The sequence below is a fragment of the Bos grunniens genome, chromosome 4 (assembly GCF_055505025.1).
Source record: "Bos grunniens cultivar Pamir isolate PY7600 chromosome 4, Bosgru_T2T1.0, whole genome shotgun sequence".
In the NCBI taxonomy this organism is placed as follows: domain Eukaryota; kingdom Metazoa; phylum Chordata; class Mammalia; order Artiodactyla; family Bovidae; genus Bos; species Bos grunniens.
In genome coordinates, this window is record NC_141168.1 from 105,495,445 (window position 1) to 105,783,802 (window position 288,358).

Genomic DNA, 288,358 nt, shown 5'->3' on the forward strand with positions numbered 1-288,358 from the left:
TGCTATTTAATGAATCTCTGGGGTGTAAAAAGACAACAAAAGAAATAAAAGCAAAGACTCTAGAGGAAATTTTAGCCTCTGACACACAGCTATAACAAACAATAAGCACTGCCTAACCCCTAGCCAGAGAAACATAAGACCTCGTGCTAAGGGCCTAGCTACCTCAGCTCCTTTACCCAGTATATCATGTCTGGCTATCAAGAAAAAACTACAAAGCATACCAATAGGAAAGGAAAACACAACTTGAAGAGATGGAGCAATCGTCAGAAATAGGTATGACAAGGACGTTGAATTATCAGACAAGGAATGTAAAGTAACTGCTATTAATATGCTAAAGAATGTAATGGATAAAGTAGGTAGCATGCAAGAACAGATGGGCAATGTAAGCAAAAAATGAAAATTATAAGAAAGAACTAAAAACAAATGCTAGATATAAAAACACTGTTACAGATATGAAGAATGCCTTTGATGGGCTTATTAGTGGACTAGACATCACTGAGGAAAATACCTCTGAGACTGAGACTATCTCAGTAGACACTTCCCAAACTGAAGATCAAAGAGAAAACAGTAAGAAAAGCAGAACAGAATATCCAAGAACGGGGGGACAACAGCATAAGGTTTAACATATATATAATAGGAGTACTAGAAGGAAAATGAGGGGAAAGGAACAGAAGGCATATTTGAAATAATAGCAGCTGAGAACTTTCTAAATTTAAAGACAGGTACCTACCAACAGATCCAGGAAGCTCAGAGAACAATAAACATGGTAAATATAAAAAAAAATTGACACTCAACCATATCATATTCAAGCTTCATAAAATTAAAGACAAAGAGAAAATCCTGACAGAAGCCAGAGAAGGAAAAAATAAAAATAGCTTACTTACAGAGGGACAAGGAGAAGAATTACATGAGACTTTTTTTCAGAGACCACACAAGTAAGAGGAGAATAGAGTTAAATATTTACAGTGTCAAAAGGATATTATTTGTACAAAAACTTAAACTTTCTTGAATACTTTTTCTATTTTAAAAAGTTCTATGATACACTGTTCCTTCAGTGGCCCGCCAATAAATCATGCTTCCCAATATTCTGACTGCTTTATAGTCTTTCCTTTTCTGTGTTGACTCTGGGCTTGGCTATTGGTTTAAGTGGTGGTTTTTAAGTAGTATTTAGTTCTCTCTTTTTTTAATTGAAACATAGTTGACATACAATATTATGTTGGTTTCAGGAGTAAAACTATGGCCTCCATGGGGGCTTCCCTGGTGGCTCAGATGGTAAGGAATCTGCTTGCAATGTAGGAGACCTAGGTTTGATCCCTGGGTTGGGAAGATTCCCTGGAGAAGGGAATAGCTATCCACTCCAGTATTCTTGCCTGGAGAATTCCATAAACAAAGGCGTGTGGTGGGCTACAGTCCACATGGTTGCAAAGAGTTGAACATGACTGAGCGACTAACACACACTACTATTATGTTAGTTTCAGGAGTACTACACAATAATTTTACATTTGTATACATTATGAAATGATCAACACCATAAGTCTAGTTACCATCTGTCCCCACACAAAGTTCCAGCAATATTATTTGACTGTATTCCCTGTGCTATTTATTACAATCCCATGACTTATTTATTATGTAACTGGAGATTTGTTCCTCTTAATCCTCTTCATCTGTTTGATCCACCCTCCCTTCCCCCTGGACTTCCCTGCTGGCTCAGTGGTAAAGAATCCATCTGCCAATGCAGGAGACGTGAGTTTGATTCCTGGGCCAGGGATGATCCCCTGGAGAAGGAAATAGCAACCCACTCCAGTATTCTTGGAGAAGGCAATGGCACCCCACTCCAGTACTCTTGCCTGGAAAATCCCATGGACGGAGGAGCCTGGTGGGCTGCAGTCCATGGTGTCACTAAGAGTCGGACACGACTGAGTGACTTCACTTTCACTTTTCACTTTGATGCACTGGAGAAGGAAATGGCAACCCACTCCAGTGTTCTGGCCTGGAGAATCCCAGGGACAGGGGAGCCTGGTGGGCTGCCATCTCTGGGGTCGCACAGAGTCACACACGACTGAAGTGACTTAGCAGCAGCAGCAGCAGCCAGTATTCTTGCCTGGGGAAGTCCACTGGACAGAGGAGTCTTGTGGGCTACAGTCCACAGGGTCACAAAAGAATCAGACACAACTTAGTGATAAAACAAGGCCACAAGGAGAAGGCCCTTCCCCCTACCTCCTGGAGACTACTCATTTGGTTGCTGTACCTATGAGTCTTTCATTTTGCTTTATTTTGCTGTTTTGTTTTTTAGATTCCACATATCAGTGGGACAACTTGGTATGTATCTTTCTCTCTCTGACTTATGCACTTCCCATAATAGTCTCCAGTTCCATCCATATTGTTACAAATCACCATTTGTAACTTAATTTTTGTGGCTAATTTTTCATTGTGTGTGTGTACCACGTCTTCATCCATTCATCTGTTGATGGACACTTGGTTGCTTCTGTACCTTAACTATTGTAAATAATGCTGCTATGAACATTGGAGTGCATATGTCTTTTCAAACAAGTGTTTTTGTATTCTCTGGGTAAATTCCCAGAAGTGAAGTTGTTAGATGATATGGCAGCTCTATTTTTAATTTTTGAAGAAACCTCATACATTTTCCATAGTGGCTGTATCAATTTACAATTCCACCAACAATGCTTGAGGGCTCCTTTTTCTCCACATCTTCACCAACAATTGTTATTTGTTGTCTTTTGGATAATAGCCATTTTTATAAGTATGAGGTGATATCTCATTGTGGTATTGATTAGCAATCAATTGATTTCCCTATCAATCAAAAGACTATTGAGCATCTTCTCATGTCTATGATATCTGTATGTCTTCTTTGGAAAAATGTCTTTTCCTCTGTTCATTTTCTAATGAGGCTTTTTGTTTTTTGAAGTTGAGTTGTGTGAGTTCTTTTTGTATTTTAGGTATTAACGCTTTACCAGATATATCATTTGCAAATATCTTGTCTCATTCAGTAGGCTGTCTTTTTATTTTACTAATAGTTTTCTTTATGTATTAAAGCTTTTTAGTTTGATGTAGTTCCATTTGTTTATATTTGCTGTTGTTTCCCTCGCCTGAGGAGATATACTCAAAAAAATATTGCTAGACCTCTGTCAAAGAGCTTTGTGTCTATGTTTTTTCTAGAATTTTTATAGTTTCAGATATTACACTTAAGTATTTGATCCATTTTTAGTTTATTTTTACATATGGTGTGAGAAAGTAATCCAGTTGGACTATTTTCCATGTAATAGTCCAGTTTTCCCCCCACCACTCATTGAAAAGGTTGTCTTTTCCCTATAGTATATTCTTCCCTCCCTTGGTTTGTCATACACGGTCTTTGTAATGTTGAGGTACGTTCCCTCTCCACCCACTCCGCTGAGAATTTTTTTGTAAATGGATGTTGAAATTTTTCAAAACCTTTTTCTATACCTATTGTGATGATCATATGATTTTTATCCTTTTTTTTTGTTAATGTGGTGTATTACATTAATTGATCTACTGATATTGGACCACTCTTGTATCCTGGGGAAAATCCCAAAACATCATAGTGAATTATCTTTTCATATATTGTTGAATTCAGTTTGCTAATATTTTGTTGAGGATTTTTGCATCTGAGTTCATTGATGATATTGGCTTGTAATTTTCTTTTCTTTATGGTGTCTTTGTCTGATCTTGGTGTCAGAGTAATGCTTGCTTGTAGAATGAATTTCAAAGCACTTCTCCTCTTTCAATATTTTGGGATAGTTTGAGAATAATAGAATAAGTTCTAGGAATTTATCAGTTTCTCCTAGGTTGTCCTTTCTACTGGCATAAAAATTGTTCATGGTAATCTCTTTTGATCCTTTGTATTTCTGTGGGTTTTGTAGTAATATCTCCTCTTTTGTTCCTGATTTTATTTATTTGGGCCCTCTCTCATTTTTTCTTGATGAGTCTGGCTAGAGGTTTATCAAAGAACCAGATCCTACTTTAATTGAGCTTCTCTCTTTTTCTGGTCTCTATTTCATTTATTTCTGCTTTGTTCTTCATTATTTCTTTCCTTCTACTTACTTTGGGTTTTGTTTGTTTTTCTTTTTCTGCTTCCTTTAGGTGTAAAGTTAGGTGGTTTATTTGAGATTTTTCTTGTTTCTTGAGGTAGGCTTGTATGGCTCTAGACTTTCCTCTTAGGACTGCTTTTGCTGCACCCCATATATTTTGAATGGTTGTGTTTTCATTCTCACTTGTCTTCAGGTATTTTTTTAATTGCCCCTTTGACTACTTAGGTGAGTGACCCACTGGTTCTTTAGCAGCATGTTGTTTAGATTCCATGTGCTTGGTAGGTTTTTTTTTTTTTTTTTTTTCCTTGTAGTTGATTTCTAGTCTCATCTTCCTGGTGTAGGACTCCCAGTCTGGGGAGAACAATGTGGGATTTGGACCCCTCTTTTCTTTGGTAGAACCTCTGCAGCTGTGATTATCTTCCTGCTTGTGGGTCACCACCTGAGGATCGGGGTCTTGACTGACCTCTGCCTTTCCTACCTGTGTCACTGTAGTTACTTCTTTATATATTTTGTTCTAGAAGTCTTTTCTGCTAGTCTTCCAGTCATTCTCATATGTAGTTACTCTGTAAATATTGTAATTTTGGTGTGCCCATGGTAGGAGTGAGCTCAGGGTCTTCCTGCTCCACCATTTCAACCACAGTAGGCAAGGAGTGCTTAGCTTTTAGTGGTCAGTTTCAGCCAATGAGACATTAGTGAGAATGATACAAGTCTTAATAAGTGCTTGTACCCTGGGGCTTGTCTTCCTGAAGCTTCGTTTAGGAACAGCTTTGCTATGAGAAGTCCAAGCAGAGACATAGAGAGGCTTCTATTAAGAGCTGGGGTCCCTGGCCAACAGCCACATCTAACCTCCCAACCTTTGACGAGTACCAACCACCAGTCATGTGAGTGAGGTCATTTTGAACATTTTAGCTATCCTAGTATCTCATGTGAAGCAGGAGAACTATCTAGTTAACCCACAGAATCATGGAAAAGATAAAGTGTTGCCATTTAAATCCATTAAGTTTTAAGGTGGTTTCATATGCAATCACTGGATAACCCAAATAAATACTTTGTACAATACAATCTATTTCTTAGTAGATTTTATAATATTCATTGATGCATATATTAAAGTCAACCTTTTTCTGACTTTCTCTGAATTTTTTTCTAAGTCTGATTTGACTAACTGCATTGGCCATGAAAAATGTCTTGCCTCTAAATTTTTTAAAATGTATAATTAATGAGCATTTCATAAGTCTTAGAAAAGTCTTCTTGGTAATCTTCCCAGAAATTGAGAAAATGAATAACTCAAATCATCGAGTAACAAGATCTTTTTGAAAGTCAGGTGGCTCCTAATTCTTTGCTTTCAAGAAAACTGAAGGAGGATAGGATTAAATTGTTTCTGCAGGGTGGATCATTTTATGATTTTTAGTATTTAACTGAAAGGAATTCATTTACTTGAATAACATTAGTATTAAAAAAACAGATATGAACAAGATTCCTCAAAGTATTTATTTATAAAACAAAAGTAAAAATAGTGGATCTTGAGCTCTGTGTTATTCTACCAATAACTGGTATCCATTCATGGATGCAGGAGCTAAGTGGAAAAAATATAGTCTTATTTTGCTCATTAAATAGCCCATTTCTGGAAATTTTTACTTTCTTTTGACCTATTATATAATAGCAATAATTTTAATGATAGCTGAATCTGAAAGAATGTTTCAACATTTAATGAGCTTTTCCTGTCACAGAAAAATATCATTTCAATTTATTAGCATATTTTGGAAAGAACTACAAATGATCAATTAAATATTTTAATCATAAAAGTATGATATTTAAATAAGAATTTCTGTGGGAAAATTAAATAGAAACACATTTCAAAAAGATAAACAAGAAAAACATACAATATCTCAAAGTAATGTAAAATGTGTTCATGCATTTTTAATATGTCCTGTAAACATTTGCAAAATGGAATTGATCTCTTATTATTAACATAGTCATGCTGATTCACTTGTCCTCAGAGACATGCAGAAAAGTCTCACCAACTAGTGAAAACTCAGAATAGAGATGTAAAAGACCATTCCAGGTCTTTTTCTTCATCTATAACGGTTATTACAAGTCCATACACATTATGCTGCACGTTCTGCAAAGCAAGAAATGTAGATTTCATCTAAAGTTAGGGGCTTCCCTGGTGGCTCAGAGGTTAAAGTATCTGCATGCAATGCAGGAGACCTGCGTTCAATCCCTGGGTCGGGAAGATCCCCTGGAGAAGGAAATGGCAACCCACTCCAGTCTTCTTGCCTGGAGAATCCCATGGATGGAGGGGCCTGGTAGGCTACAGTCCATGGGGTCACAGGGAGTCAGACACGACTGAGCGACTTCACTTTTCACTTTAGTAACACGATTATATGACAGCTACACACAGTTTATGTATGTGCTTAATCACTCAGTCGTGCTCAACTCTTTGCAACCCCGTGGAGTGTAACCTGCCAGGCTCCTCTGTCCATGGGGATTCTTCAGGAAAGAATACTGGAGTGCGTTGCCCTGCCCTCCTCCAGGGGATCTTCCCAATCCAGGGATCAAACCCAGGTCTCCAGCATTGCAGGCAGATTCTTTACCATCTGAGCCATGAGGGAAGCCCAAGAATACTGGAGTGGGTAGTCTATCCCTTCTCCGGGGAATCTTCCCCACCCAGGATCAAATCAGGGTCTCCTACATTGCAGATAGATTCTTTACCAGCTGAGCTACAAGGGAAGCCCATTCCACACACAACTTGGAATATAAAATAAAATGGAACTTGTAGTTTTAAGACTTTTGCTGTTTGAGCCACTAATAAAACTAACTGGTTGGGGTAGCTGGCAGGAAATCTAGTAAACAAGGACATTTATTAACACTGGAGAACCATCCACAAATTCTTATACTCTGTCGGCTGCCCAATAATCAATAAGAACAGACTTCATTATAGGCTGCAAAAGTAAAAATCAGGCTTTTAAAGTATCAGTTGAGCTGTTTTGCAGTTTTCAAGTCTCAAAGATTTATTTACTTTATATCCTCCTGAAAATCTCTTCCATTCTTCCCCTACTTCTTATGCCCACAGCTACTGTTACAGGAGAATATTACAGTAATCAATCAATATCTGATTAAAAGTGTGCAACTCTTTCATTATCTCCACGAGGTGATTGAATTCCTTTTGCCTGAGCTGTAATGATCTTCTACATTGTTGCAGTGCATGTAGATTCCAGTGCCATTTGTTTAGTGTGAGTGAGCAAATTTTCTATGTCTTTTGTATCAGAATGTGGAGAAGAGACTGCTCATACTCACCAGGAAGATAATTACTATCGAATAACTACCGGTCACTTGGTCTCTGGGCTGAACGTTTGATGTTTTCTGACCCTCCCTCCTCCACCCCGCTATTCCAACACACATACAACCTATTTGTTTCTGTACTTGATTTCACAGAATATCACTCGTCAATCATTTCTGTACATTTGATAGCTAGTGTTTTCTTTTCCAAAAAGTTTTTGGAAGATCATACAGTTGGATAAGCAGGAAAGAAAAATACTTGTGTTGTGTGGGGTAATACATACCTATCTCACTGCAAGGTTGACCTTCAATTATCAGTGGTAAAAGAGATGTAAACAACAAGAAAATTGAAAATGTCAAATAATAGTTTCTCATTGAAAACCAATAGATTATATTAGATTATATTATTATATCTTCTTCACCCAGCTTTTTAGCAGAATGAATAAGTAATATATTCACCTCATTACCTTCTGTATACCCTCTGGTAGACAAGCATATAATCAGTTAGTGAAGATAGTCAGAAATAAAATAGGCAGAGAAGACTGACAAATGCAGACATGCATAATTTGCCTCTGAATAATCTTGATTAATGATAAATCAAAGCTTTTAACATAAACGCAAAGAAGCCACTTTGCAGCATTGTCTCTTTTGCATAATATAGAAAAAAATAGAAATCAGATACAAAGACAAGATATTTTCTATTCTTTTTCTTGGAACCTGATGAATATCCTTAATTTTTGATGTCAGGAATAATTTTAGAAGTCTGATGGAAGTTATGGACTCTCTTCTGAGAAAAATGCACGATGATAGGAACGCTAGAGGAACAGCACAGGAATATAAGAGGATGCTTGATGCTCCCTGGAGTTATGTGGTGCTGACATACACATGGTTACTATCCTTGGGACTCCAGATTAGCGAGCCCTGCTGTGCTTACTCTCTGCTGTGATCTTTGGCAGAATTCAGTTGGAAATCAAGTAAGCAAGTTTCTATTTTCATCTAGGCCAATGGGTTTCTTAAAGGGAAGCTGGGGCTTCCCAGGCGGCACTAGTGGTAAAGAACCCGCCTGCAATTGCAGGAGACGTAAGAGACATGGGTTCAGTGCCTGGGTCGGGAAGATCCCCTGCAGGAGGGCACAGCAACCCACTCCAGTATTCTTGCCTGGAAAAGCTCTTGGATAGAGGAGCCTGGTGGGCTACAGTCCATAGGGTCGCAGTGAGTCAGACAGGACTGAAGAGACTTCCCACACATGCACGTATCTGCTACTGCTACGGAAAGGCAGTGACTGGAAGCCTACCTAAATCAGTAGAGGGGTAGTATTTCCAGGTGGCACTGTCAGGAAAAGCTCAGTGGCTTTGCTCAGAATGTCACATTTACTTACCGAAACAACAGTATACTTACAGAAGAGGGGCAAATCAGTTAAAAAAAAATGCCATTGCCAGGGGTGACCTTTCCAATCAAAATAAATCTCTTGTGCCTTGCTGTGGCTTTAATCTGACTTTGTCTTCCACAGCTGGCTTTATTGAATGTTCTAAACTTTTCTGCATATGAAATATTTTGAAAATGTAATTCAATTGCCAGTAGCACATGAATGAAATGAAGCAAGGAAATGGCTCTTCAGTGAGTTTTGGCTTTTTCTTTTTCTGGATTAGATGAGCAGCTGTTGGGCAGTAAGGCTACCAAAACAGCAATTTGAGCCAAATAAAACTCAATCAAATTGTACTGTTAATGCCAGTCAGACTTAGAATACTTGGGAGGAGTTTAGGGACAATGAGAGCACTCTAAAGGAGCTATTTCCTCTAAATGGATCATTTCTTCTCTCTTACTTCTCAGCTAGCCCAATTTGCTCACATTTTCACATCTTGGAAATGACTTATTCTATGCTTTGATGTATAAGTGCAAGTAGTACCAAAAGTTGTTTTTTTTAAAGATTGTTGATGTGGGGATGGAGGAATGATTAAGTATACTCAGTCCAATCTATGTGTTCTTCCATTGAAGAAAATCTTTAGAAAGACTGCTATATAATCAAGAGGATGTCCCTTGTGGCTCAGATGGTAAAGAATCTGCCTGTAATGCAGGAGACCCAGGTTCAGTCCCTGGGTCAGGAAGATCCTCTGGAAAAAGGAATTGCAACCCACTCCAGTATTTTTGCCTGGAGAATCCCATGGACAGAGGAGCCTGGCAGGCTACAGTCCATAGGGTCACAAAGAGTCGAACACAACTGAGTGACTGACACTTTTACTTTTCACTATAAAAACAAGACACCCTGCTTGATCTGAGTTCTCAATTTTATTTAGAACCTCAGAATTACCTGTTGAGGTAAATGGGTTATTTTACAATTCAGGAGGCTTTACAAAGTGACTTATAAGTAGGATGAAGATGGTCTGGAACACAGGCCTCTCGGAACTTGCTACAGTGCATCTGCCCATATGGCATGGACCTTCTTCAATTTTCAGGGCCTTTTGTTAAGAAATACATGATGATGCCTGGAACAATTTTGAAGGAAAAAACTTAGTGCTAAAACTGCCAAGATGGCACTTCCGAATTCATTTCTCACCAAAACAGCAAATAATCTAGAGAAAGTATATTTTTAACAGCATCTCAAAATATTCCATCAGGAGAGGCCACAACAAATCTAACTCCTGATTCCTGATTTCTTCCTCATGATACCCATAAGGATTCCTTGTACCTTCCCACAATATCATGGGGGGAAAGGAAAGCTATGTTGATAATGTCCTTGGTTTTATTTATCCCCGTTGCAGAGAACAATGATTTATTTATTCACCAGCTTTGCCAAAATGTTTTGGAGAAAGTAGGATTTCTTTAAAAGGGAACATGAGAGCCAGAACCGGGTTGTGGACCATGAATATTTAGTTTAAAACAGAGAGATATATCTTTTCCCTTCCTGTTTTTACATGGTGCCATGCAGTACTTTTGTGTGTTTTTCTTTAACCTGGAACTCAGAAAATGCCTGAGTAGTTAATTTCTTGGGATGCAAACATACTTCCATAAGGTAGTAACTCATTTGGTAAAATTATCTAGCCAAGCAGATCTATTGGGAAATATATAATACATACTCAGGGAGCATGGGAAGGGCAGAGCTGATATTTCGAAAGCAGGAGAGGATTTAGAAAATCAATTGTGGTAAGCTCAGTATGCTTTGTTAATCTAAGGCCATCCCCAGACACAAGTGACCCATGACCTGTCCTGTTTTCAGGGAATAGCTAGCCACTTTGATATTATATTTGTGTTTGTATGTTTGTAGATGCAAAGAAACAGTACAACTTCAATTGTTTTTACACTGTTATGCAGAGAAGATGGGGCTCTCTTATTTTCTCGAGGCTTAACTTGGTTTCCTTACAAACTGCAGTCCTAGAGTAGAAGGAAGAAAACAGGAAAAAAAAAAATTGATCCGAACTTTTGTTTCCTCTGTCCCCTTCTCCAGCTTCTTTCTGATGAATACTTGGGTAAATGTGAACATGTGTGGCAGCGTAGCCCCGTGCTGGAGGGAAGAGTTTAGGTCATTGGGGGTAGTATCCTCCAGCGGCTTGTAGCTCTGGGACTGTGTCCTCGGTCCACCCAGCAAGGGCTAGTACTGCTGATATTGTCAGCTGCTGTCTGCAACCGGCAGAACAATGTCTGGCCACTCTGGCCCTCTTTGTCAACGCAGCCTCAGTTCAGCTCTCATGGGTGTTAGAGGTTTCCCCCAATTCTGCTCCATCTTCACTGTGGGGAACTCACCACCAGCTCAGAGCTCTCTCCACTTCCCGTTACTTCCACTCTGGAGCTGCAGGGCTTCCTGTGTCTCACCGGGCCACACTCAAACCAAGAGTGCGCAGTAAGGGCAACTGTCAGGGAATGCTTGGGCATGCTTTTTTCTGTCAAACTACACTGCTGGGAAATATTGAGGACAGGAGGAGAAGGGGACGACAGAGGATGAGATGGTTGGATGGCATCACTGACTCAATGGACATGGGTTGGGGTGAACTCCGGGAGTTGGTGATGGACAGGGAGGCCTGGCATGCTGCAGTTCATGGGGTCGCAGAGAGTCGGACACAACTGAGCGACTGAACTTAACTGAACTGAACACTGTTCCATCTGGTATACTTAGATGTGGTTTGCTTCTGGTTGACAGTGCTGAGTTGGTTCAGTCATGTCTGACTCTTTGCAACCCCGTGTTCTGTAGCCCGGCAGTCTCCTCTGTCATGGGATTCCCCAGGCAAGAATACTGGAGTGGATTGCCATGCCATCCTCCAGGGGATCTTCCCAACCCAGGGACTGAACCTTTGTCTCTTTTGTCTCCTGCATTGGCAGGTGGGTTCTTTACCACTGAGCCACTGGGGAAGCCCAGATTCATTCTTAAACCCCATGGGGAAAACCAGGACAAGCGATCTCCTCTGTTCTTAGTCTTTCCTCACTTCTGAGGACCCTATCAAGTCCTTACCTTGTCTTATTGTATCTTACCTTACCTCTCCTCATCTCATCTTCTTTTTCTAACTTCCTTCAATCTCCCAGGAATAGAAAAAAACAGCAGTGTTGTGCACTCACTACAAGTCCTATCTCCTTTGTATCGTGAGTTTTATGACCTAGAGGCAAGAGGGATATTTTCTCTACATTTTGGGTTGGACAGATTTTATAAACTGAGTCTTGGACCTTGTTATGTTAAAGAAGGGTTTAGAGGAATTTAGCAAACCTATTGCCGGGAGAAATATCAATAACCTCAGATATGCAGATGACACCACCCTTATGGCAGAAAGTGAAGAGGAACTCAAAAGCCTCTTGATGAAAGTGAAAGTGGAGAGTGAAAAAGTTGGCTTAAAGCTCAACATTCAGAAAACGAAGATCATGGCATCCGGTCCCATCACTTCATGGCAAATATATGGGAAAACAGTGGAAACAGTGTCAGACTTTATTTTTCTGGGCTCCAAAATCACTGCAGATGGTGACTGCAGCCATGAAATTAAAAGACGCTTACTCCTTGGAAGGAAAGTTATGACCAACCTAGATAGCATATTCAAAAGCAGAGATGTTACTTTGCCAACAAAGGTCCGTCTAGTCAAGGCTATGGTTTTTCCTGCGGTCATGTATAGATGTGAGAATTGGACTGTGAAGAAGGCTGAGCGCTGAAGAATTGATGCTTTTGAACTGTGGTGTTGGAGAAGACTCTTGAGAGTCCCTTGGACTGCAGGGAGATCCAACCAGTCCATTCTGAAGGAGATCAGCCCTGGGATTTCTTTGGAAGGAATGATGCTAAAGCTGAAACTCCAGTATTTTGGCCACCTCATACGAAGAATTGACTCATTGGAAAAGACTCTGATGCTGGGAGGGATTGAGGGCAAGAGGAGAAGGGGATGACAGAGGATGAGATGGCTGGATGGTATCACTGACTCAATGGACGTGAGTCTGAGTGAACTCCGGGAGTTGGTGATGGACAGGGAGGCCTGGCGTGCTGCGATTCATGGGGTTGCAAAGAGTTGGACATGACTGAGTAACTGATCTGATCTGAACTGATCTGATTCTCTATCTCTGTCTCTCCTCAGCATTTCTGTTGTCCTGAGGATCTAAAGAGCTATAAATCTGCAAATGGGCATAAATTTCAGGGAGAATGAAAATGAATGGCCTTATTTTCACAAAGATATTATCCCTACCTATGCATGGGATTGCCCACTTTACCATGCATGTATGTTTGGATTCTACGTACTAATGCACAGTTTCATCATATATGAACCTTACTCCTTGAAACGTGTGTCAGAGGTGTGGACAGACACCACCAGTGTTCACCATGAATACACGATGAGCAGGAAGATGTTTGAGGATATTTCCCCATTTCTCTAAGGTTGGATCCTCTTCCACCAGTTCATCCAAGCTTCATTGGCTTTACTTTACATTAGCTTTACTTGCTAGTGAAGCATGCACATAGGGGAGACTCACCCAACTCGGATGCTATGTGAATAATTGGTTCTTTGCACTTTTGAAAGAATAACTAATCCAAGTATCCTTCAGTAAGAGCTCTGTTTTGTCTTTCTAGGATGTTGTGAATATCAATCTTCTGAGTCAGTGAGCATCCTGGTAGCCATCTTTTAAATAAGTCTTCCTGCCATATTGCATTTTGTTTCTTACCTGCATCCTAGAGTGGAGAGCTACTTTTGACAAAGTTCCAGTTGGAGTGCTATAATTGCTACTCAATTACTGCCTTTCCCAGCAAATTCAATTAGAGACCCTAAGAAGATTTCTTAAGCCCACAGCCATTTAACATGCAAAATTACAGATGTTTAAATGGTCAACATTTTAATGATTTAGAACTTGGAAGAACAAGGAATATTTCTTATCTTATTGCCTTCCATTAGTTTGTTTAAAATTATTAAAGTTTTTCTAGGCTTTAAATTGAGAAAATAAGACATAAAAGTTATTTTTAAATGCATGTAATTAAATGATATGTAATTAAAATAGTTTTCATTTATTCAGATGTTTGTGGAAAAGTTCTTTTCTCTTGAAGATCAATTTTCCATCAATGATGAAAGTGATGGAAAGCAATGACATATAGATGTGTACTTTTAGACAGTAATTTAGGGTTCCATCATATAGCAATGACAGGAAATCCTATATAAAGACATAAATGGGAAATGATACCTGACAGATGGATTTGGGGGGTAGGCTGATTGGCACTGTAAGGAAAAGACTATTTTGTTCCTTGATGGAAAATTAGTACAGAAATAGATGTGTGAGTCAAACCTCAGCACAATAATGACTTCCTGACAGGTACTCTCTCCAAACCCTAAGTACATTAAATTTAAATCCAAAAAAACACTAAACTTTAAACACTTCTTATTTTTTTTCCTATAAATTGGAAGAAAAAGCAATTTGCACTTTTAATAGGGACCACAGTACTTGGTTGGTATATAACAAATTGCCTACCATGGACCAAGACAGATATTAAATAATAACGATGAGCCAATTGATTGGCTTGTGGTGGAGAGCTGTACAATGTGCTAGGATTGGACATTAGCTTTTGAGTGGTTGAGACTGAACCTTACTGCAATTTGGAAGAATTCCCAGCACAAACAGAAAGAGATATGCCTCTGGCCCTTCAGTGGCTTAGGGAAACCAGAACCATCTTTGATATATTACATATTTTCCCAGCTTTCAATATTTTGTACATTATAAGTCTTGGGGAAAAGATTTTGTTGACTCCAGTAGCTCTCAAGCAGCTGAAGCAGAATACAAGCTGATTTCAAGTGTATAGTTAGTTACAGCTACAAGATCCAGTGGAACAAGGTCAACCGCAGCTTAAATGTTGTTTAGCTGGCATTCAGCTGTCTGAGCCTCTTTGAAGGAAAAGACAGGAGACATTATTAGTTGAGTATCTATACTTTCAAACTGTGGTGGTGGAGAAGATTCTTGAGAGTCCCTTGAACAATAAGGAGATTAAACCAGTCAATCCTAAAGGAAATCAGCCCTGAATATTCATTGGAAGGGCTGATGCTAAAGCTGAAGCTCCAGTGGTTTGGCCACCCGATACGAAGAGCCAACTCATTGGAAAAGATCCTGATGCTGGGGGAGATTGAAGGCATGAGGAAAAGGGGACGACAGAGGATAAGATGTTTGGGTGACATCAATACACTGAGTCACAGTATTGACAGTAAGTCAATACTGACTCAAAACACATGAGTCTGAGCAAACTGGGAGGTGGTGAAGGACAGGGAATCCTACAGTTAATGGGGTCACAAAGAGGCAGACACGACTTAGAGACTGAACAACAAATGAAAGTAGAACAATGTCCTGGGCATTTTCCTATTTGACTTAACCTTCATAACCTCCTTGGGAAATATGATGCCTATTTAAAGATGTGGAAGTGAAGTTTATGAAAGTTAAATAAACTATACTCAGTCCCACAACTGTAAGTTGGAAGACCTGTCCCTTGAGTTCTGGTCTGCCAACATTTTCCTTAGCTTTTCTGTACCATGTTTCCTTTATGAATGACTTTTCCAGAAAATTCTATATATCCACTTCTTACCAATAGGTCTTGTCAGCATTGATCCAACTTGCTCACTAACGTACTGTTTTGATTTGCTAGGGCTGCTATAACAAAGTACCACAGACTGGATGGCTTAAACAACTGAGGTTTATTTTCTTACAATTCTGGAGGCTAGAAGTCCAAAATCAAGGTGTTGGTAGGTTTGAGTTCTCCTGAGACCTCCTTCCTTGGCTTGCAGATAGGTTCTTCATCGCTGTGTTCTCCTGTGGTCTTTTCTCTGTGCATGCACACCCCTGCTGTGTCTTTCTGTGTTCAAATCTTCTCATCTTCTAAGGACACCGCTCAGATTGGATCAGGGCCCACTTTAATGCCTACTTTAATTTAATCACCTCTTCATAGGTCCTCTCTCTAAATACAGTCACATTCTGAGGTGCTAAGAGTTCGGGCTTCAATATCTGAATTGAGAGAAGGGGATGCGATCAGCCCATAACAGCCACTTAGATAATAATCAAGGCATTAGACTATTTCATCTTGGGCTCTGCTAGGTCTTCCCCAGAGACCCAGAAAAAAGACCCCAAATGCTGTCATGAAGGACAAAGGCAGTGGCTATAGTGTCAGTTCTTATTTCGGGTTGTACTTACATAGCTCAGAAGTATGAGTTGAGCAGTCCTTATCACTGTGGTGGGTTTTGTGCCTACTATATATAAGTTGCATTTATGCAAGTAGATTTAAATTTGTGAAGACAAAGTATTAAAATGAGGGCTTTTTATTGCCGAGTGAAGATGTACTACCTACTTTTGTGTAGACACAAGCATAGACCATTCATGTGATGAGAAGAGATCCAGAGCTCTAGTGACAGCAGGACTAAGGAGATTACGGAGGGCCTTACTGTATCCATGAAAGGAGATAAAAATCCAAGCACTTGGCTGGTTATTCTAGAAGCTTAAAGAGTGAGTACCAGGAGTGTAGTGGGCAAGACAAAGACAGGAAGAGACGGTTGAGAGGCCTAGGGGCATGTAGCTGCAGTCTAGAATCACCTATGGAGGAGAATCTGGACTCCTGGTAGTAAAGGGACTGGTCATAACCAAATAGAAAAATAATGTAAAGGACAGCAATTAGAGTAGCTAATGATTATTGCATTCTTACTGTATGCCTTTCCTACTATGTCCCAGGCATACAGGGCTCTGTGTACATGTTGTTAAGAATTTTACACTGACTTACATATCCTCTATGATCTTTCTTCCATGCTACATGGATCTCATGACCAAAGCTTTTCTTTCCTGCTCCCATTTCAAGGTCCTCTCTACTCTCTCTCATCTGAGTAGCCCTTGAATTTTCTCAGTCTCTATTCCCCAAGCTCAGATTATCTGGTTTCTTGGAGGAACATCTAAGAATCTTCATCTAGCTGGTAGGTCAGGGATTTCTTTCTATCTTGTTTCTACTTTGTCATGGCTGTGTGGAGGAATATCAGTATTTGTGATACCATAAGAGAACAGATGGGAGAGGAGGGCAAATGCATGGTATTTTAAAAAGATGGAAACTTTAACGTGTAACCCAACACTATATCCTTGATTACTGTCTGTCTTTTCTAATTAGAATGAAAGTTCTACCAGAAGATATATCTCTCCCAGGCTCTTAGCATCAGCATAGGCAACCAGTACATACTTACTGGATGAATAAATGAGGTATATAAAAATTTGAGCAGATGAAGGAATGAAGAGGAGAATTCTCTCTGGTGCTCATTTCTGCAGCCTTGCTTAACTTCCTAGGCTATTTCAATGTATAATTTTTTGCTAAAAATCATGGGCACAGAATCTTATAACTACTCTTTGGTTTGTATAATATTATCCCACAACAGAGCTTCCTATACTTTTCCAAAGATTTGAAATGATAAAGGTAAGTCCTGTAAAATATCAGGCTTCCTATATTTAAAACTATTTTTTCAAGACATGTCCTCATATGCAGATGGAGATCAAATAATGTCCTTTGTATTGAATTAAGGCAAGTTTTTGGAAAATGAATTCTATAAACTTTCTAGCTTTATTTTTCAAGAATGCATTAAGATCAGCAGCAGATGGTAAGCTCTTTGGACTAGGTCTTGTGCATTTTGCTTGTAAAATGAGAACACAGATTCTGAATCTAGGCAGTTGAGTTGGAATTCTAGCTCCCCATTCTTGCTAACTTACAGGGTCTTGGCAAGTTGTTTAACCTTTCTCGCTGGGTTTCATCATCTATAAAACAGGGATCATAATAATGTCTGCCTCATAGTATGCTGTGAGAATTAAATGAGCACTTAGAACAGGTTTTCACACACAGGAGAGCAGTACAAGTGTGAGTTACTGTTACTGTAAAAGGATGTGGCGTCCTTAACACTGAATAATTTGCTTCTTAAAGGGCCCCATGATTTAAATAACATCTCATGTGGGTGGCAAAGAACAAAAGATCTTAATAAAGACACATCCTGTGCTGGGCTGGGCAGTTTATATACATTATCTCATTCAATCTTTACATCATTCCCATTTACAAAACAAGAGCAAAAACAAACCAAACCAACCAAACAAACAAAAATCTTAGGTTAAATGGGTAAATTCTTATTCCTAATAAATGAAAGTCAGATTTCAGTCTGGCTTTGTCAGATTCTGAAGTCTATTTTGTTTTAATGGTTTAAGTGCAGAACTACTTAGAGAGAGAAAGTTAAAGTTTAGAAAATGTTCAGCTACAGGCCTCTGTGCTAAAAATATTAAAGTGGCTGTAGAATACCTAATTTGGTTTCCCAAAATAAGCAGATTAGCTCTCTGGAGAAAAGAGTAATTTCCCTTGAAGGATATTGCAAAATCTTATCAATTTTTACTGAGGAGAAATAGGCCTAAAATATAGGTTTAGAAATATAATTTTAGATTTAAAGAATTTTTTTGTAAATAGAATGAGTACTGGTTTGAGGATCTGGGATCATAATCAATTGTGATTTAAATTATTTTAGCTATTGTTCTTATTTGTACATATGGTTTGCTTTTTTGTTTTGTTTTTGAAGGACCTCTAAGTCTTTAGAGGACACATACTAGGAAATAAGATCCCCATCATCCATGAGCTCCTGTTTCTATTTCTTTATCTCAACGTGTCCTCCTTCCCATCTCCTTTGACAACTGCGGCAGTCTTGGTTATGTGACATGTTTTAATGTATAGGGTGTGTGTGTGTGTATTTTCTCCCACTTTATGCTTTAATCTCCATTTAATAATATCACTACCTTTTGCTTTTTTCTTTCTCCTTACTTTCACGTTATTTCTCATTGATTTCTCTTCTCTTCTTCCCGCACAGTATAGGCCTGGAGTCTGTTTTATTTATATCTGATAAAGTTGTGTGTTCTCCATTCCTACTTTAACCTATCAAAAGAATAGTTGATATTTCTTTGTATTTAAAAAACTGACCCTACACAACAAGGTCCTATTGTATAGCACCAAGGTCCTGTTGTACATTCAGTATCTTGTAATAAACTATAGTGGAAAATAATATAAAAAAAGAATATATATACACTATAACTGAATCACTTTGTTGTACACTTTGCTGAAACTCACACAACATTGTAAATTAACTATACTTCAATTTAAAAAAAAAAAAGCTGACCCATGTGGCCTTAATTATTTTCTTGATAGCACAAAAGGATTTCTACCTCATTTGAAATAGTTATTGAATAAATTTTGCAAACATTTAAAGTAGCAGCATTGAAACAATGACTGAAATGACCTATCCACCTAAATAAAAAGTATATCTGAAGAGATTTGAAGATGGAAAGCTATTCAAGAGAATATAGGTTATTTTAATATTCTGGAGTAGATACTGGAATTCATTCCATGAAGAAGTACCTATTACAGTGTTTTTGGGAATTGACCTAAAAGGAGATACTGGCATTCAGAATTCTGTTTAGAAATGAAGTTAATAGTAAAAATTAGGCCTCTTAGAATCAGAAATTTCCCCAAGTCTGAAATGCATTGTGTCATTGGAAGATGTAAATTATTTCTGTGTACATGTTTTCTCCCAGGAACTGAGACTCTAACAAAAGAGATAGACAATTCTCCTCTTTGCTTTATGTTGCAGAAAGCACTGGGAAAAGGAATGGGACTGAGTTGATAAAGCACCACCAACCCTGGATTGTTGGTGTCCCTTCTAATTCGAGGTTGAATGAGTCACAACCAGGGAAATATGCTATGGGCCATGACGCTTTGTTCCTTATCCATGGGTTTGGAACTTTTTCCTTTGAAGGCAATGGATAGTCCCAGTGTCTATCACCCTATAACAGGAAGGAAGCTGAGCCTTAGGTACAAAAGACTGCCTGCTTTTCTCTGCATCAGAGGCTGTTGGGTCTACTCTGCCATTTGTAGGTGTAGAAATGCCTGAAGCCTCCTGTTGATGAGAATAGAGCTGACAGCCCTACCACATAAAGACCTGCTAGGAAACCTAAAGGGAGGCTTATGGGCTCTTAGCATAAGACTTCTGCTGCTGCTATGCTGCTAAGTCACTTCAGTCATGTCTGACCCTGTGCGACCCCATAGACAGCAGCCCACCAGGCCCCTCTGTCCCTGGGATTCTCTAGGCAAGAGTACTGGAGTGGGTTGCCATTTCCTTCTCAAATGCATGAGAGTGAAAAGTGAAAGTAAAGTCGCTCAGTCATGCCCGACTCTTCGAGACCCCATGGACTGTAGCTTACCAGGCTCCTCTGTCCATGGCATTTTCCAGGCAAGAGTACTGGACTTCTAGCAGCAGTCTAAGCTGTGTTTCTCTGGTTCCTAAGTTTTCAGTAAACTCTTAGTAGCAGTATGATTTAGTCTCAGTGGGATGCAGGGGAACTGAAATTATCACTGGTGATCAGGAGTAGACAGATGGGCCTCGGAGTGAGTTCATAGCATGGGGGTCATCTGCCCCAGAGGAGGTGGCTTGGCAGCAAGAGGACAAACCAGAGAACATGAAAAATGAAGGACTGTTAGGGCACTGCTCTGGGAAACTTCTAGAAATTAGTGGTTGAGATGAACACTTAAAGAGACTAATTTATGCCAGGAAGACAATGAGGGTTCATACCAAAACACTTTGCATATAAAAAGGAAGTCTAAACCTCACTTGGAGCTCATAGGCTAGGAGGCCAGTAAAATATATGATTTTTTTGGAAACATTTAAAAATGGAGATTTAAAATGCATGTTAAACTAATCACCTTGTAGTCATAAGCTGAGATAAACATATTAACAGAAATAGCAAATTTCAGCCCATTCTTTCAATAACATGAGTTGTGTTAATATGTAATTTACTAAGAAGCAAAAGTAATACATATTATAATTTAATGAGAAGCAATTTAATTTATTTCTGTTTGAGAGCTGCCACTCTTTTTTGACAAATTATTATTTTAATCATAATCATTTGATGTGATTAATCAGCCAATTAGCAAAGCACATATTTTCCACATAAATTAAATGTGTTGGCAAAATGATTATTTCTTTTACACTTTCAATATGAGTCTGTTTTATATTTTTTATGATTAAATTGATGAGAATCATGTTATCATTCCTCAGTGCCAGCATTCTGTGCCTGAAACTCTTATTTTCTGCTAAATGTTTAACAAGGTCTTTCTGAAGGTAGAGTAAGAAGAAAACCTAAACCTTAGGTGAAATCCATGTAATTCAGCAAAAATATAATAACAAAGCACTAAAAGAGGACCTTCTTCCCAATTCCTGGCTGTGCCATGAGATGTAGAAATTAATCACTTAGTTGATTCCTCTGAGCCTCAACTTCCCCATCTGTGACCCTCAGTTCAGTTCAGTTCAGTTGCTCAGTCATGTCTGACTCTTTGAGATCCCATGAATCTCAGCACGCCAGGCCTCCCTGTCCATCACCAACTCTCGGAGTTCACCCAGACCCACGTCCATCGAGTCAGTGATGCCATCCAGCCATCTCATCCTCTGTCGTCCCCTTCTCCTCCTGCCCCCAATCCCTCCCAGCATCAGAGTCTTTTCCAATGAGGTGGCCAAAGTACTGGAGTTTCAGCTTTAGCATCATTCCTTCCAAAGAAATCCCAGGGCTGATCTCCTTCAGAATGGACTAGTTGGATCTCCTTGCAGTCCAAGGGACTCTCAAGAGTCTTCTCCAATACCACAATTCAATAGCCTCAATTCTTCAGCGCTCAGCCTTCTTCACAGTCCAACTCTCACATCCATAGCCTTGACTAGACGGGCCTTTGTTGGCAAAGTAATGTCTCTGCTTTTGAATATGCTATCTAGGTTGGTCATAACTTTCCTTCCAAGGAGTAAGTGTCTTTTAATTTCATGGCTGCAGTCACCATCTGCAGTGACTTTGGAGCCCAAAAAAATAAAGTCTGACACAGTTTCCACTGTTTCCCCATCTATTTCCCATGAAGTGATGGGACCAGATGCCATGATCTTCGTTTTCTGAATGTTGAGCTTTAAGCCAACTTTTTCACTCTCCACTTTCACTTTCATCAAGAGGCTTTTTAGTTCCTCTTCACATTCTGCCATAAGGGTGGTGTCATCTGCATATCTGAGGTTATTGATATTTCTCCCAGCAATCTTGATTCCAGCTTGTGCTTCTTCCAGCCTAGTATTTCTCATGATGTACTCTGCATAGAAGTTAAATAAGCAGAGTGACAATATACAGCCTTGACGTACTCCTTTTCCGGTGTGGAAACAGTCTGTTGTTCCATGTCCAGTTCTAACTGTTGCTTCCTGACCTACATACAGGTTTCTCAAGAGGCAGGTCAGGTGGTCTGGTATTCCCATCTCTTTCAGAATTTTCCACAGTTTATTGTGATCCACACAGTCAAAGGCTTTGGCATACTCAATAAAGCAGAAATAGATGTTTTTCTGGAACTCTCTTGCTCTTTCAGTGATCCAACGGATGTTGGCAATTTGATCTCTGGTTCCTCTGCCTTTTCTAAAACCAGCTTGAACATCAGGAAGTTCACGGTTCGCATATTGTTGAAGCCTGGCTTGGAGAATTTTGAGCATTACTTTACTAGAGTGTGAGATGAGTGCAATTGTGCGGTAGTTTGAGCATTCTTTGGCATTGCCTTTCTTTGGGATTGGAATGAAAACTGACCTTTTCCGGTCCTGTGGCCACTGCTGAGTTTTCCAAATTTGCTGGCATATTGAGTGTAGCACTTTCACAGCATCATCTTTCAGGATTTGAAATAGCTCAACTGGAATTCTGTCACCTCCACTAGCTTTCTTCATAGTGATGCTTTCTAAGGCCCACTTGATTTCACATTCCAGGATGTCTGGCTTTAGGTCAGTGATCACACCATCATGATTATCTGGGTCATGAAGATCTTTTTTGTACAGTTCTCTGTGTATTCCTGCCACCTCTTCTTAATATCTTCTGCTTCTGTTAGGTCCATACCATTTCTGTCCTTTATCGAGCCCATCTTTGCATGAAATTTTCCCTTGGTATCTCTAATTTTCTTGAAGAGATCTCTAGTCTTTCCCATTCTGTTCTTTTCCTCTATTTCTTTGCATTGTTTACTTAGGAAGGCTTTCTTATCTCTTCTTGCTACTCTTTGGAACTCTGCATTCAGATGCTTATATCTTTCCTTTTCTCCTTTGCTTTTCTTCTTTTCACAGCTATTTGTAAGGCCTCCACAGACAGCCATTTTGCTTTTCTGCATCTCTTTTCCATGGGGATGGTCTTGATGCCTGTCTCCTGTACAATATCACGAACCTCCATCCATAGTTCATCAGGCACTCTATCTATCAGATCTAGGCCCTTAAATCTATTTCTCACTTCCACTGTATAATCATAAGGGAGTTGATTGAGGTCATACCTGAATGATCTAGTGGTTTTCCCTACTTTCTTCAATTTCAGTCTGAATTTGGCAATAAGGAGTTCATGATCTGAGCCACAGTCAGCTCCTGGTCTTGTTCTTGTTGACGCTATAGAACTTCTCCATCTTTGGCTGCAAAGAATATAATCAATCTGATTTCGGTATTGACCATCTAGTGACGTCCATGTGTAAAGTCTTCTCTTGTGTTGTTGGAAGAGGGTGTTTGCTATGACCAGTGCATTTTCTTGGCAAAACTGTATTAGTCTTTGCCCTGCTTTATTCTGTATTCCCATGTGACCCTAGAGGATTGTTTAGAAAGTGCAATAATAAAATATATATGGAAATATTCTAAATGATTAGAGTGTCTATTACTACTTAAGTATCTATTACTACGCAGGCCCATTGAGTCAGTGATGCTATCTAACCATCTGCTATCTAACCGTGTTGCTATCTAACCATTACTACTCAGGCCCATTGAGTCAGTGATACTATCTAACCTCTGCCACTCACTTCTCTTGCCCTCAGTCTTTCCCAGCATCAGGGTCTTTTCCAATGAGTTCATTCTTCATAGCACATGACCAAAGTATTAGAGCTTCAGCATAAGCCCTTCCAATGAATATTCAGGGTTGATTTCTTTTAGGATTGACTGGTTTTTTCTCCTTGCTGTCCAAGTGACTCTAAAGAGTCTTCTCCAGCACCAGTTTAAAAGCATCAATTCTTTGGCACTTAGCCTTCTTTATGATCCACTTCTCACATCTGTACATAATTTTGACCACATGGACCTTTGTTGGCAAAGTGATATCCCTGGTTTTGAATCTAGGTTTGTTATAGCTTTTCTCCCAAGGAGCAAACATCTTTTAATTTCATGGCTACAGTCACCAACCACAGGGATTTTGGAGCCCAAGAAAATAAAGTCTGTCACTGTTTCCACTTTCCCCCCATCTATTTGCCATAAAGTAATGGGATCAGGTGCCTATATATCTATACTATATGTACTCAGTATGTAAAAAACCTAAAAATTCATCCTATACTGCCGGGGTCCAGCCCCGGTGGATCCAGGGAATTCGAAGGGGAGACGGCTTCGGCGATCAGGAAACAACAGCTTATTTAAATGTTAATTAAAGATATAAAGAGTGGTTAAATAAGGACAGCTCAGTGAGGAAATTCAGTGGAGAAAAGAGGCTGAATAATTCAGCCAGAAGGTGAGAGAAAGAACGACATGGGGAGACCAAGTTTTGGTGAACAAGGCCCGCACTTTATTTTCCAAAGTAGTTTTTGTACCTTAAGTTATGCATAGAGGATAATGGGGGAAGGGGTAGAGTCATGCAGTAAGCCAGGCTTTCTTCCTGCAAACTTATCATATGCAAAAGTTTAGGTGATTTGCATCATCTTCTGGCCCGGAGGCCTGTTAACATTTTAAGACCCTTTCTTCAGAAAACTTATTTTTCTCTAAAGGTGACTAGTCAGGCGCCACCCTCCAAAAGCATTAAAGTTGCATTCCTATAGGGCAAAGGTGTGGTGGGCTATAACAAGAAAAAGAATTAACTCAAGGGTCCCAGGTTACAAACATTAAAGCTACTACTTACACCAATTATATTAATCAATACACTGCCAGGGACACAGCAGGTAAGGGATATGGAAACTTAGCAGCAAACATTGGCCCAACAAGTGAAAAACCCTTCACCAATACAATTTCTAATCAATCTTTTAACTGCTCAAAGGAATCTGTATTTAGACAGTTTAGAACATCTCATGCCTTTCATGGTTGTGAACTAAAACACTGTTGCCACGCCCAGGACAGCCCCCCATAAAGTCAGAGGTGTAGGTGAGAGCACAACGCAGTAAAGTAGGCAGACTCTGGTTTTGGGGGTAGATGCTTGAGAATTTCCAGGGGGACTGCTGAGGCTCAATCCCACCTTTGTGTACACCAAGCCTCCTTCCTCATGACCTTTGCCACAGGCGGAGTTCCTCACGCTGGCTCCCGGCACCTATCCTATTAGAAATGGATAGAAATGAGGTAATTCAGGCAGGCTAGGTGAATGGGTGGATGGCTTGCTATAGATGCAGATATAGTTGTAGTTTTTTAACCTTTTACATAATTTCTCATTCCATTTTACATATCTTATGGGACAAATCTTATTTTTCCTATTTTTAGGTGAAGTTCAAAGTGAAATAAAATCTTCAAAATGACCCAACTAGTCAGTGACAGAGATGAGATTGAAATCCAGGCCTCCTCTATTTCAGAATCCTGTGTTCTTTCTCCCTTACCTCACTGCCTTCTCCTTGTCAGTGCTTGGAACCCACCTGGCCATATACCTGCTAATGCAAGAGACTTCAGAGATGTGGGTTCGATCCATGGGCCAGGAAGATCCCTTGGAGGAGAGCATGGCAACCCACTCCAATATTCTTGCCTGGAGAATCCCATGATCAAAGGAACCTGGGGGGCTACATTCCATTGGTTTGCAAAGAATTGGATACGACTGACATGACTTAGCAAGCATGCATGATAAGCAAGAATTATTAATGAATTCCAAAACAATGGAGTCAAAGGTTATTGGGAAAAAGGACATTCACAGGGTCTCCAATTATTGCCACATAGAATATATATTAATTACAAATCCAAAACATTATTCTGACCAATTTCATTTACCTAATACCATATTCCTCTATTTCTTTGCATTGATCACTGAGGAAGGCTTTCTCATCTCTTCTTGCAATTCTTTGGAACTCTGCATTCAGATGCTTATGTCTTTCCTTTTCTCCTTTGCTTTTCACTTCTCTTCTTTTCACAGCTATTTGTAAGGCCTCCCCAGACAGCCATTTTGCTTTTTTGCATTTCTTTTCCATGGGGATGGTCTTGATGCCTGTCTCCTGTACAATGTCACGAACCTCATTCCATAGTTCATCAGGCACTCTATCTATCAGATCTAGGCCCTTAAAACTATTTCTCACTTCCACTGTATAATCATAAGGGATTTGATTTAGGTCATACCTGAATGATCTAGTGGTTTTCCCTACTTTCTTCAATTTAAGTCTGAGTCTGGTAATAGGAGTTCATGATCTGAGCCACAGTCAGCTCCTGGTCTTGTTTTTGTTGACTGTATGGAGCTTCTCCATCTTTGGCTGCAAAGAATATCATCAATCTGATTTTGGTGTTGACCATCTGGTGATGTCCATGTGTAGAGTCTTCTCTTGTATTGTTGGAAGAGGGTGTTTGCTATGACCAGTGCATTTTCTTGGCAAAACTCTATTAGTCTTCACCCTGCTTCATTCCATATTCCAAGGCCAAATTTGCAGAAATGGTATGGACCTAACAGAAGCAGAAGATATCAAGAAGAGGTGGCAAGAATACACAGAAGAACTGTACAAAAAAGAGCTTCACATTCCAGATAATCACGATGGTGTGATCACTGACCTAAAGCCAGACATCCTGGAATGTGAAATCAAGTGGGCCTTAGAAAGCATCACTATGAAGAAAGCTAGTGGAGGTGACAGAATTCCAGTTGAGCTATTTCAAATCCTGAAAAATGATGCTGTGAAAGTGCTACACTCAATATGCCAGCAAATTTGGAAAACTCAGCAGTGGCCACAGGACCGGAAAAGGTCAGTTTTCATTCCAATCCCAAAGAAAGGCAATGCCAAAGAATGCTCAAACTACCGCACAATTGCACTCATCTCACATGCTAGTAAAGTAATGCTCAAAATTCTCCAAGCCAGGCTTCAGCAATATGTGAACCATGAACTTCCAGATGTTCAAGCTGGTTTTAGAAAAGGCAGAGGAACCAGAGATCAAATTGCCAACATCCGCTGGATCATGGAAAAAGCAAGAGAGTTCCAGAAAAACATCTATTTCTGCTTTATTGAGTATGCCAAAGCCTTTGACTGTGTGGATCACAATAAACTGTGGAAAATTCTGAAAGAGATGGGAATACCAGACCACCTGACCTGCCTCTTGAGAAACCTGTATGTAGGTCAGGAAGCAACAGTTAGAACTGGACATGGAACAACATACTGGTTCCAAATAGGAGAAGGAGCTCATCAAGGCTGTATATTGTCACCTTGCTTATTTAACTTATATGCAGAGTACATCATGATAAATCTGGGCTGGAAGAAGCACAAACTGGAATCAAGATTGACGGGAGAAATATCAATAATCTCAGATATGCAGATGACACCACCCTTATGGCAGAAAGTTAAGATGAAATAAAAAGCCTCTTGAGGAAAGTGAAAGTGGAGAGTTAAAAAGTTGGCTTAAAGTTCAACATTCAGAAAACAAAGATCATGGCATCCAGTCCCATCACTTCATGGGAAATAGATGGGGAAACAGTGTCAGACTTTATTTTTTTGGGCTCCAAAGTCACTGCAGATGGTGACAGCAGCCATGAAATTAAAAGACACTTACTCCTTGGAAGGAAAGTTATGTCCAACCTAGATAGCATATTCAAAAACAGAGACATTACTTTGCCAACAAAGGTCCGTCTAGTCAAGGCTATGGTTTTTCCTGTGGTCATGTATGGATGTGAGAGTTGGACTGTGAAGGAGGCTGAGCACCGAAGAATTGATGCTTTTGAACTGTGGTGTTGGAGAAGACTCTTGAAAGTCCCTTGGACTGCAAGGAGATCCAACCAGTCCATTCTGAAGGAGATCAGCCCTGGGATTTCTTTGGAAGGAATGATGCTAAAGCTGAAACTCCAGTACTTTGGCCACCTCATACGAAGAGTTGACTCATTGGAAAAGACTCTGATGCTGGGAGGGATTGGGGGCAGGAGGAGAAGGGGACAACAGAGGATGAGATGGCTGGATGGCATCACTGACTCGATGGACGTGAGTTTGAGTGAACTCCGGGAGTTGGTGATGGACAGGGAGGCCTGGCGTGCTGCGATTCATGGGGTTGCAAAAGTCGGACACGACTGAGCGACTGAACTGAACTTAATACCGTATTCAGAGAAGGCAATGGCACCCTACTCCAGTACTCTTGCCTAGAAGATCCCATGGACGGAGGAGCCTGGTAGGCTGCAGTCCATGGGGTTGATAAGAGTCGGACACGACTGAGCGACTTCACTTTCACTTTTCACTTTTTGCTTTGGAGAAGGAAATGGCAACCCACCCCAGTGTTCTTTCCTGGAGAATCCCAGAGACGGGGGAGCCTGGTGGGCTGTCATCTCTGGGGTTCACAGAGTCGGACATGACTGAAGCGACTTAGCAGCAGCAGCAGCAATACCATATTGATTAATGTCTAGTTTGCTTCCAATTTTTCTCATTCTAAACACTGTTGTAAAACACTCTGATACACATAGCTTTGTACACAAACTAGTATTCTAGAGAGGCAGCATGGCCAGTGATTAGAAGCAGGGACTCAGGAACCAGTCATAAACCAAGTCCTGGTTCTTTCTTTTTTTTTTTTTAGTTTTATTTATTTATTTACTTTACAATATTGTATTGGTTTTGCCATACATCAACATGAATCTGCCATGGGTGTACATGTGTTCCCCATCCTGAACCCCCCTCCCACTTCCCTCGCATCGCATCCCTCTGGGTCATCCCAGCACACCAGCCCTGAGCATCCTGTATCATGCATCAAACCTGGACGGGCGATTTGTTTCACATGTGATAATTTACATGTTTCAGTGGCATTCTCCCAAATCATCCCACCCTTTCCCTCTCCCAAGAGTCCAAAAGACTGTTCTATACATCTGTGTCTGTTTTGCTGTCTCGCATACAGGGTTAACGTTACCATCTTTCTAAATTACATATATATGTGTTAGTGTACTGTATTGGTGTTTTTCTTTCTGGCTTACTTCACTCTGTATAATAGGCTCCAGTTTCATCTACCTCATTCAGCTGTGTGACATTGACTAAAGTTTTCATCCCTCTGCACTTCAACTTCGCCATTCAGAAATGAAAATAACAATAGTGCCTACATCATAAAGTAGTTGTTGGAATCGGATGAACTTATATATGAAAAGGACTTGGAACAGTATCTTCATCAAGTCAGCACTCTAGGCTGTGTTCTATCTCAACTACTGTCATTGCTCTATTAGGTTTGAGAGTTCGTAGCCAAGCATACTTTTCCCCCATTCAATTCCCTCTATCCTTCACTGGAGCTCTCTTATTTTTATATGACCAAAGTCTAGGACATCACATCTGCCTCTTCAGTATTAACAAAGTAGATAATTATTTATTTCTTTTTTTTTAAATTTTATTTTATTTTTAAACTTTACATAATTGTATTAGTTTTGCCAAATATCAAAATGAATCCACCACAGGTATTTATTTCTAATTCTTCTATTTCTTTCAAGGAGGAGTCGAAGACTGAGAATGTAGAGAATGTGATGCAGGATAATTATACTCAGTTGGAATCTTTAAAGAAAACATTGCCCATGCTACCTTGTCTTTCAACTTTTTACAGACAAAGCCAAAGATGCTAGAGGTATATTTAAAGATCTTCTGACTTTGTCGATTTATTCCACATGAATTTGTCATAGTGATTAGTCGCTGTTGACTTACTGAGTCTGGGCATTGTTTCTATACACACACGAAGCAAGTTTTGGAGGCACAGCCTACATATCAGGAAAGATCTGCACACAGTGTCCAGTGGCATCCTTAGGCAGCCTGATTTTATTTCTCTTACAAGAGCTAAGGTGACAGTCTAAATCTCAGGCTTCTTTCCGTTAACTGGTTTCTATGACTCTCTTCTGATTATATATGCGTGGGGATCCACATGATGACTATATTAGTTTGCTAGGTATGTCATAACACAGACCATAGACATTTGTCTTCTCACTGCTCAGGAGGGCAGAAGTCCAAGTCAAGGTGTTTTCAGGTTTAGTTTCTTCTGAGGCCTCTCTTCTTGACTTAAAAATGGTCATATTTTCCTTGTGTCTTCGCATGGCCTTTCTTCTGTGTGTGTGTGCATGCCTGGTAGGTCTTTGTGTGTCCAGATTTCCTCTTCTATGAAGGACACCAGTCAGATTGGATTAGAACTCTAGTGGGGTTCATTAGAATGCCCTAATGGCTCAATTTTAACTTAACACCCCTTTAAAGGCCGTATCTCCAAGTGTGGGCAGTGCTTGACATAAGCAGGTACTTGTACTTTGGTCTGGTGACAGAGAGGGCAGTAGAAGAAGCACTGTATAAAGAATTGCATCTGAATGATTTTTGGATCAAAGATGATTTGAAGACTAGCCATTTTAGAACATGATTATTTTCAAGTCTTGCTTAAAACCCCCATTATCTTCCAAAACCCAGCAAAGTAGTTCAGGATTTCCTTCAGGGAAGTGGGGCTAGAGGCTTATCACTCTGGTCCCTTTAAGTTGGACTGAATAGTGTGGGTGAGGCACCATCTTGGCAAGATGGGGGTGGACCAACTGAACAGGGCTCTTCCACTTCGAATTTCTATGATTAATGTGCTCTTGCTCTGATTTTCTGCATTTTCTAACAGTTTTGAAAATCTCTGCTAATGGAAAAACATTTTACGAAGAGACTGAAAGTAATTATAGTGTCTTTCCTTTTTTTAACCTAGAATATATAATCAATTTCACTTATTTCCCTAGTAAAACATGCACTGCAGGTTTAATCTTTGAAAGACAACTTGATTATCTGTTCTACAGAGCAAGTCAGGAGATATCATTCAATCATAACTTCCTATTATGAAATGTTTATGCCCAAATCATTTTCATATTGAACAGGGGTCTGATTAACACATAACATTTAAGGTGTGTGTGTGTTTCACAAAACAAACTGAATAGGTAGCATGTAACATTATTGAAAGTAAATTGATATATTTAGTACCTTTGCTTTAAAAAAAAACCTATTTTTTTTTCTCTTCTAGAGCTACATAATGTCCTGAATGTTTTAAATAAAGGGTACTATTCTGCACTTCAAAATCGTGTAATAAAAGCTCTTTGAAAGTGGATTAAATAACTTCCCACATACAGTTAATGTCATGGTACTCTTAAATAAAAAAGGGGAAGGAATGAACGATGGGAAATAAAAATACACATTCTTATCTGGAAAGTCACCTTAGATTACACTTTTTAAAAACTAAGTTCTGTACATATTAAAGTTCTTTTGCAAAAGTATAAATGAACATTTCAACCTAAATTAATATCTAATATATGTGACCTACATTTCCCCAAGCATCCTCACAGGGATTATCCTAGAGTAACAGTGTGTACGCTTAGTCGCTCAGTTGTGTCTGACTCTTTGCAACCCTTTGGACTGTAGCCTACCAGGCTCCTCTATCCATGGGGATATCAGGCAAGAATACTGGAGTGGGTTGCCATTTCCTTCTCCAGGGGTTCTTCCTGACCCAGGGATCGAGCCTGGGTCTCTGGGTCTCCTGCATTGCAGGCAGATTATTTACCCGATGAGCTATCAGGGAGTAACAGTAACACGTATTAAACCCCAAATCTCTGGTTTAGGGTTTGCTCTCTCTCCGTGAGCAAAACTGCCAGAACACCAGCCCCTAGATCCTGCACTCTGATTGAAAGGTGCTAAGGAAAGATCACAACATTGCCAGTGTCTCTGTCCCATTTTGTGGGATATGATCTTTGTGCAAATTAGTAAAAGTTGCTCTTTCTCCAAGCAGATGAAGAGAGGAACTGGATTTCAAGCATGTTCTAATTCCCTTGGCTGCATGTCCTTGAGCATGGACAACCACCATGTGTGTGGCAGCCCTGCCAACTCACCTCTTCTTCTGACCTGCAGCATTAGTTCACTGTCTCTCTTCAGCCTACATGACCCTTAATGCTGTGTGACCTTTGGTGGTGACAGTATCTGTGAAACCTGTTTCTGCTGTTTTCTACCATGGTGGTCGCAGCTGTTCTTATTCAAAGTCAATAATTTCCATGCTAAAACTATGGAAGAATGAGTCCCCCACAACTCATGCTGCATCTTTTTTCAGGAACCACAGCAGAGCAAATCTGCTTGCTACATTTAAGGAATATAGCTTTTTGGAGGAGATCAGGTATTTGTTTTGCAAGAAGTCACCAAACTTTCTTCCTAAGTGTCTATATTAGTTTTCATTCCCACCAACAATGAATGAAAGTTCCTGTTGCTCCACATCCTCACCAGCATTTGGTGTTGTCAGTGTTCTGCATTTTGGCCTTTCTAATAGGTGTGTAGTGGCATCTCACTGTTATTTTAATTTGCAGTCCCCTTATGACATATGTTGGGCTTCCCAGGCACCATAGTGGTGTAAAAAATAAATAAATAAAAAATCCACTTGCCAATGCCGGAGACTCCAGAGACACAGGTTCAATCCCTGGGTCGAAAAGATCTCCTAGCATAGAAAGGGGCAACTCACTCCAGTATTCTTGCCTGGAGAATTCCCTGGACAGAGGAGCCTGACGGGCTACACCCATGGGGTCATAAAGAGTCAGATGTGAGTGCATGCACTCTGCACCATATGCCATACGTTATGGACCATCTTTTCTTATGCTTTTTTGCCATCTGTGTATCTCATTAATGAGATGTCTGTTAAAGCCTTAGACTCATTTTTTAATTGGGTTGTTTGTTTTCTTATTGTTGAGTTTTAGGAGTTCTTTATTTATTTTGGATAGCAATCCTTTAACAGTATGTCTTTTGCAAATATTTTTATCCAGTCTATGACTTATCATCTCATTCTCTTGATCAGTGCATTTGTTATAGCTCCGTCTCCTGAAGAAAATGACACATATTCCTTAGGACCAAATAAAGAGAAAATCTGAGTGAATGCAGCTGTTTAACTCAACTTTATTCCCTTCCATAGTCTACTTGGGAAGCTAATGGCTTATCTCCCCCATACCTTACCCCAGAGTCATTGAGAATATTGGTCCAAGAGGTCAGGAATCTCAACTTGTCTAGTCATTGTCTCTCCCAGAAAGTGTATGAGGTCCTCAGACAAACAAAATCCTTTCCTTACTTTTATACCAGCTCTCAGAACCTTCTCAAAGATATGGGAACTGAGAGGAATTGGTAGTTTAGCCTTGTGCTCTAAGAGCCTCCCTATATACTTTTATATGACTTTAGAGGTTAAATAAAGAAACTGTACAAGAATATACTTTATCCAATGATGAAGTGAGGTCACCCTGGATTTGAAGAACAAGATAAAATCAGTCCTTGTATGACGCGAATTAGTCCAATGATCTTGCCCAATACTTTGTTAATGTGGATTGTGTTCTCGCAGCCTCTCTGCCTTCCAGCCTTTGAGCTTGCTGTGTTCTATATGCTGTATGTTTTGCTCAGCATCAACCTAGACAAGAAAATCAGCATTTTCACTGGTCTCCAGGCCAAAAAGAGTACCACTAGTATAAAAGTTTTCATTTTTGCTATTCCATTTTTTAATTTCCAAGCTCCTTTTTTGCTCTCTGACTTTTCCTTGTTCAGCATTTTTAATCACATTCTTGTTATAAAACTTATACTCTTATCACTCAGAGATTATCAAGTGATAGTGTTTTCTGTTTATTTTTATGGCCTTGACTGTACTCATTTTCAAGTATTAACACTTAGAAGTTAATTGAAGGCTGTGCAGTTATTCTCCATGTGTCTCTCCAGAAATACTCTCCATTCTTTCAAGGCCCTGGAGGCTGACTGCTACAGATCACATCATCTGGGGTCCCCAGCTCCCTATTAGCTTCCTATCAGGTTCAACCAATGGAGGCAATGGCAAGTGGTAAGAAAGGGGAGTGAGAAGAAGATTGGTCATCCATCCGCATTTACTCTCTGCCCAGCCATTGTTCTTTCAGTGCCTGTGTTCCTCCCTCACAGGGTTTCTTAACCTTGGCACTGTTGACATTTGAGGATAAATATTTCTTTGTTGTGGGGTCTGTCCTGTGCATCATAGGATGTTTGGCAGCATCCCTGACCTGTTCTTTCTAGATGCCAGTAGCAATTCCATCTCCCCGATGTCTCAGTCTGAACCAAAAACGTTTCCCGACGTTGCCAACATCCATGGGAGAAACTGCCCCTGGTTGAGAACTGTCCTATTGCTGTGGCTGGAACAGCCCACTTCCACAGTTCCAGCTCAGACTGGACTCCAGTAATAGCACTCTCTCCTCTTGTCTCCTTTGGTCTGCCCACTTGTACTCCACCCTAGGCTGCTCAGCGTTCTTTTTTGGTTCATTTGAATCTTCCCAGCCATCTATAAGAAATCCCTTCATTATGGTCTCATTGACATGAGTCCTGTCAGTATGTGCCACCTGTTTTTGACTGAGACCTCATTGTTCCAAGGTGTGTCATGCTAATGGGTGTCTTGTGTTGAGCATGATTTTCACTGGAGGGTCATCTCAGATATCTGTTTTTATGTCTACAAATTGCTGTCAATGAAGTGATCAGGAGAGATGTGACAACTTGTGTCAGAAAAACACTGGACCAGAAATTTGGTCAGGTCTTAGTCAGCCTAAGCCTACGTGCCAGCTGACTTTTCTAGATGGAAAGTCAATCAATGCAACTGACTCAGGAAAGATGACCTTGATGAATTTCACATAAGGCACCACTACCATTTCTCATGGAGATTTTGTCCACCCCCAGCTTAGGGACCAGGGCCATGTGTCACCTTCCAGACTGTGGACTTCTTAAAGTCATTATCTAAACTAACCTTTTTTCAAATGATAGGTTTCATCTTTTACTTTCTAACATTGGAAATCCTGTGCTTACACCGTGTTTGAACACAACCACAGTTATCATCTTCCCCACTGACCCTGTGCAGAGAGAGCTCATCCATGTTGCAGACAGGACCCTGGTTGCTCTTGCTTTTAGCCAGAAGCCACTCTTGCTGGAAACGACTGTGGCTCAGCCTCTTTGATGACATTTCCATCACTGTATCTGAGAACCAAGATAAAATATCTTGTGTTCAAAGTATAACCATCTCAACCATGTTGGAAGGATTTCCAGGACAGATGGTCCATTCACGAGCTATTCCTCTTTCTGCTCTCACGGCCCCATTCCTGCAGCCATCACACAGTCTGTGTCATGTCTTCCGTGCGTGTCTTTCTCCTCATTGCCCTGCCTGCATGTCTCATCCGAGTCATTTGTGTTTCTGATGCTAACACCAAGCTGTTAGCATCCACTTGTTGCCTCTGGAGACAAGCCACAGCATCACAGGCATTTGGGTTTGCTGCTTGCCTGATTGCCGCCAGCTACCATAACGTTGGTTCCACATTGACTTCCCCCTCTGCTCCGCCTCGTCCACACAGAGCAGGCTGACAGCACCTGAGCCCCACAGACTACTCTGTGGGAAAACCCATTTTAGGGACATTCATCTCTACGAAGCCTTCAATATGAATTTAAAATGAAAGGAATTAAGAGATGTAACTATCTTTCACCAGAGGCTCTTTAAAAACTACGGAAGAAAATAAAAAAAAATTATTTTAGCAAAAACTGACCAAATCCATAACAAACAAATAAGTCCCATTTCAGCCTTTTTGCCCCTCAAATAACTCCAGGCCAAGATAGCAAAATCGTCTCTCCAAAGCCAGAAAACTTGCTCAGAGATTTGGCCTTGATTTCTTTACAAAAGACTGGAATTCACCACCCTGAATAGCACAGAAAGAAAACCTGGAATTCTTAGGGTACAAACCAGGTACAGAGCTCATTTACAGATGATCTCTTCCAAACTCCCTACTTTGAATGCAAACCTTTACAAACCAGATTAAGAGCTGAAGTTCAGCATTCTCAGGGTTTGCTAAAAGTAAGTATTTGAATGAGCTAAATACCACTTTGCTATTCAGTTGCTTACTAATGTCCATCTCTTTGTGATCCCATGGACTGCAGCACACTAGGCGTCCCTGTTCTTCACCATCTCCTGGAGTTTACTCAAACTCATATCCATTGAGTCAGTGTTGCCATTCAACCATTTCATCCTTTGCCATCCCCTTTTCCTCCTGCCTTCAATCTTTCCCAGTATCAGAGTCTTTTCCAATTAGTTGTCTCTTCACATCAGGTATCCAAACTATTGGAATTCAGCATCAGTCCTTCCGATGAGTATTCAGGGTTGATCTCCTTTAGGATTGGCTGGTTTGATCTCCTTGCAGTCCAAGGGACTCTCAAGAGTCTTCTTCAGCACCATAGTTCAAAGGCATCAATTCTTCGGTGCTCAGCCTTTTTTATTGTCCATCTCTCACATCCATACATGACTGCTGGGAAAACCATAGCTTTGACTATTTGGAAATTTGTAGGTGAAGTAATGGCTCTGCTTTTCAATATACAGTATAGGTTTGTCATAACTTTTCTTCCAAGGAGCAAGCGTCTTTTAATTTCATGGCTGCAGTCACTGTCCACAGTGATTTTGGAGCTCAAGAAAATAAAGTCTCTTACTGTTTCCATTGTTTCACCCTCTATTTGCCATGAAGTGATGGGACCAGAAGCCATGATCTTTGTTTTTGGAATGTTGAGTTTTAAGCCAGCTTTTTCACTCTTGTCTTTCACTTTCATTAAGAGGCTCTTTAATTCCTCTTCACTTTCTGCCATAAGAGTGGTGTCATCTGCATATCTGAGGTTATTGATATTTCTCCCAGCAATCTTGATTCCAGCTTGTGTTTCATCCAGCCCTGCATTTCACATGATGTACTCTGCATATAAGTTAAATAAGCATGGTTACAATATACAGCTAACTTCATCTAATCCCCAGGGTTTACTTCACACCAAGAACATGTAAGCATCACTCTTTAGCATGGCCCTGCTTCATAGACTTAGCTTTGAAAGGCAGGTTAAATCACCAAGGAGAATACAAGGAATGTATCCCCAGGAGAAGCAGGCAATTTATTTTTAGGCTTTCATCAGTAAAAAGAGCAACATCCCAAATGTGAAACTCTTTGCAACTCAGGAATAAATATAAAACTAGACCCTATTTTTAAAAGGTAATCCGGTTTGTTAATTGCACTGTTAACTCTCTTGTTCTGCAGTGTTCTTATGTCAAATGCCACCCCCACACCCGAGCGAAGGTAACTGCTAGTGGCAGCTCATGAGATCACACAGAATCCCTTTTGAGCTGCAAGCAGAGGCATTGGATCCCAGTGAGCAAGATAAGCCATCTTCAGAGCAATCTTCAAATTATTCTGAGCACAGAAATTTCCTGGAGCATAGTGCTGGGAAAACGTGCTTGATTGAGCCTCTCACTTGCTCATGTTATCACAGAAGGACAGGTGTGGTTGTCATGTTTAATATCCTGTAAGAGGAAAGGCCTAGGGCAAGAGTCACAGTGGAAAAAGGTATAATATTAACCCTCATGGAAATTAGACAGTCCTAAAGGAAAGCCAGCACTTGAACTTAATAACAAAGCAGACGTTTCTTATTTTTCATTCCCCTTTGGTTGTATTTTCCTGGAATTCTTTGTTCGAGTGTCAGGAATCTAGGCACACTTGGCCAATGTTATCTTAGCACAGCTGGCATTAATATCACCAGTGTGTTTGTGTGTGTGTGTGTGTGTGTGTGTGCACGCATGCACATATGTGTGTGTGTTAGTCATTCAACTGTGTCTGACTCTTTGTGACCCCATGGACTGTAGCCTGCCAGGCTCCTCTGTCCATGGGACTCTCCAGGCAAGAATCCTGGAGTGGATCTTCCTGACCAGGGATCAAACTTGGGTCTCCTGCATTGCAGGCAGATTCTTTACTTACTGAGTTACCAAGGAAGCCCCAACATCACTAGTGCCCAAAACTGCTGGAAAATTATTCACAAGAAAAGGATTCATATCCACTTTGTTAGAACTCCCAGTTTACCTTTCCTTTTCTAGAAACCTTACAAGCATCAAGAATTTCCCAAGAATTTTCACTGCTGGAATGCAAGCAACAGTGGTGAGCCAAGGCAGTGCTGGCTGGCAGGGCAGGCTCAGGAGCCCACCTCTCTGGGATTACTCTCACTGTGCTGCTACCTATGCGACTCTGAACAAGCTCTTTAAGGCTCTACTCTTTCATCTATAATGTGGAGGAAATAATAGCACCCATCTCACTGGGCTGTTGTACAGTTAATTTTTTCCTCCCAAGATCCCCAACTTGCACACTTTATTCCATCTTAGCAAATGTCCTTCCATCCATGAAACTGTTCAAGCTAGAAGTTAGAAGGTCCCCCTAAATCATTCTGTCATTCACACTCCCTAGCCAGTTTGAGATTGTGTCTGTCAATTCCACCTCCATGGCAGATCCAGCGTCTCCCCACAGCTCTGGCATCTGGGCCAGTGGTGCTCACATTTTTTCGCTCTAGCTCTTCCCCAGCTTCTCTACCGCTGACTGCCCAGGGTATTCCTCTGGCCTGGTTGACACAGGCCAGACACCTTCACATGTCTCCCTGCTTCTACTCTTTACAGGGCTTAGTTACTATTAAGTAGACCTTAAGCTGGAGAAGGAAATGGCAACCCACTCCAATGTTCTTGTCTGGAGAATCCCAGGGACGGAGGAGCCTGGTGGGCTTCTGTCTATGGGGTTGCACAGAGTCGGACACGACTGAAGCGACTTAGCATCAGCAGACCTTAAGTACTATTAAGTAGTACTATTAAGTAGACTATTAAGTGATAATCTGGAAAAGGAAATTCTGTTGTAGCCTTGCTTAGAGGCTGCCAGTTTCTCCTACTACACTGGAAATCCATGCCAGGCTCTCATCATCACTCTTGCCTCTCCTCCTGCCTTTCCTCACTTACATCCACTTTCCTTCCTTCCTGGAGCACATTCCTTTCTTAATGCCTTCACACCAGTGTTCTCCTCTGCCTTGAGCTTTGGTCCCTGTCTTAGCCCATTCAGGCTGCTATAACAAAAATACCACAGACTGGATGGCTAATAACAACAGACGTTCATTTCTCACAGTTTGGGAGAGATTTCTCACAGATTTCAGCTTTTGATGAAATTCAGAGAGTTTGATGAAACCTCACATCCATGTTCATAAGTTCCGTCTCCTCTATGTATCCTCACATGATGGAGGCTCTTCATGGGCTCTCTTTTATAGGGCATTCATTAATCCCTTCCATGGAGGAGCTAATCATTTATGACGTCCCTCCCAATGGCCCCACCTTCGAATACTATCACATGGAACAGATAGAGCAGCCCTCAGACCTGATGTGAGACTGCGTGATTCAGCTCTCCGCTCAGCACAGTCTGTTACCAGAAGCCTTCCCCAACCACACAGTCTAAAGCAGACCATAGTGATTTCACTCACTACCTTTGCCTCATGCTATTTATCAGAATCTAAATCTGTCTTGTCTATTTAATCCATTATCCACTCCCCAAGTAGGAAACAGCGCCTGAGAGAACAGCAGTCCAGTCAAGTGTTACTCAGTAGCCCTCCTCCCAGAGCCCCTAAATAATGCCTCGAGGCACAACAAGATTTGTTGAAGGAACACATAGAAAATGGTTTGTATGCAAGTACTTAACAAATGTGGAGGAGTTTATGTTGATTGAGAATACTTTTTTTTTTTTAATCCCAGTCAGTTTTGTTGGCAAAGTTTAAATATAAAATCAATTTTTGTATTTTTTTCTAACAGTAATATCAGTGGTTTGGGGGAAGGGGAGGCAAGAAACGGCTCCCTGAGAGAGGTGGACCTTTGCAGCAGGTCCCAAAGGCTCCAGAGTCATTATTTTGCAAAGGGAATTTATAACAGGACCTGTCACTTGAAACAGTGAAACTTAGATTTATCCTTTTATGGGTATTCAGCATGGTTCGACCATTGAATACTTAATTCTAAATTCCAGATATGTTCAAGTTAAATCCCTTAGATATAAAGAAAATCAGCACCAACTTCTCCACTTTCCCCAGTGTATAATGCACCCTTTTCATAGAAAAATTAGCCTGAACATAAGACATTAATAGACATTTCTCACAATAGAAGGCTAGTAGGCACATGAAAAGATGCTCAATATCGCTCCTTATTAGAGAAATGCAGATCAAAACAACGAGGTACCACCTCATACCAGTCACAATGGTCTTCATGAAAATGTCTACAAATAACAAATGCTGGAGAGTTTGTGGAGACAAGGGAACCCTCCTACGGTCTTGGTAAGTTGGTGCAGCCACTGTGGAGAACAGTATGGAGGTTCCTCAGAAAACTAAAAATAGAATTAGCACATAATCCAGCAATCCCACCCCTAGAAATAAACCTGGAGAAAACTGTAATTCAAAAAGATACATGAAAAAAAAAAAAAAAGATACATGCACCACTATGCTCATAGCAGCACTATTCACAGTAGACCAGACATGGACACAACCTAAATATCCTTTGACAGATGAATGGATAAAGAAGATGTGGTACATATATACAATGAAATACTGCTGCTGCTGCTGCTGCTAAGTCACTTCAGTCGTGTCCGACTCTGTGCGACCCCATAGACGGCAGCCCACCAGGCTCCCCCGTCACTGGGATTCTCCAGGCAAGAACACTGGAGTGGGTTGCCATTTCCTTCTCCAATGCATGAAAGTGAAAAGTGAAAGGGAAGTCGCTCAGTCGTGTCCAACCCTCAGTGACCCCATGGACTGCAGCCTTCCAGGCTCCTCCGTCCATGGGATTTTCCAGGCAGGAGTACTGGAGTGGGGTGCCATTGCCTTCTCCAAATGAAATACTACATGGGCATAGAATAGAAGAAAATAATGCCATTTACAGCAACATGGATGCAACTAGAGACTAGAGAAAGGCAAATACCTTATGATATTACTTATATATGGAATCTAAAATATGATACATATGAATCTATTTATAAAACAGAAACAGACTCATAGACATAGAGAGCAGACTTGTGGTTGCCAAGGGTGGTGGGAGGGGAGAGGGATGGTCTGGTAATTGGAGATTGGTAAATGCAAACTATAACAATTAAAATGGATAAACAAGAAGACTGTAATGTACAGCTTGTTGTTTAGTTGATAAGTTGTGTCTGATTCTTTTGTGACCCCATGGACTGTAGCCCGCCAGGCTCTTTCTGTTCATGGGATTTCCTAGGCAAGGATACTGGAGTGGGTTGCCATTTCTTTCTCCAGGGGATCTTTCCAACCTGCATCTCCTACATTGGTAGACAGATTACCACTGAGCCACCAGGGAAGCACAGGGAGCTATATTCAATATCCTGTGATAAATCATATGGAAAAGAATATTAAAACAGAATATATTATATATGCATATAATTGAGTCACTTTGTTGTACAGCAAAGATTGGCACAACATTGTAAATCAACTATATTACAATCAAAATTGATCAATCAATCAAATCCTGCCATTATGAACACAAGAACAACAACAACAAAAAGAAAATCTCATTCCTTGGAGGCCAGGGATTTTATCAAGATTTCTTGGTGAGCAAAACTGATACTTGCACTGATAAGTTAAACTCAGTGTTTCTCTATAAATAGGGAAGCAATTTGGTTGAATAAAGTAGATTGGCGCATTGAACTCTTAATTGTTTTATGTGGAAAAATTTCCTGACAGGTTCTTTAGCATAACTGGTACATAAAGTTATATCTGTGGTACAGAGCCTGTCTCTCAATAATAATCATAAATAGTTGGAAACCTAGTGATCCAGCCAGTGACTCTATGTCAACATAACCTTTTTGAAAAGAATTATGATTTATCATATATATATATATGTCTACCCTTTCTTCAGAATGCAAGTTTATATTTTATAAGTGACTGGGCAGCCTTTTGGAAAGGTGGTTGTTGTTGTTCAGTCTCAAAGTTGTGTCTAACTCTTTGCAACCCCATTAACTGCAGCACGCCAGGCTTCTGGGTCCTTGACTATCTCCCAGAGCCTGCTCAAACTTGTGTCCATTGAGTCAGTGATGCCATCCAACCATCTCATCCTCTGTCACCCCCTGCTCCTTTTGTCCTCAATATTTCCCAGCATCAGGGTCTTTTCCAATGAGTCAGCTCTTCCCTCAGGAGGTCAAAGTATCGGAGCTTCAGCTTCAGCACCAGTCCTTCCAATGAATATTCAGGGTTGCTCCCTTCCAATTCCATAGATAGAGCAAATCCATTTTAAAAGAATTCTAAATAAGGAGATTTAGAGTAATATTTGACTATGTAATTGTATGTACACAAATAAGACATATTCCTGTCATCAAGAAGCTTACAAGTTACTGAGAGATAAATGTTCAAACAGAGTAGAAATGTTATTTAAGGTCAATTAGCATAATTTCTAGTGAGAGACAAGCAGACATAAAAGTCAGACTCAGCCAAGGCTTCGTGGGGAATGAAAGGTGAGCTGAGACTTGAATGCTAAGTGGCAGGACAGGAGCAGAGAAAGAAGGTGGTTTCCAGCAAAAAGGGAACAATTTATTTAAGGGACGATGACACTAAATAAAGAGGTAAGGGTAAGCACAGAGGATTTATACTACCTACAAACTGCGTAGGTTTCCTTTTAGGCAAATAGAAATATTAAACTGAGAAGCATAGACATACACAGATTTCTGTTTAAGAACAGGGCTGTCCAGTAAAACTTTCTGTGATAATGGAGATTGTTCTGTCTTTGCACTATTCATCATGGTGGTCATTTGCCACTCAGTAGCTACTGAGTACTTGAAATATGATTAGTGAGACTGAAAAAAGTGAACTTTTTAATGGGATTAGGTGTATGTTGACAACTGTGTATGGCTAGGGGCTACAGTATTACTGCAGATTTTGAAAGCTACACCTCACCCCTATTTAAGGTTAGGTTGCAGATATGAGCTATAATAAGAAAGCCCTAAAGCAAGTTATTTTGAAAGTCCAGGAGACTGTACTGTTGAAGACTGAAAAAAGGGTAGTGGCAGCTGAGAAGTAAAGGATGGGGTACCTCACCAGGTAGGCCAGGTAGACTTGCGCCCTCAGTTCCTGGGCTCACTGACCAGTGCAGCCAATATAAGAAATTAGCACTGAAGGGATTGATTGGATATGGATAAGAAACAAATGCTAAAAATTAAATCTCTTCCAGGCTGATTAATAACACATTTTCTTCTCTTCAAAATATATAGGAAAAAGAGAGGAAAAGGTTAAGCCTTTCTCTAACTAAAGAATTTGCATACTTGGTCTCCAAAATTTGGGAGAGGGAAAAAGGGTGCCCATTGAAAGAAGAGAGCAGTTTAAAGCTTCTCTGAGACAGTGAAGGGAACTGGGATAGGTTTGTACGAGTCCTGCAGGGAGAGCCCTCAGATCCTGCTCTTTCAGAGTGCTCTGGAGAGCAGCAGGGCCTCGTGGGAGGAGATGATAAGTGAGTCCAAGAAGGTGGACGTCAGGCCCCATGCATTCAGCTTCCATAAAGACCTCTGCTTCCAAGCTCTAACTTACCAGGTGGCGCTAGTGGTAAAGAACCATAAGAGATACTGGTTCAATCCCTCATTGGCAAGATCCCACGGAGGAGAGAATGGCAGCCCACTCCGGAATTTGGCGTAGAGCTCCAAAATGAGTTGGCAGGGCTGCATTTTTTTTTTTCTGGCAGTGCTAGGGAGAATCTGTTTCCTTGCCTTTTCCAAGCCTCTAGAGTCCACCTTCATTCTTTGACTTCATCCGCCTCCCCCCTTCACCCCTCCCCTCTGCCTCTTTCGCTCCTTTTCCCTCTCTCTTCTTCTTTCTTCCCCTCTTCTCTCCACTACTGTTGTCATATCTTCTCTGACTTTCACCCCTTTGCCTCCTTCTCTTAAGTATTCTTGTGATTACACTGGGCCCAAGCAGATATTAGTGAGCCCAGATAACCTCTCCATCTTAAGATCCTTGACATTTGCAAAGTCCCTTTTACCATGTAAGGTAATATCATTACAGATTCTGGTTTCAGGGTGTAAATATCTTTAGGAAGCTATTATTCTATTACACCAACCTACATGGATAAAATCTTATTTTAATGATTGATGAGAAAACATGTAAATTTTTCATTGCATTAAAATTAAGTTATATCAGTATTCTTGATACATTTTAAGTAGGTAAACCTTTTTCTAGGACTTAAATTTTAAGTAGGTAATTTATAAGTAGGTAAGCCTTTTTCTAGGACTTAAATATTGTTTAAGAGCTAAAGCTTTAGTTTCGTCAACATTTATAATGTTAGCATTTGACTTATAATGGTTGACTCTTTTCCCTTTGTTTTTTTTAAATGTATTATTTATTTTTAATTGGAATATAATTGCTTTACAATGTTGTGTTACTTTCTGCTACACAACAAAATGAATCAGCTGTGTGTATACATATACTCCGGAGAAGGCAATGGCACCCCACTCCAGTACTCTTGCCTGGAAAATCCCTTGGGCGGAGGAGCCTGGTGGGCTGCAGTCCATGGGGTCTCAAAGAGTTGGACACAACTGAGCGACTTCACTTTCACTTTTCACTTTCTTGTGTTGGAGAAGGAAATGGCAACCCACTCCAGTGTTCTTGCCTGGAGAATCCCAGGGACAGGGGAGCCTGGTGGGCTGCCGTCTATGGGGTCCACAGAGTCGGACACGACTGAAGCGACTTAGCAGCAGTGGCAGCATACATACACTCCCTCTCTTTTGAGCCTCCCTCCCTTGTAGCTCAGTCAGTAAAGAATCCACCTGCAATGCAGGAGACCCAGGTTTGATCACTGGGTTGGGAATATCCCCTGGAGAAGGAAATGGCAACCCACTCTAGTATCCTTGCCTGGAAAATCTCATGGACAGAGGAGCCTGGTGGGCTGCAGTCCATGGGGTTGCAGAGTCGGGCATGACTAAAGCAACTGACACTTACTTATTTACCCACCCCTGCATCCTGCACCTCTAGGTCATCATGGAGCACCAAGCTAAGCTCCCTGCACTACACTGCTATTTCCTACCAGCTATCTATTTTACACATGGTAATATACATATGTCAATGCTACTCTCTCAATTTTCCCTTCATTTTTACATTAACTAAATTGTATGAAATTAAAAAGGTCAGATTTCTCAGAGCCTCAGTCTCCTCCAGTGTAAGATAAGGGAATTGAATTGGTCCATTTCTGAGGTCCCATTCAGCTAGAATCTTATCTATACTGTTTCCTGATATTCTAATTTACATTCAGAATTACATTTTTAAAACCAGCAGAAGTTCTGGTTTCTCCCTAGAGCTGCAAAAGCCAGACTTTGTTTTTGATTTGGATTTTGCTCTGTTCTATGTGCCTAAAGCAGGCTAACAGAGTTTATCATCGGGGACTAGAAAAACAATGCATAATTCAATTTTACCCATATCTACTCATAAATAAAAGGTGCAAACTTTATAACTAGCGTGATAAATAATAGCTCTCTTGGACTGGTTTCATAGCAAATATGATATACATATCACTTATGGTAGGTAATAAGAGATGCTATATTTGCATAAATCCTAAGGGTACGAGTCATCATCCAAAATGTTTAATTGCTTTCCTGTTTCCCATAATGTCATATTTCACTGGAAATACTAAGTTTCAAGTGAACGTTCAGTATTTCACACTTCCTGGAAATCATTTAAATGAAATACTAAAGGAGGCAAACTTTTTAAATGTAGGAGTTTTTGTTTATTTTTTTATTGAGCTAAGGGCTTGAGTGGATAAAAATACCATTGTGGGCACTTGCTACTTAAAATCTCAAGCTGTTAGTCTAAAACTAGTAAGTAGACGTCAGAATTCATCAATGGCTAGATTCATCTTTTGCTGTTGCCTTTTGTGCATTATTCTCAACTTTATTTGGAACATGTCTAACTTGACCTAATAATAGGATGCGTGTAAACTGGCCTGAGCGCTGGCCCCTGTGAAGATACCGGTCCTCTGTAGCACCTTCTTCTTCTCACTTGTGTTACTACCTATTGGCAGCTATGGGCTGTTGTAATATGATTTATATTACGATACATATGTTTGGTCTTTGTTCACTTTTCTTGGCACAGAGCTCCTAAACCCTTTGTATTTTCCTGGGATACCACCACAAAAGTGTCTTCTGTTAATGAGCTGATTCTTGGTGGTGGTTTAGTCACTGAGTTGTGTCCGACTCTTGCAACCCCGTGGCCTATAGCCTGCCAGGCTCCTCTGTTCATGGGACTCTTCGGGCAAGAATACTGGAGTCGTTGCCATTTCCTTCTCCAGGGGATCTTCCCGACCAAAGAATTAAACCTGGGTCTCCTGCTGCTGCTGCTGCTGCTGCTGCTAAGTCGCTACAGTCGTGTCTGACTCTATGCAACCCCATGGACTGCAGCCTACCAGGCTTCTCCGTCCATGGGATTCTCCAGGCAAGAACACTGGAGTGGGTTGCCATTTCCTTCTCCCTCCTGCATTGCAGGCAGATTCTTTACCGACTGAGCTACAAGGGAAGATCCAACCAAGCTAAAGATGGGAGCTGATTGCCAGGATAACCAACCATGTGCTTAGTGGGTTGGAACTTCCAATTCCACTCTCCTCATCTCCAGAAGTAGGGGAGGGACTGGAGGTTGAATCAATTGGCAATGGCCAATGATTTAATCAGTGATGCCTATGTAATGAAACTTTCATAAAACCCCAAAAGAATATGTTTGAGAGAGCTTCCAGGTCAGTGAACCAGAATGCTTTCCATATGCCACTGTGCCAAGTCCCAAACACCACCAGGATAGACACTCCTTTGCTTGGAACTTCACCCTCTGTATCTCTTCATCTGAGTGTTGATTTGTGTCCTTTAACATCCTTTGTAATAATCCAATAAGGTAATGATCTAGTGACTAAACTGTTTTCCTGAATTCTGTGAGCAAATTAATCAAACCCAAGGAGTGGGTCCTGAGAACCTCCTCCAGTCGGTCAGAAGTACAGGTAACAATCTGGACTTGCCATTGGCCCCTGAAGTGAAGAGAGCTGGTGGGACTGAGCTCTTAACCTGTGGAATCTGACACTATCTCTGGGTAGATAGTGCCAGAATTTATTTGAATTTTAGACCCCCAGTTGGGGTTGGAAAATTACTTGGATGTGTGGGGGGAAAGCTCCACATGTTGGAAATGGTGACCAAGATCTTCACCATTAACCTCTTTCTAAGAGAGTTCCTGTGTTCACTTAGAATTTACACTTTAAACAACCCAACTGTGACAATTCTTTCTCTCCATCAAGGCCCAGTACCAACTGTCTTGTTCCCTCACAGCAGTGTCTCCTTATAGGTTATTTAGTTTATATTTCTGTGATATATCAATGAATATTGAAAGCAAAAGGAGAAGGGAGTGGCAGAGGATGAGATGGTTAGATAGCATCACTGACTTAATGGACACGAATTTGAGCATACTCCAGGAGATAGTACAGAGTCTGGCATGCTGCAGTCCATGGGGTCGCAAAGAGTGGGACACAACTTAGTGACTGAACAACAACAATATTTAAATATCTTTAATATTCATTACATGTGATCTTTCTAGCTGGTTCTCATTATTCACTCAGCAGATAGTTCAGTTCAGTTCAGTTGCTCAGTCGTGTCCGACAGTTATTGAATACTCACTTCATGTCAGGTACTATGCTAAGTTCTAGGATACAATGGCAGGCAAACTGAATAGAACCCTGTTCTCACAGTTCTTATATTTTAGCAGGAGAGACAGAGATATTAATCCTGGGATTACACAGTCACATTTTAAAACTACAATACCATGCTAAGAACAGTGTGTTAAACCAAGGCAATGATTAAAGAAACAAAATTTTTAGAATGTATGAATTCATATCAGTAATAGAATGCTTTTATAAACATCAAGTCTTATGTGGATTTGAGTATCCATGTGACTTCGCTGAGAGTTTTTTCTCTAAAGTATTTAATTGCAGAGGGAATTTGGCACAACAGGGAAAATTCAATAGCTTTAGAAGCAGCACAGGAAAATAATGATTAGTAAGTGACATTTGCCCAAGATTTCAGATCTGTTATGCACTGATATGTGGCACATTTTAAACATCCTGAAATTGAAAGTTCTAATCAGGTATGATAGGATAGGAAAGGTTAAATGCTGCCATTTTCTTATACATACAAGAGCAATTATAGAGATGTCTCATTTTCCTACCCACCAGCTCACTGTATGCAAAGTTTTTATATCTGTTACCAAACAAGCCTTTATCTGAATCCATCTGGTTGGCTCCAGGACATATGGTAAAGCATTTTCACTGGGGCTTCTCTTTCTCGCTGTAGGTCACAAAAGGAAAAGGCAAAGGAGTTGTTACTTGGACAGTGTCAAACCTATGCATGTAAGGAGAAGAGTATTTGTGTTAAAGCCTACAGTAAAGCATTAGGACTTTTCATATTAAAAAAAAAAAAAACTTTGGTAGTGGGTGAAATCTTTATTTTCACCATGAGTTTATTCTTATTCTAAGAATTCTAACGATTTAAAGCCAAATTCTTTTCTGGCCACAAATACCCAACCTCCAACCATAAGCAATACTTACCATTGCTTTACCCTATGGAGAGGATATGAGGAAAAGGAGGAAGTCTGGAACATTTTACAAAAGCTTCCCAAGAAACTTTACTCCAAACATGCAGATCCTATTAGATACACAGGTAACTGTGAAGGACATCATCACATTTCCTTTCTTTAGCTATCTCAAATTCTACTTTCTATAAGAAACATTTTCTCACTACTGCAACAAGGACCTGTCTTCTGAACTCCTGGATCATTCACTGTGTATACCTCTTTTATGGATACATGGAATAATGTGCTGCCTATGCCTTCTTTTTAGAAACAGAACTAGAAGTAATAAAAAGTAAAAACGAAAACAAAAAAGCACCAGTGACCTAGAGTCCAACTAGAATATAAGCCCACTGAAGTTAAGAGTCATTTCTGTGAAATTACTCTACCCCCAGCTGACAGTACATATGGCCTAGACATAGAAAGTGTTGAGAAATATGTTTGCAGTTATTAATTAGGAGAGAGAGAAGGTAGATAGGAGAAGAGGAAGAAAAAGAAGAAATCTGAAGAGAGAAGAAAAGAAACAAGAGCAAGGAAGAGACTGACATGTAGACAGACACACATATAATCTTCCCACCTAAGCCCAGCTTACACTTCCACTACTGCTTCTTTTCTGAGCCATAGAGTATCAGTATTGTCATTTAGCGTCATTTCTTCCATCTAAAAATGGGGATAATGATATTACCTACATCAGAGTCTCCTATAAGGATAAAATTAGTCATGAAATCTTGATGCCCAGTACTTTCAATGAACGTTCAGTTCAGTTCAGTTCAGTCGCTCAGTCGTGTCCGACTCTTTGTGACCCCATGAATCGCAGCACGCCAGGCCTCCCTGTCCATCACCAACTCCCGGAGTTCACTCAGACTCACGTCCATTGAGTCAGTGATGCCACCCAGCCATCTTATCCTCTGTCGTCCCCTTCTCCTCCTGCCCCCAATCCCTCCCAGCATCAGAGTCTTTTCCAATGAGTCTAACCCTTCGCATGAGGTGGCCAAAGTACTGGAGTTTCAGCTTCAGCATCATTCCTTCCAAAGAAATCCCAGGGCTGATCTCCTTTGGAATGAACTGGTTGGATCTCCTTGCAGTCCAAGGGACTCTCAAGAGTCTTCTCCAACACCACACTTCAAAAGCATCAATTCTTCGGTGTTCAGCCTTCTTCACAGTCCAATTCTCACATCCATACATGACCACAGGGAAAACCATAGCCTTGACTAGACGGACCTTTGTTGGCAAAGTAATGTCTCTGCTTTTGAATATGCTATCTAGGTTGGTCATAACTTTCCTTCCAAGGAGTAAGCGTCTTTTAATTTCATGGCTGTAGTCACCATCTGCAGTGATTTTGGAGCCCCCAAAAAATAAAGTCTGACACTGTTTCCACTGTTTCCTCATCTATTTCCCATGAAGTGATGGGACCAGATGCCATGATCTTCGTTTTCTGAATGTTGAGCTTTAAGCCAACTTTTTCACTCTCCACTTTCACTTTCATCAAGAGGCTTTTGAGTTCCTCTTCACTTTCTGCCATAGGGTGGTGTCATCTGCATATCTGAGGTTATTGATATTTCTCCTGGCAATCTTGATTCCAGCTCGTGTTTCTTCAGTCCATTTTCTCATGATGTACTTGGCATATAAGTTAAATAAGCAGGGTGACAATATACAGCCTTGAAGAACTCCTTTTCCTATTTGGAACCAGTGTGTTGTTCCATGTCCAGTTCTAACTGTTGCTTCCTGACCTGCATATAGGTTTCTCAAGAGGCAGGTCAGGTAGTCTGCTATTCACATCTCTTGAAGAATTTTCCACAGTTTATTGTGATCCACACAGTCAAAGGCTTTGGCATACTCAATAAAGCAGAAATAGATGTTTTTCTGGAACTCTCTTGTTTTTCCATGAGCCAGCAGATGTTGGCAATTTGATCTCTGGTTCCTCTGCCTTTTCTAAAACCAGCTTGAACATCGGGAAGTTCGCGCTTCATGTATTGCTGAAGCCTTTACTAGCTTTGTGAGATGAGTGCAATTGTGCAGTACTTTGAGCATTCTTTGGCATTGGCATTGCCTTTCTTTGGGATTGGAATGAAAACTGACCTTTTCCAGTCCTGTGGCCACTGCTGAGTTTTCCAAATTTGCTGGCATATTGAGTGTAGCACTTTCACAGCATCATCTTTCAGGATTTGAAATAGCTCAACTGGAATTCCATCACCTCCACTAGCTTTGTTCATAGTGATGCTTTCTAAGGCCCACTTGACTTCACATTCCAGAATGTCTGGCTCTAGATGAATGATCACACCATTATGATTATCTGAGTCATGAAGATCTTTTTTCCACAGTTCTTCTGTGTATTCTTGCCACCTCTTCTTGATATCTTCTGCTTCTGTTAGGTCCATACCATTTCTGTCCTTTATCAAGCCCATCTTTGCATGAAATTTTCCCTTGGTATCTCTAATTTTTTGAAGACATCTTCTCTAGTCTTTCCCATTCTGTTGTTTTCCTCTATTTATTTGCATTGATTGCTGAAGAAGGCTTTCTTATTTCTTCTTGCTATTCTTTGGAAATCTGCATTCAGATGCTTATATCTTTCCTTTTCTCCTTTGCTTTTGTCTTCTCTTCTTTTACGCAGCTATTTGTAAGGCCTTCCCAGACAGCCATTTTGCTTTTTTGCATTTCTTTTCCATGGAGATGGTCTTGATCCCTGTCTCCTATACAATGTCACGAACCTCATTCCATAGTTCATCAGGCACTCTATCTATCAGATCTAGGCCCTTAAATCTATTTCTCACTTCCACTGTATAATCATAAGGGATTTGATTTAGGTCATACCTGAGTAGTCTAGTGGTTTTCCCTACTTTCTTCAATTTCAGTCTGAATTTGGCAATAAGGAGTTCATGATCTGAGCCACAGTCAGCTCCCGGTCTTGTTTTTGTTGACTGTATAAGAGCTTCTCCATCTTGACTGCAAAGAGTATAATTAATCTGATTTTGGTGTTGACCATCTGGTGATGTCCATGTGTAGAGTCTTCTCTTGTGTTGTTGGAAGAAGGTGTTTGCTATGACCAGTGCATTTTCTTGGCAAAACTCTATTAGTCTTTGCCCTGCTTCATTCCATATTCCAAGGCCAAATTTGCCTGTTACTCCAGGTATTTCTTGACTTCCTACTTTTGCATTCCAGTTCCCTATAATGAAAAGGAATGTTAGCTATTTTAAAAATTATTTTAATCTGATTTTTTGTAAAAGAATGGTATTATTAGTCATATGAGCTAAACATGTCTAGAATTGGGGGAAAAGATTCACAAAAAAATGTATAGGACCAGAAGGAAATTGATGAATGATAGAGAAGACAAAGGTAGAGCATTAAACCATTAAGAAGAGAGAAAGTAAACTTAGGCCTATGGAGCAGAATATTGCCAACTTACAGTAGTTGGTTTACTATTGTTCCTATTTATTTACAGGTAAGCAGGAGTCAGAGCTGGAGTGAGGAAGATTGCATGGGGAGACAATTTTTGGGCTACTTAGTTATGCTCTGTCATTCTGGAAATATGGAAGACCGGTGGATGGGATAGTTGTCAGCAATACAGAAACACATAGTCACTAGACATGTTTCCATGTAGGTTTGGATGGGCCTCTCCAGGCACCACGGCTGACAAACAGGACAGGAAGAATGGAAGAGAATGTGTATCTACTGCTGGGTGTTAGGATCTCAACAGTCAACACATGACACAGTTATCAAAACTGGTCTTATTTATTTTTTCAGGTACAAAATTCTGATGCTGCTCTATGTAGATACTCCACTCTCAAGGAGGTGGAGCATAATTGCCTACTCTTAAATGCGGGCTGTCCATCGAGACTGACTTCCAAAGAATATAGCAAGGAAAGGAGGAAAAATGAATATCTTTATGCCGGAGAAACCTGACCAATGCTATCTCAGCCAGGTGATCAAAATTAACATTATCCATCATAAGGCGATTTGTTGCTGGTAATTTGTATCTTTGACAAGATATGATGAGATTGTCACTGTGGTCTTCATTCCCCAAATCCATAATTCCAATCTAATCATGAGGAAAACATCAGACAAATCCCATTTGAGGAACATTCTTCATATAATTAGCCAGTACTCAAAACAGTCAAGGTCACCAAAACCAAAAAATGTTTGAGGAACTATCACAGCCAAGAGGAGCCTAAGGTGGTGTGATCATGAAATGCACCATATCCAGGATGGGACTGTAGATCAGAAAAAAGACATCAGGCAAAATTTAAGGAAACACAGATAAAGTACAGGCTTTAGCTCCTTGATAATGTGTCAATATGGGTTCATTAATTGTGACAATTGTACAGCACTAATGCAACATATAGCAAGAGGGGAAACTAGTGATGGGGTGTGTAGAAGCTCTCTGTACCATCTTTGCAACATTTTGTGGATATCAAACTGTTCTGAAACTAAAAACTTCATTGAAAAAATGAAAGTCATGGGATGGGAGAGTGTTTAAGTGACAGGTGTTTCTACTTAACTTCAGTTTCGCTCCAGGGCTGTTACACCAGTGGTTTCAAACTTGAGTGTGTATCATAACCACCTGGGCAGCTTATTAAAGAGATTGAAAGCCCCTCCTTACCTAGGTAAGACTGGGGTAAGGCTGGAGGATTGTCATCTCTAACAAGTTCCCAGGTGATGTTTGTAGCGCTAGTCCGCAGACCAAAACCACTGCTATACAAAATCAGTCCCAGAATTCAAAGCGAGTTTTCGTTCGTGGCTCTTTGTCAGCGAGCAAGATAAGGTGGCTTTATTTTAATGTATTTCCTCCTCTAGTACTCAAAGTGTTTATGCTATAATGACTGATGTATAATAATTTTAGTGTAATTCCAGTTGATATTGTGTTATTATCTTGTATACATTTTTGGGAATCAGTAAATGCTGTTCTTAGTTTAGTTTTTGAAAGTTATTTACAACAAGGAAGTGGAAAGTTGCAAATGAAGTGCAGCTGTATCTGCAAGTCTTCAAAAATGCAATGAAAAAATCATAAGGGGTACTTGGAATTTGTTGCCTGAAAAGTACATGTTCTTGAGCTAAGAAAAACAAAAAAAGCCAGGGAGTGTTCTATGTTTGGATGTTTTTGCTTGCAATTTTTGTCAGGATGAATTCAGAAAGAGGAGTGCAGGAGAGCTTATCAGTTTGGCAAATATTGGAGGATTCACAGCAAAGAGCTGGATTTGTCTTGTTCATGATTTTTCTTGTGTGTGTGGCAGGGGCAGGGGTGGGGGGGTAGGAGGGCGGAAGTGGTCAGGATGAGTACTTACTTGAGAGAGCTAGCATGAAGCTATCGATGCCCTGCTTTGAAGCACCTTCCAGAACTATTTACTCTAAGATTTAGGAAGGAATGACAATATCCATGTCATTTCTTTAAGTGGATTGCACAATTGTGGAGAGAGTCTAAAAAAGGAATTTCAGGTTAAATAAAAACAAAACAAAAAACCCTGGGCTTATGACATTTCAAAACAAACTGGATTTAGTAAGGATAGATCATTGAAAACCTTTGACAGGTGTGTGAGTTCTTGTGCATTTTGAAACCTAAAATGTTTTGAAATTTAGTGACTTTAGTAATTACAGGGGAGAACCTAGTATGTCACTGTTTATTATTACACTGATCTGGATCCTTTGTGCAAAAAGTTGAAGCTCACAAGGCAGGTGCTAGTCTTTGCTCTCAACATGCAAGACGGTAAAGAGCGCCCACCCTGTGTTTGATCTCACAGTTTGCTGCCAATTTCTACAATAGTTACTGAATTCAGACTGCTCACTTCAGATGGCAGCCTGCCATCCCTGCTCAGGCCATGTGAAAACTCTGACCCAGGCTTCTCTTCCAGCAGGACTTGTGTTTGCTCCACCAGAACTGCAGCAAATGCTCCCAAGAGCAGTAGCTCAGGTGTGAGGAGGGAGCAGCCGCACTGCGGGGGTGGAACCACTCAGCTCATTCACCTGCAGTGGAGGGAGCCACTGGGAAGGAGTGAAATAGCAGGAGGAAAAAATAGCAGCTGTCAACAGAGGGACTGACAGCTAGGGCTGTCAAAAGTCCTCCCCCAGCCCTTCATACCAAGCTTACCGAATAAAAATAATACAGAAAGCAATGGAGAAATAATGCCTCATCTTTTAGGAGAGTTGATCCTTCAAACTGAATAGCATTCCTTGTCTTTTCCCTGAGTCTCCAGGATTCGACTCTCCTTTTTCAAACTCCTCTTGGCCCTCTCTGCTCTATGTGGGTTCTTCTCTTTTGGTGCTGTATCTTTCAGCTCAGTCGCTCAGTCACATCCGACTCTTTGTGACCCCACAGACTGCAGCACACCAGGACTCCTTGTCCATCACCAACTCCCTGAGCTTGCTCAAACTCATGTCCATTGAGTCAGTGATGCCATCCAGCCATCTCATCCTCTGTCGTCCCCTTCTCCTCCTGCCTTCAATCTTTCCCAGCATCAGAGTCTTTTCCAATGAGTCAACTCTTCCCATCAGGTGGCCAAAGCAATGGAGTTTCAGCTTCAGCATCAGTCCTTCCAATGAATATTCAGGGCTGCTTTCCTTTAGGATGGACTGCTTGGATCTCCTTGCAGTCCAAGGGACTCTCAAGAATCTTCTCCAACACCACAGTTCAAAAGCATCAATTCTTCGGCACTCAGCTTTCTTTATGGGCCAACTCTCACATCTATACATGACTACTGGAAAAACCATACCTTTGACTAGACGGAATTTTGTTGGCAAAGTGATAGCTCTGCTTTTTAATATGCTGTCTTTATGCTGTTTTTTAATATGCTATATCTTTAGGCCAGGAGAATAACAGGATTATATGATGTCAAGCATTTAGCAACTTATTTTCTTCCCTCACACATGGTTGCTACAGTTAGTGATACAGGTTCAGTTCTTCTTTTGTCTGGTTTTGGTTCCTTCAATTTTCTTTGGTCCTTTTTAATGTAGTATACATCTGTGCGTGCCCACCCTCCTCATTTGTACTCTCTGGCTCCCCCTGCTTTTCTCTGTGACATGAGGCACTGTAAAGGTAAATCACTATATTCCTGTCCAGAGCCTCTGGCTAAGCCCTTTGCTCACCTCCTCCACCAACTTTAAAAAAAAAAAAAGCTTCTTGTACTGCTATTTCTATTTTTTTGTTTCAGCATTAAAGTTACCCCCTTTAGAAGGTATAGTATAGTCAGATTTCCTACTTTTTACCAATTAAAGCCAGCTTCTGCTTACTAGTAAACAGCACATTTATACTCCAGTGCTCCAGTGTTCGAGTTTTGCTAGCTTCCTTGGGTGTAGGACTATGGTACAAGCAGATGCCATCTCTCAGGAACCAGAGGTGAAAACCTGAAATCTGCAGAAATTTCTCTGCAGATCTATGATTGACTAACAGAACTGAAGCATCCTGATGTTAGAGGACAGATTTGTACTCGGAACCAGAAAGAGGCTTCTATTGGGTTCTTCTTCCGTGTATTAGGCATGTGACATTAGTGTCCTAACCTTTTAGAAACTTTTTTCCAAATGGAAATAGTACTTGTCTTGCTGCCCTTTCAGGGTTGCCATGCACATGAAAGGAGATGTTGTGAATGAAAGCAATTTGCAAACCGCAGACGTTCCCGTGAGTGTAAACTGTATAGATGCAAGTTTTATTCTCTTTTAAAAAGAGCTTGCTAGCACACACTTCATTGTGTTATAAGTGTTGTTAACATACTTTTATGGTGCCTGCTTCCTCCACTCAGATGCCAGGCCCCCTGTCTGCCTCTCTGTGGGTGCACTCACCCTGTGGCTTCTCCCTTCCCAGGAGGAAAGCTGAGGTCACTGAGTAGACTCCTCAGGGCCCAGTAGCCCATGCCTAGATCAGAGCCCGGCCTTTGAGGCCAGACACGCCCGGGCCTAAATCCAAGCCTCTGGTGGTGTGTGGTCTTGGGCAAGTGCCCCAGCTTCTCCAGGGTTGAACTCCCTTATCTGTAAAACTAGGGCAATTGTTCAAGGGTCTTAAGAGACACTATGTCTGACTCCGAATCAGTGTTCCATAGCTAACATTGAACAGATCATAACCATGTTTCCATGTTTTATACATGAAAACAGCAAGCAGTCAATAGTGAGAAGTTAGGCCTGGAATAAGGCCCAGAAGGTCCTCGAACAAGGTCCTTGTTGAATCAGAAACTGTATCTCAAGCTTCAGTGTTTAAGCTTTGGATCTCTTTCTCTCCTGGGCTGACTGTTTATGAAGATTCCCTGTTCCCCATTAAGATGAGCATTCCCAGGCCTTAAACTTGAGTTTCCTCCTTGATGACAATGGGTAAGATGCAGGACTTGGTGACGTTGACTGGTCCTGGGATCCTGAGCTGGGATTTTCAGCCTCTTTGGAAGGGCAACTCTGAAAACTTAACAGTGCCTCCCACCGCTGTTAGCAGAGTGGGCTGGAATCCCACTGAGCACAGAGCAGCTGAGATGTGAATGATTATTATTACTCAGTGAAACAAGAAATGGTTTGAGATGACAAATGTGTGAGAGCTGTGCTCCACACTGCTCTTAATCAACAGGGCAAAAGGCCAAATGACAGAAATCCTCTTCGAGATTGACGGTGCCAAATAAGTCTCCTTGACAAGTATTCTTCTGTCAGTTGTAGGCAAATTAGCAAGTTCAAATAGGTGGCAACTATTCCTGTCTTGCCAGCTGTGGTGATTCTCATGCTCTGTGTGATCCTTTTAACTACTTGCCTGATGGAAATGCCTGAAGGCTGTGTCCATCCCTCCAGAGTATCGTTAAAAGGAGAAGGACGTGTATCCACTGAGCCTGCCAATCTGCCCCTTCAGAGGTGGGGTTTGACTGGCAGATGACACTCTTCTTCACAGTATGTGTGAAGCCCAGAACTAGCTCCTGGCCTTTACAGGAAGTGAGAGGGGCTCAAGTCATCAAGTCATTTTAAAAAAGAAGCCATTTTCCCAAATGAGAGAGCCTGCTGCTGGCTCTTCTCAATTTCCTTATATTCCTGGAATGCAACTTTGAGTTAACTGTTAGGGAAATGGCATCCTATGTTTCCTGTGCCTTGGATATCTCTACATTTGAGATTGCAGGAAAAAAAAAAAAAAAATTGAGTGTCTTAATGTCAGTCTTGGCTCTCACTGCTGGTAGCTTGATGGCTGAGATACTCATTAGTTTATTCATTGCCTCATCACTCCCTTTTCGGGTCCCAGCCCGTGCTTGACTGCTTGTCTCATGATTACAGTATTTGGATGTGTGTGGATGACACCGATATGATTAAAGAAGGCTTTAGTTTCCTTATCTCTACCCAGTATCATAGTATGCCTATTCCTCCTTGCTAATCACCTGAAAAAGTCAGCAAATGATGGCCCAGGAGCCAAATCCGGCCTGCCACCCATTTTATAAGTAAAATTTTCTTGGAACCTGTTTGTGTTTGTTCATTTATGCCTTGTCTACGTTCCTGTAATCCAATAACAGAGCTGAGTAGATGGAACAGAGGACAGGCGGCCTGGAAAACCTGAAATGATTATCATCTATTCCTTGATGGGAAGTTGCCACCCATTCCCTGAGGAGGGAGTGAGGGTCTTCTTTAAAGGAACCCCCTGCCCAGTCTGTGGACTTAGGTCCCTACTACTGTTACCTATCTCCACCCGTTCTCTCTTTCCTCACACCTTCAGTATCTTATTTTCTAGTCATTTTTCATCCAGTGTTCAACTTGGGTTATTTTAATTAAAGATGGTTAACTTCTCAACAGTGACATAGAATTCCAGGAGGAACAGTGTGTCTAGAATAAAGAATAACTTCAGGCTATCTCTAGCAGCCAGCACTCTGCAGAGCACCCCTAATCCAGGAGATATTCAGCCCTTGAGCAGAGGTGCCCAGGATGGTCCCACCCTTAAGCCAAGTGGGCTGCTACTCCATCTGACACCTCTAGGCTTTTGCTTACACCAGTGACCTGAAAAAGCCTCTTCCCACGCACTTGTTTGCTGCCCTAACCCATTTTTTCCCAAACTGAGCTGAAATAACATCTTTTTTTTCCCCCCAACACAAAACCCTTTATATCCCTGATCTAGTCTCTCTAACACAACCACCTACAAGCATTTTGTTGGTACCTCTTATGATATTTATCACTTTACTTTGTAAGAGGGGAGAACCCTTGTATTCTACTCTATTACAAGTTAATCACGAAAGAGATGTTGCCTGTAAGGTTGAATTACACATAATGGCCCATCTCTGGGAACCCTGTCCCCAGAAAATGAGCATTAAGTTAAAATACTTTTGTTCAGCTCACAGGAAACATTTTGACCAGGCCATCTGGGAATAACTGCAGGAAGGGAGAAACTAACACATTCCCTCTGGAGGCTGTCTTGAACCAGGAAAAGCTTGACTTTATTCATTCCCCTTTTCGTATAAAAAAGGGTATTATACTAATACCCTTAAGCCTACTATTAGCCCTACTATTTAGGGCTTCCCTGGTGGCTCAGATGGTAAAGAGTCTGCCTGCAATGTGGGAGATCTGGGTTCAATCCCTGAGTCAGGAAGATCCCCTGAGAAGGAAATGGCAACCCATTCCAGTACTTTTGCCTGGAAAATCCCATGGATGGAGGACCCTGGAAGGCTCTAGTCCATGGGATCACAGAGAGTCAGACACAACTGAGCAACTTCATTCTTTAGTATAAAAGCTGTCTGAATTCTAATTCAGACTAAATGGTTCTTTGGGACACTAGTCCACCAATCTTCTTGGTCTGCTGGCTTTCTGAATAAAGTTGCTATTTGTTGTCCCAACAACTCCTCTCTCGACTTATTGTCCTGTGGTGCAGCAAGTAACATGACCTTGGACTCAGTAACATATTTCAGTTATTTGTCTATCTTCTCCCTCTCCTCGATGGCAGAATCTTCACCTTATTTATCTTTGATGTCTTTACAATACCTAGTACTATTTAGATTCTACCTAGATCTGTTGAATTAGTTTGAATTTCTCTTACCAAGTATGTAGAATCTTCATGAATAAAGGATTTGGGGCTTCTTAGGGCATTTTCCCTGAAATAATATGTATTAAAACCTGAAGAACAGATGCTATGCATACCTCAGGTTTTGACTTTAAATAGTATGTCAGCTCTTAAAATTTTCAGTATTCACTTATGTTACTGGAAAAAAATGATAGCCCTGCCTGATTTTATTTTTCTATAAGTCAGTCCTATTTTATTAATCTGTGACTTACATGAAAATGCTAAGATGGTAATACACAAGTGAACTTTTTTTTTTTTTTTTACAACTGCAGAGCTCTAAGACTTAATTTGCATGATAATGTCTATGGAGTTTCATTTTTCCTTTCTGGTAAATGTGTCAGTTTAAGTTTTGAATTGATAATGAGAACTGCCTCTTCAAGGGAATTAGTTGGAGAAAATACCGATGTATGTCAGGGTTGAGTTTTCTTTTTTTAATGATTTCAGAAAGGTAGTTATAAAAGCCCTGTAGAGTTCATTCTTGAAGTCATGTTTTATACAAAATTTAGCTCATCAGCTTAAATTTTTTCTTAGATCTGCCAGCCCTAATGTTGGGTTAATTTAATTCCTTTTCACAGTTGTGCTTTTGCCTAGCAGGTGGCAATGGGGTGCTTAGGCAGCCAGAGTCATGTCCCTAGTCCTCACAGAGGTCAGCGCGCTTCTGTTCCATGGCCACTGCCTGCAGCCTGTCTGGAAGTGTGGGAGGCTGGAGTAAGGGAACCAGTGAGTAGTGTGACTGGGTATCTACAAAATCTTTCTGAGAGAGGACAAAAACCTACTCAGGATATATTCATTATTGTAAACATTGTTAAGGGAGATAAAAGGCGGAGATCTGGGCATCTTAAGAGAGATACAGGTCAAATTCTGTTAGTGTCAGTTTCTTTTTGGCGAGTTCTTGAACTTCTGACTTGAATCTAGCATAAACATGGCTAAAGAAGTCCAGGTGATTTAAAAAGTGGAGAATCTAGGTAGGGGGCCCAAAATGACACTTCTTTAAAGCCCTAATATGCACCTAATCAAAGAAACAGTGATGAAAGTACTTCTTGGCATCAAACCATAGTTCTCAGCTAGAAGCAACTATAATTCTCACAAGTCCAAAAGGGTAAAAATAGCTGATTCCAGGCTACAGAGCTGGCAATGACCCAGGACTTAAACCCAGGTCTCTTTCCCTCAAGTCTAGTGCTATGAATGTCGTGCCACACAACTCTTCCTCTGCCACGTGAGGCCTTATCACTATGCTCCAACAACATGAGTTCTGATCTGCAGGTCAAAGGCAGTCTCTACCACACTTCCTTAAAACTTTGAATGTCTTTTGAACAGCACACCAGGATTATCCGTGTTCTTGTGTATTTACACCCTCAATCTGAAATAACTGACATTGAGTGCTGACTGTGAAGCCTTGTTCTGAGAACTTACATGTACTAACTCATTTAATCATCACAGTAGCCAATGGCACAAGCACCATTTGATCTATCTTACAAAGAAAGTTAAGCAGACTCTGGCAATCTGACCAGAACCCATGCTCTGAACATAATACCCATACTGCATGTATACCTACCTCATCGAGGGCAACACAGGATTGTGTGGGCTAATCCTTCTCACCATGTGCTAAGCCCTTACTCTTTTTCAAGGGCCATTAAGACTGTTGAGCTGAGCCTCTCATCTCTTGGCTTCCACGTGAATACGCAGGTTGTCCCAAAGCACAGTTGCTAGTGACCACCAGATTAGTTTTCCTTCATCTTCAGGGGGAGTCTTTTTGCCTGTTGATTCAAAGTGACATGAATGTGGGGTCAGATGTCTTCCAAGTCCCCAGGCTGCTATAACTTTGTCTAAAACAGTCGGATTATTCTCAGATATTAATGCCTTTGTGTGGATGCTTAATTGTAAGCAGTACAGAGGTGTAAGAAGATTCTAGAATCTGAAGATGATCCTTTTGGTCTCATACCTGTCCCCAACTCTTGAGTCTACCTGTATCACAATGATTTCTGTCCAGATTTTCTAGAGGCAAAATGGTTTTTCCAAAGAATCCTGCAGTCACCTAAACTGGTGCCTTGGACATTAGGAAGGTTTCTTTAAAAAAAAAAAACCAAAAAACTTGTGTTATAGTCTTGGTGGTGGATGCAGATGGCCTGTGCAGATGTTTGCTCAGAAAAGTCAAGAGTCCCTATAAGTGAGGGTAATCTAAAAGGTGGGGAAAACAGCAGAAGTACCCATGGCAGAGGCGGGCTGCAGAGCTGACATGGACTGGGGTTGGGCAGGGAGTCCAGTGGCACTGAAGGCTCCCAGCTGAGTGAGTGGCTGTCACTGTGATACTGGACTAGAAGCCCATAAGCCGGGAGGGTGATGGAATGCACTGTAGTCCCGACTTGCACAGAGGTTGATAAAATGGTTTAATTTCCCCCAAATCGCATCTTTTTATTAATTCCTAAATCAAACTCCAGTTTGTGTGCTCTGTTTCTAGGCCAGAAAGGTATGCTTTGAGACCAATTCAAGTAATCTATCCTGTACCATTCCTAGAAAACAAATTCAAGCTCATTTGGATGTTTTGCCTCCTTCCCATTTGGTCTTAAGGTTTCCCTGGTGGCTCAGAGGGTAAAGCGTCTGCCTGCAATGCAGGAGACCTGTGTTCAATCCCTGGGTCGGGAAGATCCCCTGGAGAAGGAAATGGCAACCCACTCCAGTGTTCTTGCCTGGAGAATCCCATGGATGGAGGAGCCTGGTGGGCTACAGTCCACAGGGTCACAAAGAGTTGGACATGACTGAGCGACTTCACTTCACTTCACTTCATTTGGTCTTAAACCTGCTTCTTGTTATTTCTGTGTCTTCCTATGTGGTGTTAATAGAAATTCCCAGTCAGTCCATGGACTATTTTTAAGTGCTTTCTCTCCCTCCGTCCTTCCCACACATCTAAAATTTCTCCAAGGGAAATTCAACAATTATAGCCAGTGTGGAGGGAATTGAAGGCTCCGAAAGATGTACTGTAAGAGTTGGAAACAATTTCAGAGATGATCTCTGACATGAACGCTTGTGAGGATCTTCACAAAATGGTTTAGACTAGCGATCAGAAGTAGCTTACCCTGGGAAAATGTTACCAACTATGTTCATGATGCTATTAACAATACTTCTCAAATATTTCAAGATGCCAGAGTGTCTTAAATCCTACCTACATGTGCATTGTTTGCAGAGGAAGGGAGAGAGAATTGAGAATGAACAAAGAATGAAAAAAACTACTATGAGAAATTGTTTTTCTCAGCAGTTAGAGTAGGATTCTCCTTCCTGGAAAAGACTCATCTTTTTCAATAATTTTTAAAACTTCTGTTGGAAACTGAGCTCTCAGTGGGCTTCTGGATGAGCTTGTGCTCAGATGGAGAGAGCCCAGGTGAGCTGCATTGCATCAGAAAGGAAATAGGATAAGATGTCCAGTCTACAAGGTGGGGCAGTATGAGAGAAGGAGAGAGGTGAAGTCCCAGACAGTACAGAGAGAAGGAACAGGCAAGAGGAGGTGTCTCAAGAAGTCTCCAGTGGCTCAGACAGTAAAGAATCTGCCTGTAATGTGGGAGACCTGGGTTTGATCCATGGGTTGGGAAGATCCCCTGGAGAAGAGAATGGCAAACCACGCCAGTATTCTTGCCTGGAGAATCCCAGGGACAAAGGAGCCTGGCGGGATACAGACCATGGGATCACAAAAAGTTGGACACGACTGAGCAACTAACACAACAAGATGTCTAAAGGCATCTTTACAGTTCCTTTCTGTGTGGAAACTTTCACAAATACATGAGGGATAGCTTAATGTACTACATGTAACCATCACCTGCCTTTAATTATCAGCATATGACCAATCTAAACTCCAACTTCTCTGCTTCATGCCTTCACTTTTTAAGTGTCTTTTTAAAGATTTTTATATTATTTATCATGGCTGTGCTGGGTCTTCATAATTGTTAACAGGCTTAGTTATGTTATGTGGGACCCTAGTTTCCTGACCAGGGATTGACCCGGGGTCCCCTGTATTGGGATTGTGGAGCCCTATACACTGGACCACCAGGGAGGTCCCCTTCCTCACTATTAAAGCTTATCTGAACATCATATTTCATCCACACATATTTTGATATGTATCTCTAAAGTGCAAGACTTTTAAAAATAAAACTCCAGTATTATCAACAAAGAAAACTTTGGCAGTTCCTTAGTATGATCAAATAAAAACGGGCAGATTATTCCAAATGCAACTATTTTATTGCATAACATAAAGCATATAAATCATAAGTTTACAGATTGAATTCTCAAAAAAAAATTTATCTATGTAACTAGGATGCTCTTAAGCAGAATGGCACCAGCACCCGAGAAGAACCACCTCCTCCAGTGACCTTCCCACCAAAGGTAACCCTATCCTGATTTTAATTTTGTTTAAGTGGAATGGTATGATATTTATTCTGCTTTGCTCAACATTATTTATAGGATTAAATTTATTAAAGTGTACTTAAGAGTTTTCACATGTACTTCAGAACATGCACCCAGCTTCTGAGGGATGGGCCGGGATGTTCTATACATTTCTGTTAGAGCCATTTGGTCTAATATGTGGTTCAAACCTATTTCCTTATTGATTTCTGTCTGGATGGTCTATCCATTGCTCAAAATAGGGTATTGAAATCCCCTGCTATTATTGTGCTGTTGTCCATTGTCTCTTGATTTGTTAGTATTTGCTTAATATGTTTAGATGCTCTTATAATGGGTGTATATACATTTACAGAAAGTTGTCTCAGTGAATTTACCCCTTTACCGATATATAGTGACCATTTTGTCTCTTCTTTCCATTTTTGGCTTATTCTATTTTGTGTGATATAAGTATAGATGCCCCTGCCTTCTTTTAGTTTCCAACTGCATGGAATATCTCTTTCTACCCCTTTATTTTGAGCCTATGCGTGTCCTTAAAGTGAGTCTCTTGTAGGCAGCATACAGTTGGGTCTTGGTTTTTGTTTTTGTTTTTGTAAGCCATCTAGCCACTCTGCGTTTTAATTGGTGACTCTAACCTGACTTACATTTAGTTATTATTGATATACAAAAACTTATTAGTGCTATCTTATTGTTTTCTGGTGGTTTTGTGTTTCCATCGTCCCCCACCCCCACTCCATCTCTGCCCACCTGTGTACACTGGTGATTTTTATGGTGGTATGCTCTACTTCATACTGTTCATGGGGTCCTCAAGGCAAGAATACTGAAGTGGTTTGCCATTCCCTTCTCCAGTGGACCACATTCTGTCAGATCTCTCCACCATGACCCGCCCATCTTGGGTTGCCCCACGGGCATGGCTTAGTTTCACTGAGTTAGACAAGGCTGTGGTCCTAGTGTGATTAGATTGACTAGTTTTATGTGAGTATGGTTTCAGTGTGTCTGCCCTCTGATGCCCTCTTGCAACACCTATTGTCTTACTTAGGTTTCTCTTACCTTGGGCATGGGGTATCTCTTCACAGCTGCTCCAGCAAAGTGCAGCCACTGCTCCTTACCTTGGATGAGGGGTATCTCCTCACCGCTGCCCTTCTTGACCTTCAACGTGGGATAGCTCCTCTAGGCCCTCCTGCGCCCCTGCAGTCAGGCTCCTTGGACGTGGGGTTGGTCCTCCCAGCCACTGCCCCTGGCCTCGGGCGTGGGGGCATGGGGTAGCTCCTCCCGGCCGCCGGCCCTGACCTCGGACGCTGGGTAACTCCTCTCATCACCGCCCCTGACCTCGGACGTGGGGTAGCTCCTTGCGGCCGCCCCCCCACCCCCACCCCCTCCCCGACCTCCGACGCGGGGTAGCTCCTCTCCGCCGTTCCTGTGCCGTAGCAGCCTGGCACTCTGGGCTGCTGCCCCTGACCTCGGACGTGGAGTAACTCCTCTTGGCCGCCGCCCTTCCGGCAGGGGGTCCTCCCACTTCTGCCCCTGGCCTCGGACTGTGGGATATTTCCTCTGGGCCGTGCTTAGTGCGCCGGTCGCAGCCGCCTGCACTTAGTGTGCCGGTCGCAGCCGCTTGTGACCAATATGCTACTGGACATCAGTGGAGAAATACTCCAGAAAGAATGAAGGGATGGAGCCAAAGCAAAAACAATACCCAGTTGTGGATGTAACTGGTGATAGAAGCAAGGTCCGATGTTGTAAAGAGCAATATTGCATAGGAACCTGGAATGTCAGGTCCGTGAATCAAGGCAAATTGCAAGTGGTCAAACAAGAGATGGCAAGAGTGAATGTCGACATTCTAGGAATCAGCGAACTGAAATGGACGGGAATGGGTGAATTTAACTCAGATGACCATTAAATCTACTACTGTGGGCAGGAATCCCTCAGAAGAAATGGAGTAGCCATCATGGTCAACAAAAGATCCGAAATGTAGTACTTGGATGCAATCTCAAAAACGACAGAATGATCTCTGTTCGTTTCCAAGGCAAACCATTCAATATCACAGTAATCCGAGTCTACACCCCAACCAGTAATGCTGAAGAAGCTGAAGTTGAACGGTTCTATGAAGACCTACAAGACCTTGTAGAACTAACACCCAAAAAAGATGTCCTTTTCATTATAGGGGACTGGAATGCAAAAGTATGAAGTCAAGAAACACCTGGAGTAACAGGAAAATTTGGCCTTGGAATATGGAATGAAGCAGGGCAAAGACTAATAGAGTTTTGCCAAGAAAATGCACTGGTCATAGCAAACACCCTCTTCCAACAACACAAGAGAAGACTCTATACATGAACATCACCTGATGGTCAACACCGAAATCAAATTGATTATGTTCTTTGCAGCCAAAGATGGAGAAGCTCTATACAGTCAGCAAAAAACAAGACGAGGAGCCGACTGTGGCTCAGATCATGAACTCCTTATTGCCAAATTCAGACTGAAATTGAAGAAAGTAGGGAAAACCACTAGACCATTCAGGTATGACCTAAATCAAATCCCTTATGATTATACAGTCGAAGTGAGAAATAGATTTAAGGGCCTAGATCTGATAGATAGAGTGCCTGATGAACTAGGGAATGAGGTTCGTGACATTGTACAAGAGACAGGGATCAAGACCATCCCCATGGAAAAGAAAGGCAAAAAAGCAAAATGGCTGTCTGGGGAGGCCTTACAAATAGCTGTGAAAAGAAGAGAAGTGAAAAGCAAAGGAGAAAAGGAAAGATATAAGCATCTGAATGCAGAGTTCCAAAGAATAGCAAGAAGAGATAAGAAAACCTTCTTTAGCAATCAATGCAAAGAAATAGAGGAAAACGACAGAATGGGAAAGACTAGAGATCTCTTCAAGAAAATTAGAGATATCAAGGGATCATTTCATGCAAAGATGGGCTCGCTAAAGGACAGAAATGGTATGTATGGACCTAACAGAAGCAGAAGATATTAAGAAGAGGTTGCAAGAATACACAGAAGAACTGTACAAAAAAGATCTTCATGACCCAGATAATCACAATGGTGTGATCACTGACCTACAGCCAGACATCCTAGAAGGTGAAGTCAAGTGGGCCTTAGAAAGCATTGCTACGAACAAAGCTAGTGGAGGTGATGGAATTCCAGTTGAGCTATTTCAAATCCTGAAAGATGATGCTGTGAAAGTGCTGCCCTCAATATGCCAGCAAATTTGGAAAACTCAGCAGTGGCCACAGGACTGGAAAAGGTCAGTTTTCATTCCAATCCCAAAGAAAGGCAATGCCAAAGAATGCTCAAACTACCGCACAATTGCACTCATCTCACACGCTAGTAAAGTAATGCTCAAAATTCTCCAAGCCAGGCTTCAGCAATATGCGAACCGTGAACTTCCTGATGTTCAAGCAGGTTTTAGAAAAGGCAGAGGAACCAGAGATCAAATTGCCAACATCCGCTGGATCATGGAAAAAGCAAGAGAGTTCCAGAAAAACATCTATTTCTGCTTTATTGAGTATGCCAAAGCCTTTGACTGTGTAGATCACAATAAACTGTGGAAAATTCTGAAAGAGATGGGAATACAAGACCACCTGATCTGCCTCTTGAGACCTAAAGACCTGTTGCAGGTCAGTAAGCAACAGTTAGAACTGGACATGGAACAACAGACTGGTTCCAAATAGGAAAAGGAGTATGTCAAGGCTGTATATTGTCACCCTGTTTATTTAACTTATATGCAGAGTACATCATGAGAAACGCTTGACTGGAAGAAGCACAAGCTGGAATCAAGATTGCCGGGAGAAATATCAATAACCTCAGATATGCAGATGACACCACCCTATGGCAGAAAGTGAAGAGGAACTCAAAAGCATCTTGATAAAAGTGAAAGTAGAAAATGAAAAATTTGGCTTAAAGCTCAACATTCAGAAAACGAAGATCATGGCATCTGGTCCCATCACTTCATGGGAAATAGATGGGGAAACAGTGGAAACAGTGTCAGACTTTATATTTTTGGGCTCCAAAATCACTGCAGATGATGACTGTAGCCATGAAATTAAAAGACGCTTACTCCTTGGAAGGAAAGTTATGATCAACCTAGATAGCATATTCAAAAGCAGAGACATTACTTTGCCAACAAAGGTTCATCTAGTCAAGGCTATGGTTTTTCCAGTGGTCATGTATGGATGTGAGAGTTGGACCGTGAAGAAGGCTGAGCGCCAAAGAATTGATGCTTTTGAACTGTGGTGTTGGAGAAGATTCTTGAGAGTCCCCTGGACTGCAAGGAGATCCAACCAGTCCATTCTGAAGGAGATCAGCCCTGGGATTTCTTTGGAAGGAATGATGCTGAAGCTGAAACTCCAGTACTTTGGCCACCTCATGCAAAGAGTTGACTCATTGGAAAAGACTCTGATGCTGGGAGGGATTGGGGGCAAGAGGAGAAGGGGACGACAGAAGATGAGATGGCTGGATGGCATCACTGACTCAATGGACGTGAGTCTGAGTGAACTCCGGGAGTTGGTGATGGACAGGGAGGCCTGGCGTGCTGCGATTCATGGGGTCACAAAGAGTCAAACATGACTGAGCGACTGAACTGAACTGATGCTCTATTTTCTCTTTATCTTTTGTGTATCTATTCTAGATTTTGCTTCGTAGTTACCATGAGGCTTACATAATACATTTTGAAGCATGTTTGAAACAAAATCTATGCATTGTGCCTGGCTGATACTGTTAGGGAGGAAGAAAAGATTCTTCCACCCTCTAGGTTCTTCTGGCTGATCCAAGAATTAAATTGACATGAGACAGAGTAATAGAAGGAAAATTTTTGTCCAAAAGTTTGGAAAATTTCATGTATACAGGAACCTCACTGAGAGGATCAAAGACCCCAACATACATGAAAATTTCAGAGACAGGAAGGCAAATGAGGTATGTATACCATCCAGAGCTAAGGAATGGGGTAGGGGCCTAGGGCTTCCGACGACATGAGAGTCATTCAAAGGATGATAAGAGAAGATGTTTGGTAATTAGATGTTGACCCCACCATACAAAAAAGACCACTTAGATAAAATTTCTTTGGCAGTAACTCTTTCCTGGGAAAAATCCCCAACTTAAATTCTTTCAATCAACTGAGGGAGGGGCAGTAGCTTCTCTAGAAGCCAGAGGGTCTTGATTGGCTTTAGCTCAAAATAACCTTCATGAGAATGTAACACAACGTTGAGGAGGCTCAGCCTGAACCCTGACAATATACCTCTTAAACTGCCTTTCCATTTCCCTTATTTTTCTCTCTAAATTTCCATTTGTTTGTTGAAACTGAGACAACTGTCTCGGAGAATTTTTTACATGCTGGTATTTGATTCCTTCCTTGGTATTAAATATGTTTCCCTATATCTATATTTCACACATACTGATTTAGAATCAGAGACAATCAGAATCAGGTATTCCTTTTTAGCAAGGATATAAAGAGTTTTAAAAAGCAATCCCACTCCATCTCTAAAGACTGTCATTTTTACATCATTCTTTATGGAAGCTCAGAGGGGAGGATGCAAATAGAGCTGGTATCTGGAATTCAAATGAATATAAGAAGGAAAAAAATTGAAGATAACATCAAAAAGTTAATTACTATTATGGGTATGTCATCAATAATGTTCTTATATAGTTATGTTGGAAACATTAGAAACGGATACAGATTTCATGCTTTAATAAAGACATTTCTCTGGTTGGCTTCTCCCTGGCAGCTACCTTCTCACGATGGGATGGGGGTTGGGGGAAACCATTCAATCCTAAAGGAAATCAGTCCTGAATATTCCTTGGAAGGACTGATGCTGAAGCTGAAACTCCAATACTTTGGCTACCTAATGCAAAGAACCAACTCACTGGAAAAGACCTCGATGCTGGGAAAGATTGAAAGCAGGAGGAGAAGGGGATGACAGGGGATGAGATGGTTGGATGGCATCACCGACACAATGGACATGAGTTTGAGTGGGTTCCAGGAGTTGATGATGGACAGGGAGGCGTGGCCTGCTGCAGTCCACGACTGAGCAACTGAATGGAACTGAACAAGTAGGCGAGGCATCCTGGCCGCCCATCAGGCAATCCAGCCCTTACACCTTCCCTGAGTTTCCCATGCAACTTTCTGGTCTTTGTTTGGTTTCTCAAGTTGGCTATCTGGTGGGAAGAAGACACAGCATTCTAATCCACTTGACTGATAGATACATCTAGCATTCTGTGATGTGTTGATCTGTCTTTGGGGGATGTATAACTAATTTCCTAGGGTCTGACACCATTGGGTGAACTGATAAAAGTGATTTTCCGAGTCATCACCACTGGGCCTTAGACTCTGAGCTGAGGGTTCAGCAGTAAAGAGCTGAAAGGTCGAGAGTAAAGCATGACGGGGTCAATTCAGGAAACACCTGATGAGAGACACCATGTTACTTCTCTGGAAACATGTGCTGCTGCTGCTAAGTCGTTTCAGTCATGTCCAACTCTGTGCGACCCCATAGACGGTGGCCCACCAGGCTCCCCCATCCCTGGGATTCTCCAGGCAAGAACACTGGAGTGGGTTGCCATGTCCTCCAATGCATGAAAGGGAAAAGTGAAAGTGAAGTCGCTCAGTCGTGTCCGACTCTTCGCGACCCCATGGTCTGCAGCCTACCAGGCTCCTCTGTCCATGGGATTTTCTAGGCAAGAGTATTGGAGTGGGGTGCCATTGCCTTCTCTGTGCTAGAGCCATCTAAATGATCATTTCAGGTGTTCCTAAACCAGAAACTTTGGACAAGAATCTACAAACAAGAGATCTTTATTTCTGGAAACAATGTAAAAATAGGATATACTATGAAACTTAGCGGTGTTTGACCTACTTAGGTGCTGGTCTAAGTAAGAGAGGTGAAGTAAGAAATGCTTACATTTTTGTTCACTAAGATTTTGTTTTTCACAGGGAACCACTGTTTGGGGGGATAAATCAGAGTATTCTATAGTTAAGTGTCCTTACATAGTATAGCTTAGGGGGTTGATGCCATGGAAAAACAAACTGATAAGTAAGTTGTACAAAACTTTGTTTGCATGTATTTTTTCTAGGAAAAGCATAGTTTCTTCAGGACCACAAGCAAAAACAGATTAAGAATATAGAAATTTCAGATGTTCTTAGGTAAACAATATGCTAAATGAGATTTGGAAGGTAAAGGGTGATCCTGGAAAAATGTGAAGAGAACCAGTGTATCTACCTTCAGCTCAAATCAAAGTCTCTGAGGACATTAGGATTAGAGCTTGCTTGGGAAGTTTTACATGTGGAAGTCAGCTTTGAATTGTCCTGTAAGGCATCACTGATGGGTATCAGTTAGCTGAATTCATGCTCCCCTACATGAGCACCATCCCTAAATTCTTTCTTCCACTTTCCTTCCCAAGTGGTCCTCTGACCTTACTGTCTTGAGCCCTTCATGGACACTTTTGGTCCATCTGTTTTTATGTGAAGGAGTCTACATTCCTCTTGGAAGAGACCACTCATTGTCTTCCTACTATAGGGAAGTATTAAACGAGAGAGAGAGATGAAAAGAACGTTTGTGAAATAAAACATCACAAAGGTAATGATACTGTGTTCAAGCTGAACTTTATCATGTGATGAACTAAAAATGGCTTTTGAACAAAAAGGCAGGATAGCAGGGGTTTCTGCTCTGCTCTAACCAGCAAGTATAGAGTTGACTCTAAATAATGTGTATTTATAAGTGGTTTAAAAGGCAGTTAAATTCCTGGACATCTGTAATATTCAGATAGAGTCAAGGTCTAAAGCAGAGTACAAAATGACTAACTTTGGACTGAGTCTAATCCACAGACTTGAGAAGGATGAAGAAGCATGTGTTCATATTTAACATAATATTTAGAAACTACACATTAGCACTGATAGGGTAATGAGCAATGGGAGCTGGGGGCGCTCCCATGTGCCAGAATCTTCTCCCATACAGCTATATTTCTTATTATATTATGTGGGATTTAAACACTTGGGACCAATTAAGACTTTGTGTGCTAAACTTGGATTTGGCTCTGGGGGCAGGGGAAAGTTATGAAAGAATTTTAACTGGGGAAAGTGGAATGATCCAATATATGGAGCATGGACTAGAGGGAAATAAAACAGGATTCAGGAACACCAAATCAGGAGGCTGCTATAGGAACACAGACAGGAAGTCAGGAGAACCTGAACTAAGGCAACTCTTGGGACAAAAGAGGAGAGATAATTGAGAGCCTTTTGAGAGGTAGAAGCAGCAGGACCAAGGGACTAAATAGAGGATTCAGAGTTGAGTCCAAGAAGATTTGAGTGACAGTGGGTAAGGTAGGGTCATTCATATTCTGGATGATACAAAGGAAAACCATTTGGAGACAATAACCCATTCTACCTTTTGAAACACTTCAAAACCTAGCCAGTATGTGCCTCAAAGCTGAGGGAAAAGCCTGTTTAATGACTTGATATACTTTCAAACTCAGTCCAGGTTCCAACAGCCGGCTCTAGTCTGATGGATACTTCTTGGATGGTATAAGAGGCTAAACTAGTGGTTATCACTGTTTCCCTTCAAACTAAGTATCATACTTGGGAAACTTAGAGCACTGGCTGTCCAACAAAAGAGTAAAGCAAGCTCCTTGGAAATTTTTTAATATCAGATGCCTAGACCCTTAGATTAGGCGTCTCCAGGAAGGGCCTAGACTCTTACATCATGCAAGAGCATCCAGTTCAGTTCAGTCTGTTCAGTTGCTGAGTCGTGTCCGACTCTTTGCGACCCCATGGACTGTAGTACGCTAGGCTTCCCTGTCCATCACCAACTCCTGGAGTTTACTCAAATTCATATCCATTGAGTCGGTGATGCCATCTAATCATCTCATCCTCTGTCACCCCCTTCTCCTCCTGCCTTCAAACATTCCCAGCATCAGGGTCTTTTCCCATGAGTCAACTCTTCGCATCAGGTGGCTAAAGTATTGGAGCTTCAGCTTCAGCATCAGTCCTTCCAATGAACACTCAGGACTGATCTCCTTTAGGATGGACTGGTTGGATCTCCTTGCAGTCCAAGGGACTCTCAAGAGTCTTCTCCAACACCACTGTTCAAAAGCATCATTCTTCAGTGCTCAGCTTTCTTTATAGTCCAACTCTCACATCCATACATGACTAGATGGACCTTTGTTGGCAAAGTAATGTCTCTGCTTTTTAATATGTTGTCTAGATTGGTCATAACTTTTCTTCATAGGCGACGTGGTAATTATTTCTTGTGTACTTGCTCGCCACTATTCTTTTTTTTTTTCATCTGACCTGCTGTGCTTTTGTTTATTGCTGCCTGTTTACAGTTATTGAGTACTGTTTGATGTTAATTAGAATAGCTTCCACGTCCTTATTGGAAATATTTTCATTCGTTATCCCTCTCACCTGTTTGTAAGAGTTTTTTTGTTTCAGTTTGTGGAACACCTGGTCTCAGCAAGAAAAGAATGAAATATATGCTTTTTGATTTTTATTATTATACAACTAATAGGAAGCCAAAGGAAACCAGAATTGTGGGGGGCTGGGAGGAAATTCATTGGCAGGATCAATTTGATACTGATCCCACTGAATTGTTGTTGTCATATTTGTTTCCTGTGCTTTCCAATCTGAGCAGAACATGCAATAGAAAACATGACTGACTGCCTATATGATTTAAAACAGAATGCAAAGTGGGGAACGGGCCCCTCTACTGTTTCAGTTCACAGAGAGCTCCATGAATCCTTTTTTGCCTGCCCTGGAACTGTTGCTCTATCACAGGAAGCAATACCTTGTGTTATTTTTAACCAGGCTTAATACTGTGAGTGGAAGTAGAAGGATGATGAAACTGCCTGCATAATGTCCTGCTCACTGAGACAGCTAACCTTTGACACATCACAAAATCATTGGTGACCCCATAACAGATTATATGATGAGGTTGCTCATGGGTCCTGGTTCTCCAGGATTAGAGAATATTCCTTAGTATACTTAGCTATTCCTGTTCATTATTCTGTCCCTACCTTGTATCCCAAAACTTTTTCTCCGCTACATGGGGAGGATGAGAGAAAATCTGAGCTCATCTGTGACTCCGTCCAGACTTTTCATGGCCTCTCCAAAAGCATGTGCAGCAGAGATTGTGTATGTAAGACACAAATAGTCCTTTCAGACCTTCTCAAACACTAACCCCAGCATCCCTTACTTCTCTCTGGAAAAAAAGAAAAAGGAAGTGGTGGTCTCATCTCAGGACTCTATTACTAGAAACAGAGAAAACATTGACAGTCAGGCTAGCCACATTTCATTGCCTGTTGTCAGTGGGGTTTCATTTTTTTAGTTCTGAAGCTGCCTCATTCCCAAAGCAGCTGGAAAATCACTAACTGATTGTATCCTTCTGTCTGAAGGAATGCTACTGCACCTAGGAAGGGAGGACTAACGAGATGACCTGAGCTCAATCTGCTTGCTTCCAGAAAAGAGTGCCACCGGTATTGACAGTACGTGTAATACTGTGCGTGTGTTCTGGGAGAAAGAGAGGTTCTAGATGTGAAATGGTATTTTAACTGTTGATGACTGCCTGATGCCACTAAGCCTAGCTGAATTCTCCCCTACATAACCCTTAACAAGGATGAGTTCTCCACCAGTGTCCATGATCTAAACTGGAGAGCATGTCACTCTGAGAATGTGTGTCTGTATGTGAGGGACATCGTAAAATAAGAAATGAGTGTTGGCTCGTTCACTGTGTTTTCCTGGGCAAGAATATTAGAGTTTCTCCATAATTTCAACTTTGAAACTCTAGACAAGCGTCTGACCATCAGAATGCACATTTTTAAAGTGGAAAGGATAGCGATTTAAGAGCACAGGCTCTGGAACCAAACTTCCTGGTTTCTAATCCCAGTTTTGCTGCTCACTACCTCTGTGGCCTTGGGTGAACTTACTTAACATCTCTTTGCTCTTGCTTCCTCATCAATAAAACAGGCAAAAGTAGAAATACCATAGAATTGTAGTGAGCACTGCATAAATTACTGCATATAGTACAAATGTATGTAACCAGCACATGGTAAATACTCAAAATTTAGCTCTTATTAATATTAAGACAGTCAAAAATGAGGGGTAGTGGTCATCCATAAAATCAGGAAAGACAAAGAAAAATTATTCTCATATAAAATTGTTTTGGTTTTTAAAACCCAAAATTTAAGTTATGTGACATAAGATGCTCTGCAGATTGTTGTAGTCTCCTCAAGATCCTTTGAGCTTGAGTTTTTAAAAGGTCCCTAGAAATAATCTACTCATTTTAGAGCTAAGGAAATTGGATTTTTAGAGAGGTTAAATGACTTCAGTCAAATGACATCAATAGTACCAAAATATCCCTTTGAGAAGACTGCTTAAGAAAAGAGGAGATGAGATCAAGAACAAAACTTCTCGCCCTTCTCCCAACCTAACTCTTCAGAACAGCAGCTGAGTGTAACCAGAACCAGTAGACTGAGGATTGGAAATCCAACCAGAGAGAGGGAGGAGCTAGAAATTTGATGGAACCTAATTAGAATACATCTCACACACTAATAAAGTAATGCTCAAAATTCTCCAAGCCAGGCTTCAGCAATATGTGAACTGTGAATTTCCAGATGTTCAAGCTGGTTTTAGAAAAGGCAAAGGAACTGGAGATCAAATTGCCAACATCCGCTGGATCATTGAAAAAGCAAGAGAGTTCCAGAAAAGCATCTATTTCTGCTTTATTGACTATGCCAAAGTCTTTGACTGTGTGGATCACAATAAACTGTGAAAAATCCTTCAAGAGATGGGAATAGCAGACTACCTGACCTGACTCTTGAGAAACCTATATGCAGGTCAGGAAGCAACAGTTAGAACTGGACATGGAACAACAGACTGCTTCCAAATAGGAAAAGGAGTACGTATAGGCTGTATATTGTCACCCTGCTTATTTAACTTCTTTGCAGAGTACATCATGAGAAATGCTGGGCTGGAAGAAGCACAAGCTGGAATCAAGATTGCCAGGAGAAATAGCAATAACCTCAGATACGTAGATGACACCACCCTTATGGCAGAAAGTGAAGAGGAACTAAAAAGCCTCTTGAGCCTCAGATCCCTTCTGTCTCATTCATGTCTTAAGATCTGGTCCTTACAGCAAAAGAGATACAGATATATACAACAGTCTTTTTGGACTCTGTGGGAAAGGGAGAGGGTGGGATGATTTGGGAGAATGGCATTGAAACATGTATAATATCATATATGAAATTAATCACCAGTTCAGGTTTGATGCAGGATACAGGATGCTTGGGGCTGGTGCACAGGGATGACCCAGAGGGATGGTGGAAGGGGGGTTCAGGATGGGGAACTCGGGTACACCCGTGGCGGATTCATGTTGATATATGGCAAAACTAATACAATATTGTAAAGTAAAAAAAAAAAAAAATCTGGTCCTTAGCAGTAATCACAGATTAGAGCATCTCTCCATACAGAAGTGTAGCATTGTGGGAATACATGGGGTTTAGAGTCTTCACTATATTGTAGCTCTGCCGCTTACAAGCTCTGTACTCTTGTAACAGTATAAGAGTACTGTTTGAACCCTTATCATTTCCTTTGTTTCCAGAGTAGGGACAATGTTAGGCCCTAAAAGGAGGACATGTCACTAAGATGAGATAGTCTGAGAACTGATTTTGAGGGGCCTGACCAGTTGGATTTATTCTTCACTCCCTGGGTCTTATTTTTCTGCTGAGATTCTTCATGAAGAATACCAGCTGATCTGATGCCACAGTTCCTTGTGTGGGCCATGTGCCTCTGTGGTGGTCCTCAAATTTAGGTGTCAGGATAATAGGCAACAGAAAACATCTGTGAATTGGAGGAGGGGAAATTCTCAGAACCAAGTCTCCAGAAGCACTCAGAGCCATTTGGGGATATTTAGAATGCTGAGAGTCCAGAGCAGCTCTTCTAAGAGACCACAGAGAAAGATGAGTGCACTAGATTGACCATGGAAAAGAAAACCCCAAAGCTCCTTTTACCTCTCTAGAGTTTCCCAAATGTTTAGGAATGTGAGTTGTTACGACAACAAGAGAAGATACTGAGTAGAAGGAAAGGTGTTGGGCTTTAGAAATGTTAGAAATTTATTCACCCAGAGCTTGAGCCATGTCACATGCTCAAATGCTGGATGCCCATAGCCATCACGAGATGAGTCATGAGACTCAACAATGGATTTGTTACCCCTAGAGCAGCAGGGAAGCCAGGGGCACTACGAGAAGCAGGACCGGCTGGAGGGGAAGAATACTGCCTCCCTCACTAGGTGATTTTGGAGATTAAATGACTTAAGAGAGAAAGCATTGGGAAATTATAAAGTACTGTGTAAAACAACTTTATTAAAACAGTAGAAAACTCACTGGCAATACATGGATTAAGAAAAATCAAATTATTGATACTAAAAATTTTAAGATTAGGTATGTAATGTAATTAACAAATTACAGATGCTTGTCTAAAACGTTTTCTATATAGTCAACAATTATTTAATGTAGGGACAAATTAATGCTTTTGCAATATTTTTTGTCACACTTGTTTGGAAACATGCTAATCAAGGCTGAACTTACTTTTTGCTGAATAGAATAGAATTCGCCTCATTGATCATTTCCCAGTTGGCAAGTTACTTTTGCAAACATGTAACTTGATCCCTGTAAGAAGGGGAGGTCCTCAGGAGAGATGGCATCGTCCCCAGTTTGGTGACAAGAAACCAAGGTGTGGAGGATAAGGCAGAGGTCACTTGTTCAGGATTGATGTTCACAAGAAGTGGAGCTGGAATTTATATACAAACTTTCTGACGCCACATCCAGAATTCCCTCAACTACCTTATGTTCTTTCTTTTGGTAAATAAAAATGTACTTTGCACCTTTCAGGCACAGACTAAGGAGTTTGAATGCGGCTAAACAGATCAACAATCCTTAATTCTCAAACTGTGCTGCATATGATTCAATCAATTGTTACTGCTATTAAATGCTCTGATATGACAACATGCTCACTTACCAGGAAAACTCAAGTGACATGCAGTTTGGCTCTTCCTCTCATTTCACAAATTCAACCAACCAGATATAGACATTTTGACCTACAGTTATTTGAATCTCAAGGTGAGAATCCAGAGGAGGCTGTCTGTATGTCTACTGAAAAAAAAATCTAGTATATGTGGACCAGTACAGTTCAAATCTGTTGTGTTCAAGGGTCAACTGTATTCTTTGTGCTGCACCACAGGGGACTTGAGCATCCACTGACTTGTACCCGCAGGGCTCACAGAATCCTCCACGGATACAGAGACAGAATTTTAATTGTATAACATTCACTTAGCTAAGCAATACTAGAATCACATGTTTGTCAAAGTGTGGTCCTCAGGCCAACAGCAGCATCACCTGGAAATGTGTTAAAAATGCAGACTCTGAGGCCCCACTGATGACTGGCTTAGTCACAGGCTTTGGGATGGGTACACAGCAGTGTGTTTCCCTGGTGGCTCAGATGGTAAAGAATCTGCCTGCAATGCAGGAGACCCCGGTTCGACCCCTGGGTTGGGAAGATCCCCGAGAGAAGGGAGTGTCAAACCACTCCAGTATTCTTGCCTGGAAAATTCCATGGACAGAGGAGCCTGTCAGGCTGCAGTCCATTGGGGTTGCAAAGAGTCACACACAACTGAGCGACTAACACCAACACATAGGTGATTTCAGCACACACTCAAATTTGAGAATCTCTTTCATAATCTATGTAAGGGAAGACCTGGCATTCTGTAAAGAAATGGTGCCCTAGGGTTTCCAGCTCCAGTCAAGGTTTGGATATAAATGTGCTCCACTGAATTGCATGCTCTATAACAAGCAAATGCAAAGAGTGGGTGAGGGGGGGAGAATAAGATGGAATTTGCTGCTCATATTTACCTGATTCCATATTTATATAAAAGTTATAGGCAAATGTATATCTTTAAGGCAGTAGTTCCCGTATTAGAGAGCTTAATGATTACGGTTTGGTTATTTAAGGTCATTCTTTGACTATTCTTAAAGCATCTTCACTTGAAACTTTGAAACAAATCTCTGAATTTTTGCTTGAAGTCCACAGAAATAACAGATCATGATGACATAAGTGAAAAGAAAGTAAAAAGTGAAAGTGTTAGTTGCTCAGTCATGTCTGACTCTTTGCGACCCCATGGACTGTAGCCCACCAGGCTCCTCTGTCCCTGGGATTCTCCAGGCAATAATACTGGAGTGGATAATCATTCCCTTCTCCAGGGAATCTTTCTGACCCAGGAGTTGAACCCAGGTCTCCCACATTGCCAGCATATTCTTCACTGTCTGAGCCAGAGAAGCCCGATGACATAAGTATTCCCCCTTTTCCCCCTGGGAGGTAAAGCTGTTTCCCAGGGTGTTCAGTTCAGTTCAGTCACTCAGTCGTGTCCGACTCTACAACCCCATGGACTGCAGCACACCAGGCTTCCCTGTCCTTCACCAACTCCTGGAGCTTGCTCAAACTCATCTCCATTGAGTTGGTGATGCCACGCAACCATCTCATCCTCTGTCACCTGCTTCTCCTCCTGCCTTCAGTCTTTCCCAGCATCAGGGTCTTTTCTAATGAGTCAGTTCTTTGCATCAGATGGCCAAAGTATTGCAGTTTCAGCTTCAGCATCAGTCCTTCCAATGAATATTCAGGACTGATTTCCTTTAGGGTTGACTGGTCAGATCTCCTTGCTGTCCAAGGGACTTTCAGAGGTCTCCTCCAACACCACAGTTCAAAAGCAACAATTCTTCGGTGCTCAGCTTTCTTTATAGTCCAACTCTCACATCCATTCATGACTACTGAAAAAAACCAAAGCTTCGACTAGACAGACCTTTGTTGGCAAAGTACAGTCTCTGCTTTTTAATATGCTGTTCAGATTGATCACAGTTTTTCTTCCAAGGAGCAAGTGTCTTTTAATTTCATGGCTGCAATTACCATCTGGAATGATTTTGGAGCCCAAGAAAATAAAGTCTCTCATTGTTTCTATTGTTTCTGTATTTGCCATGAAGTAATGGGACTAGATGCCATGATCTTACTGTTTTGAACGTTGAGTTTTAAGCCAGCTTTTTCACTCTCCTCTTTCACTTGCATCAAGAGGCTCTTCAGTTCCTCTTCACTTTCTGCCATAAGAGTGGTGTCATCTGCATATCTGAGGTTATTGATATTTCTCCCAGCAATCTTGATTTCAGCTTGTGTTTCATTCAGCCCAGCATTTCACATGATGTACTCTGCATAGAAGTTAAATAAGCAGGGTGACAATATACAGCCTATACGTACTCCTTTCCCAATTTGGAATCAGTCTGTTGTTCCATGTCCAGTTTTTTTTTTTTTTTAACTTTACAATATTGTATTGGTTTTGCCATATATCAACATGAATCCACCACAGGTATACACGTGTTCCCCATTCTGAACCCTCCTCCCTCCTCCCTCCCCGTACCATCCCTCTGGGTCGTCCCAGTGCACCAGCCCCAAGCATCCAGTATCATGCATCGAACCTGGACTGGTGACTCATTTCATATATGATATTATACATGTTTCAATGCCATTCTCCCAAATTATCCCACCCTTTCCCTCTCCCACAGAGTCCAAAAGACTGTTCTATACATCAGTGTCTCTTTTGCTGTGTCGTATACAGGATTATTGTTACCGTCTTTCTAAATTCCATATATATGCATTAGTATACTGTATTGGCGGAGAAGGCAATGGCACCCCACTCCAGTACTCTTGCCTGGAAGATCCCATGGACAGAGGAGCCTGGTAGGCTGCAGTCCCTGGGGTCGCGAAGAGTCGGACACGACTGAGCGACTTCACTTTCACTTTTCACTTTCATGCATTGGAGAAGGAAAAGGCAACCCACTCCAGTATTCTTGCCTGGAGAATCCCAGGGATGGGGGAGCCTGGAGGGCAGCCATCTATGAGGTCGCACAGAGTCGGACAGGACTGAAGCGACTTAGCAGCAGTAGCAGCAGCATACTGTATTGGTGTTTTTCTTTCTGGCTTACTTCACTCTGACCCAGCAATCCCATTGCTGGGCATACACACTGAGGAAACCAGAATTGAAAGAGACACGTGTACCCCAATGTTCATTGCAGCACTGTTTATAATAGCCAGGCCATGTCCAGTTTTAACTGTTGCTTCTTGACCTGCATACAGATTTCTCAGGAGGTAGGTCAGGTGATCTGGTATTCCCATCTCTTTAAGAATTTTCCACAGTTTGTTGTGATCCACACAAAGGCTTTGGCATAGTCAATAAAGCAGAAGTAGATGTTTTTCTGGAAATCTCTAGCTTTATCTATGAGCTAATGGATGTTGGCAATTTGATCTCTGGTTCCTCTGCCTTTTCTAAATCCAGCTTAAATATATGGAAGTTCTCAGTTCATGTACTGTTGAAGCCTAGCTTGGAGAATTTTGAGCATTACTTTGCTAGCATGTGAAATGAGTGCAATTGTGCAGTAGTTTGAACATTCTTTGGCCTTGCCTTTCTTTGGAGTTGGAATGAAAACTGACCTTTTCCAGTCCTGTGGCCACTGCTGAGTTTTCCAAATTTGCTGGCATATTGCACTTTCATCATCTTTTAGGATTGGAAATAGCGCAACTGGAATTCCATCACCTCTGCTAGCTTTGTTTGTAGTGATGCTTCCTAAGGCCCACTTGACTTTGCATTCCAGGATGTCTGGCTCTAGGTGAGTGATCACACCATTGTGATTATCTGGGTCATGAAGATCTTTTTTGTACAGTTCTTCTGTGTTTTCTTGCCTCTTCTTAATATCTTCTGCTTCTGTCAGGATCATACCATTTCTGTCCTTTATTGTCCCTGTCTTTGCATGAAATGTTCCCTTGGTATCTTTAATTTTCTTAAAGAGATCTCTAGTCTTTCTCATTATATTGTTTTCCTCTTTTTCTTTGCATTGATCCCTGAGGAAGGCTTTCTTATCTCTGCTTGCTATTCTTTGGAACTCTATGTTCAGATGAGTATGTCTTTCCTTTTCTCCTTTGTCTTTTGCTTCTCTTCTGTTCTTAGCTATTTGTAAGGCTTCCTAAGACAACCATTTTGCCTTTTTGCCTTTCTTTTTTTGCGGGGGATGGTCTTGATCACCACCTCCCATACAATGTTGCAAACCTCCGTCCGTAGTTCTTCAGGAACTCTATCACATCTAATCCCTTGAATCTATTTGTCACTTCCACTGTATAATCATAAGGCATTTGATTTACGTCATACCTGAATGGTCTAGTGGTTTTCCCTTCTTTCTTCAGTTTAAGTCTGAATTTGGCAATAAAGAATTCACAGTCTGGGCCACAGTCAGCTCCTGGTCTTGTTTTTGCTGACTGTATAGAGCTTCTCCATCTTTGGCTGCAAAGAATATAATCAATCTGATTTTGGTATTGGCCATCTGGTGATGTCCATGTGTAGAGTCTTCTCTTGTGTTGTTGGAAGAGGGTGTTTGCTATGACCAGAGCATCCGCTTGGTAAAGCTCTGTTAACCTTTGCCCTGCTTCATTTTGTACTCCAAGGCCAAATTTGCCTGTTACTCCAGGTATCTCTTGACTTCCTACTTTTGCATTCCAGTACCCTATGATGAAAAGGACATCTTTTTAGGGTTTTATTTCTAGGAGGTCTTGTAGGTCTTCATACAACCGCTCAACTTCAGGGTCTTCAGCATTAGTGGTTGGGCATAGTTATTTTTCTGGGCTCCAAAATCACTGCAGATGGTGACTGCAGCCATGAAATTAAAAGACACTTACTCCTTGGAAGGAAAGTTATGACCAACCTAGACAGCATATTAAAAAGCAAACACATTACTTTGCCAACAAAGGTCCATCTAGTCAAGGCTATGGTTTTTCCAGTGGTCATGTATGGATGTGAGAGTTGGACTATAAAGAAAGCCATTCACTGAAGAATTGATGCTTTTGAACTGTGGTGTTGGAGAAGACTCTTGAGAGTCCCTTGGACTGCAAGGAGATCCAACCAGTCCATCCTAAAGGAGATCAGTCTTGGGTGTTCATTGGAAGGACTGATGTTGAAGCTGAAACTCCAATACTTTGGTTACCTGATGTGAAGAGCTGACTCATTGGAAAAGACCCTGATGCTGGGAAAGATTGAGGGTGGGAGGAGAAGGGGACAACAGAGGATGAGATGGTTGGATGGCGTCACTGACTCAATGGACATGAGTTTGGGGAAACTCCAGGAGTTGGTGATGGATACAGAGGCCTGGCATGCTATGGTCCATGGGGTCACAAAGAGTCAGACACGACTGAGCAACTGAACTGAACATTCTCCTATCCGTGGTTGTTCATCAGCGAGTTGTAGTTTTGGTGTTCTTGCAGGAGAAGATAAGCACATGTCCTTCTACTCCACCATCTTGTTTGAACAAGATGCTAATTCCTAGGGTGTAATTAGTTGTAATTTAGCATTTTGTTGGGTGCTGTCCAACTCTTTCTCTACAGCCTAGCCATGGTAAGTTGTCTCAAACTATCAGGAAAGGTGTTTGAAATCACACATGCAAATAACAGTGGATTCACTGTAATTTTTGCTATCAAAAATTATGTTCCACTACAACAGGAACATCACCAAATTAATATCAGCAAATAAAACTAATGAATGTACATCCTAAGAGCCTATGTATCCTCCCTCGTGATCCAAGCTGGGGCCCAAGACTGAGGTAAAGAGAAAGAAAGACATGCCACGTGCTAATGAACGGTTAAGGTATATCTGTGTGTAATAGGCTAATTAACTAAGGTGTGTCACACCTATCAATGGAAAATCATAAAGTTAATAAAGATCTTTTAGAAGCACAGACAAACATAGCCTTTCTTCAGAGTGAATTAAATTCTTTGAAAAGTGGTTATGCTGATCAGAATCTGAATTCTGAAGGTATGAAACTTCACATTTTACTTTGTAGTTTGAATGGAATGTTTATTCGGGTAACAACCATGTGAATGAAACTTAGCTATGTAGTAATAAGAGGTTATTTATTAACTTTGCTAATATTTTCTTTGCTTTCTAGAGATTTTATGTTTAGTGTCAGATCTAGTGATTTTTGTGTTTTTAATTTTTTAAAAAAACAAGCTGATTAATTAGTTTAATTATTGACTGCTCAGAACAGTGCAGGGCTTAGAAATGTTTGAATTAAATGGGAGCAGAATAATATACCTAAAGTATCAAGAGGCAGTGCTAACTGAGGTGCATTGAAGGTAGAAATTCCAGCCCTGCAACATAGGCAAGTCATTTTATTTTTACTATGCTTTAGTTTTGCAATATGGTGTTAATAATATAGGATCTAATCCCATGGCTGGAGGAGCCTGGTAGGCTGCAGTCCATGGGGTCTCTAGGAGTCAGACACGACTGAGCGACTTCACTTTCACTTTTCACTTTCCTGCACTGGAGAAGGAAATGGCAGCCCACTCCAGTGTTCTTGCCTGGAGAATCCCAGGGATGGGGGAGTCTCATGGGCTGCCGTCTATGGGGTCGCAGAGTCGGACACGACAGAAGCAACTTAGCAGCAGCAACACACACATGTACACACAAAGGCATGTAATTATATATAAGGAAGATACACATAGATATTTATATAGGAGTTTTGTAAATATGAAAATGCATCTATATGCATGACCATATGCATATATCCCCTAGTAAATGTACACTTGAGAAAAATACCTTGTGTTTTGTTTCTTGTTTCACCAACCTTATTCAGAATTAAGATCCTGTAATGGAAAGCTTCCCCAGGTGGCTCAGTGGTAAAAAATCCACCTGCCAATGTGGGAGATCCGAGTTCAATCCCTGGGTTGGGAAGATCCCCTGAAGTAGGAAATGGCAACCCACTTCAATATTCTTGCCTGGGAAATTCCGTGGATAGAGGAGCCTGGTGAGCTACAGTCTATGAGGTTGCAAAGAATCGGACATGACTGAGCATGCACAAGTACCGTGAAAAGCAGCCATACATTTATTAAGTGCTTACTATATACAGGTGCCTGAGCTAGATAAGGAGTTATGAGTGTGGAATACATTTTAAAAAAAGAAAAGATGTGGCCTCTGCTCTTTGAGAACTTCACATTTAGTTGGGAAACTTAAAAGCTAAAAGGTTACAGAGTTAAACAGCATAAGAACTCAACAATGTCAGATACAATACCACCAGCAGAAACAAACCCACACCTTGGGTTTATTGCCATGAGATGGTAGACAAAGTATTCTTTTAGTTCAGAAAGGTGAAGACTTTATTAAAGAAGAGACACTTGAGTTAGCTTGTCAACAAGTAACACAGGTCCCACTGACAACTGCCTGATACTGTCTTTAGTACTTCATTAGCATTAACTCAGTCACAGTTTCCTATGCAATAGGAACTTTCCTTATCCCATTTTACTCATGGAAAAAGAGTCTCAGAGACGTTCCATGTCTGGCAAAACCCAAAGCAGAGGCAAGGACATAAGGAGGGATATGACTAGTTTGGGGAACAGTGGTCAGGCCAGTGGACAGAAAAAGATATTTTGAATGGAAAGGCAAACGTTTAAAAAAATTAAAAAGTTTTCAAACTAGTTTAAGGCTGTAATGTAAGGTCCCAGAGTTTTTGGCGAAGGAACTTAAATTCCTAGAGACAATTGAGAAACTTGTAGCCTTATCAAGAGTGCAAATGGGAAGTTAGTTATTATGGACAAAATTTGACAGCCTAAGGGTCTGGGGAAGATAGTCGTGGGGGTTGTCTGCTTAGAAATGGGGCTGGGGTGAGATAGGGCCTGGAGGGAAGTGGCTGATGTTCTGAATGGACATTTTAAGGAGAAGGCCAGGACTGCTTCATAATAAAGCAACAGAGGACTTGCTGAGCGTGAGTTTATAATGAACAGAGAAAGCCTGGTTCTGTGGATACCTCTGTGGCTTAGAGTGGGGAGGGGAGGGCCAGCAGGACTGGGAGCACAGAGATGAGAAAGGAGTATTAATGTAGCTGGGATTGGGGTTGTGTAAGGCTTGATGGCACCCCACTCCAGTACTCTTACCTGGAAAATCCCATGGACGGAGGAGCCTGGTGGGCTGCAGTCCATGGGGTCGTGAAGAGTTGGACATGACTGAGCAACTTCACTTTCACTTTTCTCTCTCATGCATTGGAGAAGGAAATGGAAACGCACTCCAGTGTTCTTGCCTGGAGAATCCCAGGGACGGGGGAGCCTGATGGGCTGCCGTCTCGGGTTGCACAGAATCAGACATGACTGAAGCGACTTAGCAGCAGCAGTCACACCTAGAGTGTGAAAGAGTGCTGTATGTGGAGACAAAATCTAGGTTCAAGTTCAGTTTTTCCATTTCCTAGCTGAGTAGCTCTGGGCAACTTCCTTAATGATCAGGAATCCAGAATGTCAATGTAGAGGACTGACTTCCTTAGAAATTAATGAGGAGAAGTTCATGGGAAAGAACAACTTTGACCACCTGGCTAAGCCTCAACAAAATGTGGCAGTCACTTGCTTTACCATGAGCTACAGTTCTGGTTCTGCCAGTGACCCAGCGTTTTCCCAGAACAAACACCTGAACATGATGAGGAAGGCAGACAAGTTGAACTGCTTTGTGCTGTCAAGCACCATCATGAGGGCTTTTCCTCTAGAAGCTGTAATATACATTGCAGCCTTTCAGTCCTAGTTTATTGGGTGTCAAGAGACAGCAGGGCAGCTATTTTGGTGGCGTAGATCATAGTAAAGCTCATCTGGGAGCCAGGAAGGAGCTGGAGCAGATTCCCTGGCCTCCTGACAGCAGGAAGGCAGAAGCAGCAGTCCTTTAGGCTGTTTCTGTGGTCTTGTGGTCATTTCTGAAAGCTCAGCTGAGTCTGCCCCCTAACCCTCACAATGATTGTGCAGGCACTGATCTCTAAATTAAATCTCAGTCTGCTTCAACTAGCTGAAATGACTTCTGTTTACAGCTACCCTCTGATCAATATGACAGTGAAGTTCTAAAGAAAAGAAGATTTTTCTTAGCTTTATTGAATAATTGATAAAACTATATATTTAGAATATACAGTGTGATAAATTGATATGTAGATACGCATACACATTGTGTGAAATGATTGCCACAATAAAATTATCTAACACACTTATCTGTCACCTCATGCAGTTAACTTGTGTGGTAAGAATGCTTAAGACTTAGTGTCAGTAAATTTTGAGTATGTGATACTGTATTAACTGTAGTCACCATGCTATACATTAGATCCTCAAAACTTGTAACTGGAAATTTCTACCTCTTAACCCACCTTTCCCCACTTTCTCCATCCCCTAGTCCCTGGAAACCACCATTTCACTGTTTCTATGAAATCAGCTTTTCCCTTAATATTCCACATAAACGTGATACCATGCATTATTTGTCATTCTCTGCTGTCTAATTAATTTCACTTACCATAATGCCTTCCAAGGTCATCAATGTCATAACAAATGGCAGGATTTCCTGTTTATGGCTGAGTAATATACTATTGTATGTATATACACATTTTTCTTTATTCATGAAAAGGCAGCCTACAGAATAGGAGAAACTACCATGTGATCCAGCAATCCCACTACTGAATATATATTCAAAGCAAACTAAATAAATATCTCAAAGAGGTCTGTATTCCCATATTCATAATCACCACACTATGGAAACAACCTGTGTTCATCAATAGATGAGAATAAATTTTAATAGCATGTGCTAAACCCGTCTTTTGCTGTAGGATATGTAAGATTTATTACTTAGAAACTACATTTCTTGCTATTAGTCCTGTCCAATCTTTTTTAATTGCCTTCTCTGTATTTTGATACATTCTCACATTTTGAATCTGTCTTTCTAAGGAAAACTTAAAAACAGACTTTCCCCAGCATCTCATGTGGGTTGTGAATATGCAACCTAGGTTCTGGTAATTAGATGTACCTACAAGAGGCTTGGATGCAGATGAGAAGAACAAGAGGACGTGTCTGGGCCCAGTGAAATCTATCATCTGGCAAAATACAACAGCATCTGTTTCTGCAGCTTAGGTTGTTGAGCGCTGAGCATAATCGGCATCTAGTGGCAGGTGGCAGGAATGATATATACGCTGCAGCTATCCTCCAGGATATATGGTTTGTTCTTTCTGGTTATGTGGTCCCTTGTCTGGTAACATCTACACCTGCCTTTTGGGCTCTCCTGAAGATTCATTCAGCTATGTAATACTCTTGATAAATTCTGCTGTTTGCAACTCAAAATCCTGATTCATAATCTTGTAGTGTGTTTGTCTTGTGATTCTAATCCAGCTGATCTCTGCACTATATTCTATAGTACTTTTCCATGGCTCATAGAATTATAAAATTTTTGAGCTAAAAGAAATCTTAGAAAGATTTCTTGCAGCCACCCTACTTCCTGCCACTTCACAGATGTAGAATCTCCATTGAGAAAGGTGAATTCGCTTGAAGAATAGGAGGTCTGGATTCAGACCCTAAACTCAGGTCTCTTTAGCACTCATCTGGTCTTCATTTTAGTGTTCATTTCACTCTGCAGTGCTCCCTACCAGAGAGAATATGCTCCAGGGGGAAAGGATATATGCCACAGAACTTGGTAAGAGAGCATTAAGGGCTCTTTATTTAAGAGTGCTCTAAATCATCCTCTTGGCCACCTCATGTGAAGAGTTGACTCATTGGAAAAGACTCTGATGCTGGGAGGGACGGGGGGCAGGAGGAGAAGGGGACGACAGAGGATGAGATGGCTGGATGGCATCACTGACTCGATGGACGTGAGTCTGGGTGAACTCCGGGAGTTGGTGATGGACAGGGAGACCTAGCGTCCTACGATTCATGGGGGTCGCAAAGAGTCGGACACGACTGAGCAACTGATCTGATCTGATCTGAAATCATCCTCTTAAAGAAATATTAATTATATTGTCTCAGTCCAGTGCTATCCCAACTTCTATATTGTAAAAGCACTTTAAAAGTACATTTTATCCCAAACCTTCAAAATGTTGAATCAGAAGCCTGCCCCTTTAACAATGGCAAGTGACAGTTTATGAAGTGTAGCAACCTGCAATCATCTCTAAAATTGCACATGGCTTTCCAAATTAAACTCTGTATTGTGTTCATACTTTGCACAAAGTGTATATCATGATTGATTGATAAATTTATGGTGGCAGAACTTAATTGCCGGCTCATTCCAAGTTAACAGCTAAATGACTTAACTACTTAGTAATTTGTATTGTACATGCCTCAATATTCTCCTATTTACACTGAATAAGTTTCATTGCGAAATTACAGTATTCTCATTGTTAAAAACAATGGAAGTACAGAAAGTAAAAATATGAAAGCCATCCACTTGTATAGTCTCATTTCTCTGGATGGTATGAATCTTTTCTAACAGTTTGTAATTGTTACCACCTGGAAATCCACTTAATGATGGGCTTAGCCTCCTTCTGTGCTTCTCTATAAGTTACTTTCTTCTAGTATACTTGGGTATTTAATCTATCCTTCCACTGAGATCTGCTCCTCAACAATACTTGCACTAGCTTCTCATTTTCTGCTATGCTCTGGCCCTCCAATCCCTTTGCCCCCAGGCACTCTCTGTGACTTGGATATCCGCCTTCCTGTGCATGAGATGTTTATTGCTGTTCTGGCCTCAGAACTATGGCAGGGAGTCCAGGCTTTCCTTCTCTTGTCCCACATTCAAACTTTAATCTCCACTCCACCAGTGGACAAGCGTGCCATGACCTTTTGAAAGTTTGGGGACAACTCAAAGGGATTACATAGGGGGGGGAAGAAAATCTTAAACTGAGTTTTTTTAATTTATTTTTTTATTGAAGGATTATTGCTTTACAGGATTTTGTTGTTTTCTGTCAAACCTCAACATGAATCAGCCATAGGTATACATATATCCCTTCCCTTTTGAAACTCCCTCCCATCTCCCTCCCTATCCCACCCCTCTAGGTTGATACAGGGCCCCTGTTTGAGTTTCCTGAGCCACACAGCAAATTCCCGTTGGCTATCTATTTTATATATGGTAATGTAAGTTTCCATGTTACTTTTTCCATACATCTTACCCTCTCCTCCCCTCTCTCCATGTCCATAAGTCTATTCTCTATGTCTGTTTGTCCATTGTTGTCCTGTAAATAAATTCTTCAGTACCATTTTTCTAGATTCCGTATATGTGCATTAGAATACGATATTTATCTTTCTCTTTCTGACTCACTTCACTCTGTATAATAGGTTCTAGGTTCATTCATCTCATCAGAGCTGACTCAAATGCATTCCTTTTTATGGCTGAGTAATATTCCATTGTGATATATGTACCACAAATTCTTTATACATCTGTCGATGGATATCTAGGTTGCTTCCATGTTCTGCTGCTGCTGCTGCTGCTGCTAAGTCACTTCAGTTGTGTCCAACTCTGTGTGACCCCATAGACGGCAGCCCACCAGGCTCCCCTGTCCCTGGGATTCTCCAGGCAAGAACACTGGAGTGGGTTGCCATTTCCTTCTCCAATGCATGAAAGTGAAAAGTGAAAGTGAAGTCGCTCAGTCGTATCCGACTCTTAGTGACCCCATGGACTACAGCACTCCAAGCTTCCCTGTCCTTCACCGTCTCCTGGAGCTTTCTCAAACTCATGTCCATTGAGTTGTTGATGCCAAACAACCATCTCATTCTTTGTCATCCTCTTCTCCTTCTGCCTTTAGTCTTTCCCAGCATCAGGGTCTTTTCAAATGAGTCAGTTCTTCGCATCAGGTAGCCAAAGTATTGGAGCTTCAGCTTCAACATCAGTCCTTGCAATGAATATTCAGGATTGATTTCCTTTAGGATTGACTGGTTTGATCTCCTTGCTGTCCAAGGAACTCTCAAGCATCATCTCCAATACCACAGTTCAAAAACATCAATTCTTTGGTGCTCAGCCTTTTTTATTGTCCAGCTCTCACATCCATATATGACTACTGCAAAAACCATAGCTTTGACTATTCAGATTTTTGTAGACAAAGTAATGCCTCTGCTTCTTAATACAATGTCTAGATTTGTCATTGCTTTTCTTCCAAAGAGCAAGTGTCTTTTAATTTCATGGCTGCAGTCACCATCTGCAGTGATTTTAGAACCCAAGAAAATAAATTCTCTGTTTCCATTGTTTCCCCATCTATTTGCCATGAAGTGATGGGACCAGATCCCATAATCTTAGTTTTTTAAATGTTGAGTTTTAAGCCAGCTTTTTCAGTCTCCTCTTTCACCTTGATCAAGAGGTTCTTTAATTCCTCTTCACTTTCTGGAATAAGGGTGTTGTCATCTGCCTCTCTGAGGTTATTAATATTTCTCCCTGCAATCTTGATTCCAGCTTGTGTTTCATCCAGCTTGGCATTTCACATGATGTACTCTGCATATAACTTAAATAAGCAGGGTGACAATATACAGCCTTGACGTGCTCCTTTCTCAATTTGGAACCAGTCCATTCAAATGGTTATATATCCTTATATCACATTCAACATTACTTGGCATCCTTGATTATTTCCTTAAGCTAAATTCTTAAAAGTAGAATTGTTGAGTCTAACATTCTCACATTTTAGAGTAAAATTTTGATTTATAATAGAAGTCACTTTTTCATTATGGCAAGATATAAGAAAATTTACTATTTGTAGCCATTTTAAGCATATAGTTCAGTGGTATTAATACTCTCACACTGTTGTACAACCATCACCAACATCATCTATAACAGCTCCAGAAATTCTCACACCCAGCTACTGATTGATGGATACACATGGAGTTCATTGTACTATTCTTTCCACTTTTATGTATGTTTGAAATTATCTGTAATTAAACTTTTTTTAAAGTGTAAAACTTACAATGTTTACATGACCTTGGATAATATACCTATATCACTTTGGTTAGAAAACAATGCAATGTGTGACTTTTTTTAAACAGTGTTTTGCAGGAATTGTCTTACTGTGACAGAGAACTTTGCTGTAAATCTGGCTTGGTATCTAAGTCTTTTTTTTTTTTCGGTGTCAAGGATTGGTACCAAGAAAGCTGCCCCCAAAAGATTCATTCTGAACTGGGAACCTATGTGCAAAGACCCACTGGCAGCTGGACCCCCTGCTTTATTAGTCTGCAAGCCTAGAAAGGCTTTGCAAATGTGTACATGAATCAAATAAACCCTACACAGCTGGGAAAAACAGAATTCTAGGGCATGCATTATATATCATCTTAAACCATACTTTGCTTTTAAATATTTAACAGCTTGAAAGGTTGGCAGGTTTGAAAACTGATGTTCTTCATCCCAGGGCAGGCAGAGAAAATGTTCTTAGTTACTTTTTTTCCTGTCAAGTCCTCATCTAGTCAGTACGCTTAAATTATACTCTGTTACATGAGAGATGGAAGTGATAATTTTAAGGGCATAACAACAAAGCAACAAAAATTGGATGAGTCCATCTTCTTCTAATATTTAGAGCTCTTTGAAGGCTGTGGCACAATAGATGAGAGTGATGGGTGAAGAAAATATTAGCCTCTTATGCAGTGATTTAGTGAGCTTAAAATGGGTTGAATCTAGTATTAATAATTGCTGAGAACAGCCAAAAGATCAAAGATGTGCCCTGAAAGATTTGGGACCAAATAATGTGGACTGGAAGTTTAACTGTGTAAAACCCAAGGCAACCTGTGGCTGATCCATGTTGATGTTTGGGAAACCTTTACAATATTTATAAAGCAATTATCCTCCAATTAAAAACAAATTACTTTAAAAACCAAGGCAGATGTTGAGAGGTATCAGGCCTCATTTTTTGAAGGAATTTTTCTAGACATTTATGCCGTGAGTACATGGAGTTGGGAACCTTATAACCAATTAGTCTTGTGTGTTGCATCAAGGACTTGCTTTCCATAGAGAGTTAGAGCGTTGAACTAGTGTGTAGGGTGTTTGGTCAAAGAAAAGAGTACAGAGTCCACTTGCAAATGAATCAAGTAGAGAAATGAATTCTGAAAGGAGGAAAACCTCTTAGTTTGAAATAGACACACGCATAGGGTTTGGTTGTCTTTGGGTTTTGTTGTTGTTGCTTAGTCACTAAGTTGTCTCCAACTCTTTTGTGACGCTATGGACCCACCAGGCTCCTCTGTCCACGGGTTTGGGTCTATATAAATCATGAGAGGACTTTCTTCAGGTTTCTGTTAGAACTCTAGATTTCAAGATCTGGAAACCTAACCTGTACCGACTTAGATAAGAAAGAGCTGGCAGATTCTGAAACACATGAAGTACAGGGTGGACCTGACTTGAGGTTAACTCAGCCAGGACCTGATTCTGATAGCCAATCTCAACCTCCCTCTCTAATCGTTTTCTTTTTAGTTGGTTATATATATATATATATAATTTACCATTTTAAGTGTACATTTCAGCCATTGAGTATATGTACTTTGCTCAAGCATCACAAGTAACCACTTCCAGCCTTTTTGCACCAGTTCAAACAGAAAACCTGTCCCTGTTAACAATAAGCCCTATTCCTTCCCTCCGTACCCCTTAGTAACCACTATTCTACTTTCTGTCTCTCAATTTGCCTATTCTAGGTATTTCATATAAATCATGCAAATCATACAATATTTGTCTCTTTGTCTTTGGCTTATTTCATTTAGAACAGTGTATTCAGAGTTCATTCCTGTAGGGTGTGTTTGTGTATGTGAATGTACATGAGTGTGTTAGTCGCTCAGTCATGCCCGACTCTTTGCGACTCCATGGACTGTAGCCCACCAGTCTCCTCTGTGCATGGAATTCTCCAGGCAAGAATACTGAAGAATGGGTTGCCATTCTCTTCTCCAGGGGATCTTCCTGACCCAGAGGTTGAACCTAGGTCTTCTGCATTGCAGGCAGATTCTTTACCATCCGACCCACCAGGGAAGCCCTATTCCTGTGGTAACATACATCAAAGTTCCACTTCCTTTTATGGATGAATAGTACTCCATTGTGTGTGTATATACCACATTTTCTTTATCCATGTATCTGTTACCATCTTTTAACTACTGTGAATAATGCTGCTATAAATGTTGGTATACAAATATCTGTTAGAGTTCCTGCTTTCAATTCTTGTGGGTCTGTGTTTAGGAACAGACTTTCTGGATCATACAGTACTTCTAATTTCTTGAGGGATTCTTTTGTGTTCATGTTTACTTCATTCTCTCAGAATAACACCTCTACAAGGATTTAAACCATGGCTTCTAGTGGCTCTAGGTTCACATACTCACAACACTGGCTCCAGAGAGGAGAGAACTATTTTCCCCAATTCAAGGTCCAAAATCCTGGAAAAGAAACATAACTGGCTAAGTTGGCTCTTATCCCCCTATCTGAAGCAGTGACTGTAGAGGGGCAGGGATAGGGCATAGATGTGGATTCTTGGATGATTGGATTAATTGAGACAGGCTCCCACCCTCAGCTGGGGAAGTGGAATCATGTCAGAAAATGACAGCTCTAGTTTGGGACCTGTGTCTAAATCTGGGAGGGGGGAGTACAATTACTAAAAAGGAGAAGGGGGAGGGGCATCCTGGACACGAATCCTGGAGAATTTCTGTGAGCCAAGTGCTTTCAAATCAGCAAACATCAAAATAGTTTTGTTTCATCACTATGCTTTGTAGTTTTCATAGGATAGGTTCATATGTACACACACAGAGAAAGGGATTTGTCTGAATGAGACAATTTATGATACTTCATGTAGCAGTCCCTAGTATATTTATTCAAACACTTAATATGTACAGTGTTTTTTTCAGGACAAAAGACTGAAAATCTTAATATATCACTTCATATAGATAGGCTGTTGAAGGATGCAAATTTTTTAAAAAATATACTCCTAATATGAGTTTGTTTTTCAGCTTTTGTACCACCATGAACATATTTACAAAGTATAAAGCAGCAGAGAAAAAGAGATATTAGGGCTTCCCAGCTGGCACAAATGGTAAAGAACTCTCCTCCCAAGGCAGAAGACGTAAGAGTTGTGGGTTTGATCCCTGGGTCAGGAAGATCCCCCGGAGGAGAGCTTGGCAATCCACTCCCGTATTCGTACCTGGAGAATCCCATGGCAGGTTATGGTCCATAAGGCTGCAAAGAGTCAGACATGACTTAGTGATTAAACAACAATAACCAACCACCATGGACATATTTACAAAGCATATAGCAGCTGAGAATAAAAGATACTTATCTTGACTTTCATCTTATTGTTTCATTTCCACTTTAAGCTGTACCTGAGATTCAAATTATGTCAGATGTAAAGCACCTGGAAGTATCCATTGAGAATTGTGTTACTAGCAATTTCTTACTCCTACTGGGTTTGGAAGACAAAGCCAAGAGTTGGTGTAACTTAATTGTTTTATCAAGTCAAGTTTAGTAAACTATTGACCTGATTTTAGGATTCATGAAGTTCTTGGGCTTTTGAAACTTGTGCTTTTTATTTATACATCCAGCAAGTAGAGCTATCTTCTCTTAATACACAATAAAGCCCCCAAATAAATCTGTTACTTATTCTCTAGCACCTTATCCCAAGCAATCATCTTTGTTTCTTTTCAAAATCATATTAGTGCTCTATTTATTTCCGACTTTCATTTTGTGATTCAGTTTGCATCTTTCATTTTCCATCTTAAGCTTTGTTTCTATTTTAGGCTTTCATTCGGTCATCATCCATTTCACATCTGTTATTCTTCTCAGAGGTCATTCCCTCTGTGTCTTAGTTATCCCCACATAATTAACAGCCATAATATTTAAAAATAAAAGCCTTCACTAGATTCATCTTGGGGCATATTTGATTACTGCTTTTTCATAAGGGAAAGGGGAAGAATTCAGAGAAGGAAAGCAAAGTGGCCCAAACTGATAATGACCATTCATTTCCTAATGAAAACAATTCTATCTATTTATAAGTTGAATTACAGAATTGAATTAACCTTTTTTATATATCATGGTCTTTCTTTCTCTATCTTCCCCTCTACTTCTCTCCAAAATGCAAACACTTTAGTTTTCTTTTCCTAGAACATTTATCTTTCTAAGGTGTTTATCTATTACTCTTTAATTTAAACAAGCAGATACCAAAGGAGGGATGGAGTCTGTGCTCCTTGGTGGTGTATCTGGAAAGGAGATGTGCTCTTCTCAGCCTGGATTTAAGTCAGAAACCCCAAATTGCTGCTACCAGCAGGCTCACTCACCAACTTTCTGATAGGTTATGGAGGCTGTCTTTCTAGAGAAGCACATTGGGAAATGAAAGACAGAGAGGTCTTAAAAGGGAAAAGAGAGACTTTGGGAATTTTCAAGCACTTTGCTAACTTTGTCTCAATATCAAGAGATTTCAGTGTGCTTTCAAGTAATCAGTTGAATGTCAGTAACTGTTACCCTTTGCTTCTCTTTCTCTTCTTCTTAGACTGGTAATTTTTTCTCCCTTCCTTAACCTTATTGATTGTATTGATTTCCTTCTCACTAATAACTGTAATAAGAATGCACATTTCAAAACTACAAGTCAACAACCGAGAACTATATTTCAGTCATGACACAACTATTCTTCAACCCTTTTCAATCTAGTTGCTCCTATTGGGCTACCTTGCTGATGGCTTTTAAATATTTTTTTCTGATGGCTTTGCCTTCCCTTGTGTTGAAGACAAACTTGCTTCTTGCCATTCAGTATATTGAAATTTCCCATAATCTTAGTCTCATCCCATCCAGGGAGCGTCTCCTTACAAAACTAGAAAAATAATTGCCCAAGTGATAATTCTTCATACACTTTGGAAGCTATAAAGTTCAGACATTTCTTAACAATATAATCTAAGACCCTTAACATTTTTAATGGAGTCCATTTCCTACTCTTTTAATTATTTGTTTCTTTGCTTTTAAGTTGTCTCACTTTTCACAATAAAGAGCTAAAGCCAAACGCACCATGTTAATAAGATTCTGGCCAATGTGGATATAATGAGAAGGTTCCCACAACACATAAGCTCTAGTCTTTTACTGTATTCTGTTACGAATGCTTTTTAGTATATTGCAGGAAACCCAGATTTTTTATTTCCTGTACTCCACTCATATGATTCTTTCCAGACTCCCCAGCCATCCACTCTCAGAGAGACTGTTGTCCTTTCTGTGGTCTCATGGTCTTTTTCTCTTAGAGTCTCTTCTAAATGTTCCTGTAGTGGGGCCTACAAAAAAGAGGCATTTCCTCCAACACTCCTCAGAAGGAAACTTGAATTATAAGGCATTCAAAGGCCTGGAACAATGGTAAATAGAACTGGCTGCATAATATTTAGCAACCAGAGCAAAGTAAAAATGCAGGCCCTTTCTTCTAAAATTAAGAATTTAAAGATGATGACAACAAAGCATTAAGCCAAACTTGGGGCCCTTTTAGGTCCCTGTGACATGTGCTCATGAAGCCAACCCTGGTGATAAGAAACGCTGAGGAGTGAATAGGGGTTATCCTGTAGGTTTCTTCCTGGTTCTCTAGAGACAACTTATTTGTGCAGGAGGAGCTAGTGACCCAAATGCCTAGTCATTAGAATATCAGAATGTATTCTGCAACATATGAGGCATGTTTCATATTTCTTTGCTAATTAATTTCAAGGGGTGGTTTCCTCTCTTTTTATCATAGTCAGAAGATCATTTCCTCCCTCTCAGTGTACTGATCTGAGTTTACTTTCACTGAATTTTTTTCTTTCCTGAAAATACACATAATTGCACAAAGGGAGTACATGAAATACCTACGGTTTGTCTAGTATAAACAGGGCTTTTGATCACTGATACATACAAAATACAGTCCTTACGAAGCAAGAAGGGGCCCTGCTTTGTCCAATTCTATTTTAAATCTCAGTTGTGATTTGCTGGGATAAGTTGAGGCCAGCCCCTTTCCAAACACTACATTGTATCTTAGTCCTTTGCTTTCAAGTAGGTAGTAGTGCTCTGACAAACCTGGACAGCATATTAAAAACCAGAGACATCACTTTGCCAACAAAGGTCTTTATTGTCAAAGCTATGGTTTTTCCAGTAGTCATGTACAGATGTGAAAGTTGGACCATAAAGAACTCTGAGTGCCAAAGAACTGGTGCTTTTGAACTGTGGTGCTGGAGAAGACTTTTGAGAGTCCCTTGGGCTGCAAGGAGATCAAACCAGTCAGTCCTAAAGGAAATCAACCCTGAATATTCATTAGAAGGACTGATGCTGAAACTGAAACTCCAGTACTCTGGCCACCTGATGAGAAGAGCCAACTCATTGGAAATGACTCTAATGCTGGGAAAGATGGAAGGCAAAAGGAGAAGAAGGCGACAGAGGATGAAATGGTTATATAGCATCACCAACTCAATGGACATGAATTTGAGCAAACTCTGGGAGACAGTGGAAGACAGGGAATCCTGGCATGCTGCACTCCATGGAGTTGCTAAGAGTTGGACATGACTTAGCAATTGACCAACAACAAGGTAGTAAATAACTTAGAGATTAGTTCTTACCTTCAATCAATACCTCCACCTGTCCTAGGAGAGTACAGAGTTATAATGGAGTTCATTATAGAGTAGAAGGACCACTGGATTAGGAATCCAAAGATTGTGTTTAGTCAGTGTGGCCAGCTAATGTAGCTTAAAACACTTCTCCTTTCACCCTCTTCAAGATGTGGTTTCCTTATCTGCTAAAGTAAAGCTAGCAATGCCTCCCCACATGAGATAGTAAATTTGCTGTGATCATCAAGTAGAATTAAGTATGGTGGTGCTAGGGTAAGAATCCACATGCCAATGCAGGAGACGTAAGAGATGCAAGTTCAATCCCTGGATTGGGAACATCCCTTGGAGGAGGGCATGCCAACCCACTCCAGTATTCTTGCCTGGAGAATCCCATGGACAGAGGAGCCTGGTGGGCTATAGTCCATAGGATTGTACAGAGTCTGATGCGACTGAAGCAATTTAGCATGCACTCACACACATTTGTCTGTGTAGAGGTTTTTCTTCTTTGAGAGATATAATCTGAGAGATGTAGACATTCCCAGACAGACCTTTCCCCTAAAGGCTTATCATTTATTTTAAAACTTGACTCAAATATAGGAGGAAAAATCTATAAAAGAAGGAGAAATAACAAATACCATAAGAGCTCAGAATAAAATGACTAGAACTGCCATATGACCCAGCAATCCCACTGCTGGGCATACACACCGAGGAAACCAGAATTGAAAGAGACACATGTACCCCAGCATTCATCGCAGCACTGTTTACAATAGCAGGACATGGAAGCAACTTTGACGTCCATCAGCAGACAAATGGATAAGAAAGCTGTGGTACATATACCAATGGAGTATTACTCAGCCATTAAAAAGAATACATTTGAATCAGTTCTAATGAGGTGGATGAAACTGGAGCCTATTATACACAGTGAAGTAAGCCAGAAAGAAAAACACCAATACAGTATACTAATGCATATATATGGAATATAGAAAGAAGGTAATGATAACCCTGTATGCAAGACAGCAAAAGAGACACAGATGTATAGAACAGTCTTTTGGACTCTGTAGGAGAGGGCGAGGGTGGGATGATTTGGGAGAATGGCATTGAAGCATGTATATTGTCATATGTGAAACGAGTTGCCAGTCCAGGTTTAATGCATGATACTGGATGCTTGGGGCTGGTACACTGGGACGACCCAGAGGGATGGTACAGGGAGGGAGGTGGGAGGGGCATTCGGGATGGGGAACACGTGTATACCCGTGGCAGATTCATGTTGATGTATGGCAAAACCAATACAATATTATAAAGTAAAATTAATTAATTAATTAATTTAAAAAAAGAAAAAAAAATAATGAAATGACTAATTAAATCAGTGTGTGGAAGGCAGCGAAGGAGAATAGGAGAGGAACGCTGGACTTGAGGCACAGGTAGGCTTTGTCGGAAAGGTGAAGGGTCAAGAAAACGTATTCAAAAGAAGACAAGGATATTAACAGGGATATGGGAGGGTCTATCTGAAGAATCCAAAGGAAGGTCATTTTGATTAGAACTTAAAGATTGTAAAGAGAGCAGAATGATAAAGTTAGGTCATGGAGGATCTTTCCTATCCTGCTGCAGAGTTAAAGATTTTTTCAGCCTATGGCGTAGAGTGTTTGGAAGAGTTTGGGAAAAGAGAAATAGTATCTGGTCAAACGAGACCTTGTACGGAAGAACAGTGTTAAAACAAGTGAGGGCGTGAAATAGTAGGCATTTAGTAAATGTTTATATCCTGTTAGATGGCACATGTATCCACTTGTGACATCAACATACCAGTTGGCAGTATCTGTGTGGTATTTTCTGAGGCGTAGTATCTACTCCTGCCAAATTGTTTGGCATTTAAATTTGCCTTCCAAGGGATTGGAAAACAGTCAGTCGCACTTGTTATGTCAATGTCTAGGACAATGAACAATAACTCATGTGTACAAAAGCCTTGTAGATGCCGGAACCTTGGATTTTGAAAGCATTCTATAATGATACTGGCAAAGATCAGCAAAAGTTATCAGTGAAAGTGCAGTGACTAATAACAACCACCACCTTCTATGGCACACTTGCTTTGCCAGTAACTGTACACAGTAATTGCCTTAACTGCATTATTAAATGTAGTCCTCACAGCAGCCCTCTAACAGAGATTTTATGTTCTCTACAGGGGAGGAAAGTGATATTTACAGATATTCAGTAACCTGACCAAGACCACACAGCTATAAGGCATTGGTGCAGGTTTTCCAGCCTAAAGTGTTTTATAATCCAGAACCTGAGATCTTTACAACCGTACTATTTGTTTTAATTTTTATTGTTTTCTAACTTTTCTACAAAAATATATTACCCATGGATTTAAATGATGAACTCACTTCATTTTTTAAAAACTAAAAAATCAGCCAAAAAACAAGATTTTCCACCAGTGTACTCTTTATTATGTTTCTGCTTACACATTGGAGGGTTAAATTATGGCAAGGTAGAAGGGTCTTTTCATCTTTGTAGTAATGCCTGCCAAGACCACATTTTGAATCTACCCTAAAGAAACATTTCTCAGCTATTTTATTTCTCTGCGTGGCTCTGACTTAAAGGTTGAAGTGCAATATTTTAAAAACCTTGGATCTTAGGTTTAGTGGAGATGTGAGAGAAGTCTGATTCAAATGGGATTGTAAGTCTGATGATGATGATGTGAGCCACACTCGCCCGCAGGGTCAAACACCTTTCTGTTCATTATCTGAGTGTAGAGAATGAGTGAGGAGTAGCCCCCTGTCTTGCCTTCTCAGCATCACTCACGTGTGTCAGGTCTTCCTGCCCCTTCAGTGGCCTAGAGGAAGGAGGAGGAGAAACCAACACACAGATCCCTTCTTCTCTAGGGGTCACTGAATGATGAATATAGATGCAACCTCAAGGAATGTCTCATCCAATGATTGCAATTACAGATGAAGAAACAGAGTGACCTGGTCAAGGTCTCCTAGTGACTTAATGAAAGTTTCAATGTCTTCTATACAAAGGATGGACACCAACTAACTTTGCCACACATGGTGAGGGACAGAAAAGTGAAGGAGTCGAGGGTCAGAAAAATATCCTAATATTGTATAAGGTGAATTCAGAACTGTTTCATGTTTCATTCAGTTTGTGTGTTTGCTTTATAGCATCATATTTTTAAAAGATAAAGTTTCCAAATATTCACAGAGGCTAGTGCTGGTGTATTCAACTAGAATGCAAGATACTTGTAACCCCTAAAACTCTAAATTAAAAAATATATATATCTGAATCATCTGAATGTGCTTGTTTAGCTTCTGCTCAGAGTCAATGTCTCTGTTCACCCATCAGGCTCATTTGGTGGGCATCTGTCTTCAGAGTCTTCCTCCTCACCAGCTGTCTCATTGATTGTCATTTGAGTCTCTTAGTCATGCATCCTTAGGTGAATGGTGGGTGGCAATTAGCAGCATCTCTTCAAGGTATCTGCTGGTGCATGTGACTTCCTTGTCACTTTGTTAGGAAAATGGCTAGATAATAATCTTCATCTCCCTGTAATCTGTCTTTCTGAAGGTAGGATTGGCATCCCTCTGTGATTGTGTTCATTAAAAGTTGTGTTGTAAACTTACCTGGGAGAAGCAACACTATCATTAGACATGTAATTTGTTCCTGTAGTATTCATTAAAGTCTAGGGTCAGGTGGAGGAAGTAGCAACTTTTCTAGTGGGCATACCAGAGAAACAGCTGTGGAATCTGTAGGTAGCAGCTGTTGGAAAAAGAAAAAAATAGAATTTGGCAGAATCTAACAAAGAATCCTTGAAGTCTGAAAATACTTGGGCACTCATTGTTGACATCCTTTGATCTTAGAGGATTGTCAAGTACTGCTGCTGCTGCTAAGTCACTTCAGTCATGTCCGACTCTGTGTGACTCCATAGACGGCAGCCCACCAGGCTCCCCCATCCCTGGGATTCTCCAGGCAAGAACACTGGAGTGGGTTGCCATTTCCTTCTCCAATGCATGAAAGTGAAAAATGAAAGTGAAGTTGCTCAGTCATGTCTGACTCTTAGCGATATTAGCAAATAATTTGCAATTTCATATGAAAAACATTTCTAAAATTTAAAGCTTTAGGTGTCTATAGCTCTTTGATTTTGATGTGTTAGAATTAAAATTATTTTCAGTGTTACCAGGAAAAACATAAGATGTCTAGGAAGACATGTTTAGAGCCACTCACTACTTAGGCTAGACATTTTTTTATCCATCCTTTGGTATTTAAGGATCATAATAATCCCCCAATTCTGGCCCTAGGTAACCATGTACAGAGAAAAATTGATCTAGATAAGTTTTTAATTTTTAAAAAATTTTATTGGAGTATAATTGATTTATAATTTTGTGTAAAATTCAAGCATACAGTAAAATGAATCAGTTATACGTATATCCACTCACTTTTAAATTCTTTTCCCATATAGACAACCCTCAGAATGGAAAAAAAAAAGTATTTGCAAATGAAGCAATTAACAAGGGATTATTCTCCAAAATACAAACAACTCATGAGACTCAATATCAAAAAAGAAAAACAATCCAATCAAAAAATGGCTGGAACATCTAAATAGACATTTCTCCAAATAAGACATACAGATGGTTGAAATTTTAAATTGAAACAAAGAGAACTTTACACTCACTCTTATTAGAATATTTATATTCTTCATCCTTGTGTCCTGCTCCCTGGATAGGTTCCTATTTGAAGGTATTTCCAGGGTTATAGGAAACAAGAACTTAAATTAGAGGATTATACAAACTTGTAACATTGAGATATACTGCCTTCACACTTCACTAGAACATTGAGACCCACCCCATATTTTAGCTGTGATACTATCTTACTAGTGTGTTTATCATGTCACTGATAGTTCTTCACTGAGGAGATTTCCATATTATATCTTTAAGAGAATGGAAAGTGACAAGTGAGGACTCTTCCTGCTCTAATTGTTGCAGTTTTCATGTAAGAAGCCTCATAGGACCTTTGCAATGGCCCAAATAGGGTTGATGTCGAGCTTCTGGTCAACTTCCCGCTGAAGAACAGTTTCTCCTAACTGAGTCTATATGTAGGGAAATATTGAGGTAGAGGAGGGAAGCTGGCAGCTGTGAAGCCTGATTTAGCTGACCCCAAAAAGGGCTTCTCTGGTGGCACTAGTGGTAAAGAACCCACCTGCCAACGCAGGAGACATCGGATGTGGGTTCGATCCCTGGGTTAGGAAGATCCCCTGGAGGAGGGTATGACAATCCACTCCAGTATTCTTGCTTAGAGAATCCCATGGACAGAGGAGACTGGCAGACAGTTTCAGGGTCACAGAGAGTCAGACACAAGACACAACTGAAGCAACTTAGCACGTACATTCTGGCTGGAGTGTCCTGGAATACACTATCACCCCAACTCAGGATTCATCTGGCTGTGTTTTTGCAATACTACAGTTGCCTCTGCGATTTGCCCAGGATCCTTACCAAGCTTTAAAAAAAAAAAAAAAAATACTCTTTTTAAACACAAGCACTTTCTATCAATGCTAAATCCTTATTTATTTAAAAGAAAATATAGTCATCTTATATAAGATTCAAGAAATCATTGGATAGTTCACCAACAGAATTTAAAGAAGCAACTTACTTTTTAACTTGACCAACTTCACCTGATTGTATTTGCCCTGAAACTTTACTGCTATTCGTATTCCTAACAGTCAGCATGCCTTGACTCAAAGCATGCATGCGATGCATAATACATGAGGCTGTGGCAAGATGAGTTAGAAGTATACTAAAAAGGAACAGCAGTAGTCACAGAGGATTTTAAATCTTAGATTAAAGCACAGAAGGATTTTATATAAGGATCAGGTATGGCTTAGAGAAAATCTTTACTTGGTTTAATTATTTGTATCGAATTTTCTATTTATTCTTCGTCATAATTCTGTAGCGAATGCCCTCATGGGATTTTCTTTTCCTTAGCTATGCAGTTAGAAATTAATGAAGAGATCTCTCTACCCCATATAAATTATCGGACTTTGACAATAATCTCTCTTTCTCATTAAGACAGATGAAGTCAGCTTCAAGGACACTTGTCTAATTCTTTCATGTTGGCCCAGTGTGCACAGGAAAGTCTTCTGCTACTTGCTTGCCTGTGCTGAGATCACACATCTTTATCATGTGTTACTACTTAAACTCATAAACTGCTCATTTGAGCTGTCATAGAAGCTTTGTCAAATCTTTTTCTTATTTTCTCTTTACCATTCATATGTTTCACAGAAACTCCTTGGGCAAAAGGAATGGCCATTTAAAAAAAAAAAAAGAATGGCCATTTTCTATCAGAAGGACTAAATCATTAGGTGGCCTTATTTCTAGCAAAACTATACCCAGAAGTGACTCTTCTTGGGGTTCAAAGTGATTAAAAAATTAGAAAATGGAAATAATTCCCCTTCCTCTATTTTTATGTACATTATTTCCCTTTTTAGAAGAGGGACTGTCTTAGGAAGAAAAAGCAAAGAATATCTTCTAAAATCATTCTATAGCTCCAAAAATTGTAAAAATTACATGAAAGTTCAGGGAAGATTACCTAGAACAATGGCTGTCATCCCAGCTCTCCATCTTATTTTATCCCATTTCAGGAGCTTACAAACTGCCAAGAAGAAGGGAATACCAAATCTAGCACACCCTTGTCATGACACATTAAAGGAAGGACTCCTCTAAAGAGACAGACTATCCCCAAACTACAAGAGCTGTAGATAAAACAGCGTTTAATGTGTGAGTCCTTGTTTTAACCAGAACCTGGAGGAGTATCTGTATTGAAGTGAAGTGAAGTTGCTCAGTTGTGTCCTACCCTTTGCAACCCCATGGTCTGTAGCCTACCAGGCTCTGAGGAACCTCTCAGTCCATGGAATTTTCCAGGCAAGAGTACTGGAGTGGGTTGCCATTTCCTTCTCCAGGGGATCTTCCCAGCCCAGGGATCGGACTCAGGTCTCCCTCACTGCAGGCAGACACTTTACCATCTGAGCCACCAGGGAAGCCCTAGTATCTGTATTATCTAGGCCTAATGCTGTTGCTTGCATGGTATCACTTCAGTTTGGGGACAAAAGGAGAAGGACAGTTTCTTAGCATGTGTTTGTCATCTGAGATCCAGGGCTGCTCCCATCCAAGACTGAGCCAACATTAGAAGCCCCAGTGACCTGACACGTTCAACTGCAGAGGCAGGAGGTGGAGGGGGAAAGAGCATGAGGATGCCCCTCATTTCACATCATAGCTCTCACTGGCTGAGGGACAGGTTATTCAACCTAAGCATGCTTCCCGTGCTCTGTCTTTAAGGACAGCATCAACTTCATACACTGGGTGAAAGATTTGTAACTTTTAGTTCTAGTCCCTAGGGGCCCTAACATTGGAAGAATTCACTGAGCATCCCATTTGTGTGGGAATACACAAATGGTTTTGGGCCACCTCTGCATATTGAATACAGAAAGCAATTAGAAATTCACAGTTGGGATTTTTGAAAGCCATTAAAAAAGAGCTCATTTGACCGATCATTGTTGTTGATACTACAAAGGTTTTCAAGGTTCTTTTATGTCTACACCTAGAATAATACATATAGGGACCTTAAAGGAGACTCTAGGAGACTCCTTAAATCTGCCTAGACAGCCCATCAAGACAATCCAAAGGAGAATAAGAAACCATATGCCAGGTAGAATATGTGGAAGAAAATGAATCTTCAACCATCCTCTTCTGTAGTCAAAAATATCTGAGGAATAATTACCACCCAGGGAGAATTCTGGACAGATGTCTATATATTTTTCCATAAAAGTTGGTAGACTTACTGTATATAAATTGAAGATTACAGACTAGTAACTTTTTGTGTCACTAAATTTTTAAGTCAAGAGATAACTGGAGTAACAGGCAAATTTGGCCATGGACTACAAAACGAAGCAGGTCAAAGACTAACAGAGTTTGGCCAAGAGAGTACACTGGTCATAGCAAACACCCTCTTCCAACAACACAAGAGAAGACTCTACACATGGACATCACCAGATGGTCAACACCGAAATCAGATTGATTATATTCTTTGCAGCCAAAGATGGACAAGCTCTATACAGTCAGCAAAAACAAGACCAGGAGCTGACTGTGGCTCATATTATGGACTCCTTATTGCCAATTCATACTTAATTTGAAGAAAGTACGGAAAACCACAAGACCATTCAGGTATGACCTAAATCAAATCCCTTACGATCATACAGTGGAAGTGACAAATAGATTCAAGGGATTAGATCTGATGGACAGAGTGCCTGATGAACTATGGACAGAGGTTCGTGACATTGTACAGAAGGCAGGTTTCAAGACCATCCCCAAGAAAAAAGAAATGCAAAAAGGCAAAATGGTTGTCTAAGAGGCCTTACAAATAGTTGAGAAAAGAAGAGATGCTAAAGGCAAAGGAGAAAAGGAAAGATATATCCATCTGAATGCAGAGTTCCAAAGAATAGCAAGGAGAGATAAGAAAGCCTTCCTCAGTGATCAATGCAAAGAAACACAGGAAAATAATAGAATGGGAAACACTAGAGATCTCTTCAAGAAAATTAGAGATACCAAGGGAGCATTTCATGCAAAGATGGGCACAATAAAGGACATAAATGGTATGAAAGCAGAAAATATTAAGAAGAGGAGGCAGGAATACACAGAAGAACTATACAAAAAAGATCTTCATGACCCAGATAACCATGATGGTGTGATCACTCACCTAGAGCCAGACATCATGGAATGTGAAGTCAAGTGGGCCTTAGGAAGCATCACTATGAACAAAGCTAGTGGAGGTGATGGAATTCCAGTTGAGCTAGTTCAAATCCTGAAAAATGATGCTGTGAAAGTGCTTCACTCAATATGCCAGCAAATTTGGAAAACTCAGCAGTGGCCACAGGACTGGAAAGGGTCAGTTTTCATTCCAACCCCAAAGAAAGGCAATGCCAAAGAATGCTCAAACTACCACACAATTGCACTCATCTCACACGCTAGCAAAGTAATGCTCAAAATTCTCAAAGCCAGGCTTCAACAGTACATGAACTGTGAACTTCCGGATATTTGGGCTGGATTTAGAAAAGGCAGAGGAACCAGAGATCAAACTTCCAACGTCTGTTAGATCATTGAAAAAGAAAGAGAATTTCAGTAAAACATCTACTCTGCTTTATTGACTATGCTAAAGCCTTTGACTGAGGATCACAACAAACTGTGGAAAATTCTTTAAGAGATGGGAATACCAGACCGCCTTACCTGCCTCCCGGGCAATCTGTATGCAGGTCAAGAAGCAACAGTTAGAACTGGACATGGAATAACAGATTGGTTCAAAATTGGGAAAGAAGTATGTCAAGGCTGTATATTGTCACCCTGCTTGTTTAACTTATATGCAGAGTACATCATACGAAATGCCAGGCTCGATGAAGCACAAGCTAGAATCAAGATTACTGGGAGAAATATCAATAACCTCAGATATGCAGATGACACCACCCTTATGGCAGAAAGTGAAGAAGAACTAAAGAGCCTCCTGATGAAAGTAAAAAAGGAAAGTGAAAAAGCCAGCTTAAAATTCAACATTAAAAAAGCTAAGATCATGGCATCCAGTCCCATCACTTCATGGCAAATAGATGGGGAAACAGTGAGAGACTTTATTTTCTTGGCCTCCAAAATCATTGCAGATGGTGACTGCAGCCATGAAATTAAAAGACACTTTCTCCTTGGAAGAAAAGCTGTGACCAACCTAGACAGCATATTAAAAAGCAGAGACATTACTTTGTTGACAAAGGTCTGTCTAGTCAAGGCTATGGTTTTTCCAGTGGTCATGTATAGATATGAGAGTTGGATTGTGAAGAAAGCTGAGCACTGAAGAATTGATGCTTTTGAACTGTGGCATTGGAGAAGACTCCTTAGAGTCCCTTGGACTGCAAGGAGATCCAACCAGTCCATCCTAAAGGAGACCAGTCCTGAATATTCATTGGAAGGACTGATGCTGAAGCTGAAACTCCAATACTTTGGCCACCTGATGCAAAGAACAGACTCATTGGAAAAGACCCTGATGCTGGGAAAGATTGAAGGCAGGAAGAGAAGGGGATGAGAGAGGATAAGATGGTTGGATGGCATCACCAACTCGATGGACAAGAGTTTGAATAAGCTCTGGGAAGCCTGGCATGCTGCAGCCTATGGGGTCACAATGAGTTAGACATGACTGAGCCACTGAACTGACTGAACTGAAATTTTATGATAATATAATGATAAAATTATAAATTATGTAAGAAGGAAACAAATGTTAATCAACTGGAGCCAAAATACATGGTAAATATTTGGAAAACCAAGCTGGAAATCATAGACTTGAGCCTATATCTTTATTCAAACACTTAAAAATCCTCTCTAAAGGGTTTAGGTTTATCATTGCCATTAAAATTTATTTTGGGGACCTATTGATTTCGATATACATATATATATATATTTTTTTTTTTTTGAAATCCAGTTGATTTACAATATTGTGTTAACTTCAGGTGTGATTTGGTTATATGTATTCTTTTTTTTCTGATTCTTTTCCATTATGTTTATTACAAGATATTGAACATAATTCCATGTGCTATACAGTAAACCTGTATTGTTTCCTATATAGTAGTGTGTATCTGTTGATCCCATACCCCTATTTTATCCTTGTAGACTTTTTGATGATGACCATTCTAAACTGTGTGAGATGGTACCTCATTATAGTTTTGATTTGCATTTCTCTAATAATTAATGTGTTGGAGAAGACTCTTGAGAGTCCCTTGGACTGCAAGGAGATCCAACTAGTCCATTCTGAAGGAGATCAGCCCTGGGATTTCTTTGGAAGGAATGATGCTAAAGCTGAAACTCCAGTACTTTGGCTACCTGATGCGAAGAGTTGACTCATTGGAAAAGACTCTGATGCTGGGAGGGATTGGGGGCAGGAGGAGAAGGGGACGACAGAGGATGAGATGGCTGGATGGCATCACTGACTCACTGGACGTGAGTCTGAGTGAACTCCGGGAGTTGGTGATGGACAGGGAGGCCTGGCGTGCTGCAGTTCATGGGGTCACAAAGAGTCGGACACGACTGAGTGACTGGACTGAACTGAATAATTAATGATGTTGCATATCTTTTCATGTGCCTATTGGCCATCTGTATGTCCTCTTTGGAGAAATGTCTATTAATATTTAGGTCTTCTGTCCATTTTTTGATTGGGTTGTTTTCTGGTCTTTTTTAATACTGAGTTGTATGAACTGTGTGCATATTTTGGAAATTAAGCCCTTGTTCGTTGCATCATTTGCAAATATTTTCTCCCAGTTGGCATATTGGTGTACAAAAGTTTATAAGTCTGTGGTCTCATTTCTTGACTTTTATTTCTTTTGGGAGACTGACCTAAGAAAATATTGTAATAATTTATGTCAGACTAGGCAAAATATTCTGACATAAATTATTGCAATATTTTCCTAGGTCGGTGTCACCAAAGAAATAAAAGCAAATAAATGAGACCACAGACTCAGGGGCTTTCCAGGTGGTGCTGGTGGTAAGGTACCCACCTACCAATGCAGGTAGGTATAAGAGAAGTGAGTCCGATCCCTGGGTCAGAAAGATTCCCTGGAGAAAGGCATGACAACCCACTCCATTATTCTTGCTTAGAGAATCCCATGGACAGAATAGCCTGGCAAGTTATAGTCCATAGAGTTGTACAGAACTGGACATGACTGAAGTGACTTAGCATGCATGTGCAATCTCTTCTAGAAGCTTTATCGTGTCCTGTCTTTAAGACATTTTGAGTTTACTTTTGTGTGGTATGAGGGAATATTCAAACAGCTTTCCCAACACCACTTCCTAAAGTGACTGTCTTTTCTCCATTGTATTTTGTTGCCTCCTTTGTCAAAAATTGATCATAGGTGTGTGGTTTATTTCTGGACTCTCTGTTTCATTGATCTATATATCTGTTTTTATGCCAATACCACATTATTTTGATTACTGTAGCTTTGTAGTAGTATCTGAAGTCTTGGAAGGTTTATGCCTCCAGCTTTGTTCTTTTTCTTCAGGATTGCTTTGGCAATTCTGGGTCTCTTACAGTTTCACATAAATTTTAGGATTTTTTGTTCTAGTTCTGGAAAAAAAAATGTTATGGGTATTTTGAGAGTGAAAGTCATTCAGTCACATCCAACTCTTTGTGACCCCATGGACTATATAGTCCATGGAATTCTCTGGGCAAGAATACTGGAGTTGGGTAGCCTTTCCCTTCTCCAGGGGATCTTCCCAACCCAGGGATCAAGCCCAGGTCTCCTGCATTGAAGGTAGATTCTTTACCAGCTAAGCCACAAGGGAAGCCCAAGAATACTGGAGTGGGTAGCCTATCCCTTCCCCAGCACATCATCCTGACCCAGGAACTGAACTGGGGTCTCCTGCATTGCAGACAGATTCCATACCAACTGAGCTATCAGGGAAGCCCAAAGGAATGCATAGTTGGCAGGATTTTGAGATGGATCACATTAAATTTGTAGATTGCTTTGGGTAATATGGCCATTTTAACAACATTAATTCTTCAAATCTAAAAGCATGGACTATCTTTTCATTTCTTCCAATTATTTTCAGTTTCCTTCGTCAATGTTTTATAGTTCTTAGCATATAAGTCTTTCACCTCTTGGGTCAGATTAATTCCTAAGTATATTATTTTTTGATGTGACTTTTAAAGAATTTTTTTTTACTTTCTCTTTCTGATATTTCATTGTTAGTGTGAAAAAATGCAACAGATTCATGTATGTTAAACTTGTATCTGGCTACCTTGCTGAATTCACTTAGTTCTAGGAGCTCTTGTGTGGAATCTTTAGTTTTCTACATATAGTATCATGTCATCTGCATATAATAACAATTTTACCTTTTCTCCAACTTTTGTTGTTGCTGTTGCTCATTTGCTCAGTTGTGTCCAACTTTGCAACCCCATGGGCTGCATTATGCTACACTTCCCTATCCTTCACCATCTCCCAGAGCTTGCTCAAACTCATGTCCATTGAGTCAGTGATACCATCCAACCATCTCATCCTCTGTCATCCCCTTCTCCTCCTGCCTTCAACCTCTCCCAGCATCAGGATCTTTTCTAATGAGTCAGCTCTTCGCATGAGGTGACCCAAGTATTAGAGGTTCAGCTTCAACATCAGTCCTTCCAATGAATATTCAGGGTTCATTTCTCTTAGAATTAGCAGATTTGATCTCCTTTCAGTCCAAGGGACTCTCAAGAGTCTTCTCCAACACCACAGTTCAAAAGCATCAATTCTTCAGTGCCCAGCCTTCTTTATGGTCCAACTCTCACATCCATACATGACTACTGCAAAAATCATAGCTTTTGACTATACGGATATTTGTTAGCAAAGTAATGTCCTTGTTTTTTAACATGCTGTCTAGGTTTGTCATAGCTTCTTCCAAGGAGTAAGCATCTTTTAATTTCATGGCTGCAGTCACCATCTGAAGTGATTTCCAACTTGGGTAACTTTTATTTCTTTTTCTTATCTGATTGCTGTGGCTAGGACTTCCATTTCTGTGTTGAATAAAAGTGACGAGAGTGGGCATCCTTGTCTTGTTCTAGAATTTGGTGGGCAGACTTTCAGTTTCTCATCACTGGTTATTTTTTTTTTTTTCATCACTGGTTATTATATTGATTTTCAGTTTGTCATATATGGTTTTATTATGTTGATGTGTTCCCTTTAAACCCACTTTGGCAAAGTTTTTATCATGAATGGATATTGGATTTTATCAAATGCTTTTTAATCATCTATTGATGATCATGCGGTTTTTCTCTTTTGTGGTGGCATATCACATTGATAATGCATCAGTTCAGTTCAGTTCAGTCGCTCAGTCATGTCCAACTCTTCAGGACCCCATGAATCGCAGCACACCAGGCCTCCCTGTCCATCACCAATGCCCGGAGTTCACTCAGACTCACGTCCATCGAGTCAGTGATGCCATCCAGCCATCTCATCCTCTGTCGTCCCCTTTTCCTCCTGCCCCCAATCCCTCCCACCATCAGAGTATTTTCCAGTGAGTCAACTCTTCGCATGAGGTGTCCAAATACTGGAGTTTCAGCTTCAGCATCATTCCCTCCAAAGAAATCCCAGGGCTGATCTCCTTCAGAATGGACTGGTTGGATCTCCTTGCAGTCCAAGCTGAACCATTCTTTTGACTCTGGAATGAATCTAACTGGATCATAGTGTATGATTCTTTTCATGTGTTGTTGGATTCATTTTGCTAATATTTTCCTGAGGAATTTTGTATTTATATTCCAGGTGTCCATATTTTTACTACTAACTAGAGCTTCTGTCCCAAATTCCAATAGGGTCAAAGATACCTTCTGAGAAATACCTGCTCGGGGAGGCGGGGGGATGGACGGGGACTTGGAGAAACAGTGACTATTTGCTGGCTACCTGGAATCCTTTAGGAAAAGAAGCATGACCAGAGTTGGAAGGGGGAGAGGTGGAGAAGGGGAGAGGAAAAGACAGTGAGAGAGAGAGAGGCAAAAACAACTTGGCCTAAACAAGAAAAGGCTAAAAGATTTTACTCATCCTTCTTCCTGTGAAGGAATATTACACAGCTGATCATTAGACCACTAGTGGGTTTTCCTTCCATATTCCACTAAAAATAAATTAAAATGAACTTGAACTAATTCAACCACTTACTAAACTTAAGTATAACACACATCCTATACAAGTCATCTTAATCTCTCCAGATCTGTTTCTTCATCTGTAGGACTCTTAGAGTAGATTGATCCCCAAGATTACATCTAGATTTAATTTGCAATTCGAGAGTTTAGGATAGGTGGCAAGTAATTTATTTTTTTTTCTAATTTTATTTTATTTTTAATCTTTACATAATTGTATTAGTTTTGCCAAATATCAAAATGAATCCGCCACAGGTATACATGTGTTCCCCATCCCGAACCCTCCTCCCTCCTCCCTCCCCATACCAACCCTCTGGGCCGTCCAGTGCACCAGCCCCAAGCATCCAGCATTGTGCATCGAACCTGGACTGGCAACTCGTTTCCTACACGGTATTTTACATGTTTCAATGCCATTCTCCCAAATCTTCCCACCCTCTCCCTCTCCCACAGAGTCCATAAGACTGTTCTATACATCAGTGTCTCTTTTGCTGTCTCATATACAGAGTTATTGTTACCATCTTTCTAAATTCCATATATATGCGTTAGTATACTGTATTTATGTTTTTCCTTCTGGCTTACTTCACTCTGTATAATAGGCTCCAGTTTCATCCACCTCATTAGAACTGATTCAAATGTATTCTTTTTAATGGCTGAGTAATACTCCATTGTGTATATGTACCACAGCTTTCTTATCCATTCATCTGCTGATGGACATCTAGGTTGCTTCCATGTCCTGGCTATTATAAACAGTGCTGCGATGAACATTGGGGTACACGTGTCTCTTTCCCTTCGGTTTCCTCAGTGTGTATGCCCAGCAGTGGGATTGCTGGATCATAAGGCAGTTCTATTTCCAGTTTTTAAAGGAATCTCCACACTGTTCTCCATAGTGGCTGTACTAGGTTGCATTCCCACCAACAGTGTAAGAGGGTTCCCTTTTCTCCACACCCTCTCCAGCATTTATTATTTGTAGACTTTTGGATCGCAGCCATTCTGACTGGTGTGAAATGGTACCTCATAGTGGTTTTGATTTGCATTTCTCTGATAATGAGTGATGTTGAGCATCTTTTCATGTGTTTGTTAGCCATCTGTATGTCTTCTTTGGAGAAATGTCTATTTAGTTCTTTGGCCCATTTTTTGATTGGGTCGTTTATTTTTCTGGAGTTGAGCTGTAGGAGTTGCTTGTATATTTTTGAGATTAGTTGTTTGTCAGTTGCTTCATTTGCTATTATTTTCTCCCATTCTGAAGGCTGTCTTTTCACCTTGCTAATAGTTTCCTTTGATGTGCAGAAGCTTTTAAGGTTAATTAGGTCCCATTTGTTTATTTTTGCTTTTATTTCCAATATTCTGGGAGGTGGGTCATAGAGGATCCTGCTGTGATGTATGTCAGAGAGTGTTTTGCCTATGTTCTCCTCTAGGAATTTTATAGTTTCTGGTCTTACGTTTAGATCTTTAATCCATTTTGAGTTTATTTTTGTGTATGGTGTTAGAAAGTGTTCCAGTTTCATTCTTTTACAAGTGGTTGACCAGATTTCCCAGCACCACTTGTTAAAGAGATTGTCTTTAATCCATTGTATATTCTTGCCTCCTTTGTCAAAGATAAGGTGTCCATATGTGCGTGGATTTATCTCTGGGCTTTCTATTTTATTCCATTGATCAATATTTCTGTCTTTGTGCCAGTACCATACTGTCTTGATAACTGTGGCTTTGTAGTAGAGCCTGAAGTCAGGTAGGTTGATTCCTCCAGTTCCATTCTTCTTTCTCAAGATCGCTTTGGCTATTCGAGGTTTTTTGTATTTCCATACAAATTGTGAAATTATTTGTTCTAGCTCTGTGAAGAATACCGTTGGTAGCTTGATAGGGATTGCATTGAATCTATAAATTGCTTTGGGTAGTATACTCATTTTCACTATATTGATTCTTCCAGTCCATGAACATGGTATATTTCTCCATCTATTAGTGTCCTCTTTGATTTCTTTCACCAGTGTTTTATAGTTTTCTATATATAGGTCTTTAGTTTCTTTAGGTAGATATATTCCTAAGTATTTTATTCTTTCCGTTGCAATGGTGAATGGAATTGTTTCCTTAATTTCTCTTTCTGTTTTCTCATTATTAGTGTATAGGAATGCAAGGGATTTCTGTGTGTTGATTTTATATCCTGCAACTTTACTATAGTCATTGATTATTTCTAGTAATTTTCTGGTGGAATCTTTAGGGTTTTCTATGTAGAGGATCATGTCATCTGCAAATAGTGAGAGTTTTACTTCTTCTTTTCCAATTTGGATTCCTTTTATTTCTTTTTCTGCTCTGATTGCTGTGGCCAAAACTTCCAAAACTATGTTGAATAGTAATGGTGAAAGTGGGCACCCTTGTCTTGTTCCTGACTTTAGAGGAAATGCTTTCAATTTTTCACCATTGAGGATAATGTTTGCCGTGGGTTTGTCATATATAGCTTTTATTATGTTGAGGTATGTTCCTTCTATTCCTGCTTTCTGGAGAGTTTTTATCATAAATGGATGTTGAATTTTGTCAAAGGCTTTCTCTGCATCTATTGAGATAATCATATGGTTTTTATTTTTCAATTTGTTAATGTGGTGTATTACATTGATTGATTTGCGGATATTGAAGAATCCTTGCATCCCTGGGATAAAGCCCACTTGATCATGGTGTATGATCTTTTTAATGTGTTGCTGGATTCTGATTGCTAGAATTTTGTTAAGGATTTTTGCATCTATGTTCATCAGTGATATTGGCCTATAGTTTTCTTTTTTTGTGGCATCTTTGTCAGGTTTTGGTATTAGGGTGATGGTGGCCTCATAGAATGAGTTTGGAAGTTTACCTTCCTCTGCAATTTTCTGGAAGAGTTTGAGCAGGATAGGTGTGAGCTCTTCTCTAAATTTTTGGTAGAATTCAGCTGTGAAGCCGTCTGGACCGGGGCTTTTGTTTGCTGGAAGATTTTTGATTACAGTTTCAATTTCCATGCTTGTGATGGATCTGTTAAGATTTTCTATTTCTTCCTGGTCCAATTTTGGAAAGTTGTACTTTTCTAAGAATTTGTCCATTTCTTCCACGTTGTCCATTTTATTGGCATATAATTGTTGATAGTAGTCTCTTATGATCCTTTGTATTTCTGTGTTGTCTGTTGTGATCTCTCCATTTTCGTTTCTAATTTTGTTGATTTGATTTTTCTCCCTTTGTTTCTTGATGAGTCTGGCTAATGGTTTGTCAATTTTATTTATCCTTTCAAAGAACCAGCTTTTGGTTTTGTTGATTTTTGCTATGGTCTCTTTTGTTTCTTTTGCATTTATTTCTGCCCTAATTTTTAAGATTTCTTTCCTTCTACTAACCCTGGGGTTCTTCATTTCTTCCTTTTCTAGTTGCTTTAGGTGTAGAGTTAGGTTATTTATTTGACTTTTTTCTTGTTTCTTGAGGTGTGCCTGTATTGCTATGAACTTTCCCCTAGGACTGCTTTTACCGTGTCCCACAGGTTTTGGGTTGTTGTGTTTTCATTTTCATTCGTTTCTATGCAAATTTTGATTTCTTTTTTGATTTCTTCTGTGATTTGTTGGTTATTTAGCAGTGTGTTGTTCAGCCTCCATATGTTGGAATTTTTAATAGTTTTTCTCCTGTAATTGAGATCTAATCTTACTGCATTGTGGTCAGAAAAAATGCTTGGAATGATTTCTATTTTTTTGAATTTACCAAGGCTAGCTTTATGGCCCAGGATGTGATCTATCCTGGAGAAGGTTCCATGTGCGCTTGAGAAAAAGGTGAAATTCATTGTTTTGGGATGAAATGTCCTATAGATATCAATTAGGTCTAACTGGTCTATTGTATCATTTAAAGTTTGTGTTTCCTTGTAAATTTTCTGTTTAGTTGATCTATCCATAGGTGTAAGTGGGGTATTAAAGTCTCCCACTATTATTGTGTTATTGTTAATTTCTCCTTTCATACTTGTTAGCATTTGTCTTACGTACTGTGGTGCTCCAGTGTTGGGTGCATATATATTTATAATTGTTATATCTTCTTCTTGGATTGATCCTTTGATCATTATGTAGTGACCTTCTTTGTCTCTTTTCACAGCCTTTGTTTTAAAGTCTATTTTATCTGATATAAGTATTGCTACTCCTGCTTTCTTTTGGTCCCTATTTGCATGGAAAATCTTTTTCCAGCCCTTCACTTTCAGTCTGTATGTGTCCCCTGTTTTGAGGTGGGTCTCTTGTAGACAACATATGTAGGGGTCTTGTTTTTGTATCCATTCAGCCAGTCTTTGTCTTTTGGTTGGGGCATTCAACCCATTTACGTTTAAGGTAATTACTGATAAGTATGATCCCGTTGCCATTTACTTTATTGTTTTGGGTTCGAGTTTATACACCGTTTTTGTGTTTCCTGTCTAGAGAATATCCTTTAGTATTTGTTGGAGAGCTGGTTTGGTGGTGCAGAATTCTCTCAGCTTTTGCTTGTCTGAGAAGCTTTTGATTTCTCCTTCATACTTGAATGAGATCCTTGCTGGGTACAATAATCTGGGCTGTAGGTTATTTTCTTTCATCATTTTAAGTATGTCTTGCCATTCCCTCCTGGCTTGAAGAGTTTCTATTGAAAGATCAGCTGTTATCCGTATGGGAATTCCCTTGTGTGTTATTTGTTGTTTTTCCCTTGCTGCTTTTAATATTTGTTCTTTGTGTTTGATCTTTGTTAATTTGATTAATATGTGTCTTGGGGTGTTTCTCCTTGGGTTTATCCTGTTTGGGACTCTCTGGGTTTCTTGTACTTGGGTGATTATTTCCTTCCCCATTTTAGGGAAGTTTTCAACTATTATCTCCTCAAGTATTTTCTCATGGTCTTTCTTTTTGTCTTCTTCTTCTGGAACCCCTATGATTCGAATGTTGTAGCGTTTAATATTGTCCTGGAGGTCTCTGAGATTGTCCTCATTTCTTTTGATTCGTTTTTCTTTTATCCTCTCTGATTCATTTATTTCTACCATTCTATCTTCTAATTCACTAATCCTGTCTTCTGCCTCTGTTATTCTACTATTTGTTGCCTCCAGAGTGTTTTTAATTTCACTTATTGCATTATTCATTATATATTGACTCTTTTTTATTTCTTCTAGGTCCTTGTTAAACCTTTCTTGCATCTTCTCAATCCTTGTCTCCAGGCTATTTATCTGTGATTCCATTTTAGTTTCAAGATTTTGGATCAATTTCACTATCATTATTCGGAATTCTTTATCAGGTAGATTCCCTATCTCTTCCTCTTTTGTTTGGTTTGGTGGGCATTTATCCTGTTCCTTTATCTGCTGAGTATTCCTCTGTCTCTTCATCTTGTTTAAATTGCTGAGTTTGGGGTGTCCTTTCTGTATTCTGGCAGTTTGTGGAGTTCTCTTTATTGTGGCGTTTCCTCACTGTGTGTGGGTTTGTACAGGTGGCTTGTCAAGGTTTCCTGGTTAGGGAAGCTTGTGTCGGTGTTCTGGTGGGTGGAGCTGTATTTCTTCTCTCTGGAGTGCAATGAAATGTCCAGTAATGATTTATGAGATGTCTATAGTTTCGGGGTGACTTTGGGCAGCCTGTATCTTGAAGCTCAGGGCTGTGTTCCTTTGTTGCTAGAGAATTTGTTTGGTATGTCTTGCCCTGGAATTTATTGGCCCTTGTGTGGTGCTTGGTTTCAGTGTCGGTATGGATGCATTTGATGAGCTCCCATCAATTAATGTTCCTTGGAGTCAGGAGTTCCCTGGAGTCAGGGTTTGGACTTAAGTCTCCTGCTTCTGGTTATCGGTCTTATTTTTACAGTAGTTTCAAAACTTCTCCTTCTATACAGCACCATTGATAAAACATCTACATTAAAGATGAAAAGTTTCTCTACAGTGAGGGTCACTCAGAGAGGTTCACAGGGTTACATGGAGAAGAGAAGAGGGAGGAGGGAGTTAGAGGTGACCCAAATTAGATGAGGTGAATCAATAGTGGAGAGAGTGGGCTAGCCAGTAGTCACTTCCTTATGTGCACTCCACAACTGGACCACTCAGAGATGTTCACGGGGTTATACAGAGAAGAGAAGAAGGAGGAAGGTAACAGAGGTGGCCAGAAGGATAAAAGGGGGGAATGAAAAGGAGGGAGACAGATCCAGCCAGTAATCAGTTCCCTAAGTGTTCTCCACCGTCTGGAACACACAGAATTTCACAGAGTTGGGTAGAGTAGAGAGGGGTTAGGGAGGAGACACAGGCGACCTGGTGGAGAAAAAGGAGAGTCCAAAGGGAGAGAGAGCAGTCAAGCCAGTAATCTCACTCCCTAGTGAAAAATGGGTCCTGAAGATTGGGTCCTTAAAGGTACAAAATTGGTAACAAATACATAAAAGCAAAAATTAAAAATCTAGAGTAGAGTTTGGAATTTCAAAAATACGATGTTAAAGAAAAGAAGAAGGAAAAGAAAGAGAGAAAAAACGAACAAACAAAAACAAACAAGGTCGTGAAAATTATAAAGAAAGTACAGGTACAAAATTGATAACTAATACCAGAAAGCAAAAATTAAAAATCTAGAGTAGAGTTTGGAATTTCAAAAATACGATGTTAAAGAAAAGAAGAAGGAAAAGAAAGAGAGAAAAAACGAACAAACAAAAACAAACAAGGTCGCGAAAATTATAAAGAAAATACAGGTACAAAATTGATAACTAATACCAGAAAGCAAAAATTAAAAATCTAGAGTAGAGTTTGGAATTTCAAAAATACAATGTTAAAGAAAAGAAGAAGGAAAAGAAAGAGAGAAAAAACGAACAAACAAAAACAAACAAGGTCGCGAAAATTATAAAGAAAGTACAGGTACAAAATTGATAACTAATACCAGAAAGCAAAAATTAAAAATCTAGAGTAGAGTTTGGAATTTCAAAAATACAATGTTAAAAAAAAAAAAAAAAGAAGAAGAAGAAGAAAAATAAAGAGAGAAAACAAACAAACAAATACGAACAATGTCACAAAAATTATAAAGAAAATACAGGTACAAAATTGATATCAAATACCAAAAAGCATAAATTAAAAATCTAGAGTAAAGTTTGGAAGTTCAGATATACAATGTTATATAAAAGAAGAAGAGAAAGAAACAGAGAAGGAAAGAAAAAAAAAAAGTCAGAAATTATATAAAAAAAAAAACTATAGGTACAAAATTGATAAAATATACCAAAAAGTGAAAATTAAAAATCTAGAGTAGAGTTTGGAATTTCAAAAATACAATGTTAAAGAAAAGAAGAAAAAAACAAAAACAAAAACAAACAAAAAACAAGGTCAAAAAATTATAAAATATATATATATGAAGTTTGCTGAAGAAGAAAAAAATAGGGTCTTTTTTTTTTTTTTGCAAAGTAATAGGTTATAAAAGTGAAATTTAAAGGAACAATAGAGGACTTAAAAAAATTGTTTTTTTAATTAAAAAAAAAAGGAAAGAATGATCGTAAAAATAATAAAAATATATCTAGGACTTTTTTGTTTTTTTTTTTGTGGGTGTTGTGGGTTCAGTTCATTTTTGGCTAGTTCCTTGGTCAGATTTATATTTCTCAAGATCTATAGGCCCCTTCCTATGTAGTCCGTAGTAACCACAGGGTTTTGATCTATTGCCTGTAGCTTCCAAGGCGTTTCCCTGTTATATCTTCTTCTGTTTGCTAGTCTCTTCAGTATCTGGTTTCCGCCCTGACACAAAGGGCACGGTGGAGGACACTTTTTTTTTCTTTTTTTTTTTTTTTTAGGCTTACTTGTTCAGTCGCGCTCCTTTCGAAGAGTTGGGTTGCTTTTCTGGGTGCCTGATGTCCTCTGCCGGCATTCAGAAGTTGTTTTGTGGAATTTACTCGACGTTTAAATGCTCTTTTGATGAATTTGTGGGGGAGAAAGTGTTCTCCCCGTCCTACTCCTCCGCCATCTTGGCTCCTCCCCCTAGAATAGGTGGCAAGTAATTTATGAAGGCACTTTTACTGGAGATTTTTAAACATTAATAATGACATTTTTCTGAGATACATTTGCATAGAGTATTGCCTGAAGGTTTGAGGATAGAGTCCATGGCATCTAAATGTTCCCTTTAACATGTACAGAATGCATAACATAGGAATGTGGTGAAAACCTGAATGGTAATCTAGGAAGTCTTCCAGGAGGAGGGAAGTTCTGAGCTAATTTAGAAGACCTGCTGAAAAGGACAAAAGAAGGGAACATGTTACTAAGAAAAAGCACAACTCAAACAAGCAAATACAGGATATGGTCAGGAGAGGTGGAAAAGCCCAGACAGAGATCAGGTCACTTCTACCACATTCCTCTGCATTAGGAAGGACTCTGTGTGTAATAATCTAATTGTACCATAATTTTGATATCACACAGATTCAAATTTGAGTCTCAGCTCTGTAACCTTAAGGAATTTCCCCAACAGAGCTACAGATTCCTCATCTGTAAAATATAGATAACAAAACTTACCTCTATTGGGATATTGAAAAATTAAACAATATAAGATACACAGTGTGTTCAGCATCACACCTGTAATTGCAGTAGGAGAACAGCAAATGTTAGTTACTAGCCTTCCCTCCCCAGGACAAACCAAACATCCCACTGACAACTCCACAAACAACTTTACTAGGGAAGAACAAGATAGCACAGAGGCAAGAGCATGGAGCTGGAAATTGAGACCGGGTTTGGGATGGCAGATGGTGGGTTCCTGCCACCTGTGTGACCACAAACATGTAGGTTCAGTTTTCTTGTTGTAAGAATTTTGAGTTTGTGATAGATGATCCCAAATTCCCCTGAGCTGTAGCGTGATGCATTCAGTCCCTGCCCTTATGATGTTACTAACATCCAGAAAGAGCAAGCACGTAAAAGTGTTTAGTGCCAATCCAGGCTAAGGAAAAAATGACGTGAAACAGTGGCACAGCATGTAGCTTTCCAGCTCAAGGATGTAGATTTCAAACTGAAAAGAAGTAAAAATCCAAAAACTTGCAATGCATTTCTCTGAACATATTAAGGGCAGTAGTCTGCATGATTTACTCAACTGACATTCACTGAGTGTCTACTACATTCCCATCACTGTCTACTACATTCCTGGGCCTGGGAGGGCAGAGTAAATAACGCAGACTCCCTCCCTAGTCTATGAGAAACGTGGCTGTCATAGGGCAGTGTCTTAAGCACAATGATGTGTATTAGAGCATGCTATCAGAGCAAAAAAAGAGTAGACTCATCGCAGAGTAGAGGGAAGGAAGCCTTTGAAGACTTTCCAGACAAAGTGACAGGTCAACAGAGGTTGATAGGGTGACTCGAAATCAAATACCTTGTGATTAAAGAGCAACAGAGCTTTACACTGGCAGTCTGGCCTGGGAGGCAGAATATCGACAGTGAGGGCTGATATCCCCAAAGGCAAGCAGATCTTAGGAAGCGTCTCAATTTCCTCAAACTAACTCTAGAGCCTTTCTTCTGGCAGCAAGCTTCTCTTTTCATAAATCTTTTATTTAGACTAAAGATGATAATCCCAACCAGCCCATTCTAAAGGAGATCAGTCCTGGGATTTCTTTGGAAGGAATGATGCTAAAGCTGAAACTCCAGTACTTTGGCCACCTCATGCGAAGAGTTGACTCATTGGAAAAGACTCTGATGCTGGGAGGGATTGGGGGCAGGAGGAGAAGGGGACGACAGAGGATGAGATGGCTGGATGGCATCATGGACTCAATGGACGTGAGTCTGAGTGAACTCTGGGCATTGGTGATGGACAGGGAGGCCTGGTGTGCTGCAATTCATGGGGTCACAAAGAGTCAGACACAAATGAGTGACTGAACTGAACTGAAAGATGATAATTCCAAACATTTTGTGGCCATAGTCAGGATTTTGGTTGCCAGAATAAAAACCAACTTAGACGTGGATTCGATCCTGGGTCAGGAAAATCTCATGGCGGAGGAAATGGCAACCCACTCCAATTTTCTTGCCTGGAAAATTCCATGGACAGAGGAGCCTGGCAAGCTGTAGTCCATGGGGCTGCAAAGAGTCAGACAAGACTGAGCATGCACACACACAACAACATTAGGCCAACTTCAAGGAAACAAAGTTTGCTTTGGAATATTGGGTAGCCCATAGCATTAATGAAGAGACTTTAGAAGTCCTTTAAAAAGGGAAAGAAAAAAGTAGGAGCCAAGGGAAGCAAAGGTAGTCAAGATCACCCAACAAGATTAGTCTACTTTGAATTATAATATCATTCTCAGAGTTCATTTGTGGCCATGCCTAGACTCTACTGCCTCTGGACACTTGCTCTGACTGCTAGATTCTTACTTCAGCCTCGTAGATATGAGTAAATTCTATCTTTGTACCTTGGCTTCATTTCCATGCCTATATCAGTTTCCACAGAACTTGTGGGGAGATGTGTGCACGCACACACACACACACCCTTGTCTCCTGCCTGGTTCACAAAGATGTTTCAAGCATTTGTAATAATAGGCATTCAGTATACAGAAGCAAACTGTTATGTAAGTATCAAGTATTATTAACCTCAGTGATTAACTTTAGTTAGTAAAAATTATAAATCATCTCATGTATGCTCTTTGTAGCAAGGGAACAGTTGTCATTTTCTCTGAAATGATCTAAATTAGCTACATTTTGAAGTGAGGCTGAATGTCATTACAACATAATACACTAAACCTCTCTGTCAAAAGGAACATTTGCATATTTAAATTCAAGTGAAGGAGGAATAGACCTATTATCTCAATGTCCTAAAAGATAACACATTATTATTATATAACATGTCTTCTACTGTTTATAGACATTATGCTATTTTAAATAACATTTTAAAGATGGTTCCAATTTTTTATAAAATATCTGGAAATAACCTTAAGGATAAAAGTACTATATACATTGATTGTAACATTTATATAAATTTGAATGAAAAGAAAGTGAAAGTCACTCAGTCGTGTCTGACTCTTTGCAACCCCATGGACTGTACAGTCCTTGGAATTCTCCAGACCAGAATACTGGAGTGGGTAGCCATTCCCTTGGGGTTCTATTAACTCAGTGCCTTTGCTGTCAAGTTACCGTGAAATCTGAGAGGTCCATTTGTGTTAAAGTAAGTTAGGTCATCTTTGCAACCAACCAAGAAAATCCCAATGGCTTAAAGTTTTGAGGGAAATTGTCTTGCTCACATCACTGTCCAACAGGGGTATCTTCTTCTTCATGTAGATGTTCGGAGGCAGACTCTCCCTTTGCAGTAACTCAGCTTTACCCTAAGCCCTGGGAGTCCCCCACTAGACACCCTACATCCAGCCAGAAGACAGGCAAGAGAGAATATAATGAAATACAGGGGTGGTTTTAAATATCTGGTATGTACTTATCCTGAAAGCAAACCAGCTTTCTAGATCAGAGAACATACTTTTATTGCCTACAGGAATAACTGGACTGAGTTCCTTATGCCCCATTTCATCCCATGCAGAGTTGTCCAATGAGAGAAGATGGACACTGCAGATGAAAAAGGGATATTTTTTGCCATAAGATGAACTCCAAATTTATGAAACCAGGAGCTTATATGGAGGCTAGACGTCTACCCCTCATCTCTTCTAAGAGAGGGAGAGAAATTTATGTTTCTAATGTAAATAGATCTACTCCTGTCTCCATAGAGGGTGTGTTTACATTTGAAGAATAAAATTTCTTTACCTAGGAGAAAGTTTTATTTAAAGATAAGGTTTCTTCTTGGCTTAGGGGTGACACACATCATTCTAACCCACATTTCCCTGGTCAGAACTCAATTACATGGCTATACCTAAATGCAGCACAGCCCAGAAAACGTAGTCTTCTTGTGTTTCCAAGAAGAAAACTAAATGTATCAGTAAATAGATGAGGAAAATTTCCTGTGTTTATGCGTACTTGAAAGTAGGAAGCTAGGCAGAATTCAGAAATACCATTCAGCTAGCTCCAAGCTGGAGTACAGTTACCACATGCTCTAATCACTGAGCAAAGAAATTGAATGGATCAGAGTGGTAACCATGTGTCCCCCTGGGGAATAAAGGTGAGAGGAATGGTCCAGGTCAGGTCTGGAGCCCCATCTCTTAAGCAGGGAACCCATTAGCTTCCCCAATCCTGATTGTTTCCATGTAGGCATTCCTCAATATTTAGAGAAAGCTTGTGTTAAGGTTCTAATAACTGAGGGGATGCTCACAGTGTTGGAAGCCCATCTTTTTCTTTCAAATGATACTTCCTTAGAGAGGAGAGTGAAAAAGATGATTTCAGTAAAATGAATGTCTTGAGTCAGCAGAGGTACCGGGGCCTGCTTACATAACCTAATGTGAGTTCAGGTTAGGTCCTGAGAGTCAGGTGGCACCAGCAGAAGCAGGTCTGCACTGTGGATGGTTCTGGTGGAGCCTCCGCAGGAAGCTGTGCACTGTGTGCCGTATGAAACAGTGTCCAGAGGAGTAAGTGTGAACCAAAATCAGCTGCCTGTAGCTCATTAGGCCTGCACTCGGCTGCATGAAAGCAACTGCCTAGCGGAAGGGGGGCCTTTTGAGTTGCTAAAATGTTGGTCGATTTGTCAAGCTGTGCACTCACAGAATGCATCAGCCTGAAGGGTTGCTCTTCTATTTGGCCCACCCAGAGAAAAAGACATCTTTTCCTAATAATCACAAAGATGTCGTATAGGCTAGTGGGACCCAAACCCTAAGTTCCGTAAATGAGAAAAATGAGAGCAGCCTGGGAGGCAACAGGGGCAGCAAAGTTATAAATACAGCCCGGGAAGCATTTGGCTGCAGAGGCCTTAAGATGCAAAGCAGAAAAGAGTGCAGCAAAGCAGGAGTGCACGAGAAAACAATCCATATAGACTGAGTGGCAGTAACAGAGACTCCAAAAATTCAGCAGCTTATAAGACAAGTTCCTTCCTTTCTCATAACAGTCCTAGATGGGGACTCCAGGTCAGAGGCAGCATATTGCTATTTAAAGGTTGTCTATTTATGTAGTAGTGAGTATACGTTAATCCCAAACTCCTAATTCATCCCCATTTTCCCCCTGGGTAGCCATAAGGGATTTTGAGTAAGGAACTGGCTGACTTCCACTGGCTAGAACCTAGTCCCATGACCACACCTAACTTCAAAAGAGGCTGCAAAAAGTAGTCCGGGGACCAAGAAAGAAAATAACAGATTTTGGTTAACAGCTCACAGTCTTTGAGTCACATGGACTCAAAGATTCTTAGCAATAACATAGGGGAGAGTAAATGCAGAGAGAGCCTGCTGATGTATTAATTAAAAAGGGGAGAGAAGAGATAAGGACAGTTGGCTGACCTCTGCACTCTTAAGCTTCTCTGTGGGGCAGGGCTGACGGACACAGCTAAATTCATATTTCATCAGTACTATACCTGTGATTTTGCTCTTCAGTTTGACTAGCTGATCAAAACCGCTATTGATTTCAAACACTATTTAGGAGCTCTGGTAGGCAGAATAATGGTCCCAGAAGATGTTCACATCCTGATTTCCAGAATCTGCGAATATGCTACTTTACATGGCAAAGGGGTTAAGGTTACAGTTGAAATTCAGGTTGCCAATCAGCTGCCTTTAATATCGGGATAGGAGACTGGACTATCTAGGTGGATTAATATAATCCCAAGGGTCTATGACAGTGAAAGAGGGGCAGGAGGAGAGCGTGATGCCAGGTGAGGAGGGTTTGATCACTGTTTCTGGCATTGAAAATGGGATAAAGGGGCCATGACTGAATGAATGGGGGTAGCCTCTAGAAGCTGGAAGAGGCAAGAAAATGAATTCACGCCTAGCGCCTCCAGACTGATTACACAGGCCTGCTGACACCTAGATTTTTAATCCATGGAGATCCATGCCAGACTTCTGACCTAAAGATGATGAATATATGTTGTTTTAAGTCACTAAATTCACAGTAATTTGTTACAGCAGACACTATAACAGGCATTGCTCATGTAAAACATAGAGTGAAGGGAGCCTACTGCAATGCTGAACACTAGAAGAGCTGCCCAGGTCGGGGTGGCTGATCCCATGAGAGGTATTCATGCAGAGGCTGTACCATCGTCAGAAATGTTTCCTAAACTTGCTGAGATAAATCAGTCCCATCATCTTGTGCCTAAGGTTTGATTTTTATTCCCTTTTTAAACACAGAGCTTCTATAGTAGCTAGAGAAACTAAGGTCTCCAGAATCCAGCTGAAAACTGATACTAGGTAATATCAACACACAGTTCAGCTTACCTTTGTATCCTTTTGACTGGTTTATGTCAAAAATAAGGAGTTAAAAAAGCCATCAAAGTATGAAATTATTGCAAACAAATCTCTTACCTCATATATAACATGAATTCCAAATGAGTAAGTCTATGCCTGCAACTCTAAAATCTTCCATTTACTGCCCTAAAAGAACTCCATGAACTAGTATTTGTCTCTTGTTTTATATTTATGTAAACATGTATATCGGAGAAGGCAATGGCACCCCACTCCAGCGTTCTTGCCTGGAGAATCCCAGGGACGGTGGAGCCTGGTGGGCTGCCGTCTATGGGGTCACACAGAGTCGGACACGACTGAAGCAACTTAGCAGCAGCAGCAGCAAACATGTATATAACATAGTTATATACATTTATAAAGAAATATAGAAATGTAAAATATTTATATGAATAAATTTATTTATGCTATGCTATGCTATGCTAAGTCACTTCAGTCATGTCCAACTCTGTGTGACCCCATAGACGGTAGCCCACCAGGCTCCCCCGTCCCTGGGATTCTCCAGGCAAGAACACTGGAGTGGGTTGCCATTTCCTTCTCCAATGCGTAAAAGTGAAGTCGCTCAGTCAAGTCCAACTCTTAGGGATCCCATGGACTGTAGCCTACTAGGCAAGAGTACTGGAGTGGGGTGCCATTGCCTTCTCCGATATTTATTTATAGAAAATGTAAATATGTTACATATTTACATAAAGTACATATTTCTTCTCACAGTGGGCGATATTAGTATTTAACTTCAAACTGTTTTGTTGTTCCTACCTGTGAGAAAGCTGTTAGCAGGTCTAACAGATCCAGGGCAGTACTGTCTGAATGTTGCCTAGAGTGTTAGCAGTAGGGTTTTAATCAGTGTTGAACTTTCAGAAGAAAGATACTAGATAAACAAAGCAGAGGACATGAAAATATATTCCATTCTGCTGGCCCAAATAATGATATACTTCATTACAGTGGAAAAGTAAAGAACTTCACTTAAAATTATTATATTCTTTCTAGAAAGTTAATAAAAAGAAGGCAGAGAAACAAATTACAAGAGTCTTTTGTGTTTGCCCCTCATCTCTCATATTGACAGAATATTCTGTTTCATAGAGTACCTTGATATGGCTAGAATGTGACTTGATTCCATCAAAAAATAATAAGTGCAGTGAGGAGAAAAAATATTACAGCCAAGGTCGAGCCTGGTTTTTGTGTAAACAATTTTCACATCCAAAGAGCACACAGTGAGACAATAATTTGATTTTCTTTCATGATTATCAAGTATTTAATTCCCAGGAGACTTGGTCTTGAGGCAGTGCCACCACAGTGATGAAAAGTTCTAGCCAAGTTAATTTCTTTCTGGTCTAAAGCAGAGCAAGAATTGATTTTTTTTTTTTTTTCCCAATGTGGTCCATTTAAATTGAGAGCTATTCTTTCCAAAGATTAAGGTAAAAAGTCTTAAAGCTAAATGTTAAGGTCACACATATGAAAACAAAGTTTACATAAATAATAGCTGAAAACAATTTTTAAAATAATTACCTTTTCCATTTTTATAGCCTTCTTTTGTATAAGAATTTTAAGGTCCTTCAGAACATTAGGAGAAAACTAGGATCCTCTCACTAGAAAAGAAGGCTGATGCAATGCAAATGAAGGTCCATTTGTACTATTTTTGGAGCTTTAGAAAATTAGAGGTTATTTTCTATTGGGTTGGCCAAAAAGTTCTTGCAGATTTTTAGAATTTATGGAAAATCTCTAATGTACTTATTGACCAACCCAATATATGTACCCTGGAAATATATACCACTATTTTACATCCTTATTCCATACATATATATGTAGTCTTCCCGGCCCTCCACCATCTCCTAGGGCACATCTGTCTGAGATGAAGGAAAAATAAATCGTGTCACAACTGTGGTCATCTCATGTCTCGTCAACCTCACCTGGGAAATCACTAAACCTTAGTCACATGGATCTTTTCTTTCATGTTCAAAACCATTGGTCTTTATCCAAACTATTCCAGGCCATTATAATCTTCCTTTGCTACTTGGGAGTAAGTGGGAGATCCTAGCTAATTAATATAACACAACCCCCTTTGCTCCATTATAAAAAATGGAGAAGCTAAACATGAGACAGAGTTCCTGGCCTGCCTTTGAGTTGGCCTGGATGCACATCACCGTTTCCCCAGTGACTCAGCAATGAAGAATCTGCCTGCAATGCAGGAGCTATGGATTCGATCCCTGGGTCTGAAAGATCCCCTGGAAGGGAGAGCATGGCAACCCACCCCAGTAGTCTTGCCTGGAGAATCCCATGGACCTCGAACCTGGCGGGCTACGGTCCACGGGGTCCCAGAGTCAGATACAAGTAAAGTGACTAAGTACATGCACACGTGCATCACAGTTCTGATGGACGATATGGAAGAGCACGTCTCCTGATGTCACATCTCCCCTTTCTCCTTCCTGCCCAGGACACAGGGGGTGATGAGATACAGCAGCCTTCTTGTGCCCATGCTAGATGTGGCAGGCAGATTATAAAGTATTTCCCATGATCCTCACTTCCTGATGTTCATGCTCTCCGCCTGAGTGTAGAAGGGATCTTGCTTCTGATAGATTACAGCAAAGACAATGGGAGGTCTCCCCTGTGATTGTGTTACATACATGCCACGTGCTCAGTTGTGTCCACTCTTTGCAACCATATGGACTGTAGCCTGCCAGGCTCCTCTGTCCATGAGATTCTCCAGGCAAAAATACAGGAGTGGGTTACCATTTCCTTCTCCAGCAGATCTTCCCGACCCAGGGATTGAACTCCCATTCCCTGCATCTCCTGCATTGGCAGGAGGATTCTTTAGCCACTGAGCCATCAGAGAAGCCCCGAGTTACGTAGTGGGGTAGCATCTTTCTCAGAGACTTTCCTGCTAAGTTTGGTAAAGAGAGTGGCCATGTTGGGAGAGGTACATGTGGCAAGTAATTAGAGGGAACCGCTGACCAATATGAGCTTCCCTGGTGGCTCAGAGGTTAAAGCATCTGCCTGGAATGCGGAGGACCCGGGTTTGATCCCTGGGTCGGGAAGATCCCCTAGAGAAGGAAATGGCAACCCACTCCAGTACTCTTGCTTGGAGAATCCCATGGAGGGAGGAGCCTGGTAGGCTACAGTCCATGGGGTTGCAAAGAGTCGGACACAACTGAGCAACTTCACTTTCTTTCTTTTCTGACCAATAACCAACAAAAAACTGTAGTGGCCTCCAGCCAACAGCTAGTGAAAAACTGAGACCCTCCGTTAAACAATCCACAAGGAACTGAATGCCACCAACACCAATGCTCAGAAGCCATTCCCTTTCCTTAGTCTAATTTTCAGGTGAGAACCTAGCTCTGGCCAACATCTTTATTGGAAATGGCTTAGCTATAAAGTCCTTTGCAAGACTGCTGACTCCTGACCTACAGCAATTGTAAGATAATAGAGGTGGTTGTTTTAAGTTAAGTTTGTGGTACCGTTGCTGCCCAGCAACAGACAACTAAGACACCACAGGTGAAGGAGCAGATAGAGGATTCTAGTTCTCTATAGACACTCAGAGCTGGTACCCAGTTCTGGGCTGCCTATTCTCAATTTTTATTGAATGAGATAAATACTCCCCTGTGGACTTAAGCTTTTCTGTTTTTCAAGTTTTTATCTGGATTGGTCTTGTCGCACTCCCTACTGGTGTAAGATGGCTTGTACCCTAAATTGATTACTCAGCTCTGAATACAGCCTTCCTCTTGATCATGACAATCCTCTGGTTGTAGTGACTATTGCCATAACTGTCTCAAAACATGCCACAAATATTACGGTTCTAACTCTTCTTTTGCTCCAATTGTTAAGTTGAGTTAGGGGAAGGACTCTCCTTCAACCAATATTAAAAGAGGAAGAAAAGGGATAGGAAAGGGAGAAATGGAAAGAGGAAGGGAAGTTTATTTCTTTCTTAGAACCCAAACTATGCATCCAGACCTTTTGGGTTTATTACAAACATATAAATGTAATTATAACATGTTGCGACTCTCATCAAAATAGATGTATTTATGACATCTTTGACTTCTGCCCCAACCTCCAAGACAGACACACAAGCTCCCACAGAGTATTCCTTTTTACTCACCAACTTCCTACTGCAAGTCCTTATCATTCCTCAGTCTCCTCTCACCTTTGGGAGACGAGGGCTCCACTTTTCCTCCATGACTTGATTATTAGGTTTGGAGATTTTCCCACCAGCCCTCCAGTCTCCTGAGCCTTATCCTCCGTCATGCAAACCGAACTTGATTAGGCATAGGGGAATCCTCACTTTACACTTGAAACTCTGACCCCAAAGGTGAGCCCTTTTGCATGAAGACTCTCAAAATGTACCTAGTCAAGGACATATAGTGTTAGCTCCATTATGGAGACAAGGAAACTGAGGTGCAGCATCTGAAAATTTTAGCTTTAGGAGAGACTCTTGAGAGATTCTGATGTTCTTCTTACTATACTAAAAAGATGCTTCGGAGGACAATGAGTTATGAGTATGATTTCACTTCTTGTAATGGCTCCAACATGTACAGTCCTGTGACTTTGATAAAATCTGTTACCCTAATGAGACCTTTTCTCTGATGGGCGATATGTCTTGTCTCCTCCATAGTGCTGTGGTACAGACTAAAAGGATACATGAATATGAGCAGTTTTTGAAAGGTTTAAGCACTACAGACAACATAAACTGGAGATGCAGTTATACCAATAATATTTGCAAATACAATTTCACAAATCCAGTGGATAGCGTTTTTCATGTTTACAGTTTGGATTTTTGAATTGTCTTGATTTTACATATGTTTTTGGTCTTTTGGAAATATTTTGCCTGTAAATTGCAGTTTTTACTCCTCAGTGATTAGATGTAAGCTGTCTGCTCATAAAGAAAGGGACTACTCAGGATTGGTTCACAGCTGACTTCAGATACCACTTATTTAATTCTCAGGAACACTAAGCATAAATTATATTTACGAATTCTTTTATTCAAAATATCTGTCATGAATATATGACCTTTTAGCCATGGTGTAATCACTTACGTATTGACTATTTTAAAATACAACAGAAAATAGTTCAAGAATACAGCTTGAGCCAAGAATTTATGAATAATAGACAAACCAAGGACTTTTCATGTTGATTTGTACCCCCTTTGGGCTATAGGCTAATCAAAGAATGTCGCTTGGCAGCTGATATATAAGGACATTCAACATGGGTTCTGACTGTAATGATTTACTTCTCTTAGTGCGTTTCTAGCAGCAGAGGCACACATGAGGAAAACTAGTCTAAGAAAATCCTTCAGAATTATTCCATGCCTCTGTTATTGAAAAAAGTTCAAAATTAGTATAACACTTTGCTTCATATTACTCATTATGTAGTATACCAAAAGATAAGTTTAGCTTTTTGTTGTTTTTTTAAGAGTAGGTAAACACAGGGATTTTTGTCTGTCTTAACCTCAGATGCTTAGCCTCAAACAGCAAAACAAAATGTGAAGCCTCCTCAACTCTACCAGATTCTGCTGGGGACCAGCCCCAGCTGATCCAGGGTATTCGAAGGAGAGACGGCCTAGGCGACTATTTATATGCTAATTAGAGATATAAAGAAAGATAGAATGCGGATAGCTCAGTAGGAAAATTCAGTGGAGAAAAGAGGCTGAGTAGCTTGGTTTATGCGGGAGACCAATAAAACTTCAAGACAAGAAGTTTGCACCACTTACGTAGGCCGCAGGCGCCCTCTCGAATAGCGGAAGGTGCCTCACCCTAGACACCTTCTCGAGTGGGTCTTAGAAGCCCAGGCATAATTAGTAAGCGTGGTGGGTTCTGCGCTCCAGATGGAGACTCAGCTGGAAGTTAAAGGGAAGAATGACATGGGGAGACCAAGCATTGGTGAACAAGGCCCGTAGCTTTATTGTCAACAGGGGTTTTTATACCCTAAGTTACACATAGAGGATAATAGGGGATGCAAAGTCAGCAGTCTTTGATTCTTATCAAAAACCAGGGTTTCTTTCCTGCAAATTTATCGTATACAAATGGTTTAGGTGATTTACATCATCTTCTGGCCAGAAGGCCTACTAACATTTTATGACTCTTGACAAGGACTTATCAACAAAGACTTATTTTCTCTAAGAGTAATTATTTTAAGGTTTGGCGCCATCTTCCAAAGATAAAATTGCATTCCTATAGGGCGGATGTGTAATGGGCTTACAACAAAGAAAAGAATTTATTACCTTAAGGGTCTAAAGTTACTAACACCAAGGCCACTACTTATTTTTTCTATATACCAACTATTAATTAATACACATTCAAGGATACAATTCAGGGGATGTGAAAACTTGGCAGCAAACATTGACTCATCAATGAAATCCTTTACTAGTCTTATTCTGACAGTTTCTAACTCTCTGAGAGGCTCTAAGCTATTTGAATATCTTAAGCTTCCCGTGCCTCTGGAGGCTGGGAGACTGTAAACAATCGTATGCATAGCTGCAGGAGTCCGGGTAAACTTGTCAGGCGAGTTAGAGAGCCACCTGAGGGGTTTGGATTTAAACACTCCTAATTGCCCAGGAACTTTATTAATTGGAGCTGTAAGTTAACTCTTTGACAGAGAGAGCGAGATGGTGGTAGGGGACAGCCCCCAGTAGAGTCAGAGGTGAGAGCACAAAGCAATAAAGTAGGCAGACTCTGGTTTTTGGGGGGAAAATGCTTGAGAATATCCGGGCGGACTCCTGAGGCTCAATCCCGCCTTTGCGTATGCCAAGCCTCCTTCCTCATGACCTTTGTCACGAGTGGAATGCCTCACCGGCTCCCGGCAAGATTCTAAAACCAGCTTTCTCTTTCTGTGTTAGTGATTAATGCAGTCCCAACTTGGAATTTTCCTTTTCTCATTGCTCTAAAGTTGGAATTGGTTGTGTGTGTATGTGTGTGTGTGTGTGTGTGTGTAGGGTGAGAGAAGGGAGAGGAAGGTGGTACAAATGGTCCATGAAAACCTGAAATTGATGTATTCCAACTTTCCAACCTTCTCTGAGAACCAATAAGTTGACATCCTTATGCCTTCACAATGTTAACCAATTCAGCTTGAAATGTCATCATGCCTCAGAAGGGGAAAATGCCCAGAACTCAGAAGAATGTTTGCACCTGTTCTGCGATGCTAGTAGCCTTTGTTGTGAGAACCTAGACATTAGAGACACGACAGGCTTATCCTGGAGACTGGCTTCTCCCCAGGTGACTGGGTGTTGTATAGGTGAAGAGTTAGACTAGGGCAGGCTACATCCTCCTCGCCCGTTCCTGTTGAATCGGTTTCCATCTGCCATGAGATGCTGCTCGATGAAACACTGGATCGATAGTGTTGAAAATTAGAAAATTAAAGGCATCAGAGAAAGAGACAAGATAAATCATGTAAGGCAATGAGCACAATGCCTTGCATATGAAACGTAGGTGAACTTTAGCTGTTGTATCATTTTCAATGATGAAAGTGGCATTTTCCTTGAACCATTCTTGCTGTTTTATCTCCAGCTAAAAGTTGTTTGGCATGCAGGCCATGAAACATTCATCCAAAATCCACAAATGTGGACCTTTCATCTGCCACTTGTTCAATCTGGAGCCCAGCACAAGTTCCTATTGTGTTTTTAGTTATGTTCATTTGCCCTGTCAAAAAATAAGATCAATTTGAATGCCCACATTTAAAGAAATGCAAGCTGTTAAAAGTAGAATGTAAATGGTATTCTGAGTGGCAGTTGTCTCTGGCATCAATTATTGGGATTGAGATATAATTTGAAATGGTAACAATGGATTTCTGTCACTCATAAAAAAAGGCATTTACACACAAAAAAATAGTGTGAAGAAAATGTGATTTGCCTATAAAACTAGAGCCTTCTTTGGTAATTTTGTTTACAAAAGAAACAGCGGTTCTACATGCTTATGAGCTATTTATCATGTAACTGCTTGAAGATGCCAACAATACTGGCAATGGAAAGTAGAGACATTTATGAGAGCTGACATCAATGGTTGCAGTGAACTCTACTTTCTTCATTTCCCATTACATTCAGAAAACAAGGGAACCAAAATGTTTGTCACTAACAGCTGAATTTAAGAAAGTCAGACTTTGCTTGACTGCCATTTTGAAAAGCAGTTGCTTTTCAACTACTTTTATATCAAGTTGTTGATATTCAGTTATTTCATAATCTTATTTCTTGTGTGATTTTAAAACATGGAAATGCCATTGTTTTTCTAAGGCTGATTCATACTCTCCTCATCACCTTCTCTCCCTCTGTTTTAAATGTAATTCAAATGTCAATACTCCCATTTATCAGTCACCTGTTTCAAAGAATGTTCTTGTTGGATTCTTTGAAGGAAAAAATAAGAACTTACTATGACGTGTAAGTAGGAAATGAGCAAAAATAGCTGGAAGTAGAGTTTTAAAAATCATTTTAGCTTTGTATAGAGAAGCCTATTGTTCATATATTTATTCATGATAGAAAAAAACAGTTGCTAGAGAGAAAAATGACCCCAGGGAAAAATGAGTTCCAATGCTTATTATGCCATAAGCCTCAACTTCCTTCACCATACTTATGACTTTGTACGAGGTGGGTCAACCACGGAAAATCTCTATTTTATACCCTTACTAAAGCTCCTATAGCAACCCACTCCAGTATTCTTGCCTGGAGAATCCCAGGGATGGAGGAGCCTGGTAGGCTGCCGTCAATGGAGTCGCACAGAGTTGGATACAACTGAAGAGACTCAGCAGCAGCAGCAGCAGCAGCAGCAAAGCTCCTATTCTAAGTGTTGTTTAAAATATAAAATAAAATATAATAAGAAATAAGCTCTTTCAAAAGGAAAATGGATTGTAAAAACTGTGCCTATGAAATAAAAATCATGAGGTTAGGTAGTTATTCAAGGTGGGAGACAACTGCCAGGAATGAATAGCAGGGGGTCTATCCTTCCAGGATCTCAGAATCTAGGTCAACGGTCAACATATTGTTTTCTGAAAGGAGCCAATAGGAAATGTTTTCAGCTTTATAGGTTAAATGACCTCTGTAGGGCCTTCCCAAATGGTTCAGTGGTAAAGAATCTGCCTGCCAATGCAGGACACACAGAGAGATGCGGGTTCAATCCCTTGGCTCTGAAAGATCCCTGGAGTAGGAAATGGCAACCCACTTCAGTATTCTTGCCTGGAAAATCCCGTGGACACAGGAGTCTGGCGGGCTACTGTCCATGGGGTCACAAAGAGTCAGACACGACTTAACAACTGAGCATGCACATAGTCCTTGTAGCATGAATATTCAGTACCATGGCAGCACTCGATACTGCTTTTGTACTTTGGAATGAATGTGCCTGGGCTCTGATAATATTTTTCAATCATTTAAAAATGTAGAAATATTTCTTAGTTCATGAGTTATAGAAAAGTAAGTGGTAGGTCAGAGTTTGCCACTTCTCTGGCTTAGCGAGTTGGAAAGTGGCCTTGGTTCCATAGTCAGAGGCAAATGCTAGAATCACTGTTATAAAAGGTGATGCCCCTCTCCTTTAAAACAGGGGAGTAGTGTTTTCCCCCATACAATATTTGAAAATTTATCACAAAACCTTTTGGGGCTGTCATTTGGAGATGTTTTCTGTGATAGAGGTTTTCTTATTCGGGCACAAAAGGAGATCAGATGTGGAAAAGTCAGAAAATGGCAGATAATTCCAGCCAAGGAAGAATCTAAAAGGCTTTGCCTTCAATTATCTCCATAGGAGGATAGTTTACCAGTGTACAAAATGAAGAGAATTAGGCAGTAGCTGGAATGTTGAGGCCAAACTGTTACAGGATTGATTTTTAATTCCAAACCTAAGATTCTGGACAAGTCCTTAAAGTATCTGACTCCAAGGTAAACATTTCAAGTGTGTTAGAAAAAGATGATAATCAAATCCTAGAGTTAACTAGGGCTAAATTAAATAATCATTAAAAACAGTCAAAAATTAGGGGGAAAGGGAACATTTCTTTTTACCTTAGGCCTATTTAAAGGCTTGCTGTTAATGCAAATTCTTAAAACCTAGCCCTGAAAATGATATTAAAAATAGATGTATCAAAGCATTCTATTTTGACTTAAGAAGCAAAAGGTATTTCATTCCCTCCCTCCCCACCTCCCCCTCCTGCTTCCTCTCCCTCTATCTTTTCCTTCTTCCTTCTTCCCTCCTCTGTTTTTCCTTCTCTCCCCATCTGTGCAAGCCACTGAAATCTGATAATTCACAAAATGACATCCAAACCGGATAATCAATAAAGTCACCTAGAGTCATCTTTGGAACTATGAATTCCCTGGTCTAAAACTAACTAAATCAGAATCTAGAGGCTTGACATGATATCATCTGATTTTTTTTTTTTAGGTTTTTTTCTGTTTTTGTTTCATTACAAGCTCTGTAAGTTATTCTTGGCAATAAATGCCAAAATGTAGGGCTGCATTGCTGCTGCTGCTGCTGCTGAGTCACTTCAGTCGTGTCCAACTCTGTGCGGCCCCATAGACGGCAGCCCACCAGGCTCCCCTGTCCCTGGGATTCTCCAGGCAAGAACACTGGAGTGGGTTGCCATTTCCTTCTCCAATGCATGAAAGAGCAGCCCTAAAACTTGACTGAACATCAGAATGATCTAGAGAGCTTATTAAAACACAGATTGCTGGACTCCACTCCTGTGGTTCTGTAGCGGGGCCCAAGAAAATGTATTTCTAAAGAAATCTTCAGCTGCAACTGGTGCTGCTGGTCTGAAGATTACATATTTATTGAGAATTGCTTCATGTTGTATAACCAACTCTCCCATCTCCAGTTAGCCACTTATCCTTAGCACAGACTCATGCTTTGAAATGCTTCTTAAAAGTTTCATCTGCACTTGTAAACATGTAAGGGATTATACCAAGCATCAAGCCTGCTAAATAGTTCCTAAGAATGAACACCAAAAGCTGGACTTTTGTTGCTCAACCATTTAATTAATAGAATAGTCACTTAGCAAAGCACATGACACCATGTAAATGATTCTTATGACCAGTCTGATTAGAATGCTCTGAAGCTGAAATGTGTCTACAGGCATTTGCTCTTGTTTGGAGCATTTGAATTCTATCACTTCCTGGAGAGGGCTTTGGGGTTTCTCAGAAGCAAACTGTGGTAGCAAATTAGACTTGATTTAATTTCTGTGTAAATATAAGACCAAAATGACAAATCTTTCCATTTAAAAAATATGCCTCAATATAGGTCATTATTTTTATACTCTGATGATTCATTGGGATCGTTGTCATTTTCTATCCTTCAGTGTGTGTGTTAAATGTTGACAACAATTTCCAGAATTTGAAAAATCATGATGGCTACTTCTCTGTATCTGTTTCTGTTTGTGTCTATAGACTGATTGCCATAAGAGCTATAGGATGAGGTGACAGTGACACCTGGGTTACCTACTCTTTATCTCATGAAACACCCATAATAACTCTGTTAGGGAAATGGTAAGAAAACTAAGGCTCAGAGATGAATTCTTCCAAGGAAATGTAAACAATAAGTTGTGCATCAGGATTTATGCACAGTTCTATCAGATTCTACCATGCTTGGGGATACATTGAAGCAGAGTTCTCTGACAAATACAGAATTTGTTAAATAATAGCGAGCCAAAAGAAAATTATAAAGAGACACAAAAGCTTCTTGATTCCTTATCAAAGCTTGCCTTGATTTTATTTGAACTACCTTTATTTTTAGGACCTGTGCACATACATCAACAAACTTATTTTTGTGGGGATTTTATCAATAAATTCTGGTTTTCAGTTAGTTGTTAGCACATGTCAAACTTCCTGTGCAGGCAGTGAAGAAAACCATCAAGATCTATAGCGATGTCTTAGAACCTGCTGGTTCCGAGCTATGTTTACTATGGAGAGACATTTCTGTGAATGTCATGATCCTCTACCAAAGTATCAACCTTGTCCTCTGCATCCAGAAGTTCATGAACAGGGGAGAGGCTGCAAAGATTCAAGGGATCTTTGAATTACAGGGACAGCTAGTGAATGGATAGAGAACGTTAAAGGGAGCATGCTCTTAAGGCTAATAGGGGAGTACATAGGCTAACGGGGGAACATAGGGTAGTGGGAGATACATAGGGGAAGTAAAACTAACGCTAATCATACAGTCTCAAAGAGGCCATGGTCAGATTCTCTGTAGATGCCAGCAAACCATGAAAGACAGGAGCAAAGCAAGGGTGTTTTCATCACATGCCTTCTTTGCATCAATACCTGGGTGAGTGGTTGGCAGTATTGAAATAGCTTATTTGAAATTAAGTTTCCAGAATTTGTAGCCGAGCTCCATTTGCTAGAAACACAACTCTGGATACCAACAGGTTTGTCTTGCTTGGAATAAGAATTACATATTTGCCTATAGATATTTATCTCTGAAGAGATCTTTTTTAATGTTTAATCTCCTCAAGATTTTGCTTTAAAAATTATCAAATTTTAGTGAGTGCTTATTCTGAGGGGATACTATGTAGAGTGCTTTAGCTGGGTCATTCCATGTAATTCTCAAAAGCACCCCCTAGATAAGCATGATTATTATCTTCCCCAATTGACAAATGAGTATGTGGGGGCTTAGTAGTGACTTGTCCAGGGTCCAACAGGAAGTGGGAAAGCTGGGATTCAATCCCAGGGAGTTGGAATCCAAGGTCTGCCTCCCTAATTATACCATTCTGCCTCTCAAAACTTGTTCAGATTTAGAGCAGTAGATTTTGCCCCTGGATGCACATGGGAATCATCTGGGACATTGTATTTTACAGAAGAAAAGATCCAATGCTTGAATCCCATCTTAAGAGTTCGGATTTAATTGTTGGAAAATGGGATCAGTCACAAGTGTTTTCAAAAGCTCCCTGATTGGGTCTAATATGCAGCCAATACGTGAGCTTCAAATATACTGATGACGGTGTCCCAGCCTCCCCACCCCTGAGGTTATAATATAATTGGTCTGGAATCTAGCCTGAGCTTTGGAATTTTTAAAAGATCCCTGCCCACCTCCCCACACTGCCCCACATGATTCTAATGCACAGACAAGTTTAGGAACCTTTGCTCTAGTGACTCTCAAGCTCTGATCAGTATGAGAATCATCAGAATCACCCATACAAAAGCCAGGTCCTATCCCACTTAGTTGGGTCTGGGCCTCTGTGGATCTCAAACTTTATTGCATGTCAAAATCATCTAGAGAGCTTGTTCAGTGACCATTTGGCATGTACTGCCCCAGAAATTCTGCTTCAGTAGGTCAGGGTGGGCTTAAAATTTGCGTTTTTAATAAGTTTACAGATGATGTCATTGCTGCTGATCTGGGGATCACAGGGAAAAGGAATATTCTCCCCAGGGACATTAGTCAATGTATAGGGGCATTTTCTGTTGTCCCCGGGGGGAGGGGGAGGGGAGTGATGAAAGAGTGTTCTTAGCTTCTGGTGGGCAGACGCCAGAAGTGGTACCAAACACCCTACGATGCACAGGAGAGGCCCCGGGGGAGCAGCTATCCAGTTCAAGTGTCAGGAGTGCCGAAGTTGAGAGACAGTCTCTAGTCTAAATTTTAGAGAGATGTTTAGATCATTACAAACCAGGGAATTTGAACACAGATTTGGAGGAAAAAAAAAAAACATCGAGTATCCTCTTTAAAACTGAGAGACAGAGCCAACTGTATGGCTTAGATATACTTAGAAATGGTAAAACATTATGATTTCTATTTCAAATTGGAAGACGAACACACGGAAAGACCTTACTTCTTTGGCAAAATTTTTGCTGTAACATGAATTATTATAGCATTTAGGTGCCTTCCAAAGAGTTCCAAATCCTCTGAGTTTGCCTTGGAAATTTTCATACAAAAAACTGGACTTAACAAGGAAACCATTAAAGGATAATTATTCTTTTTATAAAAGTACTGAACATAGGACCTCATTAAAAAGTTAGTGTTCGTAGAGCATTTTAAAGGAAACCTAAATTATCTTGAAAAAGATCTATTCTCTAAAGTGAAATCCATGAATATTTATACAACATTGATTTCATTGTTTTATGTTTAAGAGATTTATTCAGTTGTAAGGATATAGGAACTTTAAGAAAGTGAAAACTGGTCCTTAGTGGGTTTAAAGCTAAGACGTGTGTGTAGATCTCTGTGAGGTGAGGCAGTAAGTAAGAAGGGCCTTAGGGGTGGCTGATGTGTTCTGGAAATGCTTTTGAGGGCATCACTTGGGTAGAGAATGTTTTGTGGGAAAGGTGAATTTAGGACTGGACCCAAATCTGTAAGAACAAAATCTAGAAACTAGATAACTAGTACAGAGATTATGAATGTGCTAAGTCGCTTGGGTTGTGTCAGACTTTGTGTCCCTGTGGACTGTAGCCTGCCAGGCTCTTCTGTCCATGGGATTTCCCAGGCAAGAATATTAGACTGGGTTGCTATTTCCTTCTCCAGGGGATCTTCCCAACCCAGGGATCGAAGCCCCTGTCTCTTATGTCTCTTGCATTGGCAGGTAGGTTCTTTACCACTAGCACCATCTGGGAAGGCCCGAGGTTACGAATGGTTGAGGCAAAACACTGGTTGTCCCCAACAGGGAGCCGATGCCCCCAGGGGAGCATCTGCCCTGCCCAGCAGCTCAAGCAGTAGACCAGGAGCTGGTCCTAGGATACGGCCCCACCCACCTCTGTAGTGGAAGGGAGTGTGTGGGTGAGTGACTGTGTGCATAATTCTGGGGATCTGGGAAGATTCTGACACCTTACCGTAAACTTTATTCCACATCTCAACCAAGACTCAGTGGCAAGACCCCTGAGGAATGCAACCAGGGTAAAGTTTGGATCACACATCTCTACTGGGCAAACCCAACCATCTGCAATTTAGAAATAAAACACAAGTTTGGGGACTGGGCCAAAATTTCAGATCAAATTATAATTAGGAAGAATGTTGGTAGCCTTCTCCCACCATCCACTTAATGCATTTTCCTCTCTGACAAGTGTGCCTTTTAAGGTTGTGCTCATTGTTTGTGTCATCATCATAAGTCTATTTTAGTGACAGCAAGCACCATTGGAGGCTAATATTTCCCCATGAATTTTTTCTCTACGCCATCTCTCTATTTAGCTCTTTTCCAGCTATTTGCAGTCTTTCAGATACCGTGTGGGTGAGGAAACACTAGTTCTAATAACCTCTGATTCCCATTGAAATGGGAATTTCCAATTGAAATTTCACAGTTAAGTGAAATCTATTGGCAAAATGGTGTATTTGTCCAGAATGAGCAAGACAGATATTTACCTCCTGCCCATAGAAGCTGTATGATTGTCAGCATTCGAATAACAGCTCAGCTCTTTCCTTTTGTTAGGACACATGTTTTACATCTATTGATTATTTCAAGATGATAATATAAGTAAATTCCTCCATGCTTCCAATAAGGTGAGACAGTTTAGAGAAGTATTCTTTGTTGTCATATTAGTGCTTTACAATAGAATTTGCAGCAAAAGGCTCCTGCTGGATTTTATTCTTGTTTTCTCCAAGACTAAAAAAGTTAAATAAATCTGTATCTTTGAAACCTGCTGGCAGGGTTCTGACACTCATTTGAATTATGGACTCTCAGAAGCATTTGGTTGTTTTAAAACCGGCAAAGGACTTAAGCCAGTCACCTGTAAATTAATAAATACCCCTCTGTATTTCTCCATGACTCTCTGTGAGAATTGGCCTTTATTTTACCCTCTTCAATGCAGACAAGCTCTTCTGCCTTGCTCTTTGGATTCAAGATGATGCCACAAATAGAGGTTTTCACTCTGCATATCAATGAAGCACAAATAGCATTTTACCAACCAGTCCTCCCACCAGTGCTTAGTGAGCAAGACTCAGCTCCAGGCAGGTAGAAAGAATTAGATACTTCAAAGAATGGAGCGTTCACTGGGAGAAACAGACACGCTTGCTAAGGCATTTGATAAAATCATGGTTGACTTTCTTCTCTGGAAGGAATTTGGGTCGTTTGGAAATAATCAGTAAGGCACAGAGTTCTAAAAACCACGGGATGAAGACTGAAGGGCCTTTCTACTACCTTTTAATTCTCTGTTCAGAATAACATTGACCAGCTTTTCAGGGATCCCCATGTGGACTTAGCTCTCTCTGGACAGTTTCCTTTCTTTCAAATATACAAGCAGGTGGACTTGGAGTTTTGAAATGTGCGGAAGGAAGAGGCACTATAATAATTCCCTAGGGTGTAAATGCAAAGCCAAGGGAATGGTCCACAATGATACCTCATTCAGCTGAATTCACTGGAAGGTACCCTGTTATACACTAACAGATGACATAATTTTTAGGTAGAAGTAACCCTTTCAGGTGGAGAAGGCAATGGCACCCCACTCCAGTACTCTTGCCTGGAAAATCCCATGGATGGAGGAGCCTGGTAGGCTGCAGTCTATGGGGTCGTAAGAGTCGGACATGACTGAGCGACTTCACTTTCACGCCTTGGAGAAGGAAATGGCAACCCACTCCAGTGTTCTTGCCTGGAGAATTCCAGGGACAGTGGGGCCTGGTGGGCTGCCATCTATGAGGTCGCACAGAGTCGGACACGATTGAAGCGACTTAGCAGCAGTAGCAGCAACCCTTCCAGGAATTTTACCAGCATTACGTGCCGGTTTGCTCCATCATGCATGCGTTTTCCTGTGGGAAAGATGCCAAATATTTTGTGCATGACTTTCTAAATAGTTGATAGCCACAATTGCTAAAACCAGTGTTTTACATGACAGATGAAAAACAGCCCGTAATTGTTTGGTGAGTGCCAGGAGATATGTTTAGGGTCTTTATAGGGCCACTAAACAGTTGCCTGAAACAACGCCCCTTATAACAGCTTTGTTCAAAGGGCATTGCACCCCAGCCTCTGCTTGCATGACCCAAATCAGTAGCTAGATGTTTAGTATTTAGGACAGACACACAGCCTAAACCGTGGACAGCATACCTCAGAAAAAAGTCAAACTTTAGTGATTTCTATTTTAGTGCGTATACACTCCCAGTCGAAAGGGTTTATCCTAAAGCCTCCTGTTGATCCCAGCAAAATGTGGGCAAAATTTTAAAAGAAAGAATCCTAGTGAAAATATTTAGAGCACATAGATTCAAGACCACAGGTAGTTTTTAGATGGCTTTCATGTGAATCTAGGGATTCATAGTAAACAGAACAGCCAAGATACAAAGGTTTAAGTATGAGGAGCCATAAACAAAACCATTTTTGTTTTTTGAAACTAAAGATTAGTTCTATATATACATAATTAATTAAAATAGCTAACTATTCAAATGTTTTTTATGACAAGCCTCTGACAAAATAACTCAATAATCAGTTTAAAGTGATTATAATTTCTATCAGTAACACATGTTGTTAGTTACTAAGCCATTGAGTTAGTTGAAGTGTCTGGAACTGTGCATTTTTGAAATGTTATTTGCTTGTGTTTGTTTTCAGGAAACACAGCTTTTACTTTAGTAAAAAATATTCATTCGTTTCTTAAAATATAACCATGGTAAGAAGGTTTATGCCTGGAGATAGTGAGCTGACATAAACTTGTCATGCTTTCCCATAGACAGCTGTACCCCACCCCATACTGCTTATGTTGCATATATCCTTGAAGTCTTGTTTTTCTGCAGATATAAAGTAAGATTTTCTTCCTTGTCCTCATACATCCTACTTATAAAATGTAAAAAACAAACTCCTTCATAATTAGCAGACTGCCTGGGTCAAGTATGAGCTATGTGTTCAAAGCATGGAGGAATTATTTCCCCTACTTCCTAGTACCCAAACAAAACATATTTGCAGATTCTGATATCCATGATGAAGCTTCACATAGGGCTGTGATAGTGTGTGTGTCCAGGTATGTATCCCATTTTGAATTCTTAGAACCAGTTAAGTATACTAGAATGAACACATTGTTTTCGTATAGCAGTCACCAAAAGGCATCATGTGTGGCTAGAGTATTGGGAAAGTCGGGGTTTGTTTTGTACCTTGTCAGTTACCCAAGTTTCACTCAGCTCCACAGAGTATTTGTCATCAGGTAAGAAATATTGAGGCTTTGTCCTAGACTTGAACAGTGAGGGAAACCCATGTTATAAGGGAATTTACATGATGAAGTAAATTCCTAAGAGGTTGTGTAGAAATATCATTCAATTTCCTGTTGAGAATATGTTTGGAGAATGGACAGATATTCTGATTTTCAATTTTTGTCACAGATATAACCCTGTCACAGCCGTCTCCCTAGAATGTACTAGTTAAGTTCATTTTGTTTTGAAAAATTACAGGCATATATAAAGCTACTATATCTTTAAATACATATATATATATAAAACTTTTCTTGACAAGCTCAGAAGTGTAAGACATATGACAGAAGTTTACAATTACATAGCTCATTCCACAGTCCTGCAACTGCATTTTGCCCTATTGTGGTTTCACACTTGAGTCCTGTTGACACTTGCCACCAATTCTGTTTTTCTTAAGTCACCAGGGGTTTGGCTTAGAAGGTTGTCTTAACTCAGTCTTCAGGGATCACTCAAATTGCATTATTAAAGAAGATGAAAATAATTCAGGTAACAAAAACTTCTTCAGAGATACTCATCCAATGAATTAAGTATAAATATCTATTCAGTAGTGTGTGTGAAGTATGAAAGTCACTCAGGCGTGTTTGACTCTTTGCAACCCCATGGACTATACAGTCCATGGAATTCTTCAGGTCACAATACTGGAGTGGGTAGCCTTTCCCTTCTCCAGGGGATCTTCCCAACCCAGGGATTGAACCCAGGTCTCCTGCATTGCAGGCAGATTCTTTACCAGTTGAGACACCAGGGAAGCTCAAGAATACTGGAGTGGGTAGCCTAGCCCTTCTCCAGCGGATCTTCCCAACCAGTAATCAAACCAGAGTATCCTGAGTTGCAGGTGGATTCTTTACCAACTGAGCTATCAGGGAAGCCATTCAGTGGAGTATATTGCAAACAAAGATTAAAGGAGATTTTAAAACAGCAAATTGTCTTACTGTCCTTCATTAGGATATGTAAGAACTAATGCATATATGAAGAGAAATAGCTGTCAGGTTTGTATTGCCTCAATCTCGTGTCTATTGAGTTGGTGATGCCAGCAAACCATCCCATCCTCTGTCATCCCCTCTCCTCCTGCATTCAATCTTTTCCAGCATCATGGTCTTTTCTAATGAGTAGGCTCTTTGTATCAGGTAGCCAAAGTATTGAAGCTTCAGCATCAGTCCTTCCAATGAATATTCAGTGTTGATATCCTTTAGGATTCGCTGGTTTGATCTTCTTGCAGTCCAAGGGACTCTCAAGAGTCTTTTCCAACACCACAGTTCAAAAGCATCAGTTCTTCGGTGCTCAGCCTTCTTTGTGATCCAACTCTTACATCCATACATAACTACTGGAAAAACCAAAGCTTTGACTAGATGGACCTTTGTTGGCGAAGTGATGTCTCTTCTTTTTAATACACTATCTAGGTTTGTCATTGTTTTTCTTCCAAGGAGCAAGCATATTTCAATTTCACAGCTGCAGTGACCATTTGCAGTGATTTTGGAGCCCAAGAAAATAAAGTCTCTCACTGTTTCCATTGTTTCCCCATCTATTTGCCATGAAGTGATGGGACTGGATGCCATGATCTTAGTTTTCAGAATGTTGAGTTTTAAGCCAGCTTTCTTACTCTGCATTTTCACCTCCATCAAAAGGCTCTTTAGTTCCTCCTCACTTTCTGCCATAAGGGTGGTGTCATCTGCATATCTGAGGTTATTGATATTTCTCCCAGCAATCTTGATTCCAGCTTGTGCTTCATCCAGCCTGGCATTTCTCATGATGTACTCTGCATATAAGTTAAATAAGCAGGGTGACAATATACAACCTTGATATACTCCTTTCCTAAATGTGAACCAGTCCATTGTTCCATGGCCAGTTCTACCTTTTGCTTCTTTACCAGCATACAGGTTTCTCAGGAGGCAGTTAAGGTGGTCTGGTATTCCCATCTCTTTAAGAATTTTCTACAGTTTGTATGATCCACACAGTCAAAGGCTTTAGCACAGTCAATGAAGCAAAAGTAGATGTTTTTCTGGAATTCTCTTGCTTTTCCTATGATTTAGTGGCTGTTGGCAATTTGATATCTGGTTCCCCTGACTTTTCTAAATCCAGCTTGAATACCTGGAAGTTCTCCATTCACATACTGTTGAATATTGGCTTGGAGAATTCTGAGTATTGCTTTTCTAACTTGTGAAATGAGAGCAGTTATGCAGTAGTTTGAACAATCTTTGGCATTACCCTTCTTTGGGACCAGAATGAAAACTGACCTTTTCCAGTCCTGTGGCCAATACTGAGTTTTCCAAATTTGCTGGCATATTGAGTGCAGCACTTTCACTGCATCATATTTTAGAATTTAAAATAGCTCAATTGGAATTTCATTGCCTCCACTAGCTTTGTTTGTAGTGATCTTCCTAAAGCCCACTTGACTTTGGACTCCAAGATGTCTGACTCTAGGTGAGTGATCATACTATCATGGTTATCAGGGTCATTAGGATCTTTTTTATATAGTTCTTCTGTGTATTCTTGCCACCTCTTCTTCATATCTTCTGCTTCTGTTAGGTCCATTCCATTGTCCCACCTTTGTATGAAATGTTCCCTTGGTATCTTTAATTTTCTTGAAGAGATCTCTATTGTTTTCTAGATCTCCATTCTATTGTTTACCTGTATTTCTTTGCATTGATCACTTAGGAAGGCTTTCTTATCTCTCTTTGCTATTCTTTGGAACTCTGCATTCAGGTGGGTATATCTTTTCTTTTCTCCTTGGCCTTTAGCTTCACTTTCTTACTTGGCTATTTGTAAGGCCTCCTCAGACAACCATTTGCCTTTTTGCATTTCTTTTTCTTGGGGATGGTTTTGATCACTGCCTCCTGTATAATGTTACAAACCTCCATCCATAGTTCTTCAGGCACTCTGTCTGTCAGATGGAATCCCTTGAATCTATTTGTCACTTCCGTAGAATCATAATGTATTTGATTTACATCATACCTGAATGGTCTAGTGATTTTCCCTAATTTCTTCAATTTAAGTCTGAATGTTGCAATAAGGAGTTCATGATCTGAGCCACAGTCAGCTTCTGGTCTTGTTTCTGCTGACTGTATTGACCTTCTCCATCTTCGGCTGCAAAGGGTATAATCACCTGATTTCAGTGTTGACCATCTGCTGATGCCCATGTGTAGTGTCATCTCTTGTGTTGTTGGAAGAGGGTGTTTGCTATGACCAGTGCGTTCTTTTGGCAAAACTGTTAGCCTTTGCCCTGCTTCATTCTGTACTCCAAGGTCAAACTTGCCTGTTACTCAAGTTCTCTCTTGAATTCCTACTTTTGCATTCCAGTCCCCTGTGATGAAAAGGACATCTTTTTTTGGTGTTAGTTCTAGAAGGTCTTATAGGTCTTCATAGAACTGTCAACTTCAGCTTGTTTGGCATTAGTGGTTGGGGCATAGACTTGGATTACACTCTGTCATTTTTGAAATTGCACCCAAGTACTGCATTTTGGACTCTCTTGTTGACTATGAGGGCTACTCCAGTTTTTCTAAGGGATTCTTACCATCATACATCAACTAAATAAAGACACTGAAAAACAGAGAGTAAAAGGATGAAAAAATATACAAATACTAACCAAAGCAAAGTTGACAGAGCTATATGAAACCAAACAAAACAGGCTTTAAGACCAAAGCAATATTCAAAATAAAGAGGGTCACAATTATATACAATTCCCAATCCACCAAGACAATATATGTAATTCTGAAGGTATACATAACTAAAACATAGCTTTAAATAAAAATTACAAGGATAGGTAAATCCACCATCACAGTTAAAGATATATCACATCTATTTCTCATTTAAATGCTTTTTTCTCTGTAATCACCTTCTCTGGTTTTTCAGTCTTCTAACTATATTGAGGCTTTCAATGGCTAAGTCAATGGTCTCTCTTGGTAAATGTCACATTTCACTTGAAAATATGTGGGTTATTTTAAAATATCTTTTGATATTCATTTCTAACATAATTCCACAGTGATATTACTATCTTACTATCTTACTGTTATATGAAAATTATATAAATCTTAATTATGTTGAATAGATTCATAGTGCTTTTCAGGTCTACTATATCCTTATACTTTTCTGTATTTTCATTCTATTAATTTTTAAGAGTTTGGTATTAAACCTCCAACTAAAAATCTTAATTTGTGTATTTAAAAAATATAATATATAGTGGAACTATATGTAACCTTGCTTTGTATTTTCCAAGTCTCCTGTAAATGTTATCCTACTTCAAATAATTTAAAAAATAAAAACAGAAGATAAAAAATGCCAGAGAAAAACAAATACTCTATATTTTCACTTACATATGGAATCTAAAGAATAAACAAATGAGTGAATATAACAAAACAAAATAAAGATATATCACATCAATTTCAGTAACTGATTTTAAAAGTAGGCCAAGAAATCACTAAGGATGAGAATTTGTGCCGAATTAAAAAGCTTGATCTAATGTGCATATATCAGATTCTGAGCTCACTATTAGAATATGTTTTCAAGCACACATGGAACATTCTTTCAAAATACATTATGATCTGGACATAAAGCAACTCCTTAATTTCAAAACCCTGTATTATACATGTCCTACTCTCTGACCTCAAGAAAATTAAGTTAGATAATAACTACCAAAAGGGGAATTTTTTAAACTCATGTTTAAATTCACATGCTCTAATTATCTATGGGTAAAAGGAACCACACAGAAATTTAAAATACTTAGAACCAAGTATGAATGAAAAACTATATATAAAAATTTCCAAGATGCAACTGGAGCATACTCATATTAAAAGAATATGTTATATCTTTATATTTTAAAGTCTGAAAGTGAAAAGGGTAAAGGGTGCTATAACTAAACTGCAGAATCAAGCAGAAGTTATTTTGAAGTATACAAAGCTAAATTTCAAGCAGATGTAATGTTTAAAAATCTAGAATGATAGAAAATATTAAAACTGACTCATGAAGAATTAGTTGGCCCATATAGTATGACTTTATCAGTCAGGGTTCATTCAGGGAAAAAGATAAAATTAATACAGGAACTGTGTAAAGAGACTTGAGGAAAACTGAGGTAACAGAGGTAGTAACCACAAGCATTACCTATTACTTATAAGCTGTAGGGGGGAAAGGAAGAGGTGATTGCTCTTGGAATCTAACAGCTTGGAAAAGGGACTTTACAGAGCTGGGACCCAGATCTCTGATTAATCTCTGATTAGAGGGTGCTGATGTTCAGGAGTTCATAAGAAGCCCCCTTGTAGATCTGGGAGTAAAACCACTGAGAAAGGAAGCATTGGCCATCTGGCCATCTCTAAAGAGAGACAGTGATGTTGGTTATGGGACTACAGAGAAAACTGGAAATTGGAAAAAAAAGAAAAAAGTCACTGCCAAAATGAAGAAACATTGTTGTGTTGTTTCTTCAGCTACATAGGAGTGCAGCTGGTCTACAATATTGTGTTAGTTTCAGGTGTAAACACAGTGATTCAGTTATACCTATGCATACATTCATTCTCTTTCAGATTCTTTTCCCACATAGGTTATTACAGAATATTGAGCAGAGTTCCCTGTGCTGCATAGTAGGTCTTTGTTGGTTATCCAGTTTATATATAGTAGTGTGTGTATATTAATGCCAAACTCCTAATTTATCCCTCTCTTACCCTCTGGTAATATTTCTCCTTTGGTAACCATAAGTTTGTTTTCAAAATCTGTGGATCTATTTCTGTTTTGTAAAGAAGTACCATATCATTTTAAAAATTATATTCCACGTAAGAGTGATATCATATGATATTTGTCTTTTTCTGTCTGACCTACGTCACTTAGTGTGGTCATCTCTAGGTCTATCCATGTTGTTGCAAATGGCATTATTTCATTTTTACGGTCGAGTAATATTCCATTGTGTATATGTGTCTCATCTTTATGCATTCCACTGTTTCTGGACATTTATGTTGCTTCCATGTCTTAGCTATTGTAAATGACCATTATGGTACATGTATCTTTTTTCATTATGGTTTATGGTTTTCTCTGGTTATGGACTTCCCTGGTGGCTCAGATGGTAAAGAATCTGCAATTCAGGAGGGACCCAAGTTCCATCTTTTGGTCAGGAAGATCCCCTGAAGAAGAGAATGGCTACCCACTCCAGTATTCTTGCCTGGAGAATCCATGGACAGAGGACCCTGACTGGCTACACTACATGGGATTGCAAAGAGTTGGACATGACTAAATGACTAACACTTTCACTTCACTTTTTCTCTGGTTATATACCCAGGAGGGGGATTACTGGAACATACGCTAACTCTATTTTTAGCTTTTTAAGGACCCTCTGTTCTTGTGTACTGTTCTGTGTACTGTTCTCCATAGTGGTTATACTAGTATACACTCCCACCAACACTGTAGGAGGGTTCCCTTTTCTCTTACCCCCTCCAGAATTTATTATTTGTAGACTTTTAGATAATGGCCTTTCTGACTGGCATACGGTGATACCTCTCTGTAGTTTTGATTTACATTTCATTGATAATTAGTGATCTCAAGCATCTTTTCTTGTGTGAGAACAGTCACTTTTGATTGCAGAGAAGATAATCCAATAGTCTTGGGTACTTGGGTTAGAGAAGAAGAAAATCTGAAAGTAAGTGAGCTAAATATACAATTTTAAGAAATTAGAAAAGCAGAATAACTTGAAAGAAATTAGATATAAAGACAAAAGTGAGTGAAAAAGAAAATAAAGATTCAACAGGCAGAATGAACAAAGCCAAAATATATTTCTTCAGAAAGACTAAGAAAACTGACAAATGAAAAAACTGAAAAAGTCACAGATAAATAATTTTGGGAAAGGAAAATATACAAATACTGCAGAAATCAAGCAGAGGGTATTATAAATAACTGTATGCCCAGAACTTTTGAAGTATGTGAAATGGTCAAATTACTAAAGCAAATTCAATAAGTAGAAACTAGTCTATAGCCACTGAAGAAATTAGATTTATCATTTTTTCCCTCATAGATCAAACACAAGGCTCAGATTGTTCTATAGGACAATTCTAATTCTTTCAAGGAAAAGAGTATTCATATTTCACATAAACTCTTGAAAAGACTGTGAAAAGAAGTAATCCACTCTGGTTTTATAAGTTATAACTTAATATCAAAACACAAGGAGAAAAAGAAAAGATATAGTTCAAACAGCAAATTCATCAGTATGTACAAAAGGAGAATATATATTCAGTAGTAAAATGCTAAAAGTGTTCACTTTAAGGAACAATATAAGCATACTCACTATCATAGGTATTCAAACTGTACTGTAGGTCTTTAAAGATAAAATGATAGAAAAGTAATGGAAGGGGAGAAAATGTCATCTATAGATGATACGGTCATCTACATAGACAACACAAGGAGAGATATAGAAATTACTGAAATTATCACGGAAATTTGTCAAGATAGAAATTACACAAGATTCAGTTCAGTTCAGCTGCTCAGTCATGGACTGAAGCACGCCAGGCTTCCCTGTCCATCACCAACTCCCGGAGCCTACTCAAACTCATGTCCATCACGTCGGTGATGCCATCCAACCATCATAAGATTTATACACAAAAAAACAATTGTATTTCTATATACCAGCAACAAACAGAAAATTCAATTTTTTTAAGATACTATTTATACAAGCAATTGAAAATAGATGGTACTTTGAAATACACATAGCAAAAAACAAGCACGCCTTCTATAGGGAAAATAATAAAACTGAATCAAAAGACATTTAAAAAGTTCTCAAAAAATGGATATACATGTTACATTCATCTGTTGGAAGAGTTAATATTGTAAAAATATAAGTGTTTCCTCAAATTATACCTATTTACTGGAATTACAGATTTTTTTTAATGATTTAAAAACTTAAATGGAAGAGCAAAGAGCCAAGAGAGTCCTAAAGAATCAAGCAGATTTTTCCTACCAGAAAAATTTGTAATAATTAAAACTGTGTAACTGGTGCAGGGATAGAACAATGGAATAGAATGGAAAAATAAGAAAATTATCTATGGACGTAGAAAACTTGACATAAGGCACAACTAAATTCAGGATTAGTGGAAAAGAACAGACTATTCAATAACTGGTTCTAGAATAATTGCTTATCTATAAGGATAAAATTGTAAACTGACCCTTAACTCAAGCCTTACAGCAAAAACAAAAAACCAGTTTCTAATTTATTAAGCCTTAAGTATGACAATAAAATACTAGAAGTTCTAGAAGAAAATATAGGATGAAAACTTCCATAGTCTTAATTTCTTAAATGAAATTATGTAAACTGTAATAAGGATTAAGAAATTTGACTTCACCACTATTAAGAACCATGCATTAAAAGACCCTGTAAAGACTTGTGTTTACAAAGGGGGAGGGGAGTTGGGGGAAATATGGACTGGGAGTTTGGGGTTTGGGTTTAACAGATACAAATTATTGTGTTGCCCAAAAAGTTCATTTGGATTTTTCCATACCATCCTATGAAAAACCCAAATGATCCTTTTGACCAACCCAATACTATATGTAGAATGGATGAATAGCAAGGTCCTACTGTGTAACACAGGGAAATATATTCAATATCCTATAGTAAGCCATAATGGAAAAAGAATAAGAAAAAGAGTATGTGCGTGTGTGTATATATATGTATGTGTGTGTGTAAATGTAAATATATATATATATATACATATATACAACTGAATCACTTTGCTGTGTAGCAGAAATTAATATAACATTGTAAATCAACTGTACATCAATTTTTTTTAAAGACCCTGTAAATAATGTAAAAGACAAACCACAAACTGGGAAAATATATTTGTGATTCACAAAACAAAAAATAAAAAAGGACTAGTGTCTACAATATATACCAACCTCATGTATCAATAGAAAAATAGAAATCAATTTTTTATTGAAAAATCATGTCACATAGGTAACATGAGCAGTCAATAAATATCAAAGGATTCTCTACTTCACTACAGTCAGTGAACATTCAAATAATGATATACCATTTCACAGCTACCAGACTAGAAAAAAATTAAAGTCTAACAAAACCAAGTGATAAGAAGGACATAGAATGATAGAATTTCTCAGAGCAGGTAAGACCACAAATTGGTATAATCATCTTTGGGGAATAAGTTATCTCCAAGTCAACTTGAGTGTACATATACCCCTTGCCTAAGCAGTTCTACTCTGAATCTTTGCACACATGCGCCAGGAAACACATACAAGCTTTAGAATAGCACTGTCCATAATAGCAGCAAACACTAGAAACAGCTCAATTGTCCATTAAAGTTAGAATGGATAAAATCATTATATAATCATACAGTGAAATACTGTGCTGTAGTAAAAGTGAACTACAGCTATATGCATCAACATAAACATTTCAGAAAAAAATTTGAAGTCAAAAAGCAAACTGCAGAATATAGAAGTATAGTTCCATTCATGCGTAGTTCAGGAACAGGGATATCTAAACAAGATATTGTTCAGATACATGCATGTGATTAAAATATGAAGAAAAAATGGGAAGATTATCACAAAATTTAGGATCCTGATTGCCTCTTAGAAGGAGATAATGGTGTTGCCTTCAAGAGAGGCACACAGTAGCCTTCACAAGTATTAGTAATGTCCTGTTTCTTAAGCTGGCTGATAAGCACAAGGTTCTTCCTGTTATTTTTGTTATTTTACACAATTACACACCTTTACTGTATTATAGACTCACAATAAAACATTTTATAAAATTAAGAACAATCTACTTTTAGATGGGCTTCCCTGATAGCTCAGTTGGTAAAGAATCTGCCTGCAGTGCAGGAGACCCCAGTTTTATTCCTAGGGTCGGGAAGATCTCCTGGTAAAGGGATAGGCTACCCACTCCAATAGTCTTGGGCTTCCCTTGTGGCTCAGCTGGTAAAGAGTCCACCTGCAATGTGGGAGATCTGGGTTCGATCCCTGGGTTGGGAAGATACCCTGGGAAAGGGAAAGGCTACCCACTGCAGTATTCTGGCCTGGAGAATTCCATGGGGTCGCAGAGTCAGGCATGACTGAATGACTTTCACTCATTCACTCACTTACTTTTAGATAATTGATTTGGCTTTATAAGAGAACCAATGAATTAATTTAATACCTTTCCTTATAGACTGATAATTCCACTGTCTCCTTGGGCTACAAAATTATAAAATTTTGTAGCCTAAAAACAGAAATCTAAGTAATTTTGATTGAACTGTTAACTTTTGATTTTTTTACAAACATAGGTATATATACACATATATATGAATTTTAAGATGATACCTATAAAAGAATTTGAAGCCATATAAACACAAATGCAAGCTAATATACATATACATGGTAAAAGATACGTAGAATCACTGTTTGTTTTGTGGCTAGTGATCAGATTAGTTGGATGTTCTTAGAAGTCTGGTAAACCCATTTCTTCTGTTTTTTGTTTCTATTTTGATACTACTAAGACAAGATGGTTGTGTCAACTGAAAAAAATGTACAACCTAAAAGCTGAGAATTACTGAGTTCTCAGTAGTTCTCAGTACTCAGTAGTTCTCAGTAGTACTCAATAGTTCTCAGTACTCAGAAAACCTGAGTTTTATGAGCTGGCCTTATGGAGGACTAAAATCTGGGAAGGCAGGCTCTCAGATAGTCCCTCTGAGGGACTGTTCCTAAGAGGTAAGGGCGGAGCCAGGATACATAGGAGTTTTTACTGGAGGGAAAACTCCATAGTGGAATATCAAAAGATTACTGCTAATCACAAAAAAAAAAAAAAAAAAAAACAGATAACTCAGATGGATGAATTTAATGATTTCTTGTATATGGGAAGATGCAAGCATCTGGACTTACTGAAATCATTCTTTTGATGTACATCTTAACTCTCTATGGCCAGTATCCTGTTTTTCTCTATCCTAAATTCCCCCTGGGGCACACAAGAGTGGGAAATGGAGGCTGTTGCAGTGACTGATGGCTTTATGGCTGAAACATCCTTGTTCACTGACAGGGCAAGTGATATTTTTTGACCACATTTGGAAAAAGTAGAGATGGGAATAGAGCACCATGTATATTTGCAGAATAAACCAGGGGTTCCTGTTATGTGACATAAATGTGGAAGGACAAGAAAAGAAATAGTTTTCACCAAAAAACCTAACTAAATTACATCCCACTAAACTAAAGAGTCAAAAGTTTACTAACTATAATATCTGTACCTCCCTAAAAGTGAAATTGTTAGTCACTCAGTTGTGTCCAACTCTTTGCCACCACATGGACTGTAACCCACCAGGTTCCTCTGTCCATGGAATTCTCCTGGCAAGAATATTGGAGTGGGTTGCCATTCCCTTCTCCAGGGGATCTTCCCAACCCAGGAATTGAACCTGGGTCTCCTGCATTGCAGGCAGATTCTTTACCATCTAAGCAACCAGACCAGGGAAGCCCTGTACCTCTGTACCTCCCTATTCCCATGAAAATAAGACTTAGCCTGGGTATATAAGAGTTGATAAGATCATTCCAAGAAAAAGCACCAAACTTGGGTGAAAATGGATACATCCAAGATGGTATGCAAGGAATTTAACAATCAGTTCAGCTTGAAAAGTCGGAAAGCATACTAGCCAACCCTTAAACTGTATCACTGCATCCTAATATCAGGACCAGTATTTGTTGAACTTTTATTCTGTTTTATAGAAATTTTGTTTGTTTTTTATACTAGAATAGTGACTTGTACACAGCAGTTGCTGAGTAAATATTTGTTGAATAAATGACATATTTAAAATTTTAAAAGCAGAGAGTAAAAAATAAAAGCTATTAGAACAGAGTAAACATTTATAAAAGTATTTCAAGTTGACTGAGAATAACAGCAGGAGATTAAAAGCAATCAGGAATGCTAGGGAGCAAAACAGAGCAACTGCAAGGTTCGTGGGGTCTGCAGTCTGATAAATGTGAGTTGAAAACTTTTCTCTGCTGGATTTGTAATGTTGACTTTAAAAGTATTCATAACCTAAAAGTTGAGAGTTATGCTTTAGTCAGCGGGAATTATCAGGACTTCAAACCCAGGAGATAGCATCTCATGTAACCCTGAGAGAACTGCTCCAAGGAGGGGAGCCAGGTTATATAGAAGTTTTGCAACAAAGGCAGGTAGTCTGAACATGAAAAGGTGATTGTTAATGAAAGAAAACAAGACACCCCAAGTTAAAGAATTTAGTATTTCTATGTATATGAAGATGCAAGGGTCTGGGCTCGCTGAAATCATTCCTTTGATATGCAGCTCAGCTATCTGGGGCCAGTATCCTTTGTTTTCACATCCTGAGTTTCCTCGGGGCTCAAAAGGGAGTGGCTGCAGTCTGATGGGTGCTGGATGACAAGTGTTCTTTCCTTCCTGAGTTTCATCCTCGGTGGCTGCAATCACCAAGGATGACTGTGACATCCTTGTTTACTGATATGGCAGAAAATATTCCCTTTCTCAGTAATCTCCACCAAAATACCAAAACCTTCTATTTTTCTGGCTGTTTTTAAAGATCTTATCTTTCATTTCAGCAGTTTCACTATGATAAAATATATTTTTCTATTCTGCTTAGCTCATTTTCTGAGCCTGAAGATTCTTGTCTTTCTACTGTTCTGGAGATCCTCATCCAATATTTTTCTTCAAATATTGACTATTCTTGGAAATTGGTTTTAGCCACATAAAGAGCCTTGCTTCTCTTTTATGTCTCTTAAATTCTTTTCCATATTTCCTTTTGTTATCTTTCCTCAGCTTCATCTTTGATTTCAATGATTTTCTACTATCTGTGTCGGAACTGCTGTTTGACTTTCCCATTGAGACTTCTGTTTCAACGATCAAATAAGTCAAGTTTAGACGTTCTATTTGTTGTCTTGAATCTTAAATCTCCTCTTCCCCCATGTGTCTTGTTACTGTGTCTTTATTTCATGTAAGTGATACTTTGCCTGTGGGTGTCTGTTCTGGTCTGGGTTGAAGAGGACTCTTTCTACAGTGGTTGTGTGATTGCTTCTGACAGATCTATCAGGCGTATTCCCAGGCCAAACTCCTTTTAGGCTATTTCCTTAACTAGAATTTCACACTTTATATGGGTAGCATGGATTATTATTATTGTATGTATTATTGTTATTATTATTCTATTATTATTATATGGTAGCTAAAAATGCCCCCCTCTGAGGGTAATGAATTCCTAGGGAAGCTCTTTGTGTTTCCTCCACCTGGAGCCAAAACCAAGAAAGGCAAGTTCTTTTCTTGCCTATATATGCTGAAGGACAGATTTTTTTTCTCTAAATTTCCCTTTAACTGAGACTGTAGTTACTCAAAGTTTCCTGCTTTTTATAAAAGTTTTAATTCCATTTCCTGTGAACCCTCCATTTTCTCTATGAGCTCAAAGGCTTTATCTCCTGGTTTTTCATGAATGTTATACTTCCAGCCCTCAGATTTCTGGCTGATTTCATTTCCCAATTTATACTTGTCTTCTGGGAATTTCCCCTTATTGAAAACTCAGCTACTCAGTTCAGTGAAAAGTTTTCAGGATACCTTCTCTTCCTTGCTACAGAAAATGGAAATCTCCCACTTACCTAAATTAGATCCAACCATATGACTTGTTGATATTTGACTATTTTTGACCTATAAAATTCTGTTCATAATATAACTCAGATATTTAACTTATATATTTTCTAACCCTTAGTTGATGTGAGGGTTAAATGAGATAATGTATTTAAAGATCTTATAAGTTTGGACATGTAGATAACAATAAATGTTAACATTATAAACACACATGTCCATAAGTGCAAAGGATACATACTGTCTGGTTGGTCCTTCGTCCTCAGTTCTTGTCTCATCGTAGCAAAGAATCGAAATGACCGACAGTTATAGCTCAAGCAGGCAAGATTTATTGTGCAAGCAGTACACTCTTGACACGTTAAGAGTGGGCCACCCCACAGGAGTGGCCCTGTCCTAGTTTGGCTTCCCTCTTTTATATCCCTTGTTCCCTCCCCCGAGGGGTTCCTGAGACCTCATAGGTTACACCCTATGCAGATAGGGAACAACCTGCATATGCCCAAGACCAGCAGGGAAGGGGACATGCTTTCTGGGAAACAGGCATGCTTTTAGGAAAGGGGACGTGTTGGGCATATTTTCTCACCAGAGGTTCCCATTCCAGTCTATGGCTTCCCGTTTTTGTACACTTTTTTGTTTTTCTAGTCGCCACTTCTGACTGCCATCTGAGACCCTGTTTCCCTATTCTAACTAACAATATCATAAATAAAATACTGTTAATAGTATTTTAGGACCTTACTAGAAACAGGGAAGGAAAGAGATACTTACTAATTTTTCCTGTAAACTCTTTGGTAACTCTTAAATTTTGAACTATTTGCATATATTTCCTATTCAAAAATCATTGTAAAAATTATAAGCCCATGAAACTACATAGCATGCTATAAATAAATATATATGGAAGATGGTACAGAGATTCCTTAAAAAAAATACCACCATATGACCCAGCAATCCCACTCCTGAGGAATGTACCCTGAGGAAACCAAAATTGAAAGAGACACATGTATCCCATTGTTCATTGCAGCAGTACTTACAATAGCTAGAATATGGAAGCAACCTAGATGTCCATCAACAGATAAATGGATAAAGAAGTTGTGGTGCATATACACAAAGGAATATTACTCAGCCATTAAAAGGAATGCATTTGAGTCAGTTCTGATGAGGTGGTTGAACCTAGAACCTATTATACAGAGTGAAGTGAGTCAGAAAGAGAAAGATAAATACCGTATTCTAATGCACATGTACAGAATCTAGAAAAATGGTACTGAAGAATTTATTTACAGGCCAAAAAAGGAGAAACAGACATAGAGAATAGTCTTACGGACATGGGGAGAAGGGAGGAGAGGGTGAAATATATGGAAAGAATAACATGGAAATTCACATTACCATATGTAAAATAGATAGCCGTCGGGAATTTGCTATATGGCTCAGGAAACTCAAACAGGGGCTCTGTATCAACCTAGAAGGATGGGATGGGGAGGAAGATGGGAGGGAGGTTCAAAAGGGAGGGGATATATGTATACCTATGGCTGACTCATGTTGAAGTTTGACAGAAAACAGCAAAATTCTGTAAAGCAATTATCCTTCAATAAAAGATAAATTTTAAAAAGTGAAGCAGCCACTGCTTTTTAAAACAGGTTCTTACCACATGATTCCTCTCTATGTCTATGGTAATCAAGGCATTCACTATAAAGATACTAATGGAATTTTAAATTTTCACCTAAACATATGGGGCCATTAAAAGAAGTTACCAGAGCAGTTTATGTGCCCAACCTCCTCCTAAGGACTCATGCACTATGGCAGGAGTACCATAGTACTTCTGTGTACCTCTGCACCAGAGGGATTTGGCTTCAGTTATTGTTCCTTAGCCATGTGAGGTAGTGTATTGTATTGATGTTTTCCCCTGGTCTACAGCAAGGTCTCTTAACCTCCAGAGATTGTCACTTCAGAGCTGATAATTCTCTGTGGTGGAGCTGTCCTGTGTGCTGTAAGATGTGTGGCCCCATCCCCAGTCTCTATCCTAGTTGCCAGCAGCGCTCCCCTTCCTCAGTTTTTTCTACGGACATTGCTAAATACTCTCTGAGGGACAGAACTGCTCCCAGTTGAGAGAGACTTTTGAGCAACCTACATCTTGCTAAATGCTTTGGTCTGAGCCTGTGTTGGTGAGTTAAGCATCAAGACTGAGAAGAAATACCTGAAGGTCTTTCTGTGGTTTAGGAAGAGGAGGAAAGTCCTTTCATAGGTTAAACTGGTTTTCTGACTGGATAAACCAAAGGGAACCAGTGACAACATCCCAGGGATACTCAAAAAATTATCAGCGTCTTCCCTTTGAAACTTGCAAAATGTCAGTTCAAAAGGTATTCCTTCCACTATTTATATAGCAAAGCCCACTTGCAAATAGTACCTGGGCATTCTTTTGGGTGGGCTTCCCTGGTGGCTCAGTGGTAGAGAATCCGCCTGCCAATGCAGGAGACACAAGTTTGATCCTTGGGTTGGGAAGATCCTCTGCAGAAGGAAATGGCTACCTACTCCATATTCTTGCCTGGGACATTCCATGGACAGAGGAGCCTGGCAGGCTACAGAGTCTGACATGACTTAACACCTAAACAACAACAATTGTTTTGGGTACAAGCTCATACATAAACTGTGGAGCACAGAAAAGGACTGGCAGGAAGTCTTAGGGCACATCCAGTCCTTGGCTTATTAAGAAGAATCACATTAAGTCTATCTCCTCAGTCAAATAAACCTTTCTGCACACAACACAGCTTAGAAAAGCTTACTTACTCTTAATTTAGCTGATATGTATTAGACATCTTTAAAGTTCTCCGTTGAGGATTCTATTTAAAACATTGCCATCACCTCATTCTATGTTCATTTCTAAATTATTTAAAACTTTGCACTTAAAAATATTAACTTTGTAAAAGTCTAACCTGGAATGGAAAGATACAGCAGGTTTTGGAAACATTCTCTTTAAAAAATGAATCAGAGACTCATAGACTCATATTAATCTATTAGTTTTTCTCCCTTGCCCTACCTTCTTTAAAAAAAAATACTAAATGTTTCAATGCAAATGGAGTTACTTGCAGGGATCCCTGCTTCAAACATAGGAAATAAACTGTAATTTGCAAAGTTCATTATCAAAGATCAACGTTGAGAAGTGAATAATCTTAGTCAGTTGGGTGCAAGTTTTCATCATTTAAATGTCACTGAAAGCTGGAATAGGCATACTTAATTTTTTAATTAAAATACTTTAAAATTACTCAAGGTTATTTTTAAAGTACAAATAAAATAAAGATAATTTTTAAAAGCTAGTTTTTGTTAAGATGAATTTATATAAAAGCACTTCAACTTATTTTAAAATCTTCATAACATCTTAAAATCCATTACTTCATGTATATGGGAAATGTCTCTAAGACTTAGTCATTTAAGGATAAGATAGTTTTACTTTTCCAGTTAAGCCCAGAATTGTTTTAGCCCTTTCACCTCACTCATATATGCATCAATCAATTTGCTTCTGCCTCCCAAGTTCAATATGAAGAATCATATTAATCTTGAATCAAAATAGTCTTGAAATAGTATGTGATTTTCAAATTGTGGGGGGTGGGGGGTGGGGGGTAGAAATCACTTGCCTTCTGCCTTATTTGTAAAATACTATCCTCAAAATTCTACTTCAGGGTCAGCAACTGTGATATTAGATTGAATATGCATGAACTGAACACATTTACAAGTTAAAAAGATCTTGGGTTTCTGAAAAGTATACGCCATTGTTCTTGTTTTGCCCTTCTCTTTTTCCTCTAGCTATTAAAAAAAAAGATGCTCCCTTCTCTTTTCTCACTATAAGAGTTAACTACCCACACCTGACCACATAAGAAGCAAAAAGGAGAATGCAAATAACCTGATGTACAGAAAACTAAGAATAGCTGCATAAAAGGGCTCTACTCTCATTTGGTCTTTCTCTATCATTACAAAGGGTAGTGATTACATAAAATTTTCTAGAATTTAAGATGGTAGCAAGAATGGACATAACCCTTAATATCTTTTCATCTATGAGAGACCTAGAAGTGATTCCCTCTTAACTGATAACAGGAATATATAGTGGCTCAGACAGTAAAGAATCTGCCTACAATGCAGGAGACCTGGGTTCTATCCTGGGTTGGGAAGATCCCCTGGAGAAGGAAATGGCAATCCACTCCAGTGTTCTTGCCTGGAGAATTCCATGGACAGAAGAGCCTGGCGGGCTACAGTCCATGAGGTCTCAGAGAGTTGGACATGACTGAGCAACTTTCACTCTCCCATAACTGATTCATATTGTTGTATGGCAGAAACCAATGCAGAATTGTAAAACAATTATCCTTCAATTAAAACTTAAAAAAAAAAAAAAAAACTGATAGGCAGGTTATATATATGCTGATGACTTGCCTACAATTGGAAGGGCCACTGCCTACACCCCAGTGGTGAGGCAAAGAGCCCCTGCTGTCATCTTCCTGGGCAGGAGACCTCATGAAAGTTAGTGGGTCTACCATTTAAACTGCCTAAAGCATGTTCCATGACCACACAGCAGCGTGACCTTGGGCGAATTTTCTTATCCTCTCTCAGTCTGTTTTACTTCCTAGGATCTTGCACAAATCAAACGACCGAATGTAAACACAGTGATTGAATCGCAGTGAACATTCGACAAACGGCAGGGACGTGGGGAGTGCTCTCTGCTGGTGACACCTCTTTGTTCCAGTCCCTCTCCCTGTCATCCTGTCATTCCTGCCAGCTCACTCTTTTTTTTTTTTTTTTTGCCAGGCAAAAAACAAAGGGGGGCATGGGGGAGAAAGGAGAAGCATGAACAGAAGCTCAATTGAAAACAAATCAAAATTCATTCACAAGAAGCACATCCTTGATTTGGGTTGTGGCTCTGCTTATTGAGTGCAGTTTATGAGGTACCATGTTGTGACTGCTGTCCTAGTCTCCCCTTGATTATTACAGCCACAGGCTGTTCAGCACAACTGACATGGGTATTAGGTCCTTTAAGAAATTGACCCTCTGATGATGTGTTTCCAAAAGGAATCCTGCTCACTTCCAACATGAAGCCTAGATCTGGAGGATAAACAGAGTGCAACAGTTCCCTGATATGGAGATTGCCATAATGGTGACTCTTTCTGCTCCTTCTTCCTCTTAGCTCTGATAAAGGATTAGCTTGCTGGTGGCAGTTACACTCCTCTCTCTTACTTGTCCAATTCAATGAGAACAGCCCCCAGGGGCGTTACAGGAGGAGGCTGTCTCTTGTGAACCATCCTTGGGACTACATCTTGACAATTCCCACAGTGCCAGCCACTTCCCTGACTCTTCGTGAAACTGTCCATTTTATTTTTTTCATTATTTTCTCTTTAAATTTTTAATTAGAGGTAGTTACTTCCCAATATTGTGATGGTTTCTGCCATACAACAACGTGAACTGGCCACATGTACACATATGTCTTCTCCCTCTTGAACCTCCCTCCCACCGCCCTCCCCATCCCACCCCTCTATGTTGTCACAGAGCATCAGCTTGGGGTTCCCTGCATCATACAGCAAATTGCCACTGGCTATCTGTATTGCATATTGTAATGTATATGTTTCAATGCTATTCTCTCCCATCACCCCACCCTCTCTTTCCCCCACTGTGTCCAAAAGTCTGTTCTTCATGTCTGCATTTCCTTTGCTGCTCTGCAAGTAGGATCATCAGTACTATTTTTCTAGATTCTATATATATGCATTAGTATGTTATATTTGTCTTTCTCTTTCTGACTTACTTCACTCTGTACAATAGGCTCTGGGTTCATCTACCTCATTAGAACTGACTCAAATGCATCCCTTTTTATAGCTGAATAATGTTCTATTGTGTCTATGTGCCACAACTTCTTTATCCATTTATCTGTCATTTTTTTTTTATCAATTCATGTAGGTTGCTTCTATGTTCTATCTGCTATGCAAAGTGCTGCAATGAGCATTGGGGTACATGTGTCTTTTTCAATTATGGTTTCCTCAGGGTATATATGTGCAGTAGTGGGATTACTGGGTCACATGGTAGTTTTATTCCTAGTTTTTTAAGGAATCTCCATACTGTTCTTCATAGTGGCTGCATCAATTTACATTCCTCACCAGCAGTGCAAGAGGTTTCCCTTTTCTCCACACCATCTCCAGCATTTGTTGTCTGTAGCCTTTTTGATGATGGCCATTCTGAGTGCTGTGAAATATCTCACTGTAGTTTTGATTTGTGTTTCTCTAATAAAGAGCAATGTTGAGCATCTTTTCGTGTATTTATTAGGCATCTGAAACTGTCCGTTTCCTCATTTATTGTCATGTATCAGTGTCCATTTCTCTTTCCTCAACTCGAAAGAGAGGCTGTCGCTTTTCCATCAATCTGAAAGTGCTATCTTTAGTACAACTAACTGTAAATTTGCCATGTTTACATATTTTGCTTTATATTAACTCCAACTCAGGAAATTTTTGATTCATTTCCTCAAGAAATTTCAGTCTTCAAAGAGAATCACATTCATAGCAATTTTTCCATCCTTTTATCACATCAATACATTGTGAATATTGACTGGTTAGAGTTTTAAACAATGTGGAAATCTTTATTTTCAAAGAAAGGGTGGGCACAGTGAGAGAATAACAAGTTCAGAGATCAAAATAAAATTTCTGAGATTAACCAACTATTAAGGAATGGTTATATTTCAGCTGTAACTTTTTTAAATTTAATTTTTATTGAAGGATAATTGATTTACAGAATTTTGTTGTTTTCTATCAAACCTCAACATGAATCTCAGTTGTAGTTTTTAAAATTTGAGTTTCAAGATTTTCCTATTAAAATTTGTTTTTAGCATAAGTCAGGTTTCCTGAATCTGTATTGAATCTCAGTTTCCTGTGAGTTCCACCATTAAACATCATTATACCAGAAGACCACTTCGCTTATCACTCCCAGAGAAGTCTCTTTAAACTAAGACTCTAAAGATCAGGCAGGTTTTATTTCTAGTCATGGTGGTGCCTTTATCACAGTGGTAATTATTCTCTATACCATGTAAATCATCAAAGTAGAGGAAAAGAAAGTTAGAAACTGCCAGTCTCTGGTGCTATTCAACTGTAAAGAACTATATTCAGGGAGAAGAAAGCATTTTGGTTAGGATAAAATTAAAATCTATTCTTATTTCTTGTAAGAATGGAGAATGATAACTTGAAGACATATAAGAAATGACTTAATGAAAAAGAATATTTTATACTTATAATAAGATATCCAAAGTTGGCCAGAGCAGTGGCATTTTCTAACAGTTATATAGGAATCCTGTAGTCATATCTACTCTGAATATAATCATAGACAAATAATAAATCTAAATAATCTGATAGTAAATCTAAATAATCTCCTGGCTCTCAGCCTTGCCAGAAAACTTTTAAAGGCTGCCTGTCTGCCTGAAAAAGTGTTATGAGTTTGCTACTAGGGCAAATTTTGGGGGGGAGAGAAAAGTCACTTGGAACCCAGTCACTTTGTCGTGGGAGAACATGAACGTCTTAGTGGACCCCTGAGCACCCCCTCCTCCCATCCCTCTCAGTTAAAGGATGGGAGGGGGAGGAAAGGGAAGTGGCCCCAGGCCATGGCTTCTTCTACCATGGCCTCCACCATTACACACTGGTCAAGAATAATGCCATGAATCACTCAGTAGCTTTGCTTCAAAGATCTTGAAACAACTTAACACAGTTTTCAGGCAGTAATAATCTTATCATTTGTATAGTGAAAAGATAGCCTTATAGGTGATAATGACATGCCCAGTCACCAAATGTTGAAACCTTTACCTTACTCGGGGAAGACTGGACCTGGGCAAAGTGATCAAGAGGAGTCACTTATTCCAAAGGCAATGAAACTTCCAAGTTCAGCATAGCAAACACAGATACATTTTTCTCATCTGTCCGTGTGCCCATTGTCTTTGTCAGGGTGCCCAAAACATATTCTTTTGCCAAGCACTTAATCCAGGCATCCAAAAGTTCGAGATTTGTAAGGTTCCAATGAGCACCAGGGACAGATCCATACAAAGAACTAAGGGGAGCTCTTTCCCTCTTGTGCTGTTTCCAACATGGGTTCTTTCTCCTTCCTCTGGTGGATCCCATTTTAATCTGGGTGTTTCTGTGCCTATTTTATTGTTAGAAGTGTTAAAGAAAACACAAAAATATACCATTATATGTTTAACATGGGTGAAACAGAGGGAAATTCACATTTACGCTGAGGGAATTAAAAAGTTCTCAATCTAGGGAAAGAAAATGGCCAAATGATTCCCAAGCTAGTGGGAGATGAAGTCCACAGCATCACTTTGACAGCACAGAAATCTGCCTTTGGGTAAAGCATGACATAGCTCACTTATGCCTCTGTTCAATGGTCATGAGAATTTTGGGTCTAAAACCAAGCTTTTGATTCTGGGTAAATAGTGAATTTTCCATTACAGCAATGCTCAATAAGATGTGCCCTGAGTATATTGTTAGTTGTCTCTGTAAGGTTATTGTAAATTATGTGGGTGTTGTCATAGGTGTGTTCTACACATGGGAAAGCCTTGTAGCCCAGATGGGGGAGTTAGTTTGCCAAAGTTGGGCTTCATGTTCTTGCTGCAGACTCTCTCAGCTTAACCAGACACACTGTCCTCAGAAGAGCAACCAAGCCCAAAACTGCAGGGTGGCTTAGTACATTGTTAAGTTTAATTTTAAAGAATATGTGCCTTTATCCTCACCAGTCTTAGTGTAGATAAATTTCTTAAGTAACTAGATGAATAATTTTTAACCTTTCTGCATAATATCCTTGTTCTGAATATATGTAAACCTTAAGAACAGATCATAAGAAAAGCCTAAACATGAAATTTTATCTAGCTTCTGAGAAACAGTGTTTATACCACAGAGACAATTTTTATTTTTTTCCTAAAACATAATGTAGACCATACATTTATTTGCAAAATAAACCTAGGCTCTCATTTATCAATCCTATCAGACATTAAAAATGTGCAAGAATTTGCAAATAAATACATTTGAAAGAATGTATCCTTTGGGAGAAAAAAAATTACACATTCGATTATATTTGACATCATTTTCCCCCCCTGCTGTCAAAAATGAAAACAGAGTTTACTTTTCACTGGAGCAAGTGCATTATAATCTCACTTCATTAAAGGCCAAACTTGAGGATTATACATCTGAGAGGAGAAACTTCTTTTTATTTGTTTAAAATGTACTTTTTTTTTTCTTTTTTTTTTTAATTTTTATTTTATTTTTAAACTTTACATAATTGTATTAGTTTTGCCAAATATCAAAATGAATCTGCCACAGGTATACATGTGTTCCCCATCCTGAACCCTCCTCCCTCCCCATACCATCCCTCTGGGTCATCCCAGTGCACTAGCCCCAAGCATCCAGTATTGTGCATCAAACCTGGACTGGCAACTCATTTCTTACATGATATTTTACATGTTTCAATGTCATTCTCCCAAATCTTCCCACCCTCTCCCTCTCCCACAGAGTCCTTTTATTATGTGGGAGTGAGTTGACTGGGTACTGCTAAAGCTTCCACTGGTTTGTGAAATATGATTTCTGTTGAGGCAGTCTGAATGCAGGTTGGAAAAGAATTTCCAGACACCAAGCATTTCAGAAGGGAGTGAGTTTATTAAGAACAAAAAGCAGAAATAATGTGGGCACTGCAAGTGCAACGGGCCGACCTCCTGACAAACCAGAGAGAGTCGACAGTTTTTACGGGTTAGTAGTCAATTTTTATAGCCTCAAGACAAAGGAAACTCCTGCTGGAAGATTGGCATAAAGGTGATTGCTTAGGGTGTTAAAAAGTGATTACGGGGGGGGAGGCGTCTTTGACTAATTTGGGGTTCAGGAAGCCTGCTTGTGATGATCAGGGGGCCTTTGGCAACAGTTACAAAGGGGCTCAGTCAGCTTCTGGGGGGACCTGGGGTCTGGGCTCTGCTTCTGTGGCCTTGTGGCAAGGCCTCGCAGCTTTGGCCTTGGGGCAGGACTCAACAATCTCTTACATTCATTTTTAAGTCTAAAGAAGACCCACACATTGAGCATACTACAGGGGAGATGCCAAAGGAAAAGAAATAACTGTTAAGGAAGGTTCTAGATGCATCAGACGGAGAAGGCAATGGCACCCCACTCCAGTACTCTTGCCTGGAAAATCCCATGGATGGAGGAGCCTGGTAGGCTGCAGTCCATGGGGTTGCAAAGAGTCGGACACGACTGGGCGACTTCACTTTCACTTTTCACTTTCATGCACTGGAGAAGGAAATGGCAACCCACTCCAGTGTTCTTGCCTGGAGAATCCCAGGGACGGGGGAGCCTTGTGGGCTCCCATCTATGGGGCTGCACAGAGTCAGACACGACTGAAGCAACTTAGCAGCAGCAGAAGCAGATGCATCAGAAGAACTTGTTCACTGAAAAAAAAAATGTACAACCTAAAAATTGAAAATTATGTTTTATTTGGGGTCATTACTGAGAACTAAATCCAGGGAGGACATCTCTGAGGAACCATTCCAACGATGTTAAGGAGGAACCAGAATACATAGGAGATTTTGCTAAAAAAAAAAAAAAAGTAGTCAAACAAAAGATTACTGCCAACCACAAAAAATCAGACATCTCAAGTTAATGATTTTAGTGCTTTTGTATGTATGGGAAGAGGCAAGAGTCTGGGCTCACTGAAATGATTCCTTAAATAGGCATCTTAACACCTAGGATCAGTATTCTGTTTTTCTCCATCCTAAATCCCCCAGTTTGACAAGACTAAAAGCATTGTCTCAATGAAGAGAAGGTCATGAGTAAACACTTTTGGCTCAGCTTGGTGACCAGATCTGTGACCAACAGACAAAGAAAGAGACAGAAAGGTGAATCTTAGGGGGAAATAGTTAAATGTCTGAAAGGTGGGCCTTTTGAAATGGAGTGTCCCATCTTCATACATCAGCCAATTAAGATATGTCACAAGTATTCCCCAGCCAGAATTGCCCCTTCCTTTCTTTATGCTCCCATAGGATTTCTTTCCCCAAGAGGAGCACACGTGACACTGTGTTGCTGCTTGTCCACATGCCTCCTCTTCCCAGGAACACTAGGTTTCTTAATGGTCATCTCTGTGAAGTCTAGTTGTCTGTCCAGTACCTGGGAAAGAGCCTGAACCCAGTACTTAATGCATAGTGGACAAATGAACAATCATGTACAAAAGTAAGTTGTACTCAAAGGATGGACTCATCGCCTGTTTCCCCCTGTATTCTCAGTACCCAGCAAAACTCCTGACTAGGAAGGTCTTGGTATAAACAAGTAGGTAAAAAGATCTGTAACTCTGGCCAACAGACTCACTTTTGAACCTCAGCTTTAAGCCGGAATAAGTTATTGGGTTGGCCAAAAATTTGTTTATGTTCTTCTGTAATATCTTATGGAAAATCCCAAAGAAACTTTTTGGCCAACCCAATACATCTCTGTACTTCCATTTTCTCACTTTAAAATGGGGTTGATTGATTAACTAAGCAATACACGCATTAAAGGTTTGCCCAGTACCAGGCATAAACAAGGCCTCATTAAAATATCAGCAAATCTTACAGTAAAGGCTGTAAAATTGACTTAATTCTTCACTGTCTATTTAGCTGAAGTGTTTATTTAATTTCTAAGTTCCAAAATCCCATGAGAAAAAGGCTAATGTGATAGTAAAAACCTTTGTACCTCTGGCACATTATCCGTAAGAAAGTTAAATGAAATGGAATTACCCCAAAATCAAAGGGTACAATTGTCAGAAATAAACACATTGATTCCAATTAACTCTGTTGCCATCACCTCATCAAATCCTTTCCACAATATCATTAGTTAAATTTATTTACCACTGTATATCCCAGGGGCATTTCAGGGTCTCATACATGGAAGCTTCATTTTTACACCGTTCTTATGCCTGACAGAGAAAATATGGTTCTCGTCTTTCAGAATTCGGATAACTGAAGTTTGGTTTAAGTAATCTGGCTTAAGACAGCAGGACTTAATAAGGAAATACCCAACTAGCAATTGGACAATAATTAGCAACTGGATAATCTGGCCCAGGGTCTAGGACTATCTTAAGTACCTGGGTACTACACTGGGGCTCATCTTTTAAATTTCCTGAGTTTCAATGTCATTATTTATAAAATGTGAGAAAAGTCTCCACTCTTTAAATCATATAACTATAAATGATGTTGTATACCTGAAAACTGTTTTGAAAATATAAGGCAAGTATTAAATCTTACATCCAAGTACCTCATACTTGTTGCTTCTCTCTTCAAAAGAACCTCTTTTGAAACATTGCCAAGACTTAAACAAATATTGCCACAGTTTGCTTTGGAGGGATCTTTTCTTAATTGGATCAAAGATCAGTTCTCCAAGTATAATCTAGCACAATTGTATTGACTTAGCAAATGAAGAAACTGGAACGCAGAGGTGCTGTAACTTGCCCTGATTTTACACAGCAGACTAGTGTGTGGCTTCTATACCAAGAAACCCACCCTAATTCCTTCTGTTCACTGCGCTGACCACAGAATGAGGAGGCCTTTGTATTTTTTTACAGTTCAATTTGAAAGCATTCACTGTTTATTAACTGACCAGATACAAAAATAATCATGGTAGATAACTTAGTTCATTCCTCTAATAAGCCTGTTGATCAGCTTGTCCCTGTTGCCAGCATCTCCACCTTCAAGAAAACACATGATCTTTTTCTTCATTCCATCTCCTAGAAAAGACAATTTGAAGGGCCACAGAAAGTTGTTTGTTTCTTTGAAACATTTTTCAAGAGTAAGGATCTCATGAATCAGATCCTCATGCCATATTTGCCTAGAGATCAAGCAATCAGCATGTTATCTATCATGGCAATTCGCTTCATATTGATTTGGTCATAACAACACTTACAGATCAGTTCATTTACAGACTTCAGGTTTGGATATCCCCATGCAATGTATGGTTCCACAATTCTCAGCATGTTATTTGAAACCTTGTTGAGCTTCACAAAGGTGCTGTTGAAGATCTGACAAATGCTAATAAGCCACAACAACTTTTGATCCTCTGGGCTCACACCACTACTAACTCTTACCCTGATGACAGATGCCCATTTGGGTTCCACAGGTACATAGAAATTGCCAGCTTTTCCTGCCATCCTAGCCATTTGGATTTCATTTCTGTATATCTGCCTGTATTCCTTGTGATTGTGCTTAGCTGTTTCATAGATAAGATTCTGCCTTGCCTGTTGAAGCATCTTTTGGGCAAACTTCTTTCTCAGGTACTTGATCTTAAGCTCTGCAAAATTCTTTTGCTTTTTCTTAAGGGTTTCTGGCCCTGGTGGCTCAGACAGTAAAGAATCTGCCTGCAAGGCAGGAGACCTGGGTCTGATCTCTGGGTCAGGAAGATATCCTGGAGAAGGGAATGGCACCTCCACTCCAGTATTCTTGCCTGGAGAATGCCATGGACAGAAGAGCCTGATGGGCTACAGTCCATGGGGTCACAAAGAGTCAGACATGAGTGAGTGACTAACAGTTTCATTTCTGGCATAGCAGGAACCTTGTTTTTCTTCTCTTCTGCACCCTCCATAGTTGCAGCCAGAAAAGAGCAGGGCCTTTTTAGTTTATGTGTAAATAAATAAATCTGGAATTAATGAGCTGACACAAATAGGCCACTTGTTTTTCCAGAACTGGATATCTTGAATATTCAAACTGAAGATACATGATTTAGTAAACGGAAAAATATGGAGAATTTACATTTATTGTGGGCAGCATCAGCGATCTGGAGCTTTTGTAAATGTTTCCCTGAAGGAAGAATCTCTGGAAAACTTGTGTTGAAATGCATACAAATCTGATGGAAACTTGTTTGCACTTGCCTTTTTTTTTGATTGCAGAGGACATCCGTGCTATGATTGAGGTTGTGTCTATAACAGGGTCCTAGAGGGTCCTTTACTGTCTGTCACAGACAAATAAAAGCAACAGCAGCTAAGAGGACATAGGAAAAATGCCAGCAGCTCCCCTAGAGCAGTGGTCAGTAAGAAGCATCTCATAGCCTAGATAGAATGTTTTGGTACATGACTCTCTGGTAGACCTGTAAACATTGCTAGCTTAAATGAAGAGTTGATTTTTTCTTTTTGAATAACAGCAGGGGCAAACAATTAATTTATTGATTGATTAATGGTGTATATTCAGCTCTGTTCAGAGAGAATCAGTCACGTTTAATGAGAGACTCTGCCTTCATTAAATTCATCAAGTCATTACTAAGTAAATACGTGGGTAGATTTCATAGAATTTGTACCTCATAATAAAGACTAAGTTAACATTTCCCTGAAACAAGCACTTAGAAAAAAATTGAGAAAAATTGAGTTAAGTCAACTAATAATAATTTTTCCCTGAAGTCAAAAATGACTAGTCTCCAAGAAAAACATATGAAATGATCCTTGGAGCATGATACTATGCATAGAAAATCCTAAAGACAATACAAGAAAACTACTAGAATTCATCAATGAATTTGTAAATTTGCAGAATACAAAATTAATATACAGAAATTTGTTGCATTTCTATATGTGACAGCAAACTATCAGCCAGAAATTAAGGAAACAATCCCATTTACCATTGCATCAAAAAGAATAAAATACATAGGGAAAAAAATCTACCTAAGAAGGCAAAAGATGTCTACTCTGAAGACTGTAAAACATCGATGCAAGAACTTGAAGATAGCACAAATCAAGGAAAGATATACTATATTATTGGACTGGAAGAATCAATACTGTTAAAATGACCATACTACCAAGGCAATCTCAGATTCAATGCAATCCCTATCAAGTTATCAATGGCATTTTTCACAGAACTAAAACAAAAAATATTAAAATTTGTATAGACACTCAAAAGACCCCAAATTGCCAAAGCAACCTCAAGAAAGAAAAATAGAGTTGGAAATGCTCCTCGACTGCAGACTATATTATAAAACTACAGTAATCAAAATGATATGGGACAGGAAAAAAAGTATAGAACAGGATGGAAAATCCAGAAATAAACCCACCCACTTACAGTCAATTAATCTATGACAAAGGAGGCAGGAAAACACAATAGAGAAAAGACAATCTCTTCAGTATGTGGTTCTGGGAAAACTGGACAGCTGCATGTAAAAGAATAAAGTTAGAACATATTCTAATGCCATGTAAAAAAGTAAACTCAAAATAGATTACATACCTAAATGCAAGATGGGATACTATAAAACTACTAGGGGAAAACATAGCCAGAATGCTCTTTGACATAAATCATAGAAATATTTGTTTGGATGTGGTTCCTAGAGTAATGGAAAAAACAGCAAACAAATGGGACATAACTAAACTTAAAAGCATTTGCATACAAAGGAAACCCAAAACAAAATAAGGAGACAACCTATAGAATGGGAGAAAATATTTGCAAATGATGTGACTGACAAGGGGTTCATTTCCAAAATATGTAAACAGCTCATACAGCTCAATATCATAAAAACAACTCAATTAAAAAATAGACAGAAGACCTAAATAGACATTTCTCTAAATAAAACATACGATGGTCAAGAGGCACATGAAAAGATACTCAACATCTACAAATAATAAATGCCGAAGAGAGGGTGGAGAAGAGCAAACCTTCCTACACTATTGATGGGAATGTAAATTGCTATAGCCAGTTGCTGTTGGTTTACTTTTCGTGAAACCATGTCTGGACGCGGCAAAGGCGGCAAAGGTCTGGGGAAAGGCGGCGCTAAGCGCCACCGTAAGGTTCTGCGCGACAACATCCAGGGCATCACTAAACCTGCTATCCGCCGCCTGGCTCGTCGTGGTGGTGTGAAGCGCATCTCTGGGCTCATCTACGAAGAGACCCGTGGGGTCCTGAAAGTGTTTCTGGAGAACGTGATCTGGGACGCGGTCACCTACACCGAGCATGCCAAGCGGAAGACAGTCACCGCTATGGACGTGGTCTACGCTCTCAAGCGCCAGGGCCGTACTCTCTACGGCTTTGGCGGTTAAGCTTTCCAGTTTGCTCTCAGGAGCTTGATTTCAACCAAAGGCCCTTTTCAGGGCCAAGAAAAAAAAAAATTGCTATAGCCACTGTGGAGAACAGTGTAGAGTTTCCCTAAAAAACTAAAAATAGAGTTACCATGTGATAGAGCAATCCCACTCCTGGGTATATATCTGGAAAAGGTAAAAACTCTAATTCAAAAAGACACATGCACCCAAATGTTCATAGCAGCACAGCACTATTTATAATAGCTAAGATATGGGAACAACCTAATTGCTCATCAACAGATGAATGGATAAAGAAGATGTTCTATGTACACACACATACACACACACACACACACACACACACACCAAAAAAATGGAATATTACTCAGCCATTAAAAAGAATGAAATAATCCATTTCCAGCAACAGGGATGGGCTTAGGGATTATCACACTAAGTAAAATAAGTCAGAGAAAGACAAATACCTCATGGTATCATTCATGTGGTATCATTTATACGTGTAATCTAAAATACAAAAATAGAAATAGACTCACAGACATAGAAAACAAACATATGGTTACCAAAGTGAGGGATGAATTAGGAATTTGGGATTAGCAGATACACACTACTTACTTTATAAAGTGTAGGTGCCTATCACCATAAGTTTAAAGAAAATCACTGCTTCCAAATCTCTCTTGCTGCTTCTCATAATTTTTGTTTTGTTTTGTTTTCATTTGTCTTAATATACTTTTAATTAATTTATTTTACTTGGAGGCTAATTACTTTACAATATTGTGGTGGGTTTCACCATACATTGACAGGAATCAGCCACTGGTGTATATGTGTCCCCCATCTCAAACCCCCCTCCCATCTCCCTCCCCATCCCATCCCTCTGGGTCATCCCAGTGCACAGGTTTTGAGTGCCCTGTTTCATGAATTGAACTTGGACTGGTCATCCATTTCACATATGATAATATATATGTTTCAGGGATGTTCTCTCAAATCATCCCACTCTTGCCTTCTCCCACAGAGTCCAACAGTTTGTTCTTTATATCTGTGTCTCTTTTGCTATCTTGCATATAGGGTCATCATTACCATCTTTCTAAATTCCATATATATGCCTTAATATACTGCATTGGTGTTTTTATTTCTGAATTACTTCACTCTGTTTAGTAGGATCCAGTTTCATCTAACTCGTTAGAACTGATTCAAATGCACTCTTTCTAATAGCTGAGTAATATTCCACTGTGTATATGTATCACAACTTTCTTATCCATTCGCCTGCTGATGGACATCTAGGTTGCTTCCATGTCCTAGCTATTGTAAACAGTGCAGCAATGAACACTGGGATACATGTGTCTCTTTCAGTTCTGGTTTCCTCAGTGTGTATGCCCAGCAGTGGGATTGCTGGATCATAAGGCAGTTCTATTTCCAGTTTTTTAAGGAATCTCCACACTGTTCTCCATAGTGGCTGTACTAGTTTGCATTCCCACCAACAGTGTAAGAGGGTTCCCTTTTCTCCACACCCTCTCCAGCATTTATTGTTTGTAGACATTTTGATGGCAGCCATCCTCTGGCATGAGATGGTACTCATTGTGGTTTTGATTTGCATTTCTCTGATAATGAGTGATGTTGAACATCTTTTCATGTGTTTGTTAACCATCTGTATGTCTTCTTTGAGAAATGTCTGTTTAGTTCTTTGGCTCGTTTTTCAATTGAGTCATTTATTTTTCTGGTATTGAGCTGAATGAGCTGCTTGTATACTTTTGAGATTAATTACTTGTCAGTTGTTTTGTTTGCTATTATTTTCTCCCATTCTGAAGGCTGTCTTTTCACCTTAATTATACTTTCCTTCATTGTGCAAAAGCTTTTAAGTTTAATTAGGTCCCATTTGTTTATTTTTGCTTTATTTCCATTACTCTGGGAGGTGGGTCATAGAGGATCTTGCTGTGATTTATGTCAGAGTGTTCTGCCTATGTTTCCCTCTAGGAGTTTCATAGTTTCTGGTCTTACATTTAGATCTTTAATCCATTTTGAGTTTATTTTTGTGTACAGTGTTAAAGAGTGTTCTAGTGTCCCTTTTTTACAGGTGGTTAACCAGTTTTCCTAGCACCACTTGTTAAAGAGATTGTCTTTTCTCCATTGTGTATTTTTGCCTCCTTTGTCAAAGATAAGGTGTTCATAGGTGCATGGATTCATCTCTGGGCTTTCTATTTTGTCCCATTGATCTGTATTTCTGTCTTTGTGCTAGTGCCATTCTGTCTTGGTGACTGTAACTTTGTAGTATAGTCTGAAGTCAGTCAGGTTGATTCATCCAGTTCCATTCTTCTTTCTCAAGATTGCTTTGGCTATTGAGGCTTTTTGTGTTTCCATACAAACTGTGAAATTATTTGTTCTAGTTCTGTGAAAAATATTGTTGGTAGCTTGATAGGGATTGCATTCAATCTATAGATTGCTTTGTGTAATATACTCATTTTCACTATATTGGTTCTGCTGATCCATGAACATGGTATATTCCTCCATCTATTTGTGTCATCTTTAATTTCTTTCATCAGTGTTTTATAGTTTTCTATATATAGGTCTTTTGTTTCTTTAGGTAAATTTATTCCTAAGTATTTTATTCTTCTCATCGCAATAATGGATGGGATTGTTTCCTTAATTTCTCTTTCTGCTTTCTCATTTTTAGTGTATAGTAATGCAAGGGATTTGTGTATTAATTTTATATCCTGAAACTTTACATTATTCTTTGATTAGCTCTAGTAATTTTCTGGTGGTGTCTTTAGGGTTTTCTATGTAGAGGATCATGTCATCTGCAAACAGAGTTTTACTTCTTCTTTTCCAATCTGGATTCCTTTCATTTCTTTTTCTGCTCTGATTGCTGTGGCCAAAACTTCCAAAACTATGTTGAATAGTAGTGGTGAGAGTGGGAACCCTTGTCTTGTTCCTGACTTTAGGGGAAAAGCTTTCAATTTTTTGCCATTGAGGATATTTGCTGTGGGTTTGTCATATATGGCTTTTATTATGTTGAGGTATGTTCCTTCTATGCCTGCTTTCTGGAGAGTTTTTATCATAAATGGGTGTTGAATTTTGTCAAGGGCATTCTCTGAAACTACTAAGATAATCATATGGATTTTATCTTTCAATTTGTTAATGTGGTGTATCACCTTGATTAATTTGCAAATATTGAAGAATCCTTGCATCCCTGGGATAAAGCCCACTTGGTCATGATGTATGATCTTTTTAATATGTTGTTGGATTCTGTTTGCTAGAATTTGTTGAGGATTTTTTGCATCTATGTTCATCAGTGATATTAGCCTGTAGTTTTCTTTTTTTGTGGCACCTTTGTCTGGTTTTGGTATTAGGGTGATGGTGGCCTCATAGCATGAGTTTGGGAGTTTACCTTCCTCTGAAATTTTCTGGAAGAGTTTGAGTAGGATAGATGTTACTTTTCTCTAAATTTTTGGTAGAATTCAGCTGTGAATCCATCTGGTCCTGGGCTTTTGTTTGTTGGAAGATTTTTTAATTTCAGTTTTGATTTCCATGCTTGTGAAGGGTCTGTTAAGATTTTCTGTTTCTTCTGGTTCAGTTTTGAAGGTTATTCTTTTCTAAGAATTTGTCCATTTCTTCCAAGTTGTCCATTTTATTGCCATACAGTTGCTGAGAGTAGTCCCTTATGATCCTTTGTATTTCTGTGTTGTCTGTTGTGATTTCTCCATTTTCATTTCTAATTCGGTTGATTTGACTCTTCTCCCTTTTTTCCTTGATGAGTCTGGCTAATGGTGTGTCTATTTTATTTATCTTCTCAAAGAACCAACTTTTAGTTTGTTGATTTTTGCTACAGTCTCCTTTCCGCCTTTTTCATTTATATCTGCTCTGAATTTTATGACTTCTTTTCTTCTACTAACTTTGGGGTTCTTCATTTCTTTTTCTAGTTGCTTTAGGTGTAAACTTAGGTTATTTATTTGATGTTTCTCTTGTTTCTTGAGGTAAGCTTGTATTGCTTTGACCTTTCCCTTAGCACTGCTTTTACTGAATCCCATAGGTTTTGAATTGTCGTGTTTTCATTTTCATTTGTTTCTATGCATATTTTTATTTCCTTTTTAATTTTTTTCATGATTTGTTGGTTATTCAGAAGCATGTTGTTTAGCCTCCATATGTTTGTATTTTTAATAGTTTTTATCCTGTAGTTGACATCTAATCTTACTGCATTGTGATCAGAAAAGATACTTGAAATTATTTCAACTTTTTTGAATTTACCAAGGCTAGATTTATGGCTCAGGATGTGATCTATCCTGGAGAATGTTCCGTGTGCACTTGAGAAAAAGGTGAAATTCATTGTTTTGGGGTGAAATGTCCTACAGATATCAATTAGGTCTGACTGGCCCATTGTATAATTTAAAATTTGTGTTTCCTTGCTAATTTTCTGTTTGGTTGATCTATCCATAGGTGTGAGTGGGATATTAAAGTCTCCCACTATTATAGTGTTACTGGTAATTTCCCCTTTCATACTTGTTAGCATTTGACTTACATATTGAGGTGCTCCTATGTTGGGTGCATATATATTTATAATTGTTATATCTTCTTCTTGGATTGATCCTTTGATCATTATGCAGAGCCCTTCTTTGTCTCTTTTCATGATCTTTATTTTAAAACCTATTTTATCTTATATGAGTATTGCTACCCCTGCTTTCTTTTGGTCTCCATTTGTGTGAAATATCTTTTTCCAGCCCTTCATTTTTGGTCTGTATGTGTCCTTTGGTCTGAGGTGGGTCTCTTGTAGACAGCATATATAGGGGTCTTGTTTTTTGTATCCATTCAGCCAGTCCTTGTCTTTTGGTTGGGGCATTCAACCCGTCTACATTTAAGGTAATTATTGATAAATATGACCCCATTGCCATTTACTTTGTTGTTTTGGGTTTGAGTTTATAAACCTTTTCTGTGTTTACTGTCTAGAGAAGATCCTTTAGCATTTATTGAAGAACTGGTTTAGAGGTGCTGAATTCTCTCACCTTTCACTTGTCTGTAAGAAAAAAGAAAAAAGCTTGTCCATAAAGCTTTTGATTTCTCCTTCATATTTGAATGAGATCCTTTGGGTATAGTAATCTGGGTTGTAGGTTTTTCTCTTTCATCACTTTAAGTATGTCCTGCCATTCCCTTCTGGCCTGAAGAGTTTCTATTGAAAGATCAGCTGGTTATCCTTATGAGGATCCCCTTGTGTTATTTGTTGTTTTTCCCTTGCTGCTTTTAATATTTGCTCTTTGTGTTTGATCTTCATTAGTTTGATTAATATGTGTCTTGACTCGATGGACATGAGCTTGAGTGAACTCCAGGAGTTGGTAATGGACAGGGAAGCCTGACGTGCTGCAATTCATGGGGTTGCAGAGTCGGACACGACTGAGCTACTGAACTGACTGAACTGAACTGAACTGAGATGTTTTACCTTGGTTTTATCCTGTTTTGGACTCTCTGGGTTTCTTGGACTTGGGCGGCTATTTCCTTCCCCATTTTAGGGAAGTTTTCAACTATTATTTCCTCAAGCATTTTCTCATAGCCTTTCTTTTTGCCGCCTTCTTCTGAGACTCCTATGATTCGAATGCTGGGTCATTTAACATTATCCCAGAGGTCTCTGAGGTTGTCCTCATTTCTTTTAATTCTGTTTTTCTTTTTTCTTCTCTGCTTTATTTATTTCCACCATTCTATCTTCCACCTCACTTATCCTTTCTTCTGCCTCAGTTATTCTACTGTTGGTTCCCTCCAGAGTGCTTTTGATCTCATAATGCATTATTAATTATTGTTTGACTCTTTATTTCTCCTGGGTTGTTGTTAAACCTTTCTTTCATCTTCTCAGTCCTTGCCTCTAGTCTATTTATCTGTAACTCCATTTTGTTTTCAAGATTTTGAATCATCTGTACTATCATTATTCTGAATTCTTTTTCAGGTAGACTCCTTGTATCCTCCTCTTTTGCTTGGTGTGGTGGGCATTTATCATGTTCCTTTACCTACTGAATATTTCTCTGTCTTTCATTTTGTTTAGATTGCTGTGTTTGGGGTGCCCTTTCTGTAGGCTGTATGTTTGTGGTTCCTCGTTATTGTGGAGCCTGCTCCCTATGGGTGGGATTTGACTAGTGGCTTGTCAAGGTTTCCTGGTTAGGGGAACTTGCATCTGTGTTCTGGTGGGTGGAGCTGGATCTCTTCTCTCTGAAGTGCAATGAAGGGTCCAGTAGTGGGTTTTGGGGTGTCTATGGGTTTGGCATGGCTTTGGGCAGCCTGTATTTTAATGCTTAGGGCTATATTCCTGCATTGCTGGAGAATTAGCATGGTCTGTCTTGCTCTGTAATTTGTTGGTTCTTGGGTGGAGCTTGGTTTTGATGTAGGTATGGAGGTTTGGGGGTGAGCTCTTGTTGATTAATGTTCCCTGGAATCAGGAGTTCTCTGATGTTCTCAAGTTTTGGCATTAAGCCTCCTGCCTCTGGCTTTCAGCTTTATTCTACAGTAGCCTTAAGACTTCTCCATCCATACAGCACAGAAGATAAAACATCTAGGTTAATGGTGAGACAGTTCTCCACAGCGAGGGACACCCAGAGAGGTTCACAGAGTTACATGGAGAAGAGAAGAGGGAGGAGGGATATAGAGGTGACCAGGAAGAGAAGAGGGGGAGTCAAAAGGGGAGAGAGCAATCTAGCCAGTAATCAATTCTCTAAGTGTCTCCACAGTCTGGAACACCCAGAGAGATTCACAGAGTTACACAGAGAAGAGAAGAGGGAGGAGGGAGATAGAGGTAACCAGGAGGAGAAGAGAGGGAGTCAAAAGGGGAGAGACCAATCTAGCCAGTAATTACACTCCTAAGTAAAAATGGATACTGAAGAGATTAGATTCTTAAAGGTACTGAATTGACAACAAATACCAAAAAGCAAAGATTAAAAATCTAGAGTAGAGGTTAGACTCTCAAAAAAAAAATATTAAAAATACAAAATAAAATCAATCACAAAATTATAAAAAATATATATGAAATTTGCTTTAAAAATAAGGTCCTTTTCCCCACAAGGTAATAGTAGGTTATAAAAATGAAAATTCAAGGAGTAATGAAGAACTTATATTTTAAAATTCAAAATTTATGATAGTAAAAAATATATCTAGGAATTTCTCTGGAGCTGTTGTGGGCATGTGGGATCAGTTCAGTTTCAGATAGTTCCTTTTTCCAGTTTGCACTTGTTCTCAAGGTCTATAGGCCACCCCCAATGCTGTTCGGTTGTGCTGTGGGGAGGGAAGGACACTGCAAACAAATATCGCTGGCCTGTGTGGGGAGTGCTCTCAGTGGATGGACCACACTGGGTTTGCCCCAGCTCACAGCGTGTGTGCTTGCCTGGGTCTACACTCTCAGGCTTCAGGGTGCTGCGCAGGCACTGTCTAAAGTGGGCCCTGCATTTTGTGCACTTCCCAGGTCTAAGCCACTCAGGTTCTCGGGTACTCACGTCCATCGAGTCAGTGATGCCATCCAGCCATCTCATCCTCTGTCGTCCCCTTCTCCTCTTGTCCCCAATCTCTCCCAGCATCAGAGTCTTTTCCAATGAGTCAACTCTTCGCATGAGGTGGCCAAAGTACTGAAGTTTCAGCTGATTTCCTTTAGAATGGACTGGTTGGATCCTCCTTGCAGTCCAAGGGACTCTCAAGCTCACTCAGAACCATCCAAATTCAATACAGCATGTAACTTCCCCCGTTTATCAGATTTAAGACCCAAAGTTTTGATGAATCGCCTAAAGTTGAACCCTCCCCTCTCAGAAACTGAAACATATCTGAAGAGTAAGCAAACACAAACTTAAAAACTTGAGAAAAAAAAGTTACAACTTTAAATGAGAAATAAATTGTATCTTTGCAATCCAGTGCTTGATGTTAATAGCCTGTAGCAAGGTTCAGACACAAAACATCAAACATAATGGAGCATACACTTCTTCACTCCCCCTTCCTGGAGTAGCGCTTCTGACCACCACAGCTCCCTTCTGTGCAGGGGACCAGAAGGAGCTTCTGGCAGCAGAGAGACAGCAATGAAGTCCTTGATGGTGTCCCCAGTTGAGGCCTCAGGTTTTACCAGACCAGTACTGTGTTATAAAACCATCTGTTTTGCTGTGACACTTTAGTGACAAATCAGCTCATCATGTGGAGCTGGTGATGAAAGGCGAGAGCAGGGGAATGATAATTAAAATACAGAGATTGCTATTTCCAGCTTTTTTGATTGAAATTATAACAAGAGAAAATGAGAGTGGAGCAAAAAGTTGTAGAGGAAATAGCACTGGGAACCTGAAGGACAAGACGATAGAAAAGGACCTTTATGATCACATCCCCCACAAGGTGCCCTTCACAAAACTTTAACCTAGTCAGGCTCTTGTACAGAGAATAACAGGCAACATCTGCAGTTTTTAGGCACTGGAAGGCAGTGACAGTGTTGCTCAGTCATGTGTGACTCTTTGTGACCCCATGGTCTGTAGCCAGTCAGGGTCATCTGTCCCTGGAATTCTCCAGGCAAGAATACTGGAGTGGATAATCATTTCCTTCTCCAGGGGATCTTCCCAACCCAGGAATCGAATCCGGGTCTCCTGTATTGCAGGCGGATTCTTTACCATCTGAGCTATCACAATTAAAAAAATAAAAAGGGCAAGCATTCTTAAAGCAAATATACAAGCCAAGGAAAAAAGCACATCAGAGACCGTTTTAGGACAGGTGAACGAACATAAAATTTGAAGTCATTAGGAGCACAATTTCTGCCCGTTTCTATATACTCTTATTTTCTGAAACATGTTATTTACATTCTCTAAGCTTATTTCTCAAAGTTCATCTATAAATTGGAGCTGATATTAGCACCTATCTCATAAGTTTGTTCTTAAGGTATTTCATAGAAAGTGCATAAGTAGCTCTGTGCAAAGCACATGTTGCAATGTGTTTAATAAGCATTATTGATGTTTTTATTATTTCTGTATGATCAACCGTTGTAGCAGAAATTCATGTTTCTGTCTCCAATATCTATTATCCTATTCTTATTTTTAAATGAGCCGCACTTTTGTGTAGGTGTTTATTCCTCAGAGATTATGACCCTGTCCCCAGCTCAGGCTAAATCTTAATAAACCCAGGACAATCCCAGCTTTCTCACCCCGCTGCCAGTGATCATGTCAGACAAAAGCAAGGAGGCACTGGGCCAATGAGACATGAGGAAAGTCTGTCAAGGGGGGTTTCTGGGAAAGCTTTCATCGTTCTTTTAAAAGAATACCTGGGACAAAATGACCTTCCATACATTGGATGCTGCGTCTAGATGTAAAGTCTGGAATTACAGGAGCATCCTGTGACCCTGAGGGGAGTGACTTCCAAGGACAAAGCCAACAAGCTAAGAATGTCAGGAGCAGAGAGATGGAAGGAACTTATGTTCCTGATGAGGTCATGGAACCCCTGAATTAGCTAACAATGGAAGAACCACCTTATCCTGGGATTTTTTGTTAAGATCAAAAGTAAATTTCCTTATTGTTTAAGCCAGTCGGGCCAGTCTTTTCCTTATAGATGAAAGTATCCTAATTGATAGAACCAAAACACAAAAACAGAAACCAGGAAAGAAAGCGTCTTAGGACCTCAATGTTGCCTCTAAAGCCGACAAAGTTATCTATTCCCTGAGAATGTTAATTAATCCCCCGTTTTCTCCCTTCCAGTCTCTCCAGTTACCCATTAGGGACACCACACAAGAACCTTGAGAACTCTAACTCCCAGCACCTTAGGAAAGCTTCCCCCATGAAAGACTATGGTTCCCACCTGCACTCTCTCTTCTCTGCAGGCAGCCTCACTTCCCTCCTGACTCCTGACCAGCTCTGGAAAGCAATGAGCATGCAAAGGGAGAAACACACCAACTTCAGGGTGAAATAGGTGGCAAGGAGAGGCTGGAGGAGAAGTGCCTGTGGGCATGGAAGAGGAGGCACAGGGACACATGTTGAGTGATGCTATCCAAGGGCCTCCTCACCTGCTAAAGGGATTATGTGGGTGTCCTTTCTCAAACCTCAAGTAGAGCAAAGACCTAGAACCATTCAGAGCTCATGAACACCAGCCTACCTCCCAGTACAGGAAGGATTCTGTGAAGAAATGCATGCCAGTGCAATGCAATGCTGAGAGGAAAACTAACTGTGAGTCTACATGTCTGTGTGGAAGTTCTTTGGCTTTTTTTTCCCCATTTGAATTCACATCACCTAGCTGTCTGCCTGAAACATCCAACCACAGAAAGTTTTTTTCTATAGGTTAAATTCTCCTACAGGTTTTTCCTACAGGTTAAATTCTCATCTCAGAGTAATTTCCATAATTTCTTTCTGGATTTGAGGTGGTATTCTGGTGATTGTTATAGCTTATGTCAGCTTGACTTTTTCTTGCTCCATAAATCAATTTCATTGTCAGGTATGGTGAAGGTTTCTCCCCGCCTCAACTTGCTCTACAGACCTCAGCTCCCACACCCCAGACATTAGCCTTAATTGTGTAATTGAAATAAGAATAGGCCTCTTACCCCCTCTTTCTTTCTCTGACTTGAAGCCAATTGTCTAGTTACCTTAATAAAGAAATAAAAAAGGAAAATAAAACAGCCAACCAAAGTAAAAAAAAAACCCTATAAACCTTTCACAAAAATCTAATTCAAAAGCATTGAAGGGTAATGCAGAATTTTAAATTTCTTTTATTTTCCTTCTCTAAAAAATATAACACATAAGATGTTTTCTCTGTCATAAATTAAGGCAGTTTGGAAGTATATTGACTAAAAAGTGAACATTCTTTGCTACCGAGATCCACTGAGAGAAAAACTGTAAGAGTTGAATATAGGTCTTTTCAGAAATTTCTCTTTACATTTATGCAGATAAATGTTAGGTGGGAATTGCTTAGCAGAGGAAGAAACTGGAGGATAATCTTGAGTATTCCTTGTATGGAAGGGGTAAAACATCAAGTTTAGTTAGTATTGATAAAGTTAACAAGACCTTTAAAAGAGACTGAGTTACAACAAGAGACTACAACCAAGGAAAGATTTGTATTTTTAAAATTACAAATGTTAAGACAGGCAAACGCCAGGAAGGGATTTGACCAAATAGAAGGAAACCTCTTAGTAAGAGTGGCAATGTGCATAATGCATTCTCCGTGCTCAAGTTGCATGACCTGCAGTTCGTGGTAATGGCATTCTAATGAGATAAACCACAGACAAATGCATGAATAGTGCTTAGAAGAGAGGGGCTGCTACAAACTCCAAGTAGGTTTACTGTGATGGGTAGTCCAGAGAGGAGTTAGGAAGGGGTTCGTGCCTTACAAAAAAAAAAAAATGTCCAGAGAGAAAAGGACACAACGACCCCAACAGGGCTGACACACATCCCAGGGCTGCCTGCTCTGAGAGCGTCTGGGCACCACTGACTTGTCATACTGGGGCTTCCCAGGTGGCGCTAGTGGTAAAGAACACATCCACCAATGCAGGATGCATAGAGAGAGGCAGGTTTAATCCCTGGGTCAGGAAGATCCCCTGGAGAAGGAAGTGGCAACCCATTCCAGTATTCTTGCCTGGAGAATCCCCATGGACAGAGGAGCCTGGCAGGTACAGTCCATACGGCTGCAAAGAGTTGGACACAACTGAAGTGACTTAGCACACGCGTTACTTGTCATACTGGCCCTCTGTTCCCCAGCTTGGGTCAGAGATGGCATGAAGTCAAACACCAAGTTGTTGCACAAGGACCCTCCTATATGCCATAAAAACCTGGATGTTAGGAAATCAGGATTGGGGAAAAGCAGTGGCTCATTTCCCTGGTGGCCCAGGTAATAGTTCAGAGCACTACTGTGGTGTCTGTGTATGTGATGGCTCCCTTATTTCCTTCCATTGTTTTCTTGGGGGAAAACCATTTATAGGGTTTGACTCATTGGAAAGTGTACAAATTTTTTGTTCTTTTACCTTTTCTTCCTCACTTGGTTTGCAGCATAGATACAACATCTGAGTACCAGAAGCTGTTTTTATTGCTAAATGGCCTTAAAGATAGAAGTCACATGGCAGGTGCATCCTCCTGAGAGGCAGGAGCGCCCAGGTTCACGAGAGTTCTGGAGCACCCCTGTTTTGGACTCTCTACCCTGTTCATTATTCTGTTGTTATTTGGTGCATTTCTTAAATGTTAATTCACCGTCATTTCAGGTTTTCTGTTTATATGAAATCAAACTTAATCTTCATATACCACATGCTGTCTTCTTTTTGCTTCTTTTTCTTTCTTGTGTTTTGTCAGATTAAAGTTTGTTGTTGATTGTGGAGTGTTTTATTTTCTCTCTAATTATGCTGAAGTCCTACACCCTATGCCTATCCTTAAGTGTTTACCGTTAATATTTTGAAGCACATGTTGAAGCTATGTTTTTATCTTCCTGTTCAGAATTAATGTCTTGTCTTTACCCTTTCATTGAACAGGTCAAAAACCTCATCATTTACTCATGTCCCTCCTCACTTAGTTACCCGTGTTGACATCTTTTATCACTTTTAATTCTTTTTTGTTTTAAGTCACTTCATTAAGGTATTATTGACATATAAAAAGTTGTACCTATCTAATGTACACAACTTGATGCATCTGGGGATAAGTATATACTCATAAGTTCTTGAGTATTATTAAGTACCAAGACTCTCCCAGTATTATAAAGTTTTATTTTTAAACCTATGTATTATGATATTTTAAGGCATATATAATGGGAAAACTGGTAAACACATATGCTCATTCTATCTTCTAGATTTAACCTATGCATAATCACATAAAATAATCTATAATCCCATAATAAGATATTTGTTAAAAACACACCAAGGAAGTAGGGGATAGGGTTAACAACACATCTCAATTTTTAAAAGTTGCTCCCAATTTTTTCTTACCTAACTTAACAGCATTTCTTCAGCAGTTGTGCACATCTATCTGTTCTCTCTTCTGTCTCTCATGGTAATCTCTGCTCTTTCTTTCCCTCTGAAAGCCTTTCCCCTTGATGCTCCCTCAGTCAGCTCCCTTCTGATCTTTCCTTCACATCTATATTCCTTTCCCAACTTCCCACCTTTATACCTACTGGTAAACCTATTCACTACCACAAGAGCTCCATGACCAAGAGATATACATGAAGGATTCTTCCACTTCAGAAAACATGAGAAGGGTTATTGTAATCGCCTAACATTTAACATATATGTTAAAGTCACACATACTGTAAACACAATATAAGGGAAACTGCTGCTTAAAAGACGGACTTCCCAGGTGGTGCTAGTGGTGAAGAACCCGACTGCCAATGCAGGAGACATAAGAGATGCCGGTTTGATCCCTGGGTCTGGAAGATCCCCTGGAAAAGGGATGACAACCCACTCCACCATTCCTGTCTGGAGAATCCCATGGACAGAGGAGCCTGGCAGGCTACAGTTCATAGCATCACAAAGAGTCAGACATGACTGATGCAACATAGCACACATGCATGCTGCTTAACAGAATACTGTATCAATTCCCATGTAAAATGAAGAATCAAATCCTAATTTTTCTGTTCTAAATCTCTATTTCATGATTTGTTTTTCCTTAATATATACCTATACCTCCTTTCTTCAATTTAAGTCTGAATTTGACAATAAGGAGGTCATGATCTGAGCCACAGTCAGCTCCTGGTCTTGTTTTTGCTGACTGTATAGAGCTTTTCCATCTTTGGCTGCAAAGAATGTAATCAATCTGATTTTGGTATCGACCACCTGGTGATGTCCATGTGTAGAGTCTTCTCTTGTGTTGTTGTAAGAGGATGTTCGCTATGATCAGTGCGTTCTCTTGGCAAAACTCTGTTATCCTTTGCCCTGCTTCATTTTGAAATCCAAGGCCAAATTTGCCTGTTACTCCAGGTATCTCTTGACTTCCTACTTTTGTATTCCAGTCCCCTATAATGAAAAGGACATCTTTTGGGGGCATTAGTTCTAAAAGGTATTATAGGTCTTCATAGAATCATTCAACTTCAGCTTCTTCAGCATTACTGGTTGGGGCATAGACTTGGATTACTGTGATATTGAATGGTTTGCCTTGTAAGTGAATAGAGATCATTCTGTCTTTTTTGAGATTGCACCCAAGTACTGCATTTCGGACTCTTTTGTTGACTATTAGGGCTACTCCATTTCTTCTAAGGGATTCTTGCCCACAGTAGTAGATATAATGGTCATCTGATTTAAATTCACCCATTCCAATCCATTTTAGTTCCCTGATTCCTAAAATGTCAATGTTCACCCTTGCCGTCTCCTGTTTGAACACTTCCAATTTATCTTGATTCATGGAACTAACATTCCAGGTTCATATGCAGTATTGTTCTTTATGGCATTGGACTTTACTTTCATCACCAGTCACATCCACAGGTGGGCATTGTTTTTGCTTTGGCTCTGTCTCTTCATTTATTCTGGAGTTATTTCTCTACTTGTCTCCAGCAGCATATTGGGCACCTACTGACCTGGGGAGTTCATCTTTAAGTGTCCTATCTTTTTGCCTTTTCATACTGTTCATAGGGTTCTCAAGGCAAGAATATTGAGGTGGTTTGCCATTTCCTTCTCCAGTGGACCATATTTTGTGAGAACTCTCCACCATGACCCGTCCATCTTGGGTTGGCCCGTGATATGGCTTATAGTTTCAATGAGTTATACAAGGCTATGGTCCATGTGATCCGTTTAATTAGTTTTCTATGATTGTGGTTTTCATTCTGTCTGCCCTCTGACAAATAAGGAGAAGAGGCTTATGGAAGCTTCCTGATGGGAGATAGCTGACTGTGGGGGAAACTGGGTCTTGTTCTGATGGGTAGGGCCATGCTCAGTAAATCTTTAACCCAATTTTCTGTTCTGATGGGTGGGGCTGTGTTCCCTCCCTGTTTTACCTGAGACCAAACTATGGTGGAGGTAATGAGGAAAATGGCAACCTCCTTCAAAGGTCCCCTGCACACACGCCTCAGTCAGTGCCCCCAACCCTGAAGCAGGCCACCGCTGACCCATGCCTTTACTGGAGACTCCTGGACATTCACAGGGAAGTCTGGGTCATTTTCTTTTGGGGTCACTGCTCCTTTCTCCTGGGTCCTGGTGCACACAGGTTTTGTTTGTGCCCTCCAAGAGTCTGTTTCTCCAGTCCCGTGTAAGTTCTGGTGGGGTTAATGGTGACCTCCTCCAAGAGGGCTTATGCCATACCCAGGTCTCCTGCACCCAGAGCCCCTGCCCTTGCAGCAGGCCACTGCTGACCCGTACCTCCTCAGGAGACACTCAAACATTCAAAGGCAGGTTTGGCTCGGTCTCTGATACCAAGTAAATTATTAAAACATAAAAAGATATCTTGTTTGGAGAGTGTTGGCAATTAGTAGTTGAACATATAGATCAAATAATTCAGAATAAGGGAGTAAGGCAAGCATATGTCCACTCAACCACCATATCGAGTGCATATTTATAAAACCCAACTGGTCTGAATACCAAAAGCAACACAGCATACAATTCACAAACAAAAATTGTCATTTTAAATAAATATATGTATATGACATGGAAGTTATTGCAAAGCCATAAGATAAGCTATCAAACCTAACTACAAATATAGATATAAATGTCATCTCCAAAAAAAGGTTAGTAGCATTCTAGAAAATAGTTTTCCAAATATAAGAACTAAATGTTATGACAGAAAAAGTTCCAGTTTAAATACCTAAGGAATGGCTCTTTGAAAGATAAAAATTAATATCAGAGCCACCCTCTGGAACTTGTCTGAGTTGGGATCTTAAAATGGAGACATCAGTGATAGGTCCATTTGTGAGGAATGAGTGTAAGAACCAGTGAAGAGGCAACAGTGTAGTCGTTAGGCCCGGGGTAAAGTTACATATATACATGGTCTTGCAATACCATTAGACACACACCACCCTCTTAATCAGTGTCAGCCATGAGTCAGGATTCCAAGCACAGAGTGGCATGTCAGAGTACAATGTGAACGCTTTGAGGGCAGGGATGATGTTTCATTCATGACTGCACAGAGTAAATGACAAATGTTTGATATGTAAGAAAGGAGATATCAAGATGCCCAATAAACTCTTTCATTATTTACTTGGGTCAGTCTGCTGCTGCTGCTGCTGCTACAAAGTCACTTCAGTTATGTCCGACTCTGTGCGACTCCATAGACAGCAGCCCACCAGGCTCCAATGTCCCTGGGATTCTCCAGGCAAGAACACTGGAGTGGGTTGCCATTTCCTTCTCCAATGCATGAAAGTGAAAAGTGAAAGTGAAGCTGCTCAGTCGTGTCCGACTCTTAGCGACGCCATGGACTGCAGCCTACCAGGCTCCTCTGTGCATGGGATTTTCCAGGCAAGAGTACTGGAGTGGGGTGCCATTGCCTTCTCCGTGGGTCAGTCTAGAATGGATAATTGTCCAAATTAGGTAATAAACTGGAGAAGGCAATGGCACCCCACTCCAGCATTCTTGCCTGGAAAATCCCATGGACAGAAGAGCCTGGGGGGCTACAGTCCATGAGGTCGCTAAGAGTCGGACATGACTAAAGCAACTTAGCAGCAGCAGCAGCAGCAGGTAATAAACATTAGCCATCTCTAAGAAGCAATAAAGGGACCTTCCTGATAGTCTAATGGCTAAGACTCCACACTTCCAAGGCAGGGTGCACAAGTTCAATTCCTAGTTGAGAATAAAGATCCTGTGTGGTATGCAGCATGGCAAAAAAAAAAAAGAAAAGAAAACCCAGAAAAGAAGAAATAGAGAGTTTATATTCAATTACAGTTTTATAGGGTGGGAAGATCAGGTTTAATTTATATGTTTGCATTTATAATTTGTTCTTGGGATGGTGGTATGACAGGAAGGTACAAATTCTTCCTCCCTTATGTGTATCCATGTGTGTTTTTATGTTAGTATGCACATCAGGGCCCAAAGTCTGTTTAAAATGAGGCTTTCCTAGAAATCTGATTTTATCTCCAATGCCTGCCACTAACCTGGCAGTTGTATTTGCTACACTGGTAGAGTCCTGAGGAGTAAATTGGAGAATGAATGAAAATCCATTTGTCATTCATAAAAAGGCTGTGCTTAAGACTATCCCCCTTATACCAGCATTTCTTTGTTTAAAAAGTAAAAGATATATGAGACAAAAAGGAGGAATAAAAAGAAAAGAAAACTCTACCAGGATAAGAGATGAAACAGTGAAAGTAAACTGCTAAGGGTCAAATACATTAAGCCAACAACCCAGAACAAAAAAAGAACATACAAACTCAAGAGGCAGATGAGACCAGGTATCTGAATCAAAGTGGCTGAAAGCAGTCATAAGTCTTTGGTACAAATACTGAAGACAAGATGGGGAAATCTCACAGGACATGCTTGGAGACAAAAGTTCTCAAAGATCATGGACCCAAAACCCTTTTTACAGCATTGGCCCTTCTGATCATCTGGATTCCTGGAAAAGCATACTTGTGTAGAACATCTTGCACTTTAAGGGAACTCTATGGCAACCCACTCCAGTGTTCTTGCCTGGAGAGTCCCAGGGACGGGGGAGCCTGGTGGGCTGCCGTCTCTGAGGTCGCACTGAAGCGACTTAGCAGCAGCAGCAGCAGCATCCCCTGAAGCTCATCTGTGAACTCGTTAAAGCCTGTGCCTACCCTCTGAGCAAACTGCCCAAGTCCTCTCCCCTGGGCGGCACCCACCGAGCACACATCCTTCTTTGTGCATCTCTCCCCTAAGTGGGCAAAGTCCTGCCACCACTGCAACTTTCTCCAGCCTCACTGGCACCACTGTGAACTGTCTGGTTTCAGGTTTTCAACAAAGTTGACTCAAGCTGGATTTGATCATCTATAGCTCGAGGGGATGAATTCAGATCACAGTCTTTCTGTGCTGATCATATACATACAAGCTACTACAGGTTGGGTTCCCAGGGAAGTAAATTGAGATGCTGAGATGGAGGGTAGTGTACAGATTTTTCATCAAGGAGAGATGGGGATCAACACCTGTGAGAAGGAGGAAAGGAAGCAGATGTGAGCACAGGGAGAATGGCACTTTGACCCAGCCAGAGGCTGACCTGCTCTTGCTCCAGAGCTAAGATAGCTCTTTGGAGTTGGTCTGTATTGGAATGAAATTGCTGTGTCTCTGTATGCCAGTGGATGTGGGCTCCCCCAGAAGGACTGACTTTAGTCAAGGTGACCCCTTACAGTTGCAGCAATTCCTGAAATGACCGACAGCAAAAGGCCATCTGCTGACATCTTTCCCAGCAGCACACACCCTTTCTGAAGGCATTTCTGGGTGATGTACTTTCATGTCTGTCCCACAACTCAATCTACTTCCAAAAAGCTTTAGTTGACACAAGTTTGATGGGCTTTAAAAAGGAATCTACTTCAGAAAAGCAGGATATCTACTATCAGAACTAACTCAAATTTTTGTTCAGTTGCTCAGTTGTGTCCGACTCTTTGCGACCCCATGGACTGAAGCACGCTGTGAAATTGTATTCATTAATGTTCCAGGCACTGTTTTGGGTGCTAGTGATATGTTGATGAAAAGTCACTACCCTCATTGTAGAGAGAGATTGAGATTAAAAAGGCAGTCCAATAAATTAGTAACATATTTTGGTAATAGGAAGTGACTTGCAGACAGACAATACAGGTGAGAAGATAGAATGACTGAGTAGCCAGTGAGGTAGGTACAAGCTTAGGATGGAGGTCAGGACGGTCTTCTCTGAGGAGGTGACAATTCAGGAGAGACTTGTTAGTAGGCAGGGGCAAGTGGCACGAAAGTCTGGAGATAAAATTATACTTCAGGTAGAGGAAAGGAAGTATAAAGACCTCGAGCAGGACTGGGCTTTGCACATTTAAGGTCCGGCAAGGCTAGTATGGCTGGAGCAGAGAGAACAGGAGTGGGAGGGACAGGGTCAGGACTATAGGACTAGGAGCCCTGGAAAGAAAGCTAGATTCCACAGAAAGTACAGTGGAAAGTTTCCAATAAAAAAGAAACACGACTGACTTTGTACTTTTTAAAAGTGTGGAGAATGAACTTAAGGTTACCAGGAGGAGGGACAAAGGGAGGGGATAGTTAGGGGGTTTGGGATGGACACATACACTGCTGCTGCTGCTAAGTTGCTTCAGTCATGTCCGACTCTGTGCGACCCCATAGACGGCAGCCCACCAGGCTCCAATGTCCCTGGGATTCTCCAGGCAAGAACACTGGAGTGGGTTGCCATTTCCTTCTCCAATGCATGAAAGTGAAAAGTGAAAGTGAAGCTGCTCAGTCGTGTCCGACTCTTAGCGACCCCAAGGACTGCTGCCTACAAGGCTCCTCCGTCCATGGGATTTTCCAGGCAAGAGTACTGGAGTGGGGTGCCATTGCCTTCTCCAGGACACATACACACTGCTGTATTTAAAATGGATAATCAACCAGGACCTACTGTGTAGCACATAGAACTCTGCTGGATATTATACGGCAGACTGGATGGGAGGGGAGTTTGGAGGAGAATGGATACATGTGAATGTATGGCTGAGTCCCTTTGCTGTTCACCTGAAACTGTCACAACACTGATAATTGGCTATACCTCCATACAAAATAAAAAGTTTTTTAAAAAGTCTGCTCAGTGGAAAATGAGCTGAGAGATTATGGAAATAAAGACTACAGGTTCAATTATTTTAAAAACTCTGATAAAATATATAAAACAAAGTTTACCATTTTGAATCTTTTTTTGAGCATTTAGTGACATTTACAATTTAGTGACATTAGGTACTTTCACACTGTAGCACAGTCATCTCAACAATTCATCTCCAGAAGTTTTCCATTATCCCAAAGAGAAACTCTGTACACAAACAATAACTTCACATCCCCCTCTCCTTCCAGGCCCTGGTAATCAGTCTTTCCCCACTCTTTTCTTTCTGCACACCAGGCCCTGGTAATCCATCTTTCCCCACTCTTTTCTTTCTGCACACATTTACCTGTTCTGGTGTTGCCCTAATGGTCCAGGAACAAGCAACGAGAATGAAGACAGAACATGAAATCTGGTGCAATGGGTCAGGGGACCTGCAGCCTCTATTGGACTGAGGTGCAGAGTCCACTCTGAGTCCAGCTGTTATTCCTGATTGCACACTACAAGGCTTTCTCAGATCTTATCTGTCTCCAGACACTACGCTGACATAGATCTCCTTGTTTTCACCCCAGGCCATTCCCTTCTAGGGTAGTCTTAGGGACAATTAGCAACTGCCTAGGCAGCATTCATGCCTGATCGCGACCTGGTGTTCCAAGGTCCATGCTTTCATGATCCAGGTCATACTCCCTTCTGGGTCTGGCCTAGGGGTTTGCAACAAGGCGATTATTCTAAGAAAAACATGAAAGATAATCATTAACAGTTTCTTAATATATGCTGGTTTTCCAGGTGCTATTTCTGTGAAATTTCTCAAGGCAGTGAAAGTAGGTTATTAGGAATTCCCACTACATTCTAGGTACCTCATATAAGTGGAATTATACAATATTGTCCTTTTGTGTCTAGCTTATTTCACTTAGCACAATACTTTCAAGGATCATCCATGTTGTAGCACATATCAAAATTGCATTCCTCTTGAAGGCTGAATAATATTCCATTATTTGTGTATATTACGTTTTGCTTATCTGTTCAGCCAGCAATGGACATCTGGGTTATTTTTACATTTTGGCTATTGTGAATATTGCTTCTATGAACATCTCTTCCATTTGTTGCTTTCAACGCTTTCGTTTATATGTCTAGAAGCGAAATTGCTAGGTCACATGGTAATTCTGTGTTTAATTATTTTGAGGAACCACCATACATACTATCTTTGACAGACTATCATTTATATTCCTATCAGCCAATGCACAAGGGTTTCAATTTCTCCACATCCTCATCAATACTTTTTTTAAAAAAGAATAATACCCATCCTTATCAATGTGAGATTTAAACAGTTATAATATCCAATATGCAGGAGGGAGAGGAAAAGAGAATATGCATCTTACGGGTAGATAGACTTACTTTCTCAACTCTTCAATACTTTGAAATTAAAAATGTTCTTTTATATAATTTCATGTGCAACAAATAAATGGAAATAGTCAAACACTTGAACAAGCCATCAAGTATCTTTTACTGACACTAGTTCCCTCTAAGTTTAGAAATCTTCTGCAACACAGATGAGTGGATAGAAGTGCCTTTAGAGGAGCAGTAAGTAGGGATGTCATCAAGGGTCAACAGTGAGAACCCTTAGGATGTGGGTGAGAGATGATGATATGATTGGGACCAGGGTACCAGCAGACAACTTAGGAAAGAGCCAGATTTGAAATTTATCTTGAGAGTAGAACCAAGAGAACTTAATGATGGATTGGTTATGGGAGATGAGAGAAAGAATATTTAACACAATCCCTAGGGTTTTGACTTAAATGACAGAATGTGGAATGCAGCTAGCTAGAGAAGGAAGAATTCAGGGGCAAAACAGAGTTGCTAGTAGAAATGGCTTGTTTTCTTTAGAAAATGCTACATTTGAGAGGTGCCTTAGACCATCAGTTGATTGTCTCAAGTAAGCAGTTGACATATCAATGTGGATGAGCAGAAAGCTTGGGGCTGACTTGAGCATCCAGAGCAGTTGGATGGTATGGGGTGTTCTGGCACTTAAAGAGGTCACCCAGTGATCTAATATTCAGCTAAACCCTACAGCAGGAAACAGGGATATACAAATTCATCACTGTGGCTGTTAGAGGAGGAGTCTACTTGTGAAATCACACAAAGTATCTTTTTGACCAAAATGGAATGAAACTAGAAATTAACAGCAGTAAGAAAGTAGCAAAATTCACAAAATGTGGAAGCTAAACAACACATTCTTGAACAACCACTAAACTAAAGAAGAAAAAAAAGGGAATTTTAAAAAGATATAAAGACAAATAAGGGACTGTCCAGAGACAGTGGAAGAATAGGAAGGGGAGACCACTTTCTCCACAACAAATTCATCAAAATATCATTTGAATGCTGAGCAACTTCCCCAAACAACTTCTGAACACTGGCGGAGGACACCAGGCACCCAGAAAGGCAGCCCATTTTCTTCGAAAGGAGGTAGGACAAAATATAAAAAATAAAGAGACAAGAGTTAGGGGACAGAGACCTGTCCTGGGGAGGGAGCCGGAAGGAGGAGAACTTTCCAAACAGTAGGAAACCCTCTCACAGGTGGGTCTGTGGGGAATCTCAGAGGGCAACATAACTGAGAGAGGGAAAAGAAAACCCCACAGAATACGCAGCTGCCAGTGGAGAACTAGTCCAGTCACTCGCGTCTGCCACCAGCAAGCGGGGGCTGGACAGGGAGGCGCGGGCTGCATAATCAGTGCTTAGGGTAAGGACCAGGCCTGAATGCTAACCACATCCTCCTGGGATCCTGGATGCTAGACATCTGCCAGGAGGGTCGCAGCCTGAGATGGGCTCCCCAGAGGAGACACATGGCACACCTGAGATGGTACTCTCCCGGTAAACCTGGGAGACCGAGCGGCCAGGACCGGGGAGGTGATTAAGATGCTTGGCCCGACTGGGACAGGGTGCTCGCCAAGCGCCTGGTATTGCCTGAGCTGATCAGACCTGGGAAGGGCACAAAACACATGCCCAACCAAGTCTGTGCCCTTGTGGAGTACCCGAGAACCTGAGTGGCTTAGACCTGGGAAGTGCACAAAATGCAGGGTCCACTTTAGACAGTGCCTGCAGAGCACCCTGGAGCCTGAGAGTATAGACCCAGGCAAGCACACACGCCGTGAGCTGGGACAAACCCAGTGTGGCCCATCCACTGCGAGCACTCCCCACACAGGCCAGCGATATCTGTTTGCAGTGTCCCTCCCTCCCCACAGCACAACAGAACAAATGAGCCTAAATAGGTGACCACCTTTGCCCCCTTGTGTCAGGGTGGAACTTAGACACTGAAGAGATTTGCAAAAAGAGAAAGCCGAAATAAACAAAGAAGAGGGAACTCCTCTGGAAGTGGCAGGTGCAACAGATTAAAACCCTGTAGTCAACATTGACAAAGCACTGGAGGGGGCCTATAGACCTTGAGAACAAGTACAAGCTGGATAAGAAAGTTGTGGTACATATACATAATGTAATATTACTCAGCTATTAAAAAGAACACATTTGAATCAGTTCTAATGAGGTGAATGAAACTGGAGCCTATTATACAGAGTGAAGTAATTCAGAAAGAAAAACACCAATACAATATATTAAGGCATATATATGAAATTTAGAAAGATGGTATGACAACCCTATGTGCAAGACAGCAAAAGAGACAGAGAGATAAAGAACAGACTTTTGGTCTCTGTGGGAGAAGCTGCAGGTGGGATGATTTGAGAGAATAGCATTGAAACATGTATATTACCATATGTGAAATAGATGACCAATCCAAGTTTGATGCATGAAATGGGGCACTCAAAGCTGGTGCACTGGGATGACCCAGATGGATGGGATGGGAAGGGAGGTGGGGAGGGATTTGGGATTGGGGAGACACATGTACACCCACCCATGGCTGATTCACGTCATTGCATGGCAGAAACCACCACAATACTGTAAAATAATTCGCCTCCAATTAAAATAAATTTTTAAAATATATATTTTTAAAAAGAGCCCTGGAGAAGGAAATGACAATCCACTCCAGTACTCTTGCCTGGAGAATCCCATTGACAGAGGAGCCTGGAGGGCTACAGGCCACAGGGTTGCCAAGAGTCGGATACAGCTGAACGACTGAGCACGAACACACACATAGACCTTTACAGGCTTATGAAATACTCAACTAGAATGCAGCCTAGGTAACCCTGGTTACCAAGTACTACTCCTGTTATGTGTCAGAATTTGATTTGAAGACAATGTATCCTATGAACTTCATTTGCATCAAATTTTAAACCTCAAGATGGCTTCCCTACACTGTATAGCACATTGGCTTGAAAACTACTTCATTGTTAAATATACAAGAATTTATGGATTGTAACCTTTTAGAGAAAGAAAGCACAAGAAAGAGCGCTTTCTTTCTCCAAAACCTCATAATTTATTCAGAACAAAAAACAATGGAATTATTTGTCTGAGGGAGATGGAAATTTGTCTTAAATACTGACAATTAGGAGCGATGCAATTATAAGGAAAGTGGCTTCCATTTGGAACAGAAGATGACACATACCACCCTGTTAATCCAAAGGAGATAAATAGTACATTGTGATGAAGACAACAAAGTATATAAAATCTTGACTATTTTTCTGCAAAGAAAGTACACACATTTTTTTCTAAGTTAAGATGAAGCAAAGTAATGGCATTTTCTTAGTGAAAGAAAACTAGCATATTTGTCAGATTTCCAAATTCATGCTGTTATCTGTGTTGGCATTGGGCTCACAGGCCCTGGGGCCTTTCCTTGACTTGGATGAGAGCCTGTGCTTGGCTGTAGACCTTGCTAAGCAGCATTTGAAGAAATCCCACCCTGGTACCCCACAAAGCCTCTGGTTCTCACCTCACCCAAGTTTCCAGTAAGTAAGCTTGATAGAGTTGCATTTAGCATTCCTCGGCAAGCAGCGGCCTGCGTGTCTCCAGAGTTCAGCCTCAGACGGGGCTGCCTGCACCTGTACTTTCAGTTCTTTTCTCTTAAGTGTGGGTGGTTTTTTCCCATTACATCCAAATTGAAAAGATTTCTTCCCATTTGAGAAAGAAAAAATAAATCACTTCTATCTCATCTACCGTAGTGCAGTGCTATGCTGCAAGTGCTTATAAAATTTTCTCTAGAACAAATGGAACTGTTAACTCTTTAAATGTTATGAAGGTACAAGGAAACACAAAGTTTCCTTCCTGGAATTTTCCAGAGACTCTATTGAACATAATTGGAAGTCAACACATCCTTTTTGTTCAGTACATCAATCCCAGGTGAGTTAGCATTAGGAAGACTCCATTCAGTGGTGAAAGTGATAGTCGCCCGGTCGTGTCTGACTCCTTGCAAACCCATGGACTGTGGCACGCCAAGCTTCCCTGTCCATGGAATTCTCCAGGCAAGAATACTGGAGTGGGTAGTCATTTCCTTCTCCAAGGGATCTTCCCAACCCAGGGATCGAACCTAGGTCTCCTGCATTACAGGCAGACACTTTACCGTCTGAGCCACCAGGGAAGCCCTCAGTCAGTGGTGTTTGTTTTAAAAAGCAAAGTAAATCTGTAGATATAGTATCCAATTTCATGTAACTGTTTAGTCACTAACTTAACATTGCTTAAAAAGTCCTTATTGACCAACTAAGGAAAATTCTATCTTTTGTGGGTACTGTAGAATTTTGATAGTACTCCTACCTAAGGGCAGGATGTCCCACTGAAGTCATTCAGAGTTTAAGTAGACTGTACATGCAGATGTGGAGGCCAGAGGTCATGTTTGTCTTGTTATACTTATTGGACATTAGCCAACGTTTCATACTCCAAGAGAAGCAGATCACAAGAACACTTTCTTCTGTGTTCCTCACTACTCACACGTTACATCAAATGTCAAGGAAAGTACACAAGCTTGAAGATTCATTATACTGTATGTGCAAGTTTCAGAGTAAGACATATTCTGATTTTTTTGTTAAAAAAAAAAAAAAAGCCTTCCATATTATATATGACCTGGCTCCAAGAGGAAAGCCAACCCCAGACCTTGAGAAAAGGTTTGCAGAAATAGTGATATGATAAATAATGATTCTAGCCTGACTTTGACTTAGTATTCAAGCTAGATCTAAAATGACCTTGTAAATCAGTCAACAAGTATTTATTTAGCATTTACAGGAAAGTGCATTGCACATGACACTGTCGGCTGGAAATCTGACACATCACAAAAGGCTCTTCTCTGTTATCATTCCTTTGATCAGGTGGGGAGTCAACTCATAAACACAGCACACACATTGCCAAATCACCTGAAATGCAAGCTTATGTCCAGGAGATACAAAATCTTCCTAGTTGATTCAAATGGCAGCCAACTCTGAGCATCACTACTCTTCTCCAAGTCCAGGCAGGGACCAGAGTCAAAGGGTTTTAAGCAGAGATGAGAAGTTTTGCTTGTGTACCCAAGTTCTGGCTGGAATGAGGAGAAGAAATTTGAGGGGAGCATTTACGAAAGCTAGGAAGAGAGGGCACTTGCAGTAGCTCTACCAAGAAATGCTAAGAGTTTGAGTGCATATGACAACAAAAACAAATAACAGGAAATTATTAGGGAAAGTCAGCAGGATTTGGTGATCAGGGGGACATATATGAGGCAGTAGAGAGGAAGAAAGAAATGCCTGTGGCTCTCAGGTTTCCCACTCTCGTACATTGCCCATGGATTTATCCTAAATTTTCTTAGGACTGATGGAGCCTTCAACAGCTAACACATAGACACACACTAGAGGAAGGACTTTGGTTGTTTCGTTTGGGAGGGGACACACTTGGTCTCGGGGGAAAGTTGGAGGAAGCCATGGGGGAAGATGGAGACTTTGGTGCCTGTGCAGCCTCCAAGAGTGGGTGCCTGAAGGATGGTTGAAAAGCTATCTGAGCTTAAGTCTAATCTGAAAATAAACAGTCATTAGCCAGCAGCCATCCATCTTGGTAATACAAATCATGATGTTGCAGAATGCCCTCTGTTTGTATAAGTTAATTTATTAACTTCCAATCCCAGCAAACTGGTCTGAACTTGTTAAGAAAAAAGATTTTTTTAAATTCAACCACAATTTTTCTTGTCTTGTTACAAGTTCCCTTTTAGAAGTATGAAGAGTACATCTAAATATATATACTGTAATCCATTAAAAAGTGTCCACTTATGGATCATGTGTTTCTGGACTTTTTTCAATAAGCCACAACCTATAGAATACCTTATATGTAGATGGCACTCTTTTTTCATTGGTTTACTATTACTATCTAGTGGGCTTTTTAATAAATTTAATTTTAATTGGAGGATAATTTCTTCACAATACTGTGTTGGTTTCTGCCATACATCAGCATGAATCAGCCACAGGTATACATATGTCCCTCCCTCTTGAACCTCCCTCTTACCTCCCACCCCATCCCACCCCTCTAGATTGTTACAGAGTTTGAGCCCCTGGTTTGAGTCCCGGAGTCAGACAGCAAATTCCCATTGGCTATCTGTTTTTATATATGGTGGTGTGTGTTTCCATGCCGCTCTCTCCATTCGCCCCACCCTCTCCTTCCTGCTCTGTGTCCATAATTCTGTTCTCTACGTCTATCTCCATTGCTAGATGACACTCTCTAATTTGCTACCTTTTTCTATACATCATGTGTCATCCAGTTTTTAGAAAAGTTCTTCCAAATGAGGAAACTCAAGCTCAAATTGCTGAGACGACCTGACCAAACTGATGCTGTTATTAAGTGAAGGATGCGGGACTCATGTTCACTTCTTCTGACCCCTAAGCTAGGGCTCTTTACCAAGTGGTAACTGGGCTTCGGCACGTCCCATCCTGTAACCACCACCACCACCACGTCAGGCTCACAGAATCAAACTTTGTAGACTCTGATTACTTCGATACTCTGAAAGGCTGGTGAAATGGCAGGGCATTATGGGAAAATGGATACTCCCAAGAATTTAAAATTCAGTATCAGAGTGGGCTCCTGGCTCAAGCCCCAGAGAAGAAAGCCTGGCTCTGAGAAATTCTTTCATCCCTCCATGATTTAATTTTGATCAATATTTTGTCTCATGTGTATGATAAAAGCAATGCCTGCTGCAGTTCTTTTAACTGCCAAGCATATTCATTTTCATTCATTTGTTCTCTCTCTTAGCAAAAGGTCAGAGTTAATCAAAGAAGATGGTATCCATGCTCAGTCTGAAATTATTAAAGACCTCAGAGATCTGCTGCTGCAATCTCTGAACTGCAAAGCCCCCACTTGTTCTCCAGGAACAAAGAAAAGATGAGTCAATCGACCCTGTACACAGCTTCGATTGTTTTTGTGGAGAACAATTTATTATTATCTCTGGTCTCGGGTAGCCGTCATCTACCTGGGGGTTATGATGAATAGAGTATGTAGAAGTGTGGGCCTCAGGGAATTAGCCAGTGATTCAGATCTATTGGAAGGTCACATCTCATTTTTCATGCCTCATTGAAAATCTGAAGTGTTAACAGTGTAGGCTTACCCCAAACAGCCTTGCAGGCCTTGCCACAAGTTACATCTTTATTATTAAATTTAGTACAATATTTAATAATAAAACAAGTACATTCAGAACTTAAAGTCTAGTTTCTTGAGAATTTAAGTTACCTACAAACTTTATTATGTTACAAATACCGAAAAGTTTAGAAATAATGTTAAGAGGTTTCTGACTAATGATTGGACCCTCTTACAAGCTAATTTAATTTACATTTTTTATTTTTAACCTGCATTTATAAACTTAACATTTTTGAGTTCCATACATAGAATACTTTCATTCAAATCCTATGGGCCACGCCCAGTGTGAGGGAACCTGGGAAATGCAATCTCTATGTAGGTGACTACGGGTTCAACTAAAACTTGCATAGATCTATTTTTAAAAGGAAAAAAAGAGACTGGATGCTAAGGAGACATGAGCAGTCTCTGCCACATCCGTGTTGCCTCTGATAAGTTAGGCCCACGGCTGATCCTCCCAACCTTATTTTTTCCCAGCATCTTCTTGGGGTCCAAGGATCTCTTTTGTAATTACACAGGAGCCTGAAGCACATATAAACTCAGGATACAGCCCTGGCCCTGGTGTAAGTTTCCTAGATGATTGCATCTTTCTGGTCAAATGGTTATGTAGAGGTTCCTGCTATAGGAATGTACTGCCAAGGGATACAATTCTGTCATGTGTTTCAACTCTGTGTAATAAACTATATTTACAGTGTTTGTTTTTTTTTTTTTTTTCAGAGATATCTCTGTATAGGTTCTTGAATGCTGAGGATTTTCATACCCATCCCTCTGTGATCCTCTGTATTCAGAACATTGGTTTAGGGGAGCTAGAAGAGGAAAATTAGAAAATCAAAGTGAGATCACGGTTCACTTAAAAAACAAAACTCTGCATTAAAGTCTTTTTGATTCTCTTTTTTTTTTTTTACTTTTTTTTTATTGAAGTATATTTGATTTACAATGTTGTGCCAGCCTTTGCTGTACAGCAAACTGATTTGGTTATACACATGTAGACATTCATTTTTATATTCTTTCCATTATAGTTTCTCATGGATGCTCAATATAGTTTCCTGTGCTGTACGGTAGGACCTTGTTGTTCATCCATCCTACATCTAATTGTTGTTCAGCAGCTTAAGTCATGTCTGACTCTTTGGGACCCCATGGACTGCAGTATGCCAGGTTTCATTGTCCTTCATTATCCTGGAGTTGCTCAAGCTCAAGTCCATTGAGACAATGGTGCCATCCAACCATCTCATCCTCTGTCTCTCCCTTCTCCTGCCCTCAGTCTTTCCCAGCATCAGGGCCTTTTCCAATGAGTTGCCTCTTCACATCAGGTGGCCAAAGTATTGGAGCTTCAGCTTCACCATAAGTCCTTCCCTTGAATATTCAGGATTGATTTTCCTTTGGATTGACTGGTTTGATCTCCTTACTGCCCAAGGGACTCTCAAGAGCTACTTTATGTCTACTACTCCCAAGTTCCCAGTCCTTTCCTCCTCCTGCACCTTGGCAAACATGTCTATTTTCTATGACTGTGAATTTGTTTCTATTGTTTCTATTTTGTGTATATGTTCATTCGAATGAACACATGTAAGTAATATCATGGATTAGATTCCACATATAAGTGACTGTTCATTGTTGTTCAGTCATTAAGTCATGTCCAACATTGTGCGACCTCATGGACTGCAGCATTCCAGGCTTCCCTGCCCTTTGCTATTTCCCAAAGTTTGCGCAAATTCATGTTCATTGAGTTGGTGATGCTATCTAACATATGGTATTTGTCTTTCTCTCTCTGACTTACTTCACTTATTTTTGATGAAGCCTATGTCTGCCTGCTTGACTTAGGCTATGGAAGGAAAATTTGCATAGACTATGATTGAGATAGGTTCATAGCTATATACATTTAACAACAAATCAGATTTGAACCAGAACAATCAGCTTATCTTATTAAGGTCTTCAATATTTTCTGAAAGATCACATTTCCAAACAACTACTTAGCTTAAGGGATTGTTTTTCTTCCATAAACATTGCTTGATGTTTGAAAAAGTTATTTCTTTTTGATAGCTTAATAAATCTTCTGTCTTTCCTATGTCAATAGCCTGAGCTCACATGTAGAAAGGATGATTGAGAAAGGCAGGAAGGAATAATGTGAGGGTAAATGATAATAGCACAACCTCATTTCCTCACCTTTATCACAAATAAGTCTTTGTTTTCAAAAATACAAATCATTTTGTACTACTTTCCATTATCCCTGCAAATTCTTGAAACTATCTACCAAGTAAAAAGTCATTTTTCCTGTCATCATAGAAATAGGTATTTTATATTAGATTATTCTCAGAGGTTTTGCTACTATTTTAGAATTTTAAATGTCATTCAATTAAAATGTGCAACTTGCTCTGTTAAAAAAAATTTTTTTTCTGCTAAAAAAATATTTCTACGTCAAGCTAGAGATAGAGAGCCATTACTTTTAATGTTTTATTTTGTCTCCTTCCCAGGTAGTTGAGCATGAGTGCTTAGATTTATGTTTCCTGTGTCCCATTGCTGGTTTTCAGGAGTTTTTTTATTTGTGTAGTGAGCACAGGAGGAGGAAGAACCGTTAGTGCTAGAAAAAGAATGGATTCAGCTTTTGCCCTGGGTGAGTGTCAGGGGAGTCTAGAAATTGCTCATAGGATTGTCAGTATGAACATGTTTTCATTTTCTTTTAATACTTGTTTATTTGGCTTTGCCAGGTCTCAGAGGCAGCATGAGGAATCTTTCCTTGCAGTATGCAAACTCTTAGTGGCAGCACGTGGGATCTAGTTCCCTGACCTGGAATCAAACCTGGGCCCCTGCATTAGCAGCACAGAGTCGCAACCACCAGACCACTAGGGAAGAATCCTATGTTTCCATATTTTTGAGGAGAAGCTCCAAAAGTTTTCATTGCTACCTGTGACCCAAAACAGGTTGAAAACTGCAGTCACTATTGCTTCTCTCAGTTCTTGAGGATGTTACTGCACCTCTAAGGAAGCAACGTCTTTGTTCCATGTCTCCCTTCTCTACCTGTGGGGGTGTGGTGGAGGCTGGGAGAAGGGCCAAGACAGGAGTGTTGGCTGTGGATAGAGAAGCGTGTGGTGGTCCATCTGCTCAGCCTGGGCCCCTCCATGACATTTCTGCACTTCCTGAAGGGCCTGTTTGTTAACAGTGTGTGTTTGCAGTAGGGAAACTCCACCTTGCCCTTTTCCCATCAAGATGTCTATTTTAAATAGCAATTTCATATAGTAATATGTACTATTCCTGAAATCTTAGCTTCCTGGGAACAAAAGCCATCTTTCCTCCTTTCAGGACTCGGCAGTCCTGCAGTGTGCCTCATCTCTAGTAGGTCCCCATGAAAGTAAAAGTGAAGTCATTCAGTCGTGTCCCACTCTTTGCAATCCCATGGACTGTAACCTACCAGGCTCCTCTGTCCATGGAATTTTCCAGGCAAGAGTACTGGAGTGGGTTGCCACTTCCTTCTCCAGGGGGTCTTCCCGATCCAGGGATTGAACTCAGGTCTCCTGCATTGCAGGCAGACACTTTACCATCTGAGCCACCAGGTAAACCTCTAGTAGGTTCCCATAGAGGCTTATTACATTGAATTAAGCCTAAGAATAGATATTTTTTTATACTGCATGTTTATCAAGTCACTTTGGATTTATATAAAATCCTGTTTATCCAATTTGCTAAACAAGTGAAATTTTCCTTGGACTTCAAGTACTGTACAAAGCAACAATTCAGTTAAATCTAGCAGCAAAATTCCCCATGGACAAAAAGGACGTTCATTCCCACTAACATTCTTTTCAACACAAGAATTAGCCCTATACATGCTAGGTTTATTTTATAATTCTACATATGTGGACATGTCCAGAAAAAAGAATAACCCACAGAAAATGGCCAGCTCTTGATCTGTAAAGATTTGAATCTAGAGATATTTATATTTTATTACTGGTTGTAGTTGATGTTTAACAGGATACATTCACCTAAGTTTACATATTTAATTGCTTTTATTCTTGTAGCTTCTTCTAAGAGTGCAACGACTTTGAATAGTGAAATTTAAATAAAATATCCTAATCCTGAGTAATTGATAAGGAAATAACAAATAGAAGGAAATTAAAAGGGATGAAAGTATATGCAACCCAATGCTTTATCTTATCTCTAGGACTTTTATTTATTCTATTTGATGTCACCACAAATATTTGCTGAGCCCTTGTGGAGAGCTCTGTGCCAGCCACAGAAGCACAATGATGGATAAGACAGGGATCGTGCCCCCAAACTGGGGGACACAAATAACTAAAAATATTGAAACCATAGAAATAGTTGAATGCCAGTTGCCAGGGGCTGAGGGGTGGGGGACATGGCACATGTTGGTCAAAGGTTGCAAACTTCCTAGTGCAAGAGGAATAAGTTCTGGGGACAAATCTACAGCATGGTGATGATGGTTGGCAACACTGTATTACACACTTGAAAGTTTCCATGACAGTAGAGCTTTAATGTTCTCACCATGACAACAGCAGAATGGTAATTACATCAGGTGGGTGATGTGTTAACTAACCTTATTGCAGTAAACACTTTGAAATATATACAGATATAAAATCATCACACTATATACCTTAAACTTACATATGTTACAAGTTAAATGTATCGCAAGAGCGCTGCGGGAGACAAGGATTTATCCAAGTCCCCTGCAAGCGTTTTGATTCTGTTCTGAATAGCTCATATTTACCACCAACTGGCACCCCACGCCAGTACTCTTGCCTGGCAAATCCCATGGATGGAGGAGCCTGGTGGGCTGCAGTCCATGGGGTCGCTAAGAGTCAGACACGACTGAGCAACTTCACTTTCACTTCTTACTTTCATGCGTTGGAGAAGGAAATGGCAACCCACTCCAGTGTTCTTGCCTGGAGAATCCCAGGGACCGGGGAGCCTGGTGGGCTACAGTCTATGGGGTCGCACAGAGTTGGACACGACTGAAGCGACTTAGCAGCAGCAGCAGCAGTCAACCCCATCCCACTTGCCAAACATACACACACCTTGAAATTCATGTACTCATAACTTGGCCTTCTAAATATTTCAAGCATTAAGATTTAATTTCATGACTACCTACTAATGAAAACCACCCTCATTCCCCTTGCCACCCAATGACCCCACTCCCCCCATCTTCCTCTGGAAAACAGTCTAGGATTGTTCAGTTCTCAATTCAATCATTCAAGTCAATCCGTTTCAATTCTCAGGGTTGTCAAGAAAGGTTTCTGCCTTCAGGCAACAGCCAAGAGATGTTTTGGAAGTTTAATGGCTTAAAGTTTTAGGAAGAAGAAATTAAAACTTTATTTTAAAATGCATATGTAGTTTTTAATTTCTATTTAAAATTTAAGTGCACATTTACACTGCAATAAAAAGGACACCTAAATGTCCAGCAATAGGAGAATAGTTAAATAAATATTGATACCTGTATATATTTAAAAACTAGGTCACAGGTAAAAATTATTTAGAAAAACATTTAATGATGTAGGAAAATATAAAATACATGAGAAATTAAGGAAAGAATCAAACCACAAAGCAGGATATATGGTATAATTGCATTAATTTAAAAGTATGTATACAAACAGAAAAAGATTTAAGTGTAAACATCAAAATACTATGTGATAGAATTGTGAGGGATTTTTATTCCTTTATACTTTTCTGTAGTTTCCACATTTTTAAACACAAATATGTGGTTGCTTTTAAAATTATGAAGGTCAAAATTGTTTAGAAAGCAGAAGGAAAAGTTTTTCTGCAGCCTACTCAATCTGAAAAATTATTACTTTACAATCTCATATTTGACTCAGAAAAAAAAAATGGAGTTGCTGTAGGTCAAGGTAGAGGGAGTTAATTAGAAATATTTTTTCCTCTTTCTTTAAGTGAGACCAGTATTCTAAGAGAATTCTCTACCCCAGAGTGCCCCCTTTCCTTGTCTCTCCCTGATGTGAAAGAAGGAGAGCCTCCCCCAAAGAACTTAGTAACATCTTTGGGCCATTCACTGCCCAAGGGTCCAATTTCCAACTCTGCTTCCTTAGCCTCAGAACCCACATGGAACAGCCTCTTTCAGTTCAGAGACAAGGACATATATCTTTAGGTAAAATTTATATTAAGGAAATACAGAAACCTCTAGGGGATTACATGTGCCCCTTAGAGTTAAACAGCTATTATGCAAGGTGAAAACCTCCCATATACCTTGCACTGCTTATTTTATTATTATTTTTACTGGAGTACAGTTGCTTTACAATGTTGTGTCTTCCTGCTGTACAGCAAAGTGAATCAGCTATATGTATACATATGTCTTCTCTATTTTTGGATGTCCTACCCATTGAGGCCACCATAGAGCACTGAGTAGAGTTCCCTGTGCTATATATTAGGTTCTCATCAGTTATGTATTTTATACATATTAGTGTATATATGTTAATCCCAATCTCCCAATTCATCCTACCCTTCCTTCCACTCTTGGTATCCATATATTTGTTCTCTACATGTGTCTCTATTTCTACTTTGCAAATAAGTTCATCTGTACCATTTTCTGGGCTTCTCTGGTGGTTCAGCTGGTAAAGAATCCACCTGCAATGCAAGAGACCTGCGTTCGATCCCCTAGAGAAGGGAACAACTACCCATTCCAGTATTCTGGCCTGGAGAATTCCATGGACTATATAGTCGAAGGGGTCGCAAAGAGTCAGACATGACTGAGCGACTTTCACTTTCACCATTTTCTAGATTCTGTTATACATATAAGCAGTATTACATGATACTTGCTTTTCTGATTTACTTTGTGTGACAGTCTCTAAATCCATCCATCTTTCTCCAAATGGCACGATTTCATTCCTTTTTATAGCTGAGTAACATTCCATTGTATATATGTACCACATCTTCTTTATCCATTCATCTGTCAATGGTCATCTAGGTTGCGTCCATGTCCTGGCTATTGTAAGTAGTGCTGCAATGAAGATTGGGGTGCATATGTCTTTTTGAATTATGGTTTTCTCCAGGTATATGTCCAGAAGTGGGATTACTGGGTCATAGGGTAGTTCTGCTTTTAGTTTGGACTGCTTTAATTCCACCTTCCTACTTTACTGAGTGCTACCTTATCCTCAAATATCAATGCCTTTCTGTAAATTGAAACATCTGCCTGAAAACTTAACCCACAGATAACAGAATATGCATGTCTTTGTTTTGCATTGGTCCTAATCTAGGGAATGATTGTTCTAGGTGATAGGAATTCAGCATTCCCAAAGCAAAATTTGGGAAAGGGCTACATCATTTGTTCATCAAAGGCAGCAGAAAGGGACTGCCTTCCCAGTAGGACCCCTTGGATTATACACATCTCTGTGACCTAATATCAAGTACAGAAATAATTATTTGGGAGTTAATTTTTCTTATTGTATTATTTCTAGATGATTTTCTTGCTGATTTTACCTACCTCCTACTCTTTTCTCTTCCTTCTACTTGTTTAGCCAGTGATCAATTTCTGAAACTTTTCTAAAAGCTCCCTGTTAAGGATTGGTATTTCCCCTAAGCAAAAAGAAGACCAGGAGCTGACTGTGGCTCAGACCATGAATTCCTTATTGCCAAATTCAGACTGAAATTGAAGAAAGTAGGGAAAACCACTAGACCATTCAGGTATGACCTAAATCAAATCCCTTATGATTATACAGTGGAAGTGAGAAATAGATTTAAGGGCATAGATCTGATAGATAGAGTGCCTGATGAACTATGGAATGAGATTCATGACATTGTACAGGAGACAGGGATCAAGACGATCCTCATGGAAAAGAAATGCAAAAAAGCAAAATGGCTGTCTGGGGAGGCCTTACAAATAGCTGTGAAAAGAAGAAAAGCGAAAAGCAAAGGAGAGAAGGAAAGATATAAACATCTGAATGCAAAGTTCCAAAGAATAGCAAGAAGAGATAAGGACTTCTTCAGCAATCAATGCAAAGAAATAGAGGAAAAGAACAGAATGGGAAAGACTAGAGATCTCTTCAAGAATATCAGAGATACCAAAGGAACATTTCATGCAAAGATGGGCTCGATAAAGGACAGAAATGGTATGCACCTAACAGAAGCAGAAGATATTAAGAAGAGATGGCAAGAATACACAGAAGAACTGTACAAAAAAGATCTTCATGACCCAGATAATCACGATGGTGTGATCACTCACCTAGAGCCAGACATCCTGGAATGTGAAGTCAAGTGGGCCTTAGAAAGCATCACTATGAACAAAGCTAGTGGAGGTGATGGAATTCCAGTTGAGCTATTCCAAATCCTGAAAGATGATGCTGTGAAAGTGCTGCACTCACTATGCCAGCAAATTTGGAAAACTCAGCAGTGGCCACAGGACTGGAAAAGGTCAGTTTTCATTCCAATCCCAAAGAAAGGCAATGCCAAAGAATGCTCAAACTACCACACAATTGCACTCATCTCACACGCTCGTAAAGTAATGCTCAAAATTCTCCAAGCCAGGCTTCAGCAATATGTGAACCATGAACTTCCTGATGTTCAAGCTGGTTTTAGAAAAGGCAGAGGGACCAGAGATCAAATGGCCAACATCCGCTGGATCATGGAAAAAGCAAGAGAGTTCCAAAAAAACATATTTCTGCTTTATTGACTATGCCAAAGCCTTTGACTGTATGGATCACAATAAACTGTGGAAAATTTTGAAAGACATGGGAATACCAGACCACCTGATCTGCCTCTTGAGAAATCTGTATGCAGGTCAGGAAGCAATAGTTAGAACTGGACATAGAACAACAGACTGGTTCCAAATAGGAAAAGGAGTTCATCAAGACTGTATATTGTCACCCTGTTTATTTAACTTATATGCAGAGTACATCATGAGAAACGCTGGACTGGAAGAAACACAAGCTGGAATCAAGATTGCCGGGAGAAATATCAATAACCTCAGATATGCAGATGACACCACCCTTATGACAGAAAGTGAAGAGGAACTCAAAAGCCTCTTGATGAAAGTGAAAGTGGAGAGTGAAAAAGTTGGCTTAAAGCTCAACATTCAGAAAACGTAGATCATGGCATCTGGTCCCATCACTTCATGGGAAATAGATGGAGAAACAGTGGAAACAGTGTCAGACTTTATTTTTGGGGCTCCAAAATCACTGCAGATGGTGACTGCAGCCATGAAATTAAAACACGCTTACTTCTTGGAAGGAAAGTTATGACCAACCTAGATAGCTTATTCAGTATTCAAAAGCAGAGACATTACTTTGCCAACAAAGGTTCATCTAGTCAAGGCTATGGTTTTTCCACTGGTCATGTATGGATGTGAGAGTTGGACTGTGAAGAAGGCTGAGTGCCGAAGAATTGATGCTTTTGAACTGTGGTGTTGGAGAAGACTCTTGAGAGTCCCTTGGACTGCAAGGAGATCCAACCAGTCCATTCTGAAGGAGATCAGCCCTGGGATTTCTTTGGAAGGAATGATGCTAAAGCTGAAACTCCAGTACTCTGGCCACCTCATGCGAAGAGTTGACTCATTGGAAAAGACTCTGATGCTGGGAGGGATTGGGGGCAGGAGGAGAAGGGAACGACAGAGGATGAGATGGCTGGATGGCATCACTGACTCGATGGACGTGAGTCTGAGTGAACTCCGGGAGTTGGTGATGGACAGGGAGGCCTGGCGTGCTGCGATTCATGGGGTCGCAAAGAGTCAGACACAACCAAGCGACTGATCTGATCTGATCAGATCTGATTTCCCCTAAATATTGTCTGCTCTGGGCACAAGAGCATCTTTATTAGAACAAGAAAATCTCCAAGTCTAATGGGGATAGATTCCTAATGATAGAATTCTGGATGCTGTGGAAGTTGAGGTGGTAGAAGTATGTTTCAAGCAGGAGGTCTTCTTGTACTCCCTCAAAGTATTCCTCTTTGGAAACTCTTGGATCTGCCAGCAAGTTTCTGCCCCAGACTTGGAATCATAAGTGCCTCGAGCTGTTTTCTAGCAGGTAGGAATGAGTCTGCGTTGACTCAGCTCCTGTCTTGGTGGTCCAGTTGTGACCAGTCATGGTCAGCTGTTAAGACCAAAAGCATGCACCTAATTTCATCTCCCTGGGGATCTCTGGATGCACCTGCATTCAGGAAAATGCCAACATTATATATCTCTCTGAGAAGTTTGATTTTCCCACAACTTTGAGTTAAATGACTTAACTGCAATGTAAATATGTGTGGATTAACTTGGATGCATTCTGGTACTGCCACATTCCTTGTTAGGTAAACTGTCCTATCACAGACCTACCACAGACCTTGCGAGGCACCCAGCATAAGATCAACCAAACAGTAGGAAACCCAGGAATCTCTATTAAGGAAAAAGATCAGATTTGTACTGTTTTTTTTTCATTTATTTTTCTATTCATTAAATATCTTTATTGAGAGCTGGCTTGTGTCAGAAATTGTCCTAGATGATAGAAATTCAGCAGTACAGTGAAGGGACTGGTGAGGAAAATATCCCTGCTGTAATGGCATTTCCATCGAATGAGGGGAAACAGATGATGACAAAGTAAACAAGCAAAATATGTATATACTGTTGGTGACAACAGCTATTGTCAATGAAAAAAATTGCAAAACCTAAAAGTTGAGAATTTGCTTCCCTAATGGCTCAGATGGTAAAGAATCTGCCTGCAATGCAGGAGATCTGGGTTCAATCCCTGGGTTGGGAAGATCCCCTGGAGAAGGAAATGGCAACCCACTCCAGTGTTCTTGCCTGGAGAACCCCATGGACAGAGGAGCCTGGTGGACTACAGTCCATAGGGTCACAAACAGTTGGACATGACTGAGTGACTAACACTTTAAAGTTGAGAATTATGTTTTGTTCGGGCACCTTACTGTTTACTGAGAAATATAGCCAGGATAACAGTCTCTCAGAAATCTCTGAGGGACTGTTCCAAAGACATAGGGAGGAGCCAGGAAATATAGGGGGATTTGCTGGGAAAAAGGAAAAAACCATCTAGCCAAACATCAAAAAATTATTAGTAATCCCAAAAAGCAGACTTTCAAGTTAATGATTTTAGAGCCTTTCTGTGTATGGCAAGATGCAATGTCTGACTTATTGAAACCATTCTATAATATGCATCTTAACCATCTAAGAGCCAGCTGGAAGAGGAGGTGAGTGAGGTGAGGGGCCAGGGCCACACTGACTATGTCAGGATTCAGGATTTGTTCTGAGACACATGAGAAGTTAATGAACCAATGAGACACACTTGTTTTAACAGCACCTCTCTGGTTGTTGTATTGAACATAAGCCACAGGAAGTCAAAGGCAAAAGATTAGAGATCAGATAGAAGACTTTTGCAAAGATCCTGACCAAAAAGGCTGATTAATTGGGTCAGGATGGGTCAGTGGAAGTGGCTCAAAACTGCTCAATTTAACATGCCGTTTATTTATAATTGTACCAAAGAAGAAAATGTTTGTTCCCCTCCCCCTTGCCCAACTCAGAAGAGAACCCGAAGAGGTTTTTTTTTGCTAACTGAATGAATAGTTACATAATCAGCAAAGCAATAATCAAAGGGTTAACTACTAGAAGGTCAGTGAATTTAATTGCATAACAACAAACACATGAAGAGTGACTTATTTTCCATATCCAGTAAGTAAACAATATTGTAGACTCAAGATTAAGGACTATATAACAATAAATCTTTGTAGTTAAACTAGAGTCCCTCAGAAATTTCTTGCAGATAAACTAGTCAGCATTCATTTATGGTGACAAGACCAAGAAAAGATATAAATCTGGCAAAAAAATCTTCACTCTAATTTGGCCAGTGTTTATATTCTGAGTGTCTTTAGTGTGGTTGATTCATAGATCGACTACAGACTTTTCCCCTAACTTTAAAGGACATGGAAAAGGTAGCTGTTTGAGAACACAGAACACCTAGGCCTTAGAGTGTCTCTAGCCATTTAAGGTTCTTTCTTCCACGACTAAATGAGACGAGTGGTTTCTGTCATCGACTCAAACACAATCCCAGGCTGAGTCAGAAAATCCGGGGCTCATCCTTCTTAGTTCTATGTCTGGCCATGAGAAGCATTCCTGATAGGGATAATGATCAATAGACCAACTGGGTTTTCCCTTTGGGAATTCAAATTGGGGGAAATAAGAAAGACTAGGTCAAAAGGAAAGTGCAGAAGTAGAGGAAAGGACAGGAGCCAAGCTGCATGGGTGGGAGGGGACAGAAGCGCAGACAACTGTGGTGACTCCTGCCCAGCCCCAGGGCTGGTCTCCCCAGGCTGCCATGATTCAGTCTCTGTTTGCAGATTTCTCTCCTTTTATTGCCTTAGGAATTCTGGCTTGAGTCTTCCGAAATGAGTTGGCTCTTTGAGACCAAAAGTGCCTCCATGGAGACTAAGAAAAAAAGAGTATTGAGGCTTATTTCTAATTTATAATGCTAGGATACTTAAAGGAAAAAAATTCTTTGTCTTTAAAACTGGCATCAGTATACACATTGAGCTGTATACTCGGGGAGATTTTTCTGGGAGAGGTCTAGCCTTGCTAAAAACATCAATTGATATCTACACAGTGCCTGTTCCAATGTCTGGTTAGAAACAAGTCTTTGGCCACCATGAAACAGAAAAAAGGCAACTCAATCCTTCTTTTCCTCAGAAGCACACTATAAGCAATTTAACTGCACTCTATAAATTATCTTCTTCATGAACCATGTGGCCTTCTGGGTAAAACTGTTGACTGGTGATAAATGTGATATAAATAATAATGCTATAAGCTACTGTTTACCAGTACTTAGTATATGTCAGGCCCTGTACTGAGAGTTTTATGTATGTTATTGTAATTAAATCTCACTGTTGTAGCCACGCGTTCTGGGAAACAAACTCATTCAGAAGGACAATGCAGATAGTGGAGTGCAGTTTATTACACCAGTGGGCCCAAGGCAGAGTCTCCTCTTAGCCAAGGACCCAGACCAGTTTTTGTGAAAAACCTTATACACCCTAACTGTACATGCCCAAACTACCTCCCTAAATTCCCTGAAACTAGTCTCAGCAAAGGAAAAGAAAGATACAATAAAAGTTAACCCATGATTCATATGCCTTAAGCCTAGGTGAACCTAACTGAATCAGTTCAGTCACTCAGTCGTGTCTGACTCTTTGTGACCCCATGAATCGCAGCACACCAGGCCTCCCTGTCCATCACCAACTCCCGGAGTTCACCCAGACTCATGTGCATGAACTCAGTGATGACATCCAGCCATCTCATCCTGTCATCCCCTTCTCCTCCTGCCCAAATCCCTCCCAGCATCAGGGTCTTTTCCAATGAGTCAACTCTTCGCATGAGGTGGCGAAAGTATTGGAGTTTTAGCCTCAGCATCAGTCCTTCCAATGAACACCCAGGACTGGTCTCCTTTAGGATGGACTGGTTGGATCTCCTTGCAGTCCAAGGGTCTCTCAAGAGTCTTTTCCAACACCACAGTTCAAAAGCATCAATACTTTGGCGCTCAGCCTTCTTCACAGTCCAACTCTAACATCCACACATGACCACTGGAAAAACCATAGCCTTGACTAGCTGGACTTTTGTTGGCAAAGTAATGTCTCTGCTTTTGAATATGCTGTCTAGATTGTTCATAACTTTCCTTCCCAAGGAGTAAGCGTCTTTTAATTTCATGGCTGCAGTCAACATCTGCAGATATTTTTGGAGCCCCCCAAAATAAAGGTTGACACTGTTTCCACTGTTTCCCCATCTATTTCCCATGAAGTGATGGGACCAGATGCCATGATCTTAGTTTTCTGAATGTTGAGCTTTAAGCCAACTTTTTCACTCTCCACTTTAATCAAGAGGCTTTTCAGTTCCTCTTCACTTTCTACCATAAGGGTGGTGTCATCTGCATGTCTGAGGTTATTGATATTTATCCCGGAAATCTTGATTCCAGCTTGTGCTTCTTCCAGCCCACCATTTCTCATGATGTACTCTGCATATAAGTTAAATAAACAGGGTGACAATATACAGCCTTGACATACTCCTTTTCCTATTTGGAACCAGTCTGTTGTTCCATGTCCAGTTCTAACTGTTGCTTCCTGACCTGCATACAGGTTTCTCAGGAGGCAGGTCAGGTGGTCTGGTATTCCCATGTCTTTCAGAATTTTCCACAGTTTATTGTGATCCACACAGTCAATATGACTTTGGCATAGTCAATAAAGCAGAAATAGATGTTTTTCTGGATGGACTAAAATGGACAAATGGGTGAATTTAACTCAGATGACCATTATATCTACTACTGTGGGCAGGAATCCCTTACAAGAAATGGAGTAGCCATCACGGTCAACAAGAGAGTCTGAAATGCAGTACTTGGATGCAGTCTCAAAAATGACAGAATGATCTCTGTTCATTTCCAAGGCAAATCATTCAGTATCACGGTGATCCAAGCCTATGCCCCAACCAGTAACGCTGAAGAAGCTGAAGTTGAATGGTTCTATGAAGACTTACAAGACCTCTTAGAACTAACACCCAAAAAAGATGTCCTTCTCATTATATGGGACGGGAATGCAAAAGTAGGAAGTCAAGAAACACCTGGAATAACAAGCAAATTTGGCCTTGGAATATGGAATGAAGCAGGGCAAAGGCTAATAAGAGTTTTGCCTAGAGAATGCACTGGTCATGGGAAACACCTTCTTCCACCAACACAAGAGAAGACTCTACACATGGATATCACCAGATGATCAACACTGAAATCAGATTGATTATATTCTCTGCAGCCAAAGACGGAGAAGCTCTATACAGTCAGCAAAAACAAGACCAGGAGCTGACTGTGGCTCAGATCATGAACTCCTTATTGCCAAATTCAGACTTAAATTGAAGAAAGTATGGAAAACCACTAGACCATTCCAGTATGGCCTAAATCAAATCCCTTATGATTATACAGTGGAAGTGAGAAATAGATTTAAGGGATTAGATCTGATAGACAGAGTGCCTCATGAACTCTGGATGGAGGTTCATGACATTGTACAGGAGACAGGGATCAAGACCATCCTCATGGAAAAGAAATGCAAAGGAGAAAAATGGCTGTCTGAGGAAGCCTTACTAATAGCTGTGAAAAGAAGAGAAGTGAAAAGCAAAGGATTTCAAAAAGGTAAGATATTCCCGTTTGAATGCAGAGTTCCGAAGAATAGCAAGGAGAGATAAGAAAGCCTTCCTCAGTGATCAATGCAAAGAAATAGAGGAAAACAACAGAATGGGAAAGACTAGAGATCTCTTCAAGAAAATTAGAGATACCAAGGGAACATTTCATGCAAAGATGGGCTCGATAAAGGACAGAAGTGGTATGGACCTAACAGAAGCAGAAGATATTAAGAAAAGGTGGCAAGAATACACAGAAGAACTGTACAAAAAAGATCTTCACAACCCAGATAATCACAATGGTGTGATCACTGACCTAGAGCCAGACATCCTGGAATGCGAAGTCAAGTGGGCTTTAGAAAGCATCACTACGAACAAAGCTAGTGGAGCTATTTCAAATCCTGAAAGATGATGCTGTGAAAGTGCTGCACTCAATATGCCAGCAAATTTGGAAAACTCATCAGTGGCTACAGGACTTCATTCCAATCCCAAAGAAAGGCAATGCCAAAGAATGCTCAAACTACTGCACAATTGCAATCATGTCACACGCTAGTAAAGTAATGCTCAAAATTCTCCAAGCCAGGCTTCAGCAAATGTGAACAGTGAACTTCCAGATGTTCAAGCTGGTTTTAGAAAAAGCCGAGGAACCAGAGATCAAATTAGCAACATCTGCTGGATCATGGATAAAGCAAGAGAGTTCCAGAAAAACATCTATTTTGCTTTATTGACTATGCCAAAGCCTTTGACTATGTGGATCACAATAAGCCTAGGTAGTTCAGTTTAGTTCAGTTGCTCAGTCGTGTCTGACTCTTTGCAACCCCATGGACTGCAGCATGCCAGGCCTCCCTGTCCATCACCAACACCCGGAGTTACCCAAGCTCATCTCCATTGAGTTGATGATGCCATCCAGCCATCTCATCCTCTGTTGTCCCCTTATCCTCCTGCCCTCAATCTTTCCCACCATCAGGGTCTTTTCAAATGAGTCAGCTCTTTGCATCAGGTGGCCAAAATATTGGAGTTTCAGCTTCAGCATCAGTCCTTCCAAAGAAATCCCAGGGCTGGTCTCCTTTATGATGGACTGGTTGGATCTCTTTGCAGTCCAAGGGACTCTCAAGAGTCTTCTCCAACACCACAGTTCAAAAGCATCAGTTCTTAGGCACTCAGCCTTCTTCACAGTCCAACTCTCACATCCATACATGACCACTGGAAAAACCATAGCCTTGACTAGATGGACCTTTGTTGGCAAAGTAATGTCTCGGCTTTTTAATATGCTGTCTAGGTTGGCCATGACTTTCCTTCCAAGGAGTAAGCGTCTTTTAATTTCATTACTGCAATCACCTTCAGCAGTGATTTTGGAGCCCCAAAAAATAAAGCCTAGGTAGTTAACATGGACAATTATCAGTAGGGTTGTGGTGATACCCCAAAAAGAATAATAGAATGTGTGATTCTATTCGGTTACACAGATAATTAGGGTATTCTTTTAGACAGTGGAGAGTATAGGTATGAGCCCTGGGGCTCTTCCTTCCGGGGCCTGGTTTTCCAGTTGGTATGTGGTTTCCATAGATACTGGGCATATAGCTGAAAGTCCACAGTCCAGCCCAAGATGGAGTCCTACTTTCAAGATGGAGCCTGTTCTGTCTGTTTCCTCCTTCATCACAACAAACCTAGGAGGTCATTTTTATCTACTTCTACAGAGAAGAGCTCCATGTTTACAGAAGTTGTGTGAGCTGCTAGAATCACACAACTAGTAAGTAACAGCCTGGGTTTGAATCCAGATATATCTGGAGACCACTTCCTAACTCCCCACCCATATCCAAAATCCAGAGGAACCTGAAGCCTGTTGTGCAAATGGCAAGGTCAAGTTTAGAGGACTGTGAATGAATACGTGTCTGCAGTAGTGATATGACTGAGTCCAAGCTTGCTCTGCTCGCCACATGATAGACCAATAAATGTGAGAGACAAGATGTTGAGGCAAAGAATATGACTTTATTCAGAAAGCCAGCTGACTGAGAAGATGTCAGACTAGCATCTCCAAAACAGCCATTTTGTCAGACCTAGATGGCAGGTTCTTTTATGGATCAGAAACGGGGAAGTAAGGAAACAAAGTAAAAAGACCATTTAATTCTTGCAAATATCTCCCAGAACGCGAGCCTCAGGCAGGGGGATGTGTGAGTTTCACTTCCTCCCAGTCTCCTACAGGTGGGCAGGCTCGGGTTATCTCCCTGAGACAGGTCGTTAGGGGTGCGCTCAGTGATAAAGAACCCACCTGGCAATGCGGGAAACATAAGAGGCCTGAGTTCGATTCTGTGTCGGGAAGATTCCCTGGAGAAGGAAATGGCAGCCCATTCCAGTATTCTTCCCTGGGAAATCCCATAGACAGAGGAGCCTGGTGGGCTGTGGTCCATAGGGTTGCAAAAGATCAGGCATGACTGAAGCGACTTAGTACACATGCACAATAACAGAAGCATTGAGATAAAGGCTAAAGTCACAGAAGCAGATCCAGTTCAGAATTAACCCTTACGGTCTCAGTGACTTTCTGTTGGTACAGAGCCAGTGATGAGCTAGGACCCACTTTTCCCTGCTGCCAGCCAGAATTTGTCTCAAGACACTCAAGTAACCAGGTAGAGAGAGCAGGACAGAGGGCATCTACCTGTGAGGCAGGCAGGACTCAGCCCCGCTCTTCAGGTCTCCCGGGGGTTCATATGGACAAGTAAGAGATCAGGACATATCCATGTGATGGGCCTTTAACCTCAGGGGTTAGTTTCTTTTCTAACAGCAAAATCTTTCAGAACGTGAAACAGCCCACACATAGGCATTCCTTCTCTAAACTGTCCATTTTGTAATCAAGTCCACTTCTCAGTACCTCTTGCCTCTCAGCTGCCTACATGCAAAAGCCCACATGCAAAAGCATAAAATATGGCTAAAGGTGCTTATTCCTCAGAGAAATCATCTTCCATGATTATACTTTTATGAAAACAGCAAGAATGAAACACCAAAAGCTTCTTAACTTGAGTAGCTAATTAGTAGCCCAGAGTCTTCACTCTCAAGTAACATTCCAAGATCCTAAATTATTCATAGATGACTTCCTCAGATTGAAGGCTGAATGCAAGCCCCAAATAACTTCACTATGGACTTGGAGTGATTTGCTGTCTGAGAAAACGCATTCCACATTTGCTCAGAAAAGTGTTCTGGGAGGCAGAAGTTCAGTAATACAATTCACAGCCCCCAGTAACTGTTTTGTCATCCACCACCCCAACAAAAGGAAAAGGGCAGGCTGTTGATGCCAGGAGCAAACTAGATGCTGAAGGAACAAAACAAAAAGTAAATAACCTGTAGCTTATGCATCTTCAAGAATAGAAATAAGTTGCCTCAACAGGAAAAAAAAAAAAAAACAACAATGTTTGTGTTCTAACACAAAGGCCCACGGGCTGCGCAAAGTCCATCAACGCGGCAGGACCAACCCCTGCCCACGTACCTGTCTTCCTACCTCGGCCCCTTCCCGGTGAGCATCAGAGTCAACAAATGAGGTCCGTGACCTTTCATAGAGAAGGCTGTAGATTCCTTTGGGTTTAAAGTCTTCCTTTTCTCAAGCCATTTCCATGGCTTCTGTTCCATTTACACCTCAACCAGAATTTACCGCAGTTCATTTCTGGCACTAGCCTGAGTCAGTGTCAGACTTCACATGGTTTTTTAATTTATTTTTAATTGGAGGATAATTGCTTTACAATGTTGTATTGATTTCTGCTATACAACAACATGAATCAGCTATAAGACTTCACGAGTTTAAGGACAGAGTCCTCCATGAGACTGCCCTAACTTCAGATGGCAGCCACAAGTTCCAAGAACCCCCAGACCACCCCCACTTTTGACCAACTTAACTGCCTATTTGAGGGTTCCCATGGCACCCCTCAGGTTGACAATTTGCTAAAACAACTCTTAGAACTCAAGGAAGCACTATCCTGGGGATTAGTTTGATAATAAAGGATACACATAGAGGAGGTTCTGGAAGGGTTCTGAATGCAGAGCTTCCATGCCCTCTCCCTATGGAGATCAAGGACATGTCACCCTCCCAGCACATCCATGTGTTCACTAACCAGGAACTTCCACCAAGTCTTCGTGTCCAGAGTTTTTAACTGACATTTCCATTAGTTTTCTTTATGTTGATTTGATTGATCAAACCACTGGCTACGTGACTGAATATCTCCAGCCCTCTTCTCTTCCCTGGAGGCCAAGCTGGCCCAAAGATCACATTATTTTTTTAAATGTTTATTGGACTACAGTTGCTTTACAATGTTGGTTTGGTTTCTACTGTACAACAAAGTGAATCAGCCATACATATACGTATATGCCCTTGTTTTGGGATTTCTTTCCCATGTCGGGCATCACAGAGCACCGAGTAGGGTTCCCTGTGTTACACAGTAGGTTCTCATCAGTTACTTACTTTACACATAGTCTCAATCATGTATATATGTCAATCCCAGTCTCCCAATTTATCCCACACACCTCCCTTCTTCCTTAGTATCCATACATTTTTCTCTACATCTGTGTCTCTGTTTCTGCTTTGTAAAAAGATAGTCTATACCAATTTTTTCAGTCCACATATATGCATTGATATACAATATTTGTTTTTCTCTTTTTAACTTACTTCCCTCTGTATGACAGTCTCTAGGTCCATCCACATCTCTACAAATGAACCAATCTTGTTCCTTTTCAATGGCTGAGTAATGTTCCATCATATACGTGTGCCACCTCTTCTTTATCCATTCCTCTGTTGATGGACATTTAGGTTGTCTCCATGTATCACATGCAGGTATTTCTGATGACCAGCCCCGCTCCTGAAACTATCCAGGGGCCCACCAGGAGTCACCTTGTTAACATAAGAAAGACATTCCCGTGCTGTGTACTGTGCTTAGTCACTCAGTCGCGTCCAACTCTCTGACCCCATGGTCTGTAGCCCACCTGGCTTCTCTGTCCGTGGGACTCTCCAGGCAAGAATACTGGAATGTGTTGCCATGCCATCCTCCAGGGAATCTTCCCAACACTCCTAGCACAAAAGAAATCCCAAGGGCTTTTGAAGCTTTGTGCTAGGAACCAGAGAAAAGGGCAGATACATATTTTATTTTACTACAACCTCCATTATTATCTGTATGATTCCTGAATTTACAGTTTTCTTTGATCCCCAGACATGAATATCCTGCTCCCTATTTGATACCCCTATTTGGCTGCCTCACAGGCCGCTCAAATTGAGTATGGAACAAAGTAAACTAATCTTCCTCTAACACAGTGCATCATCAGTCAGCATTCAATTATAGAAACAGAACCATTAGATGTAACAGGGAGTAAGATATTCATGACCACAGACCCCAACTGATGCAGTGTGTGAACTGGTTAAACCATGTGTGTAAGGCTTTGTGCCTGATGGTACAGCCTCAAGTCAGCAGGGAAGGGAAGATGGGTGGGAAGGAGGAGAGAGCAGGAGGAAGACTGAAAAAGTGAAGGTGAGCTGGAACCCACCAGGACTGTGTGGACCGACTCTGGTCTCTCATTGCTTCCAACTTGCATGACACAAGAGCCTCACAGTAGAAGCTGGCACCCTTCATTGTAGAGCTACACGTAATCCACCCAGCATTCAGAGAAGCTAAAGGAAGATGCAAGCTCGGCAGCTGCCTCCAAGCTAGACAAGCCATACCTGTGGGAGAGCAGCAATGCTCATGAAATGAGAGAGCAGCTGCCCCTACACCAACCTTCCTGCACAAAAACAGTGGCTGCTGCTTCACTTCTGCTTTCCAAAAGCACTTAGTTGTATCTGACTCTTTGTGACCCTTTGGATTGTAGCCTGCCAGCCTCCTGTCTGTGGGATTTTTCAGGCAAGAATACTGGAGTGGATTGTCAGTTCGTTCTCCAGGGGATCTTGCCAACCCAGGGATCAAACCCACATATCCTGTGTTTCCTGAACTGCAGGTGAATTCTTTATCCACAGGGCCATCATGGAAACGTCTGTTTTCCAAACCTCCTGCCAAATGGTTCTTGCTGCTCTGCTGATTTGGGATATTCAGGGAAAGGGAGAGATTCAGCCAAAATTGGAGAAGCTCTGTACAGTCAGCAAAAACAAGACCGGGAGTTGACTGTGGCTCAGATCATGAACTTCTTATTGCAAAATTCAGACTTACATTGAAAAAAGTAGGGAAAACCACTAGACCACTCAGGTATGACCTGTTTCAAATTCCTTATGATTATACAGTGGAAGTGACAAATAGATTCAAGGGATTAGATCTGATAGATCTAACAGAGGGCCTGAAGAGGGTGGAGGTTCGTGACATTGTACAGGAAGTGGTGATCAAGACCATCCCCAAGAAAAAGAAATGCAAAAAAGCAAAATGGTTGTCTCATGAGGCCTTGCAAATAGCTGAGAAAAGAAGAGAAGTGAGAGGCAAAGGAGAAAAGTAAAGATATATCCATCTGAATGCAGAGTTCCAAAGAATAGCAAGGAGACATAAGAAAGCCTTCCTAAGTGGTCAATGCAAAGGAATAGAAGAAAACAACAGAATGGGAAAGACTAGAGATCTCTTCAAGAAAATTAGAGATACCAAGGGAACATTTCATGCAAAGATGGACACAGTAAAGGACAGAAATGGTATGGACCTGACAGAAGCAGAAGATATTAAGAAGGGTGGCAAGAATACACATAAATACTATACAAAAAAAGATCTTTATGACCCAGATAACCATGATGGTGTGATCACTCACCTAGAGCCAGACATCCTGGAATGCGAAGTCAAATGGACCTTAGGAAGCATCAGTATGAACAAAACTAGGGGAGGTGATGGAATTCCAGTTGGGCTATTTCAAATCCTAAAAGATGATGCTGGAAAAGTGCTGCACTCAATATGCCAGCACATTTGGGATACACAGCAGTGGGCACGGGACTGGAAAAGGTCAGTTTTCATTCCAATCCCAAAGAAAGGCAATGCCAAAGAATGTTCAAACTACTGCACAGTTGCACTCATCTCACATGCTAGCAAAGTAATGCTCAAAATTCTCCAAGCCAGGCTTCAATAGTCTATGAACCAAGAACTTCCAGATGTTCAACCTGGATTTACAAAAGGCAGAGGAACCAGAGATCAAATTGCCAACATTCATTGGATCATAGAAAAAGCAAGAGAGTTCCAGAAAAACATTGATTTCTGCTTTACTGACTATGCCAAAGCCTTTGACGGTGTGGATCACAACAAACTGTGAAAAATTCTTAAAGAGATGGGAATACCAGACCACCTTACCTGCCTCCTGAGAAATCTATATACAGGTCAAGAGGCAACAGCTAGAATTGGACATGGAACAATAGACTGGTTCCAAATCAGGAAAGGAGTATGTTAAGGCTGTATATTGTCACCCTGCTTATTTAACTTATATGCAGAGTACATCATGAGAAATGCCGAGCTGAATGAAGCACAAGCTGGAATCAAGATTCCTAGGAGAAATATCAATAATCTCAGATATGCGGAGGTTATTCATGGCAAATAGATAGGGAAACAGTGAAAACAATGGCAGGCTGTATTTCTTTGGGCTCCAAAATCACTCCAGATGGTGACTGCAGCCATGATATTAAAAGATGCTTGCTCCTTGGGAGAAAAGTTATGACCAGCCTAGACAGCATATTAAAAAGCAGAGATATTACTTTGCCAACAAAGGTCCGTCTAGTTAAAGCTATGGTTTTTCCAATAGTCATGTATGGATGTGAGATTTGGACTATAAAGCTGAGCACTGACGAATTGATGCTTTTGAACTGTGGTGTTGGAGAAGACTCTTGAGAGTCCCTTGAACTGCAAGGAGGTTCAACCAGTCCATCCTAAAGGAAATCAGTCCTGAATATTCATTGGAAGAACTGATGTTGAAGCAGAAACTCCAATACTTTGGCCACCTAATGTGAAGAACTGACTCACTTGAAAAGACCTTGATGCTGGGAAAGATTGAAGGCAAGAGGAGAAGGGGATGACAGAAGATGAGATGGTTGGATGGCATCACCGGCTCAACGGACATGAGTTTGAGCTCTGGGAGTTGGTGATGGACAGGGAGGTCTGGTGTGCTGCAGTCCATGGGGTCGCAAAGAGTTGGACACAACTGAGCGACTGAATTGAACTGAACTGAACCACATCTTCTTTTGTCATCTGTTGGTTGACATTCAGGTTGCTTCCATGTCTTAACTGTTGTAAACAGTGCTACTGCAAACAATGCAAATAACTTTTTTAACTAAAGTTTTCATATTTTCTATGCATATATGCCCAGGAATGGGATTGCTGGATCCTCTGGTAACTCTATTTTTGGTTTGTTTCTTTTTTTATTTAAATTTATTTATTTTAATTGTAGGCTAATTACTTTACAATATTGTATTGGTTTTGTCATACATCAACATGAATCTGCCACGGGTGTACACGTGTTCCCAATCCTGAACCCCCCTCCCACCTCCCTCCCCATACCATCCCTTTGGGTCATCCCAGTGCACCAGCCCCAAGCATCCTGTATTCTGCATCGAACCTGGACTGGCAATTCATTTCTTATATGATATTATACATGTTACAATGCCATAGCGACCTCTATACTATTCTCCATAGTGACTGCACCAATTTACATTTCCACCAACAGCATTTATTTTTTGTAGACTTTTTGATGATGGTTATTCTGACTGGTGTGAAGTTGTAACTCATTGTAGTTTTGATTTGGATTTCTCTAATAATTAGCAGTAAGGAGCAACTTTTCATGTGCCTATTGCCATCTGTATGTCTTCTTTGGAGAACTGTCTGTTATGTCTTCTGCCCATTGTTTGATTGGACTGTTTTTTTGATATTGAGTTGCATGTGCTGTCTGTATATTTTGGAAATTAAGCCCTTGTCTGTCACATCATTGTCAACCATGTCTGTCCATTGAGTCTGGAAGGGGATCTGACTCATGTCATGCCACCTCTTGGTATGGTATTGAAGGCAGTTCAGGAACTAGATTTTGGGGGACTTAAGAAGCCCATCAGCGATGCCACACTCCTATGTGTGTGTATGGCCAGTTGCTCAGTTGTATCTGGCTCTTTGTGACCCCCATGGACTGTAACCTGTCAGGCTGCTCTATCCGTAGAATTTTCCAGGCAGGAATACTGGAGTAGGTTGCCATTTCCTACTTCTGGGCCACACTCCTAGTCTGTGGCTATTTCTTTGACCCTTCAAGAATTGGCCAACCCTTGATATTGTGGCAAGTATCAAAACAGGTAAGATTTAGGAATGAGTGAAAAACCTTCAACCTTGAAGGTTATCTTTAGACATTTTCTTTTCATGTCATTATGATAATAATAATAATAAATCTAAAAGTGAATAACAAAAAAATTTACAAGTCAAATTCAAAAACTGTTTAATTAGTTTAAAAAATATTGTGTAATTTATGACCTTAACTCTGTGAAGATACTGACTGAAGATGAGCCCTCTGGTAAATTAAAGCCATAAAACTTAATAAATGAGATATTATTTATTGTCTGTAATTTACAAGGCACTATTCACATTACTGAATTGAGGGACACTGTCATTTACTGGCAGGCACTAAGATTGATACAAAAATTAGAAATGGTAAATCTGATATGATTGTAGCTGACAATCTAAGTGTAACACGCTCTTAATTATATCACTGGACTTCAGCCCTTCGGATGTTGTCATGGAAATTTAATGAAGTCGTTTTATTCTGAGTGACTCCAGCATATACTGTTTTGTTTTGTTTTTTAATTAAGAAAGCCCAAAATTTTCTCTTCTCTCTAATTATTCTACCGGGTTCCCTTCTCTCATGAATATTTTTCCAGAATATGAACCTTATACTTAATAAAATTGCTGAACATGGATTCAGAGCTACCATAACTTGTTTTTCCCTAAAATTGCTCCCAAAACAGCCGAAATTACCAACTGTGAAGTATTAATCACAGCTAATTTCATGTTTTGGATGTAACTGCACAATCTGTCAAAATAAAGTCTCTAGCAGCCATTGATGAGAAATCTTGAGTGACAGCCTGGGAGATACATTTTGGCAAATTGTAAATATTTATTCAATTTACTGAGAAACTAAAAACCAGCCCATCTCTATAAATGTTGTTAATTCACATTGAGGTTTACATCACCCCAGGCTTTCAGCTTCCCTGGGAAGTGGGAGCAGCTGTTTATCCAGCTCGTGCTGGGGAAGCCACCTTGCTATGCTCCCATTCCTGCTCTCTGGCAGTTCCCCTCAATCCCACCATCTGCTGTATTCTAGGGAAGGCTCCCAAGAAAGGAAATCACTCTCCTGAGCCTCTCCTTCAGATCTCCAGGGTAGCTCAGGGCTGTGAGGCTAGAGCAAAGGACCTGTGCCCTGCATGTTTGCAGCAGATGCTGAAGAAGGAAGCGATCCTGGGCTCCTCTCAGGATGCACGTGGGCTTCATGCAGTGCTGACTCCGGATCTGGATCTGGGGACCCAGGGCTGCTGCTCCAAGTCAGAGGCAGTACGAACAACAGAAATTACTATCCAGGTGCCCTGTCTTGAGCCAGGCACTTTGCTAGGCTGTTCCTAAGCCCCGTCACTATTATGTCCACTTTACAGATACATAAACTGGGTCAGCGTCAAAGTAATGTCCCCAAGACATCAGAGGGTCTCTTAGTTACCAAGTTCTCTGCTTTTGATTGCTATACCATATGTGTCCTGTGTAATACTAACTATAAAAGTGAAAATAAGTCCCCACCCCCCCCACCCCCCCGGCTAAGTATTTCATTGCTTCAACATGTCTGAAGCACATGTAAGGTCAGCCCCTCCCCTGTGCACAGGCTCTCATCTCCTCATGCACTTCAGCAGGATGTACTCCAGTAATTCTCTCCTCTCTCTTCTGTATCATCAACTTTCTCTCTCTACTGGATCATTCCAGTCATCCTGCAAGTATCCTGTTATTTCTTCCATCTTAAAGTAATCATGGTTAGATGGCATCACCGATTCAATGGACATGAGTTTGAGTAAGCTCTGGGAGTTGGTGATAGACAGGGAAGCCTGGCATGCTGCAGTCCATGCGGTTGCAGAGTTGAACACGACTGAGAGACTGAACTGAACTGAAAGTAATCATTTCATGGCTCCAGATCTCCTCCACCTACCAGGCCATTTCTCTGATGCCCTTGAGAGCATAACTCACCAAATAATTCATGTATTCTCCCTGGCATTCAGTAATCCAAGTGGCTTTGTATTCCTTCTGTATTCTCGATCAGAGGTTTACAACCATGGAGACGCCTTCAATGCCTTTTACTTCAGGACATTTCTTTGAACAGATTGAGCTTTAGGTTGTAGCTTTCATTTCAAATGTGGCTGGTTCTTTTCTGGCATTAAATTGAAATTTAGCAGCAAAAAGACATGGAAATTGATCTTGGAAGGGACAGTAGAATTTCATGAACTCCTTGGCCACTTTCTACCATGTGGCCAACATTGTATGGCTCCAGAGTTGGGTGTGATCTATGGAAATCCATCAAAACAACAGAGAGAGCACTGAAAGGGACTCCCTCCCAGGGATGTCCGATAAGTGTTCTTTTTCTACACATAGATCCTATGTGATAGGATATTTTGACATAGGTTTATGTATAAATCATTTTCTGCACATAAAATTATGTCTTAAGCATTATTGGAGAGCTTGCTATGTAAAAAGATGAAGCATAGATGCAAACTATTATCTACAGAATGGATAAGCAATAAGGCCCTACTGTATGCATGGGGAACTATATATTCAAGACCCGGTAGTAAATCATAATGGAAAAGAATATGAAAAATAATATATAAAAACAGGTATAACTGAAGTACTTTGCTGTACAGTAGAAATGAACAAAACACTGTAAATCAACTATACTTGAATAAGTTTTTTAAAAAGATGAAACAGAATGAGCAAAAAGAACATAGACACAAAAGAGCATTGTGTGAGTTATAGTGGATCCCTTTGTAATCCAGGGGATGCTTTCATAAGGAAGGCACCTGTCTTTCCTGCAGCTCAAATGTTTATGTATCATGGGTGCTTTAGCAAGCTCACATGCACAGGAAGGACAGCATCACTTGTTACGCTGTATTTTAGACATATTCTCTTTGAATTCCATGATTTGTTTGAAATTCTGTGTGTTTGAGAATCTTCTCTTTCTCTCTCAAAGGAATTTTAAGTGACTCTGATGGAATATGTACTCAGAAAGGAACATTATCCTATAATTCTAATATGGCTATTTACATAAACTGAGTCACGGCTGTTTACACAGCATACTCAGAAAACAGGCTGGGGACTATGGAATGAGACCAAACTCTCTAAAAGAAACTCAGTGTAAAGGTGAGAAAAAAGAAAGAGTGGGAATAAAATAAGGAAGAGAAGGAGGGAATGGCATAGGAAGAGACAGAGATGAAGGGAGGGGAACGGAGGGGGAAGAGAAAGGATAAGCAAGATCTTTCCTAGAAAACTATCTTGTCATCATTGAGTACAGAAATGTCTTATGTATGAAAGAGGCAAGGTCTGGGCCCAGACTGCTAAATGATAAGTTTTTTTTTTTTTTTAACAATTAACAAAGTATTAAATAGTATTCTTAGCTTTGGATCTGGAGAAGGGAATGGCTACCCACTCCAGTATTCTTGCCTGGAGAATTCCACGGACAGAAGAGCCTGACAGGCTACAGTCCATGGGGTTGCAAAGAGTCATACATGACTAAGTGACTAACACTTTCACAGCTTCGGATATGAAAATAGATATTTGGCTAATTATATCTAGATTTTTTTAAATCCTTGCAAAATACATTCATGAGATACATTTGCAAGACAATCTAATGTTTTCTTTTTTCAATTTCTTCCAATTTTTCTTTTTTTCAAAAGAAAAAAAGACAATCCAATTAAAAATGAGCAAAAAGCTTCAACAGTAACTTCACAAAAGTGGACGTGTCAAGTACCAGTAAACAATGGAACTCAACATCATTAATCCTGAGGGGACTGCAAATTAAAACCGCCATGAAATACCAAAATGCACCCATCAGAATGAAAAATGAGAGCACCACTGTGCACTGACCAGAGCACTCCCGTTGTGCTGGTAGGAGTGTCACTTGGTCTGGAACTTTAGGAAATTGTTTGGTATCATCTACTGAAGTGGGCATAGGCTTACTTCCCTTGTGGCTCAGCTGGTAAAGAGTCCACCTACAATGCAGGAGACCTGGGTTCGATCCCTGGTTGGGTTGGGAAGATCCCCTGGAGAAGGGAAAGGTTACCCACTCCAGTATTCTGGCCTGAAGAATTCCATGGACTGTATAGTCCATGGGGTCGCAAAGAGTCAGACAAGACTAAGCGACTTTCACTTTTCACTGAAGTGGGCATATGCATAACCTATGACCCGGAAATTCCAACTCCTCTGAATATACCCAACAGAATGCATAGTTTTATATACATGACGTGTACGGGACATGTCATGTACAATGAATGTGCAAGCAAAAGACATGTACAGAAGTGTTAACAGACGCACAAGTCATAGTAGCCAAAAGCTAGAAACAGCCCATCAGCCACAGAGCAGATAAGTAAATCATGATAAAATGTTTAAGTATGGAGTATTACACAGCAATGGGAACAAGGTGAGTCATTGCTGTATTAAACAGCATGGATGACTCTAAGAAATAAGAGACTGAGAAACATAAGTCAAACAAAAAAAGAGTATACATGATCCCTTCTACATAAAATTGAAATATAGAACAAGCTAATCCATAAATTAAAAAAAAATTCAGGATGGTGGTTGCCTTTGAGGAGGATAGTGTGAATAAATGAGAAAGGGTGTAAGGGGGCTTTTGGGGTACTGGTGATTATCCAATTTTTATCTGGGTGGTCTTACATGGGTCCACTCCCCTTGTGAAAGTGTGTCAAGCTCCGTGCTCAAGCTGTTTTGTATATGTATATATGTATCAATTAAAAAGTTAATTTTAAGATGGATGGCAATGGGGAGACAGACAACCACATGTTGTAACATACCATCCATACTGCGACAGACAAGGGCCACCACTGCCCATCTCCTGGCCTTTCCCTGGTACTGCTTCCCAAGAGAGTTCTACACGCCTCACCCCCTTTAGATGGCCTGTTTGGCCATGCTCAGAACTCCAACTGACCTTACAGCATGTCCTCTAAGAAAGAAGATTCCATCAGACCACCTCTGTTTAAATCCCACCCCCCTGACACTTTGCACCTGTGTGACCTCAGACAAGGGATTCACACTAAGGCCTTGGTTTCCTCATCTGGAAAGTGGGATTAGTACCGCACAGGCTTGTTAACGACTGAATTCTAGTCGGCATGCAGAGCAATGCCTAGCTCGCAGTGAGCACTCGATAAATGTCAGTTGGCTTCATTATTGGAGAAGCAGGCAGGGTCTAGATCATGCAGGCTCTTCAGGCCTTGGCAAGAGGCTGGGTTTAATCAGCATGTATGGCAAAAGTTGTGGGAATAAGCCCAGAGCAAGAGGCCTGCCCAAGGGAGAAAGCACAGGTGATGGTTAGCTCTGCCTCCCCTTATCCAGGACTCAGGAAATAGGGAGGGGCTTGGATGCTTTGATAGGGAGAGCTTTGACGGACCTTCACTGACGCCCTCTGTTGGCACCAACGTGCTAAAGTCAAGATAATTTATAGCTACCACTCCACCTCTCTTTCTGGCAATTATCTGGCTTCCTTCAAAGCTATTCCACCTCCATCCTCTTGTCTGAGATTCGACCATTATTTTTCTAGTGGTTTCCCTTAGTGGGGGAAAAAAAGGCCCCTAAATGGGTGGCTGGGTTGAAAGTAGGTAATAGGCAAGGAGAGGCACTGAATACCAAGAACGGAGACATAGTCATTGAGAAGAAAAGTACAAAGATGTTAAAGACACTGTAAGACTCTCACTCATGCAAATCTTGCCTTTTAAGGAAGTTACTGGCATAGTCCGCAGTATATACCATAGTCCTGAGAACTCAAAATATGCTCATGTGATCAAAATAAATACATGTGATCAAATCTCCGCAGAGATCTAACAATTCTCAAATATGGAAGCATAGATTTTTCCAGGACTCCTGATGGAAGACTGAGTGAATTTAGGACTAATCCAGCTTGGAAGACTGTAAACCTATTTCAGGCTCAGATTAACAAAACAATAGTTCCCTTTTTTTTGCCATGAGTAAAATATCTTGATTTTCATATGGCTAGCAATTCTACCTTCAATACTCAATTTTTGAAAATTTCAGAGTTAAGAAACACTCTACATACTGAGCAAATCAGGAGTGACCTCTAGTTCCATGATTTACAGACTACCTCATTTTATCACCATACTGTCTTGGTGGTATGCACAAGAGGTCATTGTTAAATTTTCAGGAAACTTGTGAGCCAGTCCTCTTGGTAACTTGAGATCTGACATGATGGGAGTACTGACAGGTCAGAAATTGGAAAATACCACAAATCAGCCTCCCCTCCATATCACTACCCAACTGATAGATTATTATCCTCACCTTATAAATAGGGAAATTTATTCATGCTTCATCCTTACATGTCTTCTCCAAAGTTATCCATCTAACACTTCAAAGTCAGATTTTAGACCTAGTCCATGCTTTGTCACTGAAATCTAGCTCTACGATTTGAAATTATCACTAATGATCCACTTCATTAGAGATGTAATTTGAGTTTAATTGAAAAGCCTAACTTGTAGTTTAAACAATCATTTTCTTAATTTATCTTACTACCTTATTATTAAAAAAAATTATAAGGACCCTTCAAACAGCACAGATGAAGGAAACTTGCTTAATTATGCTTTCATTAATTTTGCAAAGTCAGGCTGATGCCAATGACAGCATAATTTGGTCCCAGAAGCAAAATCACTTGGAATGCAGGACTTGCTCAGAAAGAGATGACTCCCATCTAACAAAAACAGAACAATTCCCTGGGAACAATCATCTTGTTTTTATTTAACATCAGGAAACCAGTAACCTCAGTGGTGATTTTTTTTTTTACCATGAAGGATACCTGTGGACGGCAGAGCTGTGAAATCAGTGACACCAGATCCTACTGTCCAGGAAATAAAGTGAAACCTTGGGACAGAATTCCTCAAGCCTGGCTGCACATTACGTTTCAGAATATCTTAAGGCTCAACCCCCAGACCAGTATAATCAGACTAAATCATCTGGACAGGGGACCTGGATATTGCTATTTTCTTTTTTACCAGTCACTAGGTGGCGCTAGTGGTAGGGAACCTGTCTGTCAATGCAGAAGAGGAGAGGCGGGTTCCATCCCTGTGTTAGGAAGATCCCCTGGAGGAGGACATAACACCCACTCCAATATTCTTGCCTGGAGAATCCCATGGACAGAGGATCCTGGTGGGCTACAGTCCATGGGATCACAAAGAGTCGGACATGACTGAAGGACTGAGCAGGCACACGCAGGGTGATTTGTTCACCCACAACCAACTTCCATCAAAAGACTGTTTTCTTCCTCTTTCATATTGTCAGGCAATACCGTTGTGTCTACAGTTGGGTCTCCATCCCTATCAGTTCAGGTATAGAATGTCCAGTGGCCCCACCATAGTCTGGACACCTTCTAACTGCACATCCCGTGCTCCGGCACCCCCTGCCAAGCAAACCAAAACTTTCTTCCAAAGAGCTCAGAGATAGACAGAAGAGTTCCTTGCCTACCTTCCTTCCACCTCTAGAATACATAGACTACAATATATACATAATTAAAATCTCACTCTTCAGGTAAAATGTTACTTACCTTTACACTTCCCATTCATTCACTCATTCATTTCCTTGTTCTATCCAGTAGTGAAAGAGTACATCTTTTGAGTCAGATGATTTCCAATTCTACATGTTTTTGGCCTCTGCTTTTTAGTCGCTGTGTGATTACAGGCATATTCAAACTTCAATATCCTTTCCTGAAATGTGTGAATAACAATGCCAAACTTATACTAGGTTTATTAAACCAAGTGCGGTGTTACATACAAAGTACCTAGCATAGTATCTGACACATGAGGCATACTCACTGATAGAGTAATAAAGTCAATTGATTCTTTAAACAAGTGTTTTGAGTCTTACCTATGTTCATAGCCATTTCCCCTGGTATCTCAGCTGGTAAAGAATCTGCCTGCAATGCAGGAGACTCTGGTTCGATTCCTGGTTGGAGCAGATCCCCTGGAGAAGGGCTAGGCTATCCACTCCAGTATTCTTGGGCTTCCCTGGTGGCTCAGATGGTAAAAAATCCGCCTGCAAAGTTTGAGACCCAGGTTCGATCCCTGGGTTGGGAAGATCCCCTAGAGAAGGGCATGGCAGCCCACTCCAGTATTCTTGCCTGGAAAATCCCATGGACAGAGTAGCCTGGCAGGATACAGTCCATGCGGTTGCAAAGAGTTTGGACAAGACAGCAACTTTCACTGTATTCATAGCAGTATATGCGTGCGTGCTCAATCATGTTCGACTCTTTGTGACCCACCAGGCTCCTCTGTCCCTGGGATTTTTCAGGCAGGGATACTGGAGTGGGCTGCCATGCCCTCCTCCAGGGGATCTTCCCCACGCAGGGATGAAACCCCACAACTCTTGTGTCTCTTGCATTGGCAGGTGAGTTCTTTACCACTAGCAGCACCTAGGAAGCCCATTCAGATAAACACCCAGGAATAAAATAGCTGGACCACATGGTAGTTCTATTTTTAACTTTTTAAGGAACCTCCACACCATTTTTCATAGCAACTGCATCAATTTACATTCCTAACAACAGTTAACAAGAGTTCCCTTTTTCCCACATTCTTGCCAACATTTGTTACTATCTTTTTGATAATAGCCATTCTGACGGGTGTGGGGTGATATTTCACTGTGGTTTTGATTTGCACTTCCCTGATGATTAGTGATGCTGGAAATGTTTTTATAGGACTCTTGGTCATCTCTATGTCTTCTTTGGGAAAATGTCAAGTATTCACTGAACATCAACGCTTCCAGTCTTCTCAGTGCATCCTAGCATGACCCCAGGACAATCTCTCCTCATTGTCCCTTCTCAATGGGACCATTGCTACCTCCAGGCCTGGCTTTTTGGCTATCTGTGGAGAAATGTCTATTCAGTTCTGCCCTTTTTTGATTGGGTTATTTGTTTTTTGACATTGAGCTGTATGCGCTGTTTTTTAGAAATTAATCTCTTATTGGTTGCATGGCTTGCAGATATTTTCTCCCATTCTCTGTGTTGTTTTTCTTTGTTTTGTTTATGAGTTCCTTTGTTGTGCAAAAGCTTTTAAGCTTAATTAGGTCCCATTTATTTATTTTTGCTTTTATTTCCATTACTCTAGGAGATGGATCCAAAAAAAATATTGTTGTGGTTTATGTCACTGAGTGTTCTGCCTATGTTTTCCTCTAGTAGTTTTATAGTATCTGGTCTTACATTTAGGTCTTTAATCCATTTCAGGTTGATTTTTGTGTACGGTATTAGATAATGTTATAATATCATTCTTTTGCATGTAGCTGTCCAGTTTTCCCAACACAACTTATTGAAGAGACTCTTTTCTCTGTTGTAGATTAACTGACCGTAGTTGTATGGGTTTATTTTTGGACTTTCTACTCTGTTCCGTTGATCTATGTGTCTGCTTTTGTCCCAGTACCATACTGTCTTGATTAGTGTAGTTTTGGAGTATAGTCTGAAGTCAGGGCAGTTGATTCTCCAGCTCCATTTTTCTTTCTCAAGATTGCTTTGGCTATTTGGAGTCTCACCTTTCTTTGAAATCTTCCCTGACAGATATTTGGCCTAAAATAGGCTTTGTTAGAGTATTTAATAAGCTCCAATTGTAGTGTTCCTCCAAACGAATAACTTGGGGCATTTTCAAAATATTTCTAGGCCTTAAATCAAATCTATTGAATCTGAATCTCTTATGGAAGGGGCCTGGAATATACATTTTTACATACATGACAGATTGACCTATATGCACATTAATGTTTAAGAGTGCCTACTATTATATTTTCTTTTGTTTATGCTGTTGCCTCCACAATGATGAAAATTTTGAACCATAAAGGAGTCAGTTTTTTATGACTTTCAGCCCCACAGCAGTTTATTTCCACTACCAGCATCCCCAGCAGCTATTACTGTGCCAAGGACATAGCAATCGAAGGACACACATGCACACTAATCTTGTGCACGTGCCCTTATGCATTAGGCTGTCCAGAGACAACGGAAGGAACCTGGGGGCCTTGCTTGACTGACACTGTTGAGAGTAAAACTGCTCCAATTTTAGACAGAAGTAATTTATAGGATGAAAATATCCCATTTGTCAAATATGATTCATGTAAATTTTAGAATTAGGACGGCATTCTCCTTTGATCTTAGTAAGTCATGAGATGAATTTTCAGAAATAAATGGAGCTAGGATTTGTTTAAGCAAGTATCTTGATCTTGTAATTTCTCAGAGGTTTTTATCATCCAGGCTTACTGCTGCCTTAGCATTTTGACCTCTAGCTGCCTTAACCTGTGTGGGATGTTTTTACTCAGCAATGAGTCTCTTTAAACAATCGTTTAATTTACCTACTTCTCCAGTGGAAATAGATAACTATAAGCATAATGTTTTTAACTCAATCTTGGCTAGAAATACAACTGTGGTAAAGGAACTTCAATGGCAAGCCTCTTGAAAGAATGAAACTTGACACAGGGCTTTGAGAAGACACGTTAGGCAGCTTAGCATCTTGTTAAATGAGGAACAGGTTAGAAACACATACACACTAATTTCCATAAAGTAAAATTTGAGCTTCTTAGATTGTTTTCTTGGAAAGACAAATGCTTCTCTGGCAATGTGGAAAGTTTTGTTTTAGTATTTCCAAAGACTATCAAGTTGTAACCTTGAAGCTAAGGATGTTTATCATAGGAAACACTGATTACAATATTATTGCAAAAGTAAACTCACTTAAACTAAAACTTCACCCCTCAACTTTATCCAGATTACCCATTAACTAATATATTAGAGTTCTTAGCTCTAATTACCTTCTCAACCATAGTAAAGAGAGGAGTTGATTCCCTTAAAAACAGGATCATAGTTAGCTAAGGCACTCCTCTTTATGCAGATTTTAAAAGTTAATACCTAGTGCAGAAACTCAATTTTACATTTCAAACTGTTGGCTAAAAGGTATATATTTCTATAAAATTCCAACCAGAATGGGTAGAATGCTTAGAAAAAACAAAAATAAATTCAGTACAGACCTCGGAATTTTTTTTAACAGTTTTATCTATTTATTTTTGGCTGTGCTGGGTCTGCATTGCTGCATAGGCTTTTGTCTAGTTGCAGCAACCGGGGGCTCCTCTCTAGCTGCAGTGCATGGGCTTCTCGTTGCAGTGGCTTCTCTTGTTGCAGAGCACGGGCTCTGGGGCACATGGGCTCAGTAGTTGCAGCTCATGGGCTCTAGAGCACAGGGTCAGCAGTTAAGGCACAGGGGCTTAGTTACCCTGCAGCATGTGGGATCCTCCCAGATCAGATTGAACCCGTGTCCTCTGCATTGACAGGCAGATTCTTTACCACTGAATCACCAGAGAAGCCCTGGAATTTTTTTTTTTTTTTCTTCTGGCAACAAGATACCACAGCGCACCCTGGCTACAAAACAGTCAAAAATGCAAGGGGGAAAAATAGGTAAAATCTTGTAAACCAATGGAAGAACTTGGAAGACAGTTTTTAAAAACCCATCTGAAGGCAGGAACAAAAGGGATGACTTGTCCACCTCTAGGACACAGGGCCCAGGAGGAAGAGCGGGAATAGGCGTTGCTGAGACTAGACCTGAACCCACATCACTCGTGTTTGACCAAAGGCGGCTCCACAAAAAGCTAGGAATCAGGAATGGCTATCAGTTCAGTTCAGTTCAGTCGCTCAGTCGTGTCCGACTCTCTGTGACCCCATGAATCACAGCACGCCAGGCCTCCCTGTCCATCACCAACTCCCGGAGTCCACTCAGACTCACGTCCGTTGAGTCGGTGATGCCATCCAGCCATCTCATCCTCTGTCGTCCCCTTCTCCTCCTGCCCCCAATCCCTCCCAGCATCAGGGGCTTTTCCAATGAGTCAACTCTTCGCATGAGAAAGGAAATGCTCAGCAGAGGCAGAAAGCAAACTCTCTCATTACTGTTACATTTGTTGCAGTGATCTGTGGTCAGTGATCTTTGATGTTAACTGTTACAACTCACTGAAAGCTCTGATGATGTTAGCTCTTTTTTAGCAATAAAGCATTTTTAAAAATTTAGGTATACATTGCTTACTTAGACATAATACGATTGCACACTTAATAGACTGTATGTGCCTGCCTGCCAAGTTGCTTCAGTCGTGTCCAACTCTTTGCAGTCCTGTGGACTGAAGCCCACCAGGCTCCACTGTCCATGGGATTCTCCAGGCAAGAATACTGAAATAGGTTGCTATGTCCTCATCCAGAGGACCTCTCCTACCCTGGGACTGAACCCACACCTCTTATGTCTCCTGCATTGGCGAGTGGGTTCTTTACCACTAGTGCCATCTCGGAAGCCCAATGGACTGTATAGTATGGTGTAAACAGAAGTTTTATATGTACTGAGAAGCCAAAACATTCATGTGAGTCACTTTCTTGTGATAGTCACTTTATTGCAGTGGTCTGGAGTTAGACCCACTGTATAATATCTCTGTATAATGTCTCACCCTAGAGCAAAGGGCAGATGTGTTTAGTGTCCATTAGTGAGATTTGCATCCCCTAACTCAGGGTTCTTCGCCTGTAACTCAGTCTACCATACGTGCAGCTGCCGTCTGCTCTCCTTTGCAGCCCTTGGTAGGGTTAAATCTCTAGAAATCTGCTCAAAACAAACAAACAGAAAAAACGACTGGTAGCTGAAGGCTACTGCTATGGCTGTGTGTAATCAACCGTTCTTCATGGTTCAGGAGTTGTGTGTCTTCTGTCAGCACCCATGAAATGGCATCAGGATACCTTGTGAGCTTGCAAGAAGGGTAAAACCTCAGATTCTTAATATTTCTCAACAGAGAACTCATTTCTTCTGCTCTGATCTCCCTTCAGGAGCCAAATGTGGTCCATGCAGACTTAGAAGTGAGAAATAAAGAACATGGTTCAGGTTGCTTTGTTTTGTAAAACTGAGTCACAAGTTCAAAGCTAGCATGGGAAAGAACATGAACTCTATTAGAAGGCTCTGAGGAGACAAGAGTGATGGTTTACCACAGTCTAGTTTCTGCTTTCCTGGGAGCTTGCAGGAGCCCTTCATAAAATAGGGGCCAAAGTCAAAGAGAGTGCTGGGAAACAGGACTTACCATCCTGGGTATCTGGCTGCACACTGAGGCAGGTAATAGGGAGGAATTTTGTATATCTTCCTGGATTTAGTACATTTAGTGATAGAAACCGGAGAAGGCAATGGCAACCCACTCCAGTACTCTTGCCTGGAAAATCCCATGGTCGGAGGAGCCTGGTAGGCTGCAGCCCATGGGGTCGCTAAGAGTCGGGCATGACTGAGCAACTTCACTTTCACTTTTCACTTTCATGCATTGGAGAAGGAAATGGCAACCCACTCCAGTATTCTTGCCTGGAGAATCCCAGGGACAGAGGAGCCTAGTGGGCTGCCGTCTATGGGGTCGCACAGAGTCAGACACGACTGAAGTGACTTAGCAGCAGCAGTGATAGAAACATCATTTTAAATTTACTCATTCGAGATAAATCCTACCACAGCTCCATCATCCTCAGCTTCCTCATTAGGTAACAGTGTAGCAGATTGACAGCAAAGTGGTGTGTATGATCTCATAATTATTGTGTTCTAATATAAACACCTCAGTTCTAGACATCGTGAGATACTTAAGTATGTAAGGAGCTGTGCATCTATTTTACAGGTAAGGTACATACTTAAGTATGTGAGAAGCTGTGTGTCTGTCTGTTACGTATAAGTAACATTCTGACATTAATTTCAGATTCTAGAAAACTGCTAAACTGTAATAATGTTGCTTCTGGCCCACCCCTTCAAAACTGAATAATGGCAAGATTAAAAATTCATGGAAAACTCCAGTAGGAAACCAGTTAAGTGGGTCTGCTGAGGGACTTAAACCTTATTTTTAAGACCTTACATGTGATACATTAACTAAAATAACTTATGCCAGAATAATATAGTTTTGGATGGAAGAAAATATGAAAATACAGTTATTGGGTACAACATACTGAGGGGAAACCTGAAGAGAGAAATGAAACTTTCTAAGTTAGTAACTCGGAGGAAAAGACCGTACCTGGGTCAATGACAGTATCAGCAGATTGTTAGCACTTCCCCTTCGTGACTTAAGTTTCAGGATACAATTTTTTAATTCTTCAAAATACTTACCTTTAGAGTTAGATTCCACAAAAGATGAAAAACCCTCTATAAAACAAATCAGAATATGAGATAATTTCAAAGTTTTCCCCCATGGTGGCAGTATCAATCACAAAGATGTATTTGGAGCGTTCTTGTAAAATGCAATTTTATAAAATGATATTCTTTCCTAGTACATGGTAATGTATTCTAAATGGATAGTAAATCTTTTGAAAAAATACATTATTCTGCATTTATAATCTTTTAGTGCAAATATGACTCACTAATATTGTTATAAAAGTATTCCACAATTCCAAGGAAAGAAATTAAGGCTGATTTTGGTAATGCTACTCCATTTTAATGGTTTACTTGGTACCATCTTCTTAATATGAATTAAGAATTAATGTGAACAAAAGAATTCAGTTCGCTTCTAATAGCTTAGCAGGCGAGCTTGTTGGATTATTCCAACAAAGCATACTGGGAGACATCACTGACTCAACACATTTGACCGTTTGTAGTTGCTATGTACTGAGGTAAGCGCCACAGGGCAACACTAGTGAACTGTAAAATGAGTTTCAAACCATTCACTGTGTTGTAGGAGAGTAAAATGCTTACAAACGACAAAAATGTCCTGAGTGTCACTGAAGAAAAACATAAGGGAAGATCTGTGAGGACAGAGATTGCTTACGTCCTACTTTCTGTGGAATCTTATGCTCCATGAAGATAATTTTGCCACTTAGTATGTATTCCTGAAAAATAAACAACAAGGTAGCATTTGCCTTGTTCTTGAAAGCTGTAATGGCATGTGCAAGAAATGATAATAGGGGCTTCCCCAGTGGTTCAGGTGGTAAAGAATCTGCCCACCAATGCAGGAGACAAGGGTTCGATCCCTGGGTCAGGAAGATCCCCTGGAGAAGGGAATGGCAACCCACTCCAATATTCTTGCCTGGAGAATCCCATGGACAGAGGAGCCTGGAGGGCTACAGTCCATGGGGTCGCAAAGAGTCGGACACGACTCAGTGACTAATACACACACACACACACACGACATGATAAAGCACATTTGTAAAAATCAGAATTATATTTGTGGGTTTTTTCACTAATTCAGTTCTTTTCCAGCTGTTGATAAATGGCATAGCGTGATTTTAAACTTTCCTCTCCACATTTCCCTGACATTGCCAACCAGGAAATCATCCATCGGCCTAAGGGTACTTCAGGCCCAGTAGGAAGTGCACTGAATCATGGTTCATCCCTCTGATGACTGTTGTTTCTTTCAAAGGAGTCACTTTGAAATACATGTGGCTCAGTCATGCTGCCATCAATCAATATATGCTTGAAACTCTTCTTTGTAAATTACCTTCAGAATCTGCATCAGTTGCTTTCAAACATCTTCATCCTCCTCTGTGTTCACAAAAGATTAGAAATCAGAATGACCTCGGACCTCTCAACAGGAAAAAATGGAAAATAAAAAATGGCAGAGCAAGCGCTGCACAATTTTGAAGAAATTGTCTTATGAGACATATTTACCTTCTGTATTACAGATTTCTTTATTTAATCTTTACAATGATTATGAAATATGTTAGCTTTTAGGGGGGAAAATTGAGAATAAATCCCTGTCTTCCTCCACCTCAAATCACTATTCGTATATCAGAAAATGCCCTTTTCCTTAGAGCCAGGATTCAGGAAAAAAAAAAAAAAAAAAACAACAACTTGGTTTACAAAAGAAGACAGTGGTGAGCAGAGATCTAGTCTGGTTAGGAACGGTATGTGAACTTGTAACAATGAATAATGCATTAGATACGTGTATGTATATGCATAGTTTTATACATATGTATATGTTGTATAATAGTAAACTGTTGTAGAATTCACAGTTAATTCAGCACAGTTTCTACTTCTGCCTTTGATAAAGATGCTCTCTGACCTGTTGTTGCCACTTCTTTGTTTTTTCATTTGCTTTTATTGAGATATAATTGACGTAAAACATTGTGTAAGTTTAAAGTGTACAAGATGTTTACTCAAAACATTTGTGTATTGTGATATCATGACCACTGTGGCACCAGGGACACCTCTGTCGTCTCACATAATTATCATTTCTTTTTGTGGTGGGAACAATTATGTTCTAGTCGCCAAGCAACTGTGAAGTTTGCAATACAGTATTGTTGGCGTTAATTACATGCTGTGCCTTAGATCTCCAGGACTCATTTATCTACTGGTTAAAAGTCTACCCTTAAAAGCATCTCCCCACTTGCCCCAGGTCCCAGCCCCTGGCAACCATCATTCAACTCTCTGTTTTCATGAGTTTTTTTTTTAATATTCCACAGATAAGTGGTGATGTCATACAGTTTTTGCCTTTTTCTGACCCCTCTTATTTTGCATAATGCCCTCAAGGTCCATCCAACCAGGTTGTCACAAATGGCAGGATTTTTTACTTCTCATGGCTAAAACATATTCCATTGTGTGTGTGTATATATGTGCGTGCATGCTCAGTTACTCAGTCATGTCTGACTCTGCAACCCCAAGGACTATAGATCAGGCTCCTCCCTGCATGGAATTTTCCAGGCAAGAATACTGCAGGGGGTTGCCATTTCCTCCTCTAGGGGATCTTCCCGACCTAGGGATTGAACCCACATCTCCTGCAGTGGCAGGCAGATTCTTTATCATTGAGCCACCTGGAAAACCCATGTATATGTCAATACATATGTGTGTATATATTTGTATGTGTGTATATATACATACTTTTAAAAATGTATCTTCTGTTTCCACTCATCCATTGACAAACATTTAGATTGTTTCCATATCTTAGCTACTGTGAATAATGCTGTTATGAACTTGGGAGTGCAGCTATCTCTTTGATATCCTATTTTCACTTCCTTTGGATATATACTCAGAAGTGGGATTGCTAGATCACATTGTTGGATGTTCTGTCATGTCCGGCTCTTTGTGAACCCGTGGACTGCAGCACACCAGGCCTCCCTGTCCCTCACCATTTCCCGGAATTTTCTAAGTTCATGTCCATTGAATCGGTGATGCCAACCAACCAGGGCAATGGAAGATAAGATGCTGAATCATATGGTAGTCTTATTTTTAATTCGTTGAGGAACCTCCATACTGTTTCATCAGATCAGATCAGTCGCTCAGTCGTGTCCGACTCTTTGTGACCCCATGAATCGCAGAACACCAGGTCTCCCTGTCCATCACCAACTCCCAGAGTTCACTCAGACTCACATCCATCAAGTCAGTGATACCATCCAGCCATCTCATCCTCTGTCGTCCCCTTCTCCTCCTGCCCCCAATCCCTCCCAGCATCAGAGTCTTTTCCAATGAGTCAACTCTTCGCATGAGGTGGCCAAAGTACTGGAGTTTCAGCTTTAGCGTCATTCCTTCCAAAGAAATCCCAGGGCTGATCTCCTTCAGAATGAACTGGTTGGATCTTGCAGTCCAAGGGACTCTCAAGAGTCTTCTCCAACACCACAGTTCAAAAGCATCAATTCTTCGGCTCTCAGCCTTCTTCACAGTCCAACTCTCACATCCATACATGACCAGTGGAAAAACCATAGCCTTGACTAGACCAACCTTTGTTGGAAAAGTAATATCTCTGCTTTTGAATATGCTATCTAGGTTGGTCATAACTTTCCTTCCAAGGAGTAAGCATCTTTTAATTTCATGGCTGCAGTCACCATCTGTAGTGATTTTGGAGCCCAGAAAAATAAAGTCTGACACTGTTTCCACTGTTTCCCCATCTATTTCCCATGAAGTGATGGGACCGGATGCCATGATCTTCGTTTTCTGAATGTTGAGCTTTAAGCCAACTTTTTCACTCTCCACTTTCACTTTCATCAAGAGGCTTTTGAGTTCCTCTTCACTTTCTGTCATAAGGGTGGTGTCATCTGCATATCTGAGGTTATTGATATTTCTCCTGGCAATCTTGATTCCAACTTGTGTTTCTTCCAGTCCAGTGTTTCTCATGATGTACTCTGCATATAAGTTAAATAAACAGGGTGACAATACACAGCCTTGATGAACTCCTTTTCCTATTTGGAACCAGTCTGTTGTTCCATGTCCAGTTCTAACTGTTGCTTCCTGACCTGCATACAAATTTCTCAAGAGGCAGATCAGGTGGTCTGGTATTCCCATCTCTTTCAGAATTTTCCACAATTTATTGTGATCCACACAGTCAAAGGCTTTGGCATAGTCAATAAAGCAGAAATAGATGTTTTTCTGGAACTCTCTTGCTTTTTCCATGATCCAGCAGATGTTGGCAATTTGATCTCTGGTTCCTCTTCCTTTTCTAAAACCAGCTTGAACATCAGGAAGTTCACGGTTCCCATATTGCTGAAGCCTGGCTTGGAGAATTTTGAGCATTACTTTACTAGCGTGTGAGATGAGTGCAATTGTGTGGTAGTTTGAGCATTCTTTGGCATTGCTTTCTTTGGAATGGATTGGATTGGAATGAAAACTGACCTTTTCAGTCCTGTGGCCACTGCTGAGTTTTCCAAATTTGCTGGCATATTGAGTGCAGCACTTTCACAGCATCATCTTTCAGGATTTGGAATAGCTCAACTGGAATTCCATCACCTCCACTAGCTTTGTTTGTAGTGACTGTTTTCATAGTGGTTACCAATTCACATTCCCAGCAACAGTGTACATACTTCCTTTTTCTCTGCATCCTCTCTGTACTTATTATCTCTGATATTCTTGATCATAGCCTTCTAACAGGTTTGGGAATATGTCACTGTAGTTTTGATTTGCATTTCCCTAATGTTTAGTGATATTGAGCATCTTTTTATGTATCTTTCTGCCATTTGAATGTCTTTAGTAAAATGTCTATTTAGTTGCTCTGCCCATTTTAAACAGCATTGTTGAGTTTTATTATTGAGTTGTATTAGACTTTTATATATTTAGACTTTAACACCTTATCAGATACATGGTTTGCAAATATTTCCTCCCATTCTGTAAGTCATCTTTTCATTTTTTGATTGTTTCTTTTGCTGTGCAGAAGCCCTTTAGTTTGAGGGACTTCCCTGGTAGTTCGGTACAGGGCGCACAGGTTTGATCCCTGGTCAGGAAACTAAGATCCCGCATGCCTCATAGCATGGCAAAAAAAAGAGGAAGCCTTTTAATTTAATGTAGTCCTATCTGCTTTTTGCTTTTGTTGCTTGTGCTTCTGATACCACATCTAAAAGTTCGTTGCCAAGACCAATGTCAAGGAACTTCTTTCCTGTATTTTCTACTAGGATTTTTATTATATCAGGTCTTATATTTACTCTTTAATTCAAGTTAATTTTGTAATTGTAAAATGGGGTTCAATTGCATTTTTCTTTTTTTTTTTTTTTCAATTGCATTTTTCTGTCTTAACTTATTCGGTTTTCCCAAGACCATTTTTTGAGGAGACTGTCCTTTTCCCATTGAGTGTTCTTGGCTCCTCTGTCAAATATTAGTTGACCATAAAAGCAAGGGGTTATTTCTGGGCTCTATTCCGTTCCATCAGTCTGTTGTCTAGTTTTTTTTTAAAATACCAGTACCATACATTTGAATTACTATAGTTTGAAGTCAGGAAGTGTGATGCTTTCAGCTTTGTTATTCTTTCTTTGATTGCTCTGACTGTTGAGGGTCCTTTGTGGTTCTGTACATATTTTAAGATTGTTCATTTCTTTTTTGTGAATAATGCCATTGGGATTTTGATAGGGATTACAGTAAATCTATAGATTACTTTGGGAAATATGTTCATTTTAAGAATAATTAGTTTTTTAGATCCATGGTCTACCTTTCCATTTCTGTGGTGTCGTTCATTTCTTTCATCAAGCCTTGTAATTTTCATTGTACAGATCTTCCACTTCCTTAATAAGATGTATTCCTAAGTATGTTATTGTTTTTGATACTATTGTGAATGGGGTAGTTTTCTTTTGCAGATGTTTGTTAGTGTATAGAAATGCAACCGACTTCTGTATGTTGATTTTATATACTGCAGCTTTGCTGAATTCATTGGTTCATTCCAACAGTTTTTTTTGGTTGATCTATAGCATTTTCTCGGAGAAGGCAATGGCACCCCACTCCAGTACTCTTGCCTGGAAAACCCCATGGATGGAGGAGCCTGGTAGGCTGCAGTCCATGAGGTTGCTAAGAGTCAGACACGACTGAGCGACTTCACTTTCACTTTTCACTTTCCTGCATTGGAGAAGAAAATGACAACCCACTCCAGTGTTCTTGCCTGGAGAATCCCAGGGATGGGGGAGCCTGGTGGGCTGCCGTCTATGGGGTCGCACAGAGTCGGACACGACTAAAGTGACTTAGCAGCAGCATAGCATTTTCTATATATAAGATCACATCATCTGCAAACACAATTTCACTTCTTCCTTTCTGATCTGGATGCCTTTTATTTGTCTTGACTAATGCTCTAGCTACAGTTTGCAGTATTATGATGAATAACAGTGGTGAAATTGGGCACCATTGTCCTGTCCCTGATCTTTGTGGGACAGCTTTTAATTTTTTACCCTTGAGTATAATGTTAGCTGTGAGTCTGTCATATATGGCCTATATTAAGTTATGTTCATTCTAAACCAAATTTGCTGAGGATTTTTATCATGAAAAGATGCTATATTTGGACAAATGCTTTTTCTGCAGTTATTAAGATGATTGTGTGATTTTTCTTTTTCATTCTATTAATGTTGTTATCACATTTATTGATTTGCCCATGTTAACCATCCTTGCATCTCGGGGATAAATTCCATTTGGTCATGGTGTATAATCTGTTAAATACGTTGTTGAATTTGGTTTGCTAATACTTTGTAGATATTTTCCGCCTACATATTCATCAGGAATATCTGTCTAGTTTTATTTGCTTGTAGTGTCCTTGTCTGGCTTTGGTGTCACAGTCATGCTAACACCATTTTGGCCTCGTAAAATGAGCTTAAAAGTTTTCCCTCTTCTTCAGTTTTTTGGAAGAGTTTGGGAACTATTGGCATTGATTCCTCATTAAATATTTGGTGGAATCTGACAGTAAAGTCATTTGGCCCTGGACTTTTCTGTATTGGAAGGTTTTAATTTCTGATTCAACCTACATACTAGTAATTGGTCTTTTCAGACTTCCTGTTTCTTCCTGATTCGGTCTTGGTAGATTGTACGTTCCAAGAAATGCAACTATTTATACACTATCGAATTTGTTGATGTATGATTGTTTAATAGTAGTCTCTCATGATCCTCTATTTCTGTAGTATGTTTTAGTGTCTCCTCTTTTACTTCTGATTTAATGAATTTGAGCCTTCTCTCTTTTTGTCTTAGCTGACTTATCTAAAGATTTGTTAATTTTGTTTGTCTTAAAAAAAAAACAACTCTTAAGTTTTTAATTTTTTTCTATTGTTTTTCTGGTCTCCATTTATTTTCTTTCTCATTATTTTCTTCCTTCTGCTAACTTTGGGTTGAGATTATTCTTCTTTTTCTAGTTCTTTGAGATGTAAAATTAATCTGTTTATTTGAGATATTTCTACTTTCTTAATATATGCATTGATTACTATTAACTTTCCTGTCAGAAATGTTTTTTGTTTCCCAGCATCCCATCAATTTTAATACATTGATTCCATTTTCATTTGTTTCAAGGTTTTTTAAACTTTTATCACCTCCTTTTATATTTATGTTTATGTAATTACTTACCTCTTTTTGTATTGTATATTTATTCCCAGATTTAGTAGCTATGACTATTTTTAATACTGTTTTCCTTTAACCTTTATACTGTAGCTTATTTGTTAACACAGCACCCTATTACAGAATTAGCATTTCCTAAGTCTGATTACACATTCAGTTTTACCAGTGTGTGTATACTTCAATATGTTTTTATGTCCCTGATTAGTGTCTTTTCATTTCAGCTTGAAGAACTTTCAGCATTTCTTGCAAGCTGAGGTGATAAACTCCCTCAGCTTTAGTTTGGGAAAGTCTTTACTTCTCCTCTGTCCAGAAAATAACTTTGTCAGATAGCATAATCTCAATTAGCATTTTTTCTTTTAATACTTTGAATGTTGTTCCACTCTCTCCTGGTCTTTGGGGTATCTGCTGAGAAATTCACTGATTGCCCAATGGGTTCTCTGTAGATGAACAGGGATCTTTATTCCCCTGGCTGTTTTTAGCATTTTCTTTACCTTTAGTTTTAACAGTTTCATTACAACATGTCTTGGAGAAGGTCTTTTTGCACTCAATTAGAGATAGCTGCCATTTTTCAATGAGATAATAATGAAGATTATGGTTGTTCTCAATCTAAAGAATTAATCTCTGTTCAAAAAATCCTATTTTAAAAAAATTTTTAATTAAATGTATTTTTAACTGAAGGATAATTGCTTTACAGTATTATGTTGGTTTCTGCCAAACGTCAACATGAATCAGCCACAGGTATACGTGTCCTCTCCCTCTTGAACCTCCTTCCCCATCCCATCCCTCTAGATTGTTACAGAGTCCTGGTTTGAATTCCCTGAGTCATACAGCAAATTCCCATTGGCTATCTATTTTACATATGGTAATGTGTGTTTCTCTGTTACTTTCTCCATGAATCCCACCCTCTCTTTCCTCCATCCCCCAACCTCTTGTCCATAAGTGTGTTTTCAATGTGTCTCCATCATTGCCCTTCAATTAGTTTCATCAGTACCATCTTTCTAGATTCCATATATATACATTATTATATGACATTTGTTTTTCTCTAACTTCAGTCTGTATAATAGTCTCTAGGTTCATCCACCTCATTCAGATCAGATCAGTCGCTCAGTCGTGTCCAACTCTTTGCGACCCCATGAATCGCAGCACGCCAGGCCTCCCTGTCCCTCCTTGGAAGGAAAGTTATAACCAACCTAGATAGCGTATTCAAAAGCAGAGACATTACTTTGCCAACAAAGGTTCGTCTAGTCAAGGCTATGGTTTTTCCTGTGGTCATGTATGGATGTGAGAGTTGGACTGTGAAGAAGGCTGAGCGCTGAAGAATTGATGCTTTTGAACTGTGGTGTTGGAGAAGACTCTTGAGAGTCCCTCGGACTGCAAGGAGATCCAACTAGTCCATTCTGAAGGAGATCAGCCCTGGGATTTCTTTGGAAGGAATGATGCTAAAGCTGAAACTCCAGTGCTCTGGCCACCTCATGTGAAGAGTTGACTCATTGGAAAAGACTCTGATGCTGAGAGGGATTGGGGGCAGGAGGAGAAGGGGACGACAGAGGATGAGATGGCTGGATGGCATCACTGACTTGATGGACATGAGTCTGAGTGAACTCCGGGAGTTAGAACTGACTAATATGCATTCCTTTTTATGGCTGAGTAATATTCCATTGTGTGTGTAGATATATATATATATCTTACAACTTCTTTATCCATTCATATGTTGATGGACATCTACGTTGCTTCCATGTCTTAGCTATTATAAATAGTGATGCAATAAACATTGGGGCACATGTATCTTTTTCAATTATGGTTTCCTCAGGGTATATGCCTAGTAGCGGGATTGCTGGGTCATATGGTAGTTTTATTGCTAGTTTTTTAAGGAATCTCCATATTGTCTTCCATAGTGGCTATATCAATTTGCATTCCCACCAACAGTGCAAGAGATTCCCTTTTCTCCATACCCTCTCCAGCATTTGTTGTTTGTAGAGTTTTTGATGATGCCCATTCTGATCAGTATGAGGTGATATCTCATTGTATATTTGATTTGCATTTCTCTAATAATGAGCAATGTTGAGCATTTTTTCATGTATTTATTAACATCTGTACAAATATCCCATTATTATATACTACCATTCCCAAAACTCTTCCAATTTATGATCCTATTATGCTGCTCTTATCCTTAGACTTGCTGAGGTAATTATCAGAATTCTGAAATTATATCACTAAGGCTTTCATAATATTTAAGAAAGGATGCCAGAAGGGTAACATAAGTAGAATGAAAATGAAAAGATTTCTCTTTAAAAGTCCCAATATTCCAGACTAAATACTACTCATAAAATAATATTTCAGAATATATGAATAAAATAAATTATCTGGTGACTTCTTAGGCTGAGCAACTTAAACCATGCCCCCATTTCTGTTTCATAAGACAAGAACAATTTTGTTTTCCCTGGCTAAGTAATTAAAATGGCAACTATCATAAAACTGTTATTTGTTAGTTTAATAAATGGTTATCTTACTCGGCACTCCACATATTTCAAACTGAAACCAGCCCTCTGGGGGACTCCCCTGGTGGTCCAGTGGTTAAGACTCTACACTCCCACTGCAAGGAGCAGTGGTCGGGGAACTAAGATCCCACATGTGGCATGGCATGGTCAAAAAAAGAAAGAAAATAGCCCTCTGGCCAAATAAGAACATATGTAACTTTTAGAAAAATGATTACACAGGAATATTTTCTCACAGCTCTAAAGTAATTCTCATATATGTTTTTAACTTACCTAAGGTACAAAGATAAATTTTTCTGATAATATTGTTGGTCTTGAGTTTTATAACCATCCTGGGTTTCTAAGCCTCAGATATTCAGTATCCCTATAGCCTTCACAGAGTCATAGAGTCAGTATTCAAAAAAAGAACAAAAAAATCTTGGTTTATGAACGAAGGCAGAGGTGAGAAGAGATCTGGTCTGGTTAGGAAGGGTATGTGAACTTGTAAAAATGAAGAATGCACTAGATATCTGTATGTATATGTATAGTTTATATGTATAGTTTTATACGTATGTATCAGTTGTATAATAGTAAACTGTCATAAAATAATAAATTATTATAGATGGAGGGAGCTTGTCTTTTTCTTCATCTCCTATTTTCTTCCCCTATTTTTACTTGATAAAGAGAAGATCTTAAGGCAAGAAAAAAGAACTTTTCATATTTTATGCTACAAAGTTCTAAGGTTTGCCTCAAAAGATGTTTGATATCAGGAAGACAAAGGTGTACAACAGCTATTCCATTGTGAAGAAATACAGAGACTTTACTTCATTCTCAGGAAGGCCTTTCCAGGGACCTTGCAATGAGGGAGTCAGGGGCCTGTTTTGCACCTTGGAGATTGGGTGGGGGAGTGGGGGGTGCTTTCTCAGGCTGCAAAAGACAGAGGAACCCCTGCAGGAGTTAGAGGAGTGGGAAAGAACCGAGTGACCAAAGGCCACTCTTAGGAAAAATGAGAAATACTTTATACCTCTCTGTTCTTTATTCGTGCCTGCATGCTCAGCCCAGAGAAGGCAATGGCAACCCACTCCAGTACTCTTGCCTGGAAAATCCCAGGGATGGAGGAGCCTGGTGGGCTGCTGTCTATGGGGTCGCACAGAGTCGGACACGACTAAAGCGACTTAGCAGCAGCAGCAGCGTGCTCAGCCACTCAGTCATGTATGACTGTTTGAGCCCCCATGGACTGTAGCCCACCAGGCTCCTCTGTCCATGGAATTTTCCAGGCAAGAATACTGCAATGGCTTGCCATTTCCCTCTCCGGGGATCTTTTCAACCCAGAAATGGAAACCAGGTCTCCTGCATTGGCAGGCGGATTCTTTAGCACTGTGCCACCTGGGAAGCCCTTGTTCTGTATTCTGTGTGTGTTAACTGGTGATAAGAGAGTTTTTTTCCCTTGGTAATGGAGTGTATGTACCTCAGTACTTTTCCAGATGCTGTAAAAAACACGAGTGATGTCTGTCTGTCTGTCTATCTACTGAAGGAAAGATTCAAAGATTATGCACTGAACTGTCAAATAATAATAGGGAAGAGTACAAAATTTTTTCTACTTCATTCACTTCCATATTTTTTGAGTCTTAAAAATTAAAACATAAATTATGGGGGGAAACCGTTGCCAATATTCTTTTCTCTGATTGTACTTTTTCCTTAGGAGAAGAATCTCAGAAAGATTAAGATTTGGCTTTCAGTCTTTAATTATGTTCATCCGTCTTTAGTCAAAGGGTATATAGCAATCAATGTGACTTCCTGGTGGCTAAGTGGTAAAGAATCCACCTGTCTGGGAAGGCAAACTAGTACAGCCACTATGGAGAACAGTGTGGAGATTCCTTAAAAAACTGGAAATACAACTGCCATACCACCCAGCAATCCCACTGCTGGGCATACACACTGAGGAAACCAGAACTGTACCCCAATGTTCATCACAGAACTTTTTACAATAGCTAGGACATGGAAGCAACCTAGATGTCCATCAGCAGATGAATGGGTAAGAAAGTTGTGGTACATACACACAATGGAATATTCAGATTCAGTTTCAGTTCAGTCACTCAGTCATGTCCAACTCTGCGACCCCGTGAATCGCAGCATGCCAGGCCTCCCTGTCCATCACCAACTCCCGGAGTTCACTCAGACTCACATCCATCGAGTCAGTGATGCCATCCAGCCGTCTCATCCGCTGTTGTCCCCTTCTCCTGCCCGCAATCCCTCCCAGCATCAGGGTCTTTTCCAATGAGTCAACTCTTTGCATCAGGCAGTCAAAGTACTGGAGTTTCAGCTTTAGCATCAGTCCTTCCAATGAATACCCAGGACTGATCTCCTTTAGGATGGACTGGTTGGATCTCCTTGCAATCCAAGGGATTCTCAAGAGTCTTCTCCAACACCACAGTTCAAAAGCATCAATGGAATATTACTCAGCCATTAAAAAGAACACATTTGAATCAGTTCTGATGAGGTGGATGAAACTGGAGCCTATTATACAGAATGAAGTAAGCCAGAAAGAAAAACACCAATATAGTATATTAACGCATATATATGGAATTTAGAAAGATGGTAACAATGACTGTATATGCGAGACAGCAAAAGAGACACAGATGTAAAAAACAGACTTTTGGACTCTGTGGGAGAAGGTGATGGTGGGATGATTTGAGAAAATAGCATTGAAACATGTATATTACCATATGTGAAATAGATGACCAGTCCAAGTTCGATTCGTGAAATCAGGGGACTCAAAGCCAGTGCGCTGGGACAACCCTGAGGGATGGGATGGGGAGGGAGGTGGGAGGAGGGTTCAGGATGGGGGACACATGTACACCCATGGCTGATTCATGTCAATGTATGGCAAAACCAATACAATATTGTAAAGTAATTAGCCTCCAATTATAATAAATACTTTTTTTAAAATAGTAGCCACAAGAAAAAAAGAATCCGCCTGTTTGGAAGATCCCCTGAAGGAAGAAATGGCAACCTGCTTCAGTATTCTTTCCTGGAGAATCCCATGGACAGAGAAGCCTGGCAGGCCACAGTCCATGGCGTCAGAAAGAGTCAGACACGACTGAGCGACATAGTACACATGCATGTGGACAGCTTTCTGCTCAGGAACCTGGAGGGGAAAAAATGTTCAACTTCAATTTGGAGGGATGAGGCTCTGAACATGAGAAGCAAGTGAGGGAATTTCCTGGTGGAGTCGGGGTTCAGTCCCTGGTCAGGGAAGATCCTGCAAGCCACGCAATAAGGCCAAAAGAAAAAGAAGAGTTGTGAAAATTGACTGAGATAAAGCAAAAGTTATATGCCTGCAGGTAGTAATATTTATTGAATGACCAGACATGGAAGTGAGGTGATTCTTCATTTAGATTAGTCAGAGGAATCAAGAGAACCAGGAGAAAGATGGTCAGGTCACTTGCTATAGACCCACAGTTGACAACTAACTTTTTAGTGTGTCATGTCAACAGAGCATTTGAAAATTAGCTGTGGGAGAGTCAAAGAATGATGAGAATAAGCTACAAGGGGACATATCATACAGCATAGGGGATAGAGCCAGTATTTTATCATAACAATAAATGGAGTATTTGCTCAGTCTCATCCTACTCTTTGTGGCCCTATGGAATTGTAGCCCACCAGGCTCCTCTTCCCATGGAATTTTCCAGGCACAAATACTGAAGCGGGTTGCCATTTCCTCCTACAGGGGGTTTTCCTGACCCAGGGATTGAACCCACATCTCTTGTGTCTCCTGTATTAGCAGGAGGATTCTTCACCACTAGCGCCACCTGGGAAGCCCTAAATGCAGTAAAACCTTTAAAAGTTGTGAATCACTATATTGTACATCTGTAACATATAATATTGTACAACAGTTATACTGCAATTCAGAAAGAAGTCCAAGTCTAATTTAGAAAGAAAAAGTCCAGAACTTAAAATACAGTAAAAGAAAAGCTAAAAAAAAAAAAAGAGAGAGAGAGAGAAAGAGAGAGAAGAAAATATGAGTAGAAAGAATAAAGTTTAAATTGGAGGCATGTAAAGAATTTAAAAGAAGCTCTTCTCTTCAGAGTCCCAGAGCTTTAACACTGGCAGAAATTTGATCAGCCAATCCCTTTCAGTTTACACGTGTCTGTAAATGAGGCTTAGAGAGGCTCAAATAACCAGAAAGAGGTTATACAACCAGTTTGCTGCAGAGTAAAGACTAGAGTCCTGATCTCTGGACTTGTGACCCTTCACCAGAATTATATCCAGTTATGGTCTTGGTTTGTTTTGTCTAAATAAAAATAATATTCACATATGTACCATTTTTTTGAATTATAATAGTGTTTGAGAGCATAACCATGAAATCCAGAAAATTATACATGGTAATTCTAAGCTTTCTTTGCATGAAATTTCCTGAAAATGGAATTGAATTCCAGAGACTGTGAGCCACCCAGTACGTTACTTGGGTGCCTCTCTGACTGTTTAACTTGGATAACATTTGGATGTTCTGAAGAGCTGAAGATACCACCGGGGCCTAACCCTTCTTTCTAGGGAGGTTTTCTAGCCCCAAATAGAAAAAGATTCTCAAGGTGAGGGCAAGCATTTGAGAGAAACCATTTTTACCTTTCAGGCAATTTTTCATGCAGATTCAAATTGAATCCCCGTCACTGGTTTTAATGAAGAGAATTTAGCATCTTTCAGAAACTCTTTTACCACAGTATCTGAAAATCAGTGACACCGTCAAAGCATATTCTCATCTCATACTCAAAACCTTTTGTGAGTTTAGAGAAATTCTTTATTTTTGTACACTTAAATAGTTTAACACATAATATACATGGAAAAGATTGTTTTGAGTTAGCTTTATCAACGTTAGTTAGAGTTCAGAAACAATTGTGAAAAAAATGACCTGTTTGTAAAATATTAAAAGATGATGTTTTCCATCATAATTATCATGCTCTGGGGGCGTAGTCTTATAATTACGGTTTCATAGTTATATCAGTCAGGGTCCAATCCAGACACAGAAACCACAGAGCAATTTGAATAGGTAAGCTTTAAGGCAAAATCTAACACGTGTGTGTGTTCAGTCATGTCTGACTCTCTGAGACCCCATGGACTGCAGCCCACCAGGTTCTCTGCCCATGGGATTCTCCAGGCAAGAATACTGGAGTGGGTTGCCATTTCCTCCTTCAGGGGATCCTCCTGACCCAGGGATGGAACCTGCATCTCTTGCATCTCCTGTACTGACAGGCATTCTTTACCACTGCATCATCTGGGAAGCCCAAAGTCGAATATAGAGAATTACTCACTGTAAGAGGAAGTTGAAGAAACAGAGGATTGACTAATGAGGAGTAAAGAGAAAGAGCAGCTACAGGAGGAATCCCGACCCCTGGGGCTGAGGCACAGAATCAGGAAGGACCAGACCTGGAAGAGGACTTCACCGGGGATCCAGACCTCACTGGACAGGACACAGCCCAGGACGTCAGAAAAGTCCCCTGAGGCCATGCTCACTGGAGGCTCCTGGAGGATGTCAGACTGGTAGTGCTGTGCTGTGAGGGGAGGTGCTGAGGGAGGTGCCCACAGGAAAGTTCCATGTGCTGCTGCCCCCTGGCTGCCAGGAGAGCCCGGGGCTGCAGAAATGCACCCTCTGCAGAACCTTCTCAGAGGAACACACAGTTGCCAGAAGAAAAAAATTCCTTCCTTCTGAGAGTCTCTCCTGACAAAGCTTGATATCACGCCCACTGGCAAGGGAGAGATATTTTTAGGGCCGATTGTTACAGAGAAGAAAATAAGGGGGAGATCAGAGCTGATTAGAGCTTCCCAGGTGGTTCCATGGTAAAGAAGCTGCAGGAGCTGCAAGCTCAGTCCCTGGGTCAGGAAGATCCCCTGGAGAAGGAAATGGCAACCCACTCCAGTATTCTTGCCCAGAGAATCCCATGGACAGAGGAGCCTGGCGGGCTGTGGTCCGTGGGGTTGCAAAGAGTTGGTCACAATTTAGCACTAAACAACAGTTTGTCACTGTAGGGGGCACACTTTTCAACTTTGATCTGCTTCTCACTTGTTTTATTATTTTCCCTATCATACTTTATTTCTACTCCCATTCCCTCCTCCCACCTTGATTGTGGCTCCCATCTGGTTGTATGTGTTTTGGAAATATACGTTACCTCTGAAAATGATACGATTTTATGTAGAAATGTAGAAACAGCGATATACCCCTGTTTAGAGTGTGCAATTGAATCTTATATAGAGATTTTTCTTTTGCTCTGTAGAGCTTGTTCGCTCTTGACCTACATGAATGATCTGCACCATAGACATCATCCTCTCTTCCTTAATTTAATACTGTTGCAATACCCATCCTTGCTGTTCACAGCTGATTTCTGCTGGCTAACACACGGCACTCCCTTCTTGCGTTCTCTAGGACACATTAAACCTTTTCCCTGGAAGTGGACAACTAGCAGCCTCCAACTCCCAGTGGTGCTGTGATAAATAAATATCTCTGTTCACATCCCAGATATCCTGACTTGGTCAGATGAGGGGTCAAAAGGTCAATTCGTGTTCAGTTTCACCAACCTCCAGAAAGGCTGCGTCAGTTTAAATGTCCACCAGCAATGCATGAATAGTCCTATTTCTTTGCATGATCCCAAGTACTGCACATTTTCCAGTGTTAAAACTTTGGTCAATCTGATGGACAAGAAGTCTCTCTCTCTCTCACATACACACATACATACATACATATATCCTTTCTTCGGACAAACCATAGAATTAAAACATTACTAAGAATAATAACCAACCAGTTGAGAGTAAATATATAAATAGCAAGGTGGGAAGGGAGGGTGGAAGGAACTGGGAGACTGGGATCGACACATGGGCACCACTGATGTGTGTAAAATAGATAACTGATGGCAACACGCTATACGGCACAGGGAGCTCCACTCAGTGCTCTCTGGGGCCCTGAATGGGAAGGAAGTCTGAAAGGGAGGGGATATGTGTGTGTGTGTGTGGCTGAATCATTTTGCTGTGCAGTAGAAGCTAACACAACATTGTGAAGGAATATACTCCAAAAAATTAATTTAAAAAAAAAGAGTGAATAACCAAAGTAAAGTACTTGGGACCTACAAAAGCTTTGAATAGATAGTGTGCCCTGAAAGGCTGTATTTTGACTAGGTAAAGAAACTAAAGTTAACAGAGCTGTGAGTTAAGACAAGTAAGGTGCTGAGTGAATTTAAGAGCAAATCTGACTATGTTCTTGCCTTATTTGGTGCAAAAGTTAATAAATGATGTCAAAATTTTCCCACTGTATTTAAATAGCTGCAATGCAATCTTTAAATTTTAAGCCTGGAAGAATTGCTGAGAGTCAAGAGTCACTGTTTTGTTTTCCTTATTGCAAAAGTGTATAATAGCTTATAAAATACATTCCTGTTAGCCTTCACGTAAGTTTTAAATGACATCACCGATATATTTCTCCATTTCAGTTTTCCCTTCGACAAAAGACCTATTCATCTATTTTGCCCATTTTTAATTGGGTTTTCTTTTTTTCCCCTTGATTCATTGGAGCCGCTTATATGTACTAGAATAATGTTTATTTCTTGTTACTTTCAGATATTATAAATATCTTTCCCCTCTCATTTCCTAATTATGTCTTTGGTGACATCACATAAGAAATCCAACTTTCAGCCACATGATTTATGCTTTGAGGTCTGGTTTACTCATATGTATGCCACAAAGATATTCCCCTATATTTTCTTTCATAAGCTTTATAATCTTACCTTTCTTATTTAGGCTTTTAAAACATCTGGTATATTATTTTCTATAGGACAGTAAAACAATTTGTTTTTTTCCAGTGCAAAGAAATTTCCTGACTGATTTATGAGGCCACCTCTATCATAATATCAAGATTGACCACTTATAAGGATTATCTCTGGGCCTTTGTACCTTTGGTTTACTTTCGTATCCTCATGTTAGCTCCAAACTCTTCTTTACAGTTATGTTCTGAAGTGTGAGAGGGCAAGCCCCTCGTCTTTATTCTTCATTTTCAAAATTATCTTAGCTGTTAAGAGACCTGTGTTCTTCCATATTGTGCTTATTACTAAGCTGCGTCTTTCAGCTTCTAGCCTACCTTTTACAAGCCTCTTTGATGCTGAAGCTGGGGTCAACAAATCACATTTCTCCTTTACTGAGCGGCTACCTGTCACCAAAGGATAACTGGGCGGCTGGAGAAGAACGAGGGCTTGTTCTTTAACGTCTGCCTTTTGGTTGCTGCCTGTGTTGCCCCAGCCCAACTCCTTCACCCCAACAGCAGCAACTGACTCCAATTTGCAGTGCTTCCTGTTCTCCAAAACCCAGCCTCATCACACTGCCTTTGGTTTGCTGGAATCGGCTGGCTGGGCTGAGCTTGTCAGCGCTCTGAGCATGAACTGCCCTCCGCCCAACTGTCTGAGTCCCAGCTCCAAGAGACCAGACCTCTAGCCCCACCTCTTTGTTTCTCCAGCCCTAGAGAAACTCACTGCTTTCTTTTTGCCTTAGTTCCACAATACCTGCTTACAATTTTATATATATTAATTTACCTCTGCTATATAACTGGTGTGGTTTTAAATTTCCAACTATATCTTGACTGGACAAATAACAAGTTCAAAATCAATCTGTCAAATTCAAAAAGAAAAATTCCACAATATTTTTCTTTTTTCCCCCCAAACTTTATAAACTTTTTATTTTGTATTGGGGTATAGCCAATTAACAATGATGTGGTAATTTGAGGTGAACAGCAAAGGGACTCAGCCATACATATACATGTATCCATTCCCCCCCAGACTCCTCTCCCATCCAGGCTGTCACATAACATTGAGAATATTTGTATTTCAATTGCTCTAAATGTGCAGATTAATTTTGAAAGAATTTATTTGGAAACAATATTAAGTTGGCCACATATTAATATGACAGCTCTTCATTTACTCAGATCATCGATATAGTTCAAAAGGGTTTTAGAAACTTTATTCATTTAAGACTAGTGTGCTCTTTGGGAAAAAAGGAGCAGATTCAGGTTTCGTGGGGCCCAAAGCATATGCTTAACTTAGAGAACTATCTTTTGGAAAAAGAATATAAGATTACACATAAAAAGTTAAGTACACAAGTAAATTGATTTAGAATGAGAACAGAATAAAAATAAATCACACATTTTTTAAACTTTACAATATCAATGATGTAAAAACAAATCCAGAAAGATAACAATGCTTTTATTAACTAACTACACAGCACACCTCTATACATTTTGACTTCACATTCATTGATCACATATTCACACGAAAACAATTTTATAATATTTTATAGAATAATATAATGCTAATTCAGTCTCTCTTCATAGTAGATTGAAGTTTGTTTTTTCTTATTGATAGTTTAGAAATTTTTTCTTTCAGTTTCATATCTTATTCTTTGTAAGTCATACATTTTTTAAATTGTTACCAAATTTGTGACTTCATTCAAGTTTTTTTTTTTTTTTTTACTGTATATAGGAGTATAAGATTTTAGGACATTTAAATGACTAACAAGTCTTACAACAGACTTTGAATTAGTGATATTCAACCAGTTTGCTGTTAATGTGTATTATAAATCTTGTGATATAAATGTAAATTATTTCATGGCAAACTAGCATAAAATTTTATTTTTTTCAATTTTTTCATATGATTTACTGTTCTATCATTTTCTAACAAGGCTGTATAAAGGCTCTAATCAAGAATGGTTATTTTTCTCCCCATAGATCTATTCATTGTTGCTTTATATATTTGATCTATATTACTATGTGTGTTAACATGACCTTGAGCAAAATCTCCTGATCTATGTTTTTATCTGTTTATAATGTCCTTTTTTGTTTCTTTTTTTCCCCACTAACGGAGGCTAAAATGTTACATGTAGTAAAAGAAATTTAAGTAATTTTTAACAAATATCTGTGCCTTTGCTGTTGGCTATTTTTTTTAGTTTTATTTTTTAATAGAAGTATAATGTCTATACAATACTATTTTAAGTTACAGGTGTACAATATAGTGATTCACAGTTTTTAAAGTTATACTCCACTTATTGCTCTTATATAGGTTATATTCACCATGTTTAGCAATATATCCTTGTAGCTTATTGCACACCTAAGAGTTTGTACCTCTTACCCCTCCACCCTGTTCTGCCCCTTCCCACTTCCCTCTCCCTACTGGTAACCACAAATGTGTTCTCTGCATCAGGCACTCTGTTTCTTTTTGCTACATGCACCAGTTTGCTGTAGTTTTTGGATCCCCATATATAAGTTGTATCATACAGTCTTGTCTTTCTCTGCCTTATTTCACATAGCACGATGCCCTCCAAGTCTATCCATCTTGCTGCACATGGTAAAATTTGGGGCCTTTTTTGTGGCTGAGTACTATTCCTATATATGTGTGCATGTGTATATAGATACAGATATAATGAGTGTGCCTGTGTGTGTGTGCGTGTATGTATATATATAAAAATTCTATATCCATTCATCTGCTGACAGACACTTGGCTTGCTTCCATATCTTGACAGTTGTAAATAACGCTGCTATGAACATTGAGGTGCGTGTATCTTTTCCAATTAGTGTTGCTATTTTTCAGTATATACCCAGGAGTGAAATTGCTGGGTCACATGGTGGTTCTATTTTTAGTTTCTTGAGAAACTTCCACACTGTTTTCCACAGTGGCAGTACCAACTTACATTCCCATCAACAGTATGCAAGGGTTCCCTTTTCTCCACATCCTTGCCAACGTTCGTTATTTGTGTTCTTTTTCATGATAACCATTCTGACAAGTGTAAGGTGATATCTCATTGTGGTTTTGATTTGCATTTCACATTTCCTCTTTGGAAAAAACTGTCTATTCAGTTTTCTACCCATTTTTTAATCAGATTTTTTGTTCATTTGATATTTAGCTATATGAGCTTTTTATATAAGTTGAATACTAATCTCTTATTGGTCACATCACGTGCAAATATTTCCTCCTATTCAGAAAGTTGTCGTTTTGTTTTGTCGATGGTTTTCTATGCAAAAGCTTTTAAGTTTAATTAGGTCACATTTGTTTGTTTTTGCTTTTATTTATTTTGCTTTAGGAGACAGATCCAAAAAAATATTATTATTGCTATGATGTATGTCAAAGAGTGCTCTGCCTATGTTTACCTCTACAAATTTTATAGTATCTGGCTTTACATGTAGATCTTTAATCCATTTTGGGTTTATTTTTGCATATGGTGTTAGAGAATGTTTTAACTTCTTTCTTTTACATGTAGCTGTATAGTTTTCCCAGCACCACCTGTTGAAGAGATTGGCTTTTCACCATCATATATTCTTGCCTCCTTTGTCATAGACTACTTGACCATAAGTACATGAGTTTATTTCTGGGCTCTCTATTCTGCTTCATTGATGTGTCTATTTTTTGTACCAGTTCCATACTCTTTAGATTATTGTAGCTTTGTAGTATAGTCTGAAGTCAGGGAGCCTGATGTCTCCAGTATTGTTCTTGTTTCTCAATATTATTTTGGCTATTTGGTCTTTTGTGTTTCTATAAAAATTTTAAATTATTTATTCTATTTCTATGAAATACACCACTGGTATGTTGATAGGGATTGCACTGAATTTGTAGATTTCGTTGGGTAGTGTGGTCACTTTTACAATATTGATTCTTTCAATCCAAGAACATGGTATATCTTTCCATCTGTTGTATTATCTTCAATTTCTTTCATTACTGTCTTACAGTTTTCCAAGTACAGGTCTTTTGTTTCCTTAGGTAGGCTTATTTTTAGATATTTTATTCTTTTTTATGTAATGGTAAATATGATTCTTTAATTTCTCCTTTTGATAGTTTGTTGTTAGTGTGTAGAAGTGCAACCGGTTTCTGTATACTAATTTTGTATCCTGTGATTTTGCCAAATTCATTGATGATCTCTAGTAGTTTTCTGGTGGCATCTTTAGGATTTCCTTTACACGTGGCTGGCACAGTTTTCCCAGCACCTGTTGTTGAAGAGATTGGCTTTTCACCACCATCTATTCTTGCCTCCTTTGTCATAGATTACTTGACCATGAGTCCATGAGTATAGTATCATGTCATCTGCAAACAGTGAGAGTTATACTTCTTCCTTTCAAGTTTGGACTCCTTTTATTTCTTTTTCTTCCCTGATTGCTATGGGTAGGACTTTTAAGACTATGTTGAATAAAGATAATGACAGTAGGCATCCGTATCAGATGCCTTTTTGTTTTTTAATTTACCTACAAAGGTGGAAAAACAACATTTTTCAGATTCCTTTGGAGCCATAGCTCAGAATACTGATTAGGTTCTGCCAATTGGGGGTATACACCCAGGATTGGGAGGACTGCCTTTTTGGCTATATTATTTTTCAAATAAAAGTTATAGAGACATGAGTTTCTGCATACTTACATCCGCATCCACTGTCCAACTCCTTGTGTAATTAACAAGAAATTCTGGCGGTTGCAGCGGTCAGGCTCTGGATTCTGGTGCCCAGCCACAGTGGACGCAGCATTGCTGGCATGAACCTAGCCTAGATGGTGGTGTGTCTTTGAACTCAGGGATTCCAGTGATGATCCCTACAGTAGTAAGTCCCCTAGTAGGTCAGATGTGGGATCTGGGAATGATTTCTGGAGACCTACGCTAGATTCCACTCTTCTAGCTGTCCTGTGATTTTCAAAGCATTGATTACTACTATTGAATCTTTTTCTACTTGATAACTGAAGACAGTCACTATTTTCTGCAGTGAACCTCAAAGGCTTATTCAGTTTTTCCTCTTTCACTATACAAATCAAAGAAGTAAAAAAAAAAAAAAAATGCCATTCTTGCTTCCAGAAATTCTCTTATATCCAATCACCCTTTTCCCCTTTCATAGTTCAGCCTTTTAGGATATAAAGGGAAAAGCATCAGCTTTGGATCCTGGAATCAGTTTACGGCCATACCACTCGCAAGCCATTCCATGCCTATCTACTAAGTAAAACTTTTGAGATTTTTCTACATCCTTGCTTATTTTTTTTCCAGTACACTTGTCTTATTCTAAAAATATGTACATTAAAGTCTCTCACTATGGTTGTGCTTCTGCCAATCTATCATGCAGATCTAATACTGGTTGCTTTAGCTGCTCTATCTCTTGGGGTGTGTGATTCATTAAATTGTTTTCCTAAATTGCACTGTTATGATGCCACAGTGTCTCACTTTTCCCATTAATATATCTGGAATAATAATAAAGGCTATAAGGAAGCTGGCTGTCTTACAGCATATCAACACAAGCTGTAAGACTTTCCATCTTCCCAGAACGAGTCTGTCACTTTTTAGGCCTGGGGCTATACTTCTTTCTCATTTACCCTTCAGGAACTTGGGGGCAGGGTTGTACAGGAAGATACCTGTATTGATATATTTTCTCATTAATCTCACTTTTCACTCCCAATTTCTGTGACACGTGCTGAACCCAAACCAAAGTCAGTCTGACGTTCTGAAGGGCAGAGACGAAGGGAGAGACAGAGGGGAAGAGAGAGACAGAGAAGGAAAATCAGTCTGGAAAGTTCAAGGTCTGTTATATTTTGATTTTCCTGATGGAAGGACGGATTCTTCTTATGGCTCCATTACTGGCTCTGGGTTCCTCATCAGAGGCTAGTGGTTAAAGGCATGAGTTTTGATATAGACTTCCTTGACTCAAACCCTGTTCCCATCATTTAGCAATTGTGTAACTTTGGGCAAGTTACATAATCTCTGTAAATCTCCAGTCCTCAATTTACAGAGCAAGACTATAATCATTTCTGTCTCACAGTTACTGTGAGGAACAAATGATATAATGTGCTGTGTTTCATACAACACTTGCCACCCAGGACCTCTTCGTAAGTAGTAGCTGCTGTTACTGCTGTTATTAATATTGCTACCCAACAGCATCACACTCCTGCATTCTCATTTTCAAATGCAGGCACTGGGAGTTAATTTAATGCTATTTCCTTAGAAATGTGTGCATGTAGATTTTTCTCTGTCAGCCTTCCTGGCTTGGGTTTATTTAAATCTACTTTAATTGTGGAGGACACAGAGTTCTTTTTGTCGGAGCTGGTATTTGCTTCATCCCATTACCAGCTCCCTGCAGCGCCTGATGCTCAGTACTTATAATTACTCACCTAACACTGAGATCTCGGCTCTCCAGCAGCACTGGCCTTGGCAGCATCACCTTGCCTGCCCCTCCTTTGAGTGAAGGGCTTAGGTTGCACTTTCAGCTCCTGAGGCAGGAGGAGATGCGGAAGGGGCCAAACTTCCCTTTTCTCTGAAACAAAATGAGAATTAAAAATGAACTCTGAACTTACAAAAATCCCACACAAGCACATTGAAAAGTTGATGCCCTTTTCAAAGGAGGTAGGAAATCAGATTTACCTATTGACAAGGGATGAACGTGGAACATTTTAAGTGCTAACAGCAACCTCTTAACTGAAGCTTGTGAAGGGAGAAAGGAATGAGGTTCCGATAAGCTTAAGAAAAGACATAGTAAAAATTACAGGAGTAGGACCTTGCAATATACTAATGCTATTTGTTGGAGCAGGAGATGGCAGCCTACTCCAGTATTCTTGCTTGGAAAATCCCATGGACAGAGGAGCCTGGCAGGCTACAGTCCAAGGGGTCACAAATTGTCAGACAAGACTGAGCGGCTAAGCACAGCACCAATGCTATTTGTAATAACATGTTGGTTATTTTTTTTCTTTTAAGGAATGCTCATATGCATGTGGATAATACACATTTGCAGTCTGGTCCCCCAAACATGCATGTCTAATCAAAGTTTATTGGAGAGAGAAACATTCATCAGTCTTGTCTATACTTTGTAGAGTCCAGGGTAAATGTCTCGTATCACAGAGTAAAAGCCAGAGCCTCATAGGAGTCCTTGTGATGAAATAAAGAGAAAAAGGCTTGGTGTCAAGGCTGTTTCTGAAATAAGACTCTATCCTTTATTATCTTGATGACTTTGGACATATTTATACTTCTTCTCTATAAAATATTCCTAGCTATTTCATCTCTAAAATATTATAACAGCTACTTTAAAATATTGCTGCAATGATTAGAAATCATTCTTGTAAATACCCTAGAATATATAAGGTATTTAAATGGTAGCTACTACAAAGAATGGCTTCTTGTCAGACTGATGTGAGGTATATTTAAACTTTTGTTTAGATGTGTGTGTTGTAAAGAACTCACCCTTGCTCAAAGAGATCTGGAGAATATCCCACCTAATAAAAATGTCTTTGTTTACCTGGGGGTTTCAAGTCTCCAAGATAGTCTAACAATGTGATTCAGGGTGAGGGCTTTGGGTCCCATGATATTAGCTCAGCCTCTCCAGGAGCTGGGGACTGAGGTCAGCCATATGTACAGCCAACCAGGTCTACATGACCAATAAAACATCTGGACACCAAAGCTCTGGTGGGCTTCCCTGGTTAGCAACCCTTCCTGTGTGTTGGCATACATTGTTGCCAGGAATGTTAACGCTATTCAAGACTCCACAAGAGGGCAGAAGGAAGCTCCATGCATCTTGCTTTGGCTGATTTTAATCTGTATCATTGCAGTGTAACAAACTAGCTGGGAGTCATTTCAGTGAGTTCTATGCCTCTTTCTAGTGAATATAAAAACTGAGGGTCATCTTGGGGAGCTCTGAGCTTGCAAATGGTGTAAGAAGTGAGGGTGATTTTGTGGAATGTTCCCTAACCTTGCAAATCGCTTTGCAACTTCTCCATGTGTCTAAAGTAATTTCAAATAAAAATGTTCACTTGAAAACAAAACAAATAAGAAAAAACAACCCAGAATATACCAGAATCTTCTCTGGAATATAAAGCAGATATAGGATTCTAAATGGAGGAGTCTTAAGGTTAAAGAACAAAGCCTCAAACCACACCATGAAATTTTATTTTATTTTTTTTTGTTTTTGTTTTTGTTTTTTTGTTTTTTTTTTTTTAATATGCTGTCTAGGTTTGTCATAGATGGAGTGTTCTATAAATGTCAACTTGGTCAGGTTTCTTGGTAGTGTTTTTCAAACTGTATTCTTAATGACTTTCTGCTTCCTTTTTCTTTTTTTTTTTTTTTTAAATTTTATTTCTCATGTGTTCCCCATCCTGAACCCTCCTCCCTCCTCCCTCCCCATACCATCCCTCTGGGTCGTCCCAGTGCACCAGCCCCAAGCATCCAGCATCGTGCATTGAACCTGGACTGGCATCTCGTTCCATACATGACATTTCACATGTTTCAATGCCATTCTCCCAAATCTTCCCACCCTCTCCCTCTCCCACAGAGTCCATAAGCCTGTTCTATACATCAGTGTCTCTTTTGCTGTCTCGTATACAGGGTTACGTTACCATCTTTCTAAATTCCATATATATGTGTTAGTATACTGTATTGGTGTTTTTCCTTCTGGCTTATTTCACTCTGTATAATAGGTTCCAGTTTCATCCACCTCATTAGAACTGATTCAAATGTATTCTTTTTAATGGCTAATACTCCATTGTGTATATGTACCTCAGCTTTCTTATCCATTCATCTGCTGATGGACATCTAGGTTGCTTCCATGTCCTGGCTATTATAAACAGTGCTGCGATGAACATTGGGGTACACGTGTCTCTTTCCCTTCTGGTTTCCTCAGTGTGTATGCCCAGCAGTGGGATTGCTGGATCATAAGGGAGTTCTATTTCCAGTTTTTTAAGGAATCTCCACACTGTTCTCCATAGTGGCTGTACTAGTTTGCATTCCCACCAACAGTGTAAGAGGGTTCCCTTTTCTCCACACCCTCTCCAGCATTTATTATTTGTAGACTTTTGGATCGCAGCCATTCTGACTGGTGTAAAATGGTACCTCATAGTGGTTTTGATTTGCATTTCTCTGATAATGAGTGATGTTGAACATCTTTTCATGTGTTTGTTAGCCATCTGTATGTCTTCTTTGGAGAAATGTCTATTTAGATCTTTGGCCCATTTTTTGATTGGGTCATTTATTTTTCTGGAGTTGAGCTGTAGGAGTTGCTTGTATATTTTTGAGATTAGTTGTTTGTCGGTTGCTTCATTTGCTATTATTTTCTCCCATTCTGAAGGCTGTCTTTTCACCTTGCTAATAGTTTCCTTTGATGTGCAGAAGCTTTTAAGGTTAATTAGGTCCCATTTGTTTATTTTTGCTTTTATTTCCAATATTCTGGGAGGTGGGTCATAGAGGATCCTGCTGTGATGTATGTCAGAGAGTGTTTTGCCTATGTTCTCCTCTAGGAGTTTTATAGTTTCTGGTCTTACGTTGAGATCTTTAATCCATTTTGAGTTTATTTTTGTGTATGGTGTTAGAAAGTGTTCTAGTTTCATTCTTTCACAAGTGGCTGACCAGATTTCCCAGCACCACTTGTTAAAGATTGTCTTTTCTCCATTGTATATTCTTGCCTCCTTTGTCAAAGATAAGGTGTCCATATGTGCGTGGATTTATCTCTGGGCTTTCTATTTTGTTCCATTGATCTATATTTCTGTCTTTGTGCCAGTACCATACTGTCTTGATAACTGTGGCTTTGTAGTAGAGCCTGAAGTCAGGTAGGTTGATTCCTCCAGTTCCATTTTTCTTTCTCAAGAAAGAAATGGAACTGGAGGAATCATTAAATTTTATTAACACCAGGAACTTGACTTTACTGCAGCCTCTGTAGCTCTTTCACTAGGGCTGTTTCTGCCTTAGAAACTCAACCTTGCAAGCAGCACTACTGCTGCTCCTGTGACCTGTGCCAGCAGAAAGTGGAAGCCCCACTGACAGCGTTCTATCATATACCTTAACTGCAAAGGAAGCTTGCAACTTGAATTCTGACACCTCCCTTTGGGGAGGGATGGCTTATTTATGGGAAAAAATTTTTAAAGAATAACTAAATGGATGATGGAATAAATACACAAAAGAGAACAAAGAAATTGTAGCTCTAATTCACTCATGATTAGAAAGATATTATTAACTCATACATTACCATGCGACATCACTTCAGTCATGTCTGACTCTGCAATCCCATGGACTGTAGTCCACCAGGCTCCTCTGTCCATGGGATTCTCCAGGCAAGAATACTGGAATGGGTTGCCATTTCCTCCTCCCGGGAATCTTCCCAACCCAGGGATTAAACCCGTGTCTCTTATGTCTCCTGCATTGGCAGGCGGGTTCCTTACGAATAGTGTGATCGGAGGCAGAAGTGGCAAATATAAAGCAATAAAAGGTATCATTTGTTTAACATGGGCTTCCTTTGTGGCTCAGCTGGTAAAGAATCTGCCTGCAATGTGGGAGACCTGGGTTCGATCCCTGGGTTGAGAAGACCCCCTCGAGAAGTGAAAGGCTACCCACTCCAGTATTCTGGCCTGGAGAATTCCATGGACTATATAGGCCATGGGGTCACAAAGAGTCAGACACGACTGAGCGACTTTCACTTTTAGTTTAGCATCTGTTACGTGCCAAGCACTATATATACCCCATCTCTAAAGTCTTTAAAAACCCCGTATGGCAGGTATTAGTAGTCTCACATCATAAATATTGGGAACAAAACTGGAGTCAGAGAAGTGGGCATGCCAGGGTCACACAGCAGCGGGTCTGACTCCTATCCCTCTCCTTGTTGCTGCTTCAGAATGTCCCCAGACAGGGCCCCTGAAACTAGGTTCACATTTCTACACAAGAAGTTGGTAAATATATTAAAAGCCTATTAACATACGTTTTCTTGAAAGAGTGGTTTCAAGAAACCAGTCAGTGTCACGTGTTCCAGGCGTTGTGGTAGTAGCAATGTCTCAGCCCAGGTAAATGCTAGCGGGCAAGACTCAAGAAAGCTGTCCACACAGAGGCGGTCCTGGAGCGGGCACTGCTGGACAGGTGGTGGTGGACACGGAGGATCAAGAGGCACCATCTGGCCTCAGGATCACTGTGGAGGGAGGTTCGCCTTCCTGGGGATGGGAAGATCAGGTCAGGCCATCGCCCCACTGTTCAGCTCCCCAGCTGGTGCAGCCTGCCAGAGGCCCTGATGATGACACATAGCCAAAGAACACTGCCCTTTTGTAACTTCTAGCAAGTGTATCATTAGGACATTGTATACCTTTTACCTTGTGAACTTCCATTAGGTTTTCTGCCAAAGACTTAAAAGACATACTTCTTTGTTTTAGCTGAAATGTTACTTTGGGAGGGTTATGATTTCCTAATAGAAAATTCACACATGGGAGAATATGAACGTGACAGGCTAAACCCTTTGTCTGACTTAAATTTAAATTTCCTTCTAGTCATCCTTAGAGATTTCAATGATGTGGACTTGTTTTTGCATAATGTGTATGGTATAAATGGTTCAGTACCATTGAACAATGCTCTCTTTAGTATCAAAATAGAAGCGTAGCAGAGTGATATACTTAACATGTAAATTGAATCATGGGCCTCCTCTCCTTCAGTGGCATTCCTTTGCTTTTATTATAAAATCCAAACTCTTTACCTCAACAGAGAAGGAAAAAAATAAAGATTTGCTTGCCTTTGATCTTTTGATCTTGACTTTATAAGTAGCAGTACAACATGTTACAAAGATGCACAAACTATAGTTCAGCTTAGTTAAATAATATTAAGTACCTATCATATGTCAAGTTCATGGTAGGTGATGGGGGTATATATATGTACATAAAATATGGACAATGGTGTAGTCTGTTAGAAGAGACATATATAAGTCAGTCGTTGCATAAAAATGAGACACATGTCGGGAGGTAGACAGCCAGACAAGACTGCACAAAGATAAGATGACTAAATAGGGGACTGGAAGGTGAAGTCAATAAAGCAGAAAAAAGCAGTCCAGGGAGAGGAACCAGCATGTTAAAAGGCCCAGGAGCATTAACAGCACAGTACAGGTTTTGCTATGTTGGGCCATAAAGCACGTGAGGACAGGTCACAGAGGGGGGTGACAAGGCTGGGGCTAGACACGAGGGACTTGAATGCCATGCTAGTGGGTTGATTGCCAGCCTTCAAGCCAACGCTTTCCAATACTCCATGAGTCTATGGTAGCGACTTGAATGGAAAACGACATGGTGACATCATGTTTAAAAAACACACCAAGATATACAGCAGTGTGTGTGCGAATATACGAAGAAAACCAGTATTTATATTCTGCGGTGCTGTGCTAAATCGCTTCAATTGTGTCCAACTCTTTGTGACCCTATCTGTGGCCTGTAGCCCACCAAGCTCCTCTGTCCATGGGATTCTCCAGGCAAGAATCCTGGAGTGGGCAGCCATTTCCTTCTCCAGGGGATCTTTCCAACGCAGGGACTGAACCTACGTCTCCTGCACTGCATGCAGATTCTTTACCGTAATTGTGTGTACTTTTGTGGAGAGACAATTCACAGCTTTATAAATGTTCAAACAGGTATGAGACCCAAAAGAGAAAGCTTTAGCCTAAAGAAGGCAAAGAGAAACGCCATCCCCTCTCAGGGAGGCACGTAGGTCAGCTCTGAGTGAATGGTAGGAAGAGCTTGTTGAGGATGAAGAATGACTGAGTCCTGAACATGCAAGTTACTATGCAGATTCTTTCCAATGGAGACAAGGAGACGGGCGTGTTGAGGCAGCAAAGTTTTCAGGAGTAACTGATGAGGGAGCTTGAGACGGCGGTGAAGCATAAAACTTTCTAAGTTTGTGTCAGGACTTTCAGCAGAGCCAACTGAGAAAATGAGCACCGGCCCAAGGTTTACAGAATGGGTGGGGGAGGTAAACGCGGCATGCATGGATGCATGCTAAGTCACTTCAGTCGTGTCCAACTCTGTGCGACCCCATCAACTGCAGCCCACCAAGCTCCTCTGTCCATGGGATTCTCCAGGCAAGAATACTAGAGTGGGCTGCCATTCCCTCCTGCCAGGAGATCTTCCCGACTCAGGGATCGAACCCAACTCTCTTGTGTCTCCTTCATTAGCAGGTGGGTTCTTTAGCACGAGGTGTTTCCAAATAGGGGAAATGATGAAAGAAGCAGCTCCTGTGTTAGCGGTTCAGGTGTCAAAAATGACCAGAGACAGTGCTAGTGGCCAAAGCAGTGCAGGTCCACACAGGGTTTGTGAATCTTTAAAACCATCCCCTCTTCTTCTAAGGGGGTGCCATCTTGTAAACCCCACTCATCCCCTCAGCCATCTGCCATGTACACAGCCCCACCTGCACAATAGTGCGTAACAGCCCTGCCCCGGTGTGTGCAGACAATCGGACAGCATGTCAATAGCCCTTCCGTGAGTCCTTTCAACCTGCTTTTGTCGCTCCCTTCTCCACACACCAGTTGCCCCAGGCCCCCAGTTACTCCCCCACCACTGTAACCTCACACTAGATACTCTCCATGCCCTTGCCATCTTCTGCATGAAAAGCTTCCTCACCCATCATTTCCCTCCCTCTAACATGCCTCTTAGGTAGAAAGCCTGGAGACATCTTCCCAGCCTCAAGCCCTGCCACGCGTGTGCTCTGAGTTAAGAGCATGCCTGATAGTTATCAGGCCTTGCTGCTCTCCCTTTTCTCATTCTATCTTCTTCCCTTCATGTCACGTCTCTCTCTTTCCCTCTGCTCTTTTTGCTCCCTCAGGCTCTCTGATCTTTGTTACTTGCTTTCTTTGTAGATCTGGAGCTTAAAGCCAGACAAGTCTGGAAGTAAAACAACATCACTGTGACTGTTAGCACTCCATAGATAGCTGTCTGCCTCGGTGTTCTGCCGAACCTTAGAGCTCAGTGCTTGATCTAATTCCTCTCCATCGTTCTTGGACCTGAAGAGGGCACCTGATGTGTATTATGTCAAGGCCTCTTTGCTGCCTGTTGGCACCTGCCATTCACTTTCTCGGTGGTCCCAACTCAGCACGGTGGTGGTTCCTGCCTCTGCTGGGACCCCAGCGGCAGGGTGTGCAAGTTGTGCCCGCCGTCGCTTCTCCTCAGGGCAAGGCTGCCAGTGACTGAAGGTTAAAGGTGCTGACACCTGCCCAGGGTGCCAGCTGCCATTGGTGCCAACACCTGTGCTGCTAGCATCTAAGGCGTTTAACATTGCAACGTCCTTTTCAGTATTCCTAATGCCATCCTCAAGAATTAATTCACCTGCTTTTCTCTTGTCATTGTCTAAAGTTATTCAAACTAAGCTGCCAACACTTTGATAAATTGTCAAATGTATTTTGGTTAGCATAAAATAACAGTGAATATTTAGGATTCTAATACCTGGATCAGGCCTGTGACCATCATAAATTAATTTTCATTCATTTAACAGATTTTCTCTAACATTCAATTTCCACAATGCTATTTATTACAGCAGCCTGTGATCTTAATTCTGCATCAGAATTGGCCTGTGAAAGATGGTGAGGAAGACACAGGCCATGCCTTCCAAGGAGTTTCCCATAAGATTCTTACTATGTGTTATGGCTTGAATTGCATCCCCACAAAAGATACATAACCCCCACATACTTCACAACGTGACTTTATTGGGGAATGGGGTTGTTGCAGATGTCAGTAGTTAAGATGAGGTTGTGCTGGAGTGGCGTGGGCTTTTAATCCAACATGACTGGTGTCCACATAAGAAGAGAGGGATTTGAACAAAGACACAGAGGGAAGAGGGTCATGTGAAGGCTGAAGCAAACTGGAGTTGTGCTGTCCAAGCCAAGGAACATCTGGAGCTTCCAGAAGCTGGCAGAGCCAAGAACAGAGTCTCTCCTGGACGTTTTGTAGCAGGTATGGCTCAATGACACATTAATTCCAGACGTGCAGCCTTCAGAACTGAGAGAGAATAGATTTCTATTGTTTGAAGCCACTCAGCTTCTGTCACTTCATTACAGCAGCCCTAGAAAACTAATACACCATCCAAGAAATAGCTCTGCTGCTACTTCACTTAGTCAGTGAGTATTTGGGTGTCCACTGCTGTCTCTCTACACCACGTGCCAGAGATTAATGGCATGAGCCCCATTTCCAGGGGAGCAGGGCTGGGGGAGGCAGACACACCAAAGGCCAACACTAAGCAGAGGGCTGCCCAGAATGAGACAGAAATAAGCACCAAAGACAGTGAGTGCAAACACATGAGCTGTGCCCAAGGGAGCTGAGGAGGGCTTCACAGAGGAGGTGCTTTTAGGCCAGATGGAAGGAACACATAGGAATTCTAAGGAAATGGAAGGAACAAGGACTTTTGAAATGGAATAGTATTAGGAAAGGACCCCACAATAATATTTTACTGTGGGACTTCCCTGGTGGCTCAGACAGCAAAGAAACTGCCTGCAATGCAGGAGACCCAGGTTCAATCCCTGGGTTGGGAATATCCCTTGGAGAAGTGCGTGGCAACCCACTCCAGTATTTGTGCCTGGAGAATCCCGTGGACAGAGGAGCCCCGCGGCGGGCTGCAGTCCATGGGGTTGCAAAGAGTCGGACACAACCGAGCGACTAACACTTCACTTCATAGCTGAATCACTGTCCGTGTTCAAACACAGCGATGACCTCCTCCTATTCATTCAAACGAACCGTATACCTTCTGACAGTGAGAGGAGTTACCCTAAGGTATCCCTTTGTTTCATGCACAAAGTCTGTTTCATTTCCCGAGATGGCACAGCATACCATGGATGCCGTGGGGGGAGCAGTGGGATTAGTCAGGAGGCAGAGGCAATTGGAGGAGAACATGACAATAATAACCTTTGTTGTGGTTTCTGTGGGGAGGAACAGGAGGAGCAAGGTAAGCAGGCTGGGGCTGGCTGGTTTGGATCATTTCAGAGGTCTCTGGGGTGTGAGGGCTGTCTCTGGTTGTCCGGTGCCAGGGTGAGCAGGGTGGGTGAAGAGCGGTCCAGAGTGTGAGAGCCAGATAGAGGATACATGGTGTCCATGTCTGGGCTGGTTAGTTTGTGTATGAAGATTATGCTCCTGCCTTTACCGAGTTTACTGCCTCCAGGACTTGGCAGCCCTGGGAGGGACAGACCCTCTAGGGTCAGCAAGGCACCCAGAGTCAAAGCATCTGAAACGCAGAAGATAAAAAGGCGTGATGAAGACAAACACCTTTACTACCACTGAGTCCAGTGTAGATCAAATGCAATGCTACTTCCTAAGTTGCCCACCTTAAATTATTTTAGCATTAAACACCTTTTTTTGAAATGGGAGGATCCAAAACAAACACCAGTGGCAGGTTCTGGGTCCCAGTGCTGTCCCAGCGTGGCAGCTCATGGGAATATGTCTTCTAGGTGAGACACATTAGGACTTTTGCTAGGACATGTGTGTGTGTTAAGTGCTCAGTCGTGTCTGACTCTCTGTGTCCCCAAGGTCTATAGCTTGCCAGGCTCCTCTGTCCATGGATTTCCCAGTCAAGAATACTGGAGTGGGTTGCCATTACCTTCTCCAGGGGATCTTACCAACCCAGGGATTGAAGCCAGGTCTCCTGCATTGCAGGCAGATTCTTTGCCATCTAAGCCATCAAGGAAGCCCAGGACTAGAAGGGGACCCTTGTATTTCTTTCTGTGTGAAAGAAAGTCAGATGAGTAGCTAGCAAGGAGTCATTTGGACTAAGTGATTCATTCATTTTTTATGCAGAATATCAAGAGAACCAGACCCATCATGTCCACAGACAATTATCTGAGGAGTAACTTTAACATAATGATTCCTTTAAAAAATAACTTTTCTTCCTTTTTTCCTTTAGTCACCCTCTTTCTTCCTTCTTTCCTTGGTTGCGGGGGGAGGGGGGACTATATTGGAAGTTAAAAAGGCAAAACTCTAACATAAGAAATTCAAATTCTTCCTCGACATTTGCTATCATTGACATTACTAGCAATACCAATCCTTAACCTTCACTGACTATGTTCGGTTGTACTGTTTTGAGAGGGTTGCTAAGCACCGTGCTAAGAGCTTTACAAGCATGACCTCATTTCATCCTCCTATAACCCGTTGACATATGTACTCTCACTCCCCTTGTATTAGAAATTTAGAAACTGAGGCTTAAAGACGTTCAGGTAACCACAGGGGCCCACTTAGAAGCAAACATGTGATAAATCGAACTCAGAACCAAGACCACCTGATACCATACCCTGTGTTTCTGACCTCTGGTAGGGCTGCTTATCCTGCCTGGAAACCTCTCCAGGCTCTTGTTCAAATGCAGATTCTGACTCCTCCCCCTTCAGGAGGGGTCTGGGAGGCCTCAACTCTAAGGAGCTCCAGGTGATGCTGGTCAGCGCCCACCCCCTCTAGCAAGGTGAGGCTGTTTGCTGGCACTGAGATCTATTCTTTCAGGAAAGCACCCCATGGAGCCCACCAGGCTCCTCTGTCCATGGGATTTCCCAGGCAAGAATACTGGAGTGGGTTGCCATTTCCTTCTCCGGGGGACCTTCCCAACCCAAGGATGGAACCTGGGTCTCCTGCATTGCAGGCAGATTCTTTACCATGTGAGCCACCAGGGAAGACCTACACGCACGCTTAGTATTCCCTTTTATTAACATCTTGCATTAATGTGGGTCACTGTGCAGCGGAGTCAATATTGCTGCGCTATTATTAACTGAAGCCACAGTTCACATTAGGGTTTGGTCTTCGGGTTGTACCTTCCCTGGGTTTGGATTCTGCCCTCTCAGACAGGACCCAGATGTTGGCAATCCTGTGGATGTGCTCCTCACTGTACCCTCTGCCTCCCCAACATCTACCATTGATCGTATGTGTGTGCTATGTCATTTTTCTTATGAAAGAAAAACGCTTTTGGTACTCATGTCTAGACCAAACATAAGAAAATGAAAGACCGGAAAAAGCTTCACACTTCCAGAAAGTAGATGAGGTGTGTCACGTAGCTTCACGTGCATTTCTCACCTGTACAGTCCGGAGAGTTTGAGATGCTCAGTAGAGAACTCCTCTGTCCTGTGGCTTTGTCCTTTATGCCTCCAGCCAGGTGGGATAACCACGATAGAGGACGGGACACTTCCGAAAACCCAGCGTGCTCCCAAGGCAGCCAGTTCTGGCCCCTCTTGCAGCCCTCTTTCAGCCATTGCTTCCTTCCCGTCCCTGCCAAAAACAGCACCAGCGTCAGGCCCCGTCTCTGCTGCAGCCCTGCGCCCATGCTCTCCTCTAGGAGACTGTCTCGGGTTCCTTTGAGATGAAAGAAATGCCTGGTAAAATTTGAACTGAGTATATTCATTGGATTAATCATCTAGTGTGTCTATTGGGACTGACAAAAACGACAATTTTTTCTCTGAAATTCAAATGTGACTGAGTGTCCAGTTTGTTTTTGTTCCTGTGTTGCATGCTTTATTTTGTTATCAAATCTGTCAGCACTGCCTCTAAGATTCCTTCCTGCCTGCTCACATCTCCTCTCAGAGACTGTGATTCATCTTTTGCTAGGACCTAGCACAGAAAACTGAGCAGGTAGGTCCTATGGGGTCGCAAAGAGTCGGACACAACTGAGCGACTGAGCTGAACTGAACCTGCTCAGCGTTCCCTCCCAAGTGAACCCGCTATCTTGAGTCAGTGCCCGTTTCCACTCTAACGTCCTAGTTGAAAAACGAAGTGTCCTGTCACATTTTTCTGACGTGACAGTAGTAGTAGACCTCTAGTAATTTCCACTCCTGTCTTTTCCCTGTCACCAAGGCACACATTAGGGCAACCCTGAAACAAACTGGTAAAGGAATGTTCTTCCTAGGAATCCTTCCTTGGCAGCACCATCTTCCCAGGAGCAACCACGTATTTTCAGGCTGCACTTTAAAGTCTTTTTTCCACAACTTTATTTGGCACATTTATGTGTTGCTACTCACTCCACTCTTTTTATTTGATCCAATTTTGAAGTGTCCCCTTTCTTTATTAGGGACAGGATAGTATGTGGTTACAAGCTTGCTCTTTTATATATTAGGATTATTTATGTGATGAAAACATTTCTAAAGACAAAGATATAAAATAGAAAATCTTTCCCCAACTCTAAACTTAACGAAGCCATGGCAACTGGATCTCTGAGCACTTTGAGTGTAAAAGGGATAGACGTGTAGACCTCACAAAGTCCTGGTGATTTGTTCTTATGTCACAGAGGTGGACAAATGAAGGGACTCATTTTCTATTTATTTCCCTCAGAGGTTGCTAAGCTTTCCAGCGGCTCTTCTGGCCCGCCCACTCTCTAGATTCCCCAGTCAATAAAGGATTTCAGACCTTTTCAGGTAAAAGCACATTCTGGTCTCTTCCATTATAGACTTGCTGTAAAACTAGGAGGAAAAAGCCAAAAGAGTTGGAGGTCATTTTGAGAAGTAAGTAATTTAAGACCTATAACCTAGCCTCCGAGTTTAAAAACTGAGAGGGTTGGGAATTAGGGTGGACCATGAAGAACTGTGCAAGTGAATACCGGAACACGAAATCCTCCACGTAGGAGCCTTATCAACCGTATGTCCAATTCCTCAACAGAACTGGTTCTCACCTGCCCAGGAAATCAGCCTTGTTTATCATGAACTTTTTGTATAATACGCCAGGTATAGCGTCAGATAACTCATCCACTGTATTTACTACACTTGACTATTTTCCAAAATCAATCACACCCTCAAAGGTGAAAGATAATGCCCCTGAGAAGTACTCAAAAGAATTTGCCAAAATATGTTAATGTTTTTCGTATCTTCTTAGTTATCCCTACTACACTAAGTGACTGGACACCATTAGGTTTCAGTCCATTAAACTTGTAAAAATAACCAACTTGGGGAGAGAGAGGTGGTCTGGTGACCAGTGCAGTGAGGTGCATTATCACTTGCGGTGAGAGGATTTTTCATTTCTAATTTATTCATAGCTTATCTATCAGTTCTGCTTCTGTAGTCATTATGCCCTTTCACTAAGAAGTTTTCTCATTCTAAAAAGATAATGAATAGACCTCTACCATTCCTGTGGCAAAAGCACTTAAGAGGCAGATTTGTGAGGAAAGCTACGTCAGATGGAAAGATCCTGAAAGGTTGTTGTTGAATCACGCGAATACACCAGGATTCTTGGCCCCCGGAGGAGAAGAATTCAATCCGGGGCCAGAGACGAGGCTTGATCGCTCAGAGCTTTTGTGTAATAAAGTTTTATTGAAGTATAAAGGAGATAGAGAAAGCTTCTGACATAGGCATCAGAAGGGGGCAGAAAGAGTACCCCCCTGCTAGTCTTCAGCTGGATGTTATATAGTCACTAGCAGTCTGTTAATGAAAGAAAGGAATGTCTTAAAATTCAGAATGGCACCAGGCCCCTCACCCATAAGATGCATTTGGGGATAATCTTGGCACCAAATGGTTTATCCTGGGCCATAAAACGATTAACTTGAATCTTGAAGAAGGGCAGACCACCATACAAATAGTTTCGTTTACATAGATTAGGGGAACAATATCCATACTGGTTTGTCAAGTAGGTTCTGGGCCAAGAGGCGGAACTGACTTGGAGACAGAGTTTGGGGTAAAGGCATAGTACATTAGCATAGCTTAAGATGAACGTTTCCATAAGAAAAAGGCATTGGTTATCTCTAGGCTCGAGAATAGCTAACTTCAGGCGAAACAAGGTGTCATTACGGCAACACAGTATTTTAAGAGAAACCTCCCTTTAAATTTGTATAGAGAAGGAAAAAATATTGCTAGTTTGTTTCCTCCTGCCGCTTAAGAGAGATAAAAATGTCTGACACTTGAAGGCTATTTCCTCCATTTGGAGACCCCTGGCCTTCCTGCCTGTTACCCTCTCAATTCCAAGGCATAAATAAATGGCCACATATAGACATCATGGATACACAACCATTGATTAAAATGTGATTTTGTGTGTGTTCCCTGATAGCTCAGTTGGTGAAGAATCTGCCTGCAATGCAGGAGACCCCAGTTCAATTCCTGGGTTGGGAAGATCCCATTCCAGTATTCTTGGGCTTCCCTTATGGCTCAGCTGGCAAAGAATCCACTTGCAATGCAGGAGACATGGGTTCAATCCCTGGGTTGGGAAGATCCTCTGGAGAAGGGAAAGGCTACCCACTCCAGTATTCTGGCCTGGGGAATTCCATGGACTGGATAGTCCATGGGGTAGCAAAGAGTCGGACATGACTGAGTGACTTTCACGTCACTTCACTTTGTGTGTGTGTGTGTACACAGAAGTGCCTTTTGAGATTTTAACTTAGAAGATAATGATCTGACACTTCTCTCTACTATGGATTTAGGTTCAATGGAGGTACTTTTGCTTTTGTCTCTACAGTTGATGCCACCTAATTTTTTATGTAGTGCTATTTTGTTCATAAAAATATTTTTCCATAAATTAAATATCCAGAATAATTTAAAAATAGAGATTTCAAATTTGTAAAATTGAGGATTATGAATGTGAATGAAAGTCTCTCTCCTGGATCCTTTCTTAAAGCTAAGTAACCACTATGCTGTGCTGTGTGCTAAAGCACTTCAATCATATCCGACTCTTTGTGGCCCAATCCTATGGGCCACAGCCCGCCAGGCTCCTCTGTTCATGGGATTCCCCATGCAAGAATACTGGAGTGGGTTGCTGTTTCCTCCCCCAGGGGATCGTCCTGACCCAGGGATCGAACCCGGGTCCCTTACACCTCCTGTATTGGCAGGCTGCTGCTTTCCCACTAGCACCACCTCAGAAGCCCAGTCATTGAGCTGGGTAAGCCTACTGTGCCCTGATAGTCTGGGTAACAAGCCAAACGGGAAACTCACTCTGGTGACCAGGCATTAAGGGTCTGGCCGCGTGTGACTTGGAGGCAGAAGGCAGCACCTGACTGCTCACGCTCCTACTGCTCCTCTAGGTAAAGGTGGGCTGAGTCCAGTGCTGAGATGACTGACCCTGATTACTGAAAAGAAACTGGGTTGCTGCTCTACATGAACAGAGAGGATTATTTGGATTCCAGAATTCCTCTACGCCCCTCCAAAGCAAGTGCACTGAAGATTCTGACCCTTCAGGAATGAAGGTTTAGAACACCCCACCAGGCGTGAAACCATGACCTGAAGTTATGGCTGAGAGGCCAGGAAACATGAGATGGGAATGGAAGAAGGGAGTTACATCCTGTGACTAGCTGCAGAAACAGTGAGTAAAATGGCTCTACGTTATTTCCTCTTTGCTTCTTCAATGAGTGGGTGTATGTCTGTGTATTTGTAAATACAAATTTATTTTTCTTTCATGTCCTTCCACTTATTATTTTATACAAGTTTACAATTTAGGTGACCAAATATTCAGACAGAACTGGGACTGAAGTTCTGGAATAATTAATACAGTCCAGAGATAAATAGTGTGACTAACAATGAAGGTAGATTCATTTATTTTCAGAAAAGGGTGAGAATATATTTGAACCAAGCATAGTTGCATTTCTGAGTGAAAATGTTGTTGTCATTGTTTGAAGAAAGATAGGCATATAAAGGATATGGATATGTGCTGAGTAGTCGAAGGAATGGAGTTTGTCAGTTATTAGGTAATTAATTGTCCCTTCGCTTTAAACCCACCGTTTTGTGACGTTGGGTTTGGAACTCTACAGATCCCTTTGCTTTGCCAGAAGGCTTTATTAGTCTCTGCCACTAGGGGGCGCCAGAGGAAAACTACTGGACAGGTGGGCTTGCCTATCAATGTCGCCCCATTCACTTTAAAAGTGGCAACTCATTCTCTGACATTTGCAAACTAGCCTCATCAGCCCATCTCAGAGACACAAACACCAGCTGTCCACTGCCCTCTCCTCAAAGGTCTGGGCTTCAGCTGCTCAAATCACTATCTCTAAGCTTCTAAAGCTTAATCCTTTCAACCTCTCCATTTTTACTCCCAGCCCTAGAACTGAGAGCTGCTTTCTGGAATCTCTCTGATACCTTAGTGTTCTCTTTTTGCTTTCTCAGTTCTTCAGTAACTACTTAATAAGTCTTTATATTAGCCCAGTAAAAGTGTCTGGTATGGTTTCTGTCTCCTGCATGACCCCTGATTCAAAAGACACAGATTGGATCATAAAGCATCCCATGAAACCTGGTAAGAAGTTTGGACTTCTCCTCAATAAAATGGTTTAAGAGTTTTTAATGCGGGAAGGTGACATAATCAGATTTGAATTTGAGAAAAACTGTCCTGGCTGAACTCAGAATAGGTTGGAGGGGTCAAGACTAGAGACAGTTAAGCAGGTAGGGCAGAAATACAGATGAGATACTGGCTTGAGTGAAGTGAAAGTGTTGACAGAAAAAAATGAATGAATGTAAGAGCCGTTAGAATGGGAATTGGTGATGAATGGCACCAAAGTGGGAAGGAAGAAGGAATTTATTTCACTTGGAGGTGAGAAAGGACACCATCGAGGATGATATGCAGACTCTGGTGAGTCAGTTCAGAAAAAGAAGCCCCAACACTGAAGGGTAATCAGGTTTAGGGCAGTTCCATCAATTCAGTTTTGAACTGTGGTCTTTAGGTCTTAAGACATTGGGGGGTGGTGGTTGGATTCAGAGATACAGTGCTCAAGAAAAATAGATTTGACCTGGAGACTCATCTCCTCCAAATACTTTAGAAAAGTTGGTTTAAAATACTGACGAATTCAAATCCAGTTCATTCAACTGTTTTTACCATAATCTTTTTAATCATATTTAAAAATCAAAATGCTTTTGAGTGAGCTTGTCTTACAAGTTCATTAATAATATATCTTTAAGTTTAAAATTTTTCTTTTCTATCCTGGTGGTTGGTTCCCCTTTCAGTCATCTAGGGTGAGTGGCAGTATCATTAGATATGCTATTACTATGCAGATATTTATTTCAAAGTTGCTTAGCAACAATTATTCAACTTTTATCAGCTTTTGCACTAAGATGTTTTAAACTCTGAAGAGTGTACTATTTCAGGTATATAGCACTGAATTCTATTATTTCTTTGCTAAAATAGAACGAGTTAATCTTAAAATCTGTACAGAAATGATATATCTGTTAAAGCTCATAACTGCCAACTGAACCCAGCATTTCTGTATGTTTATGTCAGAAATCCAGAACACAAAATTAGTTGGAACAAGTGAATTTCCGTTTCAAATTCACTCATCTTGAGAGTCAAAACACATTTCTAAATCATTTCTGAGAATGAAAGGATGAAAAACAACATTAGGCTATATAAACTTACCATCTTCAAAGTCAATAATTTTGTATGAATCTAACTGACATTACAAAGATCCTCTAGTCTTTTTTCTACCAGGTCTCTCAATGAAAGAACAAAATTACAAACCAAAGAGAAAATGCAAACAACCCCAAGTGTTTACTGCAAAGCCAAGTTTATTTGAAACATATCAATATAAAATGGTGCCAGGGCTAGAAAGCAAAGACTTTTATAACAGATGAATTAAAGCAACAAGTGCAGACACAGAACTAACACTTTTATTTCTCTCACAAATGGGTAAGTTCTTACATCACCATTTTGACCAACTTCATGAAATGTTATGAATACATTAAAACTGTGGAGTTGGTTTATGCTAAAAGAAAGAGGGGAGCTAACTAAGCTGATGGAAAGAAAACTTGTGGTTGCTCCTTAGTTGAAATAAAATAATTATTTCCCTGCTTTATTGGTTTTATTTAATGATGAACTGTTGTTTTTGTAAAGCAGTAAAACTCAATCTCAGAAATTCGTCAAAATTTCCTAGGGAGCTTTTAAAAACTCTAACCCTCTAAACTGGTAATCTATCCCATACCAATAAAGAAAGAAAATAATTACCCAGTAATCTGTAGTTTTAAAAATCCAACACCATAGTCAATGGTGAAATGCTCTTTAAACAAGGCCCACTATGCTGGGTATTGGGCAGGGCAGGAGGTTATTGGTATCTTCTTCAACGATCTTACCTTTTTTCTATGACCTTAAGCAAATGTCTCCAAAAATCTTTCAGTTTATTTAGAGATTTTTATTATTTCTGTTTCCTTTGCTGTTATTTTGAACAATAGCTAGCTTTCCCACTTCCAAAGTTTTTACTAGTTTAAAAAATGAAACAGTGAGGTATACCACATATACAGGAGAATGCATAAAACATAATTAAAGAATAATGATAAATATTCACACGAACATCACCCAAAATATAAAACACTGCCTCCCAGGACCACAGAAGACCCCATGTGTCCATTCCCAGTCACACGACCTTGTTCCCATGCAAATAACCATCCTCCCAGTTTTTATGACTATTATTTACTTGCTTTTCTTGACAAGTTTACCATTAATATCTGCATCTCTTATAACTTTTGTTTCATTTGGCCTGTTTTTGAACTTCTTCAAATGAATTCATACTATATGTATTTGACTTCTTTCAATTAGTATTATGAGAAGGTATACAGTTCCGTTTCATTTCTACATGACTATACCATAACTTCTTATCCATTCTACTGATGAAGGACATTAGGACCGTTTCCAACTTGTAGCTGCTAAAATAATTCTCATTTCACATGAACATTCTTGTATAGCACCCTAATCCTCCACAAGTATACGCAGGAGTGGTTTTGTTGGTGGTAAAGTAATATTAATAAGAATAGGATTAGCAAGTAACAATGATAGAAAAACACTTTATAGTGTTTATTATTTTCCAGGTACTGTTCTGAGTAGTTCACATAGATTAACTCACTTAACCCTCACAAAAATCTTAAGAAGGCAAAAACTGATTCTTGCAGGAAGGGGCTAGGGGAGGAGAGACAAAATCTTACTCTTTTTATATATAAAGTCATATGCTCAAGGTCACAGAACTAGAAAGATGGGAATCAAGTCCATATAGTGGGCAGCAAAGTCTGTACTCAATTACCACATCATAATGCAACAGTAAGTACAAACTATGGAAAGGAAAGGAAAAGGAAGTCGCTCAGTCATGTCCAACTCTTTTCCTGGCTGTAGCCTACCAGGCTCCTCCATCCATGGAATTTTCCAGGCAAGAGTGCTTGAGTGGGTTTACTATAACACCTTCAAATTTGTAAGAGAATGTCAAAATGTTTTCCAAAGAGGTTATAATCCTATTAGTAGGATAACAGAATTTCCATTACTTCCTATCTTTGACAGCATTTGTTATTTGTCAACTTCCTTATTTTAATCTGGAAGTTGTGTGATGCAGTACGACTGATTTATATTTTCATTTCTCTATTACAAATGAGGCAAAGGATATCTTTTATGTTTACTGATCATGTGGGTTTCCTATTTGTGAATTTCTTGTTCAAGTTTTTTTGCCTATTTTCTATTTGATTTTACATCTTTCTCACTGATATGTAGGAATTTAGATGTTCTGAGTATTATTTATTTGGCCATTATCTGAGGTGCAACCATTTCTTCATACTCTGAGGCTTGCATTTGTACTCTTTAATCCTTTTAATGAAAAAAAAGTAATGGATTTTGTTCCAGTCACTACTCTACCAACTTGTATGTTATTCTTGTGTTTTTAAATCCCTCACTTCTTAACCCCAGGAAACATCATTACTGTTCCATATGGTAAATGTTCCTTTAGATTAATCTAAGTAACAGTTTTGGTCTTTTATTCCTTCTTTCATTACCTTTCTATATACCATTCCTTTAATAAGAACGAACCTGCAGGGGGCAACCATGCTCATGCTTTGCCGTCTGAAACTGTATTCAACCATCATTCTTGAGATAAATTTGCTGAGTGTAGAATTTTAAGTTGAAAATTATTTTTCTCTCACACATTGTAGACAGTTATCCAACTGGTTTCTGGCTTCCACTGCTGCTGTTGAGAAGTCCGCTAAAGAAAAGTCTAGCTGGCTCTGCTCTGAAAGTTATTACACGACTTCTGTTGGCTGCTTTCACAACTTTTTGTCTTTAGCATCCTACTGTTTCACCATTGTTTACCCAACTGAGCATTTCATCCTTGTCCTACTTGGGATAAAATCTGTGAACTGATATTTTTCATTGATTTAAAAATTCTCATCAGTTATTTCTTCAAATATTGCTTCTGCCCCATTTATCTACCTGAGACTATTATCAGCTAGACATTAGACCCTTTAGCTTCATTCTCCACTCTCATTTTTTTTTAAATTTTATTTTAAAACTTTACATAATTGTATTAGTTTTGCCAAATATCAAAATGAATCCGCCACAGGTATACATGTGTTCCCCATCCTGAACCCTCCTCCCTCCTGCCTCCGCATACCATCCCTCTGGGTCGTCCCAGTGCACTAGCCCCAAGCATCCAGTATCGTGCATTGAACCTGGACTGGCAACTCGTTTCTTACATGATATTTTACATGTTTCAATGTCATTCTCCCAAATCTTCCCACCCTCTCCCTCTCCCACAGAGTCCATAAGACTGTTCTATACATCAGTGTCTCTTTTGCTGTCTCGTTCACCGGGTTATTGTTACCATCTTTCTAAATTCCATATATATGCGTTAGTATACTGTATTGATGTTTTTCTTTCTGGCTTACTTCACTCTGTATAATAGGCTCCAGTTTCATCCACCTCATTAGAACTGATTCAAATGTATTCTTTTTAATGGCTGAGTAATACTCCATTGTGTATATGTACCATTGCTTTCTTATCCATTCATCTGCTGATGGACATCTAGGTTGCTTCCATGTCCTGGCTATTATAAACACTGCTGCGATGAATATTGGGGTACACGTGTCTCTTTCCCTTCTGGTTTTCTCAGTGTGTATGCCTAGCAGTGGGATTGCTGGATCATAAGGCAGTTCTATTTCCAGTTTTTTAAGGAATCTCCACACTATTCTCCATAGTGGCTGTACTAGTTTGCATTCCCACCAACAGTGTAAGAGGGTTCCCTTTTCTCCACACCCTCTCCAGCATTTATTATTTGTAGACTTTTGGATCGCAGCCATTCTGACTGGTGTGAAATGGTACCCCATAGTGGTTTTGATTTGCATTTCTCTGATAATGAGTGATGTTGAGCATCTTTTCATGTGTTTGTTAGCCATCTGTATGTCTTCTTTGGAGAAATGTCTATTTAGTTCTTTGGCCCATTTTTTGATTGGGTCATTTATTTTTCTGGAGTTGAGCTGTAGGAGTTGCTTGTATATTTTTGAGATTAGTTGTTTGTCAGTTGCTTCATTTGCTATTATTTTCTCCCATTCTGAAGGCTGTCTTTTCACCTTGCTAATAGTTTCCTTTGATGTGCAGAAGCTTTTAAGGTTAATTAGGTCCCATTTGTTTATTTTTGCTTTTATTTCCAATATTCTGGGAGGTGGATCATAGAGGATCCTGCTGTGATGTATGTCAGAGAGTGTTTTGCCTATGTTCTCCTCTAGGAGTTTTATAGTTTCTGGTCTTACATTTAGATCTTTAATCCATTTTGAGTTTATTTTTATATATGGTGTTAGAAAGTGGTCTAGTTTCATTCTTTTACAAGTGGTTGACCAGATTTCCCAGCACCACTTGTTAAAGAGATTGTCTTTAATCCATTGTATATTCTTGCCTCCTTTGTCAAAGATAAGGTGTCCATATGTGCGTGGATTTATCTCTGGGCTTTCTATTTTGTTCCATTGATCTATATTTCTGTCTTTGTGCCAGTACCATACTGTCTTGATAACTGTGGCTTTGTAGTAGAGCCTGAAGTCAGGTAGGTTGATTCCTCCAGTTCCATTTTTCTTTCTCAAGATCGCTTTGGCTATTTGAGGTTTTTTGTATTTCCATACAAATTGTGAAATTATTTGTTCTAGCTCTGTGAAGAATACCGTTGGTAGCTTGATAGGGATTGCATTGAATCTATAAATTGCTTTGGGTAGTATACTCATTTTCACTATATTGATTCTTCCAATCCATGAACATGGTATATTTCTCCATCTATTAGTGTCCTCTTTGATTTCTTTCACCAGTGTTTTATAGTTTTCTATATATAGGTCTTTAGTTTCTTTTGGTAGATATATTCCTAAGTATTTTATTCTTTCCGTTGCAATGGTGAATGGAATTGTTTCCTTAATTTCTCTTTCTGTTTTCTCATTATTAGTGTATAGGAATGCAAGGGATTTCTGTGTGTTGATTTTATATCCTGCAACTTTACTATAGTCATTGATTATTTCTAGTAATTTTCTGGCTCCACTCTCATTTTCAAGTTTCCCTTCAGTGTTACATCCTGTTCTGTTCTGTATTCACTGGTTCTCTTTTCAGGCCCGTCGAATCCTGAGTTAAACCTCCTCATTGGCTTATTTTTAATTTTAATTCTTCTATTTTCCATTTCTAGAATTTCTACTTGGTTCTTTTTCACATATGCTAAGTCAGTTTTCATAATACCTTGTTCCCTGTAGATATTTTAAAACTTGATTTTTATTTTTTAAACATATAAACACAGATGTTCTGTACTATACATGTGCTAATTTCAAAGTTGTTCTCTTGTGGTCTTTGCTGCCTTTCATTCATGATGCTAGTCTCTTCCTTACGGACTTTGTTA

At 40.2% G+C, this 288,358-nt stretch overlaps 1 protein-coding gene, 1 long non-coding RNA gene, 1 other non-coding gene and 1 pseudogene across 9 annotated transcripts; 2 read left to right on the top strand and 2 right to left on the bottom strand.

The window, feature by feature from the left end:
• Positions 1 to 52,855: 52,855 nt before the first annotated feature.
• LOC147374627 (uncharacterized) lies at positions 52,856 to 234,716 on the top strand. 7 transcript variants are annotated; one of them, XR_015162985.1, is made up of 5 exons: positions 52,856 to 53,158; positions 63,683 to 63,751; positions 229,872 to 230,041; positions 230,575 to 230,785; positions 233,710 to 234,716. It is a non-coding gene; the product is annotated as an uncharacterized LOC147374627 (long non-coding RNA). The 7 variants fall into 7 exon arrangements; XR_015162991.1 differs by lacking the exons at positions 229,872 to 230,041; positions 230,575 to 230,785; positions 233,710 to 234,716 and adding an exon at positions 184,345 to 184,951 and having other exon boundaries at positions 52,871 to 53,158; XR_015162990.1 differs by lacking the exons at positions 229,872 to 230,041; positions 230,575 to 230,785; positions 233,710 to 234,716 and adding an exon at positions 64,843 to 65,878 and having other exon boundaries at positions 52,871 to 53,158.
• Positions 171,181 to 172,129, bottom strand: LOC147374628 (large ribosomal subunit protein uL30-like; annotated as a pseudogene).
• Positions 174,192 to 174,596, top strand: LOC147374629 (histone H4-like). The gene has a single exon (XM_086398115.1). The coding sequence runs from the start codon at positions 174,246 to 174,248 to the stop codon at positions 174,555 to 174,557; it is 312 nt and encodes a 103-aa protein (XP_086254241.1). The 5' UTR covers positions 174,192 to 174,245; the 3' UTR covers positions 174,558 to 174,596.
• Positions 199,566 to 199,637, bottom strand: TRNAY-GUA (transfer RNA tyrosine (anticodon GUA)). Its single transcript has one exon. It is a non-coding gene; the product is annotated as a tRNA-Tyr (tRNA).
• Positions 234,717 to 288,358: the final 53,642 nt, after the last annotated feature.

Bases quoted from the DNA above. Each gene is read 5' to 3' on its own strand.
- LOC147374629 (XM_086398115.1), top strand. From the start codon at position 174,246: ATGTCTGGACGCGGCAAAGGCGGCAAAGGTCTGGGGAAAGGCGGCGCT.